Source organism: Mirounga leonina, unplaced genomic scaffold (genome assembly GCF_011800145.1).
Source record: "Mirounga leonina isolate KUSES-001 unplaced genomic scaffold, KU_Mleo_1.0 Mir_357, whole genome shotgun sequence".
Lineage (NCBI taxonomy): Eukaryota > Metazoa > Chordata > Mammalia > Carnivora > Phocidae > Mirounga > Mirounga leonina.
Window position 1 is genome coordinate 7,064,971 of NW_023270702.1, and position 250,704 is coordinate 7,315,674.

The 250,704-nt window shown below is 42.9% G+C and overlaps 4 protein-coding genes and 1 long non-coding RNA gene across 10 annotated transcripts; 3 read left to right on the plus strand and 2 right to left on the minus strand.

The window, feature by feature from the left end:
* The first annotated feature begins 15,261 nt into the window (after positions 1–15,261).
* On the plus strand, positions 15,262–39,017 carry LOC118027077 (cytochrome P450 2U1). 3 transcript variants are annotated; one of them, XM_035030247.1, is made up of 5 exons: positions 15,262–16,036; positions 30,670–31,305; positions 33,303–33,464; positions 35,133–35,300; positions 36,456–39,017. In XM_035030247.1, exons 1-5 carry the CDS (start codon positions 15,379–15,381, stop codon positions 36,632–36,634), a joined length of 1,803 nt encoding a protein of 600 aa, XP_034886138.1. In that variant the 5' UTR covers positions 15,262–15,378; the 3' UTR covers positions 36,635–39,017. The 3 variants fall into 3 exon arrangements, with proteins under 3 accessions (XP_034886138.1, XP_034886139.1, XP_034886140.1); XM_035030248.1 differs by lacking the exon at positions 35,133–35,300; XM_035030249.1 differs by lacking the exons at positions 33,303–33,464; positions 35,133–35,300.
* A 15,286-nt stretch (positions 39,018–54,303) lies between these two features.
* Positions 54,304–100,141, plus strand: HADH (hydroxyacyl-CoA dehydrogenase). 2 transcript variants are annotated; one of them, XM_035030250.1, is made up of 8 exons: positions 54,304–54,563; positions 77,323–77,451; positions 81,035–81,192; positions 85,274–85,400; positions 88,973–89,062; positions 92,632–92,704; positions 98,315–98,431; positions 99,316–100,141. In XM_035030250.1, the coding sequence occupies exons 1-8, from the start codon at positions 54,432–54,434 to the stop codon at positions 99,432–99,434; spliced, it is 945 nt and encodes a 314-aa protein (XP_034886141.1). In that variant the 5' UTR covers positions 54,304–54,431; the 3' UTR covers positions 99,435–100,141. The 2 variants fall into 2 exon arrangements, with proteins under 2 accessions (XP_034886141.1, XP_034886143.1); XM_035030252.1 differs by lacking the exon at positions 54,304–54,563 and adding an exon at positions 55,315–55,332.
* Positions 100,142–110,752: 10,611 nt separating this feature from the next.
* LEF1 (lymphoid enhancer binding factor 1) lies at positions 110,753–231,453 on the minus strand. Of its 3 annotated transcripts, XM_035030253.1 has the most exons (12): positions 229,643–231,451; positions 227,085–227,151; positions 225,514–225,647; positions 146,806–146,938; positions 140,837–140,927; positions 139,156–139,239; positions 136,870–136,992; positions 135,697–135,859; positions 130,701–130,808; positions 125,378–125,426; positions 124,674–124,714; positions 110,753–111,942 (listed from the first exon to the last, which is right to left on the minus strand). In XM_035030253.1, the coding sequence occupies exons 1-11, from the start codon at positions 229,853–229,855 to the stop codon at positions 124,680–124,682; spliced, it is 1,200 nt and encodes a 399-aa protein (XP_034886144.1). In that variant the 5' UTR covers positions 229,856–231,451; the 3' UTR covers positions 110,753–111,942; positions 124,674–124,679. The 3 variants fall into 3 exon arrangements, with proteins under 3 accessions (XP_034886144.1, XP_034886145.1, XP_034886146.1); XM_035030254.1 differs by lacking the exon at positions 139,156–139,239 and having other exon boundaries at positions 110,770–111,942; positions 229,643–231,452; XM_035030255.1 differs by lacking the exons at positions 124,674–124,714; positions 139,156–139,239 and having other exon boundaries at positions 110,770–111,942; positions 229,643–231,453.
* Positions 127,505–135,801, plus strand: LOC118027080. Its single transcript, XR_004683748.1, has 5 exons — positions 127,505–127,569; positions 130,718–130,840; positions 130,931–130,968; positions 132,146–132,392; positions 134,369–135,801. It is a non-coding gene; the product is annotated as an uncharacterized LOC118027080 (long non-coding RNA).
* On the minus strand, positions 191,693–202,928 carry LOC118026984 (40S ribosomal protein S29-like). The gene is made up of 2 exons (XM_035030126.1): positions 202,922–202,928; positions 191,693–191,871 (listed from the first exon to the last, which is right to left on the minus strand). Exons 1-2 carry the CDS (start codon positions 202,926–202,928, stop codon positions 191,693–191,695), a joined length of 186 nt encoding a protein of 61 aa, XP_034886017.1.
* Positions 231,454–250,704: the final 19,251 nt, after the last annotated feature.

The following is a 250,704-nucleotide window of genomic DNA, read 5'->3' on the forward strand; positions in this document are numbered from 1 at the left end:
CCCATTTTGTGAGATGAAAGAGTTCTTAAGCGAGCTGGAACTTGAGTTTTGTTGTCTCTCTCTTGTTGCCTTCCTGTCCTAATTACTCTGGCCCCCATTATCATTCGTTAGAGGTGTGTGTGTGTGTGTGTGTGTGTGTGTGTTTTGAGGGGGAGTTTAGTCCCTTATCAGCCAGTTAGTTTATTAAGAGGGAAACTGGTCCTTGAAACAGTTTTTTTGTCAAATGCTACTACTTTATCTTATACTTGCAATTTACTGTATATCAGAGGGGAGAAAAGTCAGCACTAAATGCCCTGAATGCAAAAGAGTCCCCAAGTGTTTGAGCTCACACATTTGCTGGACAAAAGCAAACTCACTGCGAGAATCACTTACAGGATAGCACATTATCATGCACTTTTGTCTTAAACAGGTTAACGCAGGGCGCCTGGGTGGCTCAGTTGGTTAAGCGACTGCCTTCGGCTCGGGTCATGATCCTGGAGTCCCGGGAGCGAGTCCCGCATCGGGCTCCCTGCTCGGCAGGGAGTCTGCTTCTCCCTCTGACCCTCCCCCTTCTCATGCTCTCTCTATCTCATTCTTTCTCTCAAATAAATAAAATCTTAAAAAAAAACAAACAGGTTAACGCAGGGGACAAGGGCTTTATCTCTAACTGCGACTCTCTCGGGATTATTCCTGAAGGAAGGTCAAAAGGAAAGATAGGATGACCCATGTTCAGAGGACAACCACAGTCTGAGGAAATGGAACGGGGGTCTTGGGAGTCATTGTAGTCCACGTTGATTCTAGACTCACCGAGGACCAAAGTGAATCCATAGGAATTTTTGGTCCTGACGTGAACTAGTGAGTTCTCGGTTCTAAAAATCGGCCCAAGGCACCATGCATGCTGCTTCCGGACAGGTTTCTGGGTGCAGGACTTCAGTGCTTAAATGCAAGCACTTATCTTTTTCTTTCCAAGTTCCCTAAATGTTGTATTTCTTTGGGTAAAGAGAAGAGAAGCTCGTTTTGAGTTAGCCACCGTGTGTCAGGCGCCGCTCAGTTGCTTTACTGGTATTTAGCGCTCACAGCACGCCTGCCGCCCTGGGGGGGTCTGCTCACACGCCCTCTCTACCTGAGGGAACTCCGGGGTAAACGGGGGGGGGGGGGGCAAGGAGCATGGCGATACCAAGCCCAGGAAGGCCAAACAAAACCCGTAACTTTCCTGTTGCTCCAAAGTAACAGTCACGCGTGAGGAATTCCGGAAAAGAAGAAAAGCCTCTTCCAGCAACCTTTTGACAACCAGGTTTTGTGATGTTGGACCAGAGTTGAGGCGTGCTCGAGAGTGAGCCGCGTAAGCATCTTTGACCCACATTTTGACCATTGATGTGGTGAATGGGGCAAAACCTTGTTGCCCCCATCCCCCTCATTCCATCGCACACCTGCTCGAGGCCAACGGCAGAGGGGCTCTGGGCCTGTAAGGAGAACCCCCCAGAGCACACACAAGACCCCCAGGCATGCAGCTCTTTGCTGGGAGGAGACGGCACTTTTGAATGTATTTTGTATTACATCTGGTTTCCCAGCCCGTGTTTGAAGGGAATGTTTGACATTGGACACTGGGAAAAAGACATTTTCCCTGGTATCTTAGTCCGTTTGGGCCGCTCTAACAGAATACCATAAACCAGGTGCCTTCAGCAACTGACATCTGTTTCTCACGGTTCTGGAGGTTGGGAAGCATAAGATCAGGGTGCCGGCGTGGTCGGGTTATGGTGAGGACTTTCTTCTGGTTTCCTCACATGTTTGGGGTGGGAGGTGGGTGAGGAGAGAAAGCTTTCTGCTACCTCTTCTTTCAACAACACTAATCCCATCGTGGGGCCCCTCCCCTCCTGACTTCGTCTAAACCAAATGACTTCCCAGAGATCTCACCTTCTAGTACCATCCTATTGGGGTTAGGGTTTCAACATATAGATTTTATTGTAAATATGAGGGTTCTTTAAATTGTAAGAACTTAAAAATGAAATATTTTCTTCATACAAGATACAAATCCTTGTCATGTTATGCAAGCTTTTGGGTTTCAGTTGAGAACATGCCAGTGTTTAAGCTTATTTCCAAAGGGCTCTGCCTGCCTTCCCCACATTTTGTACACTAATCAGACACATGAATTGTTTCTATCTCTCCAGAAAAAATGAGTGGTGAATTGCTAGTGTGGAATTATTTTTTATGAGAAAAAAATAATTATTTTTCTTATTTTCTAATAAAAAGAATTCATTCAGTAAAATAATCCATGGCTCACGCTGGCTCTACTGCCCCGACCGTGAAATTAAGAGTGATCATTTTATCTCAGTCACGTGAAGCTACAGCTCGTTCATCATAGTGAGATCAACATTGTGCTGCCAACAAAGTTCCTAGATTCCACCAGTAACTAATCTAGTGAGCTGACTTCTACATGACCTTTGTATGTATTGGGGGGAACACCAGAATCCAGGCAATTCCCAAACAGCCTTGGGATTAAGTTATATTAAAGACAGTTAAACTCAAAAGCAGAAAAAGTCATTAAAGGCTGTTTTGCAATCAACAACCTTCCCAGGAGATATAAGAAATCCACTGCTGGAGCTGTTTAACATGACATTGCTCAAACATAAAAATGCACAACATGGAAACCAACCAAGACATTCTTAACCAATGGGTCAAAGAAGAAATCACAAGGGAAATTTGAAAATACCTTGAAACAAATGACAATGAAAACACAGCATACCAAAATTTACAGGATACAGTGAAAGTGGGAAATTTATAGCTGTAAATGCATGCATTATAAAAGAAAGATCTTAAATCAATAACCTAACTGTAGACCTTAAAGAACTAGAAGAAGAAGAGCAAACTCAACTCAAAGCTAGCAGGTGGAAGGAAATAAAGAGTGGAGCAGAGACAGGAATAGAAAAACAACAGAGAACTCAATGGAACCAAAAGTTGGTTCGTTGAAAAGAGCAATAGAATTGATAAACGTTTCACTGGAATGACTGAAAAAGAGTGAGAAGGCTTAAATTACTAAGAATGAAAGTGGGGACATTGCTAGTGATTTTACAGAAATAAAGTTTTTAACAGTACTATGAGTAATTGCAAATTGGTAACCTATATGAAACAAATAAATTTCTAGAAACATAAAACCAACCAGTGCTGAATCATGAAGACAAAGTATCTGAATAGACCTATAATAAGGAGACTGAATCAGTAATCAAAAACCTCCCAACAAAGAAAAGCCCTGGACCAGATGGCTTCCCTGGTGAATTCTGCCAGTAATTTAAAGAATTAACACGAGGAGTGCCTGGGTGGTTCAGTCGGTTAAGCATCTGACTCTTGATTTCGGTTCAGGTCATGATCTCAGGGTTGTGAGATTGAGCCCCACATTGGGGCTGGTATTCTCTCTCTCTCTCTCTCTCCCTTTGCCCCTTCCCCCTTTCTCCCTGTCTTAAAAAAAAAAAAAAATTAACACCAATCTTTCTCAAGCTCTTCCAGCAAATTGAAGAGAACACTTCCTAATTTATTCTATGAGGCCAGAATGACTGTGACACCAAATCCAGGCAAAAACACTACAGGAAAAGAAAACTTCAGACCAACATCCCTTATGAATACTGACACAAAAATCCCCAACAAAATAGTAGCAAACTGAATTTAGCAGCATATTAGAAGGATTATATACCATAACCAAGAGGGACTTAGTCCTGGAATGCAAGAGTGATTTAACATGAAAATCAACATACTATATTAACAGAATGAAGGAGGGGGGAAAAATTATTTCGATTGAGGCAGAAAAAGCATTTGACAAAATTCAACACCCTTTCATGATAAAAACACTCAACAAACTAGGAATGAAAGGAAACTACCTTGACATAATGAAGTCTATATATGAAAACCCCACAGCTAACACCATATGCGGTGTTTTTCCTCTAAGATCAGAAGAGATGCCCAGTCTTGCCACTTCTACTCAATAACAGTGTTGAAAATTCTAGCCAGAACAGTTAGGCAAGAAAAAGAAAAAGCATCCAAATTGGAAAGGAAGAAGTAAAATTAATTCTGTTTACAAGTAATATGGCCTTACATGTAGAAAACTAAAGATTACACACACACACAACACACACAAAGACTATTAGTTCAACAAATGGTATTGGGAAAACTGGACAGCAACATGAAAAAGAAGCTAGACCACTTATACCATACACAGAAATAAATTCAAAATGGATTAAAGACCTAAATGTGAGACCTGAAACCATAAAAATCTTAGAACACAGGCAGTAACCTTTTTGACATTGGCTGTAGCAACTTTTTTCTAGATATGTCTCCTGAGGCAAGGGAAACAAAAGCAAAAATAAACTATTGGGACTTCATCAAAATAGAAAGCTTCTGGGTGCCTGGGTGGCTCAGTCATTAAGCGGCTGCCTTTGGCTCAGGTCATGATCCTAGAGTCCTGGGATCGAGTCCCGCGTCGGGCTCCCTGCTCAGCGGGAAGCCTGCTTCTCCCTCTCCCACTCCCCCTGCTTGTGTTCCTGCTCTTGCTGTCTCTGTCTCTGTCAAATAAATAAATAAAATCTTAAAAAAAAAAGATTAAAAAAAATAAAGCTTCTGCGCAGCAAAGGGAACAATCAACAAAACTAAAAGTCAACCTGCAGAATGGGAGAAGATATTTGCAAATGACATACCCTATAAAGAGTGTGTATGTGTGTGTGTGTGTGTGTGTAAAATACATAAATATTAAAGAATTTAATTCCATACCAAAACCCAAATAATCCAATTTAAAAAATGAGCAAAAGACATGAACAGACATTTCTCCAAAGAAGACATCCAGATGGCCAACAGACACATGAAAAAATGTTCATCACTTACCATCGGGGAAATGCAAATCAAAACTACAAGGAAATATCTCACACCTGTCTGAATGGCTAAAATCAACAACACAAGAAACAACAGGTGTTGGCAAGTATGTGGAGAAAAAGGAAGCCTAGTGCACTGTTGGTGGGAATGCAAACTGGTGCAGCCACTGTAGAAAACAGTATGGAGATTCCTCAAAAATTTAAAAATAGAACTACCCTATGATCCAGCAATTGCTCTACTGGATATTTACCCAGAGAATACAAGAACACTAATTCAAAAGGGATACATACACCCATATATTTATAGTAGCATTATTTACAATAGCCAAATTATGGAAGCAGCCCAAGTGTCCATCAATTGATGAATGTGTTCTAAAGAAGATGTGATACACACACACACAAAATGGGATAAAAAAGAATGAAATCTTGCGATTTGCAATGACATAAATGGACCTAGAGAGTATAATGCTAAGCCAAATAAGTCAGAGAAAAACAAATACCATATGATTTCACTCATGTGGAATTTAAGAAACAAAACAAGCAAAAGGAAAAGAGACAAACCAAGAAAAAGACTCTTATTTATAGAAGTCAAACTCACGATTCCCAGAGGGGGTGGGGTGGGGGATGGGTTAATTAAGTGATGGGGATTAAGGAATGCACTTGTGACGAGCACTGGGTGACGTATGAAATTGTTGAATCACTATATTGCACACCTGAAACTAATATAACACTGTTTGTTAACTAACTGGAATTAAAAAATTAACAAGTCTGTGAATTTTTAAAAAATGCAATCATCAACCAAAAGAGGGATTTGTCCTTTACATATTTAATTCTGAGCTTGGACTAGGAATGATTATTTTCCTTCATCTCCGTTATCCTGGAACTGTAAGACCCATACACAGCTCCAGTGGGGAGAAAACTGGATGGAACCATTTGACTGAAAGCCCATGTCCAAGGTAAGAGGAAAAAGCCAGGACACTGCAGAAGGGTCAGGCATAAATAGAAGGTGAAGACAGAAGGACACCAGAGAGAAGGGACTCATTATAGACTTGATAGAGACTCAAGAAGGAAAATGAATTTTGCAACAACTTCTAGACTTCGTGCATAGACCTGTCTAAAAAGATATATAAATTATATATATTACTAGGCATTTACCTATTTAGGAGAGACCAATTCATACAAATGTCAATACTTAGAAGACATACAGGAGTGGAATAAATAGCTATTTAGGAACAAAGATTCTGGGGCACCTGTGTGGCTCAGTTGCTTAAGCGTCCAATTCTTGATTTCAGCTCAGGTCATGATCTCAGGGTTATGAGACTGAGCCCCACATTGGGTTCCATGCTGGGCATGGGGCCTGCTTACGATTCTCTCTCTCCCTCTCCCTCTGCCCGTAAGCCCCCTCTCAAAAGAAAGATTCTGTTGCATTTTATATTGTCTTACATATATTATAGAGCTTGGAGAGGAGAAAATAGCCTTCTCTTAGAAACTTTCTTTTCAGGATGCAGGGATTGCCTAGAAATGGACCTCAGCTCCTTACTGAGCCCCCTTGTTTGAAATGCTAAACAAGCCGTTCCCATGTTACTAGAACCAGCCATCTAGTTTAGCTTATTATTGTCTCCTGTCTTGAATTGACTTTTAAAATAAACATTTTTTGAAAAGACTATCAGATCTAATAAATGACTTCAAAGTTGCAGGATACAAAATAAACACAAAAATCAGTCACATTTCTGTATTTTAAAAACAATCTGAAAAGGAAATTAAAATAATTTCATTTACAGTAGCATCAAAAAGAATAAAATAGGAATAAATTTAGCCAGGGGGATGAAAGACTTCTATACTAAAAGTACTGAATAAATGGGAAGACATCCCATGTTCATGGATCGGAAGACTTATTTTGTTGAGAATACTACCCAAAGCAATCTACAAATCCAATGCAATCTTTATAAAATCTCCATGGTGCTTTTTATAGAAATAGAAAAACTCATCCAAAAGTCCATATGGAATTTCAAGGGATAAGAGCAAATTTCAAGGGATAAGAGCAAAATTGCCACTGTAGCCAAATTTGCCAAAATAGCCAAAATAATCTTGAAAAAGGAAATAGTTGGAGATCTCACACTTCTTGATTTCAAAACTTAACTATAAAGGTACAGTAGAAGGGCGTCTGGATGGCTGAGTTGGTTAAATGTCTGCCTTCAGCTCAGGTCATGATCCCAGGGTCCTGGGATTGAGTCCTGCATTGGGCTCTCTGCTCAGTGAGAAGTCTGCTTCTCCCTCTACCCCTCCCCCCTGCTCGTGATCTCTCTCTCTCTCTCTCAAATAAATAAAATCTTAAAAAAAAAAGTTATAGTAGTCTAAATAGTATGGTACGGGGGTGCCTGGGTGGGTCAGTTGGTTAAGCATCCGACTCTTGGTTTCAGTTCAGCTCATGATCTCAGGGTCATGGGATTGAGCCTCACATCAGGCTCTGCACTCAGCTTGGGATTCTCTCCCTCTACCTCTGCCCCTCCCCCTGCTCCCTCTCTCTCCCTCTCTAAAATAAACAAATATTTTTATTTTATTTTATTTTATATTATTTTATTTTATTTTATTTTATTTATTTGAGAGAGAGAGAGCATGAGCAGGGAGGAGGGGTAGAGGGAGAGGGAGATGTAGGCTCCCCGCTGAGCTGGGAGCCTGATACAGGACTTGATCCCAGGACCCTGGGATCATGACCTGAGCCAAGGCAGCCGCTTAACCGACTGAACCACCCAGGAACCCAATAAATAAGTCTTTAAAAACAAAACAAAACAAAAAAACAGTATGGTACTGGCATAAGGTTGGACATATAGGCCAACTGATAGAATAGAATAAAGAACCCAGAAATAAAACCTTACATAATGGTCAATTGATTTTCAACAAAGGTGCCAATACCATTCAGTGGGGAAAGGACAGTGTTTTCAACAAATAGTGGTGGGAAAGTTGGATATTCACATGCAAAAGAATGAAGTTGATACTTTACATAAAAAAATTAATCTAAATTTAAGAGCTAAAACTAAAACACTCTCAGAGGAAAATGTGTAAATCTTCATGACCCTGGATTAGGCAATTTTTTTTTTTAAGATTTTATTTATTTATTTGAGAGAGCACAAGCAGGGGGAGCAGCAGAGGGAGAGGGAGAAGCAGACTCCCCACTGAGCAGGGAGCTTGACATGGGACTCGATCCCAGGACCCTGAGATTATGACCCGAGCTGAAGGCAGACATTTAATGGACTGAGCCACCCAGGCACCTCTAGGCAATCATTTCTTAAGCATGACACCAAAAGCACAGGAAAGAAAAAAATAGATAAACTGGACTTAATCAAATTAAAAACCTTGCACAAAGGACAATCACAAAATGGGAGAGGGGCGCCTGGGTGGCTCAGTCAGTTAAGCGTCTGCCTTCCGCTCAGGTCATGATCCTGGGGTCCTGGGATCGAGTCCCACATTGGGCTCCCTGCTGAGCAGGGAGCCTGCTTCTCCCTCTGCCTCCCACCTCTCCCCAACTTGTGTTCTCTCTCTGTCAAATAAATAAATAAAATCTTTAAAAAAAACCCTAAAATGTGAGAAAATATTTGCAAATCATATACCTGATAAGAGATTAATATCCAGAATATATAAAGAACAACAACTCAACAATAAACAGCCTGATTCACAAATAGGCAAAGGACTTGAATAGATATTTCTCTACAGAATATATACAAATGGCCCATAAGAACACAAAAGAGGCTCAGCATTATCAGTCATTAGAAAAATGTAAATCAAAAGCACAAGGTACCACTTTATACACATTAGAGTGGCTACTATGGAAAAAAGATGGCTATTAAGAAAAGAAAAAGAACAACAGAAAATAAAAATTATTGGTGAGGATATAGAGAAATTGGAACCCTTGTCACTGGTATCGTAGGGATGTAAAACGGTGCAGCCACTGTGAAAAACAGTTTGATGATTCCTCAAAAAGTTCAACATAAACTTGCTATATGATTCAGCGATTCCACCCCTAGATATATACCCAAAATAACTGAAAGCAGGTTCTCAACAGATATTTGTACACCCATGTTCATAGCAGCATTATTGCCAATAGTGCAAAGTGGAAACAATCCAAATGTCCATCGATGGATGAACAGATAAAGAAAATGTAGTATATACATACAATGGAATATTATTCAGCCCTAAAAAGGATTGGCATTTTGACATATAACATGGATGAACCCTGAAAACATTATGAAAATTTATAGTGAGATAAGCCAGGCACAAAAGGACAAATATTGTATGATTCTACTCATATAAGTTACCTAGAACAGGCGATTCAGAAGGACAGAAAGTAGAGAAGTTACCAGGGGCTAGGGGAGATGAGGAGTTATTATTTAATGGTACAGGGTTTCCATTTGGAATGATGAAGTTCTGGAAATAGATAGCAGTGGTAGTTACAGAACTGTGACTGTTATTGTGAGTGTACTTACTGCCACTTGAAAATCATTAAAATGGTAAATTTTATGTAAATTTTACCACAATAAATAAAAAACTCTAATGTTTATTCCAGCACTGTTTTTAATAAAAAGATCCTGGAAATAACCTAGATGTTTATTAACAAAGGATTTGGCCAATAAAGTGTGTGACATGCCAGATTGATTTCCTAATGGTCTTGGTTTCGCCTCTGGCCCTTTACAGAGCAGCCAAAGGGACTTTATTAAAACAAGCCAGGCACGTGGCTCAGTGAGTTGTGTCCAACTCTTGATTTTGGCTCAGGTCGTGATCTCAGTGTTGTGGGACGGAGCCCCACGTCAGGCTCTGCACTCAGCACAGAGTTGCTTATCCCTCTCCTTCTTCTCCCCCGCCCCCCCCCTCTCAAATAAATAAGTATAATCTTAAGAACAACAACAAAAAATACCCTAAGCCAGATGATGGTATTCCTTCTCAAAAGCACTTCACTGGTTGACCATCTTACTCAGAATAAAAGCCAAAGTCTCTACAATGCCCTACAAGTCTACCTCTTTGATGTCATCTCTTTACCCTCCCCCTTACCTCCTTCACTCCAGCCATATGGCCTCCTTGTTCCTGGAAACTCCCAGCATACTTTACCTTCAGGGCCTTTGCACTTGCTGCTTCCTCTGTCTGGCATGCTCTTTCCCCAAGTACCTACAAACCATTCATCAGGTGACCAGTTGTCCATGCAAAAGAGATTTCCCTGAATCCCTCATATGAGATAACAACCCTCTCCCCATGCACACACACACAAAGATAGCAATCCCAATGTGCTTTATCTCCTCCATGGTATTTGTCACCAACAGACACTATACATTTGTTCATCTTTCATCTGTCTTCTTCCACTAGAAAGTAAGCTCCTTGCAGGGCAAGCACTTTGTTTTGTTCACACAGTATTCTCAGTACTGAGGACAATGTATGACACTCATGAGAGAACAAATCCATTTAATAACATACCAAACAGCTGTTTAAAACAATGAGATAAATCAATACTCGCTGACATGGCAAGATCCTCAAAATACACTGTCATGTGAAAAGGGCAGGTTAGTGAACCCAAAGCACAGTGTGATGACACTGATGGGGGAGGGGGAGTCTAAGCAGGTAAAAAGTCTGAAAGGATATATTTTACACTTAACAGGTTATCTCTGAGAGTAGAAAGGCAAAGTGTATGCATCAGCAATTCAGTAATGTGGCAGGATACAAAATCAATGCACAGAAATTAGTTGCTTTCCAGGCGCCTGGGTGGCTCAGTTGGTTGAGCGACTGCCTTCAGCTCAGGTCATGATCCTGGAGTCCCGGGATCGAGTCCCGCATCAGGCTCCCTGCTCAGCAGGGAGTCTGCTTCTCCCTCTGACCCTCCCCCCTCTCATGTGCTCTCTCTCTCTCTCTCATTCTCTCTCTCAAATAAATAAATAAAATCTTATTAATAATGTAACTGTAGAAAGAGAAATTAAAGAAATGATTCCATTTACAATAACACCAAAAACCACAAGATACCTTGGAATAAACCTAACCAAAGAGTTGAAGGATCTATACTCTAGAAATTACAGAACGCTTATGAAAGAAATTGAAGAAGACACAAAAAGATGGAAAAACTTTCCATGCTCATGGATCGGAAGAATAAACATTGTTAAAATATCTATGCTGCCCAGAGCAATCTATACTTTCAACACCATCCTGATCAAAATACCAATGGCATTTTTCAAAGTGCTAGAACAAACAATCCTAAAATTTGTATGGAACCAGAAAAGACCCCGAATCGCCAAGGAAATGTTGAAAAAGAAAAACAAAGTTGGGGGCATCATGTTGCCTGATTTCAAGCTATATTACAAAGTTGTGATCACCAAGACAGCATGGTACTGGCACAAAAACAGACACATAGATCAATGGAAGAGAATAGAGAGGCCAGATATGGACCCTCAACTCTATGGTCAACTAATCTTCGACAAAGCAGGAAAAAATATCCAGTGGAAAAAAAGACAGTCTCTTCAATAAATGGTGCTGGGAAAATTGGACAGCTATATACAGAAGAATGAAACTCGACCAGTCTCTTACACCATACACAAAGTGGATGAAAGTCCTCAGTGTGAGACAGGAATCCATCAAAATCCTAGAGGAGAGGGCGCCTGGGTGGCTCAGTTGGTTAAGCAACTGCCTTCGGCTCAGGTCATGATCCTGGAGTCCCAGGATCGAGTCCCACATCAGGCTCCCTGCTCAGCAAGGAGCCTGCTTCTCCCTCTGACCCTCCCCCCTCTCATGTACTCTCTCTCATTCTTGCTCTCTCAAATAAATAAATAAATCTTAAAAAAAAAAATTTTAAATCCTAGAGGAGAACATAGGCAGTAACCTCTTCGACATCGGCCGCAGCAACTTCTTTCAAGATACGTCTCCAAAGGCAAGGGAAACAAAAGTGAAAATGAACTTTTGGGACTTCATCAAGATAAAAGCTTCTGCACAGCAAAGGAAACAGTCAACAAAACAAAGAGGCATCCCACGGAATGGGAGAAGATATTTGCAAATGACACTACAGACAAAGGGCTGATATCCAACATCTATAAAGAACTTCTCAAACTCAACACCAAAAAACAAATAGTCAAGTCAAAAAATGGGCAGAAGACATGAACAGACACTTCTCAAATGAAGACATACAAATGGCTAACAGACACATGAAAAAACGTTCACCATCATTAGCCATCGGGGAAATTCAAATCAAAACCACATTGAGATACCACCTTACACCAGTTAGAATGGCAAAAATTGACAAGGCAAAAAACAACAAATGTTGGAGAGGTTGTGGAGAAAGGGGAACCTTCTTACACTGTTGGTGGGAATGCAAGTTGTTACAGCCACTTTGGAAAACAGTGTGGAGGTTCCTCAAAAAATTAAAAATAGAGCTACCTATGATCCAGCAATTGCACTACTGGGCATTTATTCCAAAGATACATATGTAGTGAAAAGAAGGGCCATATGCACCCCAATGTTCATAGCAGCAATGTCCACAATAGCCAAACTATGGAAAGAGCCGAGATGCCCTTCAACAGACAAATGGATAAAGAAGATGTGGTCCATATATACAATGGAATATTACTCAGCCATCAGAAAGGATGAATACCCATTTGCATCAACATGGATGGGACTGGAGGAGATTATGCTAAGTGAAATAAGTCAAGCAGAGAAAGTCAATTATCATATGGTTTCACTTATTTGTGGAACATAAGGAATAGCATGGAGGACATTAGGAGAAGAAAGGGAAAAATGAAGGGGGAGAATCAGAAGGGGAGACGAACCATGAGAGACTATGGACTCCGGGAAACAAACTGAGGGTTTTAGAGGGGAGGGGGGTTGAGGGGATGGGTATTAAGGAGGGCACGTGTTGCAATGAGGACTTGGTGTTATATGTAAACAATGAATCATGGAACACTACATCAAAGATGTACTGTGTGGTGACTAACATAATAAAAACAACAAAGTGCGTGTATGTGTGTGTGTGTATTTTGTTTTCTGTAACAACGGCCTTAGTACACAGTTCTATTTCTCGGTATTTATCCTACTGAAATAAAGATGTATATATCAGTTTTGTTCACAATGGCAAACAAAACAAAACAAACACTGACATAGCTTATGTGTTGACAACAGGGTGTTGGTCAGATAAATTTCAAGATATTCCTGAACGATGGATTTTTTTTTTTAATCTAGAGATCAGCAAATAATGGCCTGCAGGTTAAGTCCAGCTGCTGTGTGTTTTTTTTTAAATAAGTAAAGTGTTATTGAAATATAGCCATGCCCCCCCCTCCACATATTGTCTACAGCTGCTTTCCCACTCCCAGGGCAGAGTTGTGCAGTTGTCACAGAGACCGTGTGGCTTGCAAAACCCCAAATATTTACTATTTGGCCCTTTATAGGAAAATGTTGCTGACCCCCTGGACTAGAATATAGTAATTAAAAATTATTTGTGGGAAAACAACATGGAAATGTTAATGATATATATTTGTTCATATGTGTATTAAATATGTAGATACTACAAATAGAAATATTAATAAAGATTTAAAATATCATAGCTACATGGGGGGGAGGGAAAGACTGGAAATACACACACAGAAATGTTACAAATTACCTAAGTGGAAAAAATTAAAATGTGATTATTTCCTCTTTTATGGTTTCCTGCATTTTCAAATTTTCTAAAAATACTTATGTATTACTCTTTTTAAAATCAGAATAAAAGACTGACTTTCAAATATCTGGTTTGCTGTATGTTCTTGACTAAAGGAAGGAATAGGTAACTTTTTTTTTTAAGCCTGTTTAAGTAACCTCTGCACCCAACGTGGAGCTCAAACTCATGACCCCAAGATCAAGAGTTGCACGCTCTTCTGACTGAGCCAGGCAGGCACCCTGGAAGGAGTAGATAACTTTCAGTGTCCTTCCTAAAACGTGATTCTTCAAGAGCCTTAGAAATGAGGCTTCATTATCAGGCAAAGGGCCAAGCACGCCACCTACAGCAGGAAGTCATAATCCTTCGTTTTGTTAGGCAGCCAGCTTATACTTTACCATAAATACACTTTATTTTTTCAGATTTTATTGACTTACCATGTCATTATTAACCAGGGCCAAGTTCAAGGTTCTGACAATCTGATTGAAAGTCACATTTCAACTACTTTAAAATCATTTGTGAACTTAAGTAGGTTGTATGGGAAGATGTTAGCGGCTACTATTTTAGAGAGCAAGAGTACAAAGAGAATCAGGACATGTTGAAGATCATATCTACAAGCAAGTAGTTTAATTTTTAGTAATTCTCTAAATTCAAAAAAAATCAGAAAACTAACAATGGGTAATTATAGAGCATATGAGGTGTGTTTTTTGTTGCTGTTGTTAAATTTAAAATAACTTATGAAGAGCATGACAAAAATAGTATTCGAACAGAGTGCACTTGAAATTTAGCATATTTTGCTGACATCCCTTGCCTATAGAAAAATTAGAATGGATCACAGAATGAATAGAAAGGACTCACTACGCTTTGGTCACATTTTTATAAGTACAGCGTGGTGTTCAAACTTTTAGTGTGGGGGGAATAATTAAAAGGATCTGAAATTGGGAAAAGAACAGATTGTTCGTTATGATCAATTAAACTGAGTCGTAAGAAACTGACCTTTCAGTAGATAAAAAGTTATCTGATATCAACAATTCTAGTGTCAACTTAACATTAAAGAGAAATCAGAGGATTTAACTTATAGGAGAAGGAAGGGAAAGCTCCTAGGAGCCGTTATCACGGAAGATTAAAGGACTTTGTCTTAAACTCATTATACAATTCATACTTAATATCTCCATCTCAGCATTTCGGGTTTGGTCTCATACCAATAATAATATTGTCATCTCTCTTACCCCGATTAATTTTCTTTTTATATTATTAGCTACTTTAATCTTCCAAGTCTATTCTTTTTTATCTATTCCTGGATTAGGCTTGCTGCTTTACCCAGGCTACATGCTGAAATAAACGCTGAGCTTTCACTCTCCGCATACAGTTTTCCTGCCAGTGGCAGGTTCTGAGAGTTTTACTCCCCCACCTCCCCCTGCCCCACCCCCACCCATCCTTCCCGCAGCCTTAAGCCTCCTGCACCTGCAAATTCTGCACTTTGCTCTCCCATCGTCCTCCTGTCTCTGAGTGGAGGAATCGGTCCCTTCTTCCTCTGAATCCCGGTTTATTTTTATTTTATTTTATTTTATTTTAAATTTTGAATCCCGGTTTAGATAAAGCAGCAACCCCGTCTTTTTGCTACCGAGGTGGGCGCGGGGACCCTTTAGGTAGAGGTGCTGCTGTTGAGGCTGAGTCATGTCGGCGGCCTGTTCATCAGGCATAGTTTATACGCTCAAATGACACACGGGTAACACGAGGAAATCCGACAGCCAATCGGAACGCAAGCATCTTTGTATCAGGGGCAGTAACTGCCGTGCCCAACCCGGAGGAGAGGCGCAACTGGACCACCGGGCGAGCGCGTCCCCGTTTCCGCTCGGGCGTAGCTGATTGGAGGCGGGGAGGGGGGTGGAGAGAATGCGGTGGGCGCAGCCAATCCGGGACGCCCTCCGCCGCTCTTCTGCCCGCCCTCCGCCTTGCAGCGCAGTTAGCAGGGGGCGTGCGGGGAGCCGGCCCCGCAGTCAGCTCGCTGTCTCCCAGGGTTCGCCGGAGGAAGCTGAGGCTGCGGACGCCGGCGCGCAGGCCATGGCCTCCCCCGGGCTGCCAGAGCCCCCCGCCGAGGGCTCGCCCTGGCCTCTGCGCCTGCTGCACGCCCCTCCCGGGCTGCTGCGGCTGGACCCCACGGGCGGCGCGCTGTTGCTGCTCAGCCTCGCGGCGCTGCTCGGCTGGAGCTGGCGGTGGCGGCACCGGGCGCGGGGCATCCCCCCTGGGCCCACGCCCTGGCCCGTAGTGGGCAACTTCGGCTTCGGGCTGCTGCCTCGGTTCCTCCGACGGAAGAGTTGGCTGCGCCGCCAGGCGAGGGCCGCAGGAATGGAGCCCTCGGCCCTGAACCCGCAGATGTTCCTGGCCGACCTGGCCCGCGTGTACGGCAACGTCTTCAGCTTCTTCGTTGGCCGCTACCTGGTGGTGGTCCTCAGCGACTTCCACAGCGTGCGCGAGGCGCTGGTGCAGCAGGCCGAGATCTTTAGCGACCGCCCGCGGGTGCCGCTCGTCTCCCTCGTAACCAAGGAGAAGGGTGAGCCGGAGCCTTGGGGATCGCGGGCCGCGTGAACGCGCGATGCGGCGCCTCCTGCGTCCTTTCCAGCCGGCGCACCTAGCCCACCTGCATCCCGCCCCGAAGTGGGAGGGCGGCGGCGACGCGTCCCTTTAACGGGGCCTTTACGATCGCATCGAGCTGCTGGGTGGGTGGCTCGTTAATAGTCCAAGATCACAAGTAGGAAACCCGCAGGAAAGTTGAGGAAGGGTAATGGGGACAGGGGTGGGGGTGGGAGACAATGTGTGAAAGCCAGGCTCGACCTTTCCAGGCATATTCTGTCCTTCCCAGAACAAGGCCTCGTTCTCAAGGCTGTGTCTCCAGGGGGAAACTTCGGCCGTGTTAGAAGGAGGCAGGGATATTTTTTACACCTTCTGGGTTCTGAGTGAGAGTTTAAGAAGATATTTTCTATAAGATAAAAGGTCCAGAAAACACGTTAGGTGCCTATGGGCAAACCTCTTTTACGGGGTTTATAGCCTCTGATTTCTGGTTCTGGAAATCCAAGTTGGGCAGTTTTGAAGGTTGGGGAATATATTATCCACTGCAATAAAAGATCACCTTTACCCTTCCCCTAACTCCACCCCCCCCCCCTTTGTTTATCAGTCTTACTCTATGTCTTACTGGCTGGTATAGATCCTAGACTTTTTTGTCTGAGTCAGATGTTAATTTAATTGCCTTTTCATCAATCAGGTGTTAAATTTAAATGTCTTTACCTCGGGAAGCTTTTTCTTACTTCCTCTCCGACTTAGGCTCCCTTTTGGAACCAATTTCTATGCACAATTGCTTTTCCTTTACTGCACTTAACAAAACTGGGGCTGGATAATTTTGTAACTGGATGTGGGTCTTCATCACTAGACTGACATCTAGGAGAATATGGAATGTGGCATAAAGAGATCCAGGCTTTTTAGAATCTCATTAAGCCAGAATTTTGCATCGGGATTTTAAATGAATAGTAATGATGATCATAATGTTTTAAATGTCCCACAGAAAAACAAATGTCACCGTTCATAATTCACCATTTCCCTGCCTTCACACATCGCTGCTGCTTCTATCTAGAATTTTCTTCCCATCTCATGGCTGCCTGGAGAACTGCTGTTTGCTTTTCTTTTCTCTCCCTTTTTTTTTTTTTTTTTAAGATTTTATTTATTTGACAGAGACACAGGGAGAGAACACAAGCAGGGGGTGTGGGGGAGGGAGAAGCAGGTTCCCCGCGGAGCAGGGAGCCCCATGTGGGGCTGGATCCCAGGACCCTGGGACCATGACCTGAGCCGAAGGCAGACGGCCAGTGACTGAGCCACCCAGGCGCCCCTCTTTTCTCTCCCTTTTCATTAAAAAAAAAAAAAATTGTGGTGAGATACACATTAACAAAAAATTTGCCAACTTAACCATTTTTAAGTTCAGTGACATTAAGTCATTCACATTGTTGTGAAACCATTACAACCATCTGCAGAACACTTTTCATCTTGGAAAACTGAAACGTTGTACCCATTAACCAAACATTAAAAAAAACTCCCTCCTTGGGGCACATGGCTGGCTCAGTTGGTAGAGCATTCAACTCAAAATCTTGGCGTAATGAGTTTAGGCCCCATGTTGGGGGTAGAGATTACTTAAAATTAAACAAAAACAAACAAAATCCCCTCCTTCCTCTTTCTACCCCCTGGCAACCACTGTTCTATTTTCTGCCTCTACAAATGTGACTATTTTAGGTACTTAATATAAGTGGTATACAATATTTGTCCTTTTGTGACTGACATATTTCACTTAGCATCATGTTTTAAGGTTCTTCCATGTTATAGCTTGTGTGAGAATTGCCTTTCTTTTTAAGTCTGAATACTACTCTGTTGAATGTCTATAATACATTGTTTATCCTTTTGTCCCCTGATGGAACTTGGGCACTTCAAACTTCTAGCTATTGTGAAAAATGCTTCTAGGAACATGGCACACATCCATTCAAGTCCCTCCTTTCAGTTCTTTTGGGTAAAAACCCAGAAATGGAATGGCTTGATCATATGGCAATTCTCTATTTAATTTTTTGGGTAACTGCCCTACTGTTTTCCATGGTGGCTGCGCCATTTTACATTCCCTGTGGCAGTGAACAAGGTTCCAATCTGCCCTCACCCTCAGCCACACTTGTTATTTTCTGTTTTTTCATACCTGCTTGAATGTCACCTCTTTAAGAATGTGTTCCCTGACCTACTTCTCTACTCCACCAAAGAGAGGCTACCCTTTCTCCATGATAGCACTGTTTCATTTTTTTTTTTTAAAGATTTTATTTATTTATTTGACAGAGAGAGACACAGTGAGAGCAGGAACACAAGCAGGGGGAGTGGGAGAGGGAGAAGCAGGCTTCCCACTGAGCCGGGAGCCCGATGCGGGGCTCAATCCCAGGGCCCTGGGATCATGACCTGAGCCGAAGGCAGCTGCTTAACGACTGAGCCACCCAGGCGCCCTAGCACTGTTTCATTTTAAACTCCGTTCCACTCCCAACCCCTGCCAATCAGCACATCTCTTCACTTCCTCCTGCAGATCTGCAGTTCTGCATCCATCTACTTTTTTCCATCTCCATTGTCAGCACCCTCAATCAGTACCATCATTTTTCATCTGATACTTGAAGCCTCTTAACTAGCCTGCTTGCTTCCACTCTAGTTTTTTATCCACACAGCAACCGGAGGGATCTCTTTTTTTAAATTTTTTAAGATTTTATTTATTTATTGGATAGAGAGGGGACAAAAGCAGAGGGAGTGGGAGAGGGAGACGCAGGCCTCCTGCTGAGCAGGGAGCCAGATGCGGGGCTCCATCCCAGGACCCTGGGATCATGACCTGAGCCGAAGGCAGACGCTTAACGACTGAGCCACCCAGGTGCCCCAGGGATCTCTTTAAAAACCATGAATCAGGGACGCCTGGGTGGCTCAGTCAGTTAGGCGGCTGCCTTCGGCTCAGGTCATGATCCCAGGGTCCTGGGATCGAGTCCCACATGGGCTCCCTGCTCAGCAGGAAGCCTGCTTCTCCCTCTCCTGCTCCCCCTGCTTGTGTTCCCTCTCTCGCTGTCTCTCTGTCAAATAAATAAATAAATAAATCTTAAAAAAAAAACCAAAAAACAAACAACAAAAAAAACCATGAATCAAACGGTGTTTCAGCTCCCCAGCTGAAATCAGGTTTCTCCAACTCCATCCTTGACCGACTGTGCCCTGAACGACCTGGTTCCTGCCTGTCTTTCTGACTTTAGCTCTTTTCATTCTGCCTTTACTTGTAAATTTCAACCTGCGCTAGACAAATTAAGCAGATTCCTGCCAAACTTGTGACTGTTTCAGTCTGCTGGGTTTGTTGTCCTTGGACGTGGAATAACTTTTCACTTGACTGACTCCTTATCCTCTCTCAGGCCAATTGTCACCTTTGAGTCCTATTTTAGACACTGCACAATATCACAACTTATTTTATCTCATTCATATTTCACTCATTAAACACCTTGAAAATATTTAGGTTACTACCAGCCCCACCTACTAATGGAATATAAACTCTGCGAGGGCTAAGATTTGGTTCATCATGTGAACCACTGTTTCCCTACTTATTGGTACAAGTAGGTATCAAGAAATGAGTGAATATGTGCATAACAAGCATCTGTTGATGTACTTACCACATTATATTGTAAATTTTTTTGCATGTCTTTTCCTTTGGATTCTTTTTTAAGGTATGAGTTAGATTTTCTTCTTTGAGGTCCTTCCTGGTGGGTTTGTGGTTTGCTCAAAAATCTGTGATAAATAGTTTCTAAGTATTAGTTGGGTCACAACTTATTATTAGATCCTTTATGTAGGAAAGGACTGGGAACTGGGGGTAACTTGGTGTTTCAGCATCTCAAAACATTCATTCCCCCAGAAGACAGTTAGGATTTTTTAGGTGATACTGCTCTGGTATTCTAATGGATGTGTGTTGGGTCATGTGCTTTGAATTGAGAAAAATACTGTGGCTGGTGAAGGTGATTGACAAGAGAAGGAGAAGGAAGAACCATAGGCTACAAAGGAAATGCTTGTGGGGTTAACTTAGAGTAGAGAACAGATCATCTGAATAGGAAAATGTAGATAGCCGAGGAATTTTTTTAATGGAAACTTTTCAAGGGTGAAGAATAAAAGGGGAGAATGTGAGTTTATTTCAAGATGTCCCTCAAAGGATGAAGGACCAGACAAATTCTGAGCAGACTTTATAGATCAAGAAATGGATAGCCTGAAGTTATCAGCCTGAAGAAGAGAAGCCATGGGAGCTAAAGGCTGAGCTCAGCAAGATTTGAGGAGTGCCCCAGCTACCTTTGGCCACTGTTTCCAATGGCAGAATTGTAAAACGTGAAATTGCCTAGGAAACAGATGTGTAGAGTATAGGAGAAAGAGAAATGGTATTAGGAATTAGAAGTCAATAATATTATTTATTACAAGATAATTTTGGGGAACGTTGCTGCTGAAGTTGGGGAGACTAGCAGAGAAGTGAATGTTTCATAAACAGTGATGTGCATGGGCAGGCTTGAAATAGTTGACAACACATTGCCAGAAAGTTCTAGAATGTGGGAGTTTGTTTATTTTGTTTATTATATTTGAATTTTTCAAAATCTCATGCTTAGACAAGTTGATGTCCTTCTAAGCCCATAAAAACTATAGTAAGCTGGATATCCCATAAAGATATTTCACATTAGCCATGGCCATCACACTCATTACTCTGATTCTTTTCCTAAGCAGGAATAGAAAATAAAGTTACAAAGTCAGAGCCAAGGCTACCAAAAGAGTGCTTTACTCTTAAGTGTGGTCTATTTCTTCTAAAAGGTTTGTGCACATCACATTTTTATTATAAAATATTTCAAATATGAAGTTTAGAGAGCAATATAAATTCATTTATTTACCACTCAGATTTGCTTCAGATTCATAAACAATACATAGCTTCATTTGGTATGTTTTTTAAAAACTTACATATGTTATTTATTTGTTTGTTTGTTTGCTTGAGAGAGTGCTCTCAAGATCAGGGGGTGGGGGCGTGGGGGGGAGAGAGGGAAGAATCTTTTTTTTTTAATTAATTAATTTATTTTTTTGATGTAGTGTTCCATGATTCATTGTTTGTGTATAACACCCAGTGTTCCATGCAGTACATGCCCTCTTTAATACCCATCACCAGGCTAACCCATCCCCCCACACCCCTCCCCTCTAGAACCCTCAGTTTCTCAGAGTCTATAGTCTCTCATGGTTCGTCTCCCCCTCCGATTTCCCCCCCTTCATTTTTCCCTTCCTGCTATCGTCTTTTTTTTTTTTTTTTTTTTTAACATATAATGCATTATTTGTTTCAGAGGTACAGGTCTGTGATTCATCAGTCTTACACAGTTCACAACGCTCACCATAGGAGAGGGAAGAATCTTAAGAAGGCTCCACACCTGGCATGGAGCCATGTGTGGGGGCTGGATCTCACAACCCTGAGATCATGACCTGAGCTGAAATCAAGAGTCGGATACTTAATTGACTGAGCCACCCAGGTGCTCAAATGTATCTTTCCACTTCCGGTTTTTGTTAATTGATTTATCTATTTCCTTGTTGACAGAAATTAGATCCTTTCTAATTTTAAAAGATTGCTAGAGGCTTTGAACAAGAGTGAAAGCAAGCTGCAGAGCCATAAAAATGGAAAGTAAAATGGAAATTGGAAGAAGTTTAAAAGTAGGGTATAGACCAGTCAGTATTACCTACTTCAAAGGGGAAAAAGATGCAAAATGAAATTAGGAAATAAAGGTAGAAAATGAAAATTCATCTGGGGAATTTAAAAATGAATGAGGAGGGGCACCTGGGTGGCTCAGTCAGTTAAGCGGCTGCCTTCGGCTCAGATCATGATTCAGGGATCCTGGGATGGAGTCGCGCATTGAGCTCCTTGCTCAGCAGGGAGCCTGCTTCTCCCCTGCCTGCCATTCCCCCTGCTTGTGCTTGCTCTCTGTCTCTCTCTCTCTCGCTGTGTCAAATAAATAAATAAAATCTTTAAAAAAAATAAAATAAAAATGAATGAGGAAAGCAGGATAACCAAATTTTGTAGTAATTGCGGTAAAATAGGTATTTGAAATAGTCATGTACTCATATCAAGAAGGCCTGAATTCCCACTAAGAGGAACACTTCTGGGCGCCTGGGTGGCTCAGTTGGTTAAGCGACTGCCTTCGGCTCAAGTCATGATCCTGGAGTCCCGGGATCGAGTCCCGCATCGGGCTCCCTGCTCGGCAGGGAGTCTGCTTCTCCCTCTGACCCTCCTCCTTCTCGAGCTCTCTCTCATTCTCTCTCTCGCAAAAAAAAAAAAAAAAAAAAAAAAGAAGAGGAACACTTCTATGTCCCCGTGGAAAGAAAGGACAAATATAATCAGTAGATGGATAGCACCTTCTCTGCTTCAGGAGGAAGAAAATGTATGTGTGATAACTGTAAATCGCATCAAATTCAATGTATTTTAAGTATTTTTACTTTAGTGTATATTCATTACTGTAAAACATAAAACATGGAAAAGGAAAAAAGAATTCCTTTCCATTTTTTTCAAAAAGAATTGAAAATCATCTGTGATCACTGTCATTTTGAGATAGCCATTACTGACATTTTTATGTATTGCCTTTATCTTAGCCTATTTGAGCTGCTTTAACAGAGTACCATAGGCTGGGTGGCTTATAAACCGCAATTTATTTCTTACAGTTCTGGAGGCTGGGAAATGAAAGATCAAGGCCCCAGCAGACTCCGTGTCTTGTGGGGGCCCACTTCCTAGTTCCCAGATGGCCATGTGTAACCTCACATGGTGGGAGGGGGGCAAGGGAGCTCTCTGGGGCCTCTTTTATAAGGGCACTGATCTCATTCATGAGGGCTCCACCTTCATGACCTAAATCACCTCCCAAAGACCTCACTTCAGATACCATCACATTGGGCATTAGGATTTAACATATGAATTTGGAGGGGACACAAGCATTCAGCCTGTGGCAACCTTCCAGTATTTTTTCTATTTGTACATGTATTTTTTTTTCTCTTTTAAAACTGTAGATTCAATTAGCCAACATATAGTACATCATTAGTTTCAGGTGTAGTGTGCAGTAATTCATCAGTTGCGTATAACACCCAGTGCTCATCACATTGTACATGTATTTTTTAAAAAAAAAAATTTGTTTCTTTAAAATGGAATCATATTCACACTCTTTAAAATTGTTTTTATCACTTAAGTTTTCTGACTATATTTCCATATTATTCAATATTCTCCTGCAAAGCCCATAAGAGCCATACAACATCTGTTTCTGAGAATGTATCACGGTCAATTTAGCCTATCCTGTGTTTGGTTTGAAGTGGATTTTTGTTTCAACTGTCCACCACCCGTTCCTCTGAAAAGCACTCCCCTTTGAGGAACTCCTTGTCTTCACCACCCGTTTGTACCCACTAACTGTGGTTGGAACATGAGATGTCTTATCTTTATATGAACTCCCCTCTCTGGCCACAGTGATTGGTCAAGGGATAGACCGTGATCAGAGATGACCTGATCAGAATATCTTGCCTCTCTGTATCCGTGGCTAGTCTGTAGGCTGGGCACAGAACTCAAGAATATATTCACAGCATAGTCCAGAAACCTCAAGTCACAAAATAAACTTGAGGCGTTCCAAATTGGTATCATCATGGGATACCTGCCTGAAGCATTTGAATCCTCCTCCAGCATTTTCCGCCTTGGATCTGGCCTTTTCTCTCTGGTGGGGAGAACGGGAGATTAGGAATCCCAAGATCAGGAATCCCTGATGCTTGAAAGAGCTGGTTTGCAGTAGGAAAAAATGAAGCCAGGCAGAATAGTGAAAAATAGGTGAGTTGTGTGGCCTTTAGTCTTCTTTGAGCTGATAACACCTGGCTCTTCCTGGGTTTGGTTCCACAGCCTAATGGGCCCTTTTGCCAAACCTACTTAAAGATATATTTGTGTCATTCCGCCCAACAAGAAGAGTCCGGATTTTTGCTCTGGAGCCATTTTTATGTTTTAGTGTTACTAGCCTCCTTGAAATGAAGCCCTTGTATATATCTGTGACTACCATTGCTTTTCAGGGCTAGGAATGGAGAGGTCAACGACTGTCAGATGAGCCTGAACCTCTTTCAGACATTCCTAAGACCTTAAGCCATTCTGGCATTCTCAGGCACGGTCACTTGGTCACTTCTTTTGTCTTGCACTTCATACCTGTCAACTTGTCAGATGTCCCAATCCTCAAATGTTAGCCACTTCTGAGAAGGTCCTCTCCATCTCCTTGCCTCATCTAAACCTGATTTCCCTCTAAAGATAATTTAGCCCTTCTTGAAACATCCTCTTTAACTTTGCTCAAGTTATATTTCTAAAATGTGCCTTCATACACCTTTATTTACAAATGCAGCATCCGCTCACGTGTCCTCTCTTGGTTTTTTTTTTCTTTTTTTTAAAGATTTTATTTATTTATCTGACAGAGAGAGGGAGAGAGCACAAGCAGGGGGAGTGGCAGGCAGAGGGAGAAGCAGGCTTCCCGCTGAGCAGGGAGCCCGACGCGGGGCTCGATCCCAGGACCCTGAGATCATGACCTGAGCTGAATGCAGATGCTTAACCGACTGAGCCACCCAGGCGCCCCACATGTCCTCTCTTCTGAGAAGTGCTTCCTTCCCTCAGCTGACATGGTGCTCCTTCCTTTGTCTGCATTACAGCTTCAATACACCTCTGACATACAGCATTCAATCAATACATCCTAACAGTGCAACATTCAATACAGTCCAACATAAACATTCAATACAACACATCCCAACAATGCCGCATTCAATAAATATATTCCAACTCTGCAACTTCAGGACACTCTAACATACAGCATTCACAACAGTATGTAACTTCAATACAGTCTAACATACAACAGTGAATTTGGATTGTTGGTTGATCTAGTTCCTCAAAAGACTAACATCTTAAAAAATGGGATTGTGTCTTTTTAATCTATATGTCCTTAGTAACTGGCACATAGGGGACTCTAAATAAATATTGGAAAAACTGTTAGAAAAGAGGCATTTTACTAGAGAAAATATTTCTAAAATACAAATGCATAGTTGAAAGATTGTAGATGATACAGACTGAGGATCTAATAAAAGAAAAAGTTTCTTGAGAAATAGGACAAAGCAAAGATGTCATATGTGATACCTTAAATTAGATGGCAGTTAAAAGTAGTGTCGGGGTGGGGTGGGAGGGATGGGGTGACTGGGTGATAGACATTGGGGAGGATGTGTGCTATGGTGAGCAGTGTGAACTGTGCAAGACTGTTGAATCACAGATCTGTACCTCTGAAACAAATAATGCAATATATGTTAAGAAAAAAAAAGAAGAAGATAGCAGGAGGGGAAGAATGAAGGGGGGGAAATCGGAGGGGTAGACGAACCATGAGAGACGATGGACTCTGAAAAACAAACTGAGGGTTCTAGAGGGGAGGTGGGTGGGAGGATGGGTTAGCCTGGTGATGGGTATTGAGGAGGGCACGTTCTGCATGGAGCACTGGGTGTTATGCACAAACAATGAATCATGGAACACTTCATCTAAAACTAATGATGTAATGTATGGGGATTAACATAACAATAAAAAAATTAAAAAAAAAAAAAAGTAGTGTCAGATCCTGAAGTTAGGAAAAAGAAGGCGGCCCAACAACACTTAGCGTCTGAATGCTGAATGCAGCAAGACTTGGCCATGGTTAAATGCAGGAAGAGTGACTAAGCTCTGGTTGCCTAGGAAATAGTTTATGGGCTTTATTGAATAAAGGGAGAGTTCTAGTTTCATTTCCATTTCTTCTCTGTCTTGATAATCACACACCAAACCAGAGGGACTTTTAACAGAAGCACACACACCCTGTCCATGGTGAAATGAATCTACAATCCTATACCACAGTATTTGAAGACAAAAAGTAGACCTAGGACTGGCCAGTGACTTCATAGAGTGGAGGATGACCACTCCTATGTGTCCACATGGGGCCAGGGTGTACGAGTGGAATGTGAGACAGTTTACCCTGTGGAACCCCAGAAAGTCTCAGGAATTGGAGGTACCAGTGATTACAGGAGTCAGGGATGAGCCACTGAGTTTGAAATGCATATAAAATATAGTTAGACCAGTTCCTTATCACCACACCCACTCCCTCAGAAAACAGAAAGTAGATGCTCTGGACACTCTTGGGTTTTAGTGACCTCTTGCACATGGATGTGGAGTGGGTGGAGCGAGGGCAGAGAGATACGACCTTGTATCACGCAAAATGAAAAGCTGCCTCTAGATAAAGAGAGGACTCTTGAAGAGCTTCACTTTGAGTGAAAGATTGAATTTGACAAGGAACACCCAACAAACCTACCAGTAACAAAAGAAAACAAGGAAATTTTTCTGTCTTGGCTTGGACCCTGGCAGAGAAAATGTTCTCTCCTACCTCCAATCCCTGCTGCAACCATCCTGCCATTTTAGCACCAAAGCAGCCACAGACTATATGTAAATGAATTACAGTGGCTTACTAACTGGCTGTGTTCTAGTAACCTTTATTTATAAACCCTAAAATTTGAATTTCATATTTTTTGTATATCATGATGTATTGTTTTGATTTTTTCCAACCATTTAAAAATACAAAAACTAATCTTTGTTGACTGACCATATAAAAAGAGGCAGCAGGCTGGATTTGACCTGTGGACTGAAGTTTGCTGATCGTTAATCTAGACTTTAAGTAAATGTGTTAAAAATTCAGTCTGTTTCTCTAATGCAAAAAAAGGCAAGAAAGGAAAGGGAAAAAAGAATAGATACAGTAGGACAAAGTTCAAAATAATATATTAGAAATAAATTAGTAATTGTATTAAATGTAAATGGAATAAATTGGCTAAAAGATTGCTAGAACGGATTTTTTTTGTTAGAATGGATTTTTAAAAATCCAAATGTATGTTAATTAATTAATTTTTAAAAAGATTATTTATTTGAGAGAGAACACATACAAGCATGCATGCAGGGAGAGGAGCAGAGGGAGAGAATCCTTAAGCAGACTCCCACTGAGCATGGAGCCCGACCCTGCTGATCTCAATGACCCATGAGATCACTACCTGAGCCAAAACTGAGCCGAAACTGACTGAGCCATCCAGGCACCCCCAAAGGTATGTTATTTTAAAAGAGACATACACTTCCCCAAAAAAGAGACATACCCCAAACATAAGGGTACATTAAAATTCAAAATAAAAGAAAGGAAAATGTTATACTAAGACAATAGTTTAAAAAGAAAAGCTGGTGTCTTTTTTTTTTTAAAGATTTTATTTATTTATTTCACAGAGAGATAGAGCAGGAACACAAGCAAGGGGAGTGGGAGAGGGAGAAGCAGGCTTCCCGTGGAGCAGGGAGCCCGATGCAGGGCTGGATCCCAGGACCCTGGGATCATGATCTGAGCCGAAGGCAGACGCTTAACGACTGAGCCACTCAGGCACCCCAAGCTGGTATCTTTTTGACAACGTATACTTTAAGTCAAACTTCATTGTTAAGAAGTAGTGAATTAAATGATGATAAAGGAAGCTTTTTATTAAACTAGGAAGATACAATAATTTTAAACTTGCGTGTACCTAAGTATATATGTACCTAAGAGCAATGATAGATACATAGATATAAATAGCTATATAGCAAAATAATGTAGCAAAACTTGCAGAACTGCAAAGAGAAGTTGATAAATGTACAGTTGTACTAAAATATTTTAACATAAGTATTTGAATAATTGAGAGAGCAGGAAGATAAAAATTTGCTAAGGGTACAAAAGATTTGATTCCAATATTTATCAGGCTTTTTCTATTGGACATATAGAAAACCCTGTATCCAACAACTGATTTAGATAAAAATTCTTCTCAATTTTATTGGAAATTTTATTAAAATTGATCACGTACTAGGCTAAAAAGTAAGCCTCATTCGTGTCAAAAATCAGTATAAGACAAATTAACTTAGGTAGCAAAAAAATCATAAAAAATTTTAAACGATTATAATGAAAATACATGCAAACAGTACTTGTGGACTGTAGCTCATATGGTACTCAGAAGCAAATGTAGAATCTTAAGTTATTTATTAGGATAAAGGTCTGAAAACTAGTGAGTTAGATGACCAACTTTATATATCTGGAAAATAAAAAAGCATAAAAGAAAAAGAACATATCATTATAATTTTAGACAAATTCTTCCAGAGAGAAAGAATATACCCTGGCTTATTTTAAGAGGTCAGTATATTCAGACAAGTATATTATGAAAGTGGAAATTTATTGGCCATTTTCACTTGTGATTATGAATTTAAAAATATATTATGGGGGGGGAACGCCTGGGTGGCTCAGATGGTTAAGCGTCTGCCTTCGGCTCAGGTCATGATCCCAGAGTCCTGGGATCAAGTCCCACGTCGGGCTCCCTGCTCAGTGGAGAGCCTGCTTCTCCCTCTCCCTCTGTCATTCCCTCTGCTTGTGCTCTCTGGCTCTGTCTCTCTGTCAAATAAATAAATAAAATCTTTAAAAAAAAAAAAATATTAGGGGAGGGTGCCTGGGTGGCACAGTCGGTTAAGTGTCTGACTCTTGGTTTCAGCTCAGGTTGTGATCTCAGGGTTGTGAGATCCAGCCCTGCGTTGGGCTCCACACTCAGCTCAGAGTCTGCTTTGGATTCTCTCTCCCTTGCCCTCTGCTCCTACCACTCTTGCTCTCTCTCTCTAAAATAAATAAATAAATCTTTAAAAAATATATTAGGAAACCAAATCCAACAATTAAAACCATAAAAACACTATAACCAAAATTGGATTTATTCTTGCATTGCAAGCAGGTTCAATTATCAGAAAGAAGGTAATTTTCAAATCTATAAATTAAATGCAATTCTAGTGAAAATCCCAAAAGTTTTTTGTTGGTAGAACTTGACAAGCTAAAGTTTTATAAAAGAGTGAGGAACCAAGAGTAATAATAATAATAATAATAAACAATTTTGAAAGAGAAGAAGGAGGGGGGACTCCCTATTAGATGTTAAGACTTACTATGAAGTCTTATTTATATCTTAAAAAGCAACAGTGATGGGGCGCCTGGGTGGCTCAGTCGTTATGCGTCTGCCTTTCACACAGGTCATGATCCCAGGGTCCTGGGATCGAGCCCCGCATCGGGCTCCCTGCTCCACGGGAAGCCTGCTTCTCCCTCTAAGCCTCCTCACTGCTGTGCTCTCTCTCTTTCATGCTCTCTCTCACTCTCAAATAAATAAATAAAATTAAAAAAAAATAACAGTGATTAGGACAATGTGCTTTAAGCACTTCATAGAGTAACTTGGCAAGTCTTCTATACATTGAAGATGTACATTTTTATGACTCATCAATCCACTCTTAGCAATGTTCTCAAAATTCTGAGGAAGTAAAAAATGTAGAATAAATATATTTTCTAAAAATCTTTAGAAATTTGCCTCCCATGCATTTTTGCTTTAGCAAAATCAGGGAAGGAAACTAGAAAGAGGAAGAAGTAAAATCCAGGAAATGGGTTCAACACAGGAGAGTTTAAGAAAATTCTTAATAATGCCACACAGAAGTCACCAAACACCTGAACAGAAGATCTGGAAAGGCAGCCGTTGCAGATCTGAGCAGATGTGTGGCAGAGTCCAAGGAGAAAAGCCAAGCTGATAGATTGTCTGATTCGTTTGACCACATGGATGTGTGTATTGAAGGACACTTTATGGAGGTATTAAAGATTGTGAGAAGATTTAACCACAGAGAAGGGTCTGTATTTACAGCATCTCGGTGCCCGGCACACAGTCGGCATTCAAAAATATTTGTTAAATACGTGAAGCATGTCCTCAAAAGTAGCAGAAATGAAGTCAATTAAAAATGGGAAAGGAGGACCAGCTGGGACAATAAAGGGCACCATGGAAAATAAGAGGGTGAAATAGGTGACGGGAAACAAGGGATATTTGAAAACAATTTGATATAACATCTCAGAACAACTCTGTTGCGTTTTGGTGATGGGGGATGTATAACATAAGTGAGGATCAAATAAGGTAGAGTTGTGGAGACCTTGAGTTCAGATGTTTTTAAATTAGGGTTGTTGCTAGCAACAGACAATTTAGAGTACCTGCCAGTTATTCGGTTCCAAACTGATAGCCAGGGTTATAATCCAGTTGGGCTGTTGATTTATTCAGTTAATATTTAACAAGCTCCTCCTGTATCCCCAGAATGATGCCAGAAGCTGGGATCTTAATGGTCAGCACAATCCGATAATGTCCCTGCCCTCCTTCTATTCAGAATGCTGAGAATATGGGGATATCCAGCCTGAAGCATTAAAAAATGCTTTAAAAAGCCTGGACTTACTCTTACGAAGGCCAAGATTTGGAAATTTACGCTAACTCTAGAAATTGAAATTCATTGCTTTTCATTTCACCAGGGGTTCCTACCTATCATAATAAGCTTTATCGGGTATGATTTTTATTATTAGGAACTTACACTATCATGATAATACAACTTTGCTAATCATTCTTCTTGGCTGGTAATCTCTACCTGTAGCTGAATTTTGCACAAGGGATTTGACAAACACAGAACACACCTCATCATAGGTCCTGCTCAGTAGGGTCAGGCATTGCTCTCTCTCACCTTCTTTTCTCGCGGTCCTTTTGCAGGGATTGTATTCGCACATTACGGTCCTGTCTGGAGACAACAGAGGAAGTTCTCGCATTCAACTCTTCGTCATTTTGGCTTGGGAAAGCTGAGCTTGGAGCCCAAGATTATTGAAGAGTTTAAATATGTGAAGGAGGAAATGCAGAAGCATGGAGAAGACCCCTTCAACCCTTTCCCCATTATCAACAATGCCGTCTCTAACATCATTTGCTCCCTGTGCTTTGGCCAGCGCTTTGACTACACCAATAGTGAGTTTAAGAAAATGCTCAGTCTTATGTCACGAGCCTTAGAAATCTGTCTGAACACCCAGCTCCTCCTGGTCAACATATGCCCCTGGCTTTATTATCTTCCCTTTGGACCATTTAAGGAATTAAGACAAATCGAAAAGGATATTACCACTTTCCTTAAAAAAATCATCAGAGACCATCGAGAGTCTCTGGATGTAGAGAACCCTCAGGACTTCATAGACATGTACCTTCTCCACGTGGAGGAGGAGAAAAAAAATAACAGCAATAGTAGCTTTAATGAAGATTACTTATTTTATATCATTGGTGATCTCTTCATTGCTGGAACTGATACCACAACTAACTCCTTGCTTTGGTGCCTTCTGTATATGTCACTGAACCCCGACATACAAGGTAATTAACAGATGTTTCCTTCATTCAGGCAAAGCCAGATTATTTAAATCAGTATCAGCAACTTGGGCGATCCTGTGGCTCCTAGCACTAAGCAGTGTCTTCAGGCCAGAAAACAAAGTGGAGACACTTGAATCCCACAGGGAGTTGGGAAGGTGTTAACAGCGAAACTGCCAAGTTTCTAGACGGTAGGACTAATGTCATACCTTCTTGCCCCTGCTTTAAATCTCTACAGGTCTGATTCTGTGTGAAATGTATGCTAGAGGAAGACTTTTTAGAAAAGAAGGACAATTTAGAGCTAACAGGAGTTACAATGATTATCTGAACCCAGTCATCTTGTTTTGAAAATGGAGAACAGAGACCTAGAGAAGTTATGTGACTTTCCCGAGATCACAGAGCTACTTCCACCATGTCGATACCGATAGGTGGGGTCTGGCAGTTCACAGTGGAAGACCACAGAAGAGGACAGTGTATTGCTTTTCTATTGCTCCTATAACAGGTCACCACAAACTTAGTGACTTAAATCAACACAAATTTGTTATCCTGAAGGTCCGTGTCTCATTGGGCTAAAATCAAAATGTTGGCAAGGTGGCATTCCTTTCTGGAGGCTCTAGAGGAGGATACATTTCCAGCTCACTTGGCTCCTGGCCCCTTTTCTCCATCTTCAAAGCCAGGGATATTGCAGCTCTTCTCACCATTTTCTTTGACTCCTATCTCCCTCTGACACTAAACTGGGAAAAGTTCTTCAGTTTGAAAACCCATGTAATTCATGCACACCCAGAAAATCCAGGGTCATCTCCCCATCTCACGGCCCTTAATCAAATCACACCTGCAGGGTCTTTTTTTTTTTTTAAGATTTTTATTTTTATTTATTTGACAGATAGAAACTCACCGAGAGAGGGAACACAAGCAGGGGGAGTGGAAGAGGGAGAAGCAGGCCTCCTGCTGATCAGGGAGCCCCATGCGGGGCTCGATCCCAGGACCCTGGGATCATGACCTGAGCCGAAGGCAGATGCTTAACAACTGAGCCACTCAGGCGTCCCACACCTGCAGGGTCTTTTTTTGCCTCATAAAGTAGCATATTCATAGGTTCTGGTGGGTTGTGGTGTGGACATCGCTGAGGGGCCGTTTTCTGTCTGTTATAAATGAGATTATGCTTCCCGCATTAGTTAACTCTTGATGAGTACCAAATTATCCCCAAATTTCACAGCTTAAAACAACCAGCATTTACTGTCTCACAGTTTCTGGGGATCAGGAATCCAAGAGCAGCTTCGCCCAGTTGGTCTGGCTTAGGATTTCTCAGGAAGTTGTCGTCAAGATGTTGGCTGGAGCTTCAGCCATCTGCAGACCTGACTGGGACTGAAGGGTCCACTTCTAAGATGGCTTGTCCCCTTGGCTGTTGGCTGCAGGCCTTACCATTTGGACTTTTCCATAAGGCTGCCTGACTTGGCAGCTGCCTTCCCTCAAGATGAGTGACCCAAGAGAGAGCGAGTACCCAGACAGGAGCCACAGTGTCTCTTATGACCCAAGCTCAGAACTGACGCCATCACTTCTCCTTTATTCTGTTGGTCACACAGACCAACGTGGTACCTGGTGGGAGGGGACCGTACAAGGATGTGAACACCGAGAGGCAGGGATCCCTGGGGGCCACGCTGGCTACCTCACATTGTCTGACTGAGAGAGTCAGTCTCCTGTTCCTATGAGAAAATGATTGAGAGGACTCCCTAATTCCAGAATGCTTTCTCCTTTACCCATCTATCTGTTCTGCTGGCCACTTTCCGAGTCACAAGGTGGTACCGGGTCCCTGGGACCAGCTGCCTCTACTTGGATATGTGACCAGTGCTTCACTTCTCTGAGGCTGAGTCAGGTCTGAACTGCCCGCTTAGCAGTTGTGGGTATGATGTGATGGCAAGTATGCATAGGATGGCAGTCTCAATTCTCCTGCCTTATCTTCTGGCTTACTATTTGTTATTCTTTCTTTTTTTTTTTTTTTGTAATAGAAAAGGTTCAGGAAGAAATTGAAAGGGTCATTGGTGCTGACAGAGTCCCTTCCCTCACTGACAAGGCCCAGATGCCCTACACGGAAGCCACCATCATGGAGGTCCAGAGGCTGACGGCGGTGGTGCCGCTTGCCATTCCTCACATGACCTCGGAGAAAACAGGCAAGTCTGGGATCTCTCTCCTTTGAGTGCCCTTGAGGGAAGCCCTGCCCTTAATCCATAGGAGTTGAAGTGACGGTGTGCTGACCATTCTGAGGGTTTAACACCATGTCGTGGATAATCAAACATCAGGGAACATTTTGGCCCTCAGTTGTCTATTATTGATGTACTGGCATTCCCGCCCGGCTTGTTTTCTAAATAGCTCTCTGGACTTCAGAGCATGCGCACTTACACTGTCAAGCAAATTCTACCATTTAAGATGGCTATATTGGCAGGAAAAATGCCGGAATTAACAAAGGCACCTTTCTGTCTTCTTGGAAGGTCAGAAGAGCTCATCTAAATATGAAATTAAGTATTTTAACGGGGAATTACCCTACTTCACCTTTTACAGTTCTACAACTGAAGCACAAATATGACTTGGAAGAGCCCTTCTGATTCCAAGGGCACCTGTTTCAACTTCCCACCTACACGGAGATGTGTCCATTGTGTCATGTCTTTGACACGTAAGCGGCCAGACTCTATGTAAAATCCCTCATAAGAAGGAACTTACCTCCTCTGGAGATGCCCATGATGTAACAGGCTTAAATATAGGTGTAAGGCAGTTGTAGGAAGCAATAACTTATAAATGACATTGGATCACTTCATGTTTTCTTCTGTCCAAGTTAGATGCACTGTGTGTGCTGTATCTTTTGGGCACTGTTTAAAGTGCATATGAACTTGGCAGCTGCTGAGAGCCTGTGTGGACTTCCCTGTACAGTTGACCCTTGGACAACACAGGGGTGAACATCGTGGGTCCACTTATATGCAGATTTTTCTTAATAAAAACATTGGGGGCGCCTGGGTGGCTCAGTTGGTTGGGCGACTGCCTTCGGCTCAGGTCATGATCCTGGAGTCCCGGGATCGAGTCCCGCATCGGGCTTCCTGCTTGGCAGGGAGTCTGCTTCTCCCTCTGACCCTCCCCCTCTCATGCTCTCTCTCATTCTCTCTGTCTCAAATAAATAAATAAAATCTTTAAAATAAATAAATAAATAAATAAATAAATAAATAAATAAATAAAAACATTGGAAAATTTTGGGGAGATTTGTGACAATTTGAAAAAATTCACAGATAAACTGTGTAGCCTAGAAATACCAAAGAAATTAAGAAAACAGTATACCATGAATGCATAAAATACAGATGTAGATATAATTTATTTTATCAGTTACTACCATACAATACAGTTGACTCTTGAACAACATGAATTTGAACCATGTGGGTCCTCCTATGTGCAAATTTTTTACACTACAGTATTGTAAATATATTTTCTCTTACGATTTTTTTTTAATATCACAAAATTTGTAATTCTTCGGAAAGTTTACCTGGAATGTCCTATGATTTCTGTTTCAGTGTCTTCTCTTAATTGTAATGTTTTTCTGGTTTGATTTAATTCATTAATTCAACATCTGTTAAAGCAAATCCTGTGCCTTACCTCAGGCTGGGTCCTGGGAGCACATGGAGAGCATGCCAGTTGATAAGGTCTGGCCCCCACCCTCCAGCACCTCAATGTTTAGTCTCCACGAATTAAGTAGCTAGGTATGTAACTAGATTTCTTTTTCAGATCGTGATGTTTAGGGAAAACTATCAGTAAGAACATGTTTAATGACACTGGGTTCTTTTGTTTGTTTGTTTTAGTGCTCCAAGGATATAGTATTCCTAAAGGCACAGTGATAGTACCCAACTTGTGGTCAGTACACAGAGACCCAGCCACTTGGGAGAAACCAGATGATTTCTACCCTAATCGATTTCTGGATGATCAAGGACAACTTATTAAAAAAGAAACATTTATTCCTTTTGGGATAGGTCAGTTAAACTTTTATTTTCTTAATGGCATAATTAAAGAGGTAGAGCTAAAAGAATCTTTTATTATTTCATGATACTGTTTTAAAAATATATCTTTCCTGGGGAGCCTGGGTGGCTCAGGCAGTTAAGCATCCGACTCTTGATTTCGGCTCAGGTCATGATCTCAGGGTTGTGAGATAGAGCCCCACATTGGGCTCTGAGCTCAGTGCAGAGTCTGCTTGAGAGTCTCTCTCTCCCTCTCCCCCCGGGCTCATGCTCTCTATCTCTCTAAAATAAATAAATAAATAAAATCTTTAAAAATATTTCTTTCTTAGCAAGCAAATGTAAGAGAAGAGGTAAATAATCAAGATAATACAGCCCCACTATATTCATTTCAGATTTTAAAAACAAAATGAAAGCATTGGTTTTAAATCCTTTAATATGACTAGAAATGTCCCTTTCTGAGCTGCACAAGTGATTATTTGAGTCTCAGGAAACTGTTGGCGTTAAGAGCAACTTGTAATCTTTTGCTGGGCTGGTGGCTGAGAGGCTGGGTTCTCCAACCTCACCAGTCCCTCTTTTAGACACCTGGATGAGCACATGTAGGATTCTTTCTATAAAAAAGGAATGCTCCAGAGATTCTCATTTGACTCATTTTCTCTTTGATCTTCCAGGTAAGAGCAAAGGAAAGAGATAAGAAGGTATGGAGGAGACAAGAGTAGCCTCGATCTGTCTCTAGTTCCAGTCTAGAATGAGGATAGGTTTTCATGAGTAGGAGTTAAAATGTGAATTTAGTACGTAAAAATTCTGATCAGCATATTCTTTGGGAAGCCATGAGGTATATGTGGCCATTTTATTTTAAAATTCTCTAGAGGTGCGTAGGTGGCTCAGTCATTAAGCATCTGCCTTTGGCTCAGGTCATGATCCCAGGGTCCTGGGATCGAGCGCCACATTGGGTTCCCTGCTCAGTGGGGAGCCTGTTTTCCCTTCTGCCTGCCACTCTCCCTGCTTGTGCTCTCTCTCAAATAAATAAAATCTTAAAAAAAAAAAACCCACCTCTCTCTATCTTCATTTAAAACACTTAATTGAGATATTTCATATAAAATTGCTCTGATCTCGAGATAGGAAGAGTGATGGTATTATAATCCCAACTTTCTCTTCTGATCTCATTTTTAGGGAAGCGGGTGTGTATGGGAGAACAACTGGCCAAGATGGAATTATTTCTGATGTTTGTGAGCCTAATGCAGAGTTTCACATTTGCTTTACCCAAGAATTCTAAGAAGCCCATACTGACTGGAAGATATGGTTTAACTCTAGCCCCACACCCATTTAATATAATCATTTCAAAGAGATAACATGTCCAAGAAGAGAATGTAAATACATTTCCTCCTCAGCAGATTCTTCCTTCTGCAGTTGACGGCAGACCCAGCAACGCAGTGGCCCCAGGTTAGGTTCAGATGAGAGGGAGACCAGAATGTGGATGGAGCTTGCATCTTGGAAGATTCCTCAGCAGGACACTTCCGTCACTTTAGCGACGCCCGTCTGTGACTTAGGGGATGGGGACCCGAGTGCCAGCTCGGGAAGCAGGAGATCTGGATTTTATCCCCCGTGGCTTCCACCAGTGAACATTCCTCCTCATCACTCAGTGCCTCAGTCATTCCGTGTGTCAAATGAGTTTAAGAAAACGTGCCTTCTCTCCTCTCTCAGCACTAAGGAAGGTCAAATGCCGCATGTCTTTCCTGACATCACCAAAACACTGTTAAGTCCTGAAGAAGCCGAAGGAGGACCCACAAGCTCAAGACCTATGACAGCACGAAAGTGGGGTTCCGACTTGAACACTTTGCCAGAGAAAGATGTGGGTTTCAGTCATGACGAGTTAGAGCTTTTCTCTGCACAGATCCTATGTTGGTCTTGGGAGGGGGGAGGCTTGTTCTGTAGCTGTTATCTTTTCGTTTGTGATGTAGTTTTTTACATTTTGTAGACACAGACTCAAGTGCCCTTGTCGGGTATGGAGAGGGGAGCCTGTTGTTTGAGTGTGTGTGTCTGTCTTCTGTTTCAGCTGCAGCCACAGTGAGGCTTGGCTGAAGAAGAGGCTTCGTGGCTCCGAGTCCCTCTCTGCTGAGCTGCTTGCAAACATACAGCTCTGCCTTTCCACTTGAGCCCTGAACCGTGAGCTTGGGAATTCTGATACTGGGATTCCTCGGGAAGGATTCAGGCTATGGTTCTCTCTCTCTCTCTTGCACGGGCTCCGTAGGTCTCTCACCTTAGTACCTCGCAGAGACACAGAGGCATTCTTAATCTTGTTAAGAGACCTACATCGTTCCTTAATAAAGACGGCCCCTTCAGAAGAGCAGTTCTCAAAAAAGCACTGACCCCTTTCAGGGGGTATTTGGAAATGTGTAAGTGCATCTTCGGTTGTCACAACGATGATGGAGCTATTGGCCTTTTGCTGCGTGCAGCCAGGATGCTGTGTCTGAGCAGACCTGTACCCAGAGGAATAATCCTGCCTACTCTGCCAGTATTTCCCCCAATGAGGGCAAGCTCCAAAGAATGACCAGCCCTCTCCTGGATTCTCCCGTAGTGCTCCTGATAGAGAAGTAACCACGATAATAAGATGTGCACCCACAGTTTGGAGCCTTCCCTCCTGCAGGCACCATACTTAGTGCTTGCCTTGTATGCCTACATCATTCTTACAGAAACTCTATTAAGAAGACATTATTTGTAGCTGACCGAGCTGAGCGTCAGAGAAGTGAAGGTACCTAGTTAGAAGGTCCCGTTGTTCATTTCAGACCCACCAGTCCTCGTGACTGGAGAGTTCTCTCCTTACCACTGCCCTGTATTGCTGTCACCTGATCCCATGGGAGTCTACTGGGCGTTTTCAGTGCAGATGGATGAGGTACAGGCAGATCTCTAGGTGCCTTGAGGACTTTCGTCAACTAAAAAAAAAAACAAAAACCAAACCAAACCAAATAAACTCACTGCCCAGGAATTGTGAGCAAATGGATTGGTTGTCTAGATTTGTGATGAGATGATGGTGTGTGGTTACACTGTACCTTGAGCAGGACAGTTTGTTCCTCAGCTGGAATTTTATATGTTTTTGCATTGCCCTAATAATTTGGCATTAGCAAGTTTATTACTCCTTAATTTATACATACATTTTCAACATTCCTAACCGAGCAGTTTGTTTGTAGCTTGCTTGAAAAAAACAAACAAACCTGTTCTGTGAGATTCTGTTGAAATCAGATGTTCATTAAACTCTTCAATATAATGCCTCAGACTGTAGCACTTTAAAAACATCTTTATATGGTAAATCACTGAAAGGACTGTTAATGCTGTCCTTGTATATGTTGGCATTTTATGATTTTGTACCTTATGATTTATTTGAAGTGTAAAAATCATAATACTTTGTTTTATATATCTTCCTAATGCCTAATTTTTAATCCTCATCTTTAGCATAATTTTTGGTGCTTTTATTAAACTTTCAGTTTTAACTGAAGTAGTATCGTCTGGTTTTTTGTTTCTTGTTTTAACTGCTGAACAAAAATTTTTTTCAACTACAAGCCGAGTTAGGAAATGGAGGAGGGAGCAGACCTCCAAAGAGAGAGACAGTCACAATGTAACAGAAACATGGCTTTAAACTGGAGGATAATTCTTTTAAAATATCCCCTCAGAGCACAGTTACTCTCAGGACCGTCCCAGCTCAGGTTTCTGATTTCCCACGCCCCAATCCAGCGTTATTTGAGGGAGGGATGAATCTACATGAGCCCATTTTGGCCAAGTATTGAGTACTCTCTTACACTTCTCAGCTCTGGGAGAGGAGTTTGTTAAATACCTCAACCTGTGGATTTTGCCTACAGATGAGCCCCCTGCCAGCTTTTTCCTTGTCCCACTCTTCCTCCTGCTTCCTCATATAGCTCAGAGGTCACCTCCTATCTAAAGTGGCCTTTCTGGAGAACTCCCTGCTATGGACTAAATGTTTGTGTCCCCCCTAAATTCTCATATTCAAACCTAATCCTGATGTGATGGTGTTTGGAGTGGGACCTTGAGATGGTGACTAGGTCTTGATGGTGGAGGCCTCGTGAAGGGATTAGTGTCCTTATGAAAGAGGCTCCTGAGAGCTCCCTTGTCCCTCCCCCATGTGAGGAGCAACATGAAGACAGCCGACTGAGAGCCAGGAAGTAGGCTCTCAGCAGATCCCGAATCTGCCCTCATTTTGGACTTCCAGCCTCCAGAACTGTAAGAAATACATTTCTGTTACTTATAGGACAGCCAGTCTGGTATTTCGGTTCTAGCAACCCTCACAACGCTCCCTAATCTCATCACCCAGTTCCTCCAAGCCCTCCTCACTATTTATGGTTACTCCGTTTATTTAAACCCTCAGCTCCTACAATCTGCTCCACCTCCTGCCAGTTTAAAACACTTGATGCACAAGTTTTTAATTTTCATGAAGTCCAATGTGTCTATTTTTTCTTTTGTTGCCCGTACCTTTCGTGTCCTATCAAGAAATAGTTGTCATATCCAATGTCACAAAACTTTCCCCCTTTTCTTCCAAGAATGTTAGAGTTTCAGCTTTTTTGTTTAGGTCTCCGATCCATTTTGAGCCGATTTTTGTATGTGGTGTAAGGTAAGGTCTAACTTCATTTTTTTTGCATGTGGTTACGGTTTCCCCAGCACTGTTTGTTGAAGAGACTATCTTTTCCCTGTCGAATGATCTTGGTACCCTTGTCGAAAATTATTTGACCATATAGATGAGCTTTTTATTTCTGGGTCAATACTATCTTTAAAATAATGAATTACTAGGGGCACCTGGGTGGCTCAGTTGGTTAAGGGTCTAACTTCAGCTCAGGTCATGATCCCAGGGTCCTGGGATTGAGTCCTGCGTTGGGTTCCCTGCTCAGCGGGGAGCCTGCTTCTCTTTCTGCCTGCTGCTCCCCCTGCTTGTGCTCACTCCCTGCCCCCTCAAATAAATTAATAAATTCTTTTTAAAAAATGAGAACAGCTCAAAGGAGGCTGATAACATAAAAATTAAAAAAAAAAACCACACATTTTCTCTCTTTTCATATACCCAAATCTAAGAGTTAGGTCTAAAAAATAGAAATAATATTGTATGTATGTATATTCTATGTATGTAAGTATCTATCTATGAAACATTTGATATGGGAATGGGAGCTACTTTTCTAAGCATAAAAAATACATTCAATCACAAATATAAAGCAGAGTAGATTTGATGACATAAAAACAGAAAACTCCCGTGTTCTAAAATGACAGTTGGCAAATCATGAAAAATACATCAGTCTTGACAAAAATTTAATATTCCTAATATAGAGAGTGCTTATAATTCAGTGAGTGGAATACCCAGTTTTAAAAATAGGGAGGGACTTCCTGGCTGGGTTGGTGGATAGAGCACGGGACTCTTGATCTCAGGGTTGGGAGTTCAAGCCCCACATTGGGCATGGAGCCTACTAAAAAAATAAATAAAAATAGGTGAAAGACACGCAGAATTTTGAAAATACAAATGGCCAATATATGAAAGAATGTTTAAATTCATTGAAAATGCAACTAAAATAGTAATGAGATACTATTTTTTACCCATCAAATTTTAAAGATACATCTTAAAAGGAAAATACCAAATATTGATAAGAGAGAAGCATTCATATACTGCTGTTGGCAATTAGACTGAAGCTACATTTCTGGAGAAAATTTAATATGCATGAAAGTTTTTAAAGTATTTGTTCCTAAATGCAGAGTAGTATCCTACATTGGATTCTGGAATAGAATACCACATTAACGGATAAACCTGAGAATCCCAGTGAAGTCTGGAGTTTAGTTCATAGCATTGTCTTCAGTGTTAACGTCTTCATTTTTGACAAGTGTACCATGGTTATGCAAGATGGCAAAACTAGGGGAAGCTGGATGAAGGGAATGCATGAACTCTCTGCACTATCTTTGCAACTCTTCTGTAAATCAAAACTCATTCCTCCCAGAAGTTTTCTTAAGTAAGTGTTCATCCCATTTTGCTCAATCAGTTCTACTTCTAAGATATAACTATGGGTAATATTGAGAGAGAAAAACAGTTTTGGATAAGTTATTCGTTATTCACTGCAGTGATATACTTGATAGCAAAAGAGAAAAGGAAAGAAAAGACAAGCAATCCAAATGCTCAACACTATGGGCAATGTAATAGCCATACTCATTCACACATGAAATAATTATGAGACCCCTTCTAGATATTGGGGCATAGAAGCAACCAAAACAAAGATCTCTGACATGAAAGAGCTTAATTTCCAAAAGAGGAAAACATGACAGTGAATAAGATATATAAAATGTATAGCATATTAGTCATAAATGTTAAAGACCAAAATAAAACCAGGGAAGGGAGGCAAAAAACTAGGGGGAGGTTGCATTTTTAGGCACAGAGGACAGAGAAAGCTTCACTGGGAAGCTGATGTATTTTTTTTTTAAAGATTTTTATTTATTTATTTATTTGAGAGAGAGAGAATGAGAAAGAGAGAGCACATGAGAGGGAGGAGGGTTAGAGAGAGAAGCAGACTCCCCGCCGACAGGGCGCCCGATGCGGGACTCGATCCAGGGACTCCAGGATCATGACCTGAGCCGAAGGCAGTAGCTTAACCAACTGAGCCACCCAGGCGCCCCTGGGAAGCTGATATTTGAGTTAAGACCCAGGGGAAGCAAAGAGCAAACATCTAGGCAGACATCTAGGCAGAAGGAACAGGAAGTCCACAGGCCTCATTGCAGGGATGTGTCTGAAATGTTGGAGGAACAGAACATCTGGAGCAGAGTGAACAAGAAAGAATGGTAGTAGGAGAGGAAATCATAAAGTTGGAAGAGAGGACAGATGACAGAGACGATGGCTCAATCTGAGTGAGATGGAAGCCATAGAGGGTTTTGAATAGAGAAGGAACATGATGTGACTTTCAGTTGAATGGATTCTCTCCGGCTACTGTGTTAAGAATAATCAGAATAGGGCAAGGGTGGAATGATGGAGTGTTATCTAACAAATATTATTCTTAATAACCTTTAACGGCATCAGAAGGGTTCACAATATTGCAATATAATTTTAAAAGGAAGATGAAAATCTAAATACACTATGATCCCTTCTTCTAGAATTATAGACTGACAGAACTTTGGATAGTAAAATTACGGTTTTATTTTGCTCTCAACTCTTCTATGTTTCTCAACTTTTCTGTAATGCACGTCTTTTCCTTTAAAAGTAAATGAATGAATAATACCTACCAGATTACGAATTGCTCACGTGTAATCAATTGAGTTATGATTGTGATTTCTTACAGCATTGAGCATGTTTGGTTCAAGATATTTTAATATTCATCTGTAAAATGAAAGCTTTTGTAGCTCTGAAAGCATACTGAGCATTTTTAATTGAAACTTCTTTAGTCTAAAATGATGATAGGCTAGGGTTTTTATACGACAGAACATTAGAGCTAAAAGGAGGCTTAGAGATGATTTAATTTAGTCTCCTAATAGATGAGGAGATGGAAATATCAGTAGTGAAATGACCAGCCCAAGGACTCTTAGATCCAGAATCAGAACCCACATGTTTGGATGCCTGGTCTGATTCTCCCATATGATCAAGGAAAATTGAGAGCAAGATGCCAGATTTTAAGGGCTTACCTAAAACATCAAAGGTAGGGGTTCCTATTTCCTATAGTTTCAAGCACCTAAGTTAAATGGTATTTTTTTTTAATTTTATTTCTTTATTTGACAGAGAGAGAGCATAAGCAGGGGGAGAGGCAGAGGCAGAGGGAGAAGCAGACTCCCCACTGAGCAGCGAGCCCGACATGGGGCTCCATCCCAGGACCCTGGAATCATGACCCAAGCCGAAGGCAGCCGCTTAACCGACTGAGCCACCCAGGCGCCCCTAAATGGTATTTTTTTAAAGATTTTATTTATTTGAGAGAGAGAGCACGAGCAGGGGGAGGGGCAGAGGGAAAGGGAGAAGCAGGCTCCCCGCTCAGCAGGGAGCCCAATGTTGGGCTCCATCCCAGGACCCTGGGATCATGACCTGAGTTAAGCAGACGCTTAACCAACTCAGCCACCCAGGTGCCCCTAAATGGTATTGTTTTTAAATATTCATCTATTTTAAGCTATTCTCTTATTTAAAGATTATCTTTAAATAATATCTTTAATAACCTTTAACGGCAATGGAGTATAGTCAATGGCTAGTATATGCCAATCTCTGGTAAAAACTTTAAGAATAATTTGGTCTAAATGAAATGCTATGCTTGTAATTCCTTGCCTGTGCACTTAAGGAAAAAAATAAGAGCTTAAGGAAGTTTCTTTAAAAATAAAAAGTACTGCCACTATTAGATTTTCAACACGCTATTAACTGTGTATTGAAAAAGCTCTTTGCTGCCCCATTGTGGGGAAATAAAGATCTTCGCATTGAAAATCTTGAAGACAAGAGTTAAACTAAATTAAAGATAATTTCTCTGGGGGCCTGAGATTAGCTTAATACCATTTAGCCACATGAGTGTAAGTTCTTTCTGCTCTGTTAATAAGACATGTAATTGTATCGGAAACAATAAGGCTTTGCTTCTTTCAGGAATCATCCCATGACATATGTAGAGGTAAGTTGTAGACAAAAACTTCTAAGGGACCAGAGCTAAAGCTGGTGGTGAGAGTGAGCGTACCTGGGTAGAAAGCCAAACATAGTGGGAAAGTGAGGACGGGACTAGAGGCATGACACACTTCAGACACCAGTGTCCCTGCCAGGAACTGACCATATGACCTCTCTGGGCCTTAGTTTCCTCATTTGTCAAGGATGTAGAGAGAGGATCTCTCAGGACTCTGCACAGCTTTCTTACCGCACTCTTACAGTGGGATAAGATGCTGAGCATCTTGGCTGTGTCCATGAACTATTAACCTAATATTCCCCCACCCCCCTGCTTTCTGCTGTTCATCTGCTGGGCATATCCAGGAATAACTATAGGTGGTGGAAAGAGGACTGAACTGGAAGATAGCACCTGAGTTGGAGCCTTGATTCTGCAATTACCTTCTCTGTGTAACTGTTGGTAAGCATTTAACTTCTTTGGGTGGGCCTCGATTTTTCCTGCTGTCACAGAAGAAAGTTCAACTAGATCAGTGAGTCTTAACTCTGGCAGTATTTGAGACTCACCTGGGGAGTTTGATAAAAATGCTGATGAATAGGCTCCACCCCAGACCAGTTAAATCAGAATCTTACCAGGGTTAGGCCTGAGCATCCGTACTTGCAAAAGGTGGCAAAAGCTAAAAATAAACAAACAAACAAACAAATAAATAAATAAATAAATATAATAATAATAAATGTATCTGTAAAAGCAAAGGGCCAGAATAGCCAAAACGATCATGATACCAAGATGTCAAATCTCCTCATAAAGCTACAGTAAGCAAGACAGTGTGGGATCAGCACAAAGTCAAACAGACCAGTGAAGCAGCCTCACACACATGAAGGCACCTGAACTGTGACAAAGATGCCACTGTAATACGGTGGGGGAACAGGTGGAATTTTCCATAACTGGTGTTGCATCCGTTGAATATCAACATACGGAAATAAATGAGCCATGACTCCTTGTCGCACACCACATGTAAAAAACAATCTAGAGGGTGGTAGGCCTGGATGTGAAAAGTAATACAAGAAATCTCAAAATAACATAGAAAAAAAGTGTCCTTATGACCTTGAGGTTGTGTGGTCTCCCTTACTGCTTCTTTCTGTAGCTCCCTTCCACATTGAATATGGCTGACTCATGTGACCACTAGGCTACTGGGGTGCAGCTTTTGAAGCTAGGTCATAAAAAGCATTGTGGCTTCTGCTTTGCTCTCTTTCGGATCACTGGTTCCAGGAGAAGCTAGCTGCCACGTTGTCAGGACACACAAGCAAGGAACCGAGGCCTCCTACTAATAGCAAGAATCTGGCCCATCCTGCCAATAGCCATGTAAGTGAGCCATCTTGGAAACAGACATTCCTGCTCCAGTCAGGCCTTTAGATGACTGTAGCCTTGCATGACATCTTGACATAACCTCCTGAAAAATCGTTAGCTAGAGCCACCCAGCTAAACTGCTCCTGACTCTCTGATCCACAAACACCATGAAACCATTTAATTTTAGCCACTAAGTTTTAAGATAATTTATCACATAGCAATAGAGAACAAATACACCCTTCAGACAGCTTCCAGACTAATCTCTTCAAAGTGTAGTTGCACCCAGACCTCGGTCTCCAATATCATTCCCATTGAAAGGAACTGGGGCTCATCACAAAATGACTGTTTCTGGAACTAGGGCAGTGTAGGTACAAGATGAGCCTTGTTATGCCAAAAAGTTAGGAGTTGTTGAGAAAAGAATGGGTGAATGTTTCAAGGAGCCATCTTGAAGAGGTTCCTACTGGCCCAATCTGGAATAATTTGAACCTCAAAATAATTAAATCCAGTAATGAATTATACACCTTTGGAAAGATTAGTAATTTGTGAGTCCAAACTGATAATAAAACCAATGAAAAAGTGGATAAAAGTGGATAAAAGATGTAAACAGACATTTTTAAAAAGAATATACATAAATGGCTAATAAGCACATGAAAAGATGTTTAACATTAGGGAAATCCAAAATAAAACCTTGGAGATACCATTTCACACTAGAATGAGAAATAAGAAAAAATATAGACTATAATAAATGATCATAATAAATCGACAGAAAATAACACATATTGGTGAAGATGTGGAGAAATGAAAGCACTGTATATTGATGGTGGTTATATGAAATGTTACCATCACTTTGGAAACAGTTTTGTGGCTTTTCTTTTGTTTTTCTTTTTAAGATTTTATTTATTTGACACAGAGAGAGACCGTGAGAGAGGGGACACAAACAGGGGGAGTGGGAGAGGGAGAAGCAGGCCTCCCTCTGAGCAGGGGCTCCATCCCAGGACCCTGGGATCATAACCTAAGCCAAAGGCAGACACCCAATGACTGAGCCACCCAGGCGCCCCCAGTTTTGTGGCTTTTCAAAAAATTAAACATAAAACTACCTTACTTCTCAGCAATTCTATCCCCAGGTATCTCTGAAAGAGAAAAGAAAACAAAGAAAGAGAATTTTCCTATCAGCATGATTCATTATAGCCCCAAACTGGAAGCAACCTAAATGTCTATTAACTGGTGAATGAATAGACAAAATATGGTAGATCCATACAGTGAAATACTATTCAATAATGAAAAGGAACAAACCACCGACACATGGTATACCACAGATAAAGCACAGTTAAAAAACATTTTGCTGAAACAATGTATTAAAGGATTCCATTTATATGAAGTGTTTCGTAAAAGGTAAATATATATGAACAGAAGGTAGATGGGTGATTGCCTGGGGCTGGGAGTAGGAATGAGGATTAACTTTAAAAGGGCATTAGGGATCTTACTGGGGGGATGAAAATGTTTTAAAACTGATTTATGATGATGGTTGCTCCATTTGGTAAAAGTCACTGAACTAAACACTTGAACTGTGATATGTGAAATAAATATCCTTTGTAACAACTAGCATGATAACCTGAAATATAATAGGAACGTAACAAATTGACTCAATGGTATTTCATTGAAGAGGAGTCTAAAAACAAGGATGCAAACCATGTTTTTTTAATAATAAATAATCTGTATGATAAAATATTTTTTTAAAGATTTACTTTACACAGAGAGAGACAGCGAGAGAGGGAACACAAGCGGGAGTGGGAGAGGGAGAAGCAGGCTTCCTGCTGAGCAGGGAGCCCGATGCGGGGCTCCATCCCAGGACCCTGGGATCATGACCTGAGCTGAAGGCAGACGCTTAATAACTGAGCCACCCAGGCACCCCACTATGATAAAATATTTTTAACATTTAGGCCAAACATTGTGTTTGAAATAAAGGATAATTGAAATGATTTTATCTAGGAACCAAGATGAAATTTTTAAAACCATGTTTCACAATGCAAGCAAATAAAAGTAGTGACCTACATTGAATACATTTCATTACCATATGCAGTTTCCCTCTTTTTATTTTTGTATTATGGACATTTATTATGGACAATACCTACAGAAGTTAAGCACAAATCTTGTTTCATCTACACCCAACCCACTTTCCATCATCCCCATTCTGCATTGATTTATTGTGAAGCAAGTCTCAGACATATCATGTGAACGTATTCATAATGCAAAATACATCTTGCAAGGATGGTTCAAATCTGGTTGCAGTTTTATTTCAAAGAAAAATTGACAAAGGGTACAAATATATTCACAAAATAGTCTAAGGAATTTCAGAATGTCAAATCAAACAGACTAGAATAATGTGGTTTGTAAATCTCAAATGTTTTTATGATTAAATTACAAATGTAACAACTGTAAGAATGTTATTGAAGGTTGTATATTCTATAGTTTCGTCTTATTCAGTCTTACTACTCAGACTTTACGTACTATGTGTGCTTCATTTAAAACAAAGTTTTCCACAAGGAATGTACCAATTTGGCGTTTCTAATTCTAAAAGATGACACTAAATTCTGTTCTTCTCCCATCATGTTGTCTGGGAGCATTTGTCCTCGTTGTATTTTTTCCAGTCTGAATTTGTTTAGCAACTTTCTTCCCACCTGACATGCAAAGGCTGTGTGGTGAGTTGTCCATTATTATAGTTTTTGAAAGATCTCTCCAAAGGTATTTTAGTCCTTTATATAGTTTTCTTGTACACAAACACAATGTTCATGGCAAAGCCAGTGCCTAAACATAAAAATAAAAACAAATAAACTAAACCCTCAATAAATCTGTTATTTAAAGAGAGAGAGAGATATGAAACTAAATGCCATACCTGACCCTAGATTGGATTCAGTACTAGAAGGAAAAAAAATCTGTGAATGATATTATTGGATCAGTTAACTAAATTGAAATACAGGTGATCAATTAGAAATGTTGTAACAATATTAAATTTACCAATGTTGGGCGCCTGGGTGGCTCAGTTGGTTAAGCGACTGCCTTTGGCTCAGGTCATGATCCTGGAGTCCCTGGATCGAGTCCTGCATCGGGCTCCCTGCTCTGCAGAGAGTCTGCTTCTCCCTCTGACCCTCCTCCCTCTCATGTGCTTGCTCTCTCTCATTCTCTCTCTCAAATAAATAAATAAAATCTTTAAAAAAATAAAATAAAATAAAATAAATTTACCAATGTTAATAACTGTACTATGGTTATGTGAGAGAACCATCCAATTCTTAGGAAATATACACTGAAATACTAGATGAAGAACCATGATATGTGTAACTTACCCACAAATGGCTCAAAATTATATATCTCTACATATTATACATATCTTAAATATTTTGGATAGATATAGATATGTAGAGAGGTAAACATAGAAAATAGATAAGATAAAAAAATGATAAAGCAGGGGCACCTGGGTGGCTCAGTCGGTTGGGTGTGGGACTCTTGATTTTGGCTTGGGTTGTGATCTAGGAGTCGTGGGATTGAGCCCCACTTTGGGCTCTGTGGGGAGCATGGAGCCTGCTTGGGATTCTCTCTCTCTCTCTCCCTCTCCATCTGTCCCTTGCTTTCTCTCTCTCTCTAATAAAAAAAAAAATGATGAAGCAAATGTATAAAATATTAACAATAGGTAAATATAGGTATATGGGTTTCTTTGCATTATTCTTATTCTTGCAATTTTTCTAAGAGTTTGCAATTATTTCTATGAGTTTGCAATTATTTCTAAATAAAAATTGAAAAAAATTAAATGTAATTGTGACCACGACTCTCATAAAAATTTCCACCCTGATCTGGCCCCTGCCACCTTCCAATCTCATCTTTAGGGTTATTCTATATTAATTTTATTTCCAGACCACTTTCTTTTCTGTGTTCCTTCACAATCTACAGATACATTTTTCTCTCTCTGGAATGTCCTTATAACTCTTCTGCTGCTTGCTAACCTCCTACTCATCCTGACTACTCTGCTGTAATATCTCCATCATGATGAAGTAGTTTAGCACACTGGTAAAGGGCAGAAACACGTCGTTAGCGAAGAGTCTAGCAAATTGAGCATTTACTAAGTGTGTTAGCTAGTACCCCGTGACACCCCACAAACACTTTGCTACCTACCCCCAAGCTAACCTCCTCCACAGTCCCTTGCATTCCCCTGGGGAGAGCAGTTACAACCCTGCTGTCATGACTCACTTCCATATTTGTTTCTCCTACTATAATATGAGCCCTTGAAAGACAGAGACCACATTCCAGTCACCTCTTTTCCAGCACCTAGAATCAGATGTTTCTTGATCACATAAAGCACTGAAGAACTTAGTTGTTATTTCTAAAATCAATCATTTTACTTTTAAAGATAAACAAGGAGTCACTGTCAGCCTTGTTAACTCTAACTCTGAAAATGTCTGAGAATTATAGTTAGTAAAAAAGTGTTTTAGCCTTGAACTCATTTATAAATGAACTGGCAATTGGGATCTTTTTGAGAGATAATTTAGAAGCTGGGAAAAGTAACTTTGGTTCTTTATGGCTCAAATTTAGGGTACTTGTGAAGGAATAGATGAATTTAGAATGTTGGGGCTAGGACTTAGAAGTTTGGTCTTTATCCTGTGGATAAAGGTTTTTTTTTTTGGTTTTGTTTTGTTATGTGGATAAAGTTTTTAAAAGGAGGGGAGCACAGTGATCTAGCATCAGGGCACTGTCTAAGACAGATGGAATTATGAAAAGTGTCTTGAGGTCAGAATGGGTTCAAAACTGAGCCTGACCTGTTAATTAGGAGAATTACATTTAATAAACAATTTGACCGTTCAGCATCTTGGCTTCTTCAGCCTTAGAGGAGGACAGCAGTGGTAGTCTTAGGGTTGTTATGAAGAGAGGCAAAACAGCATAGCGGTCAAGAACATGAGTCCTGAAAACAGACTATCATGGGTTTGAATTCTCCCTGTGCCATTTATTAGCTGTGTGACATTGACTAAGTTACTAAACCTCTCTGCACCTCGGTTTCCTTATCTTTAAAGAAAGGGTACCCTTAGTACCTACCAAAAAGGGTTATTGTGAGGATTTAATGAATTTTCCAAGTAGAGGGGAAATGGAGAGAGCAGCTGTGCTGGGATGAATGACTGCTAGCATGGTAAAAGCCAAGACACATATTTGAAGTCTGCCATGATACTTTCTTCCCCCTAAAATCTCAAGAGGGTAAAATTATTATTATTTTTTTAAGATTTTATTTATTTGACAGAGAGAGAGAGAGAGCAGGAACACAAGCAGGGGGAGTGGCAGGCAGAGGGAGAAGCAGGCTCCGCGCTGAGCAGGGAGCCCGATGCGGGGCTCGATCCCAGGACCCTGGGATCATGACCTGAGCCGAAGGCAGACGCTTAACGACTGAGCCACCCAGGTGCCCCAAGAGGGTAAAATTATTTGTAAATTTGTTCAATGTTGCTAGACATTTGTCTTGTGTGTCTTATAAGTCATTCTGAGAGCATCTCTCAGCAGTATATAGAAACAAACTAGCCATGTCTTAATGATGCAAATTGGATGATTATTTCCTTGAAAGCCATGCTGACAAGTGTGGCACTGTGAACCCTCATTAGTTTTGCAGTTGGTAAATCTTCGGTTGAACTTTCCAGGCTTTGTTCTTGTGCCACCCTAAGCAGGCGCAGGTTCTGGTCTTCTACCATATGAAACCTAGAAATTGCTCAACAAAACAGGAGAAGCAGCTGTAATTTTTCACTCTTTCCCCCAGTAAGCCAGAAATCATGAATTTCCCACAATTATAAGGAAAAGTCTAACTTACTCCATGAATCCTGCCCCCATGAATGCTCCTGATTATTAATGCACCCTGTCCTTGGGGCAATGTGTCTATCCTATGACAATGTGAAGTCCAAGTGTCAGCTCAGCTCTCTCTCCACGTACCTACTTTGTAAAGCGGGGCTGCTGGGAAGGCTTTGATATTTTTTGTCCATTGCTGCCTTGTTGGAGGTGAAGGACCTACTCTACTCCCGCTTCTGCCACTCTTCAGGCCCTCCACCATGTATATTTTCAAATAATGCTTCTTTGATATGTATTTTTTAAGAATTACAATGATCCATTTATGAGACAAAAGCAGTCATCACTTACTCCGTTCTCTGTGGCAGTCCTTCCCTTTGCTGTCTCTGAGTTGGTTCAGTCATGCTTCCCAGTACCCCCTCTCTTTCTGTAGAGAGAAATGAAGCAGGACCCCAAGAACAGGGTGAAGGTGCCAGTCAGGGACCACATTACTGGATGCCTGAAAGGCCAAGGCCACATACTTGGGAAAAGACTTGCAGTCTTGGTAAGAGAAGAATGATTCTATTGTAACTGTCATTTGATCAGGACTAGGCTGGAGTGGAGGGGCAGGTGGGGTGTCCCTCCAGCCTCAGAAAAATGTGGGAAAGATGTTAGGGTTCAAAGCTGACGGCCAAGAAAAAATTCTTGAGACATCTTTGGTGCAAAAAGGTGATTTTATTAAAGCACGGGGACAGGACCCGTGGGCAGAAAGGGCTGCAATGGGGTCATGAGGAGTGGCCCATTATATACTTTCAAGTTGGGAGGGGATTAGGGATAGTGTAAGTCTCTAGGGCACTATTGGAAGCAAGGTTTCCAGGACTTTGAGGGGGCTAGCTATTGTTGAGAAAAGGTCATTTTTTACCATCTAATAAAACCTTAGTCATGAGACCCTTCAGATGCATATCGGTGGGCCATAGGCTTGGGAGACGATTGCCAACATGTATCTTGGGGGGTTTAGAGATAAAGGACATTTCTTTTTTTTTTTTTTAAGATTTTATTTATTTATTTGACAGAGAGAGAGAGACAGTGAGAGAGGGAATACAAGCAGGGGGAGTGGGAAAGGGAGAAGCAGGCTTCCCGCTGAGCAGGGAGCCCTATGCGGGGCTCGATCCCAGGACCCTGAGATCATGACCTGAGCCGAAGGCAGTCGCTTAACCAACTGAGCCACCCAGGTGGCCCGAGATAAAGGAAATTTCTAAAAGAATTTTTATATGTTAAAGTAGACTTACAGGACCCTGGGGGTCCGGCTAAATTTGCCTTTTGCCCTGAGCAAAGTATTAACATGGAGGCAGTTGAGTTCCTAGAGGAGTGTCACTCTGCCTCTGTCAAGGATTTGTCCATGTGCTGTAAGCAGTAGGGAAATTTAATAACTTCTCTTCTGCCTTTGTTTCCCACGTCAAGAACTGGGGGTAGAGTCTTAGCATGGAACAGCTGGAAAGGTATCCAGCCATTTCTTTTGACAGACAAGGATGCTGGAGCCCAGGGAGAGGAAGTGTTGCAAGGGTCATATTGCACACAAGCGACAGAGCCAGCACTCCCAATGCCCACTGCTGTGCTCGTTTCTTTACATCCCCCCTTTAGATGATACAGACAGCCTCAGATTTGAGAGTCACTAAAAACATGGCAGTGGTTATTCTTTTCAGAGAAAAAGAGATCACAGATCTGAAAATGTAGTATCCTTGGGCACTGTTTTACATTACACAGATTTTCACTAAAAAGTGTTTATTGGGACAACGCTAATTAGAGTATGTTTGGATGTCTGGCCTTGCATTAGACACTTGTTAAATGAGAACCAAAAGTTAAAATCCACGTCAGGAATCATCCATGCATCCTCCTAATCTACCATCCTACCCTCACTTCTAGCCACACCTAATTCCTCTGTTTTCCCCTGGCAATATTTTCTTCTGTTTCTACGTTAGCATGCGCTGCTTCCTCTGCCTAGAATTCTTTCTTCTTCATTGTTCTACTAGGTTTCTCTGTGTAATCTTTCTTTTCCACTTCTAGTCCCATTGGCTTCTGCATTTGTTACATTCTGGCACTCAGTGGACTTCAGTTACTTGGATGTAACACTGTCTCCTTAACCAGTAGTGATCCTAGTATTGTTCCAATCCTAACAGAGCGCTGGGCAACAGCGCTTCTCCCATAATTTTACAGAATTAGATATAAAAATGAGATCAAAGCAAAGGAATGGTGAACCCAGGATTCGCTATGTGGGTTACTTCTGATAGGAGAGGCTGACTTTTGTTTGGATGGTGTGTTTGTGGGTTCTTATTGTGTATTCAAAAATAATAAAGATTCTATATTACTAAAGCACAGTAACCAGAAATTACTCACATGAATGAGAAGTTTGACCTAATTGGCATCCAAATCTTCCATTATTTGGAAAGACATTCTTGGGGCGCCTGGGTGGCTCAGTCGTTAGGGGTCTGCCTTCAGCTCAGGTCATGATCCCAGGGTCCTGGGATCGAGCCCCGCATCGCGCTCCCTGCTCGGCAGGAAGCCTGCTTCTCTCTCTCCCACTCCCCCTACTTGTGTTCCCTCTCTCGCTATGTCTCTCTCTGTCAAAAAATAAATTAAAAAAAAAATTTAAAAAAAATAAAAAAAAAAAGGAAAGACATTCTTTTCAAATGCTTTCTATGTGTTACTTTACAATGGTTGCTTTTTGACCTTCAACCGTCCACTTTCCCTGCATTGATAGATGTCTGACGCTGAAATGGGCAACTAAAGGTCAACCCCCTTTCCCTCCCGTGGGCCTGTTCTCTGCACTGGAACTCGTGGGTCCTTCGCCATTTGTTTTGGGTGTGAGCAGTTTGCTTCCTTCCGTTTCAGCAGAAACAGTCAATACCCATCGCATTAAAATAATCACCGCGGCCAAAGAGCAGGTATGTATTCAGCGCCGAAATACGCGCAAGCATCAAGGACGAGCATTTAACAAGGCAACAGCGGGTACTTCGTCTCACGAGGGACTGGCGCCCTTTCGGAAGAGAGGCTTAGGCCGCGGAAGGGCCCGGGCCCCACCCCCGACCGCTGTGAGCCCACCTCCCCTCGCCCCCGCGCGCTCCCCCCGCCCCCACGCCGCCGCGACCACGCCCCCTTCCCCGCCTGGAGGCCGTAGGCGCGCCAGCCCACGTGGGCCCGGAAGCCGCGCTCGGCCGTTCGAACGCGGTCCCCCGCCGGCCCGGGCCAATGGGCGGGGCGCACCTCGAGTCTCCACCCCCGCCGTCGAGGACGTCACTGAACGCGAGGGCGGGCGGGGCGGAGGGGCGGAGGGGCGGCCTAGGCCTCCGCCCCCAGAGGTCGGCTCGCTGCTAGTCCTTGCGCCGAGGATAACCTCGTTAGGTCTTATCGCTGTCGCCGCCTTTGTCTCTGCAGCATGGCTTTCGTAACCCGGCAGTTCGTGCGCTCTGTGTCCTCCTCGTCCACTGCCTCGGCCTCGGCGAAGAAAATCATCGTCAAGCACGTGACGGTTATCGGCGGCGGGCTGATGGGCGCCGGCATCGCCCAGGTGAGCCGCGGGGCGGGCAGCCTACCCCGCTCGATTTGCTGCGCACGCTTCCATGCAGGCGCTGGCCAGCCGAGAGCGGCGTGGGTGTCCCGCCGGGAGGCCAGCGTCCGCGGGAAACCGGGGGAAATGCCACCCCGCCCCTCACCCGTGCAGTTGAAAAGCCTCGAGTCTGGGCCTCACTCTCCTCCGCTCAAAAACCAATGTCCTTGGATTGAGCCTGAGGTTCTAAATTCCAGCCTCCCGCAGGGTCCGATGTAGGCTCCGTGGAAAGTGTTTCTGAATGGACTTTGGAATCGGGCCGTGCAGAGACGATAGTATTATATGTGCACAGTATTGAGGAATAACTTGTGCGCTTGCTGCTGGGCTTGGACCGAATTTGCTTCCAGAGACCTGGACTGCGATCAGTTAGTTTTGTTTGTAATCACTTTCTTAATAATTCTACAGTCTTTGTCGGAGCCGTTTTCTGCTCTTCTAGATGATCTCTGTTCCCCGCCCTCGACATGTGTTTCCTTTGTGGGTTACAAAGAATAATAATAGTCATCCTTTTGGTAGCACTTTGTAAGGTTACCTAATCGTAGCTTGTGAGGCCCTGGGACGCCTCCAAATGCAAGCGCGGTGGCTAGGCAACTTTGACCTATTACCCTTTTTTGCAGAAAACAGCGCGGTTTAGGTTCTGGGGAGAGTGGGAGTAGAGTGGCTGAGGGCCCAGGAAGAGTCTCTCATCTCACTGTTCATCTTCAGGACTCTGTCCTGTTCCACCTGAGCTATGGTACGGGCTCAGCTGTGTAACTGATTACCTGGATACTGTGATACTTGTATGTATGTATGTATGTATTTATTTTTAGCGGTTACATTCCAGCTCATATTGGAGAACTGATTTTCTTAGCTGACTTTATTCTTAGCGTTCCAGCCCTTTGCAACTTGTATTGTTGAGGACGGAGGCAGTTAAACCAAGTTTTTCTTAAGGGAGTACTGGAGTGCAGTGGCTACAGTCAAGAAGGTTTAATTTTTTCAGTGTCTATCTGCAACCAAGTACACACCGGCGCCTGGGTGGTTCAGGCGGTTAAGTCAGACTCTTGATTTTGACTCTTGATTTTGTCTCAGGTTATGATCTCAGAATTCTTTCTCCCTCTCCCTTTGCCCCTCCTCCCCCCCTTCTCCCTCTCTAAAAAAAATCCTTTATTATTACTATATATCTTAATTCTCCCTCCCTGCAGATTTTTTTTGCCGCATATTTAATTGCATTTTCTCTTAAAATCAGTATTTTTAAAAATGTTTTTATCCATCTGACTTCTTACAGTCTCATTATTTTTCTTCTGAGATCATGTTTTTGGACATACGTGGCCCTTTTTGTTGTATGGATACCCTGGCTGCTAGGTTATGGTGTTCCTGTAATCTGTTACATGTGAGGAGGAGTAAGTCCCTTTAACCTAAAAGTTCCACACGTTATACTACATGATACTCAGAGCTTAGCTTGAGCGCACTTACATTCTTCCTGCTCCACCAGAATCTCCCAAGGCTGTGAGAGTGAGATTTCTTATGGGCAGGTGTAAAATAATGTATTAGCTTAAAAACACTTAAAGAGCGTCTTGGTGACAAGTTATTAGGGCTTTAGCCTCCAATAACAGTGTAGGAAATGGACAGTACCTTGAAGACCTCAGTGGAAGAGGATTAGAAACTATGTAGAAAGCATCACCTCAACTTTTGTACAAAATGGGATTGCTCAGTTCTTGGGATGCTGCATCCATTATTAGATACCATGAAAAATTTGGGGTGTTATGTTGCATGAAAAGGCACTGAGGTAGCACCTAAAATTGTGGGTATGGTAATGGAGCATTCACTTGAGAAAGGAGTGGGGAGAAATAACTGACATTGGTGGGAACACATACTTGTGGGTCAAATCCCTGAGTAAGTGGAGCAAGGAGCGCCTTTTCAGAGTTTAGGGGGAATATTTACCGCACTAGTTGGAAACATAATGGAATTGTCATTCTGAACGTTGATAAACACCAGAAGTCTAGGGGTGCCTGGCTGGCTTGGTCAGCGGAGCAGGACTCTTGATCTCGGGGTTGTGAGTTCGAGCCCCATGTTCGGTGTGGGGCTCAGAAAAAAAATACCAGAAGTCTAAGTAGTGGACATTCATAAGGAACATAGTTCCATTCTTATATAACAGGGTTTATTTTTTATTTTTTAAAAGATTTTATTTATTTATTTGAGAGAGAGAAACTGAGAGAGCACATGAGAGGGGGGAGGGTCGGGAGGGTCAGAGGGAGAAGCAGACTCCCTGCCGAGCAGGGAGCCCGATGCAGGACTCGATCCAGGGACTCCAGGATCATGACCTGAGCCGAAGGCAGTCGCTTAACCAACTGAGCCACCCAGGCGCCCTATAACAGGGTTTAAAAAGAGCCTCACCCACTTTAGGTGACAACTCTAATCCTGTGGGGGGAAACCATGCTTTCTGCAGAACATCTCTGGGTGCCACTGGTTGGTTTCGCTGATGTTTTGGGTGGTTTAGGTGATCTGTTTTTACATTCTGCCCTGCGGCATGCAGTCCCAGGCAGTGTATCACCTCATTCTTCATGCTCCTTGACCTACGGTTTTTGGCGCTGGGTAAATCCGTTTTGCTGATTGAGTGCCACTGAAGAATTAGTTGATGTGTTTTGAATATAGAATGGGTCCAGTTCAGTATGGGGAGTTGGGTAATTTTTATGCTGGCTTGGCTTCACGTGCTGGCTGTGTTAACATAGGAAACTTACTTAGCCTCTGGCCTCAGTTTACTTATTTCGAAAGTAGGACTAATACTAATAACTAGCCTGGTAGGAGTATGGAGAGGATTGAATGAATTAGCATATGTCAAGCACTTAGCACAGTGTCTGGCACCTAATAAGAGCTCACAAAATGTTAGCTGCCTTTACAGTTATTATCTTCGTTGAAGTAATCCTTGTCCATTTGACCTTTTTTGCTCATATCCACTCCCAACTCTGATTGTTGCTGCAGAGGTAGGACTGTATTATTTAGATGAAGAATATTGGTCATGATTCTGTTCCAACTTGCTTAATCTTGAACACAAATGCCGGTCGATACTGTGGTTGGTTTGTTCATGGACCTCTGAAAAGAGGGAAGGCGCTTTTTACCCTCCCCCCACCTGTGGTAAATCCTCAGTGAAGCCTTAGAAACACAAGCATAAACTGGCGTCTAAGCTATGTGTTTATCTTCACTTCCCTGAACTCTTTCTGAAGTAGTTCTATTTACAATTTTAATTTTTTGTAAAATGTATCATTTTGCCATATGTTCCACTTCATGCTGAGTAGGATAAAAAAAAAATTTTTGAATCGGTTTTGTGGGAGCCTAACGTGTTTCTCAAGCAATTTAGCGGTTTCAGGTAAGTGAAGTTTGTGCTTCATTATATTTGATCAGAGCATAGGCCATTTGTACATGTGTATTTTCCTAGAGCATCTACTTTGCCTGTCATTTTTTTGTTTGTTTTAAATTAAAAAAAAAAAATCCCTTAGGCTGCAGGTTAATATTTAGTAAGGTTAACTTGTGTGTTTGTCCATTACAGACTTCTGACATGGTTCTGATCACCAATTTAGCTTTAGCCGAATACTTAGGCCAGCAAAGAAGCTTATAGCATTAAATGACCCTTGAGTGAGGGGCAGGTTGTTTTTTGTTCTGTAAAGGAGGGGAGAAAAGGAAAAAAGCTCCTAGCTGTGCATTTCTATAATTTATTGAATGAGTCCTTTCTGAACTTCACTTGTTTGTTGCCTTTTTTTCATCTGAGGAACCCAGAGAGCTCATAGGTTTAGTTATGTTACTGGGCAGGGGTGGGGAGCCAGTGGGCTCCCTGGAAATGTCCATTTCAGAAGCTGGATTCCTCAGGGCTCCTGGTACAACCTTCCTTTTAGCACACTATACTTCTTTGAGGAGATGAGAAAGTTTGGAAGGGGCTGGGGGCCTGATTCTTCTCACCCAAAGCTTTTTATTTATTTATTTTTTTCCTTGTTAAAAAACAAAAAGTACACATTTCTTCTGGGGAGGGCTCCTTAGACTATTAAAACAAAGTTGGGGTATGGCAGGGGTGAGCATTCTGAGCTACAGATGAATATTTCCTCGACATACGTGTTACTTTGTCATGCTTGATAAGGACTCAAGTGGACCTGAGAGCTTTTTTCCTCCCCAGCCACTGAATTTGGTCATCCGTTTCCTCTCTGCCCCCAAACTCTGAATTTTCTGCTGCTGAATAGGAGAGTGGTCACAATTGCTCTGTATTGTTTAACTTTATTATTATTATTTTTTCTGCGACAGTGAATACGTCTCAGTTGAACTCTGCTTGAACACAGTGCAGTGGCCTGGGAAAACTTTAAGGATTGCTGGAGACTGGCACAGTTACCTGGCTATAAGCTCTCCTTTTGAGTGTTCTTTATGGAGGGAATGTTTTTATTCCGGTGTTAACTGCCTCCTTAAGGACATGGGGTGCATTTGTCATGAAGCTCTTCCCTCCTTTCTTGCATTGTTGCTCATTTCTTGAGTGGGCTCTTCTCTGATCTTCGTGATATACTAGGGACAGCAAAACCAGCCCCTGTCGGCATATTAGTCATTGGACTTGGGGTGGGGCTGGAGATTGGAGAAGCGGGGGGCTAACAGGCAAAAAAAAGAATGCCAAAGAATATGTTTGGACACTGTAGAGCAGAAATGGCACCTCAGTCGGGTTTTGGGTTTTCTCCGCCGTGTCCTAGATCCAGCCTCACTGTTACCTGCCCGTTGCTTGTGTTTCTAACTTCCTTTCCTCCCACTTCTGTCTTCTCCCCATGTCTGCCTTAGGCACACCCCTCACTGCCAGCTCTCCTGGGCCCACAGGAGGCTATACCGCTGCTCTCTATCCTGTGTCTGCCTGGGGTATACGAACAATGCAATAGTTTCTGGTGAGTGGTGGCCTAACACTTGAAAGTGAGCAGAGTATGGCAGAGCCTGGCACCCAGCCCTACCTGTCCTTGCTGTAGGAACCGTAGGTGAGTCACTTAACCCCTCTCTGCCTCTTCCCTTATCTGCAAACAAGGATCCTGGCCTCACGGTGCCGAGAGGGCTAACCGCTCAAAGAGCTGAAGAGACTTCACTAGCATGTTCAGTGGTCACTGTTCCGTGCGTGTTGCTTTCCGGGAGATTTGTGAGATCAGTCTGGTGATGACTTCTCTAATTCTAAATCCTCTTAATTGTCTTTGAAGATGTTTGACCCCCGAAGCCGAGGGAAGCACAGTTCTGCCTGCACCTCTGGCCTCTGCTGTGTTGTGGAGAGAAGTGTGGCCTCCATGGGCAGGGGAATCTTTTGTGGTATCTGGAATCGACAGATTAACAGCTTGACCTCTCCTTAGCTCTAGACTCAAAGTTAGAATCACTCACTGGTGATCTCTGTTTGGCTGCTCTGATGCCCTCTTTCTGCCAAGAATAGACTCAGACTCCCTTGCCAAGACTTATTCATCATGTTCCTTTCCTTTGTCCCCTCCAGCTTTCCCTGTGACTTTCCTCCCTCTGTCATTACCACTCTTGTTCTTCCAGCCAGATACACTCTGAAGCTGGGGTCGTGGTCAGAGTCTTCTCTGTGCTGCAAAAGGCTCTGAGGCTTTTTTCTGTGAGGCGTGTTCTTTCCCTTGTGCTCCCCATTGTAATTCCTGGACCAGGCATTGATACTTGAATTACTGTGGGAGCCTCTTAATTGGTCCTTTTCAGCAAAACCCCACTCATTCTAGCAGGCATTGCCATACTAATCTTCCTAGAGAGAAGTTTGGATTTGTAACTGTTTCTTCTACTCAGAAAGTATTCATCATGGCAGCATCTTGGAGAGAGAGGTCAATATAACCAAGAGTTTGTTGATGCTAGTGACATGTCCTGTTGCCCCTTCTCCTTCCTGGAATTGGTGGGAAATGGGAGGAGAGAGTCCTTGGAGAGGAGTTACTTTTCTCTACATTACCAAATCCAGATGCTTATTGAATTTTCAAAAAAATATGTACTTCTCATCTGAAAATGGAGGCACATTTCTTTGGCTTTTTAGAAATACTTTTTGAAATATAAAAATCTAAGTAAAAAAAAAAAAAAAAACCAACAAAAACCAAAGCCAGCTAGTGAATTAAACTGTTGTAAGAATAAACCAGCTGGTTATGGTAGCGGGGGTGGTTGAAAGCCTCGACGGAATGCCTTCTTTTTGATTGTCGAAGTTAGTGAAGACAACCCGTGCTGACGGCAGAGTTGAATTGCACAATCGGAGATAATCATAAACCCAGAATTGCCGGCTCTGAGAGATGCATCTGATTTATGCCTTTTTTCCTCCCTGGATCCAGTCACGCACTCAAGGGCAGGCCTTGATGCAGAGGAACAGCAACGTCTGGGGGACAGTCAGCGTCATGAGCGCTCACTCAGTGCACTTATTCTGGGAATTGGAAGGAAGTCAGAATAGTTTTCTGAGGGAACGTAATGCCGATGCCCCGCGGTCCTCCTGTCGCATAGGGGCACACGGACAGCTCTCTGTACAGAGTTCTCACACATTTGCCATTCAGGTTATGCTTCGGAGAAGCCGCTTCAAAGCTGGTGATATGTTTGCAAAAGTATGTAAAACCAGCATGCTTCTGCTTGGCGTGTTTCCTTGGCCCTGTGGCTGGAGTTCTCAGGGGCTTTGACAAGTGTGCTCTTCACCCGGCCTATTTTTACAGTTCTCAAGCACCCGGCTCTAAAAATATTTCTCTCTGGCTAAGCCTGCCTTCCACCAAGGCTAGGGAGGTCATGGAGCTATGAGAACATAGCCTTCAAATAAATTTGTTTCCATTACAGATTGCTTGTCCTCAAGGTCTTACAGTGGGTAGGTACTGTAATATAAAACAAGAGTTCTTTTTTTTTTTTTTTTTAAGATTTTATTTATTTGCGAGAGAGAGAATGAGATAGAGAGAGCATGAGAGGGAGGAGGGTCAGAGGGAGAAGCAGACTCCCTGCCGAGCAGGGAGCCCGATGCGGGACTCAATCCCGGGACTCGATCCCGGGACTCCAGGATCATGACCTGAGCCGAAGGCAGTCGCTTAACCAACTGAGCCACCCAGGCGCCCCTAAAACAAGAGTTCTTAATGGGTTGACTTAAATTATGGTCACTCAAGTTAAAGTGCCAGGAAGAGCCCTTTTTATTATAAAACCAACAGATGTCTATGGGAGGGGGAACAGAAGGCCTTTCTTTTTTGTGTTCCGTTTCTCCACTACCGTCTCCTTCTCAGAAAGTTGGGAATAACTTGGGGGGTATTGTTGCATAATTCAAGAAGAACGAGTAGGGTTTCTTTGCATCTGCGACGCGTGAAATTCTTTTCTAAGTAAGAGCCTTCAGTAATATAATTATTTTCACATTGTGACGGGGGGGCCCTCAGCTACACTGATGAAAAGAACCCAGGACCTTCGGGAGATCTGATCTCATCTTGGCCTTCTTACCAGCTGTATGTGTTCAGTCAGTATTGCCTGGGGGGCCCCGCAGCCAGCTTGGGTCTCGGTGCTCAGTGGCCAGAGATGAATGACATTTTGTCAGGAGCCTGCAGTAGGGAAGTAGGGAAGGCAAGGCTGAAACAGATGGTCATAGCAGTGTGCTGGGCACAGGGCTATTACAGGAGCGCTGGAGGGATACCTAGCCCGGGGCTAAGAAGATCTTGGGGTGTAAGGTCTGGAAGTGATCTTACTTAGTATGTGTGATACTGAGGCTTAGTTAGTGAGGGGGAGTTGGGGAGAAGGCGTGGACAGTGCAGGGGCCAGAAGGTGAGATGGTAGTAGATGTGGATGCTGTGGGCCTCACGGTGGTGGCGTCAGTGAGCAGTGTGTTTGGAGAGGAGGGGAGTCTCCATCCTGGAGGGCTTTGCGTGCCATATGTGGGAACTGAAGGTTTATTCTTTGGTCACTGGGGGCCATTGAAGAGTTTGATGGAGTAAGTACTGTAGACAGAAGTACCTTTTATGCAATCACATTTTACACTACTGCATGTATGTGATCTTAAGTGAGTAGTTTTTCTGCTTTGGTTCCGTTTCTTTCCTCAGTAAAATGAAAGTGCTGTGTTGGATTAGAACAGAGGTTTGGGTTTTTTTTAATTGTGGTAAAATATGCGTAACATAAAATTGATCATTTTAGCCATTTTTTTTTTTTTTAGATTTTATTTATTTATTTGACAGAGAGAGACACAGCGAGAGAGGGAACACAAGCAGGGGGAGTGGGAGAGGGAGAAGCAGGCTTCCCGCCGAGCAGGGAGCCCGATGCGGGGCTCGATCCCAGGACCCTGGGATCATGACCTGAGCCGAAGGCAGACGCTTAACGACTGAGCCACCCAGGTGCCCATTTTAGCCATTTTTAAATGCAGGTGAGCCCCACTTTCCAAGAGCTTGCATTATGCCATTTTGCTTTTATGAAAGATCTACATTAGTCTGTGTTTTTGGCAACTGAAAGAAACCCATGGAGGATTTTTGCTTTTGTGAAAGTAGGTGAAAAGCCAAAATAGCATTCAGCACTTGTTTGGCAGTGAGCCGTTTCGGAGACCACGCACACCCCGAGCGGCTCCTTCCCTGGGAACGACGCTCAGCATCCAGCCACCATGGCTTTGAACTGTGTCTGTGAGTACCTGTGCTTTATCTCAATTTATTTTGTGTATCCATTGGCAAGATGTGTCCTAAGGTGTCAGAAGAGCCTAAGAGAGGTTATTTTTGGGGTCTCAGGAGGCTCAAAACTTTTCCATATAACTTAATGGTAATTGCATCTTTGCTTTACACCGTTTTGGCTTACGAACATTTTCATAGGAATGTTCTACTGCCAGATAGTGGGGGGAACCTGTCTGCAGTGCAGTGGCATTTAAGTGTATACACATTGTTGCCAAACCCTCACCATCATCTATCTCCAGAACTCTGCCTCCTGCAACACTGAAGTTCTGTACGCAGGGAATGATAGCTTCCCCCCATCCCACCCCCGCCCTTAGAAGCCACCGTTCTACTTCCTGTCTCTGAATGGGACTGTTCTAGGTACCTAAGTGGAATCCTACAGTATTCTTCCTTTTTCTGACTAGCTTATTTTCCTTAATATTGTATCTTCAAGGTTCATCCATGTTGCACCATGTGTCCGAGTTTCCTTCCTTTTTAAGGAATAATAGTTCACTGGAATATTTTTAATGGAGTAATGGATATACCACATTCTGTCTATCCATTTATCTGTCTTGGGACACTCAGGTTGCTTCCAGTTTTTGGTTACTGTGAATAATGCTGCTGTGAATATGGGTATACATAGGACCAACAAGGACTATTGAGAGTCCTTGCTTTCAGTTCTTCTGGGTATATACCTAGAAGTAGAATTGCTGGGTAATATGTAATTATTTTTACATTTTTGAGGAATTGCTATAATGTATTCCATAGCAGCGGCAACATTTTACATTTTCATCAGCAGTGTGCACAGGTGCCCATTTATCCATATCTTTGCCAGCACTTATTTTCTGTTTTGTTTGTTTGTTTGTTTGTATCATAGCCATCCTAATGGATGTGACTAGATTAGAGATTTTTACACTAAAGCTCTGACGGACTTTAAGGGCTCTATGAATCCCAAACCTCCCTACCCTGACCTCTGTTTTACATATTGCTCTTCTGTATACAGTCCTATAAAGAAGGATTTTTATGGTTAAAAAAGTTTGAAAGCCACCACACTGAATGATCTGTAGGGTATCTTTCTGTTCTAAAAATCAGTAATGTTGTAGCTAATTATCTGTAGCTAATACACGTAAACAATAAATGCTTTTGCTGATCTCTGACCTTGCAGTAGTTGAGAAGCCAAGGTGCCTTCGTTTCCCCAGTGTGGTAGAGAAGAAACCTGTGTTGGAGGGACTGAGCGTGTGTGTCTGTGGCCATCCTTGACCTGGCTTGCACATGTGCCTCTCACAGATGGTCACAAATACAGGGTTTGCATGCCTCTAGCCTTGCCGGCAGCCCCTTTGATAGAAGGGTACAAGACCTCTTCACATGCTGGAGGAAATAAAGCATAAGTTCATTTTTGAAATCACAGGGTGCTCAGACTGCACAGCACTTGTCCTTCACTTCCCCTTTTGCCTGGCATCTTAACCACCAGTGCCAGAAAACAGTTAATCTGCTTGCCAGCGTAACAGAGACTTTTGTAGCATGCTTTCCCCCTTGGTAATTGACTAAAGGACTGTGCTTATTAGCTCTTTTTGTTGTTGTTGTTACTGTACTTTTCAAAGTAATGTGATTTTTTATAATTCTAAAATAACTTGAAAGTTACGTAAAATTTGTTATAGTTTCAAGTTACAGTCATGACTTCTTCTTTTTTTCAAGTTTTTATTGAATTCCAGTTAACATACAGTATTAACTTTCAGGTGTAGAATTTAGTGATTCATCACCTACATACAACACCCAGTGCTCATCACAAGTGCCCTCTTTAATGCCCATCACCCATCTAGCCCATGCCCCCACCCACCTCCCTCCAGCAACCCTCAGTTTGTTCTCTATAATTAAGAGTCTGTGTCCTAGTTTGCCTCTCTTCCCCCCACCCCATGTTCATGTGTTTTGTTTCTTAAATTCCACATATGAGTGAAATCATATGGTATTTGTCTTTCTCAGATTTATTTTGCTTAGCATAATATCCTCTAGCTCCATCCATGTCATTGCAAATGGCAAGATTTCATTCTTTTTTTATGGCTGAATAATATTCCATTGTAGATATATACCACATCGTTTTCTGTTCATCAGTCGATGGACATTTGGGCTCTTTGCATAGTTTGGCTATTGTTGATAATGCTGCTGTAAACATCGGTGTGCATATATCCCTTCGAATCTATATTTTTGTGTCCTTTGGGTATATACCTAGTAGTGCAATTGCTGGATCGTGAAGTAGTTCTATTTTTAACTTTTTGAGGAACGTCCATACTGTTCTCCAGAGTGGCTGCACCAGTTTGCATTCCCACCAACAGTGTAAGAGGGTTCCCCTTTCTCTGCATCCTTGCCAATATCTCTTGTTTCCTGTGTTGTTAATTTTAGCCATTCTGTATAGTCGTGATTTCTTGAGAACTCTAAAAATAACTTACAAACTAAGGCTTTTTAGAAATCTATTATTCATGTGTTCTTTTCACAAATATTAAGTGTCTTGCATGTGCTGGCTATTGGGGTGGGTAAAAGATAGTATGTGGTTGCTGCTCTTGAGGAGTTCATGGTCCAGAGAAGGAAATACAAGCATGAACAACTAACTAATAAAGGCAGATAGATTGCCTATCTGTCATATCTGGGATGTGACCTGATATAGATGAAAGTTTTGGTGTTTTAAATATCTTAAGGTCAGGGGCACCTGGGTGGCTCAGTTGGTTAAGCGTCTGACTCTTGGGTTTTGCCTCAGGTCATGATCTTGGGGTCCTGGGGTCAGGCTGCACGTTGGGGGGGGTCCCCCGCTCAGCCGGGAGTCTGCTTCTCCCTCTGCCCCTCTCCCCACTCATGCTTGCTCATGCACGAGCTCTCTCTTTCTCTCTCTGAAATAAGTAAATCTTAAAAAAAAAATAAATACCTTAAGGTAAGACTTTTAAATACATAAGATCTGATCTGATATAGGGGCACCTGGGTGGCTCAGTCATTAAGCATCTGCCTTCGGCTCAGGTCATGATCCCAGGGTCCTGAGATTGAGCCCCGCATTGGGCTCCCTGCTTGGCAGGAAGCCTGCTTCTCCCTCTCTCTCTGCTTGTGTTCCCTCTCTCACTGTGTCTCTCTGTGTCAAATAAATACAATCTTAAAAAAAAAAAGATCTGATCTGATCTATATGATATATCTTCTCTGGTAAGGAAAAAAGGACATTTAAAAAGCATATGTAAAAAGGCATATGTATAGGGGCGCCTAGGTGGCTCAGTCAGTTAAGTGTCTGACTCTTGATTTTGGCTAAGGTCATGATCTCACGGTGTTGAGATGGAGCCCTGAGTCGTTCTCTGTGCTGGGCGTGGAGCCTGCTTAAGAGTCTCTCTTCCTCTGCTCCTTCCTGCCCTCCGCTTGCACACACTCTCTCTCCCTTAAAAAAAAGCGTATGCATATATTATACTGCATATATGTATATGAAATTTATATTTCCTGGAAGTTTTTTTCAAAGACTTTATTTATTTAGAGAGCAAGCAGAGGGAGGGGGAGAGAGAGAGAATATCAAGCAGACTCCACACTGAGCATGGAGCCTGACCTGGGGCACGCTCAAGACTCTGAGATCACGACCTGAGCCAAAGTCAAGTCAGGCACTTAACCGACTGAGCCATCCCGGTGCCCCTACTGGAAATTCTGCTTGGACTGCAAAGAGGAGTGTGCCAGATCCACCCTGTATTGGTATTTTTGGTAACAGCAAATTCAGACTCTGAAGTGGATGATGCAGCAGCTCTTTTGAAAAGGTCTCTGGGTGTTATCTTGAGTTCATCATTCCAAGTTGGTGTTGGTCAACTTTCCCGCGTCTAATTTATCTTTTATCTTTAACACCTGGACTTTCTCCTACATACTGATTGGTTAGTGACTATTATTCTGAACTTTGTGAGATTTTTACAGCATATAATAGCCTATGACCAATTTGTTTTTGATGTATCTGTTGTGTTCATATTCTGGTGATTGCACTACCATTACATAACGGAGCAGCCATTGATAGCTGGTGGCTCACAGCAGCGCTATGCTTGTCCTGTCAGTATTTGGAATCCTATATGAAAGATTTTTTGTGTCTGTAAATCTGTAGAGGTGCCAGGAAGTGACCACCTCTGTTAAAGGTTGGGAGAGGTTTCCCTAAAGGAGAAATCGCCTCTGTGTTGAATTCTAAAAGGTGATTGGAGTCCCCCAAGTAGCAGCGAGGGAGAAGGGGCTTCCTGGTAGAGGGAACCACCTGGGCTGGGGCGTGAAGCTGTGAAGTAGTATGGAGGAGGAGGAAGTGGCGTGTGGCTGGAGAAGAGTACAGGCTCAGGTTACTATGCTACAAAGCATTTAGTCTTTAGCAGTTAATTCTGGGGCAGCCACCGTGTGCAAGGCATGTGGTAAGTACTAGACGATAGAAAGATCAAATCAGTTTATGCCATAAGGAATTTAAATCCGGGAGCAGAGATTGCTAGACAAAGATCCAAATGACACAGTTTACTTTGGTATACAGTAGCAGAGTAAGACCAGTAAAAATCTAGCTTTGAGGTTTCAAAACAGAGAAGGGAGCACATTCAGTTGGAAAAAGGCTTCATGGAGAGGGTAGCATTTGAAGTGGGTCTTGGATGGTGGGTAGGATTTTTTTGGACAGTAGTTAAGGGTTGAGATTAAGAAAAAAGTGTTGTGTAGCAAATTGTGACCATCAAAATAGTGGTACCATTAATGGAGTTCAAAGAAAACTGGTTTTAGGGTCAAGATGATGACTGTAGGACATCAAGATGATGACTGAGGACAGAATATGTTAGTTTTGGGCACAGTTGGAATTATGGGAATGATTGAGATTGCAGAAGAAAAAGATACAGAGACAGAATGGTCTTGACTGCCATGCCTTTTGGGTCAGGAATAGCCAGCACATGAGCTCCAGATGCAGACAGCCCTACCTTCAAATCCTAGTCCTCTCCAGACCTTTAGATTGCTTATTGTTACAATGCCTCCCCCAAAGGCTATTATGAAGATTAAATTGGGTAATTTATGAGGAGTAAAAGTTCTCTGAGAGCAGGGGATTTGTTTTGTTCACTGCCTCATCCCGGAGCCTGGAAGAGGCATGAACAACATAGGTGTTGAGTTAGTGGTAGGCAGTAGTTGAAGGGATGAGTGTAGAGATGTGGCCAGCATGATACTCTAAATGGTAGTTCCCCTCCATTCATAGGGGAGCACAGGTGCTGGGGAGGGCATCAAGAATGCTCACTTCTAAGAAGCCAGGCTTTTTGTCTGTGACTTTGATTGTTTTTTGAAAGCATTTTCTAATAATCCCTGCATTTTTTACCCAGACTGTTCTCAAAGGCTTCCCCACTGTCCAGATTGTTTGTGTACCCCAGTACAATTATTTGGCTTCCAAGAACAACACAGCAATCTTGTTCTGCTCTTAGCCTTCAAACCAGAGCGTAACTGAAAGCCATGAATGAAGAACTAACCACTTGAAGGACTCTGGATTTCACTGGGGAGGAGTCACCAGAAAGCCATAACCGTGAACCCCCATCTCTGTCATAGGAGAGAAGTAGGCCTCAGCAGCAGTGAGGTATGATTCTTACAAGAAGGAGTGAAGAAATTAGATGGGAAAGAGATATTAAGGTCGAAAAGAAGCAGCTGAAGGAACTGTGTAGGATGGCCTTAGGAGTTACGAGTTTGACACTTTTAGACCTGGCTGGTGAGTGGAGGAAGGAATGTGAACCCATGGAGACTTCTGACTTGCACTTTAAGAAGATGAAACAACATCTGTTAAGGTTGGAAGAGAGGAGCTTCAAGTGGGGAAACTCAACTGGGAGGCTTTTGCTATTGAGTTATGTGCCCCTACGCTAGTGTGTTACTATGTGGGACTCAGAGGAATGCTGTTGAATTAAGTGTCAACACTGCGTTTCAGTTTAGGTGTGTGGCTTTTTTTTTTTTTTTTTTTTGATACTTGTAACTCCGCATACACACCTTCTTTCTTAACATTTGATCTTATGGTTACCAGAAAGGTTAGATGAGGTCATTGTTTTTAAAACTAAAGTCTTTTTGAAAAGAGGATTCTGAGGCTCTGAGAGTTCTTAAGAAATTTAAAAAATTACGTGTTTTCCTTTCGTTGATCCTGAAATTTTAAGCATCTTCTGGATGATGTGAGTGTTTTTATTGTATCACCGATGAGATGTGAGGCATTCAGTGCCAGTATATACATTTATGTCCATAGTATTTTTTTTTTAAAGATTTTATTTATTTATTTGACAGAGAGAGAGATAGTGAGAGCAGGAACACAAGCAGGGTGAGGGGGAGAGGGAGAAGCAGGCTTCCCGCGGAGCAGGGAGCCCGATGTGGGACTCGATCCCAGGACCCTGGGATCATGACCTGAGCCGAAGGCAGACGCTTAACAACTGAGCCACCCAGACGCCCTATGTCCATAGTATTATTTGTGCCAAGGGAAGACACAGTACCTCCTCCAAGAACCTTTTGCTGCAAATTGAAGAAAAGAAGTGGGAGAATAGAACAGTTACTGGCACTTGGTAAAAAATGTAAGAGCTCTGAATGCTGAAGAACCGACGAGCCTCCCAGTGGTGAGCATAATGCTTATGGTATAGATACTTGTATTCCATGGATCCTGTCTTGGGATCAGGAATTAGCTGTGGGAGTAGTGGTAACTGCACAATGAATTTTCCTGTTGCAGATGTCAAAAATAATCATATTATATGCCCTTTTATTGCAGGTTTTAATCTCATCATTGTCCTCAAGAGAATAAACTACAGAACTGTAAAGTGACACCTCATTAAAATTGGCATTTGATAATACTTGAGAATTGGTTAAATAAAATTAAATGAGATAGGATAGGCCTGATGTCTGGCATATAGGAAGTACTCTAAACTGTAGTTGTTACTAGGGATAGCAAACCTCTGTGGACTCGGGTTTCGGTTTGTTGTGGAGTTTTTCAAGGGATTTCTTTCTAGGGAGCTCAGGATTTTTCCTGGCATTATGGCCTGTGGAGAAGAAAGAAAGGGAGTGGCTAGCTTAAGGCTGTTAGGGGTTAGCCAGGAGCCAGCAGTAAACAGATCAAGGCCAGAAGACCGCCATTTCAAGGGAAGGGACTGGAACATAATTGGGAAACACGTGTGCAGGGCCTGACCTTCAAGAAAGGAATTAAGAAACAGGTTCTCTTTAGGGGAGATGAGCAAGACACTGATGTTCAAGAGGCCTGGGCAGAAGTAGGGGCTTGGTGGGACCTGACTTTTCCTTGAGGAATTTGGGGAGAAGTTAGAGGAGAGGAGTCTTCCAGATAGTACCTTCTGGATAATGTCTAGAACTTCCTCATGGACACAGGGCAGCAGGAAGATATAGAAACCCTACTGATTTTGGGACAGAGATTTGCTGGCCTCTCAGTGGTTTGAGGAGATAATTGGCAACAGAGAAGGGCTGGGGTGGGTGGGGATAGGAATCAGGGCAGACAGGTTCTTTATTTTCGAGTGATTCTTTAGTATTTGGGCTGCACATTAGAACCATCTGGGGGTGTTCCTCTCATGTGCGCACATTCTCTCTCTAAAATAAATTTTTAAAAGGGGGGGTACCTGGGTGGCTCAGTCAAGCATCTGACTCCTGGTTTCAGCTCAGGTCATGATATCGAGCCCCTCGTTGGGCTCTGCACTCAGTGGGGAGTCTGTTTAAGACTCTTTCTCCGCTCTCCTTCTGCTCCTTCCCTCTCTCTCTCTCTCTCTCTTTCAAATAAGTAAATAAATCTAAAAAAAAAATCATCTTGGGTTGTTTTTAAAATGCCAGTGCCTTCAGACTAAATAAATCAGTATCTACAGATGAGGTTTGCACGATTGTTGGTTTAAATGTTTCTCAGCTGATTCTAACCTGCAACCAGATTTGAGCACAGATCGTAGAACATCAGAATCACCAGGAAGGCTTTGTTAAAATTCTGGCCCCAACCCATAGTTTCTGATTTATTGGGTTGGGAGTGGAGTCTGATGATCTGCATTTCTAACAAGTCCCCAGATGAGGGTGATGCTGCTGGTCCGGTCCCCACACTTTGAGAACTGCTGTCCTAGAACCACAGGGTGTTTCAGGTGTCTTTTGAGGCTCACATGGCAGATGTCATTTGTCTGGATAGATGTTCTTGGTTATCAAGTCATATTTGCTGTGAACATGACTGTGATTTGATTGAACTGAAGGCTACTTCTGTGTGTTGTTACGCCACTTGCTAACCCTCACCATGGGACAGTGTACAAGGTATGGAACCTCTTTCAGCCCCAGTTTTCGTCATCTACAAAATGAAATGGTGCTGCCAATTTCATAGGGACTGTGAACGTGTATTAAGACTCCAGTTTGGAGGAGAACTGACGTGTTAAGAGGAATTTTTATAGATGTCACCAAGTCTATAATAGTTACTAAGGAAGGCATGGGGGAAAGAGAATACAAAGAAGTCAATAGCATGACATTTTTGTAAAATAATATTATTTACTGTATCTTGAAAGCTGGTTGTCTCAGCGAATAAGACAGCATTCTTTGTACTCCTCTAACTAGATTACAAGAAAAGTTCTGGAGCCAGGCAGCCTTGGAATTTGAACTCTGGCTTCACAGCTTAGCAGCTGAGTGATACTGGGTGGAGTGACTCAACCTCTTTCATTCCTTTTTTTTGCAAGACAGGGATGATGTTTACTTCAGCAAGGCTGTTGGATTGATCGGAAATAGTCTTGGAAAATGCAAAGTATGTGCCTGGCACATAGTAAATGCTCAGTACATTGCATCTCTTAATTTTGCTGCATTTGGCTTTTTTTTTTTTTTTTTTTTAAGGGCTTGTGTTCTTTCTGATAATTGTGGGTAGAGACTCTTACTTTTGTAAGCTCTCCCAGCTCTCAGGGATCTCCTTGGAGAAACAAGACAAGTGCATTAAAAGCTTAGAAAGAAGCAAGCTGGTGTTGATTAAGTGGCCTGTGGCTGTCTAGCCATGCTTAAGACTGCCTCAGCTTATTGAGCCGATCTGGGATGAGAGTCTGACATGGAATGCATGGGGGCAAGGGACAGACTGCTTGCATCCTGAGTCTGTCTCAGTGCTGGACACTTGAGACACACAACAGTAGGAGCAGATTAATACAGTCAAAAGACACTGGACTCATCCTGTGGAAACTTTATTAAGTATCTAATATTGTGTTTTGTTCATTTATTTAACAAGTAAACATTGGGTGCTGACTGTGGGCCAGGCACTTAGAGTTGCAGAGAGAAATAGGGCTTGAAGTTGCCCTCAAGATAGTGCTGACCTGGGGTCCCCAGGGTATTTCTGCAAGAAATGATTGCAAGGAACTAGAACCCTAGGATGGTTTGCTCTCTGCAGGTGGGTAGGATGAAAATGTTGCTATAACTTGAAATCACCTGAGGTTATGTTGTAATGGTCATTTGTTTCCATGCAAATAAATTGTGACCTGAACTAAAGAGCTTCTTCCTAAAATGGAAAATATTTCAGGGAGAATTTAATTTTCTCTTTCTTGCCTGTATTTTCTTTATTCCGACCTAACCATATCCACTTCGGGTTTAAATAGGAATGTCCTTTCTACCTGTGTCTCTACCATAAGATTTCCTTCATATTTTCCTGAGGTTTTATGAATTAATCAAAGAAAGAAAAGCTGAAGTAGAAAGTATTTACAAAAACAAAACAAGACTGCTGGGGATAACTGTTTAGAGTATACAATTGTTGCCTTCTCACTGGACCAGAAATACCAGTAGAGGCATTTTGGAGCATAAAAAATGCTCTAGTCACTTGAGGAAAAGAGAGAACATTGAGCTTTTTGAGACCAGTGAGGCACGGTGGAGCTAAGGGAAATTTTGCAGAGCAAGAATATGATCAGTAACACACTGGGAAAGATCTGTCTTCTTCCTCTCTGTCAGGTTTGGCTCCTCCTTGTACCTCTTGCATCTTCTGGGTGAGAGGGAAACTAAATGTTACACACTCAGTCACTTTGACATGGTCATTTGACATGCGCACTTTGCTCTCCACGTTGTCTGGAGAGCCTTGTTTTGGTAGCTGTTTCTGGCCAGTGTCTACACACGTGTTGTCTCCAGTGTGCTCAGCCAGAAACTCGGATGAAGCAAGGCAGGGACCGAATTGCCCAGTGTCTTCTTGCAAGGGGGGCAGGGAGTGGCTGGGGGAGTTCATCAGAGGACTTTTGATTAAGAGAAGAAGGTTAGCATGAAGGCTGTAAACGCTTTTCCGGCCATGGTTTTTCCTGGTTGAATTTTAGTGTTTTTGTAATGCATGTGCCTCTGCTTTACTTGACTATTTCGGGGCACTTTCCCTCTAGGTTTGGTTCTGCTTACAGTTTAAAAAAAGCAGTTATAGTTGATCCTTGAACAACATGGGTTTGAACTGTGGGGACCCACTTAGTCATGGATTTTTTTAAGGTTTTTTTTTTTTTTAAAGATTTTATTTATTGAGAGAGAGAGAGAGTAAGCAGGGGCAGAGGGAGAGAGAGAATCTCCAACAGACTCCACGCTGAGCACAGAGCCTGACGTGGGGCTCGACCCCACGACCCTGAGATCATGATCTGAGCTGAAATCAAGAGTCGGACACTTAACTGACTGAGCCAGGTGCCCCTGTTTTTTTACAGTATTGTAAATATATTTTCCTTATGATTTTCTTAACATCTTCTTTAGCTTGCTTTATTGTAAGAATACAGTATATAATACATGAAGCATGCAACGTATGTGTGAATTGATTGTTATTGGTAAGGCCTGTGGTCAACAGTAGGCTATTAATAGTTAAGTTTTGGGGGAGTCAAAAGTTGTATGTGGATTTTCAGAGTGGGGGGGGTCAGCTGTCTAAGGAAAGCCTTGTGGTTTATCTGTTATATAACTAAAATGCCCCATGACTATCATAATCAAACATGACTATAATACCTTTGAAAGTGGGTTTCTAGGGAAAAGGTGTGAAATCACCCCTTATTTGTCCCCCACCCCTCACTTCTTTATGGTTATTAATCCTTTATTCCTTGGGAAGTTGGCCCATTCTAGATGTCCTCCTTGCAACCAGCCTTCTGAGTTCAGCTGCCTGACAGGATTCTTCACGATGGCAGTTTTTATTTTATTTGACTTCCCACATATGGAGCCTTATATACTTAGTTTTCTCCCCCTCGGTGTTCTCAGTGTGAGTACAAAGTCCCTAAGCAAAAGGACACTGCCCTCATTTTCTTTCTTTATCTCTGTTCCCTTCAGCTTCCCTGCCAAATGTACTTGAATTGTCTGCTCCAACTCCTCGAGGAGCAAAAAAATCCGAGTGATGCCTGCTAGAGGTAGAGGGGAATGTGGATCGGGACCTAGTCAGGTAGAGATCTGGGGAGTCCTAGAGGATAATCTAGGTCAGAGGTTAAGAGGGACAAAATGAAAATCACTGTGTCATTCCAGAGGGCCTCTCAGAGGAGCCAGAACAAAAACGGAAGGTCCCTAAAGCTAGCACCTCTGCTCGCCCCTACCTTGCAGGCAAGGTGCCCCATCAGTGGTCATCAGTCACACCTCCCTTCAGCTGTTGCTCCCCAGGGGTGCCTGCCTCACAGTAATTTTTATTTATTTATTTATTTAAGGATTTTATTTATTTATTCGACAGAGAGAGACAGCGAGAGAGGGAACAGAAGCAGGGGGAGTGGGAGAGGGAGAAGCAGGCGTCCCGCGGAGCACAGGACCGGAGCCAAAGGCAGACGCTTAACCACTGAGACCCCCAGGCGACCCCGCCTCAAAATAATTTTGACTTCAGCTAAACTGCATCTGAATTTGAGATTTGTTTTCTTAGTTTCTGTGTCAGGATTATCCACCAAATCCCCCCCCCCCTCCAGGTTTGGTGATTTAGTCACGGGACCCAGCATATAATGATACTCGTGGCTACAGTTTAGTTCAGCAAAAGGATACAAAACAAAAACAGCAGAGGGAAAGGTGCAAGGGGCAAAGTCTGGAGGAGAGTCAGGCGCTTCCAGAGTCTTCTCCCTGTGCAGTCACACAGGACACACACAGCGCCTCCAGCTACAAGTTGTGATGGAACCTGTGGAGTGTCTTACCAGGGACGCTCACCGGAGACCCAGGGCCTTGGGTTTTTATTGGGGCTGGTCACACGGGTACCCTCTGCCTGGCCCACTCCCCAGTCCCTGAGCCCCGGGGGGAAAGCAGGTGTGCAGCAGAGACCACAGCGCGTGAGTGGTTTAGGCACAGCGAGCCATTCCTCTCAGGGGAAGGATGGGAACTCTCTCCCAGTCTGAGTTTCCGGGGCCCAGCCAAGGGCCTTTCTAAAGATAACAGTCTCGGGCCTGCTGTGTCGCCTTCCACGCACGGTTTCTAAACGTGCTCGTGCTGCTTTTGCTCGGAATGCGTGAGGGGGCCAGCTCGTGTCATGTGCTGGAGGCGTTGGCCAGCTGGGCCTCGGTCTGTTGCTCCTCGGGGAGACAGCCTGCTCTGGGTGGGTGGGTGTTTTACGTGGGCCACGCTGCCTGCCTGCAGCCTGCGTTTCTGCCAACAGGGCAAGTTCACCGCCTCTGTCCTTTTGGCAGGATAACTCTCGTTACGGCCATTACCCAGCCGGCCGGAGCAGACCTTCCTTCCTGTCCTGGTCCCCAGGCAGGCTCTGCCCACAGGCCCACAGGCCCACAGGCTCAGACTTGCAGCCTCGCTGGGAAGATTGCCCAGGGAGAAGCCATAGGTGCTCTCGTACTTAACTTCCATTTCAAACCCGTCTTACCATTTTTTGTAAGTGTTCTTTGGAAATCTTGGCTCAGGGATTTGGACCTCTTTGCCTTTGAGTTTTGCTCTTGTGTTACTTTTCCTCTCTGGTTTTCAGTTTGGAATCTGAGTCGCCCACTTTCAACAGCCTTGCATCACGACGGTGGGTTAGAACGGTTTCTTACTGTCCTCTCTGGGCAGGTTCACTTCAGCTAAGCTTTCCCTCTCCTACACGGTTGATCCACATATGTTTCCAGAGCGGTGGTTCTGCGGGGGCCTTCTCAGACCCCTAGGGGCATCTCAGTCGTGCTGGCATCCTGGATCACTTGTGTTTGTGGTAGGCCGCATGTCCTCTTGTGTGCGGCTTGAACTGAGTACAGTGCCTACCTGAATGTGACCTGGTGACCTACTTTTAGCCACACTACCTGTTCCACAGTCCTTGTAAAAGCTATTGGCAAATCGTGATGAAAAAGGGATTGGCTTGTCACTGAATGTGGCTAAACTGAGCTGGCTCCAGGTGAACTTTGGGGCAGCGGCACTATGTATACCCTCTGAATTTTAGCCAAGGCGGGATGGGGAACTGCCCTCCTAATTGGCTGGTCACCAGAGACCTGCTTTCATGGGAGCCATGTCACTAAATAGTCCTTGGGATCTTTTTTTTTTTTAATTAATTTATTTGAGAGAGCGAGTGAGAACAAGCATGTGCATGAGTGGGGGGAGGGGCAGAGGGAGAGAGAGAGAGAATCTCAGGCAGACTCCACGTGAAGCCCTACACTGGGCTCGATCTCACGACCCTGAGATCATGACTTGGCCCAAAACCAGGAGTCCAACACCTAACCGACTGAGCCCCCCAGGTGTCCCGGCCCTTGGAATCTTTTTGGCACCATTATGAAAGTCTTACCTGTTGCTGATTTAAGGACTACAGAAGAGTTGAGCCAAGCAGTCAAGCTGCACAGGATGCTCCAATTTTGAGGAAAAAAGATGGTGGGTGGAGAGTAAATGCTCTGTGAATGGGCTGTTGAGCACTTGGAATATAGCTAGTGCAACTGAGGAACTGATTTTTTCATTTTATTCAATTTTAGTTTATTTAAGTAGTCACGTGTGGCTGGTGGCTCCCTTGTGGGACAGTTGGGAAGCAGTTCTGGTGTGGCTTTCAGAGCCTTGATTCACATTCCAGCTCCGCTGTCTACCTGTCGTGTGATGGTGCACATACTTCTTAACCCTGTAAGGTGTTTCTGAGAATTCGTCGTCCGTGTGTGCCTGGCAAGAAGGGTGTGTTTAGTCGAGGTTGCCTTATTATGATGTTTACTTGGTATTTGGAAGAGAATGGTGGCAGAGTTCATACGGAATATGAAACTCTGCTAGTTTTTTTTTTAACTTTTATGTTTCCTTCCTTTCTTTCTTTGCCCTAGGTTGCTGGAACAACTGGCCACACAGTAGTGTTGGTGGACCAGACAGAGGACATACTGGCAAAATCTAAAAAGGGGATTGAGGAAAGCCTTAGGAAAGTGGCCAAGAAGAAGTTTGCAGAAAACCCCAAGGTAATTTTTTGTTTCACATGACCTCAAGACCCATCCTCTGAACATAACACATTTGGTGGTCTTTGCTTGCTTTTTCGGTTTGTTGAGTAAAGCTCATTTTCCCATAACTTTAGACCAATATGAATGACATAATCACTGAACATTCTGTGAGGACTGCGTACAAAACAGGAGAAGTAAACAACCATATTGTTGGGTAGGTTTTGAGGTAGGGGAGAAGGTTTCTGCAGGTAGTGAACTCATTCTGTCCATGGAGAATTTGGGATCGAAGAACACCTGTTTTGTCATGTGGATGGAAGAGAGCGAAACAGGAAGAGAATTTTGGTATTTGCGAGTTAAAAAGAGAATGATATAATAAACATTGCATTTAGATAGAAAATTTTGATTGCTTGGGTCATACCTTAGCGCATTTATAATGTAATTATGGGAGAGGGAAATACAGAGTGTCGTTCTCACTCCCAGCAGCGGAGGGGGTAGGAGAGCTCGAGGAACTCCTAGAAGGCCGGCAGCTCTGGTTTACTGACCCTTTCTCATTGGACCTTCATGTTTAGTTAGAAATACTGCAGAAATCACCCAAGTGAATTTTTGCTTACCTTTGCCACCTTCTTAAAGTTGCGTAAAGATTGATCTCCTTGGGGCTTGGATGGAATTTCACTTCATATATGGGCAGAGAAGAGGGCAAGGGGGGCTTTTGTTGTGTTCGTCACCTCGGGTATCTATAGTAGTGTGGCTCTTCTGTTTTGAAATTTTGTGTTGTAAAATATATGTAATGTAAAATTTGCCATTTTCATTGTTTTTAAGGGTACAGTTTGGTGACTAATTACGTTGATGCTATTGTGCAGTCATCACCACTTTTTTTTTTTTTTAAGATTTTATTTATTTATTTGAGACAGAGAGAGAGAGAGACAGCTAGAGAGGGAACACAAGCAGGCCGAGTGGGAGAGGGAGAAGCAGACTCCTCGCCGAGCAGGGAGCCCGATGTGGGACTCGATCCCAGGACTCCAGGATCATGACCTGAGCCGAAGGCAGTCGCCTAACCAACTGAGCCACCCAGGCGCCCCACCACTTTTTTTTTAAAGATTTTATTTATTTGTCAGAGAGAGAGAGAGAGAGCACAAGCAGGGGGAGCAGGAGAGGGAGAAGCAGACTCCCCGGGGAGCAGGGAGCCCGATGCAGGCCTGTATCCCAGGACCCCAAGATCATGACCTGAGGCAAAGGCAGACGCTTTAACAACTGAGCCACCCAGGCGTCCCACCATAACCACTCTTTACAAAACATTTTCATCTTCCCAAAGAGAAACTCTATACCCATTAAGCAATAACGCCTCATTCTCTCCTTTTCCCAACCCTTGGTAACCTCGGATCTACTTTCTGTCTCTCTGAATTTGCCTCTTCTAGGGACCTCATATAACTGGAATCAGGATATTTGTCCTCTTGTGACTAATGAATTTCATGTGGTACTGTCTCCATCCAGGGTTTATCCAGGTTGTAGCGTATGTCAGAACCTCATTCTTTTTCCTGATTGAATAATATTCCATTGTGTGTATAGACTCCATTTCGTTTAGCCATTCGTCTGTCAGTGACACTTGGGTGGTTCTCACCTCTTGGTCATTGTGAATAATGCTGCACTGAACATTGATATACTGTCTGCCCAGGTCCTTTTTCAGTTCTTTCACGTATGTACTCGAAGTAGAATTGCTAGGTCATATGACAGTCTTGTATTTGGCTTTTTGAGGAACCACCAAACTATTTTCCATAGTGGCTAAACCATTTTACATTCCTACAAGCAGTGTATGAAGGTTCCAGTTTCTCCACATCCTGGCCAACACTTGTTTTCCATTTTTTTTTTTTTTAAAGATTTTATTTATTTGTGACAGAGAGAATGAGAGAGAGAGAGAGAGCACATGAGAGGGGGGAGGGTCAGAGGGAGAAGCAGACTCCCTGCTGAGCAGGGAGCCCGACGTGGGACTCGATCCCGGGACTCCAGGATCATGACCTGAGCCGAAGGCAGTCGCTTAACCAACTGAGCCACCCAGGCGCCCTGTTTTCCATTTTTTTAATCATAGCCATCATAGGAGGTATGAAGTGGTATCTTGCTGTGGTTTTGGTTTGCATTTTCTTAATATGTAGTCACCTTTCAAAAATCAGAGGGGCAGGAGTAGAGTTAATTTTTCCCTCTCCCTGAAGAAATCCAGACACGAAATGTCACAGGCAGATTAAAATCTCTGTCACCTGTCCATATTCTTCATGATAGGGGGACCTGAGATGTTGTGAAGAGGGTCCAGGCAGGTGGGATTTTAAGAGCCCTGGGCTGGAGGTTGGAGTCGAGGACAGAGTGAGTCTGAACCCAGGTAATCTGCATTTTTCATGTGTTTACTCTGCAAACTTCTGCCCCTTTGGGCACAGGCTCTGGGCCTCACTCAGAGGGTTTAAAACAAACACACAAGGTGCTTGTGCTCAACATGCACAGCTCCTGATGAGTGAGTCCTCAGGAGCCTCTTCTCTCGGCGTTGCTCATCTCCGCCCGGCGTGTGTGTAGAGGAGGGACGCGCCTGGCCCGCACTGACCAGCACGGCGGCCGCTGGTCACAGGTGTGGGACAGACCCCGGAATTGAAAGACTTACTAGGAGAAAAGAATATAAAACATCTCAGTGCTTTTTGTATTGATTACATGTTGAGATGATAATACCCTAGATGGATTGGGTTAAACAAAATTAACTTTACCTGTTCACTTTTTATACTGCAGCCAATAGAAAATTGAAAATCACCTTTGCCCTCAGAGTATATTTCTGTGGAACAGCTCTGAGAGTTGTTTTACTCTGCAGTGCTTTTCGATGCCTTTGCTGACAGTGACCATTTTGATGCCCCGGGGACAGAGTCCATCTTGAGATAAAAATGGCAGTTGATAGAGGTGCCGTCTTCGGCCCTAACTGAGGCCTGTTTGTGGATTCCTGGAGTCACAGATGAGACAAAGGTGACACTGCGAGCCCTTCGCAGCAGAGGCTATGTCTGGCGAGTTTTTGCAAGCCCCGGAGCTAGCCTGTGATGGGCGGTGATTAGCAGAACAACTGCTAAGTCGGCCACGCTCGCCCTCTCTTGCCCTTACTCAGCTCTTCTCTGCCCCGGTTAGCGATGAACAGTCAGCACCACCTCTCAGACTAACGAGTGGTGCTGAGCTGGGCTTGTCCTCGTTTCCGGAAGGTCCTATTTCAGGACCTGTCTCCTACCACAGCGTGTGGCCGTGTGTTCACAGTGAGAACAGAGAGTGAGCCGGCCAGACAGGTGCTGCGAGAGGACCGCGTGGTAGCTGAGCGGAGCTGACGAACAGCGTGAAGGGTTACGGCCCGGACGCCACAGTGATCGCTGACCAGCAGTTGGCATGTTCCCAAGCTGATTCTCGCCCTGGTGTCTGGAAGGTCCTGAGAGGCAGACGTGTAGGGAGTTTTAGTGCTTAGAATTCCCCGGCGCATTCGAGTCGCAAGTTCGCCTCTCCTCGCCCCCCTCTCTCCTTCTGCCTTAGCATCAGACCACACACCGTTTTCCGGTGGGTCCAGTGAATGCTCTCTTCCCCTTCCTTCCACTGTTAGGCGGGTGATGAATTTGTGGAGAAGACCCTGAGCAGCATATCAACCAGCACGGATGCAGCGTCTGTAGTCCACAGCACAGACCTGGTGGTGGAGGCCATCGTGGAGAATCTGAAGGTGAAGAGTGAGCTCTTCAAGAGGCTGGACAAGTTTGCCTCTGAGTACGTGACCCTTGGGCGTTCTTGTTGGGTCTGAGGGCTCCCTTCCCGGGCTCGGGCTCTTCTCCCAGGAGGGAGTCTTTTGACACCAAGCTGACACCAAGCCCACTTCTCTTTCTGCTACCCCAAAGCTGTTTCCAGAAGACTGACACTGTTTCCTATGTCCTCTATCCTCCTACTCCCAGTCTGCTTCCCGAGGCTTGGGCTGCCTTCATCTGATCATTGTCCCCAAAGGAGGGTGGGATTTCCCACAGTAAAGTGGGGGGTCCTTTAAGGGACAGTCCTGTGTCTCTTGGAGTGTCTGGGCCACAGGCCCTCCCGGGCCAGAGGATGAAGAGGCTTGGGCACATCCTCAGATGTCTGCTGAGGAACCTCAGAGTCGTTGGTGTGTCCCCTTTTTTTGAATGGAACCTACAGAATGGTGCAGTTGAAGGGAGTGCCTGTCTACACAAAGTTCCCTGGGCTTTCCTGTTTTGAGCTTTATCTGGATTAAGTCACAACACTTGGGAGCATTTCAGGAGCACTGGAGAGTCCTTACCAGGCTTCCTGGCACAGGGTGGGAGGGGAGAGTCAGCCCCACGCAGGTCAGGCATATGGGTGCCTGGGGCTCGGGACCGGTGGTGCCAACAAGTGTCAGCAAGCTTTTGCATACGGGCTGCTCCCTTTCTCAGAATCCGGAGCCTTCATTTGTGTTTGACTTTCGGCTTTTGGCAATTGTGACACCTGGCTGATTTATTTCTGCTCTCCTTGGGGCTTCTGTAGCCACACTTCACCCTTCCTGGTTAGAATTGAAAGTCAGAATAAGATTGTAAGACAGAAGTAATTCTCAGCCAGTGAGCAGTGGCTGAAGAGGGACACTCACTCACCAGCCTGCTGGAATGTCAGCCCTCATAGCCGTATGGCCTGGTGTCTGAGAAGCCCTGCCCCTCTGTCACTTCTGTGTCACTCTGCTGATGAGTGTGCTCCTGGTCTTTATGCCGTTTAGGGCCTGCAGAAACAGAAGACTCTGGGTACAGGTATTGGCTCCCAGGTGAGCAGGGAGCCCTCTAAAATAATAACGCCCCCGCTACCCCGGGTAGTTTGGCCTTTATTGAAATGTTGGTCATTCCTCAGTGACAGTGACAGGTCTGACTGCCCTCTCATGTCTGCGTGAGTAATGGAAGGACTGTTAGGGGAAGGTCAGGTGGCCCCACCTCTTCCGTCTCTGTCCATGGACAGTCATGAAGCCTGTCTGATCCTCAGTTTTTATCATCTGTAATTTGACTGAGGGGTTAGGAGTAAGTCATTTCCAAGACCTTCCCAGTTCTAACTCTCTGAAGACTAGTTTCCCTAGTAATCTGCAAAATAGAGGGAGCGGTACCAATTGCACAGAGTTGTTTAGGATGTTAGTTTAACTTGGCTCAGTTTCCCGAGGGCCGCCTGTGTGTCAGGTGCTGGGCTAGGCTCTTTCACTTAGGTCCAGTCACACAGATGAGACACGTGAAAGGGCACACCAGAGGAGGCACACCGTGGATGTGAGCTTGCTTCTGGCTGTCAGCCACCCTTCGCTGCACTCTTGTTTTCACTTTAGATCACCACCATTATTGAACCCCTACTCAGTTTTGTGGCTTGTTTTTTTAAGTAGCGAGATATCCTTGACTGTTAGAGTGAGTGAGATATCCTTGACTGTTAGAGTGAGTGAGATATCCTTGACTGTTAAGTTCTGCAGCGACCCCTGTAACAGGGGAGGGGAATGTGTTCTAGTGGTGAAGTTCCCAGCGGCGCCCCTGATGTGCCCTGGAAAAGAACACGACTTCCCTGGCTGCAGTTATAAGCAGTGCAGATGAAGAGGGGGACCATGGCCCACAGAGAGCCCCAGCTGAGTCCTGTCCACCACAGTCCCCACCACCCCCTCTTGTCTTCTCCGCACTGAGGCTTACGGGTGTGGCCAAGGATCATCATGTTTGTGCCGTCGATTTTCTGTTAGTACATCTAAGAGGATGGTAGTGTTTTGGGTCCCTGAGTGTCAGAGAGGGAAAAACCAAAGACCGTCCGAGAGTCCGGCGTCCCAAGGAGAACGTGAGGGTGTACTTCTCTGTGAAAGACAAGGCAGCCCTGTAAGCTGAGTATGTTGGCACATTGTGTTTGTGTAGAAAGACGGCAGTGTGAGAGCTGTCAGGAGCAGAGCCAGCACAGCCGATTGGGAGAGGGGGAGGTAGAGGTCTGTGAGCAAGAAGCATCTCTCCCCTGCTGGTAAAATGTTCGCTGGGAGCACCTTGGACTGGAGGCACCCGGGACTGGGCTCTGATGTAACTTCACCCTTTAACGAAATATGCTCTCCAGTGTGCCTCCACATCTCTCCTGTCTGCAGGCAAGTCGCCCTTCCATTGTCCTATAAAATGGTGCCACATTGTGCATGTAGCAGCCCTTGCCAGCACAGCGCTGGGGCGCCATGGCCCGGCTGCTGGGCTTCATGGCGTGCAGCCCGACGGCGCTTGTGTCAGCCACGCTCATGTGTCTTCTCCCGACCCTCCTCCCCCGCTCAGCCCTGATTTCAGGCAGATTGTAGCATTGCCTTTTGGGGAGGCTAGAACTCCCACATCTGGTCGGTAAGGGATCACTCCACTTCCTGCACTGGCCGGGCCATGATGGTGCTCCTCAGCATTAGGCTGTTTTATGTATGTGTACCCACAAGGTGGCGCTATAGGACAGCCCAAGTCTCGCTTGTCTTTGTTTAAAGATTTGCCGGGAATGCCTTTGGCACCCCACTTTGTGGTGGTCTTTAAAAATTGAATTTGGATAAAGTTAGTATGGATTTTAAAAAATGAATATTTTACACACACACACAAAGATGGTACTGCTTTTTTTAGGAGAATTTTTTTTTTTTTAAGATTTTATTTATTTATTTGACAGAGAGAGACACAGGAGAGGGGGAACACAAGCAGCGGGAGTGGGAGAGGGAGAAGCAGGCTTCCCGTGGAGCAGGGAGCCCGATGTGGGACTTAATCCCAGAACCCTGGGATCATGACCTGAGCCGAAGGCAGACGCTTAACGACTGAGCCACCCAGGCGCCCTTTTTTTTTTTGTTTAGAGAGTGAGTGGGGCTGGGGGAAAGGGACAGAGGGAGAGAGAGAATCTGAACTCCATGCAGGGCTCAATCTCACAACCCTGAGGTCATGACCTGAGCTGAAATCAAGAGTCAGACGCTCAACCAGCTGAGCCACTCAGGCGCCCCTGCCTTTTTTTTTTTTTTTTTTTTAAAGTCAGCAGTTTTCTCATTTTCTTTTTTTTTTTTTAAAGATTTTATTTATTTATTTGAGAGAGAGAATGAGATAGAGAGCATGAGAGGGGGGAGGGTCAGAGGGAGAAGCAGACTCCCCGCTGAGCAGGGAGCCCCATGCGGGACTGGATCCTGGGACTCCAGGATCATGACCTGAGCCGAAGGCAGACCTTCAACCGACTGAGCCACCCAGATGCCCCATGCCCCTGCTTAAGATTTTATAAGCAGAATACCTTGAACTACATTTATCATAGATGTACATGTATCCTTCCTTCCCCAGATGTACCTATGCAACCTTAAAAGTGTTTTTGGACTGTGTTGGTTTTCTTCCGTTTTCATTTTAATTCCCATTCAGTGGAAGATTAAAGCTTTTCACTTGAGGGGAAAAGATCTTAGATCTTTACAGTTTTTTGTTGACTTTGAGGGTCTGTGGTGTATCTTTTTCATCATTAGTCTGTGCTCACTTAGGGTTTCATTTTGTGACGGAGGCTGCTACTTAACCTCAGTTTTCTCCCACATACCGTGAAAATTAACAAATATAAGTAGAGAAGTGTGGCTCCTGAAAATAAATGAAAGATTGGTAAAGATGAAATACATCTTTGAAACAGGTAAGTTTAAATTATCTAATTTAAAGATTCAAACTTGAAATGAAACTGGTCACTTGATTTCGGCTTCTTTGTGAAGATCTCTTCCCTGACTTCCTCCAGGGGTCAGGACAACAGATCTGGGTAGTAGGCAGTGGCCTTGTGCATTGCATCGAGGGTAATCCTGTTTGTTTCCAAAGAGGGGACTCATCCTGATACTCCACCGTCTTTCTCTCCACAGACACACGATCTTTGCCAGCAACACTTCCTCTCTGCAGATCACAAACATAGCCAACGCCACCATGAGACAGGACCGATTCGCCGGGCTCCACTTCTTCAACCCGGTGCCCTTGATGAAGCTGGTGGAGGTGAGTGGGCATGTGCTCATGTGTGTCTGCTTGCCCGGCCAGCTCTGCCAGTCCTGCTCTCTGACTCATGCTCCTTCTGCCATCGGCGGGGGGGGGGGGGGGGCGCTGGGCGGATTTTAACGGGAGGGTGGAAGGTTTCTCGGGCCACACTGTCCTTCCGGAGCCAGGAGAAGAAAGAGCCCCTGATATCTAGGGAGGCCTCTGTGCTTTGTTTCTTCGCAGCCCAGTGGTCTGACCAGTGATGACCAGGAGGGCTGCTAACTCTGTGGAATGTCATTCACTTAGTTGTGCCATATGGGGCGGGTGGTGTAGGGAGAGCGTCTGACTGGGAAGACAGCACTGCAGACGCCTGGCTCGCTGAGACCGCAGACGCCAGAGCCACACGTGTCAATACGGCCTCGGTGAGGTCAGCGTGCCCCAGGCTGTAAGTGGGATTTTATCAGCCTGCTCTTACACAGGAGCCACCGTACCCCCTTGTCCACCGTCGCATCACCCGTGTATTTTGATCCCAGCTATTAAAGCAGCTCCCTGTAGCCTGAACCTCCTGAGTGCAGACCTCTGAGACGGAGGGGAGCAGGGCCCCCAGTGATCCTGTTTGGGTCACTTCCGCTTGCTTGCTTGCTTGGAGACTTGGGTACAGGGAGATGAGTCACAATAGACAGTTTGCACCTGGAATGTGGCAACTCGCCTTTTACAGGGGGCTAATGACGGGGTCTGAGGAACAGCCGCTGTTAAAGTAGCATTTGTTCTGGGGTTGAGTTATTGCTGTGCAAAGTGTGGGGGACGCAGGGCCAGGCCGACCTCCGGGGGTTGGCTGGGGCTCCCTGGGAGAGTCTCGGGCTTTGCTTTCTCCACTGGTGCCTTCTGTCAGCCCTTTCTGTCCTTCCTCTCTCATGCCCTTACCCCCTTCCCGCCCCCCGCATAAGCATTCGCCTCTAGTTTAATGGTGACTGTATTTCCTTAGTTTTCTCTCAAAGACAGCTCTGACCTGCGATAGGAATTTATCTGCTCCTCAGCTTCTTGCAATGTACTTTCACTTCCTAAGAATGTTTTGAGGAAGTTGAGGAATAAAGGGGAGGGGTGGGGGGGAATGAAAGAAACTGCATTTATCCTTACGCAGAGAAGAGCAAAGAAGCGGGATGGATTTTCAACATTTCAGTGCTTAGGGACTAATCACTTTCCTTAGTTACTGTGTCAGGTACGTGTGTTTGGAGATAAAGACGCGTTGTATACATTCACTTCAAACTCTAATGCTGTTTTTTACTGCTTTTATGTAATAGTGTTGGTCTATGTCTTTGAGAAGGTGGTGTGTTGATAATAGTTAATGCTTAGCAAATGTTACCATTTTCTAGAAAATGTTTTCTAAAAGTGCTCTTTATTCAGTTTTTATTCTTGGGTGTTCACATATGTGTCGCTGGTGAGCACGAAAGTGAACCGTATCTTAAGTTGAGCTGTTCTCCTTTACTCGGGACAGGCCGCCCACATACGTGTGTATGTACTTATCTTAGACTGTATGGGAGCTATAAACAGAATGTCTGTAGCACATTGCTGTTTGTTGAGTGGATGAATAAATAGGCATTCTCCTGTTAAAAAATCTTCACTATTGGCTCCTTTAAATCAACAAATTATATTTGAAACTCTGTAATTAGCAACCTTTGTCCTAGTCCAATCTATGGGGTTCTGCTGGAGACCTTTTCACACTTTCTTTTGAATAACTCTTGGATTGCTGTTTGATTTATGGGGTTTGCAGAGCAGTTTCTGGTCCATCGCATCCCATTCCTCATCTGCATCTTCCTGGTGCTTCTGTCTGTGCTACTCATTCACTTCCCTTAGTGTCATAATATACCACCACCCCCCAAACTGCGATCACATTAAAAGACAGATGATGATCATTCTCTTCATTTATATAGCACCTTTCATCCTGCACAGACACTAGCTCATTAAGCCACACAGCCCTCTTGCAAGATGGAGGATGTGGCAAGTATCATTATCCGCATTTCACAGTAGAGGGGTGAGGCACGGGGGTTGACTGAGTTGTCTCACCTCATATAAAGGGTCTGATGTAGAAGCCAAGCCTGTTTGCTTTGACCCTCATTGAAGTTCTTAACTGGCTTTTCAATTATATATATATTTAAGTTTAAATTCATCTGGGTCTCTCTCCATTTGCCAAAATCTAGTTCCTGACAGGTGAGCTCTCTGTGTCCTATGGGCTAACTGCCAGGCGACGTGCTTGGTATGACTTTCTGGAGTGGCAGTGGGCCTCTGGGAGCGGGGCAGCAGCTGGGCCCTTGCTTGCTTGCTTGCTTGCTTGCACCTCGTGGGTCCAGGGGGCTGCCAGGAGTCTTCCCCAGGTGCCCAGCAGTGGTAAGCCCAGCCTGGGGCCCCTGTGTGCTGGAAATGAAAACCTTCCTCCATGGGATGAGCCTGTTCTGATGCGAAGGAGTCGGTGGGCTTAGGGGCATCTGCGTGGGAGAGGGTGGAGTACCGGGGGATACTCTTCTCAGTGTCCAAGAGACCTGTGACTTGGGCAGATTGCTCTGTTTTCCTCCTCTAGACTAAGAGAAGATGGTTCTCCAGGCAGAGCGCTTGAAGGGCCGTTGTCATACTCAGTAGACATCCAGTTACCTCCCTGAAGTAAATTAACGGTAGCAAGTAACACGGTAACAAAAGCCAGCATTTCCTGAGCACTTTATACCTCCCAGCAGCTGCATTTGATGCTTTACCTCCTGATCTAATCCGTTGTCACCTCACCTCAGCTGCTTGAGGTGGGGAGAGTGAATTCAGTGTCATTTCAATTTCAAGAAACATGCCCAGGGTCACAGAGCCAGTAAGTGGTGTGATGGGCATTCGAACCCAGGTCTGTCTCAGGAAGAAAATCTGTAAAACTCTTCTACACACATACACATTTATTTTTTATTTATTTATTTATTTATTTTTTAAAGATTTTATTTATTTATTTGAGACAGAGAGAATGAGAGAGACAGAGAGCACATGAGAGGGGGGAGGGTCAGAGGCAGAAGCAGGCTCCCTGCTGAGCAGGGAGCCCGATGCGGGACTCGATCCAGGGACTCCAGGATCATGACCTGAGCCGAAGGCAGTCGCCCAACCAACTGAGCCACCCAGGCGCCCCACACATACACATTTATATTTTAAGCCTTGATTTTGTACATTCTGTAGTACCTTATTGTCTTTTTTTTTTAAAGATTTTATTTATTTATTAGTGAGTGAGTGAGAGAAGGCACATGAGCAGGGGCAAAGGGAGAGGGAGAAAGCAGGCTTCCTGCTGAACAGAGAGCCCGATGCGGGATTCCATACCAGGACCCCGGGATCATGACCTGAGCCGAAGGCAGATGCTTAACCCACTGAGCCACCCAGGCACCCCTAGTACTTCACTGTCTTAAAGTGGACATTTTGGTAAACTCTTTGTTTCTGGCTTGAGATCCTTGTATTCTGGAACTAAAACTATTTTTGCCACCTTCTGTGTAGACACTTTACATCAGTGTTTTCTTGAATCGTTCTGTTGCACTTGTTTGCTGACTCTCTGGTCATAATTCTCTGCTTTGCATTTCCAGGTCATTAAAACACCAATGACCAGCCAGAAGACTTATGAATCTCTGATAGACTTCACCAAAGCCCTGGGAAAGCATCCTGTTTCTTGTAAGGTAGAGTATAGGTACCTTGGGAAGGGGGTTTTCCTTAGAACTGACTTATTTGGGGTAGAATTCTTCTATAGAAAGATGTGAGAGATGGGGCACTCTCACCTCAGGCCTGTCTGGGGGCTGGGAAGAGCACGCTGGGCCTCTTTTCTAGTTTGCCAGCAGGGGAGCCAGACCCTAACCCTTGCCCAAGGCTATCGGGTGGACCCTTTGAGATCTGAAGAGAGCCAGAGCTTCAGCTGAGTAGAAGACTTCTCCCCGGGTCTTGGCTTTTGTCTGTTGTTGGACTGCTGTGTTTCCATAAATGGTTTTTATGACCCCATTGGCTTTAGCCTCTGCTGGGCCTGGGGGAGCCCGGGAGCCTGCGTGTCCATGACAGCGTGGTAGACACGTGCGTCCCGAGCTGAAAACCATCGCACGACAGGTGGCCAGGGAAATGATGAGAGAGAGGAAGTGCCCACTTCCCCAGGTGGGATTAATGAAGCTGTTTCTCAGGGAGTGTGGCATTGTGCTTTTGTGTCTTGTTTTTCCACTAAGAAGCAAGGCCCAGTGGACAGCTTGCCTCCCGCCTTCCCTCCTTGCCAGACTCCGTTAGTATATGGGAAATGGCCCCAGCTGCTCTCAGCTGCGGTGGCGCTCTCCTCCCGTCTCCGCTGGCCGTAGCTCCTCGTTAGTCCTCCCAAGACTCAGGACTGCTCCTCTGCATGACTTGGCAGTTTTCCAAACGGGCAGTTGAGCCGTACCGTTACAAATTTTTGTAAGTGTGCATCTCCCTTTTTGACTGTAATCTTTTCTGTCGTTGTGGTTCTTCTTACAGAATGCTTTTGCTTTCTAAAATATTCTCCACCTTGAACTCACAGTATTGTAGTAACCTGTGGAAAGGCCTGTTGTTCATGAATCCTCTGAATAAGTCATCTGTCGGTGTGGCCCCCGTAGCTTGAGAGAGCAGACTCACGTGCCTGCCCCCCGGTCCAGGAGGGTGACGGTGTCAGGGAATCTCAGGCTTTAGCACTCATTCTTTCTTGGTTTTGTTTAGTGATTTTAAGTTGGATTTTTTAAAAAGTCACATTGATAACCAGACGTTGCACCCTCTCACTGGGTTATGCTTTGTTCGTGGCAGAAAGTGGTAATGGTATGAGAAAGAGCATCAGTGTGTAGTGAATCGAAAGCTAGATAAGAAAGTGGAAATGCAGGGACGGGCAGTGATTGTCTTCAGCAGCATAATCATTCATTCATAGAGAGTGAGGATCCCTTCTTCCACTGGAGTGGCCTCAGCAGATGCAGGAATGGGAACTCCCTGATCTCATAAAACTGCCTTGCTGCATCATTTCAGAACTCTTTCCTGGGTGATGCCTTCAAGCTCTCTGGGTTAGTTATTCAGGCTGTCGATGAAGCATCCAGACAATGGAAGGCAACCACAAAGAGCAAGGGTCAGCACGCTTTCCTGTAGAGGGCCAGATAGTCAACATTTTCGGGAATATGGTCTCTGCTCTAACTACTCGGCTCTGCTGTTGGGGGCAGTGTGCAGCCTAGACGGTACACGCGGGGTCCGTGGCTGTGCCATGGTGGTGGAACGGTACAGAAGCAGGCCGGGGCTGGATTTGGCCTGCAGGGTCGCAGTGGGCCAACACGCAACACAGCAGATGACATTCATGCACCCAGAACGTGTCTTTCTTCATAGTGAGACTTCTTGAGGAGAGCGTGGTATAAAAAGGGTGAGACTGTGGACTCTGGAGCCAGCGTGACTGGGATCACATCCTGGCTCTGGCACTTGTTAGCTGTGTGATCTTGGGCAAGTTACTTAACCTATCTGGGCCTCAGTGTCCTCTCTCCCCTGTAAAGGTAATAATAGTGCTGATCTCACAGGGTTATCATAAGGAGTAAATGGATTAACATTTGTAAAGTACATAGAACAGTGCTTGGCACGTAGTACAGTAAATAAAATATATTTAATAAACAAATGAGTGTAAACTGTAAGGTATACGATTACATAAAATTAAATTGCTTTATTAAGGGATTATGTTTCTTTACATTACAATTTACATACCAATATCGTGAGAGTGTATGCGTCTCTGACTCATCAGTGGCACTGAATATTAGCATAATGGGGAAAAACCCTTTTGACACTAATCTTATTGGCAAAATGCTATTTTATTCTAATGAGTACTTCTCTGATTACTAGTGAGTTTGAATATTTTGTGAGTTTTAGCACTTTTTCATTATTGAGCTCTGTGGATAATATCCACTGTATAAAACTCCACATACTCTGATTGGAGCAAACATTGTCCCCAGAGTACTTTCTGACTTCTAACCTTATATATGTGTGCTTCATCTACCCTGTCCTGAGTTTCTGCGATAAACTTTTTGAGGTTGAAAGCACTTTTGCCCTAGATACCAAGTCAGCATCATTTCATTAATACAGTTGTGGTTAAGCTGTTAAAGCTGTTTTGCTCATCTCTGTGTTCCCATGGAGCTAGGAGTAGGACTTGGTTTCTGTTTGTCCAGAGTTAAAGAAGGTGCAGATCCTGTGGCTTTATTGCCTAGTTTACACAGCGTGCAGTGAGGTTAGCTGTAAGAGTAATGCAGGGGGCAGGCCAGCTTTCATTTGTACGTTTATGGAGGGCCTAGTGTGTGCTAGAAAGAGAACACAGGGCCCAGGGTAAGATAAGAGTGAGGAGTTGTGTCTGCAGGAACATCACAGCCTTTTGTTAAAATTTACACCATTTACTTAGTGAAAATTGGTTTCACATAAATAATACCCCAAAATTACCAACCCAACCTGCCCCACAAATTCCCCCAGAGAGACCAGTCAGCAGAATCCAAATCCCACAGGAGGCTTCCAGGAGAGACGATTAAGTGCAGTAACGAGGAGGAAATTGATGAAAGGGGTGTGCGGTACAGGGGGGTCATGCGAGGTGCAGGGGCTTATCTGCCCTGGCACCTTACCCAGTTGGACCGCCCTGCCCTGCACACTGGAGTGTGAGAACATCCCGGGTAGCCCAGAGATGGTTCCGGGGAGCCCAGGCAGTGGCGCTCCTGTGAAGCTTGTTCAAGGTGGAGCGTACTTTTTCCAGATTCCTGAGAGGGATGCCGGCGAGGAGAGGAGTAAAGGGGCTACCATTTGAGTAACGGGCCTTGTGCGCATCGTGTTGGGTGTTTTCTGAGTAATCGTCACAACTTCTGGAAATTATTACTCTGATTGACCAATGATGAACCTGATTTCAGAATGTCCCAGTGTCAGAAACTATTAGAATCTGAGCCCAGACGGCCTGCCCTCAAAGTTGTGTTCTTTCCAGTGACCTGTCTCGATCTGCCTTTATTTCAGGATTCCTGCAGTGGGGGCATCTAGGTTTGATTTGATTTGATTTTTTTTTTTAAGTAGTACAATTGTTGGGTAAATTGTCACATACCACAGAAGTAGGGCTGTGCTGGTACTTCAAAAGAAATCTTGAAAATGCCAAGCTTGGTAAGTGTGGGTAATAAGACGCAGAGTGAGAAGGGGCAGTCTAGTGACTCCGCAGAAGATAAAGTTCAGTGAAAATTCACTTGCCATTTATTTTTCTCTCCTACAACAGGACACCCCGGGGTTTATTGTGAACCGTCTCCTGGTGCCGTACCTCATGGAAGCGGTCAGGCTGTACGAACGAGGTAGCTGTCCGGAGCCGGGCTGGGAGCGGCGGGTCTTAGCTCTCGGCACTGCTCCCTGGTTCTTGAGCAGGCCCTGTAGGAATGGCTAGGCCGTGCAGCGTACGGGAGGGGCTTCGGTTCATTTAGCTCTGTGAATCAGCCTCACCCTGGACCTCAAGACCTTTGTCATTGGGTGCCCTGGTCCCCCTGAGTTCCCTGTGGGGCCTCTGAGCCTCAGAGGTGTGGCTCTGGAACCCCCCCCACAACACACACACCCAGTTACAGTCTCAGCCAGAGCCATCGCATGGCCAGCCCAGATTTATATCCTAAATCTCTGCTTTTGATGAAAAGTTTTCCTGCTTAAAACAATAATAATGTAAAAATCACTGGACTAAGGGACCTTGAAAGTTCCTTAAAGTTCTAAAATTTGTGACTCTGTGACAGGTGATGGGAGGTAAGTGACAAGGCTGAAAAGGGATGATGACTATTTCTTTTTTTTTTTAAAAAAGATTTTATTTATTTATTTGAGAGAGAGAATGAGAGAGAGAGAGCACGAAAGGGAAGAGGGTCAGAGGGAGAAGCAGACCCCCTGCCGAGCAGGGAGCCCAATGCGGGACTTGTTCCAGGGACTCCAGGATCATGACCTGAGCCGAAGGCAGTCGCTTAACCAACTGAGCCACCCAGGCGCCCCTTGATGACTATTTCTAAGAGCCTTCCCTGTCTTTACTAAATGAGGCCATGTGTTTTTTTTTTTTTTAACGTTAAGAATGGTCTCATGCTTTTGTCAATACTTGTTGATTTCCAAAGAATGATTTCCCCTGTTGTAAAATTCTAAAACCTGGGACATGGTCCAAGGTTATAAAATGGCATGTATCTTCCTGCCTCCCTTCCCTACCACATTTCTGGAAAGGTAACTATCATGTCTGCTTCAAAGGCAAGTAGGCCTTAATAGGACTGGATAAAAAGCAAGTGTAATTGTTTTCAATTACTTCATTCACAAATGCTCGCTCCTGAGAATGTCATTTTTGAAACAAAATGTTTACACCAGCTCTTCCAGAGAGATGAAAGCACATTTGCTTCCTCAAAATCTGCTTTAAATATTAAAACTTCTCTCTGTTTTATGGAAGCATTTGCCACACTTTTGCTCCAAGATCAAACCAACACTTCTGTGTTTATCTATCAGCAAATATGCCTAATTACACCTCAAAGAATGCGAGAAGCGTTTTACCCGACTTTGAAAGGCAGGTGGGTTTTTTTTAATATAATGTTTTAGAATGTAGCATGTGGGTAATCCACCCCTTAATGTTTTTCCCTCACTGAGACATACTGTCACTTTGGTACACTTTCAGATGTACCTTGTATCTGACTGTAAGCGGAAAGGCGTTCTCTTGTCTTTTGCTCCACCCCCCCCCAGCAGTGGTCCCTTTGACCCTCCCCAGCCTGCCCCCGCTGGGAGGTGAGGCCGGAGAGGGGGTCCGAGCCCCGGGGGCCGTGTTCTTCGAGACCGCCCACGCTGCCGCCTAGGACGGCACGGCCCGCTTGCCCCTCTGCCTCTTTGCCCGCCACTGCTCGGGGCCTGTGAGCTGCAGCGTCGGCTCCGGGAGTGGCTGGAGTCGTGTCTGGGCTGGGTGTTGTGGCCCAGCAAGCACACTGGGGGCTGGACTCCACACGTCCTACCTCGGGCTTCTTCCCATGTCCCTTTGCCCCGTCGCCGCTGCCCCCCGTTCTGGCCCGCGGGGAGGCGGGGTGCCTGCTCTCAGCAGCCGGCTGGACCGCATCGCTTCTGCTTTGACACCTGCAGCTCTTTTGGATTCTTCCTCTCTCGCCTGCCCTGTCTGTTCGTTTGTCCTGTTGTCCGGGAGGGTGAGGAGACACTGCATGCTGCCCCGCCTGGTGGCGGGGGGTCTCGGGGCCCGGCGGCAGAGTGGCGCAGTGAAGACCCTGAGACTTCGTTTTGCCCAGCCTCTTCCTTCTCCGGGGAGAGCTCGTCCGTACGACACCATCTCGGGCAGCGTGGGCTCCCGTAACACAAGCACCACAGACTGGGTGTATTTCCCACGGTTCTGGAGGCAGAAGTGCAAGGCCAGGGTGCCAGATGGCGGGACTCTGGGGAGGGCCTCTTCCGGGAGGCACGCGGCTGACTTCGCGGCGCGTTTCCGCATGGCGGGGAGCAGAGAGAGGACACGGGAAGCTCTCGGACTCTCTGAAGGGCCCTCATCCCCTCTGGGGCTCCGCCCTCATGATCTCATCGAAGCCTGCACGTCAGGGGGTAGGGTGTGAACGTGAATTCTGGGGACGCGCACACTCGGTCTCCCACAAACCCTGTCCGGCGGGGTGTGCGCGGCGAAGCGCCGCTCTGCGTGGGGGAGGCCCATCGGGCCGATGGATGTGTTGGCATGAGAGCAGAGTCACCTCCGTCACCACCGCTTGGGGCCCCGGCTGCCTGGGGGCCCTGCACCAGTGCTTCTTGCCAGCTCCCCGGGGCATCTGGCGGCACCGCGGCGTCCCCTCGCCACTGCTCTCTCATGCCCTGGGCCTCGTGGCTTCTTCCTTGGGCCTGCCTTCTCAGTCCTCCAGTCCTGTCCTCGCTCTGTGCGGCTCCCATTTGTTCATGCTGTAGCGGCGGCCTGGTTGGTGGCAGTTGGTCCCGCTCGTCCCTGCGGCGCTCTGTCCAGATCTTCAAGCAGGCTGGCGCCTGGCAGCAGACCGCCACGCCTCTCGGATGTCCCCTCCCGACACGTCCCAGGCAGCTCTTCTGGGAGGGCTGGGCTGGGTGGCAGGCCCTGGGAGTGTCCCTGCCTGTCGTGTGTCCCCCCGGTCACTGTGTGACATCCTGCGCCCTGTCATTCCTCTGCTCAAGACCTCTTCGGTGTTTTCTGTTGTAGACTACCGAATACAGTTCCCTTCCCAGGGAAGCTGCTCTCACTTCCCCTCCGCCCCTGCTGCCCTCCCACGGACTTCACTCCCCCCGCCCTTACAAGGCCCTGCCTGATGTCCCCAGTGTTCCAAGCTGGTCGCCATGTGTTGTTATAACTCTCTTTACGCTTTGGCTCTCCCTCAGGGTGGTTGCCGCCCTCCTCCCCGTGGCAGGGCGTCTTTCTGTTGCTGGATACGGTGCCTGGGAAGTGTCTCCTCTTCATCCTCTCCAGAGTCTCCTACAGGACAGGCACTTAGGGGGCTGCCGCCGGGGCCTGTGGTTAATGCCAAGAATGGTGGGTAGGTGGTGCCGATGAGCCAGCCTAAGAAACAAGTCCGGCTGCTCCCAGGTCCCCACTGTGCAAGAGGAAGCTTCTCGTTGTCTTGTCTAGAGTTAGGGGCTCTTCACTGGGGAGAGGTGGGAGGCCCCATGAACCTCCTGAAGTTTGGTGTGTGCAGTTTATTTGGGGCAGGTGTCCTATTCTCAGTGAAGTGCTTGACTCTATACAAGTTTAGGAATTATTAGTCTAAAGCACAGTTCCATATTTAACTCCCTTGCTGACTTTGTAACACTGCTTAGATTTTTTTCTTTGATATGCTTTATCTTTGTATTATTTTTTGAGATAAAATAGTCTTCAGGTGAGTTGCTGAATCTGGAATTACAGAATTGCCCCTAGGGTTCATTATTTGCCCGTGAATAGAGATTTGATTAAATGGCTTTAGGTAAGTTGGAACCGTTACACTATGAGATTTCTGTCCCCAGGAGCCGATATTCTAAGGAAGGGAGGCCGTCCACAGTGAATGAACCAGTAGATACCGCGTTAGGTTGTGACCAGTAATCTGGAGAAAGATAAAGTGAAGAGGATGGTGGGAGGCCTCGCCTGGAGTTCTTACAGTTGCTAGTTTATATGCAGGGAGGGAGCAGGGTGCTCTGATGAGGGGACATCTGAGCAGAGAGGCCTGCGGGAAGCAAATGTCAAATGTTGGAGGAGGGACGGCACCAATCCCAGGGGGCAGCAGGTGCTGACCCCAGGAGAGGGGTAAGCGAGGTGGTCATTTAGCATTCTGGGCTCTAACACCATAGAAGCCCTCAGGGTCAGATGAAGGCCTCTGAGCAGAATCCATTTGTCAGCTGCCATGTTCCTGCTCATTTCTCCTTTGCACATGCTGTTCCCTCTACCTGGCATGCTCTTCCTGCCCTCTCATCCCTTGGGATGCTCTTCGTCCTTCAGGACCTGGGCCTCGGTGGGTTTTGGTGAAATGTTGGCACTGTGAGTATATCTGTCCACCTGTGCCCACACACAGGCGTGTCAGTCTTCATGAATCTTCAGCAGTAGCTGACACATCTGAGTCCTCCCACTATATCATGAGTACTTGGGGGCTTGTCTGGTTTTTCTGTGTCTCATTCTAAGTCTCTGGTGCCTGGTATGGAACAGAGATAAATAAAAGTTGAATGAAGGAAGGGTGCCGCCTAAAGCTGATGTATATGATGATTTTTGCTTTCTTATGGACTAAAACTCAAAATTGTGACTCTTAGCATCCTCTGGTTGACTAATTAGTGAAGCATTAATGTCACTTATAAGAAATAATCAGTTGGTATTCTAATCACCTTCAACTGTACTTCCTATGCTTTTTAAAAATATAGTCTTGGGGCACCTGGGTAGCTCAATCGGTTAAAAGTCTGACTCTTGGTTTCAGCTCAGGTCGTGATCTCAGGGTCATGAGATCGAGCCCTACGTCGGGCTCCGTGCTCAGCACAGAGTCTGCTTTGGCGTTCTCTCTCCCTCTGCCGCTGCACTCTTGCTCTCTCTAAAGTAAATAAATAAATTTTAAAAATATATACATAGTTTTTATGGATGTTTAAGTAGTTCCTATTCCTCATGCCTAAAAATCTGAAATGTTTAGGTATAAAATTCTCTTTGAGTATTTGAACTTTTTTCTCCTTTTATTTAGCTTTAGTGTAACTGACCATTTCTTTATACTTTGGAACAAAATTTCTAGATGATCACTTGTTATAGACTATTCCCATTCCTGATTTTGGAGAAAGGGAACAGGTTCTCTGAAAGACTTCTTGTGGGCCCAAGGACCATAATAGTGAAGGGTAGAATTCCAGGAAAAAAGCACATTGGCTCTTGTCTTAATTTAATGAACACACTTTAAAACTTGAGTGGCAATTTTAAATCAGATTTGGGCTTCTTTTTAAACTTTATCTTGACTAAAGGGTTGATGTGAGTGTAATTCCAGAGGAATACTCATTACTTATAAAACCAAGAAAGCTGGAAAGGAAAAATATGCATACGATACATATAAAAACACAAAGCTTAGTTCTTTTTTGTTTAAAAAGAGTCGTATTTATCAATAAAATTATGCTCTAGCTTTAAGTGATGTTGTAATAAATTATTCCAGAGTTGGAAAATCCCAATCCATTAACAGTGACTAGTGTTTCCAGCCACCGGAGCCTTCTCTCTGCGTGAACACCGGAGCAGTGCTCTGGAATTCACCTCACAGAATATCTTGGTGGAATAGCTTTGAAAATCTTGTGGTCTATTTGGCGTGTACCTGTGAGATGAAATCTTACTTACCATAGCCAGAAATCCTGATTCTGGATGTTTTTTGAATGTGCGAACTTGTAAAACTCAATTCTGGGACTAACAGTATGACAAGGAGAACCACGGGAAAGATGGTGATGGCTCATTGCTGCCCTCTTGTCCTCAGGTGATTCATCCAAGGAGGACATCGACACTGCTATGAAGCTGGGAGCTGGGTACCCCATGGGCCCATTTGAGCTTCTCGATTACGTGGGGCTGGATACTGTGAAGTTCATCATGGATGGTAGGAATTGGACTTCTCTGTTCTCTTTCTGTAATGGAATTGAGGTTGTTTCTTTCATGTTACAATGCTTGTTTACCACCGAAATTTCAAGGGGTCTTAGTAGGCCTTCCAGAGTTCTGCCCCACCAGCTTAAAGATTCAAGTTAAAAGATGGCAGAAAAAGGAAAAATGTGCTTGCCTAGTGTCTCTCCACAGGGTAACTTGTTTTTAAAACTTTTCATTTTGAAACAATTTATAGATTCACAGGAAGTTTCAAATATAGCACAGAGTGGTCCCGGGTCCCGTGTACCCCTTACCTGGTTTCCCCTGATGGTTCTGCAGGACAGGATCACATTGAAAGCGGACATTGGTACCGTGTGTCATTCCGTCATAAGTGCTGATTTGTGTAACCTCCACTCCCGTGGAGATCTACCCCCTTTAAAGATAATAATGTATCTCTTTACTATAGTGGCTCTGAAGTTACAGTAAAGATGATAATGACAGCTGGACTCCCGAAGTTGAGTGTAGCTCAGGCCCCCACGTTTCACAAAGAATACCTAGGTATTTGTGGGGAGCAAGGAGGGTTCTGAATGAAGCATGAACTTTTGTATCTTGTGAGGATGCAGACTGCCAGTGGCGGCGTGTGTCCCGAAAGTTGCGGCACGGTGCCCCCGAGGGGTCCAGGCGGCCGAGGGGCTGGTTCCGTGTTCCCGGGAGGAGCGCGCGCGAGCGGCCGCCGGGTGCTTTCGGGCCCGTCCGGCTGTGCCGGCTCAGCTGCCTCCTGCCTCTGCCCCGTCAGAGTGGGGACCCTTCTCCCGAGCTGTGCCCCCAGCCTTGCCCTGGGAATGCTGAGGTGTCCGAATCCTCCCAGCGCTTCGTCCTCAACCTCTTCCCTCCTCTCAATAGGGTGGTATGAAATGGATGCAAAGAACCCCTTGTTTCAGCCCATCCCATCCTTGAATAAGCTGGTAGCGGAGAACAAGCTGGGCAAGAAGACTGGAGAAGGCTATTACAAGTACAAGTGAGGCCCGGCTTCCCTGGCTCCGGGAGGAACCCGTCAGCACGTACGAGCAGCTCCGCCAAGTGCCACGGGAACGTTCTGTGGTCACACGTTCCCTCTCGCAGCACAGTCTGTTCGCTGCGCGTTTTGATTGTGACCTGTCTGAAGTAATTATTTACACTAGTTATCGTAATGGCAGATTCTCCATTGAGAGCTAATTTCCCTTTTTCAGGCTGTTCATTCCTGTGTATTCTCTAGAAAGCTTTACACCCTTGGTGCCTTGGAGCGAACGTGTCTTCTGACCTTAGCTTTTCATAAAGAATTGCCCGGGTCCGTCCCCTTGGGAAGGGGCACTGGCTCGGCGCGCCGCTCTGCTCGCCGTTGGCTCCCGGGAGCGTGGCGAGCCGTCAGACACGTCGGGGGCGCGTCTGGGAGGTGCTGCGTGAGCGGCCCCCGCGTCCTGCCTTGCCGAGAACAGCTGCTCCCCGCAGCTTCGAGCCTTAGCCTGCACGTGGGCCGCGACCCGAGACGTCGTGTCGTCACTCAGCTCCGGCTGCCGGTGGGCCTGTCTCCGTGTGCTTGGTTTGCGGGAAGAGCTTCCATTCACATCCAGAATCTCAGTGATGACTGTCCGTCTGTCTGTCTCTCTTTTTTTGCCCGTGAGAAATCATTGCTGCAGACTGCCTGTAAATTGATTCTAATAAAATGCAATCTTTTAATCTGTGAAAATTTGAATTGACATAAACGTGTATAATTTAAACTTGGGGCGTGCTTGGATGGTTGCGGAAGTAAGGGTTGGTAATTTAGGCAAAAGCCTTGGCCCGTCGTCTTTGGCCTGTTGTTACTTGCGAAGGCGGCCCCGGCGGGAGGCATTGCGGTGGAGCCGGCCTGCCGCGGTCATCCACAGGCTTCCTACCAGTGAAGCGGCCATAAGGGCCCAGAAAACGATCTCTAGGGAACATCTGTTTCTTCTTCGCCAACAAAGAGAAATAGTGTAACATAAGCTTCTTTTAATCATGGGCTTGAGACAGTGTCTTCCGAGATAGAATTTTGAAGCGGGAAAGACGTCGGAGGCCCTCAGGTCCGGCTCGGTCACAGAGCACTTAGGGGACGTGCGCAAGGTCGCGGAACTGGGTCAGAGCAAAAGAGTACGTCTGAAAACCTCAGATCCAGACTTTCACACGGGACTGTCCCCAACACGGCCGCCCTCGTTTGGTGTCCTGGGTCACAGTTTCAGTGGTTGAGAGATCCTCCCCCCGCACGTCATGGTTGATAAAAGGGAGCTGGTTAACCTTTTTCCTGACTCTCAACTATAGCATCATGGGAAAATAACACGCTACATACATTTCTACCCCACATAGAACCTGGCTTAGGAAACTTTTAGGTTATTCTAAAACATTTCCTAACGAAAGAAAGGAAGCACCTGCGACGCCACCACTGCTTGCCTTTCCCAAGTCCCCTGTGGTCGCACGGGCCCTGCTCCTCTCAGGCTGCTGCTTGACCTGGGCCCGGAGTCCGGGGCCGACGAGGCCGCTTCACCTCCTTCCCGCTTTGACTGCAGTGCCCGGAGCCCTGGGGCACTTGTCCCGGAAGCCACACGGCTCGCTCTGGGCCCTGGAATTCCAGGAGACGGGGAGCCCCGGGATGCGCCCGCCGCCCTGCCGCGATGTCTTTTCCCGGCCCAGGTGTTTAAGCGCACTTCTGGCCTCACCAGAAAGTCTGCAGGCCTGGCCTCCGCCGCCTCCATCACGTCTGGGGCCCGGCAGGAGCTGTGAACATCTGTCGCCCGTGGCAGGCGGGGCCACTGCCCCAGTCGGGTGTGCCTCGTCCCCGCGGCCCCCGCTGCCCGGCCGGACCTGCTCGGGCCTCGGCCTCCAGTGTGCACCCGCCGCCTACAGGCCGTGCTTACAGACCAGGCCTCGGCCTCCCCGTGGGCACCTGCCGCCTACAGGCTGTTTATAGACCGGGCCTCTGCAGGGGGGAGGAGGCTGCGGCTGCTTGGTGGCCCTGGTGCGGGAGAGGGGGCGAGTCCAGGCAGAGCGCAGGGAGAGCCCGGCCTCACGGCCTCACTGCTGCCCCTCCCGGGCCCGGGCCTCCCTCCACGCAGCAAGCCGGGACCTTTGAGGGATCCAGAAAGGAGCGCCCAGGTTTTAGGTCAAGAGGGTGCTTGGTTCCCCCTCTCTCCTGTACTCCCTCCTCGTGATATCTGTATTCCTAGAATAGAAGTGCACATCTGAGGTGAGAAAGCCACACGGTGGATGAAGCGGCGCGCGGAGAACAGCCTCCGAGCTGAGCTGAGCCGTCAGCCTGGCCCGCAGTTCTGTTCAGCAGGATGCGGTTCTCTTAAGCACAGTTCCCGTGCTTATTGAAGAGGCCTTTGTAAAGTCAAAGCGGTGGCCCCTAATGTCCGTAAGAGTCACTGTTCACCTCTCCGGTGGGGGGGGGGACACGGTTGGCTCCCTCCTTTTGACATCCACCCTAAGGTGTATTTCCCGTCTGGGACTGTGAAGTGGCGAGGCATGGGGGTAAGGTGGGACCCGATCTGGGAACTGAGACACTTCTGTACTTTATCCCGGCGGTACAAATTGAGGGTCCCGTGGGTGCCGCGCTACAGTGAGTCCTCTGGCTCTGTCCCACGTCAGCTTCCGGGAGCTCACTGGAGGCTCAGCCACGCACCGTGGGAGAGGGTCACACTACTCAGTAAGGCCCGGCTCCGACGACGCGTGCTGAGTATGCTTTCTCTCTTGGTTTGCGAGGTATACTTTTCACACGTTGGAAAACAAGCTTTTGTCTCATCTCACCTCGGTTTTAATCCCCATAACATTTCAATCTAAGGAACCAGTTAAGTCTACCAGAAGTACAAGGTGCGGCTGTAATTTTGTGGGTCTCATTTTCTTGGAAATAGGCATTGATGCTACGTAAATAGTAATCTAAGAAACGTTTTGAACAACGGAAGCATTGCTGTACTCTCAACGCATTTGGTTATAAAAATTCCATTTTTAAAATCGGTCAGTGGCAGAACAAATTACAACTCCTGAAAGAAAAATCCCATCACGGATACTAATTCTATTGAGTTGTGGGGTTTTTTTTTTTTAAGATTTTATTTATTCATTTGACAGAGACACAGGGAGAGGGGGAACACAAGCAGGGGGAGTGGCAGAGGGAGAAGCAGGCTTTCCGCCGAGCAGGGAGCCCGATGCGGGGCTCGATCCCAGGATCCTGGGATCATGACCTGAGCCCAAGGCAGACACGCTTAAGGACTGAGCCACCCAGGCGCCCCTATTGAGTATTTTATTTTAATTTTTTTTTTAATTTTATTTATTCATTCGAGACACAGAGATAGAGCACGAGCAGGGGGAGAGGCAGAGGGAGAAGCAGGCTCCCCGCTGAGCCAGGAGCCGGACATGGGGCTCAATCCCAGGACCCCGGGATCATGACCCGAGCTGAAGGCAGACGCTCAACTGTCTGAGCCACCCAGGTGCCCCTTGAGTGTTTTCTTTAAAATCACTAACCGTATCTGTTGCAGAATTAATCAGTATAAATGATGACTAGCATGGGCCTTGGGGTTTAACAGACGTGGGTTCTAGTGCTGAGCCCCACCCTGCTTTACCTGTGTAACCCGGCGGTGGGGGGAGGTGTTTGTCTCCTGGGTGTATCTGGCGGGATGGGCAAAGTGATGGCACCTGCCTCAGAGGGTTGTTGAGGACCAAACGGGATGATGGATTGCAAATGTCGAGCACTCCGCCTGGCAGATTAGGCTAATTGGGACCCACCTCCTTCCTCTCTGACCCATTTGGAAGGGAAAGTTCCTGAAAACCTATTGGCTTACAGAGTCCTGAACATTTTACACCTGGGGGGAGAAGGCTGAAGATTAAGAACAGGCCCCCAGTCTTATAAAAGAGCCTTGGCAGTTAAGCTGCTGGGCCACCTGGGTAAAAAGATGAGGGCCAGAGCTCCGCCCTCAGCCGCTCCTCGAGGCCTTTCCAGGCCCTGGGAGAGGTGCTGGTCCCCACTGCTGGGGAGGCAGGAGCGCGTGGGGGAGCGTCCAGCGAACTGGGGGAGACGGCTGCTGCTCAGGTAAGTTCGTTTTATCACATAAGCGATAGACTGCCAATGACTTAAGACCCCAGAAAAAAAGCAAGTGCACAAGAGAGACGTGCCCGCGGTAGAGAAGTAGTGGTGTCCGAACAGGAGAAATCTTAAACTCCATTTTATCATAATGTGGTTTGTGCAGGCAGAGCCCCTCTGCAGGCCAGAGTAATGCGGCCGGCCGTCGGGAAGCCAGAGGCGGCCGCCTCTGACTGTGGGTCTCCCCACCCGTATCGCTTACACAGTGGATCCGTATAAATGATGGATACCCTGGGCTTGGGGATTAAGCAGCCTTGGGTTCTGGTGCTCAGCTCCACTGTACTTCTGTAACCTGAGTCTGGTGGGTATTTGTTTTCTGGGTGTACCTCAGCATGACCCCTCAGCCTCATTTCTGTAGATGCACTTACTGGAATGTTCCACCAGAAAGTGTCAGCTCTTCTTGAGCAGGTGCGTATTAGGAAGGAAAGCCCAGAGTAAGAAGTGCTTCCTGCTCCCTCCTTGTAAACAGCCGCTGGACTCCGAAATCCCAGGTTTAGGTGCCAGGAAACGCAGAAGTCTCCAAAACCAGTACTGGGGGGAGGACGACCGTGTGTGACCGAAGTATCTGCTTGGGGCAGTTTGAAGGACTGAGCCCTAAATGCCTCCTCCTGGAGCTGCGTGGAGCTTTTGGCGTATACTTGTGGGAAGGTAGATTTCCAGAGCCTTTTAGCCTCAGTGTTGAAGTTCTAGAGAAGGGTGAGGGTGCAGAGCAAGCGTGCCCCCCTCCGCATGGACCTGGTGGGCCAGGCAGGTAGAGTGGGAAGCCGCTGTCCGATGCCACCCAGTTCCCCTCTGGTTCGAGCCCTGGGGGACAGGCCGTCTGCCCTCCGCGGTTCCAACGTGAGATGTTCTTGCGTAACTGGTGTCCGCCGGGGATGTGATGCGCAGGGGAGGGAAAGAGCAGAGAGCTGGCCCTGCCTGTTGAAGTCGCATGGCTGGCAGAAGCTTGAGCTCATCCACCCACACGGCCTAGGCCGAGAGCCAACGGCGCTGGGCAGGCCCAGGGACACCTGTTCCCTCTCGGCGCACCTGAGTCCTAGGCCTATGGCAGGTCATTCATGCTTGCATCTTGATTTTCTCTGTTGTCCTCCCTTTCTCGTTAAGTCTTGTGTGTGCTGGGGGTTGTCTTTTGCTGGGAGAGAGAACTAGTTTATAGTGTCCTTTTATTAAAATCACGGCTAATCCCAAATGCCGGGAGCCCAGTGAGGGACAGCATGCCGCCCTCCCGAGACTTGTAGTTTGCAGGCTGGCCCCAACCCTCTCCCCAGTGAACTGCAGCCTCCTTGGGCCTCTGTGTTCCAGGGTCTCTGATTACCCCCTTGAAATCTCCAGCCTGCTGACAGAGACACTGGTGTAGGGTGGACAGCCTGAAGGAGAGAATAGAGCCCGTCATCCTAAAGTCTCAATAAAGTCGGAGTGGCCAGGATATTGTGGGTGGAACTCAGGTTGAAAGCTCATGGAAACGGGCCCACTTTTGCAAGGGCTGCCTGAAGGGTTTGCGTTCCCTCGGACCAGGCACCGGGGAGAGAAGAGTCCCAGCTCATTGGAGTCTTGGAACTGGAGCAGGCACGGCCTGTGCCAGATGCTGGCATGTCGGAAAGGGATGGGACTGTTCAGGCCCTTCTGGGCTTTTGTCTGCCCCTGGGTGAGCACCGAGGGGCCTCTCCAGAGCTGGGCGTGGAGGACAAGCTAGATTTTTAAAACTGGGTTACCCCTTCTCCGATTGAGCATGTGTATCTGGGCTAACTGAAAAGACCTGTAACAACAGGGGTGCCTGGCTGGTTCAGTTCGTGGAGTGTGTTATTCTTGGTCTCTGGGTTGTGAGTTTGAGCCCCACGTTGGGTGTAGAGATTACTTAAAAATAATACCTTAAAAAAAAAAAAAAGACCTGGGGCACCTGGGTGGCTCAGTCGGTTAAGCGTCTGCCTTCAGCTCAGGTCATGATCCCAGGGTCCTGGGAAGGAGCCCCGCTTCGGGCTCCCTGCTCAGCGGGAAGCCTGCTTCTCCCTCTCCCACTCCCCACCACTCCTGTGCTCGCTCTCTCGCTCTCTGTGCTCTCTCTCAAATAAATAAAATCTTAAAAAAAAAAAAAAATCTGTAACAACAAATAGGCCAATTTGTAGGACTCCATTTTACTTTGGTTGCCTCATGCCTTCTTTCCATGGGAGAAAATATTCCAGCATAGAACATAATTCAGTGATTCCATGAGTTAAAATACTGAGACAAGCTGAAGATGGAGAGAAGTGACTCATCTACGAATTCCACTGTGACCACAAAGAAAAAACAGTTGTGAGATTAAGTCTGCTGCTTGGATGCAGTGTTCTCATTCCATCTGGCAAATCATACATTCCCTACCGATTTCCTCCATACACTGAATGGAGAGCAGAAACTTAATGTAGCTATGATAGATTAAGAGAAATGTTGCATGAACACATCAGTGCCGATGACCCAATACGATCCAGATTCTGCCCTTTGGGTAGAAGTATTTTCTTGATCTTTGGTCCAAAACAAATTGGTTAGTCCTGGTTACCAACTGCTTCTGGGGGCAGAAGAAATAATGCTTATATGCTCTATGGCTACAGGTGATCCAAAAACCACATACTTCATACCGGACAAAACCGGTTTAATAGCAAATTCTAAGCGCATTCAAAGGGAAGTGCATCTGTGAGTCACTTCCTATGTGCAGGCCAGGCGGCGCTCTCATTTCCGGCTCCCCAGAGCCCGTGGAGGTCCGTGACCTCTTCGCTCAGCCCAGGAGGAAGCGGGCTCACAGGGGTTAAGCGCACAGCGCCCAGCAGCGCTGGAAGGCGACGCTGTTCCCCTCCGGGCTCGCCCGGCTTTCTCCGCTGGGCCGCCTCCGGCCCTAATGGAAGACCCTGCTTCCTTGCCGTGGGCGCAACCCCATCTGACCTGCTAGAACCCTTGGCAGTTGTCAACAGGGACTTTCCTGATTAAAACACCGCTTCTCAGGGCAGCCTCTGAGATGCCACCTACGTGTTTTGCCTGAGGGGCGCCCCTGACGGTCACCATCACCTCCATTTCCTTGCCTTCGTTAACTCCTTGAAGAAGGTGAAGGTGAGTGAACCAGACATTGAGATAAATTATCACATTTATCTGTGTGGGTTCACATCTGAGAATAAACGAAAGGAAGAAAAAAAAGAACTTGTTTTTTAAAGCCCAAATTACCACTGAGGGCGAGGATGCTTGTCCATGAACGAGAACAGGAGAACACGTGCACATGCTGAACGACCTGACACAGCAGAAAACCTTTGTTCCAGGGTCTCGCCCATCGGCAGGTGCTCAGGAAGGATGTATTTCGGTGGGCACATCGATCATTGCTTTTTCATACCAGGTTATTATTGCCGCCCACAGGCTCGCTGACGATCCCCACCATTAGCATTATTTTGTCAAGAGCAAGCCAACGGCCAGTTTTCACCCGAGTTCTTCAGGTTTGACTAAAAATGAATTCTGTATTACCTAGCACATATCAAGTTTTCCCTGAGGTTGATTCGTGCCAGCCATGTTTATCTCAAGTAGCCGCTCTTGCCCGCCCTTCCTTCTGCTCTCTGTCTGAACGACTCCTGGTTGCAGAGCCAGGTCGTGCAGGTTTTCCCAGTAGAGGGCTGGGCGAGTTTGGAACGGTACCTGCTCAGTGATGGCCCACCCGCCAAGGATCTTCTTTTGCCCACAAGACATTTAGAATCACGTCTTTCTATTCATATTAAGATGCTCAGCTGTAGTCAAGCTATTCGGTTTCTACTAAAAAGCAGTTCAGATTTTTGTGTATGTATGTATCCCTAGAACTTAAGGTGGGGTTTTTTGAAGTATAATTAATATAAAACAAATTATTGGTGTGTGTATAATGATTTGATATTTGTATATATTGTGCTAGCTCACATCACCATCCCCATCGTTATAAAAGTTTTCTTATTTCATGGGAACTTTTAAGATTCTCTTAGCAACTTTCAAATATGCACTGCAGTATTATTAACTGTAGTCACCGTGCTGTACATTGCATCCCCAGGACTTATTTTTTTAAAGATTTTATTTATTAGCATAAGCAGGGGGGAGGGGCAGAAGGAGAGGGAGCAGCAGACTCCCCGCTGAGCAGGAAGCCTGATGCGGGGACCCTATCCCAGGACCCCGGGATCATGACCTGAGCCGAAAGCAGACGCTTAACTGAGCCACCCAGGTGCCCCTCCCCTCCCCCACCAGGACTTATTTTGTAACTGGAAGTTTGTACCTTTTGACTCTCTTCACCCATTCTTGCCACCATCCCACCCCACCCGCCTCCCCATCCTCAGGCAACCACCAGTCTGTTCTCTGTATCTATGAGCTCTTCTTGGTTTTGTTTGAGTCCACATCTAAGTGAGATCATGCAGTATTTGTCTCTGTTTGACTTATTTCAGTTAGCAAAACACCCTCACAGGTTCTATCCAAGTTGTTGCAAATGTTAGGATTTCATTTTTTCTTAGGGTTGAATAGTATTCCATCGTGTATATTATACCATATTTTCTTTATGCACTTCTCCACCAATGGATACTCCAGTTGCTTTCATATCTTGGTTATTGTAAATAGTGCAGCAATGAACATGGGGGTGCGTGTATTTTTTTGAATTAGTGTTTTTGTGGTCTTTAGATAAATACCCAGAAATGGAACTGTTGGATCCAGTATGGTAGTTCTTTTAATTTTTTGAGGAACTTCCACACTGTTTTCCACAGTGTCTGCACCAATTTACACCAACAGTGCACGAGGGCGCCACATCCTTACCAACATGTGATGTCCTGTCCTGATACTAGCCATTCTCACGGGTGTGAGGTGGTATCTTTGAGGTTTGATTTGCATTTCCCTGATGATTAATGATACAGAGCATCTTTTCATGGACCTGTTGGCCATTTGTGTCTTCTTTGGAAAATGCCTATTCAGATACTCTGCCTGTTTATTTTTTTTTAATTTTTAAAAAAATTTTTATTTGAGAGAGGGAGGGAGAGAGCACACACGTGCATGAGAGAGGGGAGGGTCAGAGGGAGAAGCAGACTCCCCGAGGAGCAGGAAGCCCGATGTGGGACTCGATCCCGGGACTCCAGGATCATGACCTGAGCTGAAGGCAGTGGCTTAACCAACTGAGCCACCGAGGCACCCCTCTGCCTGTTTTTTAATCAGAGTGTTTGGGTTTTGTTTTGTTTTATTTTGTTTTGTTTCCTATGGAGTTGTATGAGTTCTTTATATAGTTTGGATATTAACCCTTTATAAAAACTTGGAAGTTAGGTTTCACAGGGCCGCTCTTAACATTCCCTGGGTTTTTATGCATGAAAGATATCCTGTGGCAGAAGTAGTAAATGTAATTTGTAGAACAACTACTATGTCATGTGGAACATTTAAGTTTCTCTTCCGTCAGAACCATGCATTACTCCCTCAGGATTTTTCTCCTTTAAAAGGAAAGCCACACAGACATCTTGTTATTGCTCACAGGCCGTTGATTAGAGGTTTCCATGTTGTCGCAGCCTGAGACCAAACTCTGGAGGAAAAAATTATTGTACTTAGGACAGCTGTAGTCATGAAGCAGTTCAAAGGCCCCTCCGAACGGCTCAACAGGTAGTTGCCAGCAACCTTAGCAACCACACAAACTAAAACCGGGAGGAAACCACCCCTTCGTAAGGACCAGCAGCATGCCAGCTATGACCTCAGAGGAAGGCTGGGCTCCCAGAGAGGCCGACCCATCCTCCTCCTCTGGGCACGCAGTTCAGCTCTGAGCTTGCAGGGAACGGAGCCAAATCACTCCCAGATCAGACAGCCAGAGGCGCGTCCCTCTGCGCACAGATGCCCCAGGCTGACTTCCCTTGGGCCGCACCCCTCGGAGACTCCCACCTCTCCTTGCCCGCACTGCTGCCTGCCGGAAGCAGGGTCTTGGTAAAGTGGGCCGGGAATGAGCACCGGGCTGTGACATCTAAGATCTCTGGGAGAAACAGGGTATTCTAGAAGGAACATAGAAAACTAGAAGGGAGCCAAGTTGGTGGAAGGAATGACTGGCTCAGAGGACCCAAACGATCCATTTCTCCAATATTGTTTACTCATGTTTTAGGTCATAAAAATGTAGACGAACCACTAAAGGAGAGGGCTTGAGTGGGCTTTGGTGGCGTTCCATTCTCAGCTTCGTGTCCTTGCTCATACTTGGTGAACAGACTATTAATCCGTTTCCTTCTAAGATCCAGGGGGAGCCAATCACTGTGTTGGTATAAGTTTTTTCTCCCCACCCCCAGCCCCCCAAAGTAACACTTAACTATCCCCTCCTATGCCATTCTGTTTAGATTTTCTAGTTAACTCCCAGAGCTTGAATGGCAGCATTAGGCCGCTGGGTTCACATGCATTAAGAAAAGTCAGATGATTTTCAAATGAATATGAAACCTTTCTAACAAGTAGGTCTACTGAACATAATGGAGTTTTCCCTGGTTCAAGTTTAGGACTAAATGATGAGGAATTGGAGAGGTTCCAGAGGATAGTAATGAAAATGATTAAAGGACTGATGATGAAAGGTTCAAGGAGTTGGGATCACTTAGCCTGGAGAAGAGAAATTGGAGGGGCGATTTAATGGCAGTCTTCAAGTACAGTCGGTGGTGGAGGGTTATTACAAGTATGGCAGCCAGCTGTCCCCCAGCTGTACTGGGGACTGGGAAAAGGAAACCGGCTACAATTCAGCAGGGGATTTAAGTCAGACCAGGGCTATCAATGGTTCTCAAACTAGTTCAAGAGCTGGAAAGCCATAAAAGCTTAAGAGAAAATGATGGAATATAAACTGAAAATTGGGGAAAACGTTGACTTTCGGGAGATCAGTGGGAGTTAAAACCTACCTTCAGCACAGGGACACTTTGCTTTGGGGAGGCCCTTGTTGAGAACGGACGAGCTCGGAGGATGGAAAATGGCCTGCACCCTTGCTGACGGCTAGAGCCCATGAGGCTGGTCTGCGGTGTTCGGGGAAGAAGAGAATCACTCCTATCTGAATCCTGGTGACCGTCTTCTTCCCACTGGCCCCTGTGTACGTCTACACCTTTGAGGACTGCATGTCCTGGAGACTGGGGAAGGCACCCTTCTACCACAGGTGGCGGCTGGCCCCAGAGAGGGCTGCGTGGCGGCACCCCTCCGATGTGGACAAGCCAGCTCGGGCCACTGCCAGCTCAGGGGTATTGGGAACGTCACTCTTTTAAAGAAAGGGCACGCTGTTTTAAAATGTTTTATTACAAAGCTTGTTTTAAAAAATGCTCAGCACGTTAACTCAAACTGGAATGACAAACGTTAGATGGCAGTTTGGGGCAAAGGCTGTGCCTTGTTATTTAAAAAAAAAAATGGGTACATCAATGCTCATTTTAACAACTGGCATAAAATCCCACTAATTGGCTAATAAAAACAGATACAAATACAGAACATTTAAAGTAATAACAATTCAAGTGCTGGGCTTTTTACAATAAGGGGGTGAAAAGGAAAGAAATGAAAATTCACTGCAAACCGGCCTGCTGAAAGTATCGGTTAAGGTTTACCATTAAACAAAGGAGATCAGAAGAAAAATAAAATGAAATAGGACGGCCAACTGCTCCCAACAGGGTGGGTTTGGCTGTCCCATTTATTTAGCTCTATCCAACACCTTACAAAGACAGAGAGGCCACTATTTGTTACAAGTAATTCACAGAGAAGCCACTTGTCTGACAAGATACCGCTCAAAAAAGGGCGGCTTCTTTTCATTTTTTATTTCAAACTTTTCCAGATCTTTGAATTTTACTCAAAAGCTCATAGCTAGCAAAATATACAAGAAAGTTAAAACTAAAAAGTGAAAATTTAAAAAAATTCAAGTTTAAAAAAAAAAGCAAACACAAGATTGATCCTTTTGCACTGTTAAATAAAAGCTTTAGGAGAAAGGAGGAAAAAAAAAAATGAAGACCGAAACAAAGCGGGAACTCTTCCACAAAGTCCCCCACCGGGATGCTGATGATGGATGCGCTGGCTGCCGGCTCCAGTCGCTCCCGGCAGGCGAATGTAGCCAAGTTACTGTCCTTGCCAAAGGGTTACAGGTATGGACGCAAGACGCTCTGGGAAGTGCACGTGGAGAGGAGGAAGGGCAGCTGCTCGGCCTGCTAGCAATCTCAGGGGCTTTGTACTTCTCGTTTAGAAAACCTTTTACGCTTTATTTTGGAACTTGGCTCTTGCAGTAGATGAAAGGGGGTTTGGCAGTGATTGTCTTTATGGATCAGTGTCTCTAGCATTGACCTCAGGGTGAAGGTGTTGTCAATTCTCCACTGGGGTCGACTGGGCAAGCCCTGGAGACAGTCTGGGTTTTCAACAAGCTTCCATCTCCAGAAGAGGTCCCGGGGTCGCTGCCTTGGCTTTGCACGTTGGGAATGAGCTTCGTTTTCCACCTCAAGAAGGAACAAATGAAATGTTGTTAATGTGCATTTGTCACAGTCCTTTAGACTCTATGGCATACAGCATGTGTCTTAAGATCTCTGCATTTAATAGTTAGTCCACTTAATCGATTCCGTGATGGATAAAATGGTTAGCCCTACGGTAGCCCCCAATCTTCGGACTACATTAGAGAATAAATCTTATTGTTTCCACGTACACGTGTGCACAGGGACGAGGACTCAATTCACACCTCGGGTGCTGAGAAAGTGCATGGTGCGTGCTGAGCAGTATTAGGGCCGTCCGCACTCTGGCGACCTGGTAGCTGCTCTTATGGTTAATGCAACTACTGTCAACACTGTCCCTCAAGAGCAATGATGGGGACCGTGAAGAAATGATCTGTGCATGTCGGCTGCTACTGACAAAACAGGAGCAAATCAGCCCCAGAATGCTGTCGACTGAGGAGGCCTGCAGTGCCCCTTCAGTTCCCATTCTCCTGTCAAACGAACCTTTCCCTGGTTAGCAGGCAAACACCTGCTACAGCACTGTGCAGTTTGAAGTTTCAGCAGGGTACAGAGCCTTCACACGGGAGAATCAAAGAGCCAAGAAGGACCCTACCTTTCTAAGGACAAAGGAGCAAAGCCTGGACCCGTGGGGAAGGCACCCCGCAGTTCCCTATTTACATGTACTTTTGCAGCACAGATTTTCAAAGGTTTGGTCCAGGCTGCTCTTCCGGACGAGGAATGGCCTTGCAGGCCTGGGCTAGGAGCTCGCAGCAGCTGGAGACAAGTGCTGTGATCAGAACGGACTGCTTGCTGAAGGAGATAGAATGTCCCTCTGCCTGGATGCAGCCCTGCCCCAGCTGCGGGCTGACCCTCCAGTCGTGAGCTGAGGACCGTGGCCCCCACGTTCTAGCAAGGCAGCGCCTTCTGGGGCAGCACCGCGCACTTCCGGCTCCCCAAGCCGTCCTGGCCTTCCCCTCCCCCTTTCTTGAGCTGAGCACAGTCACAAGACTACTAGAACAAGCCGGGCTGTCCAGAGTGGCCATTTACTACACGGATACCATGTGCTTCCCTGGAAAGAATCTTAACATCTCCTAATAAAGCCATTTCTTTTTACAGCCTCCCATCTTCCCACTGTTATTGCATTATTTCAGTGTCCTTTTTACAAATCCTCCTAATAGCATAACTAGTCTTAAATAAATTGGCCAAGAATTTGTCTTGCTATCAAGCAAGACAGACCAGACGTGGTTGCTTCTTTACAATACAGGACCATCAGGGCAGACCAAGTCTTACCTCCAAATGGGAGAAATGGGAGCCTTACAGAGTTGCTTTATAGATATAAAACAGGTCAAATCAAGATTCTTTTCAAGAAACCACAGGCATGAGGCTCCGGAGCCTGGAGCCTTCCCACATCTAAGGCTTCACTGGGGGGCTGTGGCTGGGCCGGGCCAGGCGAGCCCCAGCGCAGCCCGACCCACCAGTGAAGTCGGTGCAATCAAAGCCCACAATTACGCTCCCGCTTCAAAGGCCGCGCAGCAAGGCCCAGCTCACAGATGTTAGGGCTTGGGCCTCTCTGCCTGGGGTCACTGCGTGGGCCAGTGGCACAGTGGGTTTGGAGGCAGCATAAGACACCCCCTCTGCCACCTGCCCCCACCAGCCAGCTGAAACCGGTGAAGTTCTCTTGGGTCAAATGCCAATCTTGACAACATATGCCGCCAACCAAATGGACCCTGGAACTCAAATGGGCTGAGTCACGTATGAAGGAGGGAAAGCTGAAGAAGGCTTCACGAGTGGATCTGCTTCTGGGAGATAAACACTCCGAAGCGTTAGGAAGGTCTAGGCCTTGATGCAAAAGTAGTGCAGGAAGGGCAGGAGGGAGATTCCTTCTCTGTAAGCTCCAACATAAGACGCTATTGGAAGCTGAGTGCTTCACCAGCCCCATCCTCGGGGTCCAGAGCCCAGCCCCCCTGCCTCAGACTGTCCCCCCGCAGGAGGAGCCAAGGAAACAAGCCCTTTGGGAAGGCTGAGGTGGAGGAGAGCAGGGTCCCCTAAAGCTGTCCGGGCCAAGCTGGGGGCAGCGGAGCTGGCCTGCAGGAACAACAGGGGAAGACCCCCCTCCTCCCCTCCCTGTATCAGGTGATATCATTTCCTTGTTCAGATAATGCTGAGGACCCCAAAAAGATGGGCTGGAATTATGGATCCTTCTTTCCTCCCTCTCCCAAATGTCACTAGTAATGGGCAAGAACTTTAAAATGTTTTTAGTTATTACGTGAAATTTGAGGAGAGAATATCAGAGAAGTTTTGCAAGAAGTCAACCGAGGCAGATTTTAATTGCCAAAACTGCCTTCGAGCAGCATGCCGCACACCTCCCGCCAGCTGCCTGGCCCAGGGGCAAACCGACAGAGGCCTGGTACTGCAAGGCGTGACCTCTCCTGTTGCACAAGGTCGTGTCTACGAAGGAGAGGCGCAGACGGCTAGAGCAGGGGGTGCCAGCACGACCGAGCTTGACTGGCCCTGGCCTAGCAGAGGACACGGAGGCCTGTGGTCGTTAAATGACTGGCCCGAGGAGGCCCCTAGAGAGTACCCATGCCTCCTGCCTCCACGGGGGTCACAGCCTCATGACTTTCCCTGTGACCTGGAGGTGACCTTGCCTGCAAGCCGGCGAGGGGGAAGGAAGAAAAACAATGGCTGCTGAGCACGGCCGTGCCAGGCACTGGGACACGCACCCAGTGCGCACAGCGTCCCATCATCACAACAGGTCCCCGAATTCCTGCCTGTTTACACATAAGGAAATCGGGGGTGGTGTGAGGTTAAACAACGGGCCTAAGGTCACCCAACCTGTGGGTGGCAGGATTCGCTTTTGAGCGCTAACCATATGTCTTCTGCACCGTATCCTGGAGCTAAATTGTCATTCACCCTCTTCTCTCCTGCCTACCTTCCAACCATCCGTCCATCCCCAGTCCACAGCACTGCGGAGGTGGTCTGCACCAAGACCACTGCCCACCCCAAGACGCTCTGCTAGAAGGCAGGATACTAAAGAGAACAAAAGGCATAAGAAGTTAACTCGGAAACTTAAATCTCCTCTAAGATGGAAAGTATAACCCACAAAAGCCAACTGCTTGTAAGTGAGCATGCCTGGGTTTTGGAAAGCGGAACGATCATGCATGGTGGGGAAGGCTGGCACCGAGCCCCCTTTCTGCAGCTGAAGTCGGCCCGAGTCCCAGCGCTGGAGACCAGTCAGGCTGCTGGCCGCAAGCTCCGAAGCAGGCTGGTTCCCGGAACCCGGAGGAAGAGGTTGGAGGAAGGGATCAGTGCGAGGGATGGGTCTTTGGCCCTGTGCTTGGATCCGGGTTCTACAGACGGAGGCATGAATCCATGCGTTTGCCTCCCCCGGGTTATTCAAAGGCAGTTCTCCGTGAAAGCAGACTTTGCAATGTTGAGGGGACGCTGAGGCAGGCCCAGAACCGTTACTGACTCGCTCCAGGGGGATTTCTGGTCTCTAGCTGCTGTGATCGGTTTCCCTTTGTGCCTCCTCTGTGGGCACATAGATCACATCAGTGGGCTACGCCTCCCAGGGCAGGTCCACTGGAGCCTTGCTACTTCTGGAAACAATACAGAAATATTCTCGAAGAAAGGGTGGAGTAAGAGAGCCTCAAAACTTCATTTTAGTTCTATAAATTGAAGTGCTTGAGGAAGACCGTAACTATGTAGACTCACCTTATCCACCCACCTCCAAATTCTTTATCTAATTATTTCTCTGTGCGTTTTCCCACACCAGAGATGCTAACTTCACCTTCTAGACCTGAAGCAACAGGATCGGCACATCCTTGTTTTTCTTCTTTTCAAAGCCAGACTATCCCCCGTTAAACACCTGCGTGCGCATGTCTAGGTGTCTCAGCACACGGGGCGCCGGGAGGCACGGCGCGTTGTGGGCTCAGAGCAGAGCTCTGAGGACAGCCCTGGGCTGCTCTGAACACGGGCTCCAGCATACTACCAGGTCCTCCTGTGGGCAAGTTACTTGAATCTACCAAACCCCAGTTTCCTTATCTGCAAAACGGAAATAGTAAGTTCCCACCTTTCATAAAGTGTGTTGAGGGGAAAAAAGGAGATCATGTGCGTGGTGAGTGGGCAAGTGTCTGGCACCTGAAGGGCATCATGAAGGTTCGTTCCCGCAGCAAATGGAGACTGGGAGGTACAGACAGACCCAGGCTCGAACCTGACCCTGCCGCACAGCAGCCACGTGGCCCTGGACAAGTTCCCAGCATTTTCTCCTCTGCCTAGAGGCCAGAGGTCTCCCCTGCCCGGGGCTGCCCCAAGAGCGGCATGAGGTACCCCAAGCAGAGGCGTCTCTCGGAGCATGCCGGACACAGCATGTGGTCCAGAAATGTCCATTCTATCTCTGCTGCTCCAACCTCAACGTGTTTGTCAGCAAGATTCATACTATTTATAGAACTTCTGGTAGAAAATTAAGACCAGTAGAGAATTCTGCAAAATCTCTCTTATGAAATATAAAATATCTCTTATGAAACAGTATCTCCAGCAACACAATAATTGAGAAAAGTAATCCCAAAAGGGCAGCAAAAATTTGTTATATTCTTGAAGAACATACCTAAAATTTTAGAAAGTTTCAGGTTAGTATGAATTAAAACTTAAGCACAGAGGTGTGCGTACTGTCCCACTGAAATGCTCTCGTTTTCCACTCATTCTGCCAAAAAGAACAAAGCTCACGGATGCTTTCAAGCAGGATCACCTCACTCATCTGGATCTGTTCTAAAGACGACCGCTGCCTCAGGCTATCACAGTGCTATCAAATTCATGTGCAAAACCAGCACCTTTTACCCTTCCTTACAAGAGCACCCTCCATATACCAACTCAGAGCCCATTTGCTTTTAACTCACAAAGTATTCAAATAAGCTTCCTGAATCTACACCACAGACCAGAGAAACCTTACTTTAGGGCAGGGTCAGAGTCCCTGACAACTAAGGCAGGCACAAAGATTATAAAGAGCAGATTTCTTAAAATCCCCCATTACTTGCGGTCATTTCGCATAGTGGCAGACAGCACCCATTCCTTGTTAGCATATACTATGTGCTCGTTAGAATAACAGCATGAAGTATTAAGAAATACTTAATTTCCTCTCTGTTGAAAGAGAGGGTGCACTCAAGAGTTAAACAAATTACTTGTTTTCAAACTTAAAGAAGTAAACCTAGAGTTCTCTGGGAAACCATTATCCAGAAGGGCTCACTTCCTCAACAGTTCCCGATGGCTCATTGAGAAAAACATCCTTTTTAAACCAAATTTGCCCAAAATAATTTTCTTATTCTATAAACTGTTAAGTGCATTGATCTTAATTCAATTTCATGCTCTTTCATGAACAATACTAAATATTACATGTCTCAAGAGGGTTTAAATGAGCCTTTCCGTCTATTATTTGTTAATGGCACGTGATCAACCTTGGTAGCCAAGGGTCCGGTTCCCTGTTTCAGTTTCCCAAGGCAACTTAAGCACAATTCTAGCTCTTCTGACCATTAAAGAGGGGAAAGGAATTGACAGAAGGGACACTGCAGCACAGGAGAGAGTTTAAAAGCTTTCGCCTGTGTCTTCGCTAAGGCACAGCTGGCTAGAGACCCTCACCCCGTGTGACCTAACAGACTCCAGCCAGCCGCTTCCTGGTGAGCAGAAGCACACACCTGTTGGGGTGCTTCCTAGCTCCGCTCTTGACTGTCCCAACTCCCACACACCCACAGTGAGAGCAATGTGCCCCGATGGGATTCTGTACAGCGTGACCATCCCCTGTGGCCACAGCTGATTATGGGCTAAGGCCAAAGTGTGACCCATGCTGGGCTGACCGGAGTCCCTTCCCTGGAATTTGAATCATCTCTTTGGGACACTGACACTAAAAATGTGTCAGCTTGGGAGTTCTGGACATGTGTCTCAAAGAGCTGAGAAAGTCAATCTACAGAAGGGAGGAGGAAGCAATCTTGCGGGACAGATGTAAGAATAGGCCATCTTCCAGTCCTCTCCTTGAGCCATGTGCACTGTTGTCTTTGGCTCCCACAAGATGCTCCTGCATCTTTAAAATGGACTTCCCCATTCTCCTTACTCCAACATGGGCTGTCCTCCTTGCCATCAAAGGCCCCTGTCACAAGAGTTAGCGTAAAGTGTCCCGGAGAATGGTCAGAATTTGAAAACCTGCATTCCACACACCACTTAGTCTAGCCACACAGTGTCATTATGCAGCCATCTCTCTCTTCAGGACAATGTGCCCAAGCCTGCCCTTCCTGCCAGATGTCTGGATTTTCCTTCCTGAATGTTCTTACTATGGAGTTCCTGGTAAGAGACATTGTAACCAAGTGTCACTGCCTTGTGAATCCTCTACAAGGCTTCTACAGATCTGTGACAAGTTTAGCAGGAATCTGTGGACAAACATACAAGGAAGGAAGTCACGAGAAGGCCACTGCCTCAGACAGAGAAGGTGCCGTGTGGGAGCCTCTCCAGGCCACCAAGATCCCCATCTCCTAGGAGAGCAACCTGCCGACCCTGTCAAGACAAATGTCACACCAGTGGCTGCTTGGCAAAAAAGATGAAAAATGAAAAGCAGGATGTCATTTTTTTCACTTTCCCATTTTCAAAGCCTTACTTTTTACTTTGAGATGTTTCTGACCTTATTATTTTGTAAGAGCCTGGCTTTGCTTTCTAACTGACAGGTCAACCAGAAGCAAATACCTGAGGCTTATTGATGCCTAATGACTACATCTGCTCTTGGGGGCACAGAATTCAGAGCAAAGATGAGGCAGAAGTGGCAAACTCACCAGGGTGAGCATCAAAAACTGTATGAAATGTTTTTCTCAATGTGACCACTGAACACAGACTGCTCCCTGACTCCAAGAGGGCACGGGTTCTGGAAGACTTTCTTCAGGTCTCAGTCCCATGGCCAGTCCTGAAGGTGGCTCCAGCCCCACTCTGAAGCTCTGCAGGGAGGCTGCATAAGCCTCAGGGGCCCCAGGCCCCCAGCCCTTACTTAATAGCTCATCAGACTCCCCAACATCACCCTCTAATGGAAAGTTAGACATCGTTTTTTAGAAGATGTAAATCCACGCACTGCGCAATTAACTATTGCATTCTATACTGCACTGGAAATTACCTCTCCCACACACCTCTTGGCCCCAGGGAAATAAAGGCTGAAGTAAAAAACACATTTTTCTCAGTTTATCAAGTAGACAAGGTAGAGTTTACACCAAAGTCAAAAACCTATGTTTTTGCAAGTATGTTTGTATGTGGGTGCCTGCCTGTGTGTATAACCAAAGTTTGTATTTTAGATAGCTCATTCTTTCTTTTAAACTAGCTCATTGATGTTAGATAATCAAAAGAAATATGTTGAGATATCATAAAAATATCTTTTCTATGTAATTTTAAGATGGGATTTTTGTATTTGTTTTGTTAAAGTAAATATTAATAAGCCAGTTATGTTTTTAAGTTAGTAAACTTGGGAGTGAAAATTCCCTTCAGCTTTTCAAAAATCCTAATTCTTTGCTTCTTTAACACCTTATGAATCTTGATTAAGTCAGGAAGAAAGGGAAGTTCAGTATTTGATGATGACCTCGGACTTCTGACAAACTCTTGAGAGGTTACATATTCCAAATAAACTTGTACTGAAACACTGGAAACTCCCAGCAACTCAGTCACTGTTCTATCAAACCCAAGAATTCCCCACATGACTAGACAGCTCAAGTGTTACTTACTCCAGGAAGCCTTCCTTGATCTCACTCTGATTTAGATACTTATTCTATTTTAACATAATACATTTTATGCTATAAAGGAAAGGGATGCATTATTTTATAATTACCTATTTTTATGTCTTCTTAAATTGAAAGCTCCTCCAGGAAGAGTCCATGGACAGAGTCCATTTAGCAAATACCCCCAACTACCTAGTGCAGTTCAGTTCCTGACCTGCAAGTAGTCCTCACGGATGTTTGAAAAACGGATAAAGAGATGATTGGCATTTACAACAGTGGCCTTCCAGGGAGACACAGAGAATGTGTGCAGCCCCAGGGCCCTGGGCTTCCAGCATTCCGACAAGTGACAAGTTAGTCCTAAAAGCTAAGGATGAATTTGGCTTTCTTAAAAGACTGCCCAGCTTGGGAATCTCTAACCTCTAACCATGTCTTTTATGGAGCCCATTTCTGATTATCCAAAAGTTGTTGCAGAGTGCTGAGACTAGGTTAATGCTCATTTGTTTCAACCGGATTTCACCTGAGTGGGTATGTTTATAAAGCACGGAAATAGAAACATGGAGAGACGGGAACACCGTTGGGTGTATGGGGAACTGTTAACAGGCTGGCTTCTACGTTGGGCTGCGTGAGGCACCTGCAATGTTATTTCCTACCAAAAAAATGAAAGCATTAGATGACACATGTATCTTTTAAGGAGCAGAAATACAAGTTTTCAGAGGGCTTCTTGTTCGCTGAGGACAGCCTTTCCTTATTAAGTGGGGGTATTTTCCCTACGGTGACTAGTGGTACTTCCACTACCATTACACTAGTTCAGAGGAATGAGAATTCTCTAGCGTTTGTGCCACATGCGTGGCCATCTGAGCTCAAAGAGCTAATGTAACAGGACTTTTCTTTTAGGACCCCAAGATAGTGTTACGTTTCATTGTGTACACAGAGAAATAAACCCTCTCACAAAGCTCTTCGTTTGGAGTCACGGTATCCTCCCCTCCTGGGCATGAGGTTCCATTAGCTCTACCTCAGGGAGGAGGAGGAGATCGGGAGGGATTCGGCTAATACTCAGCAGCTTCCCTCCAGAACTGAAACCAGGCCCCGTCGTCAGCAGGATTGGCTCTAATCGAACATCTTATCTGGGGTTGGCTTGTTTCTAAGCTGAAGCCAGCACTGGTGTGGCTGTAGTCTGGGAAACAAGGAACCATATGTTCACATCAGTGGAGAATCCAATCCCCAAACCAGAGGCAATGCTTCTGAGGCGCCCGTGCTGGGGGGAGAAGGGGAGGCAGGAGGTGATCTAGACAGAATTGAAAAACGGCCATGCTGTCTACGTGTCATGTTCCAGATCATACCGGTGCTTTGGTAGTTCTACAGAGCCACTCACAGAACAAGGACTACAAATCAGTAAATACAAGACACCGAGTCTCTTCGACAACACTGGGAGGCAGTGCAGACCACGGAAGAGCTAAGCAGACCCGAAGCTGGGCCGAGAGGACCCCAGCACTTTCACTGCGCGAGGAACCGAGGTCTACAGGCTTTACAGGACCTACCCCAGGCCATGCGTGGCTGGGGAGCGCATCTGAGAGCCTGGGTGGCCCTGTTTCCAGTCTAAGCGCTTTCCACAGCACAAAACACTGTCTTTCGTTTCTCTGCCACTGCTTGGGAGTGAAAATTCCCTTCAGCTTTTCAAAAATCCTAATTCTTTGCTTCTTTAACACCTTACGAATCTTAAGTCAGGAAGAAAGGGAAGTTCAGTATTTGATGATGACCTCGGACTTCTGACAAACTCTTGAGAGGTTACATATTCCAAATAAACTTGTACTGAAACACTGGAAACTCCCAGCAACTCAGTCACTGTTCTATCAAACCCAAGAATTCCCCACATGACTAGACAGCTCAAGTGTTACTTACTCCAGGAAGCCCTCCTTGATCTCACTCTGATTTAGATACTTCTTATTCTATTTTAACAATGCGTCCCTTTCCTTTATAGCTGTGTATGGTTCTGGAACAGGGCAGCAGCAGAGAAATGAAAGACGTTTTCCCCCCACGTCTTTCGTTTCTCTGCCACTGCCCTGTTCCAGAACCATACACAGAATACCCTCCATTTTTCAGGGATAACCGGCCATTACCAAGTATCACCTTCTCACAAGGGCCTTTCCTGACCACCCCACCTAAAGCAGACCCCCAAGTCAGTCCCTGTTTTATTTTTATGACGGCACTCATTCTGCCCTGTTTATGTAATAACCGCCCTCAGCCATGTAAACACTACAACAGCAGGGACTTTCTTTGCCTCACTCAGCACTATTTCCAGGTCTTACGACGATGTCTGGCATCTGTTAGGTGCTCAGTAAGTGCTGGACATTGACTAAACAGGTCAACTACCGTAAGTACAGAAGTTTCTGAATTCCCAAGACAAAGGGCAGGACCAGTATCATTCTGAATTTACTGAAATTTTTATGAATGCAAATCAGGAGCTCCTCTCTGCAGTTCTTATCAAATGGCTGCTCTCTGAAAGGAGGCCAGTGACTTCAAAGGCTGCAGGATCAGCCCAGCAACGACAGCAAGAGAAACACTGCAGACTCTGATAAAGTGAAGGACACCAACCAACTGGAGAGCTGTTGAGATGGGGGGCGGGGGGAAGGCAGGGTGCACAGGGCCAGGCACTTTTGTCTTTCTGGGAGAGGGTAGAAGGAACACCTTAACTTTTAGAAAAAAAATTCGTAAGTGACAAGAAAGCACAATGACAACTGTGACATAAAAAAAAGATGTCTGAGATAAATTATAGGCCAAAAATAGACTTCACCTAATCTAGCCTAAAATACTATATAATGTTGATCATTAAGGACACAGAACCAAATACCAAACTCTGAAGTATAGAAACCTATTTCTGCATGATTTTTAGGTTTCTGCTGATTTTTAACACAAATAGCGTTAAAGATTTTGGAGTAAACAGAAGACAGAGTAAATCAGTGAATGTTGGTCCTCAGCACCCTGCACTTGTGAGGGTTTTCCACTGAGAGGCAGAGCATGGAACGGCTGCTGTCCATACCTAAGTGTTCAGTAATTAAAAGGACAACATTCTTGGGGGGAAAAAAATGCAAAAATCAAGTACAAAAGCTTTGTGTACGTACTTTCTACTAGAATTACCTCCACTACGAGGCAGGGCCTGTGACTGTCCCCTCTGTGCTCCTAGTGACCCAGCCAGGAGGCCAGCTCAGAAGAGGTCCTCCATTAATAGCCAGTAAATTGAATTAAACATGGATACCATCTGTGATACTGGTGTCCAGCTATCCTGTCTGGTCATCTATATGAAGGGAGGGTCCTCTTTTCAGTCAGAGAGAAGGCTGCCACTCAGTTTAGAAGAGTTTTGATATCATAAAACTATAACGATGGCATTTTGAAGAACCCAGGGAATCTCAGTAAAGATCAGGAAAGTTTCACAGAGGAGAGGGCAACTGGGTTAGGTCTCAGTGAGGGATGGGGGTAAGAAGGAAGGCATATAACATACATGAACAACCGTCGGTGGTGGGTGTCACTCCCGTTTCACAGTTCAGGAAAGCAAGAGTGAAAAACTCAAGTATACTGCACAGGCAAATGGCTGATTGAAAATTCCTATCTGGTACCAAAATGTCTACAGGCTTCTCTGGGAAAGTCCACTGAAATTTCAGCACCAAAATGAAGTTCTAAAAGATTAAGCGGGGGTCATCTGGTTCTAGCCAAGAACCAAATGACCTGCAGGCTACTGCTCTCTCCTGAGAAACACTGCAGACCTATTCCTTCCTTCCTCGGCGGAGGAAATGGGCTTTGCAAGCACAGGGATGGCATGTGCGGTGGCCATGGTGTGTGGGGAACTGCTAATAATCTTGTTTGGACTGAGCACAGGACTCATAAGGGCTAGGATGGAGGCAAGCAAGAGAGACTGAAGGGATTGCCCAGGAGAGGGTACAGGTAGACAGATCCACACTAAGCGGTTTGCATTTTATTTTCCAGACAACAAAAAGCACCAACTGTTTTTAAGTTGGGAGGTGGCACAATCGATTTTTGTTTTAGCAAATCCCTTTGGGGGCAACATGGAGGATCAGCTGGCAGAAAAGAAGCTGGAGGTGGGAAAATTATCCAAAGGCTGGTCCAATAATCCAGACAGAAAGTTTGAGCATCTGAGTGGGGGCTATGGCTATGACGAGAGCAAAGACTCAACTGACGGAGGCCACAAGGACAGGCCTGATGGGACCCGGATGTGGGCTGCTGCAGAGGGAGCGGAATCAAAGGTAGCTCCTTTGGGAACAGGTCGTCACTGGGAAAGATGTCAATGAGCTGTGAATTCAAAGCTCAGCAAAACTAACTCAACTTACAAAGCCGGTTCCCACCAGGGCTGGTGGCCAATTGGTCAAAAATACGGTCACTACAGTAAAACAACAACAACAACTAAACGGCACCTATAAATGCTTGACTGGGATCTAGCAATGGTTACCAATAAAGAGAAGAGCCTGATAGCAGAATACAGTTAATCAAGTCCCCATGCCATATTTTTAAATAACAGAAAAAAGTACATAAAGCTCCTCTTTCTCACTAGAAATATATTACTTTTAAGTATCTACATATCATCTCCACTGAGAAGAAGTCTCTACGGAGCAAAAACTTCCAAGTCCTGGGCTGGAATGGGTCTGGGCGCCTCATGCGCAGCCCTGGGCTTGCAGAGTAAGAGGGCTTGCTGGTTTTGTCCTTTGTTTCTTCAGCAGGTCAGTAAGGAATGGCTGAGAAGAGTTAGGGGAAAGGGAAAGAAGAAAGATTCAAGGGGCAAAAGGGGAAGGAAGGAAAGAAGAGAGAAACGCACACTATATTGCAAAAACATAGCCGGTATAAAAACCATCAGATTTTTTTTTAAAGCACTAATTTGATTTTGGTGGAGTTTCCTCTTTAAAGGAGCAGTGTTGAATGCATCAGCATGAGCAAGAAGATTCACAAGCAAGTTGCCTCTGTTTATAACTAATGTCAGCAGTAGGACCAGAGAGTCGTTCTTACCATGTTTCAGATGTAGGCAGCTGTCATTCTTGGACCTGTACCTGCAGAAAATTGTGTCTTTAACAAATTTTCATTGAAGAGGTTTTTGTACATTCCAAATACGTAGTAGCTACAACATCCTGTGGACCTGTTTGCTTTCCTTTTTATGGTTCTTATACCAGCCATTTTTATTTGTGCATACAAGTAGTGGGCCTCACTTTTAATGAAAGAAAAGGGGAAATAAATAGAACCTCACTGGTTGATGCCTTGAATTAACACCCAGGAAAGGTAAGCCCTATTGTCATGTTTTCTATTTTCAGAAAACCCAAGCCACAGAGAAGGTTCTCAAGGACACACATAAGGTAGCATATTATAAAATCAGAACAGAAATTGTTATTGTGAGGAGCTGTGCACACAGAAGCACAGCAGAAGTGTCAGAGAGGATGTAGACAATGAAAGCAAAAACAAGACAAAATCCACCACAGTTAACAACCAGGATTCCGGGGGACAGGGTTTGGGAAAGGAGCGTTCAGACGTACCTTCACATAATCACATTTAAAAGAAAGGTCTTTTAAACATTTCTAAAGACTCTCAGGAAGGAAAGCAGAGTTTAGAAAGTCACAGGGTACAGGTGCAGAATAAAGCAGGGTGCAGAAGATGCAGACTACTTTAAAAGGTGTTTGTCATAAGCAGGAGAACTGACTGGGAAGTCATATGGTGCCTACCTGATGTCGATTCCTGGAGTTTCTCTCTCTTCCTCTTCTTCTTCTTACCCTGGAAGAAGACGGCACACGGTCACGGTACAAATTAGATTGTGAACACAGGCAGGAATGGGACACAACAGAACAAAAGGCAGGCAGGCAACAAAGAAGGTGCCTCCTTCTCGCTCTCTTTACCATCTGTACCTAGAAACCGAGAGCGAAACGAGAGAGAAAGTTCTTACCTCTTTGTGACCTTTGTCTCTACCGCTCATGCTTTGCTATCGTACTAACAATGGAAGAGGCCTCCCACATACACACTAGGGTAATGACGTGCTAGGCCTGTGGCCACAGATGCCCATTCAAGCCAAGCCCACTTACGGAGGCATTCTGTTAGCAACCACCACACTTAGAACCCACTTCTGGTGGTGGTCATGATAAATCTTCCTTCCTGTCAGTTCCACCATGTAATTAAACATTCATGATACTAGGTGAAGACCCTTAGCCCCCATGGCACAGGCCTAACATCATCAAGGATAGCGGCAGAAAGGTAAGATTGAACCTGAGAAAATGAAAGGTAATTTCAAAGACCTATCTGGCAAATTTGGACCTTGTTTCCTAAAACACACAATAACATGAATACTCATGCAATCTTAAATACATCTCGAAATCACCTTCGGCACAGATTTACAATTTTAAGTCTCATTTATAGTGCTCCAATTTTCTGTTTTTCTTCATAATTTCCCCTAAAAAATAATTATAATAGGGCCTAGACACAGTACATATTCAATTTATATGTACAGTAAATGGCCAACCTGGATTAGGACGGTATTTTCAAATAACTGTAACAGAACACATATCACATCCAATAGTTCCAACTTACGTCGCTGTAATAATCACATTAACCAAGAACAAAACATAAAACTATAAGGTTACATTGAACATACTGTGTGAATATATAAAAGTCTGTATATTTATGCACCTCAGGATAGTTTTTCTACATGTCACGTGACCTGACCGCTGAAGCTTTAGCGCTTTGGAAGGTTGACTCAAACTAACCTCCCAAACAGCAGATATTCGTGACCCTGGGAAATGGCATATCAAAAATCATGGAGTCGTCTTTAACACTATTATTAAAAGCAGTCTGGGAGGAGGGGAACAGAGGGAGATCATACTTCTCCTGGGTTTCCTTCCTTTCAAATGGCATTACTGTGGTTTTCAGAAGACGCTATGAGGTGGTTTCATGTGTCAGGAACTTCTCCTCACTTTCTCCTCCTAGCTCCCATTTGCCTTTCAACACTCATCTCAAGAGCCAGCTCTTCCGGGAACCTTCTCAGCCCCACTCACCTCTCATCTCCTCCGGTCTGGTCGGTCCCCACCCCTCCCCCTCAGGCAGACCTCACCACCAGAACCCAACTCCTCCCAGCCCCTGTAGCAGGCTGTGTCCCTGAGGCCCTCACCACATGGCCCTTGGCTCCTAAAAGCACCACCTTAGCATCTCAGCACATCTCTGCCACTTTGCGCCATGCCCAGCATACATGACCGTGGCCTGAGGTGTCGGACTGCTAGCGTCTTTGAGAAATAACCTGCATTAAATTCTAGGTATGAACTAACATTTCATGGTAGACAAAAAAGACCTAAGTAGTTTGGATGTACTAATGTCAACTTACACAAAAAACTCATTCAGGTGTGGTAAAAATAAAAATATTCTTCATTAAAATCATATATAATACTGGGGATATTGAGCATTAAATTTAAAAGCTCTAACAATACAAATATCTGGCTGATCTCACCTAAGAAAATATATGCACTGCTGACTTATGAAAACTTCCGTTATAAAAGTTATAAAAAATAAACGGGCTAAGAACTGAAGTTATAAAATCTATGACGCCACAGAATAGAGCACTGTAATATTAAATACCTGAGATATAATATTTAATATGATGAGGATAGGGATAGCGATCTGACACCAACTGCTAAGATACAAGGCATGTGTCTTGTTTAAACGCCATTCCTATGCTGTTACTTTAAGAATAATCTCTTTAGCTAAAGCGCTATCACTTGATTAACTTCTGTTTACCTTAGTAATTAATAGGCTTATATTTATTGTTATAAAAATTGTATGTGACAAAGCTGGGTTTTCCCTTCATTCCAGGGGATCCCACAATCAAGTTATGCAAAACAATTTCCTTTAAAAATTGTGCAGAACATCTTTAAAGGTAAATTCATATTATGCTGGCTTTCTTCAAAACTACTTTCTTCTCATCTCCCCACATGGAGAAAAGGAGAGAGGGACAGAATATGTGTTTCTCTCTCTCTCTCTTTTTTTTTTAGATTTTATTTATTTGACAGAGAGAGAGACACAGCGAGAGAGGGAACACAAGCAGGGGGAGCGGGAGAGGGAGAAGCAGGCTCCCCACTGAGCAGGGAGCCCGATGCAGGGCTCGATCCCAGGACCCTGAGATCATGACCTGAGCCGAAGGCAGACGCTTAACGACTGAGCCACCCAGGCGCCTGTGTTTACCTCTTTTTAAAGTTTTATCCTTTACCTAAGATTCAGAAACAGAAACTTCCCTCAAAGACATTCAATAAGCAATGTTAAATCTGTACAAATTCACAGCACAGCATAGCCTTTGCATGGGTCAAATCTATCCAGAAAGATGCTAATTATTGCCCAGAGAACAGAAGCACAGCTCAGGGGAGAAAACTCTTGAATTACAGCAGTCTACTTAAGAAGGCGCTGGGAAGACTGTGCTAGCCTGCTGCAGAGAAGGCAAACTGCACAGATTTTGAAAGTCAGGTAGACCCGGGTATAACTGCAATTTAGCCACTATATGGCCGTGGACTAATTACTTAACCTGTCTAACCCCTCAATTTCCCCCATACTGCATTAAAATGCAATACTACTACTCATGACCCTAAATTATTACAAGGATTAGAAAATATCACAGAAAACATTTAAGACAGGTCTTGACAATAGACATATGGTAGTTATTAAAGGAAGCAAACAGGAGCTCAGGAGGGTCCAGGGAGCCGCTGCTCCTAAGTAGCAAGCACCATGACTCTTCCTTCCTGCGTCATAGTGGTAGCCAGGGTTTAAGCTTCAAATCCTGACCAGTAGAGACTTTCTGCAGAGCACATTACAGGAAACAAATGTGTTCCAAAAGTCCTGGTGTTCCATTATATGGGATGTATGACCTCAGACAGGGGGCCCCATAGGACCATCTACAGCAATGGTCACACATTAAATTATATATTAATGGCTTCACCCTCACCCTTTTTAAAAGGGACAATTCTACCTAATATTAAGGCTGTCCTACTTGGCTTTTCTAATGCCAGGCTCACATGGAACACTGAAAACGATCTTCAAAAATTTTAAATTAGGAGCTTAAATAATCAAAATTGATCCCTTCCATAAAGTATAAAACTGAAATATATAATTTATAATACACTTTCTCAGTAATAGCCTTTGCTGTATCAAGACCACGTTAGTAAAACCTACAAATTCTAAAGTAATAAAATAACGGGCCCTATAAATGGGGTATTTCTGGCCAACAAGGACAACTTAAAAAATATAATACCTACTCCATCTGAATAAAATATGTAATAGACATCAAGGTACAGTACTACGAAACAAAAAAATTCTTAAATCTAGCTTTAATTAGTCTGTGGCAAAACAGTCACTTGAATACATTCTTTTTTAAGAATTAGAAAATATCCTTTTGAAAAGAAATTTGACAATAAGTATCAAAGAGCCTTTATAATGTTTATATACTTTAACTCAATAATTCCACTACTGTGAATCTATCCTACAGAAATAATAGCCCTAAACACAGAAGAAAAATTGTTATGCATAGATATCTTCATTGTAGGATTATTTCTAATTGTAAAAAAAAAAAATAGTAACTTAAATGTCTAAAAACAGGAAAAAAATGGTTAATTGTGACATTCACTCAAAATAATGTAATATAGCCATTAAAATTGATATATAGAAACACTATGCTGTAACAGAAAAATGCTTATTATATATAAAAGCATTACACTAAAGTGTATGTACACACACACACACACACACAATTATATCCAAGTTAAAAAACCATATACACAGAAAAAATACCTGGAAGATAATGTAACTAGTTATTACTCATGTCACCTTTACAGGATGAGATTATGGGCTTTTAATTTTTATTTTAAAGATGTATTTATTTATCTGAGAGAGAGCGAGCACGAGCAGGGGGAGGGGCAGAGGGAGGAGAGAATCTCAAGCGGACTCCTTGCTGAGCGCAGAGCCTGATGTGGGGCTTGATCCCACAACCCTGAGACCATGACCTGAGCTGAAATCAAGAGTTGGCTGCTTAACTGACTGGCCACCCAGGCGCCTCGAGATTACAGGCTTTTTTAAAAAACTGCTTTTCACCAACATTTTTATGGATTTTTTTGGATTAAAGTTTTACCTTAAAAATGTATTATATAACCAGAGGAAAAAAAGTATGATAGCTCAGAGCTTTCCAAATGTAATATATCCATGAAATCTTTATTATAAAGTTCATTAACTTCCCAAAATAGGAAAGAGTACCGCCATTACATATACAGTAGTCCTCCCTTATCTGTCACTTTGCTTTCCACAGTTTTAGTTACCCCTGGTCAAGCAGGGTCTGGAAGCAGACAATGCTCCTTCTAATGTGGCGTCAGCAGGTCGAGAGCAGCCTAACATAACATTGCAACACCTACATCAGTCATCTCACTTCATGTCATCACGTTACCGTCTCACCTCCTCATGAGGAGAGGGGGAATACGGTACAATAAGGTATTTTTAGAGAGACAGACTACACTGACATAACTTTTAGTACAGTATATTGTTATGATTGTTCTATATTATTATTGTTAATCGCTTACTGTGTCTACTTTATAAACTTTATCATAGGTATGTATGAACGGGAAAAAACATAGTACATACAGGGTTCAATACTATTGGTGGTTTCAGGAATCCACTGGGGGTCCTGAAATGTATCCCCAGCGAAGAAGGGAGGATGGGGGGAGCCACTGTACTCTAAAACACATTTCCATCACAAAAGTAACAGAAAGGGGGCGCCTGGGTGGCTCAGTCAGTTAAGCGTCTCCCTTTGGCTCAGGTCATGATCCCAGGGTCCTGGAATCGAGTCCCATGTGGGGCTCCCTGCTCAGCGGGAAGTCTGCATCTCCCTCTGCCTGCCGCTCCCCCGGCTTGTGCTCTCTCTCTCCCTCTCTCGCTGTCTATATAAATAAATAAAACCTCAAAAAAAAAAAAAATACAAAAGTAACAGAAAGAATGAGTGAAAGTAGCGAGCTGTTGGTATGCAGAAGAGCTTACATAATTGTCTCTTGCAGACCAGCCTGGATACAGCTGCATATGTAGCTGTCTTTCCTTCCGTGCTAATTCGTAATATTTAGCCTGCTCTTCACGGGAGAGGGCATGCCACTAAAACAAAAAGAGGAAGGAGAACAAATCAAGTAAGCAAAAGAGAAATAATATTACATATTTCAAACATCAAAGAATGAAAATATTAAGCACTTAAACTCTGATTTATTTTTAAATGACAGAAGAGCAAGTCCTGCATAGACCCACTCGGAGTCTGGAGGTGAGAGTGCAACTCAAACTTTGGTCTCTATCCTGTTCTCCCATATCACATGGAACACATCAAAAGCAATTAAATAGCCGAAGTAAAATGATCTGTCACCCACTCTTTCTCTTTTCCAGTGTAAATTAGAACTTTCACTGGTGAACCTCAACACCCAACTTAGTGCTTTTTCAGTCTGTACCATATTCTGGTATTCAAGACCAAGTACCATTTATCTATGCAAAATGTGATAATTTCCAGATGTCTTTTCCACACAGATGCATCCTCACCTCACATGGACACTCTCCCACTCTGTCAATATGAAGGGTCTGAAACCTTGTTCCTATGATCCTGTCTATAAAGCAAGACGTCAAGTCAGTCTGTCTCTGTCCCATCACCCTCTCCTCACACTACCTGTCTAGAGGGAGCATACCAATAACACGGTCCAATCACATGTGCGCTCCTTATGGCTATGGTTTTTAGCTTCCTTCTGATGGAAAGCAAGGAGCACTATCTAGATTTCTTTTGCCATCTAGAATCTGAGACTGGAGTATCTAACCTGGAGAATGTAATGGCTGATATCCTCCTGCAAACTTTCCATTTCCCTTTTAATAATTGACATAATTATGTATCATATACAGCAAAATAGCTTGTGTACGCAAGGCATCCGTTCGGAAATTTAAGCAGCTTACATTTGCACATTGCTTTGCATATGTTTGCACACGACTCAATCTAGGTGCCCTAGCAGGCAGTTTTCAAGTATTTTCCCCACTTCTTCAGTGCTAGGATCTGCCAGTAGAACCTTCCAGGAGAACCGGCTGGGCTTTGGGGGACCAACTAGCCAGAGAGGAGGGCACGGAGGTGAAGCCACAGGAGCGGCAGACCTGACCCACACCACACACACCCACACCCTGGGTCAGCTCCCACCCGCCCACTCCTGCTCGCCCCAGCTCTAGGGTGCTAGGAGGGTCTTTCTCATTCATGGCTACCCTGCCTAATTGATTTTAATTCCCCTGTCCTAGTTTTAAAAAATAAGGAAAAGAAAAGAAAGGTGTGGCTGAACTGGAGTGGGGAAAGGACAGAGGAGTGAGGGAGAGGGGCAACGAAAGAGAAAAAGGTCTCCGGGAGGAGGCTCCTGAGGTATGGCTAGGCAGCTTTCCTCAAGAAAACAAACACCTGCTGCTCCTGTTTGTTTCAGGACCAGGGACCTGATCTCAAGAAGAACGCTGAAGCACCTTCCGCAGCACCCACCCTCCCACTCCAGCTTCCAGCACAGGCGGTGCCTAAGGGCAGGGCCTCGGATTCAGTTCCTCTGGAAGCCCCTGAAACCAGCCTGGGCCTCAGTGTTGGATAGGACAGATGGCTTATTTTTAAATCACTTTAGAAGTGCAGAGTATCAAGTAGTTAAGAAGCAGGACTTGGGTCCGAATCTGAAGGCAAATCAGGTAATATGCCTTTCTTTTAAAAAATGATGGGGGGCCGGGGGAGCCGGACATGCTGGGGAGGTGGAAGGAAAAAAACCCTGAAAAAAAAGTTACCTGAGACACAGTTCTTTGTACCCGCAGAACGAATACAATTAGTGAAATCAAGCCTAAGAAGGAGGCGTGTCTGAGGCAGTGCTGCGAGTTTAAACCAGGCTTCTCCCAACCACTGGCCTTGCTTAATCTGGAACACTGACCCAGTACTGAGACCTACATAGGGCAGAAAACAAACTGGACACAATGGAAAAGATCTGCTTTGATTGTCTGTTGGGGTTTTTTTGTTTTTGTTTTTTAAAGAAAAGACTGATCATTAATATTTACACAGTTCTGGTGCTAAATGTGATTGGCAAGAGGCAAAGTGTTACCAATAAGGAACAAACAGGGAGACAAAAAGGAAAAAAAAGTAAAATTATAACTTTTGTAAATTTGTTTATCCATTTGACAAGTCAGAACTCTCTTAAACTAATGCAATATACATCAGTATAATTTTATATAGTCTCTGTCAGCTTTATAACTTGCTGAGAAAACCTGAAATAAGTTTTATAAAATTTCTCTCTCAAAATATGTATGGAGGTTAGGTCTTCTACCCAAACAACCAGTTATTTTTGAGTTAAAATGGGACATTTAAGTTGACAAAATGATCCCAGCTAACAAAACTAAGCAAAATGCAAGGAGAAAAAGGCCACGAACTATTTACTTGAATTTTCAGTTGCTTTTAGTTCCCTGGTATTTCTAATATTTTTAATCTACCCACAAATAAAAGATCATTTACCAGAGTAAAACAGTAGGTAAAACAATGGTATTAAAGCCTTGTAAGTGAAAACAAAAAGTCTAGTACAAACAAGAAATATGGTCTTTCTTTATAGGAATTTCTGAAACACAATGGGCTTTTAAAAACACTTTTCTATCTCTTGCTTACTGAAAAACTGAATTTAAGAAAAAAAAATCAGATTTCATTGTCAACATTTCCCAAGTTGTTGGGAAAATACCAATTTAACTTTAGAAAATGTATACAGTCCAAGATAAAAAAAATTCTCACAATAAATTTGCAACAAATGGACTTTCCTTACAGCCTGGAAGGTCTGAAAAGGCTTCTTTTAAAGTAAGATTTGTGGTATTATTATTTATAACATGAAGAAGAAAACTTTAATTCAAATGACTGAACATTTCTTTTTAGATATACAGTATAAATGAATAAAATCAAAAAGATAAAATGTGCCAGAATGGATTTAAGTTCTACTTTTAAGAATTCTAATTATCCCAGTGTAAAACTTCATGATTTTAAAGCAGGAACTTTAAAGAACTAGCAAGGACTACCCTGCCAGAGGGGAGTTATGAAAGGATAGAAAACCTGATCTTAATCAAAGATCTCAGAGACCTATAAATAGAAACAGGTGTCCAAATCAAAGACAGAGAGAGATCCCAAATGAGAACCATCTTTTAGGACACACGCTCTGATCTGGGGATCATTAAGGGAGCTGAGAAAGTAGCAATTGTTGGAAATGTGCATTAAAAATAGGAAGCATACCTCCGTATCATATCCTTACTTACTCTCTCGAGCAGGAAAATAATTCCCATTGGAGGGCCAGGGGACCTTTAACTCAAAAACGGGAAAAAAGCTAAGAGTTTTATATAAACTGAAAAAAGAACATCAACGCTTCTTTCCCTCTGGCTTCTTCTTTTAAAGGGTCAGGGGGAATGGTCATCAGCCTTTAAACTTTTAAGGCGACGTTCCTCAAAGATGATGGGAATCATTTATCCCTATGCTCTGGCTTGGGAAATCACTGTAATTATTGTTATTAAGTGTTTAAGAATCCACAGGGAGGGAGAGTATTGTACATGGGGCACCAAGAGAGCTATAATCTGCCACCACACCCTACCCCCTGAAACCCTGGTGTCCTGCAGATTGGAAATAACTGCATTTTTATTCTATCCAACAGGAATCGATAATGCAAGAGAGCTTACTTCCCTCTATCTCTTCATGTGGCCTGGAAATCTTCTGCATGTCTTCCATTATGAATGTCGAAATTTATTAGGTTTGTATCAAACATGGTAAAAACAGCTAAAACACGATCATCTAAGTTTTACAAAGGTCGTTAGACCTTTCTCGCCTAAATGTTCACTTACAAATCATGAATTTCTTGAGAGGTTGCAAAAACAAATACATAAGGTCATAATTTAAGTAACCTATCACACATATATGAAGAGCATCAACAAATTAAAATGAAGCATTTCTAAAATTATAATGTAATATTAGAAAAATTCCAATTTTTTCCACCACTCCTCAGATACCTAACGTTTTAAAACCTTTTCAATCCTGAGAAAAGCACCTGGAAAGATTTACTGGCCTCTGGGTGGTGGTTGGATAAAGAAATCTTAGAGTGCCTGTTCTAGTTGTAGCCTAGTGCCTGGTATACGGTAGGTGATCAGAAAAGTATCCTGGCACGAGTAAAAGAAGGAATGAAAAGAAAGGAGGCAATGCAGAAACCACGCACATATACACTTTAAGACCCAGAGAGCAATTTTTCTAGAATGAAGACTTCTCCAGCTCATATAAATTCGTCCAGTTAAAGCTTCTGAGTAGAACAGATCTACTTCTGTCTTGGAAGGAGTGGCCACCTGTGTTTGCCCGGTTTCTTCTAGAAGCGTGGCTGGTACTGCAAGGCCTTTCTACAGTTCCCTATGTGGGCTAAGTGCTTTCTTGCCTCAGACACGAGTGCACACACCTGTCACTCCATCTGGGGAGGGTCCACCTCTCCCCACTAATCACGTGGTTAATTTCTACTCCTCATTCAGGTCTCAGCTTAAATACCATTTTCTTAGAGGGGCACTTCCCTAGCCCCCTGTTATTCTTTCTCATAGAATCTTACTCTTTACATTCACAGTATTTATCACAATTTTAATTATACACTGGTGATTATCTGTCTAGCATCTGCATCCTGTCACAAAACGTTAAGCTCCATGAAGACAAGGACCCTATTTTATTCAGCAATTATTATCTAATGCCTACTAGAGTACCTGGCACATAAAAGACACCCAATAAATGGTAACAGGAAAAACAGTTAACATTTACAGGAGGTTTTCTATGTGCCAGGTACAATCTAAGTTGTTAACAATGCATTCTATCGTTTAATCCTCCTGAAGATTATTATCCTATCTTCTGTTACTTCCCAAAGTGGCTGTGATTATACAAACGCATTCTATGATCACCTTTAACGAAACAGTTCCAAGGTCACCATAAACATTTATATCCCACCCCCCTACTTACCCTTCTGCCTAGAATCTGGTTGATAGCTGCACTTTCTTTTAAAGTACACTCAGCTACGACATTCGCTCTCATTTCTTTCATGTATAACATAAAAGCATTCAGAGGCTTCTTAATGTGAGGTCTTTTTGGCTCCTGTTCCTTTCTCTGTTCATGCTGAGGCTTCCTAAAAGGTGGTTGGGATGGTGTGGGGGGTGGGGAGGGAGGGACAGGGGAAGGAGGACATGGGAGGAGAGAAGCAGAGCATCTGTTCATGTCACCAGTCAAACTCAGGCCGGGGACAACTCTCTAGGAGCTCTATAAGCACCCAAAACAGCATCAAATTAGAAAAACAACTCAGTAGGGGTAAGGATCCTTTGGTTTGAGAAAGTTTACCTATAGCTATAGGAGTGTTTGACGAAAAATGGGCCCTGAGCCTGCGCTTCTTGGTTACCTCAGGAAAAGCCAAACACATAGTATGGGTGGTTATTCCTCTTTCAGAACTGAGGTTCTTAACTTTTTTGGGTCAAGGGCCCCCTTGAGAAGCTAATGAAACTTTAGACTCTCTGCCCCAAACAAATGTATGTTGGCTTTGCCTACATGTGCAGGGGTTTTATGCACTATTATATGCACTCTGCCACCCCATCCTCCCGTCCCGGTCTACAGACCCTAGACTAAGGAGTTCAATTACTAATCTCTTCAGGGAATTTAGTCCTGCTATAACAGCCTTAGACAACCCTGGCCTGACAGGGGATCCTGGGCTTGGTTTGCCCCTTTCCCTTGAATTCTGTGCTTTTGAAGCCTCGAGCAGGGTTAAGTGCATGTCGGAAGGAAATGCATGGAGCCCTCCGGCCTACTGCCCCCAGGTACCATCAGGTGCAACAATCAGAACCCAATTAAAACCTGGTAGTGAATTGCTAAACAGCTCAAGATTATTCAATGCCCACACTCTGAAGATTACTCCATTTTGGTGAGGTTCCCTTGATCTTTTGAGGTCTGTGCTCCATTCCAATCTTAAAATCAGTGCACTGAGTATCAAGCTGCTTAAAGTCCTCAGGGGCAGAACTTTCAAGACAGAGACACACTGATTTTCATAATCAAAGAGAGGGAGGAAATGTTCAACAACAGCAAGACGAAATTGTGTTGAAATCCTCAGTTTGTTAAGGCATTCACAGGTGAAACCATACGCATACTCACACGTGCATTAGGTCGCTGTCAGTGTGGGGATGCTCCTGTTTGACCTGAGGCGTTACAATAGCTGGATGAGGGATGCCAGTTGTGTGGGGACCAGGAGGACCAGGAATCATATGATGGGAAAACCTGAAAGAAGGAAAGAAAGGAAAACATATGTACTAGTGGCTGTTGTAGCAAAAGGAGGCAGACTTCTGAAACAATCCACTAACTGCTATTGGCTGAAAGTGAAAACACATCTCTACACACAGGAGTAATTATGAATTAGAGTGGGCCAACAATTAATTTCTCTCTGTATTCAAGTGGAAATATTTATACTTATTCTGTGTATAACAGAATTTTTTTCAAACTAATAGAATCAGACATTTTTCCTGGGAGGGCTCTGGGTCGTAGAATTAAAAAAAAAAAAAGTCAATTTTCTTGCAAAGCAGTTTTCAAAGAAGAATTTCAGTAAATGTAATTGCTGGAAACATAACACTTTATTAGGATTTAGCTTTTTAAATGATTTTTAAATGAAAGCTAAAGACACCACATTAAAATATCTCTGCCTACATTCCTAAGCAAACTGTCGCATTAAGTCTTCTCAGATGGTTGGCTTCTTTATTGATATCTGGAGAGAACAACTGAGAAAATAAGGGATGGGAAGTTTGTTTTCAGTCCCCAATTGAGTAAAGCTGCCATCAGCATCTTCTAAAATAATCTTCTATACAGAAAGAAAGTACTATTTGAAAGATCTAGTCTTATGGAAAACTGGTAATAAAATTAAAGGAAGGCTACAGTTCTGCACCAGGTAAAAACTATACACACTAAAAAGGCTTTTCTCCTGAGTACGCTTGGTAGAGCATTAAAAAAATCTTTAAATATCCACAACCGTACAACACAAAGGAGGGCAACTGCCATGCAAGAAAAATAAAAGTACTTTCAATAAATGCTTTGATAAATTTGAATATGCTTTAGACATTTGTGCTTTTCAAACGGTTTTATTTACTTATTTATTTAGAAGTAGGCTCCACGCCCAACGAGGGGCATGAACTCACCACCCTGAGATCAAGAGTTGCGGCGTGCTTTACTGACTGGGCCAACCAGGTGCCCTGTTTTTCAAACTCTTTTAAAGTGAACATTTAATTCAACAAGAACAATGTTCTCAGGTCTTTTACCACAGTCAGCACAATTAATTCCTTCATCTGGGAAGGAAAGAAGGAACTCTGCTTAGATCAGAAACAAATTTTTAAAAATTAAGGAGGCATGGGAAAAATACAAATATTTTGATTAAGTAATGATGCTCTGCTACATGTACTGTTTGCAAAGATACATGATGCTGGTTATTTGCATCGGAGAAAATCCAGTCACCCAAGAGTTCTTAAAATGTTAAAAGGTGTAAAAATATATTTTGGGGGAAGGATATTAATTTCATCCCCCTCAACCAGCTCGATTTCCAATTTACTGAGCACATAATGATTTTTTAAAAAGCTGAAATTCTCCCCAGAAATAGCCAATTTCATACCTATATAATAAAAAGTGAAGATTCACAACCAACTGCTAGCCCAACAGCTTGACTTCCAGCACAATAATGCTAGCTCCCTTGAATAAGCCACATCGAACACGCAGAGGATGCACAACAAATGTGCGTGTACATCAAGCACAGACACCATCCTTTCCAGAAGCAAAAGCATTTACACAGAGCAGTGTGGCTGGCAGATCTCACAGAGCTTCGCTTGAACTAAAACATGTCCACACAGGGCCTGATTCACACACTAGGACACACACCCCGCATGGCCTGACAGCCAATAAGCACCATTCTTTCTCTTCTGACAGCCTTGGTCCAGGAAGGCTCTCAACTCCCTGGGCATTTTCAAACACTGTAGCATTAAACAGATACAACTTTCCTCAAAGAAAGCAAATTACAGAACTCAGACCAAACCAGTCTTTATCCTCCCCCTTACCCCACTCCCAGCATATTTTGAATCAAACAAGCTCTTCTTAGAATGTCTGCTTTCAGGGCATTTCACATCCCACAGTCAGGTGGCAATGAATTCTTTTGGATGCACCGTTTCCTGGGTGTTGCTGAGCCCATCTCCCCAAGGGCTGTGGCTGGTGCTGGTGGGGTGCAGCGTTTGGCTCCACCCAGGGCTCTCTGCGACACCTAGTGTGGGAGCCAGGCACACTGCACAGACAGACGCGTGGCTGAGTTATGCACCCTCCTAGCCAACCGAGAGGCAAGCAGAGGCGCACAAAATGCAAGCGCAAGAAGAGCAACTTGTCCTGGGGTGCCCAGTTTCCACCTCCACCTACCTGGACATGGAAGTGTCGACTGACAGTGAGGATGGATAGGGTTGCCTGAATCCTCCCGTGATGGGATATACAGGCTGACCTTGCCTGAGGTCACAGAAGAAAGGAACCCATCAATGACAAAACATGAGTTACCAACCAGCAATAAGGGTTTGATGAGGAGAGAAGAGGGGGTATTCAGAAAGAACTGCGTGGGGGTCATTACAGAGCACAGCATTTCTTCAGGTATCCAACTGCTTCACTTCTTACTCTCCACCCAATCAAAGCACCATTTACCCTGAAGAAAATCTCCCACCCTCAACTTGAAAAGCAAACCAGGCCATGAATGACCTTTTACCCCTTCCTCTCTCCTGACCCCACTAACGCTTTGAACAAAATAGGCATATAACACATGTTTACTGAATATAACAGAACCGTGAGAATGGTGAAATAACTACTTTTAGAATCTTTAAGAAACTTCAGGGAAGGAAAGAAAGGGGGGAAAATTTATATAAAAATGAACAAATATTTTAAAAACACTGCACTCCCCCACCCCTTCATATACCCAAATAAAAGATCAATTCATTGGAATTACTCCCTCTCCACTCTGAGAATCCCATCTCTCTCTGTTTTTCCCTACATCTCACATTTCTCATTTACACAATCTTTATTCCCAGCTGCCACTCAGCACAGGATTACTGCCCCTAAGTAGTAAGTTCAGACAGAATAATTGATGTAGGTTTGGAAGTATGTGCACAATCAATTAAACTCAAACAGTTGACTGGGAGATTTAGTGCTAAAGAGAGAGAGAGCGAGCGAGCGAGCTGGAATTTCCAAGGCAGGATGACCCCTTCTTGCTGAAGAAAGATAACATAAGGATGTCAAGGTAGGGACTGGGGCAGTGATGGGGGCTTTGGAGACAGAAGGTCAGATAAAGAAAGGAGAGGGTTCCTCTGCTAAAGCTGAAGCAGTGTTTCCATGGAGTGAGCAGCGGGGAGGAAGGGATGGAGAAGGAATGGGAGTGGGATGGGGGTAAGCTCTGTGCTAACAATAACATGATAAAAATGGGCTGCACTACGTACGTAAAAGTCTTTCTTCCAAAAATATATTTCCTTTCCTTTACCTTTATAATTTAAAAAATTTTGAAAAGAGCAGTAAGAATTTTTTAGAAATAAACAAAATAGAGTGTTTGGATTCTGAAGAAAGGAAGCCCAAACATCAGGTTTTCACTTGTCTGAACTCAAACTGGTGCTTACTTTATTAACAATCAAAAAATGCTTTTGTATTTTTGAATTTCTAGTTGCCATTTCCTTCACTTGCTCATTTTATAAGCAAAGACTGATATTCAGTGTGTCTAAGTTTGTTTCAAAAATAAGTTGTTCATAAAAAACTAGACAAGAAGAACCACACTGAGCACTTTGTATAGGCATAGCAAATGCCCAAAGCCACAAATTGAATCCATAAGACTTTAAGCTTCAAAGCAAATGCTACACATTTTCTACACATATTAGCAGAGGGATTCAATCCATTTCAAAGTCTGTATATTTTTTAATCTTTCAAATTGAAATGAAATAAAGTTAGCACCTTGCTTGTTGATGTGAAATTTCTTCAACTCCACAAGTGTTATCATTCATAAAGCTGATTTCCATGAATAGAAAGAACATATGCTCAAATGCCTGACTGAAGGCTACAGGAGGGATCTTACCAGCCAAGAGGTGGGGTAATCTGTCCAACACCACCTGGAGACAGGGGATAAAAGGTAGGGATCTCAGGAGCTGGAGGATGTCTGGACATGCCTGTTCAAAAGAACAATGGAGAAGTAGAGTTTTCAGATTCACAGGACATTGGACTATAAGAATAAAAGAAAAGCAATAAAATGCTTTATGCCATTAATACTTAAGGTCTAGCATGAAACAATGCTTATTGGATGCATTTAATTGCAGTCAGTCTGTTAGCCTTTCTCAAGATTTCAAAATCTGAAAAAATAGGTCCTAAATAGGACATCTTGAGGAACTCTTAAAGGAGTAAATAGGCTGCTGGTAAAACAGTGACCACAGTAAGATTTTTAAATTATTTAGTTTGCCCTCATTATTCCACTTTGGTTAAGAAAATGGTAGACAATTGTCTTGTGTAGAATGGAAAATGACAGCCTTCATAAGTAGATGGTCTGCCATGGTGCTCAAGGATTAGGTAAATTGCCACTTTCATATTTTCATTGGCTCCCTTATGGACACATAGATTTGGGAAATGTGATACCTCAGAGGATCAAAGATTAATTAGGAATCATCTTCAGCCCCATAATGGTCACATTTGATATGATTCATCTGGTCTCTGCCACTTCAGCTTCAACTAAGCTCTTCATCAAGTTGAGTCCTCTGGGCTCCAAGGTCAAGCTGTTCTGGATTAGTTGTATTCCACAGAAAATGAGAATGCCACCAAATTGTTTCTTGAGCTCACACTCCCCGGGGGCACACTGCCCTATAACTGTAAAAACCACCTAAAGATTATACCTAATCCTAGTCCCAAATGACATCTCTTTGTTTAGGCAAAAAATTTTGAAAACAGCAGTAAGAATTTTTTAGAAATAAACATCAAACTGGCATTTTTTTTTTAAAGATTTTATTTATTTATTTGAGAGAGAGAGAATGAGAGAGAGCACATGAGAGGGGGGAGGGTCAGAGGGAGAAGCAGACTCCCTGCTGAGCAGGGAGCCTGATGCGGGACTCGATCCCGGGACTCCAGGATCATGACCTGAGCCGAAGGCAGTCGCTTAACCAACTGAGCCACCCAGGCGCCCCAAACTGGCATATTTTACCTTGGGTACAGAAAAGGGACATATGCATAAAAATGCAAAATATAAAAACTTAGAATCTGTGCATTTGGGGGGAAAGTGATTCTGATTAGAAAAACGCCACAAGTTTCTTTATATAGCTAATCTGGCCTAAAAAGGCCACTTCCATATATGAGCATGCATTTCCAGGTTTAACACCCAGAGTATGCATTCAATGGTTGTATACTGACCAATATGTGGAATCAGGTGAGCATATGAAAGATGTTCTTTATTCTGTTTTTTTACTGTTTAAAATGCCTATGGGTTTCATTTGGGTCTTATAAGATATTTAAAGTTTTGAACATATGGGAATGACTTAAGAAGTGTGGCCTTCAAAGTTGGTGTTAATTCAACTCTGAAGTTAGGACAAATTATTACTCAACTCTTACAGGAAGCAGGTAGGAAGAAGGTTTTTAATCCTCAATAGAGAGCTTACATGAGATTATCTCGTTTTGCTGTTTTTAAAAGATTGTCTCAAAACACCCCCCCGACTTTTTGGCTAGAAGTGCCACTACTTTGGGGTCACAGCAGACCCCAAATTTCATACTCTGGGATTTTTTTTTTCTTGGGTCTGGGGAGGTTTGGGCAGTAGGGGTGAATCTAGTGGAGCCTACAATGATGATTCTTGACATGTCAGAATCACTGGGCCAACTTGCTGCCTGCCCCCTACCTTTGAGATTCAGAAACCTCCCCAAACCTCAGGGTCTGCAGGGGGACTGCTCAGTTTAAAACAAACAAACAAAAAAACCAGACTAACTCAGAAGAACTTTGGAAGCTTTGTGGAAATTTGAGCTTGAAAATCATGACTACAGGTCACAGACTACCAGAACTGTCTACTTTAATCCCTCTGTTTTGCAAATAGGGAAACCACGGTCTGCAATGATTAAGTGATTACTCAGGCATCCTGTTTAGGTACATAGAAAATACGTATTTTCCTGGAATTTCATCACTGGGATACAGAAGGTAACTTGCTTGCAATCACATAGCTATGCAGACAAGCCTAAAATCTTGCTCTCCACTCTCGTCCATGTTCCATGTAAGCCTGGAAACCCTGCAGCAGTGATTCTGTGTAGGAGCAGGACTGATGCAACTGAACACAGTACAAACCAGTTGGATTTGGGTTTACGGCTCAAAGGAGGAAAGAGGAAACTACATTTACTTAGCACCTGCTAGATTCTAGTTCTATGCTGGTATTTAGTTTGACGGTTTCTATTAAATAAATTCCTCCTCACATTTCAAATACACCGCTCTAATGTTTATAGCTCTGAGAAATCCTTCTTCCCTGTTTGAAACTACAATGTTTTATTTGTACTTTTAACATGGTACTTAAGGTGTTCTTCATTTTGTTTTATAGTTAGTTTGTGCAAATGATTTCCTGCATGAGCTTATATACTGCTTGGAAAAAAGAGACGTTGTTTTACCACTCTAGGTATCCAACTACAGTTGTCTCCAGAGGAGGTTCTCAATAAAGACTTCTGAATGACTGAACAAATGAACAAGCGAATTAAAAGTGTTTGAACAGACCCATTCTTCATTCTGGGTCAATATTGCCAAGCATTTTGCACGTATATACTTGCATGTATATACAAGAGTACATGATGTGGCTTAGGGTCATTACATGAGCAGAAAATGGATCTGTGTTTTTTATATAGCCTATTGTTATGGTAAGATCCCAGAAGTGTGTGCCTCTCCACCAACTGCTAGGCTAGTGAAGACACTTTTCATATCATTCATTTAACTAGTATTTATTGAATACTCACTATGTACTAGAGGCCAGACACAGCACAGCCTTAACAATTTTTAAGCTTTTATAAGTAACTTTGATAATTATGGATGAAATGATTCTGGAGTCAGACTTGTATGGATCTATCAATTCTGCCACCCACAAGCTACATATCTTTGAGGAAGCTACTTAATTGTTATTGTTCTTTAAAATCAGTATAAAAATGGAATAGGGACTGTTGTGAGGAATAAATGCATGAATACATGTAATACAGTAAAGTGCTATGTGAGTGTTTGTGGTTATTTATAAGGATACAGTGGGTAATACAAAGACATAAACAGGTATATAAACCTAGTATTTCTCCAAATCTCTTTTTAACATTTTTACCAGATATAATGAGAAGAAAATGACTGGCATTAGCTTCCTCTCCCCTTCCTGCACCCGCACACATACCTCACACCAACACACAGGGAGGAAGGTAAAAATGAATGTGCTGCCTACTGTGAAATTACCCTAGGTATTTTCCTACAAATGAGAATGAGTTCTGCTGACAAACGGTTTATATTTATTTGATAGTTCTATCTACCGTTAGAGTATGGACATGATACTGTTTTTTTTTTTTTTTTTTTTTTAAATAAAACTAACCAGCCTCCTAGGAACTTTGAAATTAGTAACTCTGACCTCAGTACCACCACGTTCTAACTAGTTTAGCTACATAATATAACTAAAAAGGCCGGCAGTATGAGAGAAAGAGAGTAAAAGCAAGAGACCTAGTGAGCTTTTTATTTATTTTTTGGTGATGAATATGACCAAGTGGAATGATATAAACCCAAAATCATGTAAATTAGTTCTTTTCAAACCAAAGTTTATATATCCCCAGAGATAAATGGTGACAAGGTATGTAAAGTCTTTGTTTACAAAAAAGTAATTAAAAACACTAATTAACACAAATTAACAATAATTAAGACAAACACAGTGTATGGAGTAGAATGCAACAATCACACAAATTTTTAGGCCAAAATAAGGACTTCAAAGACTATGCAGTTTTCTGATCATGCCCCCTTGTTCTTTCTCTAGTTCTAGAGAGTTTAAAAATTAAAAAAAAAATTTTTTTTTGAGAAGCAATGATATAAATTACAATTAGTAAGGCAAAACAAGGTAGGGCAGCAGAAGAGATGGAAACAAGAGAAAATATAAATGTAATTGGTAGCTAGTCAAAAACTTGTCTTTTTAAAAATAGAACCGTCCTAGAATTCTTGAAAGAAAAAACTACTGGACCATCATGTGTTATTGTTTAAAATAAGTTTGTTTCGGGCGCCTGGGTGGCTCAGTTGGTTAAGCGACTGCCTTCGGCTCAGGTCATGATCCTGGAGTCCCGGGATCGAGTCCCGCATCGGGCTCCCTGCTCGGCAGGGAGTCTGCTTCTCCCTCTCCCGCTCCCCCCTCTTGTGCTCTTTCTCTCTCTCACTCTCTCTCTCAAATAAATAAATAAAACATCTTTAAAAAAAAAAAAATAATAAGTTTGTTTCAAAGTGCTTAAAACAGGGTCTAGGACATAGTAAGCACTATGCAATTATTAAATAAATAGTTTAAAAACAGGTAAAAAAAACCACTCAAATTCTTTTTGCTAATAGCTGGTTTGAGGTTTTTATATCTATCTTTAACTGTCATCTACAGCTTTAAAGGTCCCCAGATATGTATCTCTAGCTCAGATATTGCTCTGGGATGGTGACCCATAAATTATCTACCCCTTCTTTCCCTCTAGATACCTATAAGGCACTTGAAATCACCAAGACCAAGGTCATGATCTTCCCTCTTAAACTCCATCTTCTTCCTAAAATACATTATCTTAGTTCCCTTTCTCACCATATGTCCTCCGATCTGTCTTGGATGTTTCTTACTCTTTGGAGGTCCTCGATAAAAGGAAGTAGAGGAAGGATTGGAAATGAGGAATAAAACAGAGGCAACCGGGACACATCTGCATGGGTGATTCTTAACTTCCCTAGGTAAAGGTACATAGTTTCACTCAAGCCAAAGTCCAACAGTGACTGAGTCCTCAAATAAGCTGTCTGTTTTAACAATGGATGGAAATGAAGGCATTACAGATTTAACCTACAAGAGCTCATAGTAGTGGAAAAAAACATCCAGCCTCTGAACTCCACTCTTTTTTTACACTTAAAAATTTTATTGTCCACTGTGGGTCAACGATTGGGCTGGACAAAAGGGTGAAATGCTGGTGGTGGCATTTTTACACCTTTACATTCTCTGCCTTCACATGGTTCTGTAGGATCTTTTATTTTGAACTTCTAAAGATCCTGTTGAGGTCCAAGTGTGTATGCACCTGGAAAGAAAAAAGGCCATCCTGCAAATTTATCCTCAAAGTGTGCTCTAAGCAGAATGAACCAGAAGGCTTAGAGAACCTGAGCTCTGAGTCCTACAGCCAACCCACACTCATACCCATCAGGTTAGAGAAACCAGGCATTTTGATTTTTTAGACCTCTTATGCTGTATGTTCTTCTGTAAATGATAAAGCAGCAGAACTGAGTAATAATGAAGAGAAGTAAAATAGGATTCATGTTACTTTGACTTTAAACTGAGATGGTTTTGTATTTTATTATTATATCTAAGTTGGTGCTGGCAAATAACAAAAAGAGGATAAAACGTAAGGACCAAAATGAAAAGAAATCACAAAAGACTTAAAAAGATAACATCTGAAGTAAAAATCTCCTATTTTGTCCCCTTTCTAACATTTTTCTAACACTACCATCAACACTTTGTACATGCAATAACTGAAGACTGTAGGGGGCACTGAGGACTGAATTTTTAGTATATCTGTACAACATACTGGTTTATACTGTGGATCCTAGATTTTTAAAGCTGTCACTTCGAAAATAACCCCTTTATTTTTTCTTCTTCTTTTTTTTAATCCTGAGAAATAAGAGAGGCAACAACAAATTCTTGTGGGCTTATAAAAAACTGCTATCAAGTTAATTCCTCATCTCCTACAAATACATTTCGATCCACACAGTGACACAGAGCAAAGACACCTGAAAAGGCACTGGAGTGATGAGATGTGGCTCCTCACTTATTGAGAAAGGCCTAAGGAGGCAGGGTCTCTCACCTTGTTTGGAGTTGACATCTGATGGGAGGTGTGGGGGGTGTGATCCTGGAGAAAAGTGCTCGTCGCTGTACGTGATGAGGGGGGTGAGAGGATGAACCGCGTGCGAGGGCTGCACCACGGGCACCTTATTTGACTGCAAAGTAACCACAAGGTCAATGGTTAATAGCAACACCCAGCTCCTGTCTCCTCTCCCAAAGAGAAAGTCACGCAGTAGCAGTAGCTGGACATCGGCATAACCCAAGAATCATCTCTGTCCTCATTACATCTTCAGAATTTTTCCATGTTAAGTACTCCTCAAGTACATGAATATCCCATCAAGAGACTATCAGTTATTTAATCAGTGTCCTTTGGAGATTTAGGTTGATTACAATTATTTCATAGGACATGAATTTCTGTATGTACATATTTATACTTCTTTTTGGATTATCTCCTCAGGTTATGTTCAACCAGGAGTTACTGGAGCAAAAGTTACAAATGTTTCATAAGCTCTTTTTATTCATTACATATGTCTGGCAATAAAAAGGCACTCAACTCTTCAATGAACAAATGAATGAATAAATATTACCAATAAACAACCCGATAAATATAAATTTGCTGTACTGATATCCCCTTAGTTTACAGAATTTGTAATTCTATAATTGTACATCTTTAAGAACCATGTTACAGCACTTTTTTTTTTTCATGTCTTATAGCTTTGTCAATCAAACATGACCATCCATTATGCTTTAGCATTACTCAGTTCATCTTCAGGTTCTCTAGTTTCTAGAAGTCTTAAATGATAAAAGGGAATTTCTAATCTTGAGTTTAACTGCATAATACGAAATATGGCTTGTAAGAACACTTTAAATCGTTAACATTTTATGTATTTTGACATTTTATATGTCTTATATAAATTTAAAAAACAAATTTTATTATTGAATTTGGAAGTCTAAAATTACCTAACAATAATACTTTTTAAAGGGTCAGGTTATTTTTTGGACTTCATCAATTTGAAATCTGGGTCTCTTTATTTGGTTAAAGTTGAATTTTTTTCTCTCTTCTACCCCCCAAAAGTGGTTGCTAAGCAAATCAAGTAATGTAAACAAGACTCAGGCAGTTTAACCTGATTAGGGAGATTGTTTTTTATAAACTCTATACCCCCTCCCCCAAAAAAGAAAGTAAACTCAACACAATTATAAACATGCAAAATATATATCTGATTTTAAACTCATCTACGAATTACAGCAGTCCCAGGAAGATCTCTATTTACAAACACTACAGTAATAAGTAATTGTGAATTTAAGAGGAATAAAATACAATGAATTTTGAATATTCACTAAGTAGCAGACATGTCTTCCCCATAATTAGTTTGAATTAGTGAGATTTTTACTGTGCTATAAACTAAAATGCTTGTGAAATCTGTTTCTCCAGAAGCAAATATCTTTATTAAAAAAGAAATTGAGGAAGTACTTGACATCTGCACAGTATAAACTGCTTAAAATGTAGGTCCATATCTGAATGGCTGAGGGCCCTGTAACACAATTGTTGTGTATGGTGGTGTGGCACCTACGACATACATGCTAATTTAAATTTGATTTTTTTTTCTTTACAAATTAGATATAAAAAGTATGTTGCTCCAATGGGTAGGACTACCCTCAGGAGAATTAGGAACAATTATCCTAGTAACACTTAATTCTCTTTACAGCTAGTAATATTAATTCTCTACACCCTATCATTACAACCTCTACCCAAAAAAACTTATTAAAAAAAAAAAGGAAGGGGGAAAAAATCACCCATTTTTAGACATTGATATAGTTTCCATACTAGATTTTCCCTGTTTTATAATGATCAACTCCTCTCTAATGGCAGAACTTGCACAGCTCATATAGCCCTGGGCATTTATTAAATAGAGCGCCATTATCAGAGCCCCATGCCTTTTCTCTACATACCTCAGCACAGACATCTATGCATATAAATGTGTAAAAGGTTAAAAAAATGTTTCAATGCTTTTCAAGTGTTAATGATGCAGTTTGCCAAATATACAGAATGAGCTTCTTAAATACAAGGAATTTAGAATGCTAGAGGAGGTGGGGGTGGGTACAGAGATAGGAGGATATTATTACAAACCCTTTTTAAAATGGAAACAAAAATCTCAACACCCAAATGCTAAAATGAATATATTTCAACTCCACTAAACTGCTTTGAGTTTCATTTCAAAAGTCTCACAAGAAGCATAATTGCCAAGCAATCTACAAAGGTACTTTCTTAGAGTGCTTACAAAGAGGAAGCATTGCAGAAACCTTCTAGAAATATATATATATCTATATATATATATATTTTGCATGCCTTTCTTATTTCCAGAGCACCACCTTAAGGAACCTGCATTAGCAGGCAGCATCTTCTTAACGTCTGACCTATCCCTCCAGTCATATAGCTCAGAATCTGGTGCCATGAATTTTTGCTAAATTATGCTATCCTTGCTCTCCTCTTAATTTTACGGTTTTCAACACAGATTTGCTTTCCTGTGGGAAGGAGATAAGAAGCTGAGGATTTTAATTTAAGCTCTGGCCTTGTCTTATATTTTGCAAGATGGATACTGAAAGCAGTACTAGTAGGTGTGTTAAAGCCAACAAGGATTATGTCCATTTTTGTGGCCAAATAATAAAAGCAATATGAAATCTCAATAATATGTGTGAGCACAATTCTGAGGTTTATATTTTGCCTCCTGCCGACCACCTCCACTATGTATATAAATGTAACCAACCCTATGCTACACACACATCACCACCACTGTCACGTGGCCAAGTGGCCACAGCCCTAAAATGTGGGCTTCCTCTGATATCAGGAGCTACTGTCCTTTGATATTATATGCACACAAAAGGCAAGAACTCAGGCACTGCTACTTTGTGTAATTTTTATGACAGACAATATAACCATTCTTAATTCTAGTCCTTTAATCTCCAAACAGCAGTGTGGTATATGTTGTGGTGGGGAGTAGGGGAGGAACAACCAATTGACCACCATGGACAAATATATGGAATTATAGTATAATGCATGATTATACCTGTAGATAAGGGCATATGTGTATATTTATTAAACACCAAAAACGTGCCAAGCACTCTTCCCGCACTGAAGGTCAAACTAGACAAGGTCCCTATTCTCATGCAGCTTCCTTTCTAGGGGCCTGGAAGTGGGACAGGAGTATTGGAGACAAAGAATAAGTATGTAAAACACCAAAAACCAAACCAAAACAAAGAGATGGCATCAAGTACTATGAAGAAAAGGAACTGGGTGACAGGAGAGACAGTGTATCTCTAACTATATGCCTTCATATCCCATTAAAGCTGTAAGAAACCAAAATTTCATTTAGTTTAAGATTCTTATTTTCTAAGACAGGAAGCTGAGAAACAGAGGTCACCAGGAAATGGACGATCAAGCCACGACCACTGTCAGCACTTCTAATAACACAGCCTTTCTCACGACGCAACTCCAGTGATACAGGGTCACTGTGAATAAAACAGGAATGAAAACCTCTGAGGTGGCTCAACACCGTGGAATCAAGTAGTTGAGAAATACCATCTTTTTGGCTCCTACTCTGTGTTGGCTACCGGACACCCAGTATCTCACTTAACAGAACCCAAGTCTCCTGACTCCGTTCTCATGCTTTTCCCCACTACACATCTCCCCGTAAGGGAGAGAGGAAGGGTAAAAATCACGTTGATTCTTTTTCCATTCATACATACAACCAAGTACATTCACAGGTACACTCATAGTAAAGTCTTAGCTTCCAGTGCAGGATCATGAAGTATTCCCAATGTATGTCCCCTGTTTCATTATCCCAGGGTAATAGCACCCACTATTATTCCACCTTTATGCAATACCTGGCAGCCTTAAGACATCCCAAATCCTCCACTGCTGCTCAGAGAGGTTCAGAAACTTACCTAAGCTCACATGGCAGTAAGTGGCTAAGCCAGGCCACAGACCCTGATCTTCCAACTACTTAATCTCAGGCAGGTGAGCAAAGGGAAAAGTTAAGAAAGATGGAAGGAGCAGGCACTCGAAAAGGGATAGAAAATATAAGGGGCGGGGGGGAGATGCTAGAAGACTCACCTACACTCAGCACCCACACACGGCTACTCAGTAGGAAGCCTGCAATCTTTTCCCAAGCTTGAAAAATCATCAGGCCATCCTACCCACATAGCGCAGAATTATCATAGCAACTAACACCAAGTGCTTAGTGTGGGCTAAGCATTTTATAGTGCCTTTGAGGCAGGTACTATTATTATTCTCCTTTTACAGATGAGGAAACTGAGGCATGGAGAAGTCCAGTAACTTTCCCAAAGGCACAGAGCTAGTAAGTGGCAAAGCTAGGTTCAAATACAGAAAGTCTAGTCCTGAAGACCCGATTCGTTACCAGCACGCCATGCAGCCTCCCTGAAGAGCCAAGTTCATAAAATCTTGGACACTGAGTTGACCATGTGGGCCACACCTGACAGTATGTGACATCGATGAAATGACTGTGTGGTCTCTGTCCCAGGCACAGGAATCTCATCAGACAAAGAGGCACCTCAGTAGAAGTGGTTAGAGCTGCAGAGACTCAACTGGCGCCTTTCTCTCCAGGACGGGAAAACATTCCAAGGAAGCTAGCTTGGCTGCCATCCAGGCTGGTCCCTGCAGGTAAGAACCTCTTTGGCATCACAGCCAATAAAACCCACACCTCCTGTGGACACCAAGTGGGTGCCACTTAGGGATCCTGAGAGCCACCCCCGAAGAACCGTTCCCAGAAATGACCCACTCACCACTGGCAGTAACTCAAGCTGTCATGAGTGTTGTCAGCCTCTGAGGATGTGGTTCTGGGCAGGGCTAGAAAGTGGTTCGGCGCCCTCCCGGCTAAGGCCGTGGGCCTGCTGGTAAGTGCAGTAATTGGGGGAGAGACCTGCTGGTCTAGTAGCGAGTCCCCATCCTGCACATCTCCAGATTTCAACTAAACCCGCAGTGCAGGATCTGGCTGGGCATAAAGGCCCTGAGTTCCCTTTCAACTGGCTGTGCATTTTATCAATAATCCTCCCAGTAATAACCAAATCCAGGAAATATTAACACTCCACCAACTTACTGAGATGAGGAATTTCATCTAGCCTCAATTTTTATGGTGCCATTTTACTTTTTATCCAACTCTTAGGAAATTTGGTACTCATGAAATAGAAGCCGTGTAATTTTATATTGTGTCTTCCCCTCCTCTTCTGAGAATCTGAGCTTCTCAAGCCTTCCCACAGAGAGGAGATTTAATTTACTCTGGAAAGATATGATTCTTGTACCAACTAGACCTCAAAAGTAACATTTTGTACTGGAAATCTCCTAAGATCCCCCAAGGCTAAATACCTGATTCTGGTCTGATGCGGCCTTCAAATCTAAGGCCGCTACTGGCTATGATGTAGCAGCTTTTTAAGATAACAGTTAGAGCCTAGGGTCTGAAGACTTCCTGAGCAGGAACTGATCGATTCTAAGGTTTGCAGGACAAATATTCTGAGTCTAAGTCTGGCGGCAAAGGGATGGTCTCCATTGGACACCCAGAATGTCTTCCTAAGAGCGGAAGGAACGTGTCATTGGGAAAGGAATTAATATGGATTAGACACCCAGTAAGTGCTAGTCATTATGGCCATGCCTTTATATTCTCTGGCACTCATCCACATACGTGGGCAGTATCACTTCTACATTTATGGATGAGAAGGCGGAGTTCTTTCGGACAGAGAGCTAAGTAATAATTAGCTGAGAGAGGACTTGTGCTGGCATGAGCTTGACACCCAAGTCCCTGCTCTTCCTGTCCCACACTGCTCGCTCCTCAGCTCCTCTCCCCACCTCTGCCCCAAACTGCTCTGCCAGGTGGGGGTGGCCTACCATGGGTTCCACTGCCATCAAGCATCTGGACAGGAACCACTGTCCACCTGGAGAACCCTGATGTCACCAGCAGGTCTGTACCCACTGTTTTTTAGTTCTCTTTTCAGTGATGATTTCCACACATTACATCACACCATCCTGAAATCACCCCTAAGTTACGTGTTATAATTTCTGTTTTATCAAGAAGAAAACCGAGCTTCTGAGAGGGTAAGTAATCTGTACAAGATCACAGAAGATGTGAAGTAGCAGAGAAAGGACTGGAACCCAAGGTGGTGACTCTTGAGTCCACAGCTTATATCCCAAGGACCCAAAAGCGGACAGTCCTGCCATCCTCTGGTTTCCAAGTGGAAGGGATGAGTACTCATATAGTTTAATATCCAAGTACATGGGCAGTGGAGGCACAGAGTTCAGATCCCAAACAATTCATATCCACTTAGTTGCTATGCTTAGGTAATTCACTTAATTCTACAGAATCTCGGTTTCCTCATATGTAAAATGGGTGGAAATAATACCTCACACAATTAAGGTGAGGATTAACTGAACAATGCAAATAAAACATCAGATCCTGGAATATTATATATGTTCAATAAATACTTGTGGAATGGATAAAGGAAAGAAGAAAGGAAAAAAAGGCCCAATAAATGAATTACTCTGGCTCCCAAAAGTTCAAACTGCTCATCTCTACAACACAGTAAACTTTAGAGTTTAGACCTTGCTGTGGCAGACATGTACACACAGGTTTTCTATGTGCTTGCTTTGTTTCCCCTTCTAGAGTATGATTTAATAGGCAATACAATCTCAGTTCATTCATTTGAAAAATCTCTTACAGCAGCAGTTCTCAAATTTTTTGCTTTCAGGGCACTTAACACTTTTTTTTAAAAATATTTTATTTATTTATTTGAAAGAGAGACAGCAAGCGCGAAAGACGGAACACAAGCAGGGGGAGTGGGAGAGGGAGAAGCAGACTCCCAGCTGAGCAGGGAGCCCGATGTGGGGCTCGATCCCAGGACCGTGGGATCATGACCCAAGCCGAAGGCAGACACTTAACAAATGAGCCACCCAGGCGCCCTGAAGATCCCACTGAGTTGTTGTTTGTGTGGGTTTAACAATACTTATCACGTTAGAAATTAAAATGAGAAATTTAAAAATATTTATGAATTCATTTAAAAACAACAAACCTATGTTTGTTGCAATGTTAACATAAAAAGCATTCTTATGAAAAGAGACCATTTTCTAAACAAAAAAATAAGGGTGGCATTGTTTTACATTTTTTTGCAAATCTCTTTAGCATCTGGTTTAACAGAAGACAACTGGATTCTCTTATCTGCTTTTGCATTCAAATACCATTTTGTTATGTTATTTTGGTTGAAGTACATGAAGAAAATCCAACCTCACACAGATGTGTTGTTGAAAGGGGAGGATTATTTTAGTAATTTTTTTTCAGATTATTGTGGAACTTCTTTGATACTATACCAAAACTTGACAAGTGGTAATTTCCTAAAGGCTAGTTGCAATGTTAGGGCTCCTGGCTGGCTTAGTTGGTGGAAAGGGGACTCTTGATCTTGGGGTTATAAGTTTGAGCCCCACGTTGGATGTAGAGATTACTAAAAAATAAAATCTTAAAAGAGGCTAGTTGCAATGTAGAGTCAAAAACCGTATCAGTATACTTTTCCTACTCCTACATTAAAATCCACTGATCTATCTTGAATTTTGAATTTAACCATGCATGATTTTGTAACATCATGCATTGGTTACTTGGAAAATACTGGTTTAACTGAGTTGACATATTTCGTCACATAATATAAAAATCACATTCATTACTATCATCACTGATCTCATTAGAAAAGCTTTAAGGATTTGGGAAGCTCTCTGGCCCATCCATAGTAGTGGATACAAGTTTTCTAAAATTCCAATTCTTGCTCAAAAGCTCAAATTCCATCACTGGCAACAGTCAATTATTTTCACTAAAGAGAGACTCACCTTGCTCATCTGCCTGCCAAATACCAAAGTCGGAAGAACCATAGTTTGTCAGGTATGTGGTCAAGGGTCAAGATTTAATAAAATTAGTAATTTTTACTGCTTCATCAGGATATTCTAAGGTGACACTGTCATTTTTTTTCCCCATGGGAGGGTGTTGTGGTACAGAATCCAATGATTACAAGTACTAGTTGTACCCACCATTGCTTCTGCACCTTCACTGCAAACTTCAACACAGTGGAAAAGACAAATAATGTGTTAGTGTCATCGTGAGAAGAGTTTTGACCTTATGTGTCAAACTATCTCAGGGAGTCCCAAGGGCCTACAGACTACACTTTGAGAACTGCCGCTTATAGTAAAGAATACTCCAGAAATAGTCGTTGATTATAGACAATGGAGGCTAATAAATTGAAGAGTATTATTTCAATTAAGTTGAATTCAGAGAGAAATTGATTTATGGGCTATAAATATGGAATGTTTTTGTGATATACCAAGCTCCTATTTGCTAGTACTCTAAATGTACCAAATCAAGAGAAATTTGAAAAGCAAACAAAAATAATGTATGCCACATCCTTTTAAATTATATTTAGAAAATTTTAAACTCCTTTGACTCCCTTAATTGTGTCAGTGTAAAACCCCAGACTTGTGCTCTTTCATCAATTTTGAATTATTTTCTTCAAAGGGATTCTAGATATACAGTAGCTGGGAATATGGATTTGTACCCTTTGGTGCTAAGAAGCCTTCAAGTCCCTCCAGTTACACTCACTGTCTGCACTGTACTTACAGCCCCTAGGACCTGGCTCTACGTATTTGTCACACTGTACTGCTACAGTTACTGTTTGTGCATCTGTTTTCTCTCACTAGAGGTCATACTTTGGTAACCTATCCCCAGCGTCTAGTGCAGGTCCCAGCAAAGCAGAGACAGTCAATACCTATTTCCTATAACTGATTGTCTGAATGAGGCATTTCAACACTAAGAAGTCAACTCCTTTCAAGAAAGAATTCATACCCTTACATTTTAAACAGGGATTGATCCTTGCATTTTCTATTGCTTCATAAAAAATTATCACAAAGTTATCAGCAGCATGACATAGCACAATTTATTATCTCATAGTTTCCATGGGGCAGGGTTCCAGCATGGTGTGACTGGGTTCTCTGCTCAGGCTATCACGGTTCAGGCTGGGCTGAACTCCTGTCTGCAGATTTGCAAGCTCACTTTTGTATTTAGTAGACTTCAGTTCCTTGTGGTTGTCCCCATTTCCTTGCAAGTTGTCAGGTGGGGACCACTCACCTTCCCTGACAAGTACCCCCTCCATCTTCAAGCCAGTAATGATGCATCAAAAAAAATTTTTTTTTCAAGATTTTATTTATTTATCTATTTGACAGAGAGAGAGACAGAGAGAGCGCGCGCACAAGCAGGGGGAGCGGGAGAGGGAGACGCAGGCTTCCCGCGGAGCAGGGAGCCCCATGCGGGGCTCGATCCCAGGACCCTAGGATCAGGTCTTAGCTGAAGGCAGTAGCTTAACCAACTGAGCCACCCAGGTGCCCCAAATGCTTTTATTTTGAATCTGACTTCCTCTTCTATGCAGTGGAGAAATCTTTCTGCTTTTTAAGAGCTCACGTGACCATGTCAGGCCTACCTCATCATCTTTCTTTGCTCAAGTGACCAGTGGAAGTGAGAGAGGCTGGAGGGGCAGCTAGGATAAGCTCAGGGTGCTGCCAAAGCTGTATGATCCGTTAAGACAAAGATAACCCATTTAACCTCATTTTTCCTCTTGTTTACAAAACATTATCACCAATTAATTTTCAGCAGATAAAAATGAAGTGCCTTTACAAACATTATCTGGTGTTATAGTTATTTTGATGACACTGTAAAGTTCTGAGGTTCAGTTAGTTTTGTGTCTTCCTTTCTTTCCCTCCCTCCCTCCCTTTTTTAATCCAGGAGCCACAATGTCAAGAGTATGTTACTCACACATATCAGAATTGATAGGTGTTGCAGTTCAGCAGGGAAGGGACAAGAGTTAGGATTAGCACATCCTCCCTTTTCTTCCTCCTAATAGCAGGGACATGAGGGAGAACTATGTGCAAGGGAAGTTCTACATTAACTACAGGGTCATGGCTTAAGAAATGGAAAAGGTCAATCACTAAACAGAGTTGAGGGTGTAAATAAATTTATTTCGAAGAAATTTTAAAAAGAGATTTGGTTTTCTCTCCAACATCAACAGGTCAGATTTTAGCCAATCATTTACCTTTTAAGTAAACTTTTAGAAAAATCCTTTTTATATTTAAATGCAACTCTTCTATAAGGTTATATAGCTTTATTGTAACTTAATTATCTCACCCTTAGGGTGACTAAAGAGTCATATAATTGTCTTACCATTTATTAATCATTAATAATGCACTAAATGCTATATGAAACAAACATGGCAGAAGTGAAATAATCAAGGAAAGATCATTAAAAAGAGAGAAAGTATAGGTTGCAACAGCTAAAACCTGGATGCTTGAGTGAAGGGACAAGAGAAGGGACATTCACTGAGTATTCACTATATTCTAGAAACTATGAGAGATGCTTTTATTTTTATTTTGAGCGGTGCTCAAATTTATTTCCTCATTTTCAAATGAGGACACACACCGAGGCTCAGACAGGCTAAGTTTTGCCCCAGGTCACACAGGCTAGTCTGTGATGTTTGAATGTGGATCAAATACAGAGTTGTTTTATCCCAAAGAGCTGAACTTTTCACTGTGAATGGCTAAAAAGAATGGCAACAAAAGGGAATAATTCATTCTGGGGGCCAAAAGAGGACCTACAATTTTCAGTAACCGGAGCCTCTACATAGAGGGACTGGGGTTGAGGCTGGAAGCTGTGAGACGATCAGAGTAAAAGGGAAAATGACTTCTAATTACATAAAGTTGCCACACCCTATTATTTGATTGGTATCATACCTTTACAACATCCCTAATCCCCTGACTGCGTGCATTTATTTTTTGTGTTAAAGACTGTCCTTTGGGGCGCCTGGGTGGCTCAGTTGGTTAAGTGACTGCCTTCGGCTCAGGTCATGATCCTGGAGTCCCTGGATCGAGTCCCGCATCGGGCTCCCTGCTCGGCGGGGAGTCTGCTTTGCCCTCTGACCCTATCCCCTCTCATGTGTTCTCTCTCATTCTCTCTCTCTCAAATAAATAAATAAAATCTTTAAAAAAAAAAAAAAAGACTGTCCTTTGTCCATGTGAAGATGGTCCTTTGAAAATGAAGAGAAAGAACTGGAGTCATTCAAGATTAACAAAGAACAAAACAAACAGGTTTGAGATTTACTGTGCTAGTGGTGAAATATGACAAATAAGGCCATACAGTGGTGAATTCAGAAGTCAAATAAAGGCCTAAGTGAAAGAAAGGATCACTAGGAGGCAGGATGAGGAGGAGGATGAGCCTGCCTGGACTACTCGCTGTGCAAGTGTAGGTGCTATGGGGTACATGTGTGTATGTAAATTTTTTTAAAGATTCATTTATTTTATTTGAGAGCGAGAGAGAGAAAATACGAGTGTGGAGGAGGGGCGGAGAGTCTCAAGCAGATTGTGTGCTTAGCAGGGAGCCTGACTCAGGGCTCGATCTCCCATCACGACCCCAGCCGAAACCAAGAGTCAGAGGCTTAACTGACAGTGCCACCCAGGGTACCCCATGTATGTAAAATTTTACAGTGGAAGGACATGGGGTAGGGCAAGATTCCAATGGTTCATAACATTTTCTGGATCACAGACACTGATCTGATGAAAGCTGTGTATAGATGTTTTTATACACAAATACAATCACACATCAGTGGATTATGGCAGGAGGCCGCAGTATGCATAGGGGAGTAGAAAGCCTATGGACTCTAGACTTTGCTGCTATTTTCCAAGAGAGAAGAGCTTTAGCAATCACTGCATAATATTATTATTAATAAGCTGGAGTTTAATCAGCTTGTCCAAGGTAGTATTTGTGTAGGTCACTGGGAAATAATGGAATATAAACAAGTCAGTGAAGCTGGGTGAGAAGTCAGCAGCAAGAGCCTTCTCTGTCTAGCCACAAGGAGCTCAGAGCAGAGGCGGCAGGCTACATCTCCCTCCGTAACCCAGTGACAAGGCTGTGTGATGACAATGGGCAACAGAAAAGGACAGAATGAGGTCTCTCCAGGAGCTCCAGAACAAGAGAGGGAATGCATTGCTTTGGAGTGAGTGAATTCCCAGACATTCTCCTCTGAACCTTATCCGCCATTATTCCTGAAAAGATTCAGTCAAGTTTTCTGGTGCTGGTCTGGGCACATGTTGGTTAAAAAGGCTCTCTCAATCCGCTGCCCAGGGATGGCATACTTGAAGGGAAGGCAAGTCTTCCCACGGCCACCACAGCAGCACCTATTACCCAGTTTCAGAGGGCTGGGAGATCTCCCCGGGGCACTCAGGATGTTCAATGGGGCAGGAAGGATGTCTGTGGCCCAAGAAACTGGATGAATGGAGCTCTCCCTTGGGATGAGGGGTGACTGGAGCCTGCATGGGGTCAAGATCAGGGAAGTCCCACAGCTACCAAGAGGGGCAGTGTAGATGAGCTATTCATGTGTTCAGGCTACAAATGCATGGCGCACAATCTACGGCAGCAAAGGCAACAGCCTTAAACCTAATAATTTCACGTTGGAAAGGCACCTTTCACACTTAAGTAACTATGCAAAGAATCTGCCTTATTTTAAATAAGGCTGACTTTTAAGATCAGGTGTGAAGCATTTACAAAACAGCAATAAGAAGGCTTCTGTGCCAATTTTGCCCCAGCAAGCTATCTCTGCTTTTAATAAATGCCTTAAGTGTAAAAAGATCCTCTGTTAAAACTGGGTGTTTTAGGGGCTCCTGGGTGGCTCAGTCGGTTGAGAGCCCAACTCTTGGTTTCGGCTCAGGTCATGATCTCAGGGTCATAGTACTGAGCCCTGCATGGGTCTCTGCACTGGGCATGGAGCCTGCTTGGGATTCTCTCCCTCCCCCCGCCCCGACCCAACCCCTGACGCCCCGCTCTCACTCTAAAAAAAACAAACAAACAACAACAACAACAAAAGCAAAAACAAGAAAAATTGGGTGTTTTAAAAAGTGAAAGGAGTAACATTTATGTCTGTGGGGATCCTCATTTTTCTACAGATTTTACTTAAGAGTCTTCCAGAGATGAAAAGAAAAATACAATAAATAAATAATTTTGCATTCAGCTACTAACACTAAAACTCTAATTGAGCTGAAGTTTATTAGGAAATTCAAGTCATTTTCTATGAATGTATAAATGTGGTATTTGCTCTGTAATATAAGCACTAAAGCTATCCTATAGAGAGCTGTGCTATCCAATACGGTAGCCATTAGTCACTAGCTTTTGAGCCCTTGAAATGTGGCCGTAAGGGCTGTACATGTGAAATACACACTGAATTTCAAACAATGTGAAAGGAAGAATGTAAAAAATCTTAGTATCTCTTTTTTAATACTGACTACAGGTTGAAATAACATTTTGGCTATATTGCATTAAATAAAGTCATTACTAAAATTAATTTTACCTCTTTCTCTTTACTTTTTTCACGTGGCTACTAGAAAATTTAAAATTATACGTATCACTTGCATTTGTGATTCACGTTATATTTGTCAGGTAGGTCTGCTTTACCTAAGATTGCCCCTTCCCTACTATACTCCAATTTGACTTGAACAACAACAAAAAAGTAGGCATGGTGACAGAGAAAAGTTCCTTTTGGAAAAGGAAACTTAGAGATAAGGGAACTGGAAATCCGAGAAGTTTAGTGGAGGCGCTGGTAAACATTCGACCTCGATAGCCCCATACTCAGGACCAAGCAAAGCTTAAAACCAAGTATTCACATGGTAGGAGCACAAAACCCTAACATTTCATATAACGGCACAAAATAAATAACTAGATGATATCTATCTTTCATAGGTTAGAGTGAGCCTTCTGAATAAATGGTTTTACTGCATAGCAGTTATATATAACTTCTTCAGCTTGTCAGTCAGCTCAGATTACTTTCAAAAACACCTAATACACATTCACAGATTCATTACAAGTTAATGATCAACTCATTCCTTGATAGGTACCCATCTTTTCCATGTCATGTCAGAATATACTGCCTGAAAAAAAACCCCACAGCTTATCTTGAGTGAAAATGATGCCGTAGACATCACTATTCGTAGGATATACTTGTATGAGTCAAGGAAAAAGAACCTTTTGTTTTGGATTTAAAAATAAAATCCTGAAATGAGTTGAGGCAGAATGGAGGCAGAAAACTTAAATGACAAATACAGTCGATTACACAAGTTAGGTTTTATGTAACTTTGCACATTCTGATTCATCTTAAAGCCCCCAAGTAAGTCAAACTAGAATAGAAAACTTTCCTTGAAAACATTTGCTTCAATGGTATAAAAGAGAGGAAGCAAAATGTAAAGACCTTTTAAAAGACTCTTAATTCTACTTATATATTATGAAAGAGAAGCATTCTATGGCAACAGGGAAATCATAGCAGCAAAGATGGTAATAGCTATTCTCTGCTGGTGAAAAAGGATACTTCTGCAAACATAAAATCAAAGATAAACTCTATTTTGTACCATTTATTGTGAATAGGAAATTTCCTCCTTGAATTTTTTTTTTTGCCTCTTTTTGCGGGGGGCGGGGAGGACATGGTGATGAACTCAAGGCAAATACTGAAATCCCCAACTATAAATCCTTCCTAAGAGCAACCTAGGTTGCCTTTAATTTACAGTAAGTATGTTGGAGCTGGCTTGTACTAGCTCTCTAGAGCAAACTGCTACATTTTCAGGAATTCTGAGAGCCTGTTAATATGTTGGTGGCTAGGGATTGGCCATGGTGGGATTATTTACACCGTGGAAATTGGCAAATGTGAAAAGTCAGTGTCACTTCCCCTGAAGCTGGTTGTTAAACATGTAACAGCACACTACTAGCAAACACTGAAACCCTTCCTAATTTCCTAGTTGTAAAACGAACTTTTCTTCCTTTATTCCTCTTTGACAAGCAACAGGAACATAATTTTGATCTTTGCCTGAAACCATGCCAGAATAAGAAATTTCAAAGATCATCATTTGACATGATCTAGGATGACCTGATCCATGCTCCCAGGTCCTGCTAACACTGGGGGAACGTGTGGCCAACATGTGGTCATTAATTACTCTGCTTGGTTCCTTATGACTGGGCCTCAACAACACAAGGTCTGAGTCACTAGATCGAAGGAGCTCCACTGCACAGAAATGAGAAGAGACTTGCAGAAGATTCACGGGCATTTCCCCCCCTCTTCTCAAGGAAATAATGTATTCAAAAAAGTGCAAAAATGCTAATATAATTATTTTTTATAGTTCTGTATAACAAATTAATCTTATGCAGAAAAGGAAACAATTGAAACTATGCCATATATGCATCAAAGAATGCAGCTTTCGACATGAGGGTGGTATATCAGAGTGCAATTATCCAGGCCATCCACACAGAATCAGGCATGGGACTAAATATTAAAAAAGGAGATAAGAGGCTGTCGTCCTTGCAGCACATACATTCAGGATATGTAACATAAATTCTTGCAGGGATATCTGAAAATAATTATGAATTTTAGGGAGAATTATAAAAGAAGCAAAAATAATTTAAGGGCTAATTAAAGAACATCTTTTAAGACACTCAACTTTTTGCTTTAACAATGCTTTTGCCCAGGTTTTGATACCAACGTTATCAGTAGGGGCCAGTTCTCAGGCAAAAATAATAGCATATTGAATCTGAAGTCAAAAGACCTAGATACTTATTATTCCTGGTCCTACCTGCTATTTGCTGTGTGAACTTAGGCAAATCACTTACCCCTCCTGTGTTTCAGATTCCTTATTAAATGAGGCTAATATTTTCCCTGGCTAAGTCTGTGTAAGGATCAGATGAGATCATGCATAGAACAACACTTTGCAAATAGTAAAACACCACGTAAACACTGTATAAATTCCACTTTGGAAAAACAAAGTCATTACGCTCATTTCCTACATTGAGAAAGTTATTACCTGAATCAACATGTATGAGTTTGGTGAACACCAAATAAAGCTAACTTTCAAATTTGCTGACACAGTAATGGCCTCAAAGCATCCTCTCAATCACTGTTTCACTACTGATTTGTAGCCTCTACTTGTAGTCCTCCTAGGATAATGTCTTCACCTAAGAATGTTTTTTTCTATGGTGCAAATATGTTGCAATATGGCCCATTTAAATGCATGGAGGATATATTTTTTTAAAGATTTTATTTATTAGAGAGAGAGGACACGCAGTGGGGAGGGGCAAAGGATAAGACAGAGAGAGAGAGAGAGAGAGAGAGAGGGAGGGAGAAGCGGACTCCCTGCTGAGCAGGAAGCCGAATAGGGCCTGATCCCAGGACCCAGAGGTCATGACCTCAGCCGAAGGCAGCCGCTTAACCACCTGAGCCACCCAGGCACCCCATGGAGGGTATTTTAATTCACGTCTTTAATATGTATGGCCTGCTCCATCTGAATACCAATATTTTAATGATGTTTGAGTGAAGATAGATGAAGGAATGATTGGCTGGGTAAGACAATACAGAAAATGGAAATATATATACTGGGGAGCCAAGAAACACCACAGATGATCCACAAACACAGGAGGTAGGGAGAAAGGTAAATGCAAGGGAGAGGAGTGGGTAGGCTAGAACTTCGGGTATAACAACTTGAATGTGACCTTGAGGGTTGGATTCCTGCCATCAACAAATGATCAACATGTGGGCCTGAATATATTCAATGCCCTTCCCAGCAAGGATGACCCTGTGATCCCAAAGGTTCTAAAGCTTTGAATTCCAATAGTGTAAAATCCTGTACTTAATGATTTTTTTCTAGTAGCAGCTATGGATAAAGTTAGGAAGGCAAAAAACAAAACAGAACAGAACAGAAAAACAAATGTGTACAATTAGAGATGACTTATTTACCTGAACATTTAAAAATTGCTTTAAAGATGGAAGACGGTCACACTGCTGATGGGGCACAGCCTCAACGGCCGTGTGTACTGGTGTTGTCAAGGAACACCAGTAAAACTTACAGAACAGAGATACAACAGAAAGCAGGAGCATTTTGGTTGTCATTAAACCTTTCTCCCAGTGCGAGGACCTGTAAGGTTGTGCTAATCATGATCTCAGGACAGAACCTCCAGATGAGATGATGGGTCATCCCGCCAAAATTCCATTAAGGGCTTCTCCCTTTCTGCAGCAAAGCCTGGATCTGCTGGGTATTCCTGCACCCCAAATCTACCTCGAATCTCCAACACTAAATTAACCTTCAGAGACAAACCCAACTGGACAAGTCTGTGATCAGGGAGGGGGCACTCCCCCGCCAGAAGGGCGGGGAGACAGAGTCACCTAGAGTTAACTGAGCATGGACAAGAAGGTCTGCCCAACGTCTCCATCGACAAAGTGAGCTAATCCTTAGTACTTGTAGGCTCTACAAATTCTTTTTTTCACTTTCTTTTTTCTATATATTTTTATTTATTTGTTTGAGAGAGAGAATGAGAGAGAGAGAGCATGAGAGGGGGGAGGGTCAGAGGGAGAAGCAGACTCCCTGCCGAGCAGGGAGCCCGATGTGGGACTCGATCCCAGGACTCCAGGATCATGACCTGAGCCAAAGGCAGTTGCTTAACCAACTGAGCCACCCAGGCGTCCCTACAAATTCTTTTTTTTAAAGATTTTATTTGCAAGTAAGAGAGCGAGATCACAGAGGGAGTGGGAGAGGGAGAAGCAGGCTCCCCACTGAGCAGGGAGCCCGATGCAGGGCTCAATCCCAGCACCCTGGGATCATGACCTGAGCCGAAGGCAGACGCTTAACTGACTGAGCCACGCAGGCGCCACTGGCTCTATGAATTGTATGATTACAGAGCTATGGTCCTACATAACAGCAAATGTGGAAGAAGGTCAACTTTATTTCAGGAGTATCACTTCCAGGTCTCCTTGGAGTACATTACTCCAAAGAGGACACGGCTTTGGCAGTTTGGTCCAGCCATGAATAAGCCACTCCAAGGAAAGCTGACGTCTTGGGAAAAGTCAGAGTTGAACTATAATAAAACAACCAAACTTACATTAGTTTACAAAGTGTTTTCATGTTCCTTATCTCATTTGGACCTCATCACCCCCTGTAAGGAAAGTATTGTCAACATCCCCATGTTTCAGGTGAGGACACGAAAGCTCCAGAAAGTCCAACATCACACAGGAAGTAGTAACGGCTGGGCTCAGTCCTGCTTCCTTTTACCAAACCTTGATGTGGCCCATTTTCTCACTATCCAGTGGCCAACAGCCGCTCTTAGGCTGGCCTGAAAAATGACCTGGAGCAGCCAACAGGGTCTCAGAGGCAGGCATGAGAAATGTCAAACTAGAAATGCACAGCCAAACAAGAAACCACCGCAGAACATTCCCTTCCTCTTAAAATGCTATCATCATCTGTGTTCATGTCTTTGAAATCATCTTAACATGCTAATGAATAGTATAATCAATAAATTATTCAACGAGCCTCATGATTCCCAAGCAAAGGTGATGAAGGGAATGTCAAGAAGGAATGTAAAGCTATCATTCTGTTTAGAGAATTCCTATCCATAGAACAAAGAATCATCATTTTGAGAAATCTATGTGCTATTTTTTACTTTCCCTTTAATTTTCCAGTTTATGTCAATAACAGTCATTTCCATTTTTCTCCAACCCTATTTAAGCCCATTTTAATGTCTAAATGTGCAGATAACATAAATCATTGTAAATAACACATTTTCTTTTGTTTAACAAAACCTGGAATTTTCCTCCTCCGCTTATTATTAATTCAGTTGCGTTTTTTCTAAGTATGTTTTGTTTAACTGCTACTTCTCTTTAAAATTTTTAACTAGGTAAAACTTAGGGCTTTAAAAATATTTAAAAGAAATAGGAAAATAGCTTTTCAGCTCTTCAAAAAGTTAAAGAGAATTATCATATGACCTAGCAATTCCACTCCCGAGTATTACACCCAAGAGAACTGAAAGCATGTGTTCACATAAATACTTGCACACAAATATTCACAGCAGCATTATTCATAATAGCCCAAAACTGAAAACAACCCAAATGCCTATCAACTGATGAATGGGTAAATAAACTGTGGTATATCCCTACAATGGAACATTATCCAGCCACAAAAAGGAATGAACTTCTGATACGTGCTACAACATGGATGAACCTTAAAAGCTATGCTAATTAAAATAAACCAGACAAACAAGATCACATATTGTAGGATTCCATCTGTATGAAATGTCCAGAATAGGCAAATCCATAAAGACAGAAAGTAGATGAGTGGTTGTAAGAACCTGATGGGAGAGTGAAATTTGGGACTAACTGCTAATAGGTAAAGGGTTTCTTTGGGGAGTGACAGAAAAGTTCTGGAATTAGGGGTGACAGTTTCACAGCTTAGTGAATACACTAAAAACCACCGAACTATACAGTTTAAATGTTGAATTTTGTGTTATCTGAATTATGCCTTAATTTTTAAAAACAAACTAAAGGCACAAAAACTGATTTACACTGAATGGGAGCTAATTTTACTTCATATGTAAGGCAAATTGAAGTGAAATTCTATTGTGTATGTCTTTTGTATCTTTGAACCTAGTAATTGAAACTGCAGCCATGGCAGGGGAATCTCAGGCCAAACTTGGGATTATATACAACCAAAGCACAGCCCAAAGCAAAAGCATGACATACTGTGTGTATTTAGGGACACGGATGATACCCACATCACCACATTAAGACCTAACTAGCAGCTAGCCTCCCGCCTTGCCACATAGACGCAGTTCCTGTGCCTATCTCACAGTGACGGCACCAAGGCTGTTATTAGCCCTTCTCTGTCCTTCCAGGAGTGCTCTCCAGAGTTGTTCCACAAAAAGCATAGGTCTGACTCTTTGTAGGCACTGCCAGCGAACAGACAGTTGTGAACAGGAGATGTGCCTTTTCAGGTATTCTCCAACCTGCAGGAGAATGATTAGGGTATGTGCAAACCTTCTGGGAACTGGCCCTGTCTGTCAGCTTGCTCTCGGCTGCCAGGTGGACAGATGGGCAGGTGCCATGGGAGCTGAAGGGAACATACCTTGCAGACTCTGAAGCAAGGCATGCACAGAAAGGTTCAAGGGCATTCTGCTGGCCCAGTTACCAAGCCAGGTTTTTAGTCACCAATAACCTGAAAACTATACCTTTTAAACTTGGAGTGCTACTGTGCTTTATATTTTTTCCTACATTTAAAAATGCAACAATTTTTAAAACTCAGAAGTACGTGAAGAATCTACTTCAGTGTGATATCTACTCCTTAAGAGAACAACAAGGGTTGGAATAAAAAGCTTTAAAGGCTACTCTCAGAATTTTAAACATTGTTTTTACTCCAAATATCTCCATTTTCCCAACAGGTTTCAAAATTAACTTCAATAATGTTTTAAAAGATGATTTTTACTGTTATGAATGAAATTTTTAAGCCTCCTATTTCATTTCTCTATAGAAGGTCTGGCCAAATTCTTATGACAGAGCAGTGAAAACGATCCCATCTCTTGCAAAGTCTCTATCAGGGTTTCAATAGCCTCCTATCATAGGACATATGCAAAATGACTTCTGGGCTTGCGACGAAATATTCATTTTATCTCATACAAGAGGGGGAAAATTGCCACTTCAAAGTGATCGAGTGCAAAGCAGTTTATTAAAGTGGAATTTGAGAGCTGGAAGGAGCCTGAGGGCCCATGAGTCTGACGACCCTCAGGGTCCGATGAGGGAAGCAACTTCCAGAGAAGTTAGGTAGCTGGTCATTTGCAGCCAGACTCCAGGTCTTCCCTCGGATCCAAGGCTCCCCCTAGGACACAGTGCTACTACCAGATTCACCAAAAGTGCTCAAAAGTGAGCCCAAATCTGGCTCGGGGAGATCAAACAATCCAATCAATTCAGTTCTCTTCATTAAATTTGCAGGTGAGCACCTCCCTTACCGGTGCAGGGCCAGGCAAGGAAGCATGGCAATGGGGACAAAGATAAGTAAAACCTCATCACTGTTCTCGAGGAACTTAGTATCTGACTCAAGGAGGTAAGGCACACATGCAAGTAACTAGAACATGGAATGTTCAAAGTAAAACTACACCAGATGGGAGAGGACCAAGCCCAGCAGCAGGTATTAGGATGGGGGGATGGCAGTGACAGAGGGAATGGTCACAAATGTGAGTGCCGCAGAGGCGGCAGAGGACAATGAGCTGACGGGGGTGACAGACTGGGTGTGGTGGTGAAGGGAAGGGCCAGGAGAAAAACACTTAAAAGACTTCCAAACTACAGCAGCCTCAGAGAACATGAGGTTGCCTTTGTGGACCAGAGTGGGAAAGGGAGGTGGATGAGGAATGAGAACAGGCCAGGTTTCCAGCATTCGCTGAAAACAAACCGCCACGGTAATAATGGCACACATTCATGTACTGACCAGGGTTATTTTTGTTGTTGTTGTTTCATGCAACACAATTAACAATGACCTGCATGAGGCTACTGGGCTATAAAGTGGCAGAGCCCATGCCAGATTCCAAGGCCTGACTTCCTCAGGTCCCCAGCCATCCTAGACTCCATAATGCTACCTCTTATCATGGGTAAGTTTTAAAGATCAGTTGCATATAGAGAAATTATTTTTCCAAAGCCCAGTCATATTGGTAAAAAGTATATCAGAAAATGTGACATCACATGATCATCAAAAAACAACCAACGACGAAAGTCAGTTTATACATATTTCTATTCTTTCGATTTTTGTGAATGCTGAGAGGAAACGCACGTAGGTGAGGAAGTAGACTGGCTGAGAAATGGGTAATGGCAAAGGGACAAGTAGAAATCAGACAGCAGGCCACCAGAGACTGTGTCACCCAGAGCTCACCAGTGGGTTGGTAACTTGAGTCCTACTGGAAAACATGGGAAAAAAAACCCTAACCCCACAATTCTCATGCCTCTTAAGATAAAAGGCCTATTGGGACTGGTGGGACAGGCTGACTGGGTCTTTCAACAGCCTCCTCTTTGCCCTTCACCATTTTTATTCTACATGAATGTACAGACTCAGGCCTGGAAAAAGGATTGAGGTCAGTGACCTCTGCAGGTAAACACGATGGCGTTTACAGGCATAGAAAAGGAAAAACGTTTTTTGAAAAGATCACACAGGTGTAGCAGTCTCAGTTTTGGGAAAAATGAAATTTCATATAATGTCTACAAACAGAAAAGAATGTAAATATATGCACTGAAATGTTAACCACAACATTAACTTGAGACTGGAGGTGATTTTTGTCTCTTGTGCTTTTCCGTATATTCCAAAATTTTTACCAAGAATATTATGCACTAGCCTTATAATCAAAGAAAAATTTTATTCTATAAAAAAGGGAAATTTTAGTGCTACTTGAGCTTTCTAGTATAAAGGAGATTGTATACTATGAATTTTATTTCAGGTAGCCACTGAAGTCAGCCTCACACATAAATTTTTAGATTTTTTACACCATTTCCCCCTATGTTACTATCAAGTAAATGATTCTCTCTCTCTCTCTCTCACACACACACACACACACACTTTGATGACCGTTTATTAGGTCCACTGAAGCAGAGCATCTGGGCGTCATGCCCCCCCCCCCCATGGAGGGCAACACCCCTTCCCCAAGCCCGAGCCCACTCTGCTACCTCAGTGTCATTTCTCCCATTACTGAGAAAAGAACAAGACACAGAAAACCTAGTACAGGCATATATCTCATGGGGACAATTACCACACGAAAGTCTTACAACAGGAGCCAGGATATCCTTAGAAAACACCACTCTGATGACCCATCGCCAGACACCCACAGCACAAAGCTGGCTAGAAAGGGGCAGGTCCTCTGGGCAGAGATAGCCATGAAGTGAAACTCTTCTTCAGTTGAATTCAAGAGACAGATGGACGTATCAGCGAGACCCAACCATATCTTCAATCATTCTGGAAAGTATACAGCTGCAAAGGACCTCAACCTTGATATGTGGCTTTATAACAGGGTGCTTCAACTTTGAGGTTTCCTCTCCAAATGGCTCAGATTTTCCACATCAACCTTCAGGTGCTTTGCAAGAGATGACAGTTTTGTAACAAGCCATAACATTGTACTGGTAATTAAAAGGTCTCAGTTTATCATCATCTTATCTGTGATCAGTTTGCCATAGCACCTCTTTCTTACTTTCGGCTTCTTCTAGGTTTGACTCACTCATAGTATACCCCTTCTCCTTGCAACCTGACCTGGTTAAGAGATGCAGCACTGATGTTTTACTGGACTTGGTTTTTTCCTATCCAAATTAAAGCAATGACAAGCATAAAAATTGGTATTTTCCTTCTGAATGTGTACAATCAATCATATTAAAACATGGGAGATACCCAATGGCCTTGGAACTGGGGACACTTCCAGCAAAATACAAGCAGCCACATGGTCAGGAGAAACTTAGGTCAAGTGCTGGAAAGGTGTCCCACTTCATCCTACCAGATCATTTCCAGAAGGTTAACAGGATCACTCATGAAACCCATACAAATCACTACCTTCTCAATTTTCTTATTTATAAGGTACACTTGCATGAGGTTAGGATTAACAGTTAAATATTAGGTTTAAAAATAAACAGAAAACAAGTAAACAAGCCCTTCCTGTTGAGCGGCACTCATGCCCCTATTAACCCTCTTAATTACATTAAAAGGATCTGGAGTAAAGATCTTACTAATAATTAGAGCTGACTTATGTGTGTCTTTCATTCTCTATCTGCAACCAGGAATACAGGATTGGAACCAGACCAAGCATCGAATTCAATAGGTCCCTCCTGTCCCCAGTTTAGGAGGCAAACTTTGATCTGTATAAACTTATATTTCTACCGAGGGATGTTCTGATAACAAAGGAGCTTGGCAGACAAAGGGAAATTTGTTAAGTCTTTTAGAAGCTACTTATCTGCCGTGAACATGCAATCTTTTGGCATAGTTGAGTTAGCACCTGTGTGGAAGAACTAATTAAATTAGAAGAAAGAAAAATCCATTTCCTGTAAGGCCATCCACTATTCCTCCTTAGTGTTTTATTTAGCCTGAACACTTCCTCAAATTGTTGCAGTGATTAACATGAAAACTAAATGCTGTCGACTTGCTGGAGGCTGTCATCTAGACCAGTCTCCAAAACTGAAGAGGGCACAAGTTGTCTTCCAGGAGTGTCCGATGATTAGGCATGAACTCTGGAGCCAGAATGCCTAGGTTGCCTGGGTTTGAATGTTATTCCTACTACTTACCAGCTGGATGACTTTGGCAAGTTCACTCCACCTCCATGTGCCCCAGATTCCTCTTTTGAAAAATGGGGAAGAACAGGAGCACCCTTGAAGGACTATGTGAGGAGTATAGGTGTCAATATCAGCAAGCCACTCAGAAGAGTGCTTGGCACATTGTAAGTACTATGTGAGTGTTAAACAAAAACAAATGTATGTGACATGCTTAGAATGGTGGCCGATACACATTAGGTATCACTACTCTTGTCTAATGTAAATCTTGGTCTAGAAAACAGAGCCCAAACATTTAGGGTCCTGAATACGAAGACATTCCCTGATGTTTTACTGGACCTGGTTTTTTCCTATCCAAATTAAAGCAATGACAAGCATAAAAATTGTATGCACACAGATTTTTAAAAATCCAGACAAGTTAGTTTCCCTCATCAAGTCCCAAGCTCTTGGGATGGTGGCGGCGGGGGGGGGGGGGGGGGGGTGTCAGGTGCAGCAGGTCCACAGAAATATCCATCTGCCCAGCCCCATAATTAAAAAGAAGTCACCATTATAGAACACAGATTTGTTTGAAGTTCACCGGAGCTTTAACAATACAAATTACTTTCTCCCAGTATTTCAAGCAATTATCACTTTTAAAGTCTAGTGGGGGAGGGGTGTGAAAGGGAAAGTAATGAGGATTTGTCTTAGAACTGCTTTTCCCTTCAATTGTTTATATTCAGCAAGGGAAAGTAGCCTCCAACAGGGAGGGGAGATGGGGAAGAAAGGCAGATGGCAATGTTGGCTAAACAGTTTTTCAGGTAGAAAATTAACAACCTCCAAATAATACTTGTTAAATTTTTCTGTCTGCTATTTTGAGTATAGCAACAGGGGTCATTAAGTATTATAATCATTTCCTTATGGGGCCTGTTTTCACTTTCTAAAATTAACATATTTCATTATTTTATACTCATTTCTCTGAAGTCAGAATTTCTTCCAAACATCATACAGTATAGGCATTTGCTATCTCTACAGTTTAATAGCTTCAATCTGTCCCTGGTGATGCAAGGATTTGTCTGTTGCCTAGAAGGTTGCTAATAGGATGATTAAAATTGTCTTTGAAATTGACACTTGTGCTACCGACATTTTATAACAAAACAACACAGGAGGTTATTTTCCCACAAAGAGACAGACACATCGATATCCTTTATGTCTTCACCCTCCTAAGGATGCTCCCCTTTCCACTTCTCTCAGGAAATCATCCTGGCTAATCTATGCCCCTCCTCTAGCATAGGCTCTCCATGCAGGCCTCCTGGTACGGTACAAGACTGAGAGCTCTGGATTCGAATCTTGACTCTGCACCCTTCATAATTCTTATCTACTTGCTGAACCTTTCTGTTTCTTCTACTATAAAATGGAAATGTGAATATCCACCCTCCAGTGTTATGGTTAAGGCTTAGGGAAAAATATATAGAATTCATGGTCCTAGTAGCTGCTCAGTAAGTACATGGCCATCTTTCACATTGTTTCAAACCTTGGATGGGTTCTCTAACCATATGGTCTCTGAAATCTGTCTGGATTGAGCATTTCTTAAATTGAGAGAAAGATGGGTTATCTTTTCATATGCCAAGTTTCCTAACAATTGGACACATTCAGGCAAATAATTTCCTCCAAGTTTCTCCTAAGCAGAATATAGGGGTTGTTAATGCCTCACCTTCCCCTCGCCCCAATATTTCCTCATAATACACCAAAGAACACGTGAGTGGTGGGGCGCCTGGCTGGCTCAGTTGGTTAAGCATCTGCCTTCAGCTCAATTCATGATTCCAGGGGCCTGGGATCGAGCCCTGCGTTGGGCTCCCTGCTCAGCGGGGAGTCTGCTTCTCCCTCTCTCTCTGCCCCTCTGCCCACTTGTTTTCTCTCTCTCTCAAATAAATAAAATCTTAAAAAAAAAAAAGAATAGGTGAGTCACAAAAGTTAGAAGAAAAGATTATTCTTGATGGTAATCTGAATAGAACCCCTATGAAGGTAAATGAAGAATGTTCACCCATGAGATGCACCCATGCAGACTTGACTGTCTACCTTCCTTCCATTCCCACTGCTTTTTTCCTCAATGTATCGAAAGCTTTAATGACTTCACAAGAAATGTGTCTTCATCACAGTTCCCAGCACACTGGCCTGTAACTAATTTCCAAAAGCACCACCCGCTGAGTGTACTTGGGGCCCCAGCCAGTGACCTGCACTGTTGGCTAAGTCACCTTACATCAACCAGGCCATGCTGTAGAGTCCCCAAACTCCTGCTTGAGGGGAGGAGAGGAAGGAAAGACAAGAGAGGCTACAAAAAGAGATTCCTTCCCTTTTGCAACTATCATATAAATTATTAGCCCTGACTCTGTCATTTATCTCCATCACCTTCTTTAGAAGGCACGTTAAGAAAGGATGAAGTAGAAGAAAAAACAAGATGAGCAAGAAACTTGTTGGCATACAAGAGTGGCAGATGGCATAAAGAGGACTATTCATGCTATATCTTCTCATCCATGAAATCAAGCCATGCCCTAACTCCCCCTTCAGAGGTCAGCAGCAAGTGGTCAGAGTAGGCAAAGAGTTGCGCTGTATGGAGACAGACATGAAACACTGGCTCAGTGGTGCTGGAATGGTGGATTGGCACCAGCCAACCTGGACCATGTTGACATGTCAGGGACTGGTATACACTGTATGGCTAATGGGACTTTAGAAACTCTCATCTTTACTATTTTTTTAAAAGATTTTATTTATTTATTTGACAGAGAGAGACAGCGAGAGAGGGAACACAAGCAGGAGAAGTGGGAGAGGGAGAAGCAGGCTTCCCGCTGAGCAGGGAGCCTGATGTGGGGCTCGATCCCAGGACCCTGGGATCATGACCTGAGCCGAAGGCAGACGCTTAACGACTGAGCCACCCAGGCGCCCCTAGAACTCTATTCTGTGAGCCTATGATAGTTTTGGTGTGGTCAGATGAGAGAGCCTGAGATATCTACTCCAGTAGAAAGAGCTTTCTTCCATTAGAAAGAGCTCCCTGGACTGAGGGTCAGTTTTTCATCAGGTGCCCCAATCCTCTGTATAGAGTATTTCGATCTTGGTTTTTCACAGGCAAAGAGAATGTGTCTCCCGAAATGGTACCCAAACTATGATGGCCACCCCACCACCTGGAGGCTCATAGGATGGTGGTGAAAGGGACAGTGTCTAGAGCAGATTGCCAAAGTCCGAATCTCAACTCTGCCACTTATGCTATGACTCTGAGCAAGTTACTTGTCTTTCTGTGCCTTATTTGAAAATACGGATCATGGTAACAGGTTCTTGTTCACAGGGTTTAGGATTAAGTGAGCTACTATTAGTTAAATTTTTGGATCAGTTCCTGGCTCATAAAAATGTAAAAATAAATCAATAGTTGCTTTACAGTCACCAAATGTCATTTGTACCTCATAGAAATGTCTTAGCATGAGTATGATTAGTATGTGCTCCTCATTTTAAACCTAAATCCTTTTAGAGAAATAAATAGCCCTCTCAGAATCAAGCCAGGGTCTCACTCCAGAGAGTAAAGTCTTATGCGTCCCTAAGATGTTCCCCAGCGACCCATAAAGTACATCATTAGGCAATGTCAAGAAAGCACGGTCAGAAAGTGCCTTTTTGGGAGTGGAAACAACACTGGAAGAGGCAGGAGCCCAGAAGTGGAAGCATGGTGCGGCCACAGCCTTGATGCTGTAACCAGAGAATGCTATCCAAAGTTGAGATATTATTGAAGTGAAAAATACACCATGTGTGAAATTAATGGTACCAATGGAAACCATGCTCTTTGTTTAATGTCATACATGACCAAAGAGGAATAAATACATTAAGCCAGGGGCGCCTGGGTGGCTCAGTCAGTTAAGCATCTGACTTCAACTCAGGTCATGATCCTGGGGTCCTGGGATCGAGCCCCACATCGGGCTCCCTGCTCAGTGGGAAGCCTGCTTCTCCCTCTCCCACTCTCCCTGCTTATGCTTTCTCTTACTGTCAAATAAATAAAAATCTTAAAAAAAAATACATTAAGCCAGTAAATCCAGTAACCAAGAATTTTCAGTTTGAAAATCAGAGAGAAAGTACATGGGCTGGAGAGGTTCTGGTGAAGGCAGAAAGGAGGCAGATAAAAGAGGTCCACAGGGCTCGGTGTTGCTGTTGTTGACCAAGAGCAGGGGAAAAGAGCCATCTGGGTCTGCATCAGGGAACGGGGCACCAGTGGAGCTGTGTTAAAGGAGAGAAGGGAGCATCTGCTGAATGACTGCCTCTTGACAGGTCCCTGAAACTAACATGCACACAAAGAAATTTAATTGTTGTGGGCATGGAGGGGGAAACAGGGACCGAAGTCAGGGAGCACCCACCCTGCCACAGGCCCACCACCCGCACAGTCAGGCTCACCTAAAACATCCTGTTTTTGCCACAGATCACAAGCACCTTAAACCCAACCCTGCACCTAGTGCTATCAAAATATCAAAACAGAAGACATCTACAAAATTGCTCTTCGAAGAATTCAACAAGATTTCCCTGGCACTCTTTAAAATGGGAGGAAGGGCAAATGCAAAACAGTAATAACCATGTTGGGAGGTTGGGGCCATGAATAAACGGCAGGTATGTGTGTTGAGAGAGAAGGGGAGGCAGGGAAGACGAAGAAATATATAGCTATTTCTACCATTTGGCCAGCCATTCTCATCATTGCTTACAATAATCATTTTGAATAAAAGGACAGATTCAAGTTGAAAGTTGGTTTATTCTACTTTCAGCTATAAAAGATTTAGCTCTGGACACTAAACTCATTAAAAACCACTACGTGAAGACAAAGAATAAAAGAAAGGCAACAAGTTTAAAGCAATCTGAATTTCTTTTTTTGTTTTAAAAGGCAAATATGGGGGCGTCTGGATGGCTCAGTCATTAAGCGTCTGCCTTCGGCTCAGGTCATGATCCCAGGATCCTGGGATCGAGCCCTGCATCAACCTGCTTCTCCCTCTCCCTCTGCTGCTCCCCCTGCTTGTACTCTTTCTCTGCCAAATAAATAAATAAAATTCTTAAAAAATAAAAAAAAATAAAAAGCAAATATTTTAGGAAAACTTTAGGAAGTTTCAATTACTCAAAACTTTACCTATTTCATTAAAAGTTCCAAAATTCCATTTTTTTCATTGTAGAAATTTAGCATACTTAGGTGTTCACAAACATTCAAGGACTCTGGACTCCGAAATATCCCAGAGTATTTAGCATTCAAGCAAAACAAGAAACACAAAGAAAAATTGTCCTTCAGAGAGTTTCTCTTCTTCTTTACCCATTTGGTAAGCAAACTGACCTAAAAAATATTTTCAGATTTAAGAAATCTGTAAAAACAAGCCAGGGAGAAGAACCAAGCTTGCCTCGATGATAGAGTTTAGAGCATTTTGTATACAAAGAGCCATACAAATGCTGCTATCATCATCATCATCCCTGTTGTTGATACAGCGGGACGAAAAGTATTATCAACTGAGCCCTTCCAGAAAGTGGTTATTGCAGAAAGAAGACTTCCATCACCACTACCACCCTGAGCGTCCTGTGCTGAAGGGGAAAGGTCAAAATGGGGAGAACAGCAAAGGTACAGAAGTGAAAAGATATGCAGTTTGAATAGACAGTGCAAAGTAATATGAAATGTGGAGATGATTTTGGTGAGCGAACACCATGAGCTGAAGAGATGAGATTTAACATTTAGGGAGAAAACAGAATAGAGTGAGCAGCAGTTGAAGGGCAAGGAAAACACTTTGCATTCTAGAAAAGGGGAGAAATGGGGTGCCTGGGTGGCTCAGTCAGTTAAGCATCTGCCTTTGGCTCAGGTCATGGTCCCAGGGTCCTGGGATCGAGCCCCACATTGGGAGTCCCAAGACTGAGCCCGGCATCGGGCTCCCTGCTCAGAGGGGAGTCTGCTTCTCCCTCTCCCTCTGCTGCTCCCCTCCTTGTGCTCCCTCTCGCGCTCTCTCAAATAAATAAATAAAATCTTAAAAAAATAGAAAAGAGAAGTTAGGACCAGTGTCAGAGGCACATGTCATATGAGACATATAATTTGTCACCATCAAATGATATCAAACTGAAGCACATCTGCAATATTTGAGAGACGTGCCCATCCACAGTCTGAATGGAATGGATTATACATATGCAGAAATACACTGCTTATAACTGGTATATCGCTTTGCTGGAGACAGAAGGTCTCTGCTGGCCGTGTGGACACCCAATTTTATATATTAGAAATGAGCTGTCCAAATACACCAGACCAATAGGCACAGCTTAACACAAGGGCCAACCTGAGCATGAGAACCAGGAGTAAGTAGAAACAGTATGCTGACCTGATAAAGAGAACTTAGATAGAATTTGGTTTAATATTAAGAAACTACCTCCTCTCAGTGGCTATGGTGAGCCTATGTCATTCCTCTGCTTTATAACCTATTTAAGTATTATTTAAAATAAAATTAATTTTTAAATAATATTTAAATATTATTTTAAAGTGATTCACTTTTGAAGAGATAATGGTCTTTCTAGAAATAGTTTCGGTAATAAGCCAAGAATTGGTAACTCTTGAGCTCTTCATCGAAAAGTGAATTAATAATAGATGCCACAGTCCAGATAATTGCTATCAAATCAATAGGACACAGCTGAGGTACTAATCATCCTGGAAGAGGTTAGCAAGAAAAGAGTTTTGTGGCTATTGCAGAAATATACAATATGACTCTTAATCTCTCTCTGCTTCTGGAAAATGCTAGAAAAAAACAATCTGTAACAGAAAATGTTGAAAGATCGCACAGAAGCTTTTCAAAGAATCATAGCAGTGAGAGACCTTGAAATTACTTTAATTCTGTCTTTGCATTTTTCCAATCGGGAAACTGGAGCCCAGAGAGGTTAAGAGGTCTATTACACACACGGAGATGGCTTAGGTATTCCTGTGGTTTGAAGACCCCAGGCTAAGGGTGCACTTTCCTCTTTACCTTGCTTTCCTCCCTCTACTGAGAAGGAGTTATGGAAAAGTTACTTTTGTAGGGAGAACAGAAGCCACAACGACAGAAGGCAACGAAATGGCGGTTTCAGTTCTGAGTGAAGCTACAGACTCACTGCTAGTTCACATTCAGGTAAGATTTTGACTCTCAGGTAAAATAAGCAGTAGAACCTGATAACTGGGGTTGTGAGGGATTAAGATGGGGACCCAGTGAGGGAGGCAGAAGGACATGGGCTGGACTCCGCTGACAGGAGTAAGAATCAGCAAGAGAAAAGGGTCCAAGGAGCCATCTGCATCCACCTATAAATGAACTTGTGCACAGCACAGCAGTTCACCCCACCACGGCTCCACTTGTAAATTCCGACTTGAAAACTGCTTGCCAGGGTGGCTGTCAGAGTCTCAGCTCAGGGTGACTCGGAACAGTGTGTGGCTGAAGTGTGGGTTCTGAGTCTGAGTGTTGGCTTTCCTTCTCACCGTCTGTGAGCTCTCAGCTGCATGAGCCTCCCCGAGCCTCAGCTTCCCGTACAAGGAGGACACCAGGATGGACCTAGAGTGCTGGGAGCAGTGCCGGGCATACAGTAAGCACTGTGTACATGTTCTCCAACAAAGGAACTGGTTACATTCCCTGGCTTCAAGCCCACAAGCCTCTGAGGGTGGCAACATGTGAACACAGGGTACAGTCACTTCAAGGCATCACTACACACAATCCACATTCACACATCCTCTTTTCTCTGAAAAGGTTAACCTTTTCATTTGAAAGACAATTTGGTTTCTTTCTTTAAAATACATTGGCTTTGTTTCTCCTTCTAGACTTCTTAACTCATGTAAAACATTAAAAAATCCAGATAAAAGTTAAAAAATTACCTGGTAACGGCCACCCAGAAAAAAAAACTTTGGATGAATTTCTTTCTATTACAGTTTCACATATATACCTTTATTAAAAAAACCAAAATCCTATGATGTTTGTAATCTAGTTTTTTACTCGATATATCAGGACTATTTCTCCTTGTTGATTATATGTTTTACGACACCGTTTTCAGCGATTGCACTGTTTCACTATACTGTAACTTACCACTTGCTAGCATCTTTATCAAGAGACTTGACCTCCACCTTCCTGTTCTCACCTTTCATGTATCCCAAAAGAAAACAAAAGCACAACAATGAAAGCTTTTGATGGCAACGCCCCCCCAAACGTGTATTCTCCTTTAAGTTTCTCCCCAGCTCAGCTGAACCCCAGTGTTCAGAAAGTGGCTTCTAGAAAAGCCTCTCCATTTAGGGGCTGGAGTACTGCAGTGCTAGACTAGGAAAGGGCAGTCCTGAGCCAGCAGAGTGTCTCTGCGCTCCAGGAATGCCTGACCTTTCCCAGGGCTTTGAGCTAGCAACCTCCTGCCAGGCGCTAACTGGCCAGGGTGGCTACAGGGAGGGAAGGAAGATGGGGGAGGGGAGCAGGGGTGGAGGGGAGGGCCCTCCAGTGGGCAGCTCGCCAACCTCCAGAACCCAACTCAGAATGTCCAGCTGGAAGATTCTTGGAGCTCACCTACCAAGTCCCTATTTTAGAGATAAGAGAACCAAAGCTCAGGAAGATAACAGGATTTAATTAGACTTGTGAAATACAGCTTAATATTAGCAATGATAACAGCCACGATTACTATTACTACCAGTTGGAACACTTACTATGCACCAAATACTGTGCTAAACAAAGGTTTAATCCCAACGACAACCCTGTGAGAATGCTATAATTATCCCCATCTTAGGGAAGGGGGAGTGATGAGGGGTGGAAAGGCTAAATTAGTTGCCCAAGATCCCGCAGCTAGTAAGTGGTAGAGAGGAGTCAAATCTAGATCCGACACCACATTACAGACTCCTTCCAAGCTGTAAGAGGGAATAAGGATTCTTAGTTCCAGTGCACGGTCTTCTAAAAGAGGGGCTTATTCGTACTCACAGCTAATTTAGAAGGTGGCAAAGAATTCACGTTTTCATCTCTCTAGCCATCTTTTTACAAATCTACTTTCTGCACTTGCTAAACAGTGACAAAGAAACACTCAACACATCAATATGCTGGTAGTCAACCTCCACATAGTTTTGGGATAATGGTTTTGGTAACAGCTTGAGTGTCAAGTTTAGGCTAAATATGAAGTGCCAACTATAACGCTATGGTTAACTAGCAGGAAGGTGACAGACTTGGTAAACACTATGGCTCCAGTGAATGACAGTAAAAAGACATTTCTTCTAAATTTCTCTGTGAGGCCATTTCAGGCTTGGCAAGGCCTCAGGCCAGGGACTCTCCCAAGTACATAATTACAATGCTTCTCTCAGATGATTATCAGGTAGGAGACAAAGATTTCAAATAGTTTGTTTACTTATTTTTTAAAAGGCAGAGTCTCTTCTCAGAATGACTCATGTGAGCAATTTAAACAAACAGCTGTGGCAGGAGCTGGTCACTGCAACCCTGGCTAGTGGGTAAATGTGCTGAATCGGTGTGAGTGAGTTAGATCAATCTTGACTCATTTTCTTTAATGAGACAGTATAACACAACATCCACCCGACCTGTCTTCTGGGTTTTGTTTGACATACATTTGTTGTGATGGTCTAATCTGTTCTTGAGCTTCTTTTTGGTTGAAGGAAAACTGTAACTCCGTATTTTTCAAACACATACAGGACAGCTATGCGTCTTTGTGAGGGAGCTATAGTTCATGGCATATGGTCTGTGGTCAAATACATTCAAGTAACCTCTACCAAACAAAGAAAGATAAGGAGGACTTTAACCAATGTCACTGCCTTCCCAGTAGGTCAGCTATGTAGTTTACAGGTGCAAACTGCAGAAAGGTGAGCTTCATTTTTCATTTTCTGGAATACTGTATGGATACATGGCAAGATGATTTCTTTCTCTCTGGCTCCTCCTATCTCTCTTAATTGTGCTTGTGGGGTTCTGAGGTCTAAAGGCCAAGAGGAAAGGTTGTGATCACAGCTCTGTCCTACAGAGGTGAAGGCCAACTCCCACATTAGGGATGAAGGCTCAAACACCACATACCGGGGAAAAAAGCAAGTGTTTGGGTTCTAAATCTTTTGTCTGTTTCCTGTTATCGTGCGGAAAGTTTCTTTTTTTCTTTCATTTAGAATAGATCATTTGTATTCTTGATCTACTCTGAACACATATACTGAACTTTTGTTTTAAGTAAAAGCTAAGGACATGACCAATATCATAAACTTTAACTCAGGGAAGTTGAGTCTCCTTTAAATATGTGGTAGGGCTTAGATTTATGGTGCTCAAAATGTCATTTAAGACTATTACAGTCATGTACAAAATGACACTGAGAATTACCCACACTTTTGAACAAAATCCCACCATAACACACACACAAAATAGCTCAAATGCTCAATAAAAGGTCTTATAGTCCTTTCCACTGTATTGTGTCTGGGTTTATGTTGAATGGTGTGGTTCATCATTAACAGCCTCTGTTATAAAAACACTATGTATGTATCTGTGCTCAAGTCTTTCCTATGAAAGAGACTAAAAGTTTGACTTATTAACAAGTAAATGGTTCTCAAACTTTTTGGCTTCAGGGTCCCTTTACTCTTAAAAATTGAGAATCCCAAAGAGCTTTTGTTTGTATGGAATATATCTATAAACATTTACCATATTAGAAATTAAAACTGAGAACATTTATTAATTTATAAAAACCATAGTAGTAAATTCATTACATGTGAACACAGATCACATATTTTTATGGAAAATTAGTGGCACTATTCTACATTTCTGAAAATCCTTTTAACATCTGGCTTTTAGGAGAAAACAGCTGCATCATCATATCTGCTTCTACATAAAATCTGTAATATGTTTTATTATTTATTTTTAAAGACTTTATTTATTTGAGAGAGAGCACAAGCAGAGGGAGCAGCAAGCAGAGGGAGAGGGAGAAGCAGACTCCTTGCTGAGCAGGGAGCCCGACTCAGGGCTCGATCCCAGGACCCTGAGACCTGAGCCAAAGGCAGTTGCTTAACCAACTGAACCACTCAGGCATCCCCGTGATATGTTGTTTTAAGTTTATGCAGAAAATCTGGCCTCACACAGATATATAGCCAGAAAAGAGAATTATTTTAATAGCCTTTAAAGATAATTATGAATATTCTCTCTTGATATTACACTGGACACAAAGATGGTTTCTTTTCTTTTTTTTTTTTTAAGATTTTATTTATTTATTTGAGAGAGAGCACATGAGAGGGGGGAGGGTCAGAGGGAGAAGCAGACTCCCCGCCGAGCAGGGAGCCCGATGCGGGACTCGATCCAGGGACTCCAGGATCATGACCTGAGCCGAAGGCAGTTGCCTAACCGACTGAGCCACCCAGGTGCCCACAAAGATGGTTTCTTAAAGGTTAGCTGCAATATGTAATTTGAAACCACAGCAGTAAACATTCCTATTCTTTTAAAACCTGTTAGTGTTTTTTTTTTTAATAGAAGATTTTATTTATGTATTTGACAGAAAGAGACACAGCGAGAGAGGGAACACAAGCTGGGGAGTGGGAGAGGGAGAGGCAGGCTTCCTGCCAAGCAGGGATCCCCGATGTGGGGCTCGATCCCAGGACCCCGGGATCATGACCTGAGCCGAAGGCAGACGCTTAACGACTGGGCCACCCAGGCGCCCCTAAAATCTATTAGCTTATCTTACACATTGAATGAATGGATCTTTCACCTATGTATGATTTTGTAACAAGCACCAATAATTTGGAGAATGCTGGTTTACTGAGTTATGAGATCTTCCAAACACTGACACATTTCCTATATAAGATCAAAATCACATCAAAATCACCAATGATCTCATCAAAAGAGTCTTTAAGAATTTAAGGTTTAATCTTATGATGAGGGATACAAGATTTCCAAAATTCTAATTTCCCCTGAAAGTCTGAATTTTGTCACTGGTAACAAATACAGTTGTTTTCATTCAAGTGACAGGCTCACTTCATTTAGTTTTGATAAAAGGTTTACCAAATAACCAAGTCTGAAGAGCCACATTTGTCCTGTCAATTATTCTGTAAAGTAAAAGCTTAATCGCCTAGGTTTTTCCTTGAAACAGCATGACATTTCACTACATAGCAAAAGGGTATGTGTAGTTCTCATTTCATCACCAGAATATTAGAAAGACATGTACTCAAGGGCCTAAGTTTAATAAAATAACTTTTACTGCTTTATCAAGTGACACTGGCATTTTATTAACCAACTACATGACAGTAAAGAACATGACTTTTAGCACAGTGGGTACCAGTGGCTTGGCTTATGTTAAGTTGCCACCAATTTTACTCACCATCACTTTCATACCACTAGTGCAAATTTAAGAGTGAAAACAGCAAAAAAAAAAAAAAAAAAAAGACAGTATTATCATGGAAACAGTTTTGATCTCATAGACCCCTCCAAAGTACCTTAAGGACTCAAGGGTTCAGAGACCTTACTTTGAGAGCCTATCTACTAAACCAAACCTGCTGATACTAACCCACTCAAGTAAAGGAGCTGGTTTTACTTGTGCTCTGGGCAAAGAACAGAAATACCAAAGCATAAGCCAAGCATGCCCTAGTGTTTTAGGCATTACAGAGTAACCATTTCCCTTTTCTCCCCCTCTCTCCTTTCTTTCCCTCCCTCCCTTTTCTCTCTTTCCTGTAAGCTGTGTAACATTTTCTGGCCAAGATCTTGGAAGACCGACTTCTAATAAAGTTATGAATATAGGTGCTAATGATGGCTAGTGGCAGAAGAGTAGCCTTCTGCCTACACTGTGTTACAATAATTTCTCATGCCTCATTCTCTTTGATCCACCACATACTTACTGTATCTTTAGTTTTTGTTTGCTATCATTAGCATTTAAGGCCATAAATTTCCCTCTAAGTGTCCCTTTAGCTGTACACCACTGATTTCGATACGTAAACTTTTTATTACTATTCAGTCCTAAATACTTTCTTTGAGCTTTGAGGAATTTTAAAGTTTTCCTTATTGATAAAAGAGGGCTTTTCCTATTTATCTTCTTCTAAAATAATGGCTTTGTAATCAGAGAATACATTTGTATGATAACTAATCCTCTGAAGTTTGGTAACACTTGATTCTCGACCCAGTATTTTATAACCTAGAGTTGCTGAATATAATCCACATAATCCATTTGATCAAGCTTGTTAATTGTGTTATTCAAATATTTTATAGATGAATTATTTTGGGGGGAACGGGAGTATCTAGTGATTTAGCAATTACTGAGATATGCTGAAATCCCTTACTAAAATGTAAGTTTATGTTTCTTTGTGGTTCTGTTTTTCCTTTAGAAAGATTTTGAAGCTATATTATAAGCATAACAGCTTAGAATTATACTTTGTTTGATATTATCATAGTTCCATCAGTTTATTCTGGATTGGTCTTTGCATGTAATGTATTTTTCATACCTTCACTGTCATAATTTCCTTTTTTTGGGTCTTTCCATATATATTCTGTAAAATTTCTTTAGATCGCTCTTCTATTTCACTAATTCCACTTGCAGCTAAGTCTAAGCTGTTCTTAAAAAAAAAAAAAAGCTAAAATGGATGTGTTTAAGATTTTATTTATTTGAGAGAGAGAGAGAGAGAACAAGCACAGAGTGGGAGTGAGAGGGAGAAGCAGACTCCCTGCTGAGCAGAGAGCCCTATGTGGGACTCGATCCCAGGACACTGGGATCATGACCTGAGCCGAAGGCAGATGCTTAACCAACTGACCCACACAGGCACCCCCTCCATTTTAGCTTTTTGACTTGAAATATTCTTTTTCCTTTCTAGAAATTGTTTGATTCTTTTTCAAAACTGTTATCAGGGTGCCTGGGTGGCTCAGTCGGCTAAGTGACCAACTCTTGATTTTGGCTCAGGTCATGATCTCGGGGTCATGGGATTTAGCCCCATGATGGGCTCGGTGCTCAGCATGGAGTCTGCTTGGGATTCTTTCTCTCCCTCTGCCTACCGCCGCCCACCCAGCCCCCGCTGGCTCATGCCTGCTCTCTGTCTCTCTCTCAAAAGAAACAAAATCGTTTAAAAACAACTATGTTATCATTTTTGTATATTTTCTTGATCTTTACTCATATTTTTTAGTTCCCTTTTCTATTTCTTAAACATATTAAATTAAGTAATAATTCTGTTTTCTTTTTTTTTTTTAAAGATTTTATTTATTTATTTGACAGAGAGAGAGAGACACAGTGAGAGAGGAAACACAAGCAGGGGGAGTGGGAAAGGGAGAAGCAGGCTTCCCGCGGAGCGGAGAGCCCGACGCAGGGCTCAATCCCAGGACCCTGGGACCATGACCTGAGCCGAAGGCAGACACTTAACGACTGAGCCACTCAGGCGCCCCAATAATTCTGTTTTCTAAGGCTGTACTGTCCACTATAGTAGTCATTACTTATATATGCGGCTACTTAAATTTAAATTAAATGAAAAATCCAGTTTCTCAGTTGCACTAGTTAAATGCTTGAAAGCCACATACAGCTAAGTGACTACCACCTGGGATAACACATACAACAACACTGATTTAAAGACTCTGGTGTCTGACTCAACTGAGCCATGTTTCCTTGATGTTGTGACTTTCTTTCTTTTCTTTCTTTTACTGTGAGTGTCCGTTTCTTATCCGTTTCTTTTAGGTTTATCTACAGAAATTCTTTGAGGCCTATATTGAAGGTAAGTGCTTCCAGAGGGGATCTGTCTTTGCTTCTGCCATGTATTGGGAAGCATTGTATTGTGACTCCTTTATAGAAAATTCCCTATTTAAGATCTTTCAGTCCACCTGGATAATGTGAACTCAGTGAAAGCCAGCTGTGGTTACAATTCTCAGGCGGAGTGTTTTTCCTCCTCTAGTCAGTGCCAATATTTGAGACAACAAATTTTCTTTGCAGTTCCCTGGGAAAGTGGGATTATTTCTAGTTCAACTTTACACTGAAGATACAGGCTTTGGGATCCAGCTTTCTGCTATGGTTGGGATTTTTCTATTAGACTCTACTCCTTGTCCTGTGAACCCTGCAAGATGTAAAATGAAGCTTGATTCACTACATTCAACAAAAGCCAGTTGCCATGAGCCTCTTACATCACTGGGTTCCCATCCCACTTATACTTTTGATAGGTTTCATAGTATCCCCTAAGTTTCTGGTCACTTATGGATGCATTCAAAATGTATACTTTTAAAAACATTTACAGATTGGATTTGTGTGTACACATTTGTGTGTATATACTATGAATGTACACATATTTGTGTATATGAATGTGTTTAAGTAAAACATATCTTTGTAATTTCAGCTCATTTCATAGAAGGGTTGGTTAGAGTATCTCATCTACCATGATGCCAGAATTAGAAGACAACACCAATTTTGAAGATGCCTAACATCAGTTTTAAATATAACATTAATAATCAAAGCCACCATTTATAGAGTATCTTGATTTATCACCTATCAAACAGTGTTTTAGAAACTTTCAAAACAACCCTACTAACTAAGAATTATACTTTTAGATGTTAAATAACCTGTCCCTGGTCTCACAGTAAGAGGCAAACCTAGATTCAAATCTGGGTCTAACACCAAAATCTGTTCTGTTAGCAAAATAGTATGGTATTGTTATCCTAATTTGCATGAGGTAATAGAGGTTCTGGTCCACAAGGTACTAGTTATATAAAACCTGTGGGGTCAAACGTTACTGAGTTTTCAGGATTTTCATATGTATGAAAAGTAATGTAGGATGTATACTGCACAATACGTAACACCCCCAGCAGAGTCTGGGGCAGCAGCCTTTAACCAGATACATGAACATTTTTCTTCAGCAAAACTCAGCAAGAGTCATACTGAGTGGGTATATAAAGGCTATAAAAAGTCTCACATCAATTTTTTTCAGCTTTGGCTATCAAAAAAGTTATGAAAACATTTTCAGCGTTCCGATCTTTTTGGATTTCCACATTCTTTTATCTGTGGGCTCATCTAGAGTCCAGAGTCCAACTTGGACCTAGGATTAAAACCTAGGTTTTTTTACCTTTCTAGGTGATACCTTTTTAGGTATCACCAGATTTTTCCATATGCTTTAATGTAGCATTACTGTACTAACTGTGGTAAACATTAATTTTTACTTGTTAAATCTGAAATGAATTCTTTACCGAAAGGCTATTCATATAGAATTTAGTTCCTCCCAACTTAGAATTCTAACACACTAACTTAATTTCTCATTATAGACTGGCACTTACTTTTCTCTGGGCTAGTTCACTGAGTATTCATTACACTTATCAATTCAATATAATTCAGTCATTATCAGGCCAATATTACTTATAATGGTAAGACTCCAGTGCTTTTAAATATGTCCCTCCATACATTATCATTTTTAAATTTCCCACTGTTACAGGTGAAATGTTTAGTCTTAGAATTTACTTGATAAACTAGTGAAAATTTGTGGAAGTTCAGCAGATATGCAGATATTATTGGTAATTCATATGGTATTAGTGGGATTCTGCAACTTTAAGATTTTCCAAAAAATCATTGGTTTAGACTCTTTTTTTTTAAGCATACGAGTTTAGAAAATAGTAGTCAAATTTTGGAAACAACTGACCCACAACAGATGGTTTAGGTGCAGCAGTGTGAATGTGCAGTCTTACCACCAAAGAAGAGAGGCCATGACTTACCAGACTTCAATTTAATGTAATTCATAAAGGTTGGTCAAATCCATTGTGATTCATGTGTGAGATGAGCCTAAATGTATTATGTTGTATTATTTAAAAGTGTAAGTTCAAAAAGTTACTAATTGTAACTGTGAACACTGACAATTTATTTTTACCACCAAAACCCACAACACTACCCATAATCTACCAATTCTGAATGTTTAACTTCTTAGATGGACATGAAGCAACCTTACTGGAATGGGGTAGTTTTTGTTGTTCGTTTCAAGAAATGGTCCTATTCAGAGTCCACTGGTCTTAACTATGTTCTGAAACTCTCTCATTTCCACTAAGAATTCTGACAATAAAAAAACCCCAGATATCACGAGTATTTTTAGTGAGTGTTCAGAAGTTATTTTAGTCAATTATGTCAATTTCCCCAGTCAATATTTTTCATCTAAGTTCCTAACCAGGATTTAAACCGATTAGTTTGAATTTGACCTTCCTGTACCTTTTGGTATGTACATAAAGATCTGATAGGGATGAAGCAAAGTGGATAAAAAAGATCAAACTTAAGATAAATCACAAATGGATAATCATGACTGCATTTTAATAGTTTCTTAACATACTTATCTCCTGATTTTTTTAACCTTAAAAAAAAAAAAAGAGGTAGAAAGTACCATTTATTTACTCCATTATTCACTGATTTATTAGGGAGCCCTATTTTAGAGGCTACTCCTATAAAAGTGGCCCCAGTCCTGAAGAACCTGTGCACAGTCTAATGAGGAGAATGAGATGTAAATTAGTAACTTTTAACACAATGTGGAAAATGCTATTAACTGAGGCATGAGAAAAATACTTCAAGAGTAATTAAGGTCAACTAGGGCTCAAAGAGGGCTTTTTGGGGGAGGTGACACAATAAGTTGGGTCAGTGGCCCAGTAGAAGTGTTCCATGTGGGGGAACATTTTGACAAAAAGAATACCACAAGAAAAGGCCCAGAGTCCAGAACACCACACTGAAACCAGGGATAGGCTCACAACTACACCTGGGACCTCCCACCTGACAAATCAATTTTTTGGGATATCCTATCTTATCCTTATGTTATTTCAAATCCCTCTAAATTTGAGGGACTATTAAAGAAATGGAAGATATCTAAAAATTACTTATTTCACTTATAAAGCTGTGTTCCTAAGCAAATGTTGACCACTTGAAGGCTGCTCTATAAATCGCTGAAGCTAAATCTTATGTGATCCTCCAGAGAGAGGCAGACTGCAGAGCAAAAGGGAACGGTGGCTAGAAAGAAGCAAGGTCAGGAGTTCACTAACGATAAGAAATTATTTATAATTACTAATTTGTTGTCACAAATTTTTTGTTCTCTTTTTTTCCATGTATTTGAAAACCATCTGTCAAACCACCTCAATGGGACTACAGGTAGTCTCCCCAACTGGTCTTGCAGCACATCTCACCTATTCGAGTAGAAAACTGTAGCACTCTGCCACTATAAGGAACCAGAGATTTTAGTAATATAAATAGTGGGAAAAAGCAAGTCACAGAGAACTTACGGACGTCGGGAGTATAACTTGTATAAGATAGTAAAGGCTGCCTGGTAGGAAACAGATTTTAAGGTTTCAAGTGTTTTGAGTCAGTCAAAGAGAACAGGTCAAAGACTGGGTGTCTGTCCTTCTGTCTCTTTTTTCTGGAGCCTTCCACCACAGCCCTGAATCTTCTCTGTGGGGTCTGTGTTGGACATTTCAATCCCACAAACCTTATTTCTCTAACTCTCCAGTCATTGGAGGTTTGCTAATGTAAGACATGCAAAGAATATTCTCATAATATATGACTGCCGGGGCAGGGGGGACAGCAAATGAACTATGTACCATTCTCAGGAGGGAGTACTCCTTTCAAAAATCAATACATATGCAAACCATATTACAAAACTTGAGAGTATTCACCTGTGTGGAGTTCCCACAAAGGAGCTTTTACTAATGGAGACAGAGTCCAGCAGTCAGGACCTTCACAAAGACCTGCAGTCTTGCTTTCCAAAGACAAGTTAGAGGTTCAAGAAAAACAATAAAAAGCTGAACAAAACTGGAGCAGGACCTCTAAATAGCAATGTTTACAATATAAGCAAAACTATTTAGTTGTCGTTTAAAAAACTGTATCCATAAAAGCTTGGCAGGAGATCAGTCACTGTTAGAAAATCAAGGAAGGATTTAAAAAAGAGGGGTTTTTTAAAAGGATAAACTGATGACTGAAAGCAGAGCTAGACTTTTTTTACCCTTTGGAAAGATACTACTTATTTTTTTTTTTTTAAGATTTATTTATTTATTTATTTGACAGAGAGAGAGAGACAGCGAGAGAGGGAACACAAGCAGGGGGAGTGGGAGAGGGAGAAGCAGGCTTCCCGCGGAGCAGGGAGCCCGATGCGGGGCTCGATCCCAGGACCCTGGGATCATGACCTGAGCCGAAGGCAGATGCTTAACGACTGAGCCACTGAGGCGCCCCTGGAAAGATATTATTTATTTTAAAGCTGACTCTAAAGAAGTCCTTTTATAAATTATGAGGTATGTTCACTTTCAATAGAAAATAAATATACAGTTAAGACAGAGCACCTATACTTATAAATATCTAAACAGATGAGATTACAAAAATATAAGATATGTATGTGTATGGGCAAGGACTAGAAAAGATCATGAATAATGGAAAGTTATTTATTAGGGTGGTAGGCTGTGTATAACTTAGCTCATTTATTTCTTTGTTGTTGCTTTAATATATATTAAAAATAAAAAGAGGAAAAGAATCCATAAAAATGCCTATCATTAAAGGTTGTTTGTAGCGGGCGCCTGGGTGGCTCAGTCGCTAAGCGTCTGCCTTCAGCTCAGGTCACGATCCCAGGGTCCTGGGATCGAGTCCCACATCGGGCTCCCTGCTCGGCAGGAAGCCTGCCTCTCCCTCTCCCACTCCCCCTGCTTGTGTTCCTGCTCTCGCTATCTCTCTCTCTGTCAAATAAATAAATAAAATCTTTAAAAAAATAAACAAATAAAGGTTGTTTGTAGCAGTCACATAAATATTGTCACAGATAAAAATAAGTGAGCACTTCCAAAACTATTAAATCATACACAACACTTTCATTTTGGAAAATAGAGCCAGGTAAAAACTGGATTCCAATCTTCACCACTGGATTCCATCTTCACCACTCCGTCCTCCCCTAGCCTCTCAAAAGGGAATCAGGACATTTCTTCTGTTTCTGCTCTTTCTCTAATTCCTGACATTACCAAACCTGCTACTCCTAAGGGAAGAAGAAGGGAATATAGAAAACCAAGTTTCCTGAACACCTTTATAGGATTCTGGCCACATCAGAGTCTTGCTGATTATATGGAACTCTGGTCAATTCCAAATTGTTTAGATTAGCCAACCAGCTCACTAGAAAGACACAGAAACATACAAACCGTTTCCATTCCCAAGGACCAGTGGTCAATTAAAATGCCTCTAACATTCTAAGAGCACTAGAATTCCAAAGAAAATTATATAATTTTTGAAGGAAAAAATATCTCTGAATCATAGTTTCTCTAAGCCTCAGAATCATAACTTTTTTGGTAAGGAGTAGTTAGAAGCTCAAACCATGTATGGATTGCATGAATTCTGAATGCTCTGTTCTAAAAACATGGTCGTTCATGAATAACAGAGAGGCAGAAGGAGAGAGAACAATCCAAGTAAAACAGCATTTTTCTAGATTCTGAGGAAATTCCAGATATACAACAAACCCTGCCCTGGGTGTTCCACCTAAAAAACAAACAACAAAACTATGTATGGCTTTTCTCCTCATTCTCCATAAATCTATCCAACAACAAAATATTCCCAATTAATTCAGGACATATCTTGGTATTCTAATTCTTTTTTTTTTTTTTCAGAGTTCAGCATGAGTACTTTTATATAATTGAAGGAAATTAAGCCACATATGTTGAAGATGAACTGTTGAGAAAATAGTACATTTTAAAAAGGAGATTCCTATAATCAACTGACCATTCCATTCACATTAAAGCACTCATAACTGAAGTATTTTTATTTCATGTACAATGAGTTGGCATTAAAGTAGGTATCTTGGATATCTGCAGTTAAGGTAGGTTATCTTGGATGACCAATTCAAGGAAGTTCACTTAATCCAACTTAATGAAGCCTATATCCTTCGCGTACTGACGGAAACATTGGCAGCACATATTGAGGCCGTATTTCCGGATGAGACCGTGCCGGCTTGAGCAGACGTGGCAAGAACGAGAACCCTGGCCAAATTTCCTCGGATGGCTCCAGTACAGCTGCTGGTGACCAGTCTTGCTCTCTTGGATGCAACGAGGCAAAAGGTTGGTATTCTAATTCTTAAATAAAGTTAGAAATATACATGGGGCGCCTGGGTAGCTCCGTTGTTAAGCGTCTGCCTTCGGCTCAGGTCATGATCCCAGGGTCCTGGGATAGAGCCCTGCATCGGGCTCCCTGCTCGGCGGGAAGCCTGCTTCTCCCTCTCCCACTCCCCCTGCTTGTGTTCCCTCTCTCTCTGTGTCTCTCTCTGTCAAATAAATAAAAATTTAAAAATCTTAAAAAAAAAAAAAAAAAGAAAGAAACACACTTAATTTTATGTTAGTAAAAGCTAGTTGCAAATCCGAGGCACAAAAACGTGATTATCAATATTGGGCACTTACTAGGGTATAACCCTAGGAGTCAACACTGTGTATTCATTGTGAATAATTTTCTTTAGTCTGTCTGAAGTACCAGTAATAAATAGCATCTATTTAGGAAAGAAATATGGTTCACGTAAGCCAATGTTATGGGAGGTAATGCTATTTCCAGAGTGAGGAGTCACCAATTTATTCAACAGTGATCCCATTTTCCATTTCTTTCTTCCATAACATCATCAGTCCCAATGCTCATTTACAGAAAAACAGTACTTCACACACTTCCCTTTGAGTTTAAGGATGAATTGAAATAGTCCTTCAAATCTTTCCCTTCACACAAGGATTTTTAGAGCACAGCTGGAATTCAGGTTAAGAAAAGAGGAAGGACAGCCTGAAACACAGGTGACCAGAACCAATTATTAAGACTGCTTATATGATGCTCTTTAAATGAAGCCATTAAGAGCTTGACAGATAACTATCTATCTGGATAATGTTGATGAGATCCTTAAAGGCAAAGAATACTCTTTTATGTTATTCGACAGTCCTATAATGCTGTGCTGTCAGCCTAGGATTATAGTAACTCTTTACAGTTCATCAAAAGGCTTTCCAGTTAATTTTCTATAAAGTAAAAATAACATGTTCCCTTCCTCACCATTCCCAAGTTACTTCCTGGAACTTAGCCTTGTCCCCAATGAAGAAAAGAAAATAAAGTATTCATTTTTTTAATCTTAAACAATATTAAAGTATTACATGGTGATAGGTGCTATAGAGGGATCGTCTTCCCTAATTTAAACCATTCAAAAGTCCCTAGGCAATGCCTACACAATTATGCATGAGGCTATCATAAAAATAGACTTCCATATATCATTAGACATAATTTTGGTCGAAAGACATTTGGAAACACTGATTTCTCAAGCAACAGCATCAAAGTCCATCTCCACAAATTGCCTAAGTGGTCTAAAAAGGAGATTGTTGAAGACTGACCCTTTGATTTGGGTGGTATTCTGGCAAAAGCCAATATATGCTACTAGTCAAAATTATGGATGGGTTCTTTGGGAACATAAATACAATTTTAAAATTTCTGACAGGCTAAAGATCAGACAAATCCTGCCCTGTGCAGTTTATCATATAAAGGCATACTTATAAAAAGCTTAAAATGTAAAAAGTTCCCAGTAAAAAATAAAGGGGTGTGTTGTATATGGTATGATGACAGAGTGAGACTTTTTTTTTTTTTTTTTTACAAACCACACAAGAAATCAGGATTCTTTCTTTCTAGTTCAGAAAGTGCACTGAAATGGTTGTTGGATTTACATCAAACAGGAGGGAAATTTCAAATGCAAGTTTAAAGTTTTTATTGATGACTTGGATGATTTAATTACGTAATGGGGTTGACAGATTCAGGAATCCAAAACATTATAGGACTAGACTGATGTGCCTATTCAAGCAAGATGAAATTTAACAAGGATAAGATAAGGCACTTGGGTCCAAAGAGAATTTATTTGATATCCAAAGTATGTGAAAAATGTAATCCAGTAGTCTGGCTTATAGTATTGTCGTAATTCTTCTTTGTTGGTGCTGTATCTCCAATGACATTCTAGAGACAAACGAGTTACTCAATGGGGAGGTTAACAGTTCTTTCCCCTGAGTCAGGAATGCTATCCCATTCTGTAGCCCCAAAAGTCTTATACATGTCTTAAAGCACACTCTTCCCAATGAGATTTTCTCATTGTCCCAGTTAGAATCCTTTTCCTCCTCCCCTATTCTCCTTCTGCATTTTGAGTTTCATTTACAGCCCTTCTAAAATAGCACCTTGGCATAGAGTAACCTGGATCTGTCTATCAACCATGCTTTGAGGCCTAGAGTGCAAGCACCATGGGCTCCTCCAGGTGCTTTCTTCATGAAAAGTACTCAATAATGTTTACTGATTAGCATGCATCTGAATCACCTGGAGCGCTTAATAAAAACAGGTTTCTGGACCTCATGTACAGAGTTCTCAGTAGATCTGGGATGGGAGTAGAAATTTAACATTTCTAAAAAGTTCTCAAGTGATGCTAATGCTGCTGTTCCAGGGATCACACTCTGAAAACCTCTGGGTTAGCTCAACCTCATGAAAAAGAAGTTTATCATACAACTTTTATTCAGCATTTAAACCTTACAATGACTAGAGCACTCTATGTAATCATGAAACGTAAGTAATAAATGTAAAGCAATTACAGTCTCCTCTGTCATCAGTGCCTGCACTCTTGGCATGGCACCCCATTAGTTGACATCCTAATTCGAATGCAGAATGAGCTGGGGCTGTGGGCTCATTCTCCCAGAGAAACCTCTGTTGGAACTCATCCTCCTAAGGCTAAATCAACTGTGCCTTCTTTTTAAAGTTTATCTTCTTTAGTAATCTCTACACCCAGCAGGGAGCTCAAACTCACAACCCCGAGATCAAGAGTCGCACGCTCTTCTGACTAAGCCAGCCAGGCGCCCCTCAACTGTGTCTTTTAAGTTAACAAAGGTAGAGTTGATATAGAATTCAAAGAGGCTTTAGAGGTCCAGTCTTCTATTCAATAAACTCCTTTGACAACACCCTTAAGAGATGGTAGCATAGCACCTCCCCATCCCCACCATAAGTGATCTGTGTTTGAGATGTCATCATGGTGAAAAATAATTTCACTTTATCATCCATATGTGAGAAAGTCTTCCTTAAACTAGGCTGGTATTTGTCTTTCCAAGACTTCTATCTACCCACTGGTAGAGGCCCACAATCTCTTGGGGCCATATATTTTGTAAGTTAATTTTTCAGAAGTAGAAAAGTAATATAGGACACACATTGTATATTACATATTTCCTTCAGTGGGTCCAGGGCAATACTCCGTAATCAAACACATTTTCATTTTTTTTAGTGAGGCACAAGAATATGCATGGTTAGTGGATTAAAGACTATAAATAACTTCACATTAGCATCAGATTTTGCCACCAAATTTATCAAAAGGCTCAATTTTCAGATATTTTTCCATTCCAACTTTATGAATAAAGGGTTGTGGACCTGTATAATTTTGTTCTCTGTGATTACACAAAGTACGTCTACTTCTTCTTCCACACTAGTAGTCCTTCAGTGATCTGAAGACCACTATCCCATTCCCCTCACCCACCTCCTCCTCCTCCATGTCACCATCTTCTAAATTATCAACTGATAAATTAATTCAGTGTAATGAAAGAGGACTAGGGGAGAAATCAACCCAAAGCAGTCTTCTTTCTTTAAAGTTCAAATGTGCAGTCATGGAGACCACAGGAGGGGCAGTCAAAAGAAGTGGCACTCAATCTTAGAAGACTGTGAAGCTGATGGGCGAGAGGATTCAATTAATTCAAGACATAGGGATGAAGAATTAAATTTTACCTCTGTGATTCCAAAGCAAAGAGGAGAACTTATATTTGTTGATCACAACTTATGTGTTGGGCACTATTTTTGAGGATTTACATACCTGATCTCCAATCCTTACAATGCTCTAGGAAGTAGGAGGTATCATCATTCTATATATGAAGGAATTAACACCTTGAGAAGTTGAATCACTCAAGTCATACAGCAAGCCAACAGTAAAACCAAGATTCCAAGTCTAAACAAGATACTTCCAGAATACCCAAAGGGTACTGATGATGAACCCTCAGTAAGTCTGTTCTTAGCCCTGCCTCTACATACATTTTAATCGGTGACTTTAGAGAGGATGAAGATGCCTGCCTTGCATATTCCAATAGGACAAGAAAATGGGAAGAATAAAAAAGATGGAATCTGGGGTGCCTGGGTGGCTCAGTTGGTTAAGCATCTGCCTTTGGCTCAGGTCATGATCTTGGGGTCCTGGGATGGAGCCCCACATCAGGCTCCTTGCTCAGCAGGGAGTCTGCCTCTTCCTCTGCCTGCTGCTCCCTGTTTGTGCTCTCTCTCTCTGACAAATAAATAAAATCTTTAAAAAGATGGGATCATTAGAGCCAAAATGGCTAAAAATGTTCAAGTGACATTGAGGATACTTAATGTTAAACTTTGCAAGTTGACAGGTTCATACACCAACATGCTGTAAGAAGACGGAAGTTTCAGTTGCCCCAAATTAACTTTGAGTCCAGGTGTCAAGAGGTGATTATAACTCTAAAACCTGTGGCTACATTAACAGGACTCTAATGTCCAGAATGAAAGATGCCACACAGATCATCCCTATGCTGTAGTGGTCAAACCCAATGCGAAGTGCCAAGTGGTTCAAACCTCAAGGCTTTAACGGCATCAAAGCAAAACATGTAATAGGAGGGGGATCAGAAGGGCAAAACATCCAAAACCAGAGGCCTGAAGAATGAGGTATGTTTGGGTCGCCTGGGACAGTGAAAAGGGGTGGGAGGAAGGCGATCCCAGTAGTCTCAAATACATACGAAAGAGTGATCCATTTATTTTCAGTGATGGTGTCCCTGCCATTAGGGGTGGAGGATGGTGGGAGAGTGAGAAATGAGGGAGTTACTCCTGCAGAAGGTTGGCCTCACCTGGGGAGCGCTACAGTGCTGTGTCTACCAGCCAGAAAGTTAGGCTGGCCCCCCTCCAGAGCCTCTCCCCTTCCCAGTGTCTAGGTTACAGGCCCTGAACAGGGGCCTGTAGGCAACAACGCCCCTGCTTTGTCTGTAGAAAACCTCTAACAGAGGGAATTGGGAACAAGTAGGCCGGCTGAGTGACACTTCAATGGACTGCCAGCAGGGGAGAGATTTTTAGGCAAGCACTGACTTGTAGCCCCTCTCAAGCCCTACAGTGTAGGTAATTATCCACTCTGAATCCTTCAGGGGCTAACCCAGCTTGGGGCCTGCAATTCCTCTGCCCTCCTCCCACTCACCCCATGGGCTGGCTCCAAGGAATCTCTTCTTTTGGCTTCATCACAAGCCACCTCCCACCCCCGAATGTACATCAAAACAGTATGTGTGATTAAATACATCCTTTAAAATTCCTTGGGCTGACTTCTTCTTTACCCATCCATAAAGAAAACTAGTCACAAAATTATCAAACAGGCAAGCTGAACAAAAACTGGCCTCATTTTACCTAGAAGCAGGGCAACCGCTCATAGGAAAGTGAGGATCTGAGGCAAAAGACTTAATTAAATCTTTCAGAGGTTAAACTTCAGGAAGAAAGACAAAACATGGTACACAAGAGGAGGGGAAAAAAACCCCTCTGAACTGAAATGCAAAATAATTTCCAGAGGATTTTATTAAAAACTTAAAAATTATACAGCATAGTTCATCTTTTCTAAGATGCATAAGTACTACAAATTCTATGAAGAACTATTCAAAATTTCCATATGATGTTAGTTTAGCCTTTTATAAAATTTATAACTTTCTACCATTTCTGCTTTGTCCTTCTACTATATATATTCCCCCCTAAGCCTTCAATACTTCAGTTACACTGGCTATTCAACCAAGTATTCTAAAATCAAAGGATTAATCTTTATGGAAACATGTTAAACTAAACTGCCAGTTCAAATACTGCTAATGAAATACATCTCCTTGAATTTCGGGTTTTTTTTTTTTTTGGTTTTGCTTTTATAAGCTTTATTGATTTATTTTTTTTATTTTTTATTTTTTTAAAGATTTTTTATTTATTTATCTGAGAGAGAGAATGGGAGACAGAGAGCATGAGAGGGGGAGGATCAGAGGGAGAAGCAGACTCCCCGCTGAGCAGGGAGTCCGATGCGGGACTCGATCCTGGGACTCCAGGATCATGACCTGAGCCGAAGGCAGTCGCTTAACCAACTGAGCCACCCAGGCGCCCCTTTATTGATTTATTTTTAAAGATTTTATTTTTATGTAAGCTCTACACCCAACTCTACACCCACCGTGGCGCTCAAACTCACAACCCCAAGATCAGGTGTCACATGCTCTAGCTACTGAGCCAGCCAGGTACACCCTGTTTTCGTTTTTAACCTTTAGATGCTTATGCTACCTAGTAACATTACAGGTTTGGATACCCCACACAAATCTCAAGACCTCAGCAATGCATAAAGGATGGAATGCCAGAAGTGTGCCTTTTAGGACTCATACCTGCAGAGTTAGAGTTATGATTTACATGTTTTATGAAGTATATTTAATCATGCCTGAAAATCATTTATGGTCATGTGCTCTCCAATAAGATTTGTATTTTTTCTTTCAAAAGCATAAATGTTTGTGATTATTTGCTATGTCTGCCAGATTTTGAAATAACATTCTAATTCCAAATAGCCAAGAGTAAAATGAGAGATACCATCCAATAATTTTTATGAAGTTATCTATCCAGAGATATGTAATAACTGAAAATTAAATAGCCCCCAATAAGAGCTGTGTGTTTCTTTAAAGTTCTAAAAGGTTGATCAAAATATCACATTGTACACCTTCAATATATATAATTTTTATTTGTCAATTCTACCTCAATAAAACTGGAAAAAATCTGAAAAAGTTATCTGATCATTTCTGCTAAGGAAAAAGCTATTTAACTCAGACTAACTTTCTTTTGGCTTGTCAAAATTTCAGTGTTTTCATCTTAAATACTTTTAAATTAACTTTAATTAATACTAATTAAAATATATTTTGGTGTCCCTCCCCTAAATAAGTATTCTTCAAACAGTACAAAAAGGGGCAAATTAAATAAGTTTTTTTAGCATATTTTTACAAAAACAACACAAAGCATCTCAAAGTTAGAGATTTCCTATTAAAACAGAAGGGCCAAGTAGTATTTTATACAACATAAAGTTATCTTCCCGATACTACTCAGATTTTCAACTTAGAGTTTGCATGTGATAAAACTGCCCTCCAGCACCGAGGAGAGAAATGTAAAGCAGGATGGCCTGTCTGATGGCATGAGGTGGGTGTGCTGGTGGGCAAGGGAGGAAGTCTAAATGTAGGGAGGACAGGTACTAGTCACTTACTACACTGCCCAGAGTCTGCTTTGATCCTGAAAGACTCTAACAACCTAGTAACCTGAATCCTGCTGTGTCATCCACCATATCCCTGAATAGTATAAATTTTAGATCCTTAACCCATATTTTGATTCAAATATTTGAAATATGGCTTTCCTTTTTATCATTCCAAATGCGAGTGAATTACATATACACATACTCTATAATAAGAACTTAATATTGTCCTACAGAATATATCCAACTAAATATGATATGCCACTCATGAAATTTAAAAATTTTCTTCCTTTGAAAGAGATAAGCTTTTTCCTTTAGTATATTAAAAAGGCTAGAAAAATATGAATTATTTTTTCCCTAAATTCCAAATTACTGAAACCTAGAGTTTAAGGAATTATTAACCATAGATTTCCTCCCACGATTATGCAGCCCTTAAGACCACCACACCAAAACCTCCTATTTCTGAATCTTCAATAGAAACTCAGGCTTAGATAAAACAGGCCAGACTCAACATTTCCCTCCAGAGCGTGCGCTCTACTCTGGGAACGGGACATGAAGAAATGCAAATATCAAAAGTGTATAAATAGGTAAGACAGTACATCTCAAAAGTTAGTAAGAAAATGCAAATAATGTTTTAATTTAGTGCAGAACAGACTTTTTTCTAGCAACAATAACAGCTAACATTTATTAGCATCTAAATGTCGAATATGCTTTGCACTGGCATTGCCTTTACACAGAGCCCATCGGTAGCTACTACTATTACTCTCTTTATACAGATAAGGAAAGGAGGATTAGAATACTTAAGTAATGTGCTTAAGGCCCCACAGCCATTAAGTGGTGGAGCTAGGATTCAAGTACAGGCAATCAGATTCATGAGCTGGATACACTGCATCATATATAGACAGGTATCCAGACACGTGTGAATATGCCTGACAGTTTACCTAGCATATACATTTCTGTGTAAAAGGGGTTTAGGAAGAGCAATCTGGTTGGAAGAAGAGATTAGAGGTTCTATCCTGAAGAATGTTTTACTTAGCATAGGTGTTTATTTGGGGTGGTTAAGGATATTACTGCTGGAGATTATGGCGGCTGCCCCCCCACCACCACCCTGGCCACCCCACTTCCCAACCAAGTCCTCGCAGCTGCTGCTGGCTGTATGAGAGTGAAAAAGTTCAGAAGGTAGGGCTGGGATGCCAGGAATTCAAAGGTTCTTCCATGCAGGCCAGACCGGAGCTTGCTGGGGCATGGTACCTCTGTGTGGGATTCACCACCCTGCCCCATTTTCCTCCCCTGCCTTCTTTCCTTCCTCGGATGTAAACATGAAGCCACTTCTAACTACATCCTCTAAGTAGCCTGGAAGGATGACAAGAAGGGATTAAAGATAGGAAATGGTAAAGAGACTGGAGTGGAAATGCTAGCTGAACCCAGCCTGAAGGAGAGTTGGAGGACAAAGGCCTAAAAATACAGATTGTGATTTTCTATCATTGCTTAATTACAAGAAACTAGAAAGAATCTTCATCCCACTTCTCTCAAGGCCTACAGCACATACTCTAAACTTCAATGTTTATAATAAAGTACATTCATTAATAGTTCAAAAAAAAAAATTTAGCCTTAGATGTGTGGAAATGGCTCTGCCATCTTTCTGCTCATTAACTCTCTGCTAGGAAATAAAAGTTGCAACCCGCAGTGTGTGGTTGTTTTCCATTTGAGTTTATTTAATTTTCAAAACAGTGAGTCATCTCAACTATGCAAATGAAAGCTATGATGGTTTTACTCAAATGATTAACTATAATTTATACATAAAACAAGTTTCTTTAAATAGCAGGGTATCCGGTTCTACAATGCCAAGCTAACTGCCCTTTCTCCCTTCAAATCTGGAAACTGATTACCTAGCAAGGGGCAGACTGGGCTCCACCGTGGTTAGGGAGATGGATGTCAAGCCGGCCTCCCTTGACAGAAGCTCAGGTACACGATCAGTGAGGAAAATAAGGGGAAACCAAGGGAAGGATAAGAATGAAAGCTGAGCTGCCATTTTATGAAAGACTTTTAGGGAAGCTAATGAGGAAAGTAGATCTTGAATAACCTCAAAAATGTTTATAGCGACAAATATCTAAAAGCATAACCCCCCCCATTTTTTTCTGTAACTTAGATTCATAAAAATGCACTCTGGCCTCATATATCAAAATGCTAGCAAAAATGTTCCAGACAGTTAGTTAAATTAATCTCCAAAAATATGACATTATTCACAAGAAACAGAGGAAAAACACAGATTTCTTACCTCAAAAAGACTTCCTGGGGGCTTTCCTGCTCTCCTTAGAAATTTGTCTTAAAGAAAGAACACACACTATTGAGATTTGCCTTACTTTTCACGTAAATCTATAGATTTCAATGAACATAAAAAAAAAAAAAAACCCTCTCCTCAATTTATATTCAAAATATCGAGGGATTATTGAAACCTCTAATTTGCTGTTGAAGTCTGTGGCAAGTTTTATACCTTGAGTGAAATGCAATCTAATTCCTATGTGGTTATATTTGGGCAGGGGGTGGCGCGGAGAGCCACTTTACTGAAGCCCATGCTCCAGGCAGCCCTGGAGCGGACTGGATCCAGTCTGAAAAGAACTGGCAACCCTAAAACTTTTTGATAAGATAAAAATCCATTGATGTTGGCTCACATGAGGCCCACTTCAACTCTGCACTTGTCCTCCGAGTTTCCTTGGCATCTCTGCTCCATTCCTCTATCTGCTTTAGCATAACTTTATTTTTCTCTTTTATCTTTCGATAACTGCACCCAGGGACCGGAGGGGATTGATTTTTTGTTTTGACTTATTGTTTGAAGATCTGTAACTCAAAGCAGCTCTCACGCCTCTGATGTCTAAGCTGGAGCGGCATAAAAGGTAAACCCGGGCCTGGGTAGCAAGCTGAGCGGCAGCAATACCATTTTATAATCAGCCATCTAGGTTTTCATCTTATTTTGCCTGTCCCCCCCTCCACCCCCATAGCCAGGCTCGCTGGCAAAGTGTGAGGTTACTCCTATGCCTTTGTTAGGTGACAAGAGCAAGTTAAAATAAAAATAAATGCCTCGACAGCTTTGCGTGCCAGGGCTCTGAGATTAAATATACTTCTACTTAAAGCAAAAAGTTATTTCCTACCTAGAAAAAAGGCCCTGCTTTTATGCACAATGAAAGGAAACTTCAACGCAATTCAGAAGGCTGCTTTAGAAAAATAACATTTGAAAACATGGGAAGATAGCACAACTGACAAAACCATTTTTCCAAAGAGCTTAAATCAAGATGAAAAAACAATGCTTTTTTGGGGCAGATTAATGAACTCAAGACAAAAACGTTGCTCTTGAACCAGAAGATGTTGAGAAAGGCTCATACATATGAGGGTAGAAACTTCAGTGGTGTTTTCAGTTTGGTGTCAGGAGGATATACTCCAAATTAGCAAATGTACTAATCCAAAGTTCACTTTCTTTCTCTCTTCCAGTACAATTCTCAAGTTACTAGGATTATTTTTGCCTTAATTCAGCTAATATCAAATTCAAATGCTAGTATACATAGATACAAATACCCACAAGAGTTTCTGAGGGTCTGTTCCCTGAAGTTGTTCAGCTTGCTGAAATATGGTTACATATGCAAACATTATCTCCCAATTGTAACCTCATTTTCTGCTCTGCTGGACAGCGTGACCAGCATTTGTCATCACGCCTCCCCCGCCTGCCACATCATTCATATGTCTAGAATTGTCATCGAGATGTGGCAGGTCAGCAGGACTCCAGTGTTCTCTGCTCCCCCGTCTCCACACAGTCACTCAGGTAACAAACCCGTCATCTCGTCCTGTTTTCATGATGGTTGAATTACACATAATTGTTTCTGCACAGTGATTGATTTCTGCCTGAATAGAGACCTCTGCCTTTTTTCAACGCAGGCGAGTGGCAGCCAAGTCTCTCCATCTAGGAGGAGGCAGCAGCCTTTGAAGAGATCAAAGCCAAGGCCGCAAGCAGTTGTGCGCCCTGGGAATATGGAAAGCCTTTATGCTCTCAACCCCATTTCCAGCATCATGTTGGATTGCAGCTGCATTACATTCTGCCAGCATTCTTAATGCTTTTAGTATTGACTCTGACATCACCGATAGCTGTTTTAAAGTAACAAAAGCCGAAAGATGACTTATTTTCACAACTCTGTAATTGGAACATGCAAAGATGGGGGTGGGGAAGCAGGAATGAAGGGGAGGGAAGTACATTTGCTTTTAATTTAAAGCAGCACAAAAGAAAGCCAGCAAAAAAAAAAAAAAAAAAATTATATAAGTTTCCACAAATGAAAAACATGTCTTTCATATGGAAAAACCAGCAGGGGCATTTTTATAACTCAGACCACACAAAATGAACTGATGGTTAAATACACACTTTTTCAAGCCTAAAGGGTAAAACGAAAATGATGGGGTAAGTGATTCCAATTGGGAAAGGGACTCTAACATGCTTTCAGTCTGAAGACTCTGCAGACACCTGATGCAAGGTGAACCACTGGAGCTGCTTCTCAGGAACTGCCCCTCCCCCTCCCCCTCCCTGGCACCCTTTCAGTCAATTAAGCAGAGTAAAATTTGCATTCGTGATAAATCACAAGTTATTTGGGAAATTGTAAATGCGTAATTCCTTATTAATAAGAGAGGAGAGAATAGAAAAGCCAAAAGAGGTTTTCAATTCCAGCTCCAGACACACAGGCACAACTCAGTCTGCCATGATAATCTGAATCAAAACCTGAAGTCACCAAACAAGGCAGAAAAATTCTTAAGGAAACAATAACCTAAATATATCAATGCCAATATACTACTCTTCTTAAAATAGCAAATAAGAGTGAAGATATTTCTGATTTCTAAAAAAAAAAAAAGACATTTTGGTTGTTTTTATTAAGCATATTGTGTAAATATATCCAATATTGCATTTAAAATCACAGAAAACAAGCAGGTCAACTATATATCATTATACTGCATCTCTAGGGTTATATATAGTGCTATGTATGCCAAGTAATCTGCACTCCCTAGCTATCAGAAAACCCTCTGATATTTCAATTCCAATACTTAAATTGCTATTTTTGCAAATGTCTGCCCCAATTAATATATGTAGCTCTATATAGAGACTCCAAATTAATAAATGACAAGGCTTTAAGATGAAAAGACTGGGAAAGCAGAAGAATTTTTAAAGAATTTACAAAATTGAATGCATCACATTTATTAAAGCCCCTTTTCACAAAGATATAATATTGCTTAAGTAAATATTAGTCAATGAACTATTAGTTTTTTTACTTGTCCTAGTCTACGAAGTTCTGAAATTCACTGACATCGAAGAAATGACTCTGAAAGAACTGCCTCCCTTCATTTTGTACAAAATCTCTTAGTTCTGAAACACCAGTAATTGGTGAACAAAAGCTGCCTTTGTCTGTTCGATAGGATTTTGAATCAACAGGCCTGGTTGTAAGGTACCAAACTGTAAATTTTCTCTGAAAAATTTGTCTGAAACTGTGCTGACCTGGAAAACTCTTAACAGCTTGCCTACCTCAGTTTACTGCATTACAGTTCCAATGCCTGTTTTATTTAGGATGCATTTTTTGTTTTCGAAGGAAGGGGTACAAACTACATGAATTTAGAATTGCAACAGCAAAATTCAGCAAGAAAATGTGAATAACAACATTTCAAAGTCTAGATTTTTTTCTTTTATAAAAAAGCTGTCTTTCCTTCATTTTACCATTTTCAGAAAACGCCAGAAATAAGTTCCAGTTATTAAATATTTTTCTCTAGGTTGCATTCCTAATAAGCTTATCACATTTTCCATATCCCAAGGCCCCAATCTAATTTCAGTTTATCAGGCAAAAACCCTTTCTTTTATGATTCTATCATTAGCCTTCTCCAGCAAAGTAACAAGCAAAATAACCACTGGAAGCATCCCAGGCTTCTCATTCACACCTAAGCAAGTCGCTTAGCTGAACCCAGGCCCGCAGCTCACAAACGAGTCTTCCACTTTTGCTCAGTTCTTTCCAGTGAGTCCAATATTCTTCAAGACTCTCCTCAGAAAAGCCTGAATTTAGAATTTTAGTCACTTGAACTGCATATGAAATGATACAGCAGCACCGTGTGCTCAGCCACCAACCTTCAGACAGACACCACGGCGAAGCAGAGATGCATGGAAAGCACATGGAGTCTCAACAGCCTCACTAGCCCTGGGCCCCACATAGTCCTAAGACTACCCCTCAGCAAAAATTGCCATAATTGAGAATTGTGGTGACAACGCTATAATAATACACAGGAGACTCGTTATATAGCATAATCTATATGCTGGCCTATTTATTTTTCCCTTCAGGAAGGAATATAATCTCTTAGAGGACCTGGAGGGTTTATATGCTGCTTACTGAAAAGAAAATAAACCTGCCTCAGAGGTGAGGACTTGGGCGGATGGGGGGAGCTGGGTAAGAAACAGGACCAACAGGCACAGCCCAAGGGCTGGGATCCCTCCAGGTGAGGTATTTAAATCGCTTCATACAAATAAACATTTATTCTTCAAACCTTAAATAATCAGATTCCATGCTTTCCTTTGATAAACCACTCCAATATTTATTAATCCCTCCCTCTAAAATAATTCTTCCAACCTAAATTCATTCAACAATTTAAGCCCATTTCCTTCGGATATTTCTTCAGCAAAAAACAAAGCTGGCCACAAACTTGTGCTGAAGAAACAGTCTTATACTAAGAGATGTTTCCAACTGCCCTTCTGTCTTCTCCAAGGCAAATGACCAGCTTCTTATTGGGCAGATCTCTCTGGGGACTAGCAAAGAGTTCTGCCATCAAGATCCACAAGAATGTCAAGATTTGGACAGTGCCCAATTTTCAACCTGCTTGTCAGGCCTGAGAACAGTCTCAGCACAGGGCTCTCTTTCCAAGTGGTTTCATCACATGCACACACAGTGTATTTTTGGTTTAAAATAGCAAACACCCTAGCACAGACATCTAATCTAGGGAAAGGAAGGCAGCAGAATTCCCACACAGCTGCTGGAGGGCAGGGCCACAAGAAGGGTAAGCAGGAGACAACACAAGGTCAGCGTGAAGCACAACCTCAAATGATGTAATTTAGCTGGGCCACACAAGGGTCACACGCAGCCTCAGCCCAGAGCTGGGTGTGCAGCAAAGCCAGGTGATTCTGAGCAGTCTGTAAGTAACCTACACAGCAAAGAACTGACACAACCAGACAAAAAGAGAAGTATTTTCATAGTGCTGCATCATCTACTGGTCTCATAAAAACCTTCACATGAAACACACAGCAGCCAAATTGTCAGAAATATTTTATTGGAACAAATAAGAATGTAGTTCCAATTTACTTTCCCCATCCATCTCCAGCAGTAGAGTTCTAATGTACTATGCAAAGAGAACACAGCATTATCCATTGGGGTATAGGAAGAAAACACTACAATGTCAATATATGTTTTTATATTAAAAAGTTTAGGCTTATAAAAATATTTAATATACAGATTATCACTATAGGTCAGATAGGCAAGAGTGCCAAGTGGATTGAAAATAATGCTAATAATGCAAGCACAAGCAAACATCAAGAAAATGGCAAAGCGAACAGTTATCAACTGTTCTAATATCAACTCTTTAAGAGCTTGCATTAGAGCTAAATCTTTAAGATCTAATAAGAAGCTAACCAAAATAATGAGAAATTATCAATTTTATTTGATATAAGGATTTGCAGCTTCCATCAATGACCATAAACATCGTCCTAAGTGTCTACGGTAATCTGAGTTAGCAGATAATTATGTAATTTGGGTACTTAATCCATAAATAATTATAAAATGGTCAAATTTTTTAGCTGATAGAGACCTGCAATCAAAAAAAATTCTCACTACTGATTTATATATCAGAATTATCAATTAACTTTGACTTTCCTTCCTCTCCAAATAGACTAAACCAACTCCTTTCCTCACTGCACTGATACTTGTATCTGCATCAGGGAAAGGATCTAACCTTAGGGATGTTAAGACAGAGCTATGGCAAGCCAGAAGGAAGAAGGAGTGAAGTAGTGATACATACTACAACATGGATGAACCTTGAAAATAGAAAGCTAAGTAAAAGAAGTCAGTTGCAAAGGACCACATATTATGATTCCATTCTTATAAAATGTCCCAAACAGGTAAATCTACGGAGACAAACAATAGATCAGAAGGTGCTTAGATCTGGGGTGGTGAGGGAATGGGGAGATATGGGGGTGAGAGCTCAAGGGTATGAGGTTACTCTCTGAGGTAATGAAAATGTTCCAAAACTGACTGTGGTTATGGTTGCACACAACCATGAATGTACTAAAAACCATTAAACTGCACACTTTAAATGGGTGAACTGCATGGTAACATGAGTTATATCTCAATAAAGTCATTTAAAAAATATGTGACCACTGAATAAATGTTTGCTGAATAAGTAAATAAATTCCTCCTTCCCCAGTTAAAAAAAAAAGAAGGCGAGGGGAAAAACCTCCTGGATGTGATCTCCCCAAGTAAAACTACTGTGTGGCTTAATCCTTGTCCACAGGGGTACCTTGTGACTTTAAAACAACAAAATGTTTACTCATGAAGGTGCAGCATCTGGATGACAACTATGCACGAGGAATTCTAGAAATCTACTGGGGTGTGAGAAGAGGAGGAAAGCAAATAACAGGTATGGGCTGGTTCTCTGAAGAAAGCCCTTTAATGGTAAGCAATTCAACCCAATGATTTACTCAAGTTCGATATCCAGACCTCACCTGGTTATTAAGTTTGCACGTTTGGTGCCCCCAGAAAGTTACTATCATACAAGATGCCCTCCCAGGGCCTGGAAAAAGCAGTATTGGGCTAATTTTCTACCTTTCTCATACCATCAGACCTTGCTTTACTATTAGAGCAGAAAAACCTCCTTTGCCAAAGCACTGAAGTCAATTCCGTTGCTTTCAGTACTGATAAAGTAACTAGAGAGAAATGCAAATGTGTTTCCATCCCTGATCCAGCTCAAAGGTCTGGCACCAAGAACCCTGGGAGCTTTGAAACCAGGAAAGTGCACTAACATGACTGTGCCTTTAGTCCACACAACAGTTTGTTACTACCACTTCCAGATAAGAAAACTAATGCTTGAACCAGTTAGGAACATGTTTAAAGACACAGAGCTAGGGAATAACTTGTCTAACTCCACACACCAGTAATTTTGCCCCACCAAGCAATTATCAACAAAACTTTAAAATAAATAAATAAAAAGCCCTCTAAAATTAGTCTTTCCTCAGGTAGCCAAGTATTTTCAAACTTCACATTGCATACACATTATTGAGTTCACTCAAAAACTATTAAACAGGGGCGCCTGGGTGGCTCAATCGGTTAAGCATCTGCCTTCGGCTCAGGTCATGATCCCAGGGTCCTGAGATGGAGCCCTGCATTGGGCTCCCTGCTCAGCGGGGAGCCTGCTTCTTCCTTTCCCTCTGCCTGCTGCTCCCCCGCTTGTGCTCTCCCTCTCTAACAAATAAATAAATTTTAAAAATCTTAAAAAAAACCCTATTAAACACAAAATAAACATCTCAGATACCCCTGAATTATTAACTGTTTTCTCATTTGTAGGTTAATGGTCTTATTTCTCTTGCCATTACACAGAGACCTCTGTTCTTTCCAGATACCCAGCCATCTTGGAAGGAAATGTTTCTTTTTGAAAAATTTAATTTCTAATTTCCCCAATTAGATACATAAGAATCCCTCATAAAATCCAGTTAACGTGATCCTGCATTATTTAACTTTGGCTTTAGCTTAGAATTGATAAATGGTATATAAGGCATGAAAGCAAACATGCTTAGGCCTTCAATGCACAGACCTACCTCAGCACCTTATTCTTAGCACGCAGTGACTCCCCACTATGGATTCTGACCAAGTATTTCCTATGTTAACTAGGTGACATCATTTTCAAAGCTCTGTATGCAACCATCATGCAATGTTTCAAACCGTGAGTGAAGAAACAGAAACAAAACTTAGAGTAATTTTCCCATTAGACACCTAGCAAGTGGCTGATCTTGGATTTGGGCTCAAGCCACTACATGATATAAATAAATGGAAATTCGTCTATCTTCATGAGATTCTGTTTGCCTAATTCCAATTGCAGTCAAATCTGACAATTACTATTTAAAATATGGTGAAAGAGCACACAGAGCAAATGTCTTACATGTAAAGGTTTCTGGCGTCTGTGCTAACAAAATAGTGCCACAGTACCAACAACGTGAAATACAAGAAGGTCTAACCCCTAGCCTTCGTTCTTGCCAACCACCGGTTCACTTGGCAGCTATGTCTATAAACCTTATCATTTAAAATGTTTGAGGATGGATGTGTTCAACTAACTTTATTTTAAAAATAAATTTAAGATAAAATGCTCTAGAAATCCTTCTTTGTCTAGGTTACTTAATAAGCATGACCTTTTAATTTAAAAAGTATTTATTAATCAACTTTCCTGGCCTGACCAGAACAGAGCTATCTATGCAATCATTTTTAAACAAGTAAACCAAATACTATCATATTTGGAATGGGCCACATTGAACTGCAAGCAGGTAAAGAAAGAATGGCACATGGTAAACACTGCAGTTGTGTGGAAAGGCTGTAACAGTCTGCACCCCTCCAGGAGGCCTGGCTTGTCTCTGCCCCACCTGTACCCCAGGGTCTGTCCTACTCATGTAGCTCCTCCTCACTCTCTGCATTAAGCTGTGGGTGTCTGCGCAAGTTTACGTTTAAACCGTAACCTCCCTACAGGTGCTGACCATCTTCATGGACATATATCCACGATACGGCTCAGCACAATGACTTTCAAAGTGAGTATACATGAATATTTATAGGATGAATGATAAATCATTCCTGAAATAAATGTTCTCTGGTGTCTGTCTTCATTCTACCAGGATACTTGCTTAACCCTAAATTTTAGGGTTAGTTCAGAGACAACTGAGACAGGTACAACAACGGATCTCTTCTTCTGAATAGTGAAATGAGATAAAGTGTCCTTTCTGGTTATTTTACCATTCTACCAGGGACAAAAGAGCTTTATTAGCATCTTCTTTCCTGAAATAAAATACAAGAAATGAGCCAAGCTAATGCTGGAAAGTATTTTCTTTAATGAAGTAGCTAGTTGTTTACACAATAACCAGCACGTAGATCTTAATTTTGTTATGAAGAAACAAAAATATTCATAATTTTGGTGAATTATTTTGAACCACTATTATTTCAAGAGTAGTTGATCAAAATGATTAACATGCTTTATATATAAAAAAGCTCCCATAAATCCTTAAGGATATGAACAAGCAATTCACATAAACATGTAAACCACATAAATATATAAATACATACATATTTAATTATAATCTATTTAATTAGATTTCTATTTAAATCTATATAACCAGAGAAAACCTAACCTTAGAAATCTACTTAAACCTATATAACCTATAAAAAGTAGATTATAGGTTATGTGAATTTTTAACAGGGCTTCAATTTAGCATTGTTTAAAACAAAAACAAAATACTTTAACATCCATAACTGAGGATATAATAAAAAAATGAAATATTCTTATAACTGGATAGTATCCAACCATAACAACCGATGATACAAACCTATATTTATTCACATGAAAAGATGAGCACATGATTACAATGAAAAAAATCTTATGAGCCCATTTATAAAAATGTTTGTATTCTAAGTATAGATGCAAAAAGAAATCTGAAAACATGTATGTGTATACATATATAAATGAAATAATATCTGAATAGAAATATAGATATTTTTATTTTTTCTATTCTTTAATGAGTTCCCACAATTTAAAAAATATATATGTTACTTTTTAAAAAACAACCAAAAAATAAAACACATTTTCTTTGAGAGAAAGAAGATTACTCCTAATAAGTATCTCCATAATAAGAAAAGTTTCTTCACTTTTTAAAGGAAACCCACTGTTGCAACTTCTCAGGAATGATCGCCATTCCAGTTAATTCTAAACTAATTTCTCTTACTTAACCTAATATCATGATATCACAAAAATCACCACTAACAGCTCCTAAAAATGAAGCACATACCACATTTTAATTGCTTATTGTGCAAAGAACACTCTGGCAGTAGATTTTTGCCTGTAAATGCTCAGTTCTTATTCAATAAAGAGGCAACATCATTTATTAAAGAGATTCCAAGAGTCCCAAAACCTTTGGCCACCCAGCTATTGATTAATCTATTTAGTCCATAAGACTCGGGGACACTGGGCCCTAGAAGTGAGCATAGGGATTCCCATAAAAATTAGACGTTTATCAAAAGGAGTCCGATACACCCAAAGAACAAATATTTCCCAGGAATTTTCAAGAACACGTTAAAGCAATCACATGGTTATGTGCTGAATGAACCAGAAGACAATTTAAGTTTTCTGAGAACCTGTTATTTAAGCCACCACTAAAGCTGAACCGTTTCCACTGTTTAATAAAACACACATATAACAGACATTTTAATCCTCAAAACATTGACTAAGGATTCTTTCTCAGTACCTTTTCAAGGGAGGAACTAATTTATGGTTTGGGTCCCAGCTCCTGAATCAGGGATACCTGGCTTTGAATCCAAGTTCTACCACTTACTAAACTTTGGGACTACAGCAATCAAATAACTTCTCCATGCCCCAGTTTCTTTATTGGAAACATGGAAAGACTAGTAATATTCACTTCAAGGATTTAATAAGAAAAATGCATGTAAATGCATTCATTAGATATTACATACATACTAGTATATTAATACTATTACTCTCCTCACCTCTGCGCAAAATGAAGTTCTGTGCCTCATAATCATACAGAGGCTTCTGTCAAAATCCAGGCAGCTTCAGAGTAAATGAAGTGATTCTATGAGGCACTGCTGATTTAAATAAATCATGGACAAAGGGGCGCCTCGGTGGCGCAGTGGGTTAAGCATCCAACTCTTGGTTTCAGCTCAGGTCATGATCTCAGGGTCCTGGCATCAAGCCCCACATCAGGCTCAGCGCTCAGTGTGGAGTCTGCCTGAGATTCTCTCCCCCTCCCCCTTCTGCCCCTCTCACTAGTGCAAGCTCTCTCTCTTTCTCTCTGTTAAATAAATAAATCTTAAAAAAAAAAAAATCAATCAATGAATCAATCATGGACCAAAACAGTGGCCATAATATGTTGGGTTCCAGATATTGGTTAATTTTTGTTTTCCTAGCATCAGAGAGAAACACAGGATAATCCTTAAGCCAAACTCATGAATGTCTTTCCTGAAACTTTGCTCCTCTTTCTAAATTCATTATTTCCACTAATGCTTTCCCCTCATCATCAAGTTAGAACTTTTGCCATCTTTTTATACATCTCCCCTCCCCTAGGCATCTAACTGGTTTGCCTTTGAACTCCATATTCTCCATTAGCACAACAGCTATTTCTACCAAATATAATGTTAAAGAAATTTATAATTTCATATACTATCTCATTTTATACTCACAAAACCTTTATAAGAATCAGCTACATCTCACTGGCGAGAAGCTGACTGACTGCATGGTCACCTGGCATCTTCTGTGTGCCAGTGGCAGTGATGATAATAAGAAACTGGAGGTGCAGAAGGCACCCAGCACAGTAGGAGTCAAGACCTGGGCCCCAATTATGTTACCACTACTTACTAGCTGTGTGATTGGAGCTAATGACCTACTTTATATGACCTCCCACTTCTTGATCTGTTTTACAGTGGTCCTTAATCCTTTCTATGGCCTCTATGCCTCAGTTTCTCACTCCTCTTTATGCCCCAGTCTCATCTGTAAAATTGGGATATTAGGGATATTATCAGGTTATTCTGAGGATGGCGTGAGCAAATGCATACAAAGTACTTAGAACAGTTCCTATGTAGGATGTACTCAAAACTGATAGCTAATATCTAGTCCATGGACTCCATGTTGAATGCTCAGAGAATTTCTAAGAGCAATTTCAGCTTTGTGAAATGTATGAGCTTATTTTTTTTTAAGAATCTCCATTTAAATATGGAATGACATCTGATATTATTGCCCTGTATTGGTGAAAATTAAAATTTTCTGAATTTATTCCACAAACATCTGGGAAGTAACCTGCTCTATGCCAGGTAGTGTAACAGGTTCTGGGCAATAGAGACTAACAAAACATGCGCCCTATCCTGAAGGAACTAACAACTAGTGAGAAATACAGACACAGAGATGACCAACTATTATAAGACATTGTAACAGTTATAAAAGTCCTGTGGGAACCCTCAGGAGACAGCACTTAGTTTTATCTGGTGGTAGAATCAGGAGGGGCTTCATGAAGGAGGTACCATTTAGCCTGGACCTTTCAGGATGAACAAGATTGTGCTGGCAGGGAAGAGGGAGCAGGGCATTTCAGGGAGACCAAGATAAGAAACTGAAGATGGGGATTTGGGAAAGGGTTTAGGGTACAGGTCTGGAAATGCAGCTGAACGGTAAGCTGCAGGGTAGGGCGGTGAGGAGACAAGCCTTGAAAGGTAGATGGTTCCATACTGTGGAAAGCTTTGAAAATAATACTAAAGAATGTGGGTTTTATTCTGTAGCCAATGGAGCAAGGCACTTTAGGAGGAACCTGAGATGACTAGAAGTGAACTGAGTGCCAGGGGTCTCTATGAAGGATAGGGCTGGATAGGGCTGAGCGGAGAGAATGTGAGCTCTGGGGCTGAAGTGCCCAGAGTGCTCCACTGCTTTCTTGGTTTGAGACCTGTGCAAGTCACTTAGGTATTCTGAATCCCAGTTAAATTATATCTATGGGGTCAGTGTTTTTCCAAACCTTACTTTAAGTAAGAATCAATAAAGTAGCATGTTAAAAGTGCATACACATGACCTGCCTGAAGCTTCTGGTTCAGGACATCTGCAGAAGGGCCCAGGTATCTGCCTTTTTAACAAGAACACTAGTAATTCCGATGTAGTCAGTCCCTGTTCTAGAAACACTATCACTAACACAGAGTACTGTACATTTTTGCAAATAAAACAAGTGGCAATCTATGTTATAGGTGAAGAAACCAAGGTCCAGAAAGAACAAGTAACTGGCTGAAGAACACACAGCATGTCAGTAACAGAGCACTGGGATCTAGATCCTCAGACTCTACCAGCAGCACTCCACTGCGACTCCCATCAGATGTGTGATGTATTTTACCATTACTGTCTCTGGCCCACAGTCTGATCAGTCTATCAAGGATTATGACTAAGGGGCTACCCACTCTGTCCTTTTCCCCTCCTCCCTAGCTTGGCCAATAAAGTAGGAACTTCTGGTCTCTGGGCAGCTGCTGCAGCCTTTTCCTCTCCCCTCCCCTCATTCACTCTCCACAAGGGAAAGCTACTCATCTCTGGTGATTTGGAGAAGAAAATGAGCAAGGATGGACTGACTCTTTGTTCTCTCTTTGGGGGCCAGCTTGTCCAAGCCTAGATTCTTTCTCACCTTCAGTCCTATAGGAGGTAAGCTCCCTGACTCTGTTGGGGAAGCCTGTGGCTTACTGATGTGTTCATTTTGGGGAAGTCAAAGGAAGTCCAAATTCATGTCATGGTTCAAGCCACATTCTCCAATCCAGCCTTATTAATAAACAAGCTGATACTCTGTTCTCCATCTGTCCGACTTCTTCACTAGCACTAGACTGATTCTTGCCCAGAGAGGCATGATAATTACCAGCCTCAAAACACCTACCATAACCAAACTTGAACATAATCAAGTACATACTTTTAAATACTGACTTTAAATAAATGTGGGGTTTTTTTAAGGTTAAATTGCAATGTTGGGTTAATCCCAACTTGAAAATAAGGTGCATTCACTGCCTTTGACTCTGCAAATTCTACTTCTAGCAATTTATTCCAAGAAAATAGAATCTGTGCAAAGATTTAGTTATAAAATATGCATTTCATCACAATGTTGCCTAAGACAGGAAAAAATGTGACTTCATCTGAATGTCTTCAAAAGACTGGTTACATAAATTAGGCAATCATTAAAAATGATGTTACAAAAGAGTGAAAGAGATATCCACTGTATCTTGGTGGGAAAAAAGCAAGTTACATAATGGTATATTATGTTCCCATTGCTATGAATGTAAAAAATACACACTTAATGTGTATTTCTATATGTGCATAGGAAGAGGGCTAAAAGGCTACATAGCTAGTTTCAGGAGTGATCATCTGACAGTTATTCCTCTTGCTTATCCGAGTTTTCTCATTTTTCTAGTGACCATGTATTACTTTTTTAAATAAAAGTATTCTTTTCATTTTCACAAAAAATAATTAAGCATTACTGACACTACCAACAAAATCATCAAAATAATGATTACTTTTCTGTTTTACATTTTAATCAATATTATGATTCATTTCTGAATGGCAAATGTAGTTCTTTTTAATGAAAATAAACACGTCTTTATACCTTAAGGAAGGGCACTAACTCTACAACTTATTAAGCTGAGGCAGGTTACTGCTGTCCCTGTGGATGGCCTCTTATCTCTAACATGGGGACTATAAAACTCACGCACCATTTAGGATTAAATTAAGGAATAGTATCTAGGTCAAAGTAGTAGTTTCTAAGAAAAGGTAGTTGTTTTCCCTTTCAAAAAAACAAAATCTTGAGTTTTAATGTATACACACAAATAAGCAAAAACCAATTCAAGCAATGTTTGGGAGACTTTTCCCAACCCTGCTAGCTAGCTAACTGGCTAGCCCAATTGCATAAACAGTAAACAGTTTTTTACTTCGGTACTTTTGGATTCATTCCAGACTTTTAAAAAAAAAACCTAAGTGTTGGAGTCAAAGACAAAGTCTAACACACTTGAGATAAGATTACAGTACCTTTTTCTTGATCCAAGTCATCTGAACCAGTGCACCAAGATGATGTGGTCATAATTATTATGAGATACAATACATACTGTTAAAAATGGAAGAATTCTTTGCCAAGAAAGCTGACTCTATGTTAAAATATATTTAACATTCACTGGGTTTTATTGAGAGAAAAAGTGAAGTCTTGAAAGGATGGAAGCTGGAATTTTCCACAAGGCTAGAAAACCACTGATTTCTCCTTGCTGCTGGGCCAACACACCCCTTGGACCTGATCCTTGTAGGTGCCGGGAAAGCTGGAAAGATTTAAGTTAGAAGGAAATTCAAAGGGGGGGGAATAACTTGCCTGTCATCCTGTACGTTCACATGGCTCTTGGATCTCCTGTCTATATAATTTTTGCAGTGGAGAGAAAAGACTCGGCTCCTAAAGGATTAAGGAGAAAAGTCTCCTAACCAAAAAAATATTCTTACCTTCAGCCAAGAAGTTAAGAGTTATCTGGGAATTTCATATCAAGTATTAGAAGCATGAGATTTTTTACGAATATGAGACTTAGAAATCTGTTCCTTCACACATCTCATTCCCCATGGTGCTAAAGGGAAAAATCAGGTCTCTCCTAACATGATTGGACAGAAAAAGGAGCCCGAGAGAAGAAAGCCACCTCTGTAAAGGACGTAATGACAATCCCCAAACTTACTTGTGGGAATTACTTTCTAAAGGTGAACGTAAGGCCTTCACACAGCATCCAAATTCCAGGTCAGCATGACGGCACAGTAAAAACCAAAACCTTCTTCCCTTTCTCAGTAGCTTCCTAGGTACAGCCAAGCACCTCTTGTGGCTACACAATTCCCACCAGGTGGGGGGCCGCACACTGGCTGACACCATCTGACACTCCTGCTTTGCTCCCTAAGCTAGAAAACGGAGTACGTCTACAGGCTTTGTGCCATCTGAGTTTCACATCAACCATGTAAAGTAGGCAAGCAAGATATTAATAGGCCATCTTATAAATGAGGAAACAAAGGCCGATGGAAGGTAAGTACCTCCCCATAGCTCTGAGGAAGAATGATGGACTTGGGACCACCCCCCAGGTCTCTGACATCTCACCCAGTACTGCTCTTCTTCACAGGCTCCCCTTCACAGGGGACTGCCTACCTCCACCTGCCCAGGACTCAAACATGCTCTCAACATTGCGGAAGGACACAATTTATAGTACACACTGGCCCAGAAAAGTCAGCACTGATACTGCCAGATCTATTTAGAAAGAACACTCAAAATTTTTTAATATCTGAAAATACCTCGTGTTGCTGGAAAAAAAAATGTCCTTTCTATCTGGAAAAGAATAAAAATAAACTGAAAAGCATTAACCATATTATACTAAAACATAATTGAAGGTGGTTTTCTTTTTTTACTATTATATTTGCATCTCAAGCACCCTTTGGAAGAAAGTGTTTCTATCACCTCCTTTTCTTCAATTAGGTTTCTAGGACTAAGTAAGAAAGTACTTCTTATGACCAGTCCTCATATGAGGGTCCAGTCCCATTCTTTTCTCATTATTGCAGCAAACTCCTGGCTGACTGTTTTTACCTGTTATTTGGAAACCTAACAGTCTGTAAGGAGCAACTTTGACTTTCTCATTAAAGACTCTAGTCTAATGTTCTCTCTCTCTCTTTTCACTGATGCAACAAATCAGAGAAAAAGTAAAATAATAAAATACTAAGGATTATTTAGCAGACACTGTCAGATTTTGCTTTTCACATAGCATTTGATTTGATAAGAGAGAGATCACTTGGAAATATCCAAAAAACATACATGAAAAATTTCTAATACATTTTTTATTCAGCAAATCTACTTAAGTGTCTATTCTGTGCTAGGCTGAATGGAACTATCTCATAATTCATCAGTAGTCATCAACTATCATCAAGAGTGGATAGGTTTTACTGTAAAATTTTTCAGGATTGGAAAAAAAAGGACTTATAAAAGTATCTTAATATGTCAGCATTTAAAAATTTGTTTTGGGGGGCACCTGGGTGGCTCAGTTGGTTAAGCATCTGACTCCAGATCTCAGCTCACGTCATGATTTCAGGGTCTTGAGTTCAAGCCCTGTATAGCGTGGAGCCCACTTAAAAATTATGTTTTGTCAATCTGAGAGTTTTAGAGGGGATGAGGGTGGGGAGATGGGTTAGCCGGTGATGGGTATTAAAGGGGGCACGTACTGCATGGAGCACTGGGTGTTATATGAAAACAATGAATCGTGGAACACTACATCAAAAACTAATGATGTATTGTATGGTGACTAACATAACATAATAATAAAAAAAATTTTGTTTTGTTTTGGTAACTGTCTCATTCAAAAGTTAACAATAATAAAGGAAAATTAAAGCTGCACCAAAGCTGCTCCTCTTTTTATATTACAGAGCCTTCCCTTTACCTACCCCTCATGCAACCTTTCTCTATGTTGAGTAAAGAAGCAATAGGCCTCTTTCTTAAAGTGAACATAACATCAACAATAAATTACTGTGATGAAGATCAAAACTTGATTCTGAAAAACTGTCATCAAGTTTCATATAGAATTATTTGTGGGCATAACTAGAAACAATGGTCAACAATCAAAAGGTTTTTAGAGTCTACTTGCCCCTAGTTAGCTGCAAAAATAAAAGACATTTCTAGACTCTCTATGATACAACATCTCTTCTAGTCATATTTCTCCTAAGATGGGAAAAAGGGGACAGGTAAGCAAAATTCTTGTTTGCTCTGTAATGCCCTTGCAATATTCCCCACACAAATTCTCAGTGAGCTTTGTGAGTGATCTACATACAGCAAGTAGTTAATTTCAGCAGGTTTACAAATTTAGCTAGAGTGGGTATTGTGTGTAAATGTGTCATTTCACAGAGACTTTAAAATCCCCTAACATCCTATTAAATACTCTGCAAATAGTCCGGCTAGATTGGCTACATTACCAAATCTCTGCAATTAGCAATCCCTATTTCCTATTCATCCTTTACTCAACTCCCCACTCTCCCCTTCAGTGTATTTTAATACCCCTACATGTCTACCCCTATATCCCATCCAAACTTTGTGGTTGGTCTCTAGGTCATTTTCTGGCTTTGCATCTCCAAATGTTATTAAGATTGAATCATTTAAACACCTAAAATGACTTAAGAGATTGTAGCAAAGTCTACAGGTCTTATACTGTGACTTCATAAGGTCATAATTAATATTAAAAAAATAATCATGGGGCGCCTGGGTGGCTCAGTTGGTTGGGCGACTGCCTTCGGCTCAGGTCATGATCCTGGAGTCTCGGGATCGAGTCCCGCATCGGGCTCCCTGCTCGGCGGGGAGCCTGCTTCTCCCTCTGACCCTCCCCCATCTCGTGCTCTCTCTCTCTGTCTCATTCTCTCTCTCAAATAAATAAAATCTTTAAAAAATAATAATAATAATAATCATGATCTAAAAAATATTTTTAAAATTATTTAAACAAAGTCTAATGGCTGCCTTTTCCAAATGAGTAAGGACCTGTCAGGACAGTACAAAGCAGTACAAGTCTCTTGATTACTACAGTATTAGCTTTTTTTTTTTAAGATTTTATTTATTTGACAGAGAGAGACACAGCAAGAGAGGGAACACAAGCAGGGAGAGTGGGAGAGGGAGAAGCAGGCTTCCCGCCAAGCAGGAGCCCAATGTGGGGCTCCATCCCAGGACCCTGGGATCATGACCTGAGCCGAAGGCAGATGCTTAACTGACTGAGCCACCCAGGTGCCCCCTGTATTAGCTTTCTATAGACTCTATCAGTTTGGCATAATCACTTAAGTAATCATTTTATTTTATTTTATTTAAGTAGTGGGGGGCTTGAACTCATGACTCTGAGATCAAGGCCTGAGCTGAGATCAAGAGTAGGTCGCTTAATCCACTAAGCTACCCAGGTGCTCCTTAAGTAATAATTTTAAAGATACACAAGTTTTAAATGAATATCTTTTTTTTTTCCTTAAGATTTTATTTATTTATTTGACAGAGAGAGAGAGATCACAAGCGGGGGGGGGGGGGGGGACGGGCAGAGGTAGAGGGAGAAGCAGGCTCCCGGCCGAGCAAGGGAGCCCGATGCAGGGCTCGATCCCAGGACCCTGGGATCACGACCCGAGCCGAAGGCAGACGCCCAACCGACTGAGCCACCCAGGCGCCCCTGAATATCTCCTTTTTAAAAAACTTCACTCCCTTGACAGTAGTACCTATATAATGCTGAGGTCTACTTTTGCCTGGGAATAAAACATGTGCTTTTCTGCTAACCTACAGACAGTGCTGGCTTATTTTCCCTTTAAATTCTGAGTCTCTCTTGAAATCAAAGGGAAACCAGTTTTATAAAATTCCAATCATGTCTATAATACATAAATGAGGAACAAAGGAGTCAGACAGGAATGGAATGATCTGACTAAAGAAATGTCAGTCACATAAACCAAAAATGGTTCTGCTTAAAGAACTAAAAGGATTAGTTAAAAACAGATACAACAACAAAACAAGACTCAAAAACTAGAAATTTTTCTCAGTTGATATTATGAAAGAATACATGTGAGGCTACACATTCAAGTCCAGATGAACCCATTTGTGAAGTCCTATCTCTGTCCTGTTAAATCACAGAAGTCTTTGACTGCAAGAGAGACTGGAGCAAAATACTGGGGTTGATGAGAGCAAGTTCAGGACCTGTATGGGGGCAGGGAGAGGGGTACTTCAAAGAGTAAGATTTTCTGCAGGTTGGCTCAATGGTCTTGTTTTCATGAAACTGGGTTATTCTCATGTTTTTATGAATGAACATGAAATTTCTAGAGTCATTTCAAAAAAAAACATAGCTGATTAAGGATCATACTTTGGCCACACAAGTCATGCAAGTAGAGTATTAGCTCCTGAAGGGTCATATGTAGGTAGTACGGCTCCCCTGGACACGTGAATAAGCAAACCGTTTGATCATGAGACATCTAAGATATATGAAGTTGGGGGAGGAGGGGTGGCAACAGCTTCCAATTATTCTGACTGAGATCCTTCCTAACTTTATAGCAGCACAATTAAAAATAAATCAAACAGAAGAGTCTGAGGTCCCTGAGGAATTTCCCCACACATTCTCCTGATATCCACATTCAAATCTGAGCTAAAACGTATCTTCTAAAATTTAGCTTCTCCTGCACTTAGGGTAAAGAGGAACATTTACTATACTTAGCTTCAGGAAGTATGCAACTTGGATTAGAAAATTTAAAATAATTTATCACTAAGTCAAATTAAGTACCTTCTCATAGTAAGGTGAACACACACCATCTTAAAAATCTTGCTCAAAATATAAGCCATAGTCTCCCTCTACTCTTGAATTATTATTTCTGTATTTTCAAAGCTATGCAGCAATGTGATGTACAGTGGTATAAAAATAAGCTTACTGATAAGCGTAAGCACACTTAGTTCCTAATTCGAGATGTGACGATGACAAAAATCAAATTTAAGCTGTAAGCAAATACAAACACGGGGGTAGGTTAAGACGAAGTTATAACAGGTATAATTCTGTTCATCACAAATCCAAATGATGATTCCCTTAAGGTAAAAACCATACAGTAGAAATGAGATTCTCAAAGTAATGAAAAAAGAGCCCCTGAAACACTTTAACAGCAATGTATACTAAAAATAAGGAAGAAAGGAAAGATGAAATACAAGCGTCTTCCTTTCCCACCTAAAGACGCACCCTCAGAAAGAGCAGAGAAACAAGCACAGTGAAGTCAGCAGCACCGTGCTGACCAGGTGTTCCGCGGTCGCCGTGACCCAGCTGCAACGTCGGCTGTAGCTTCCTGCACCAAGTCTGCTGCTTTGCCCTCCCCGAGCATCTGAAGAGAAATGACATGTTTCTCTTCAGAGGTGTTAAAAACTTGGGTTGCCTAAAGGACAGATGTAAGTTTGACACCTACGATTAATAACCACAGTGTATTAGGCCAGTGGGAACTTTCACTATGTTGAAGCCAGACAAACTCACTGCTCACACGGTACTCAGGCACCCAAGTGCCAGGACCCAGGGGAGACAACAAACCATTTTTTTCTTTTAATACTTTACCATTGGCCTACAGGGATTGCCATAAATAAGATTCACAGAAAGGAAGGCTTGGGAGCAGGCTTTTAATAAATTCTCTAGGGTCCTTGCTCTGAAATATTTAAAAAGCTTCGGCATCTTCTTACTCTCTATGAAAACCACCAACTCAAGCCAAGGTTCACTGTGCTTTAGGAACTGACACCAAATGTGTTATTATTATAGGTGCTTTCTTGTTAGGCCTGATTTATCTGAACTAAGAATTCTTACCTAAAATTCTGTGAGACACTCATTCATAAGATTTCTGGTATAAACACACCTCTAAAAATTCCAGTTCTGAAGGATGTAATTAGCCAATTAAAATTTCCCCTTCAGAAGGAAAAAAGCTGTATTGGCAAAGGTGGTTCGGTTCTCTTGAGTAAGTAATACTGTACTTAGGTCAGAGGTAAAAGCTGTGCAAGCATACGTAAGGCAGTGTTTGTCTAAAGCAGAGCAAAAGCGTACAGAATTGTTAAAATGAGCTACCAACGGAAACATTTCAGTGCCTGCCAATTGGCCCTAGCAGCATATAGCTGAATTTATATGCAGTTACATACCAGTGGAAGATCTCTTTGTGAGGAAGGGAAGGTCAGGGCCCTCCCCCACCCCCAGAGGTTTTTCTAGTTCTCACACCTGCAGGCGGCAGATGCAGTAAACAAGCAGTTGTTTGTAATGCAAATTCAAGTAACGAGGATGCCTCGGGGCTGCTCCCACCTTAAGCTCAAACACAAATGGTCACCCTGCCCCTGACACCCTAGATGAAAACTTATCACTGAGGATGTCAGTTACACAAACACTAAGTCCTGCTAAGGACAGAGTTAAAGAGCAAGAAGTCACAAGCATGGTTAGGGGTGAATAAGAGAGGCTGCCTTCCGGTTAAAGTGTTTTGGGTCGCAGACACATTAAAAACAGCTGTTGGGTATTAAAAACCAAAGACTGCAACTCCGGTCGGACCGTTAAAAAGAAAAATGGACATAGCCTTGTGGTTAAAAACTGAGAAACTTGTGTAACTGTGCAAACTGCAGAATATCACAAGAAAATATGTCTAAAATAAATACGTCCTAAATAAAATGTAACAGAATAAACCAAAGCAGCAGATAACAGGGTAAGGTAACTGCTTCCTGACCACACCTCTTTCCTCCATTCTACACCCACCAACATTTATTCTGGCCACAAATCTTTCCTAAACAATGAATGACTGTTCAATTCACTGACCTCAAAATTTTAACATATGTACTAACAATAAATACCTTCTATTCTATCAAAATTTCAAAATGATTAGCATGGGGGTCAGAGGGTAAGGGTGGCTGGAGAGACCTAAAGCAGAAAATGCTGATTTAGAGAAGAGATGCTTAATTTTCAAGATGCTTAGGGATAATATATGAATACCAGTAGATTTTTATTACATCGACTTTTAATAAATTATTGTTTTGAAAGGAGAAGTGGCTGAGCTAAGGAATAAATCCCACAAATACTTACTAAGCATTAACTGTGTTTACAGCTTAAAAGTGTTTAAGATCGTTTTAGTGGTTATTTTCTATTGTTACCAAGTCAGAGACTACAATTTAGATTTGTCAGAAAGATTATTTGTTGTTCTCAAGTCTTTAAACAGAAATCTTCAATTATTCCTTATCTAAAACATATTCTCCTCCTCAAAAACAAAAACAAAACAACAAAAAAATAGCCCAACTACAAAAGAAGTATCTGATATGTTTGCATATTTAGTTCAACAAATATAAAAATCTACAAATTTTAAAACTCAGAAGCATTTATTTGGGAGTGGTCCCTAAATATTAAACTGTATTTGCTTTGATTAATCACTTTCTAGGCAGAAGATTCGTATGTACCACACAGATATCTCTATCATTAAATATCTGAAAAGCCTTTTAAAATAAAACGTGAAAACACTATTTCCTATAACAACCATCATAAAATCTCCAAGATCACCATTTTAACTATTATATGAAAATCAGAAATATCTCATTCCCTACTTGAAAGTTCAAATATCTTTTAGAAATTTATGGAAAAATAATTACAGGAACTTCTAAATCACAGTGCCACATCAAGTGGTTATATTCCATGTACCTGTCATTCTAACAACTGAAGACTACAAATAATCACACAAATACTCTTGTTCATAATCGATTCCTCTCTGCTACTTTGGTGCATCTTTTAGATCCCAGATGGTGTTCACTGAGGTATTAACAACAGTACTTTCCCTAGATGTCCATGATTTTATTTATTTATTTATTTTCCACTTAGTGGAAGCACTGGGCTAATAAGGCAAAGACCATAAGTTCCATCTTCACAATCCTGGATTTGTTTCCCTTAAGGGTCAGTCAGATTGAAACCCTAATCCCCAAGACCCTGCATACATACATGTTCTTCACTGGGGGTTAGGTGGTGGAGAAAAAGGCTGAAATAGGGTAAATATATTGATGGATCAGTGAAAATCCATCACTACCACAGGAGGGACGAGTCTCAGGGAGAACTCCATCACCAGCACATTTCACATTCACGTACTACGTAAGTTACCCTTTAGATGTTTTCCTACTATATAAATGACATTTCCACTTCCCAACAAAAGAAAAATATCATCAAATAACATATCTGAAATTCTTCAAAGTGCTAAACATTTGAATGATGCGGTTATGTTGCCATGGCATTTTTAGAACTTTAAAAGTTAACTGAGCCATGAGATAAAAAGGACAATTTTCATTAGGGTTACCTTCAAGTGATATTTTCTCAACAATTGGCAATAAAGTAAAAATAACTCATGCCCACCCCCTCAACTGATTTTTTTAAAAGATCTGAGAGAAAGAGAAAGAGAAAGCAGGGGGGGGAGGAGCAGACGGAGAGGGAGAGGGAGAGTCTCAAGCAGATTCCGTGCTAAGCACAGAGCCCGATTAGGGGCTCTGTCTCATGACCCTGAAATCAGGACCTGAGCTGAAACCAACGGTCAGTTGTTTAACTGACTGAGCCATCCAGGTGCCCCCCGTCCCCCAGCAACTGATTTTTAAAAAACATGAGGTAATACAATAAAATAAGACACGGTCTTAAAAGCTGAAGTAACACTCTAAATGTTCAGCCCCAAATGAGGTAAAGTAGTTCTGATTCTAGATAGCTTGCCGGCAGTGAAAGCTATACAGTACTTAATTAACTGAAAAATTAAATCAATTTTTTCCTCTCACCAGCATAAACAGCACAATACTCATAAAATCATGAATTTGTTGATTTCTTTACTTGATTTCATGATAACTGGCGATCTGTTATTTATTAATCTTAACCAATAAGCCAAAAGCTAAATTCCAAGTGTAAGACATCAAAAGTAGCACCCTTTTAAGGCAGCCATTCTTCACAGCAGGTCTTATTTAGTAATGACTGGTCACATATAATGAAACTATTTCTGATGTGTTTTAAAAAACAACTATTTTGCTAAAATACAAATTAACTTGCACTTCTGAAAATAATTTGCCAACATCAGCGTGTTACTCACTGTTCTTGGGATGGGTGGAGAAAGAGATCCATTTGACATGTATGGGTCATTATTCATATTTGGCATCATTATGTACCCGGAATAACTCGAGTAGGAGGGTCCCTTATTGTAGAGGCCTCCATCTGGATGCTTTCCTGGGAGAATCCAAATAACGATCAATAATGCATTGACTTCCTTTTTATATCAGTGCATTTTTCATCTGAAAATCTAATAGTTCTATGACAAATCAGACCTTACATAAAAGATTTGTTTACAAAATACTGTAACTGAATTATTACGCTCTATTTTAAATTGACAGTATTTATTCTCTTAAATGGCTTAGCAGTGAAACAGATGTTTTAAAAACATGTGGTTCAATTTACTTCCACTACTGACTGGTGTTTTTACAAAAATAAGTGTTATTCATCTAACTTAATTTGTTCTAAAACTAACAAACTGGCCCAAGAAATACAGACACATGAAAGAACACACACAAACCTAAAGCTGTATTATAAACATATTAGGCCATCTAGCTATCCACACACACATATTTACACACCTGAAGTTTTGAGCAAACTCAAAAATTCTACCTGTGCTTCTAGATTTCTAGAAAATTTCTAGATTTTCCTGAGGGAAAGAGCTGTATCTAGTATATATGGGCAACTACCAAATTTATGAAAGATTAACTCCAAGAGACTTAATTTTATATACTACCCCATTCTGCCAAAGAAATCTGTGTGTTTAATATATGCCTTTCTTCTCTTTAATCTGTGTAAATACTTTGTAGCTCAGAAGGAAGTCTGATATTATAGTTTTCTTCCCTTCTTTTCCTGGCTGACATTTTGTATGAACACTTTATTCTGGTCAAGCCAATTCTAAGTAAAGGAGAACAGAAAATGCAGACTATTCGACGAGAAAACCCTACAGATTATTTGATTATTTTAAAGTCACATGGAGTTCTAGCTAAATCTAAAAAATATATGCAATTTTTAAAGTTTTGAGCAAGAATTAGAAACGGGGAGAAAGTCTATCATCTTCCATATGCAAAGTTCCTAATTTTAAGAATAAAGTTTTATATTTTTACAAATTAGATTCTGATTTACTGAGTCATATTTAATCTGTGCATTCACTGCCCGCCTTCTCACTACAATAAGAAACAGCAATTTTACAAATGAAAATCCATTTGAAACTATTCTTGTTGGAAAACAAATTGGTGTAGACTGTCACTCTGGAACAATGCAGAAAAAAACACTAAAGGTCTAAGCCAATTAGAACTTGGGCTAAAATAAGGAAAAGAGGAAAACTTATTATAGACATTTCCCCTTCCACACAGAATCTGGAAGCCAACTAAAATCCAAAGGCCCCTAACTCATTCAAAGACAGTTTTTAAATTATGTAAATATACATGAGAAATAGGCAGTAAGTTTCCTGGGTTTGCTTTCCCATTTTGTTAAAATAGTGGGCACAGTCTTACCACACCTGATCCCCATTTCTTGGACTCAAAAAAAAAAAAAAAAATCACAAATCTACCTATATTCACAAACTGCACATATTAAATGATAAACCTGGGAGAAGTAGAATTAGGGTCTTACCGTCATCAGGATGTTCTCTGGCCTTGTCATGGTAGGACTCCTGAGAGGTTTGTGCTTGTCTGGCCACCTAACAGCAAGAATCCCCATCCCCGAAATAAAGAAAATCAACTTTGAGTTTGTGATTAAGCATGTGTCCACTGGTAATTCAAAGGAGGAGGACTGGGTGCAACTCAATCTACCTATTTTATCAATCTAGGAGGGGTAAGGCTGGGGTTGGAAACCTGGAAATCTTTTGCTTTTTCAACACATATTTTTGAGTGATTATTATGTACCCAGGACTAGAAAGCATAAACGAGAATAACAAAAATAATAACAGTATAGTAAATTTGGGAAAGCTCCACATGCTGCTCTGACTGCTGATTGCTGCAGAGCATCCCGGCTGCTTGGATACCTAGTATGATAGGAGTTTGATTTAATGGGGTTCATCATTTTGATAGCGCCTTTAAACCCCTGTTCACAGTCAATCGGAGCTGATTAAAGTCGGGCAGAAATATCACTTTACAACTATAAGGACATTTTAAATAAAAAACTAGGAACTCACATTTAGGGGTCTTAAGGCAAGTGTCCCAAGCCAGTCCCAGAAGAAGCCCCCCTCCTTATAACCTACCATGGCTGGCTCAAGCCCAAGCTGAAGCTAACAAAAAAAAAAAAAAAAAACAACTATTCTGTGGTTAAAGGGAGGAAAATTTGAGAGTTGGGTTATAAACATCTAAAAGGTAGCCCAGCTAATATCAGTTCTGGTAACCACCATCCACCCAGACTCAACCACGTGCAAATCAGTGGTATTACCCATTCACTATCTTCCCTGGTCTGCCCCATGCCCATTTACCACCTCGGCAAAGATTAACAAAGCCCTAATCCCTGGGTTCTATGCTTCAAGCTGCAAGACCCTTCTTCTCAGAGCAAAAACATAAAACGTGAACTAGGTGGCAAATTTATTTATGGAATAAGAACGGACAAGCAAAATGAGCAGAAAGAAAAAGAGGCTGCTCTACAAATATAAGAGTTTGGCCTCTGAGTGTTTTGGATGTTATTTGGTTCCTTGGACATATGTCCTCCAGGTAACCTCCTCCCCCAATACATATTCACAAACCTTTTAAGTGGGTTTGGGTGCACCCTAGCCTCCCCCCCCACGCCGGTCCCCCTCAAATTGGCATGTTGTGGTGAAAGATTCGAGGATAACGAACACGCGTGTGTTCTCCTTAGAACCCAGGCCCCCAGCCTTCCAAATGCGTACTCACCCCTGCCATTGGTATAAAGAAGGTAACTCTGAAGTGCTCTTAAACATGTTGTTTAAAACCCAAAATGTCCCCGCCCCCAAAACCACACGCTTTCTTTTTGGGGGCAGAAGGATGCCATTTAAGGGAAAAGGGTATACCCTCCAAGTTTCTTTGGAGGGAAAAAGCGTTGGTGAAATCATTTGAGTGTCGGGACTTTTCTACCGGATTTCCTCCAAAGCGTTTCCCAGTTGTTAAACCAGGGTGGCCAGTGGAAGTGTCGGGTATCAGGGTCCATCCGCCCCCCCCCCCCTTTCTGAGAAACTCTCCACCGCCTGAAATAGCCCTTCCGCGCGGTCCTGCTCGCGGCTTTCTCTCGCCTGTACGCACGTGTCTCTATTTACTCTACTAGGGTTACCTGCGCTATCGCCCGCAGCGGGCCGGGAGATCAGATAAAGCGCTTTCCACCCTCCCCTGCGTGGGTGCCCTGGCTTCCGCCACATCTCGACTCCGACTCTCCTTTCTTCTACAAAGATTTAAGGCCTGATTCGGGCCCAAACTTACCCCAAATATAAGCGCTTTTTTACTTTAAGTGGCCGGGACTGGAGAAAACCAGCGTTGCCGGCGGGACCGGAGGGCCCCCCTTCAGGGGGGAGGGGTGGCTCGGCTGGGGGCGCCCACGGCTCCCAGCAGCCGGCCCGGGCGCTGGGACTCCGGCAGCCGCAGAGACCCAGGCGCGCGCCCCCTCGGCTGGCGGGCTCCGCGCAAACCCCGCTCCGCGGCGGTTGGGACCGCCCCGCCTGTCCCCGGCCCACGCCCGCCTCCCCTTCCTCTCAGCCAGCGGCTCTGCTCATCTCTACCTAAGCTTTGGTGGTTTAACGCACTTTTGCAGAGACATCTACCGAGAGAGCTAGCGGGTGCACTCTGTTTTCCGTTCCACGGAAGAACTTCTCGGTGTTGTTCAGACATCCCGGCTTTAACGCGTCGCACCCTCTCAACCCCACTAAAAAGTCCGCAGGCGAAACGTTATGGGTTAAGGGCAGCTTCTCCTACCCACAAACCAACAATTTAAGTCATCGAACCTCAGAACTGATCCACTTGGAACACCCTTCCCTGCACACTCCACCTCCCACCGACACCAACACACACACACACGCACGCACGCACACACACAGGAAGAATGTTGACCAGGGGCCCATCCAACTCCCCCCACCCCCACCCCAGCAAACGAGGGACCTACTCGGGACCCGTCAGGCGAGGCTCCCCGGCGCCTTCCCTCCTCCTCTGCTCTTCCCCGGGACCCACCACGCCTCTCCGACCTCTGGGCAGCGGCCCGCTCACCTCGTGTCCGTTGCTGGCCGGGATGATTTCAGACTCGTTAACCAAGGAGGACTTGATGTCGGCTAAGTCGCCTTCCTCTTCGGGGTGGCTGATTTCTGCGAAGATTTTCTCCTTCTGAGGATCGCCCTCATCTTTGAAGGGGATCATCTCGTCGGTGGCGCAGAGTTCCGGGTCTCCCCCGCCGCCGCCGCCGGCCCCGGAGAGTTGGGGCATCCCGACCACTCTATAATCTCCGCTCCGCTGGAGGAGCACCCGAGGCGACAGCAGGAAAGACAGGGGGTCAACGACAGAGGGAGGAGGAAAAGGAGAACTGGAAGAATGCGTGAGAGAGAAGAGCAGGCGGAAAGCCGGCCGGCGGCCCCGCGGCCCGAGCAGCTGCGTTGGTGCCCGAGCCCCGGCAGCCGCCCGCGCCTTCCCGCTCGGCGGAGACCGGCGCCGACGCCCGCCCTCGAGGCCGAAGGGCACGGGGCTGCTAAGGCCGCCGCAGCCGGCGCCTCTGGGGGCGTCTGAGCTGCGTGGCGCGTGCTAGGCTAGGCTGCCCCGGCGGCCACCCCACGCCCCCGGCGTCTCCAGGTTCTGCGCGCGGAGGACGCCGGTTCCGGAGGAGGCACGACTCTCCCAAGTGCAGAGGGTCCGTCGGCGCGTTTCTAGGCAAACCTCTCCACCCTAGCTTCCCCGGTGGCCGATTTGGGAGTTTGTTTTCCGAGAAAGGAGGCAAGCTGGGCAAAAAGGCTCCGTTTGCCCCAGCAGAGAAGGTGCAAGGAGAATCAGAAAATAACGAAATGTCCACTTCCTGGAGAGTAAAAAAAAAAAAATTAAAGAGCCACCCGGGTTGAGATGTCCGTTTTAGAGCTTCTTATTTCCTTCCCTTTCGCTTCAGTTTTCCTTCTCCAGGCGCATTTAATCTGCTGGAGGAGGAGGAGGAGAGGTGGGGGAGGAGTAGGAGGGAAGAGAAAGAGAAGAAGTTTGCCAAGAATAAAGTTTGTGCCGGCGAGCGCTGGGAGTCGGCAGTGAAGGGTACGGCGGGGTCTCAGGGAGTCACAGCAGGGGCCTCGGACCCAAATGCTTCTGCGGGGAGCTCGAGCCGACACACACACACAGCCCGACCCCTCTTTGTTCCCGGCTCGAGTTTCTCAGCCTGGCGCTCTTGCTCGCCGCTCTCCACGCCTCCGCCGGGCCGCTCTGTCAAAGCAAAGAGCTGCACCCTTCGGGTTCGCCTGGCCGAGGGGAGGGGGGTGCCCCGAGCTTGGCGGTGTTCGAGGCTCCGGGCGCGTCCCGGCTCCTCCGACCGTGAGTGCTCAGCCCAGGTCCCTCCTCCGCACCCTGCCCCGCAGGTGAGCGGCTGCGCCTCCCCACCGCTTCTCCTCCTCCCGCGCCTCGCTGGCGCTGAAAAGCTACCCACTTGCGTCGCTTCTCCTCCCCCTCCCCTCCCCCGCCTCCAGCTCTCCTTGGCCGCCCGCTGGGGAAGGGGGGGCGGCGAGAAGGAGGTGGTGATTGAGGACTTCTTTTTTCTTTTCCCAGAGCCTGTAGGACGAGTCCTAGTTGTGTGTGTGTGTGTGTGTAGGACGAGTCCTAGTTTTGTGTGTGTGTGTGTAGGACGAGTCCTAGTTTTGTGTGTGTGTGTGTGTGTGTGCGTGTGCGCGCGCGCGCCTAGAGGAAAGGATCAAGCAACTCGCTGAGAGAAGGAAGGACCCGGCGCTTCCTGTAACCCACGGAGAAGCACCCTTTGCCCGCGTGAAATTGACAAGAAACTCTGCCCGAATGGCTTAACTTCATCATCTAAGTATCTCTTCTCTTGTACCCCCCACACCTTCCTCTGCCAGTGTCTCCCGCCCCCCCTTCCCGCCTCCCTCTCTCTCCCTTCCTCCCTCCCTTTGGCTGGGCAACGAAGATGAAAGAGAAGCCGCCGCAGCTGTGATCGACACCACGTTGATAGATGCTCTGACAGAGCGGATGAGGCGGGAATTGGGGACAGAGAGAAGGAAAAGGGGAAAATATAACAGAGATTGCTCAACTAAGAAAACGGAAACAAGAAGGACAAGGAAGAGAGTTGTGGCTTTCCTAAAATATGTCGAAGGACAAGGGAGCACATGCTAGCAAAAATTAAATCTCCAGTCTTACCGAGAAAAATAGGACAAAGAAAAAACTGAAGACTGGATCTTAATTACTGCTTTTTTAAACAAGATCGCTTTCTGTGCATCCTCACCATGGGATGTACAGAGAAAGTTGCTCTAGATCTCTTGTGGATTTTGGGAGATACACGCCACAATGTATGGGAACTTCATAGAGAATGAAAAAATCAACCCAAGGAGGGAGAGAGAAGAAGGCAAAAGGACCCAGGAGAGGGATGCCAGTAGAGGGAGGGAGGACTGGACAGTCTCTGGCACCTGGGACTGCACACTCAAAGAGACCCTTGAAGATGCAAATCCGAATCCAACCTCAAAAATTCCCCAGCCTCCACCATCTCTTTGATGAATTTTGTACAAGGACAGGACTTTTAAGGAGATGCTTTGTGAAAGTTACAGTATAAGCGAAGCTGAAGTTTGAAAACACATTACATTTTGTTCCTTGGCTCTCAACCCCCCTCAGTTAAAAATCCAGGCAAAATTATTATACCTAATACACTAGCCATCTGTAAAACCTCAGAACAGTAAACAAGAGGCAGGAAAAATAAGTCTCCATCTACCTTAAATTGAAAATAAGGAAAACTTTACAGAATCAGACTTTAGCTCTATTTTATAGGAATAGTCATGCAAAGATCCCTCTTTCCCTAAGGAAAAAATTGCATGCTGCTGGGCATTATATAAGTAAAGACCTTAACAGTGCTCCAAATGAGCACTTAAAACTTTGACTAGGGATGGGAAATTTACTAAAAAGCAATTTTAAAAACTATCAAAGGGTTCAATTGGTCACATACAGAATGGTCAGTTGTAACACATATTCTATTTGGGAGATTGGAGCAAAATTAAGGATCTGGTGATGGAAGCCAGGAAGAGTAAAACATTCAATACACTTTAAATAGCTGACAATGCAAAGCCTTAGAGAAGAAAAACAAGAAGAATATTCTGCTACAATGTGTCTATAAGACAATACTAAAAAGATAGGAGAAAAACCATTTTTTTTTTATTGGTGGCAGTAGTCAACTTCCCTTTAAGTTATGCACCAATGTGAGTGTAAAGTACTAGTGATGTGAACATGTAGCTATGTTAGACATTAATACCCTCTGTTCTAAAAGAAATATGGGAAAGTAAAGTCAAAAGTCCTCCTATAAATGTGCCAATTTGGCTGATAGGAAAATAACTGGTAAATGCAGTTTCACCAAAGTAGCCAGAGTAGAGGTTCCTTTTCATCAGAACATTGAGGAGGGGGCAGGAGGGGGGGCACACAGAATTGCCAGAGAATATTTTCTGGAAGCCAAAAAGAGATTAAATGACAACTCCTACATCTCCCTGTTTAAGTGTTACAACTAATTCGAATCCCATTTTCTGCTTCATGTTAATTATCTGGACTCCCGGAGACTTTTGGAGCTCAGCTCCAGGTGTCCTGGAGATTGGGAACTCGAGAAGATGGGCATTTGGGGAATAATAACTAGTAGGAACTGTTCACTAGAAGGGCCGAGGGTAGGTGGCTATGTTTGGTATTTTTCGGGAACCCTCTCCTGTGGAAACACTGTTTCTAACGAAATCACCAGCGCTTTCCTCTGTTTCTGTGGCTGTTGGTCCTCCTCGTGGCTTGCGGGTGTTTACTGAGTGTCCTCAGCATTGTTGCAAATCTTGAGATGGGCTGAACTTAAAGGGGGCTTTACGAGGCGAGAAAACATTCACCCAAGTTTATTTAGAGCTTTGTCTGGGAAGGAGGTTGACATTTCCACGTGAAGTCTGTCTTTACCGGGGTCGGGGGTGGAGGGTAGGGTGCTTGGGAAGCAGGGGCACTCGGGAGGGGTGAAGTAACCTTGGGAAGACGTTCCTTCCTCTCTGACAGGTTCGGTGATGTTCCAGGCAAAGGCATCTCTGTCGCCGGGAGGTCTTTTCGAAATCGCGTGGGGGCTGCTATTACATATGCAGCCGCCTCTTTGGGTGCACAGTCCGGGATGTGGTGGGTGCGGCGCGGGAGAAACGCCGCCGCCCGCCGCCCCCTTCCCTCGGATGTAGAGGCGGGTTGTTCGTGTGAACTCGAGCGAACGACTGGAGGTTGGCTGTTGCAGGTTCACTCCTTCAGGATGTGGGTTTCAGGGGGCGTTTTGATGTGATTTAATTCCGACCGTAAAACAATTGCTAGGGGCTGGCTGGATTGCTGTTGGTTTTTCCCCTCTTGGTGGCTTTGGTTGGTTTGGGTTTAGTTTGGGAGCGAACAGTGACTTGTTTTATATCAACACTTCCCTCGGTGCCGGGCGCGGTCGCCGGCGCTGCGCGTGGGGGACTAGGCGCCCACCCCGAGCCGGAACCGAGGGTGGGGAGCGGAGACCGGCCTCGCAGTCCGCAGGGTAAATGGGGCCCAGCCCCCCGCGGGTGTGGTCAGGGGAACTAGGAGAATGACCCCCACCCCCAACAGAGACCCCTCCCTCCGGCGATTTTGCTGCCAAGTCGACTCGGCTACAGACACTCAAGTGAGTCCTTAATTACAGGGAGGAGAGAAAAGCGCGGTGCCCTTCAGAGCCCTCTCCGCCCCCTCGGTCCTAGCCCGCCGCCCAGACTCCGGTCTTCCCCTTTGTGTGGCCTGGACTCTCCTCCAGCTACAACTTTGGTGGGATCCCAAAGGAAGGAGGTGGCGGGGGCCTACGCAAGAGGATGCTGGAGGAGAGAGCAAGAAGGATGAAGAACTAGGAAAACGAATAATGTCGATTGCAGAGACGGACGGAACTCCGGCACCCTCGATTTCCCACCCCAGCTTCGCCAGGAGACTAAAGCTGTGGGCACCTTCAGTTTAACGGACTTCGCAGAAAAGAGAAGGGAGGGGCGAGGTAAATGGCAGTTTGTGTCCCAGGGGTTCTTCCGCCTCTTCTTGTCTCCTTCTAAGACAAACAAACTCAACCCCCTACTCGCCGGGGTAACTGAACTCGTAGCACCGTGAAAATGTCGTTCCCAAATTCCGCCGCGTGCAGACGCCGGGCTTCCGCGGAGCCGGCGCCCGTTGGCACCCGCAGCTCTGCCCAGCCTTGAGGGTGCCGCCCACGGAGGCCCCGCGGCCGCCCGCCCCTCCAGCCCTCCGGGGGCTTCTCCCGCGCTCGCGCGGGCGCCGGCTGAGCTCGGCGTCCGCAGCTCGCTGGTTGGGGGCGCGAGGCGCGCCCGTCCAGGGGCTGTGTCCTTCCAAGGCCCGCGAAGGAGGGCCACATCCCAGCCCATCTGGGACCAGCCGATTCTCTGTCCACCGGGAAGCGAGGGTTCCCATCCCCGGGCATCCCAGAGCGAGAGGAGGCAAGCTGGGGTGATGGCGGACAGGAACGAGGGGACGGGGGCGCGTACGAGTCCCGCCACGCACCTTCACGGCTGGGCTCCGCGACGGGAGCCCCTGTCAACCCTCCCTCCCCCCGCCACGGGGACCCCGACTCCCGTGCAGAGGAGCCGGCGCCACGTCTGGAAGGGGGAATCCCCAGAATGGAGTAGAATGGATGTGCGACCTGGGATAAATTTGCAGGCCACAGGACAGCTCGCCTAATGGGCTGGAAGTAAAATTCTTTCCCCTCCTGTCTGAAAACTTTTCTCAGGAACCTTAACTTGGCGTGGGGACCGGCCTCCGGCCCGGCGGACAGCACCGACTCGGCGGCCCGCCCCTTCGGCCCCTCCTTCCACCCCTAGTTCCCCTTCACCCGCTCTCGGGCCGGGGACGCGCGCCGGGCAGCCGCGCAGAGAGGCCGCCCCGCGCGCGCGAGCCGCGCCTTATATCCTCGGAGGGCGGCGCCTGCGCAGGGCCCGGCTGGGCGGCATGGCCTTTGAAGTCCTGGCGGCTGCAGCTTTCATCCTTTCTTTTTTCCCTTGCAGGCCCCTTTGTGTGACTAAATTTGGCAAGAATATGGATCCGAGCCAGTCTTTCCACGTGTGCTCCCAGCTCCCAGCTGAGAAGGCCAAGGGTTCTCTTCCGGGTAAGGAGACAGGGAGAAAGATCAAAGAGTTTGGGGAGCTGGATCTGAAATGTGAATTGAAAATAAAAATCAAGCCTGGACACATTCCAGTTTCTAAAGCAAAACCAACCCTTAGCAGAGGCCGTCTGGCTATGCCTTTCTTTCTCCTTCTGCTCTTTCTTACTCTTCTCTCCCTTTCTGTCCCGCAACCATTCTTGAGCACATGGAATAAAATAAAGAGGACATAGGGAAACACTTAGTTCCTTCAGATTTTGTCTTGCAGTAATTTTACTAGGGAAAATATCTTGTTCATAATTACTGTTATGTGAAGCTGAATTTCTTGAGCCATAAATATTGTCTTATTTCAATATGCTTCACACTTTCTTTTGTAGCCACATTTGGAAGAGAATGTTGACCCACGGCTGTGTGTTCATTGTGCATAGTGCTTCTTTTGCTACGCACGATATGGGGGTGCACTAGTTTTCTTCCACAGAAGTTAGATCCTGCAAAACCAACGTTAATATTATTTGTTATCAAAGCACTCACTATCTGGTGTCTATGGTTTGAAATCCTCTTATTGACAGAGTTCTGAAATCTTTTCCTACAGGCGACTAGCTAGAAAGTTTGTCTTTATAGTTTAGAAAACCACAAGGCCCCTTTTGGAATACAGTATTCTGTTGTTTCAGAAGTAACCCATATGAAGAGACTGCTTTGAAATAGTGTAATGCAGAGTCAGAAATCCTGGGTCTGACGTGGGCTCTGCCACTCCTGTCATGCTATGCTGACCTCAGGCAAGCCATTTAACCTTTCTGCAGAATGGGTGTAATAATGGCCTGCTTGACAAGATTGTTGTAAGAATTCAGTGAGATAGTGCATGTGGAAGTGTGTACAAATGTAAGGTATTATATAATCCATGAAGCAAAGATGATTCTGCAGGAGACCTGTAAGTTGCAAAACAAAACTTCTAAGGCACTAGGAATCTCTACCACGGGAGTAAATGGGGATTATTTCACACACATGCACATCCTATAACCATCTCCATATCTGCAACAGTTGTGTTACAAAAGTACCAAAATCAGCGTAGCATTTATTACCCCTGGAGTGTGATGAGAAAAAAAAACATTCCAAGGAGAGAGGGAATGTGCCTTAATTCTGCCTCATGCTTATAATGGGCTCTTTTTTTTTTTTTTAAGATTTTATTTATTTATTTGAGAGAGAGAGAGACTGAGAGAATGAGTGGGGGGAGGGGCAGAGGGAGAAGCAGACTCCCTGCGGAGCCTGACATGGGACTTGATCCCAGGATCCTGGGATCATGACCTGAGCCAAGCTTAATCAACTGAGCCACCCAGGGGTCCTTGTGGTGGGATCTTAATGAACAGATAAATGAATGTAGACACATGACACCGAAAATAGAATATTATTTTGTGAGGCATTTGACACAGCTTGTAATAACTCTGAGAACAGCCTTAGTAGTCTGATGGCCTATGAAAGGGTTAACATGTAGTATATATAGATAACATCCTCAAACAACAACAACATCAAGAACACAGGGCAGGGTGTCTAGAAAGGTGTGTAAGAAGTGTTTCTTGGGACTGTGTAAATACCATCCGAATTTATGTTTCAGAATAGAATGTGATTACGTATCTCAGACGGAGGTATCTCAAGTTTACAAGGCAATGAAGGTTATGGCCAGGGCTGGGTGTGAAGTGACAGGGCCGCCACATGTGTAGCACTTAGGGCATTTAGCTGAGGGTGCGTCATGCGTGATCCTTTCTTTTTTTTTAAGATTTTATTTATTTATTTGACAGAAAGAGAGCACAAGTAGGCAGGCAGGCAGGCAGGCAGAGGGAGAGTGAGAAGCAGGCTCCCTGCTGAGCACGAAGCCAGATGCGGGGCTCTATGCGGGGCTCCATCCCAGGACCTGGGATCATGACCTGAGCCGAAGGCAGACGCTTAACGACTGAGCCATCCAGGCGCCCTGCCTGATCTTTTCTAACTTAAGGTAACTCCTCTGATGGAGTTGTTTCCTGGGCTCCACCTCCTAGTATAAGCTTTTCAGTAAGACCTGGGTACAAAGTGGTGAAAGCAGGAGTAAGGGGTGGTTTCCAGGGTTCTGGTTCCAATTCTCCTTTTACTGTGGCCCAAGGCTGCCCCAGTACAGAGTCTTCCTGAGATGCTCCATCTCTTTTGGCTGCCTCCTGCTAGCAGCAACACTCATATTTTGCAAACGGTGTTGAAGGGACTCTATAGCAATGGGAGGGGGTACTTAGGGGGCACCTTCTATTTTTAATTTACCTTTCCCCAAATGTCCCAGATTAGAAGTGAATGCTGATCAAGTTCACTGTCAACTTCAGTCCTTCCTTTCACCCTTCTTTATGTATGCAGCCATTTTGAAATTTATTTTTGGCTGGAAAAAGAACATTGACCAAGGCAGTGAGGGTTTTGTCTTGTTTTGGGGGGCAGCGGGGAGGGCCTGAAAATACTCAAAGAAAACCTGGGGTCCTCTGTGGGAGAAAATAAACTCTCTGAATGGGGAGGCATGGTTAAAGGATTTTTCCTACTTTTATAAATCTATTTCCTCAGTGGATAGGATAACGAGGTGTTCCTTGAATTGAGGTAAATGCACCTCTTAAGATGGACGGCCTCTGTAGTCTTCTCAGGCCTCCTGTACTGTAGAAGCAAGGCCCTGGGCTCTGTCTGCATTGAGCCAGAGTCTAATCCCTGCTCTGAGGCGAGAAGCCAAAGCCACAACCTTCTTGCCTGAAGGCAAGGGCACTACCAACAGAGCCATATGGAGATTAATGCAAAACAAGGTCATTAGTCTTGTTGTTTATCCAGTTACTCACAGCACAGATTTGTGTAAATTTCAGCTACAGTGGTGGTAGTCTGCCTTTGATTGAGTGTAATCTATACATTTTAGTGCTCCAGGAAAGTACCTAACTGACAGGAACAACATCCAAAGCTCAGAAAACACATCTACCCGGGCACAATGAAGCATGTTGAACAATTTTCCGGTGAGTTCCATCCAAGTAAATAAACCAACCTGGGGGGTCAGGATGGAGCCTCCTTTTTATCATGATATGACTTTTAGGGGTCCTTGTGATTGATTTGTATTTGTTTGCATTTGAAACCGGGTACCTGCTTTAAACCTTCCATTTACCTCTCAGAGGAGAAGGGACCTGGCCTATGTAACATTTGACCTTGGGGATGCTTTCTTTTTTAAAAGTACTTCTGTCCATAAAAACAGACTCATTGAGTAGAGTCATCCAGGCTAACATATACACTTATCCAAGACACAGCTTCTAGTTCTTAACTCTGTCTTGCATGTGCAGCTATGCTTAAACTGAGAATTAGCAATTATGGGAGTAATTCAGAAGGTAGGCAGAGCCAATGCAAATAGTTTAGGCTACAAAATTGTCATCTGGCTCAACTAAACACTTTTCTCTGGCAAAAATAAAGCTAATTTGCCTGATCTGAATTTGATTTAAAGGTCCTACAATCCCACTCTGCCAATTACAAATCTCAAGTCCGCTTCCCTTAGGATAAATTGGCAGAAAGCAAGCGGCAGAGATAAATGACTATGCTATGCAGTTAGACAGTGCTTTTTGACTGCCAGTTCAGATAACTGTACAGAACCCCAAATATATTTTGAGGCTTGAATTATCCAGACATTTGACATTTGCTGTTCAAATTCTCTGAATAATTTTTAGATTATTTTACTTTGTATTGCCGGAACAGCAAATCTCCAGGGGCTGAGTCACATAGACCTTGTAAGATCTCTCTTGCACGACTTCAGCAGCCTCCAGCTGGTGTCTGGCTTCCACTCTTGCTGGGTTCCATGCATACCCCACAACAGTCCATGCATCATAAAGCAGTCAAAGTCATCCTTGAACAGTTCCTAGTGTGGGGAGGAGGCTTCCAAGTTGCTATGTGGACTAGCTCCTGGCTTCCTTCCTCTTCCCTGCTCTCCAGCACCTGGCTCTCCTGCTGTTCCTCCGATGTGTAAAGTGCATGTGCGTGCACGCACACACACACACACACACACACACCAGTCCTTTATTTGTTGTTGACTCTGCCCAGAAACTCCTGGCCACATAGATATTCCCAGGACTCATTCTTCATGTTTCTGCTCAGACAACTCTTTCTCATTGCCGCCTCATCCCAATTCCGGGCACTGTCTATTCTTTCACAGCTTCATCTTTCTTCACCTGTCACTTCCTGACATGTTTTTAATACTTATTTATTTTTTACCTTCTTCTCCCACTAGAACATAAATTCCATGAGAGCGGGCACTTTGTTTTCTTATATCCCCACTGCCTACAACATTCCTTGGTGCACAGAAAATATACTAGATACATGTCGAAAAATGAATTAATACAGCTTTTGAACTCTCGGGTTTCCTTATCTGTAATGCCTCCTTTGTGGAAGATTACATATATTTGATATAAAACTACCTGGTGCACTGAGTAGGTAGTAACTATGGCTGTAGAGATCAGCACTGCCAATGGAAATATAGGCCAAGTCACATAGGTAATTTTAAATTAAGAAGTTAGAAAGAGAAAGGTTAAATTAATTTTAATAATATATTTATTTAACCTGAATATCCAAACTATTACCATTTTAACATGTAATCATTATAGAAACTTACTAATGAAAGATTTCACACTATTTTATATTAACTTTTGAAGTTTGGTGTCTTGTTTACTTACAACACTGTCAGTTCAGACCAGCCACATTTTGAGGCCTCAGCAGTACCTGTGGCTAAGGGCTACTCTATTAGACAGTGTAGCTGTATTCGGTCAACTCTTTATTTTTTTTAAAGATTTTATTTATTTTTTATTATTTATTTATTTGACAGAGAGAGAGACACAGCGAGAGAGGGAACACAAGCAGGGGGAGTGGGAGAGGGAGAAGCAGGCTTCCCGCGGAGCAGGGAGCCCGATGCGGGGCTCGATCCCAGGACCCCGGGATCATGACCTGAGCCGAAGGCAGACGCCCAACGACTGAGCCACCCAGGCACCCCTCGGTCAACTCTTTCATGGTAAGAGTTTGTCTGATTCATCTTGGTAGCCGCCTTGCTACAATAGTACCTTGCACAAGTCCCTTAAAATGGTAGATGATGAAAAATGCATCAAAGAGTATTATAACAATATGTTGTTATATGCCATTTTTCATGGCAAATACAGATTTTCAACTTTACTGGAGAGTGAAATAAGTCTGAACTAGCTGGAGATTGTAATCATCACTCTAAGTACCTTATAATAGTGCCTTGCACATAATAGCTCAACAAATAGTTATGGTTCAAGTGAATTGTTTCTTTGAGTATATTTTCACATTCTAAATAGTGGATTTACCATTGAACTTTAGGAAATATAGAAATTGAAGATTTCCTGAAGCATATCTTCTTGAATGACTTTCTCCTCCCTGGCCAAACTGCTAAGCTCAAACTTCCCTACAAGTCATCTAAGATCATAGGTTTCTCAGGAGATAGACAACAGGGAGAGCTCCCACTCCCACCCTAGCCTTCATTTGCAGCTATACTTTTTCAACTGCTTTTCAACCACACATGGGCCAGGTAGTAAATCTCTGTCTTCTGCCTGGAGTTTTCAACCAAAATACCTTAATAAGGCATTAATCTTAGGCTTAGGCAGATGCTTTACAGTTGCAAAATCATTTCACCCATTTCAGAGATTTAAACCCTGATGCAATAAAGAAAGTAAACTGAAATTAATTTGCCAGCAAGGAGATCACTAAAAATATATTCAATGTGATACCTGGGTGGCTTAGTCGATTAAGCATCTGCCTTTGGCTCGGGTCATGATCCCAGGGTCCCGGGATCGAGCCCCACACTGGGAATCCCAAGACTGAGCCTGGCATCGGGCTCCCTGCTCCGTGGGGAGCCTGCCTCTCCCTCTGCCTGCCGCTCCCCCTGCTTGTGCTCTCACTCTCTCTCTGACAAATAAATGGATAAAAATCTTTAAAAAAAAATTCACTCTTAAAAAAAATAAAAATATATTCAAAAGACTGTCAATGAGATGTTCATAGGGGTGAAAGGTCTGGTCATTTAAACTAGGGGATTTGTTAAATACATTCTAAAAAGCCATACAGTGGAGCACTATGCAGATATGAAATGATATCATATAATTATTTTTATTCACTGGAAGAAAAGATATTAGTGCTATGTAGAAGGAAGTGGAAAAAGACTATAAAAGAGCAAGTACAACCCTGCCTCATTAAAAGACAAATCCTCTTCTCCATAGCGTTTATTAGCATGTAAGCTCTATGAGGGCAAGGGCACTGTCTTGTTTGCTACAGTTTATCCAGTACCTACAACAACTCCTGCCACAAAGTGGTCATTCAGTCAATATCTATTCAATATATGTAGAACGATAGACACTAAAATGCTGACAGTAGTTTTCTCTGGGTGGTGGAGCCTTGGGTGGTTTTTAGTTTCATTTTTGCGCTTTTTTTTTTTTTTTAAGATTTTATTTATTTATTCATGAGAGACAGGGAGAGAGAGAGAGAGAGGCAAAGGCAGAGGGAGAAGCAGGCTCCCCGCTGAGCAGGGAACCCGATGCGGGACTCGATCCCAAGACCTTGGGATCATGACCTGAGCCGAAGGCAGATGCTTAACATCTGAGCCACCCAGGCGCCCCATTTTTGTGCTTTTAAAAACATTTAAATGCAATGAGTCAACATTAAAGGACGAAGATGAAAAAATGTTAAAATGTAATATGATAAAAAAAGATTTAAAAAATAAAAGAGCTGGTGCTAGGAAATTTTAACACTAGTAACAGCAACAACCACAAGAAATTAATAAATCACCAAGGAAAAGAAGGGGATGAGGCATGGGTGGCAGAGTTGGAACCAATGCATCATAGCAGACACAATCCCAGGGCTAACTGAAATTGTGGGCATGCGGAAGTTAATACAAAGGGGCTCTGACCCTTTATAGCAATTTAAAGAAAAAGCGGGGGCTTTCAGGATGGCTGGGTGATGCAGTCGGTTAAGTGTCCGACTCTTGGTTTGGGTTCAGGTGGTGATCTCAGTATTGTGATCTCAGAGTCGTGAGATTGAGCCCCGTGTCAGACTCTGTGCTCAGCATGGAGTCTGCTTAAGACTCTTTTTCTCTGGGCACCTGGGTGGCTCAGTTGGTTAAGGGTCTGCCTTCGGCTCAGGTCATGATCCCAGGGTCCTGGGATCGAGTTCCGCGTCGGGCTCCCTGCTCGGCGGGGAACCTGCTTCTCCCTCTCCCTCTGCCTGCCTCTCTGCCTACTTGTTCTCTCTCTCTCTGTCAAATAAATAAATAAAATCTTTAAAAAAAAAAAAAAAAGACTCTTGGGCGCCTGGGTGGCTCAGTTGGTTAAGCGACTGCCTTCAGCTCAGGTCATGATCCTGGAGTCCCGGGATCGAGTCCCGCACCGGGCTCCCTGTTCGGCAGGGAGTCTGCTTCTCCCCCTGACCCTCCCCCCTCTCATGTGCTCTCTCTCTCTCAAATAAATAAATTAAAAAAAAAAAAAAAAGACTCTTTTTCTCCTTCTCCCTTTTCCCCTCCTTTCAATGCTCAGGCATGCTCTCTATGTCTCTCAAATAAATAAATAAATAAATCTTTAAAAAAAATTTTTTTTTTAAAGGCTTTTTTTTTTTTTTTTTTTTTTTTACTTTTAAGGCAAAGTTTAAACGCAGTGAAATGCACAGGTCCCAAGGGTACAATTCAATGATTTTTAAAAACATTTCACTACATGTGTTACAGAATGAGTATCATTTCCATTCACTAAAAGAACACTGTATTGAATGCAACTTGCAAGTACTTTGTAGAAACATCTTTATTATAAGTTTTGATAAATACATACACCTGTGAAACAATCACTCCAATCAAAATACAGAAAATTTCTACTACCCTGGAAGTTCCCCCAGAGAACGAACTTACTTTAAAATAACTTTTTCAGCTACATTTTTGATGAAATGTCCTATGCTGTTAGATTGTTCTTTTCTTTCTTTCTTCCTTCTTTCTTCCTTTCTTCCTTCCTTCCTTCCTTTCTTTCTTTCTTTCTTTCTTTCTTTCTTTCTTTCTTTCTTTCTTTCTTTCTTTCTTTCTTTCTTTCTTTCTAAAGATTTTATTTATTCGACAGAGGAAGACACAGCAAGAGAGGGAACACAAGCAGGGGGAGTGGGAGAGGGAGAAGCAGGCTTCCCACGGAGCAGGGAGCCTGATGCGGGGCTTGATCCCAGGACCCTGGGATCATGACCTGAGCCGAAGGCAGATGCCCAACGACTGAGCCACCTAGGCACTCCTAGATAGTTCTTTTCTTACTGGCTGCTTTGGATGTGTCCCTTAAGGTTTCTGTGATTTAATTTTTCCATCTGAAAAACTTGTCAGATTAAAATACACCTTTCCAGAAAATGTGCTAAAAATATACTTTATGGGAAGGGCAGAAATGGAACTCATAGTATGGGTTGGCTATTGAAATGCTGAACTGGAACCCCAACCAAGTAAATTCAGTGAAATATGTGTATGGTAAATTGTTTTTCAGTGTCATAGATGAAATGATGTCTGTGATCTCAACAAACCTCGGAAGAGGTCTTGGTTGCTACAGACGTGGATGTTTTTTGGGGGGACCAGCCGCAGGGGGTAAACTGAGGAGGAAGCGATGGGTGATTTCCAGAGAGAGCTGCGTCCCAGAGACTTGGGAATGTGAGGATCTTTGGTGGGTGTAGAAACACAGGAGAGCAACATAGTGGATATGTGCCTGCCTCTGGCGCATGCCTGCTGGGCTTTTTGCATTCCTCTGGGCTCTGTCTGATCCAGTCCACTGTATACATATGGTTGAATACAGCAAACAGGAGGGGCTTCTGGCTGTAGCACAAAATTGTACTCAATGTAGAAAAAAAAAGCATTTCCTGGATTTCTCTTATGGGAAGTGTTAAAAAATACAGACGGGATGTAGTCTGATGTTTTTTCCCCTTATTGTGAAATAGTTGACGTTCTTGTCTTTTCTCTGTCTCTCTGTCTCTCTGCCTTTAACGTGAAGATAAACCTGGACTTCCAGGAAGTAGAAAATTTAATCAACTTAAATATGGGTACAAAGGCCCATGCCAGAACAATCTGATCAATAAGCAGGTCAGAATTGTCCAGAAGAGGACTGTGGAATGGATTGTAGTATGGTTCAAGTCAGACTATTTCTTAGCTCAGTGTCAGAACTTCTTGGAATGCTGTCCTGGTAGTCCAGAAATACATTTCATGTTGTGAGGGAAATAAAAACAGTAATGTGAAAACAACATTCAGAATTTACTCCAAGTATGGACTGCAAAACGTTTCTGAGCTGCTGTCTTGCTCCTTGATGCCTTTCATCTGTCCCGCTTTCTTCATGGACCCTGCAGCATGTGGGGTGTGAAATCACTTGATAAACTGTTTCCACTGGTGAGCTATGAGAATTTCATAGTTTGACCCCTGAAAATGAAGGGAATTAAGAACTGATAGAAAAGATGATTTGGTGCCCAAGGTGGTGAATTGGTTGCTAGAAAGACTCACCTAGGTAAGAAACACCTTTGCATAGTGGCTATGTAGGTAAGAAATAATAAGTGAACTGAAAAGTAAGATAATAAAAAAGATTTATTTCTATGACAAGGCCAGTTGGACAGAGAACAATAATAAAAGTTAAATTATAATCTGAGAAAAAGAAGCAGGAGAGGAATTTTATTTAATAACTATTTTCTTTAGTCTCTTCCCTTCACTTGTAAACCAAGGTGGTATTTATTTATTTATTTATTTATTAAAGATTTTATTTATTTATTTGACAGAGAGAGAGATAGGAGAGCAGGAACAAAAGCAGGGGGAGTGGGAGAGGGAGAAGCAGGCTCCCCGAGGAGCAGGGAGCCCGATACGGAGCTCCATTCCAGGACCCCGGGATCATGACCTGAGCCAAAGGCAGACGCTTAACGACTGAGCCACCCAGGTGCCCCACGGTGGTATTTATTTATTTGCTTGTTTTCCAGGCAAGAGCTAATGCTTATAAATAATTATATTCATAAGTCCAACAACAGTAACAGCAAAAGTGATTTTTAAATGATTGTCATTGTATCTATTTTTTTATTACTAGAAGTGGAAAAAGAACGTTGAAAATCAAATGGACATTGTACATTATGTACTGTGAGTATTCCACTTACTATGGTTGATTTTAAAAAAACCTATTCTGTTTCACATAATGCTTCAAGTAAATTACATTTTCTGCCTCTCACATTTGAATACAAGACTGTTATCTTAGGGTTTCCAGCACTATGGAAGAGACATTTCATGGAAATAACTCTATTTCAGCTGTACTGTCTCTTTTCTGTTCCTTTTTTACTGAAGGGGAAAAAAAGGAGATGAAAAATAAATAAAACAACAATAATTGTATTTCTAGCCTAAGACTATGATCCTTTGGATAAAACTGCCCTCACTTCTGGTTATGCATGAGGGTAAGTGATATCCTATTTCCTCAGTTTCTTCTAGTCTCAGTAAGATGAAAGAGGAATTTACAATCAAGTAAAAATGGTACTGCAGACATTACAACTAACTTATATAGTTAAAAATTCAGGATTGTATTCAGAGCAGCATGCCACAAGATTTAATTTAAAAGGAAAGAAGAGCAACTTCTCTTATTATTTTGGTAACTCAATTCACATTGTACATGAGTCAATAATTATGTTGTTCTCAGCCTCACTGAGAACACTGATGAATGTGACTGTGTTCATTATGTCCATAACTGGATTTAAATGGAACCAACTCCATCGTCAGGTTGGAGATAAATCAGAAGTATTGCTTGCTCCTCTTTTTCTTCTACTATCTCCTTTTTCCTATCTTCCAGATCATTGGTGCCGCACCAGAAGGAAAAGAGAGAAGGAGAAACTTACTGACTTACGTACTACAAATCACTACAGAGACTACATATGCAGAATATTCATCATATATACTACACATATTATAGTTTGTAGCCAATATTTTGTTCAGGTAAAAAGTAAAGTAGAAATTAAACCAATCATTACATATCTTAGGCAAAAGAAAAAAAGAACCTTTTTTTTAAACCTGAATTAATCAGTTAATCAATTAAACAGAACTAATATTCAATTATATGTTATTTTGTCAGGGATAAAAATCAGAGGGGTCCCTGGGTGGCTCAGTCGGTTAAGCATCTGCCTTCTGCTCAGGTCATGATCCCAGGGTCCTGGGATGGAGTCCTGTCCTGCATGGGTCTCCTTGCTCAGTGGGGAGCCTGATTCTCCCTCTCCCTCTGCCCCTCCCCCCACTCATGCTCACTCACTCTCAAATAAATAAATAAAATCTTTAAAAAATCAGATATCAGATTTCAAACAATGCTAAAATCACCAACACAAAGAAGGTAGCAGATATAAATACATTTCTCTTATTTTTTCTTGAACACTCTGGACAGGCTTTTGGTCCTAGCTCTCCACCCAAACTGCTAAATCTGGTGGTCAGTTCTCAGTCTCTTTATTTGACTCATCATCAGCATTTGTCACAGTTCATTACTCTTTCTTCGAACACTTTCTTCCCTTGCTTCCAGGATGTCATCAACTTCTGGTTCTTTCCTGGTCTCCTGGACCACCCCTCAGTCACCTTTGCTTATTCCCCATCTTCACCCTGACTTCTAGTTGGTGGAGTGCTCCTATGGCTCAGCCTCTCAGCCCTTCTATTTGTTCCCTTGATGACCTCATCCAGTCTCATGCCCTTAAATACACCATAGGTGCTAACAACTCCCAGAGTTATATCTCTACCCTAGACTGAGCCCTTGACATACAGACTTGCATATCCAACTGCTTACACACCTTTCCATTTGGATGTCTAGTAGTTATCTGAAGCCTAACATGTTGAAATCCAACTTCTGATCTTTCCCAAGTTGCCCCTCTGTAGTGTTCTCTATCTCAGGAAATGGGAGGTCTGTTCTTCTGCCACTCAGGCTAAAAACCTTTGAGCCATCATCAACCCTTCCCTTTTTCTTACTCCCCACATCTAATCTATCTACAAATCCTTTGCCTGCAAACTATAACCGAGCCAACTACTCACCAGCCCTGTTCAAGCTGCTGCCATCATTCATCTGGATTTTGACAATAGCCTCCTAACTGGTCCCCCTATTTCTGCCTTTGTTGCAACTGCCTATTGTCTGCAAAACTGCCAGAATGATCCCCTTAAGCCCAAGTCAGTTCAGGTCTTTCTTCTGCTCAGAATGCTCCAATAGTTTACCATTGCACAATGGCCTACATGATTCTGTACGATCTACATTCATCCCTGACTTTCTGGTCTCACTCTTGCTTTTCCTCTTGCTTGCTCTACATCAGCCTCACCACTTTCCTTGCTGTTTCTCAGATCTCAGGCATGCCTCTGCCCCAGGATCTTTACACAGACTATTTCCTCTCGCTGTAGTGATCTTTCTCTAGTTCTTTGCATGGCTTACTCTCTCGTCTTCTCTTGGTCTTTCCAAATATCCCTTGTCAGTAAGGTCTTCTCTGATCACCCCCTTTAAAATGATAGCCCCTCCGCAGCCATTGGTACTCCTATCCTCCTCTCCTGCTTTAGTCATAGCACTTCTTGCCAGCTGACATCCCATACCTATTTATTTCTTGGCTGTCTTCCCCATGAGAATATAGGTCCCTGAAGGGAAGGGAATTTTGTGTTTCCTTCACTGCTATATCTCAATGCACCTAGAATAGTTTCTCATATATAGTCCAATAAACATTTGTTGAATGAAGGAATATCTAAAAGAAATACCCACACACAGTTTGGTAGTATTCCATACCTCTATATTTATCCATTATAATTGTTGTGAGCTATGGGTGGGTGGATAGTTTGATATTTGTAAATAAACCATATTTTAAGTGAATCAGGGAAGCTATTACCTGGAGGAATTTGATGATTCTTTTATAAGAGTAAAAATTACTTTTTAAAACAACCATTCATATTCTCATTTGTCTAGGTGGTCAATTTCATTCTAATGGCTTTCTTCCATAGGGAAGAATCTTTGACGACTCTATTGGGCAAGGAGATATGATGAGGCTATTTCAAACTGACAGGGAGGAAAGTACATTTAAATTTTAAAATATTTTAAAAGATCTGTTTTTCAATGGCCAGGTTTGGATGAGATTCAGCCAGACCCCTCAGCACAGTTGTGGGGTTAGACTCCATCCCTCCTGTGCCGCTTTGGGCCTTCCAGGGTATCTGAAAGTTTCCCAGGGTGCTGGAGCCTTAGCTTGGTTGTATGGGAGAGGATTTTGAGTGACTGACAGGCCCAGAATAAATTCCCTTGACTCAAATAAGGAGAAAGCGATTTCCTTTTCTATTCGCTTTCAATCTCAGTCGAGTATCTAGCAGCGTCTGTGGGGCCCCAGCCATATCTCTTTATCTTTATCAAGTCAGGGTGCCCCTGCCACTTACAACTGCAGCTTTGGTGTTCTTTGCCTGAAGTCTTCTCTTCCCTCTGGGGCCTGCTGTGATGCCCACAAAGTAGCCCAGGATTGCTGAGGAATTAACGCCCCCAGGATCAGCCTTCAACAGTGGTTGGTGTATCAATACCCCAGCTCTGTCATTTTGTGTGGGCGAGTTCTGTGGTGTCTTCTGCACTGGCTAGCAGTGTTTCCCCAGAGGAATTAAGCTTCAGTTGCCCAGAGTGATTGCTGGCTTGATAACACATCATTTATTGGCTTCCTTCCCTTTTTATCTCACTTCCCAGCTCCCTTATTTGTGTTCTAATGTTTCCTTCACCTTTTGAAGTAAACTGCTTGCAACTGAATTCTTGTTAGAGGGTTTCCTTCTGGAGAAATCCAAACTAAAACAATACCAGTAAGGCTTTAACTACTTCTAGTGCTTACAGAGCTTCTTTTCGACCAGAGAACTAGTTTAGGCCTCAGGGTGGAAACTTTGGGTTGTTGAAATCATCTTGCCAGACTTACTGGCAGTGGTTTTGTTTTCATTGTACTTATTTTTCAGTTACCTTCCATTTACTATAATAATGATTTTCCATTTACTGTTGTGAAATAAATGGATCCATTTAAACTTAAAAAGTGAGTTGGTTTAAAGACAATGTTTATCAAATGATAGGATGGTGGTAAAGGGAATTGACAAAAGTCATGGACATAAATGGCTGAAGTTTGGGGAACATGCTGCTCTGGGTTCCTGAGCTGGCTCTGTGGGGTCTCTGGGGAAAGCAGAGTTTCCCATTATGCTTCCCATGGCAGCTTCACACAACAGCAAGCAGTAATATGTAGCAGCAATGTTATTTTATGCCATTCCCTATAAAGCTGGTATCTCCCCTTGGGACTGTAAATGTTTGAACATGTTAAATAATTTTGTTTCATCCATATAATTTTTTAAATGTTTTCCTTTTGGAATATTGCACCTTCTTCCTCCCTTGACCCCTCAGCTCTTCTCTAGGAACAGAAGGAAGTAACAATCATCCATAATCTCAATGCCCAGAAATAATTGCTGTTGACATTGTGTTATATTTCCTTCCTGTCCTTTCCTAATAATATATATAACTGATGTGCTGAACCCAGTCCAGTTAAGCTCCCTGATGACCACTGAGGACAAAACTTGTTTTCACTTGAGTCAAATTACTTGTTCCCTCCACCACATTTGACACTGCTGATCTTCTTGAAGTTCTGTCCTGCCTTACTGACTAGGACTCTAGTCCCCTTCCCCTTCTAGGTCTGCTCCTTCTCCATCTTCTTATAAAGGCCCCCATCTCTGCTTGTTTCTTAAATATGGGCCTTCCTCTGGTTCTCCCTGAGCAATCTCACTATCCCACAAAATTTACTCCGTATCTCTCTCCTCAGCCCCAGATCCAGAACATCCTTTCCTGGCTGGCCCCCAGCCACATCAAACTCATCAAGTCCAAAATTATACTTCTACTTTCCTCCCACAAACCCGCGTTTCTTCTGTATTCCCAAACTCATTTTTTTTTAAAGATTTTATTTATTTATTTATTTATTTATTTATTTATTTATTTATTTATTT

Coding starts and splice junctions, on each gene's coding strand:
- LOC118027077 (XM_035030247.1), top strand. CDS start 15,379: ATGCGGTGGGCGCAGCCAATCCGGGACGCCCTCCGCCGCTCTTCTGCC. Junction 31,306..33,302: donor ACTGAACCCCGACATACAAG/GTAATTAACAGA, acceptor TTTTTGTAATAG/AAAAGGTTCAGGAAGAAATT. Junction 35,301..36,455: donor ATTTATTCCTTTTGGGATAG/GTCAGTTAAACT, acceptor TCTCATTTTTAG/GGAAGCGGGTGTGTATGGGA.
- HADH (XM_035030250.1), top strand. CDS start 54,432: ATGGCTTTCGTAACCCGGCAGTTCGTGCGCTCTGTGTCCTCCTCGTCC. Junction 54,564..77,322: donor TGGGCGCCGGCATCGCCCAG/GTGAGCCGCGGG, acceptor TCTTTGCCCTAG/GTTGCTGGAACAACTGGCCA. Junction 92,705..98,314: donor GGTCAGGCTGTACGAACGAG/GTAGCTGTCCGG, acceptor TCTTGTCCTCAG/GTGATTCATCCAAGGAGGAC.
- LEF1 (XM_035030253.1), bottom strand. CDS start 229,855: ATGCCCCAACTCTCCGGGGCCGGCGGCGGCGGCGGGGGAGACCCGGAA. Junction 130,809..135,696: donor ACCAGATTCTAGGCAGAAGG/GTAAGTAGGGGG, acceptor TTTTTGTTTTAG/TGGCATGCCCTCTCCCGTGA. Junction 124,715..125,377: donor ACTCCAGGAATCGACATCAG/GTAGGCACCATA, acceptor AATTTTCTGCAG/GTACAGGTCCAAGAATGACA.